A 260,412-nucleotide genomic window follows, 5' to 3' on the forward strand; every position below is an offset into this window, starting at 1 on the left:
GTTCGAGGCTATAGCTGAGTTGTTCTAGTTATCCGGAATCTTCTTCGGCTCAACACCATCAGCTCCCCCTTTGTCCTTCCAGTAGTGTTGACAGTTCTTCTAGAAGTGTCTTGACTTCCCACAGTAGAAGCATTTGGGCCTTCCCTTCGACGTTGACCTCAGTCTAGACTTGTCCTGATTCTGGGGACTTTTATTCCGCCCTCTTACCCAGTTGACGCCACCTTCAATAACTAAGGCCTTTGGCTCGGAAATGAACTCTTTGGCCTTCCAACGAGCTTCCTCATTTAACAAGCTCGACTTCACCATCTCTAGGTATAGATGCTTCCCTTCCGGCTCGACGTTGCCCAATGTGGCAATGAGCGTCTCCCCGCTATCCAGAAGGGATCCCAATAGCAATAGTGCCAATACCTCATCGGCTAGTGGTACTGCCGGAGAGGTGGTGTGGTTTATTAGTCCTTGTAAGGCATTTAGGTGCTCCGCCATGCTGGAGCCATCTTGATACCGGAGTCTCACGATCTTTCTGAAGACTGAGACTCTATTTGCGGTGTTCTTGTTCTCGAACATGAACCCGATCTTCTTCCGTAGGACTTCAACATCTGTCTTGTTAAAGTTGTTGTATAGACTCGTGTCTATAAAACGCCTTCAGATGCATGACTTCCCAAGTCGATGCATCGATCTTGACGTATTGCACCGGCAACCATAAGTCTTTACATACAAGCATATCCCGCATCTTCGACTTCCACACTGAGTAGTTGGAGTCGGTTAACTTGAACATTCCACCAAATGAGTCTTCCATTTTCTTCCTTTGCTTGAAGGTTATGAACCTTCACTCTGATACCAGTTTGTTGAGAACAAGATCGACCACAACCGATTGTTGAATACAGGTGTCTAATGGATGTATTCACATTGTCTCCTTTTGTACACACTAGGCTTAGACTATTTATGTAAATACTGAGAAGGGTAGTTGCCCTAAGTTAGTCAGTATATAAACTAACTTTGTAACCTAGTTAAATGTTGGTGTTGTTTCTCTTTGTTCTATTGCCTAATAAACAACCAGTTTGTTGTGCCTCTCTCTCTCTCTCTTGCGTGCTCTGCAGCATCTTGTTTAATGTTTCCATCTGCCATTGATCTTTCTGTCTACATACACCACTCCATGATCATCATATAGAAGAGTTTCGCTTAAGTTCCGCATTCGAAGGCGGCCCTTTCCCAACACCGATTGTCAAGCACAAAGTGGAAATGAAAGAACAAAAAATGAATACACAAACGAGAGGACCACGATGTTTACGTGGAAACCCTGAAAGGGGAAAACCATTGGAGATCACAGACTCTGAAACAGAATCACTATATATAAAGGAAATACACAAATAAGAATCTCAAAGGCAACGACCTTGAGTTCTTCTTTGTAAGACAGACGACTGCAAAGTTACAACTCTCTCACACACTCTCTCTAGCATGAGCTATCAAAGGCCACTACACACAATAACTATGCACAACAATGATTCATCATACTCACTAACTACTTGCCCTAACTATATTTATACTCATATACGTAATATGAGCTATTTACAAATAAAGCCCACTAAGGGCACATTAAGGCTATTTACTATTATAGCCCCGAGTCGGCTTCGACCGATCCGGCTATTAGCTGAATCGATTATTACCTGATTGTTAGCCTCGACCGAATCTGGAATCGGTCAATTATTGGTCCTCCGCCGAGTCGTTGTTGACCAATACCTGTTTCCTAACATAATCTATGTGAAGAAGATGAAGAACCTAAAGCAATCTTAAAACTACAAGTGCACAATGGAAATAAAATGTTTTTGATCAACTAGAAAGGGCAACCACTTTTGGAAGGCACATGGATCTCTGAAGGAAGCTTGTTTTGTTCGGATGGCACATTATTGTCAGAGCACCATATCTATAATTAGTAGTAGAATGATAAGGGCTCAGACGTTGCCAATTGCATCAATATGGTAAGACCACTTTTGCCCTTGTTTTATCTCTTTCTCATTATGTTTTTATATTATCGGGCCATGTCATTACAATAATGTCTCACTTTCGAGGAAGAAACTCTTTACCTCGTTGGAGAGTATAGCAGTTAGGATTAAAGAAACTACGGGAAGAGTTATTGGGAGTAGTTAAAGATATTAGTGGGTTGAGTAGTTGAGTGGATTGTTATTTAAGTGGATTGTGTGCACAAAGGAGAGAAGGCTATTTTTGGAAATTAAAGGAATGTGCCCCATGTAATACTTTCTTTAATATCAAAATACCCTTTTTGTATTTTTTGGAATACCCGTCTTCATAATTTCCTTCTTCCTTTAGTGTCTATTGTAATATAAGCACTCTCTTAGTTTTCAATTTCATCATTCTCTTTCATGTTCGTACAAGCCATCTTAGTCCTTTAAAATACATTAATATAACACTTTCTCTCTTTATCTCTCTCTAGTGATAGACAATTAGTGTTAAGAGATGAGAATCGATCGTTATTTAAATGCAAATGTACAAAAGTAAAAAATTAAGATAATAACGAGCCCTATCTCTCTCTCACACACATAACCACAATGTGCACTCTCGATTGCAGCATTCATTGGTAAAGTTCTTGAACATCGAGAGTCACTACTCACTTTCACATATATCACGTGAAATGTAATATTTTTGGTCTTATATGTCATATTTGACCTCCGAAGACGATAATAGAATCTATCTATCTACCTAGTATCTCTATGGTACAAACGACCAAAGAGATTTTACCCATTCCAATTATAGAAGAGGTTACAAAAGTGGTGCATCGGGTGCAACCAACAACCTCGCCCATCCCAATTCTAGAAGAGGTTACAAAAAGTGGTGAATAACGAGCACACACACACACACACACACACTCTCTCTCTCTCTCTTGGTGCACTCAACCAAAGAGATTTTAACCATTCCAATTATAGAAGAGGTTACAAAAGTGGTGCATTGAATGCAACAACCTCACCTATCCCAACTCTAGAAGAGATTACAAAAAAGTGGTGCATTGAATGCAACAACATTACACCCATTGATTCCTAGTATTCTAATTTCTAGCCAATATCTCATTTCAAAGCACATGGTACAAAGTACACTCAATATATCTCTTTCTCAAAGGACTTCCATTTTCAAAATAACATGTACGAACTCCCTAACTTAATGTTCTTGGAGTAAATATATCATCTATATTCTCCATATCTAACTATGATGTTTTCTCTCATTGCATATCATGAGATTGTTTGCCTTGTGACCATGGTATTTACACCTTGTCAAAGGGGCCACAAACACTAGCTAGATTTCTGTGTTTCTCTAAACCCTAATCTCACATACACCATCTCCTGAGAACACTATCCAATCCATCCATCATGAACCTTGCTGACCTTAAGCTATTTCATCTCCCTGCCAATTCTCCCAGCAGTAAGGCTGCCCAGCTAGGGTTCCTTGCAGGATTCTGTGTCCTTGCTGCCCTCAACTTCACCTTCAAGAGCTTCCACTTAGATGATGCCCCTGTGGCTGCCTCTTCCAGCCATGTCTCTCATCCAAACAGCAGCCCAACAAACTCTGGTGAACTATTTCTCCCAGCAGTAAGGCTGCCCAGCTAGGGTTCCTTGCAGGATTCTGTGTCCTTGCTGCCCTCAACTTCACCTTCAAGAGCTTCCACTTAGATGATGCCCCTGTGGCTGCCTCTTCCAGCCATGTCTCTCATCCAAACAGCAGCCCAACAAACTCTGGTGAACTATTTCTTCTTCTTCATCACCATTGTTATTATCATCAATCCATTACTGATGTGATAGCTACCACATATGCATGTCATGTAAATTGATTGTCATCATGGGATTGATTGTCTTGTCCTGTTTGCCTATGCATTCCATACATAGAGGTGGTCGCGAAGAAGGAGGAGACAAAGATCGGCATCGATGGGAACTCCTCTTGTCCATGTGGAATGATTTCATGGAGAATGACAAGAGAACAAATCCTCATCCTCACCATAGCACCTTGTTCCCGAAGCCTCCATACTGGCAGAATTGTAGCGAGAAGGCGGCACACGACAAGGCACTAGACATGCGTGGTAGCGATGGATCTCTTCCGCCATGGTCTCTCTGGAAAGGAAACCTCGTAGATGTCGAGGAGGACTCTCTGCGCAGCCGATTTGATTATATAGACCTCGAAGATTCCAGAATTTCTACTAGACCACCATGGGTATAACAGCTTGTGTGCAGCTTGTATATGTATATGTATATGTATATGTGTGTGTGTGTCCAATTAATATAGCAATATAATTGTACCATAACGATCAAAAAAGACATCCGCGATCCATCAAGAATAATTTGGGACACTAATCATGGAATACTCATGATTATATGATTGATTGAATCATTTGAATGATTTTGTGAATCTTCATGGGGCCCCAGGTTGAAGGCGATGATGCGGACAACTACCCGTTGACTAGGCGAGTGCAGCAAGATCTTTGGTTGCATCAACACCCTCAGAACTGTAGCGATCCGGGGCTAAGGTTTATGTGGGTCAGTTGGGAGAATGGGGCAGGCTTCGGGCTCGGGGCTCGCATCAAGTGCATGTTGGCATTCTTCGCCATCGCGGTCTGAGAGAATCGGATCCTCGTAAGTGACTCGTTCGGACGGGCAGATCATGCAGGATGCCAAGGTATAAACAACTTGATATACCCTTGTCATGAAGTTCTTCCATAAATCATTTTAGGCCAATATGATTATTCCGACATTGGAACCGATGACAATTTTCCCAACATTCAATATGAACATCGTGTATATAACTTAGGGACTTAAAACATTAGGAGAAAAATGATCAACAATTATAAAACTATGCTAGGACCATTGAACATGATGGCATTGGGTACCAACGAAATTAATGATATTAATGGTTGCCGAGTTTCGCTAGGGGATCAACGCAACCAATGGGACTGTTATTTCTTGCCCGAGACCAGCAAGGAGTGCAAAATGAGAGCTTTGGAGCTGAAGTCTCGGCCAGAGGCTTGGGAGAAAGGAATAATCATTGACAAATCCAAGTATAGCTGGGGAGAAATGTGGAATAGTCCGATTTCGAGGTGAGTTTACCAACATTAGGGCTTCTCTTAACCATCATGACCAAATAAACATGTCATACAATAACCTTTTATGCATTTAAGCTGAAAAATATTACACACAAAAAAAAGGAAAAAAATCATTTCATTTAATGCTTGGCCCTTGGTTGAATTCACATGTATCAATTGGTTTTGTTAATACAGTAGGTGGGGATCTCCATGGGACTACATGCAAACCACGGTCGATGTTCATGGCAAGCTCATAAGACATCCTGCTAGTGATTGACGTTGGTGGAGAGCTCAGGTCACAAAATCTCATCTATATTGTGTCATTGTTCTAAAGTATTGTTTATGGGTTATAAGTATGTACCTCTCACATCTAAATTGGTTTGCCCAAGGAAATTTTGATTTCTTATGTTGGCCAAGTATGAAAGAGACTATTTGTTGAAGTCCATTCAATGTGTTGGTACCAAATTGAGTATAGAATATGTAAAGTTGGCATCTGAATAGTGTTTCAAATGTGTAGGGAGGCCATTTAGTTCATGGTTGTATTCATACCAATCCCTTGGATCATTGCACCATTGCCATGTTCGCTTGACTATGTTTCTCCTATCAAAATTTTATCATGTTCTAAAAAAGGAAGCAATGAGGTCTTGTAAATTAATTACTTATAAAGCTTCAAAAAATGATGGCTTTTTATATTAGTAAGAATGTAGACAACAATGGCAATATCCACGAATGCACACTTGATCTTCAAATCCTTGCCTTAAAATCCGATTGGAACACGATTTTGTAAACCTAGTAGTAAATACTACTTAATATTTTGCAAAAAGCTTTAAGAAACCTTTTATGCACTAGTTCTTATAATTAATATATTGAGCAAATGATTAGCAAATTCATGGGTTCAATTTTGAAAGTTAATCCCTTCCTAATCATTACATTGTTTTATCTTATTTTTAACCACTTATCGCATCCTAACCGCATTGTACACTATCCTATAGTCTGTTCTTTGACATAATATTAAACAATAGTTTAGTTAAAGTTAAATAATTAGATTACTATTAGAAAACCTTAATTTTCATACTCTTTCTTTCAAAATGTAAATAGGCTTAGAAATAAAAGTAACCTAGTTCAAAGTGTCTCTCCTATAGCCTTAACCAAAAGAAAATGTATCTTCTAACTCATTAGTTTTATGTCTAAACTCTTAGGCAATTCGTTACATGATGCGATTCCCAAGTGAATACACTTGTCGTCTCATGAACCAAGCTCGACATCAATATTTTCGATTGACTGCCACGCGTGCCATATTGTCAACATTGCCATCAAGTTGGCCTGAGGTATATCATTAAATGACTCATTCATCTTGAGTAGTTGTATTTTGGGTGAAAAAATATCAAATCTTAACCAAATAAAATTTTATGTCACAAATTGCTAAGCATTATCAATCTTTGAGATTTAGGATTTCATGGGCAAATATGCTTTTGTTTGCTTTCAATAGCAATAGTTTGCATGTGGTGATCAACTGAATTCAGAAACTTAATAGTTAGAGAAAGGTAAAGCTACACACCATATTACCATGAGAATGCCATGACAAACACCAAAAGAGTTGGAGTGAGAAACTAACTAGCTCATAAATTTAAACTCATTTCATTAAAATAGATTGTACCACACAACGTAGAGGGAGACATGGAGAGGATTATTTGGGGGAGTTGAACACCATGGATTCCTCGACCAATGATTAGCATGCATGTGAGGTTAGGTGACAAAGCAAGAGAGATGGAGATGGTACCATACAAGAAATACATGGAATTAGCTTCTCGGGTACATGCTAGCTTCCCCGTTGCAAGGAACATTTGGTTAGCCACGGAAATGGAGGTAAATAATCTTTCTAGATCTTGCTCTTTCTCTCTATCTTTATCTCTCTAGGTTATATTTGACCTCCCCAAATAATAAGATACTTGTTTATCTATCTATCTCTGCTCCAAGCATCATCATCGAACAAGCATTTTTCTTGAAAGTTGTGAATATTCTCTAACTCTCTCTTTTTGCATTTTTGCATTTTTCACAAGGAATATAGTTCACTAAAACAACATGGTAGTGTGATTGTTTACATATTCTAAAACTAGAAATCAAGATAGTTGTTTCGAGAACTTGTGTGTCTGAATTGGACATATGAGGTAAAAGATAAGCATAAAACAAGCTAAAGTAGAATTCAAGAGACATCAACAAATCATCTACTACATCACGCATAGAAATTTAAGATATGCCTAACGTGGTGCAAAGAGCATCCAAATTTGTTGATGATGTGTTGGAAAATTGTAGTGGGAAGTCACATTCTTTGTCCATTGAAATAATTGCAACCATAGTATGACCCATACATACCATGTGTGCATTCGCATTCAAGTATGTTTTGGTCATTCTGGTATGGTAAACACCCTCAATGTATGGTAAATAGTATGAACCATATGTACCATACCTGCATTCACATTTGCGAATGTTTCAATCATTTGCATAAGAAAAACACCCTCAAAGAATGATAAATACCATACTTTTGGATTAACTATTTATTATGAGGTAAATAAGCCTAAAAATGTGAATGTGAATGTTCTATGATTGCAACCATGTGCATGTCTTTACGAGAAATAATGGTAAAACTTGAAAATAGAGTACACCCTTATGAATATAATCCTCCCACTTGTCTTTCCTAAGTTTCACCCTCGTCAACTGGATTAAGCAGTTTATTCATGGAAAGCCCACATGAAACCTTTTACTAAATCCAAGAATCTTGGTTGTATCTCAAAGACTAGAAGGCAATTTGAGAGAACAGAGACGGGGGAAAGACTACTTGGGGAAAATGGTGGCGAGCCCCTTCACAATTGCACTTATTATGCCTTTGGTCATGCAACATTTTCTATGTATCAAAAAACTAAATTCATTCTTAAACCTCTAAGGTTAACATACATAATGATAATCTTTTGGTTTTCTCACACTATCTTACCATTTTCCTATACTAGGGATGTTGCCCAACATTGAGAAAATGAGGAATCATGAATGCTCAAGGTAGATTTATAGGGAGGAAATTGTGTTTATATAGGGCATGACCTACATGAGAAAACAAGAAAATGTGCTCTTATTACCACTATAGTAAGGATTTTTTACGTGAATATAGGAAACTTAAGGAGAAGGATCCTTGAAATAGTCACTCTTCTTCTGGAGATCTTTGTGAAAGTGAACACTTTATTTTGAGGAACTAAGAAAGTATGCACCGCACATAGCAATCGTTAGATTTTGGGGAATTAAGAAAGTATGCCATCATCATTGTCCGAAGACAATTAAACCTTGGTAGCACGAATAAATATTCGAATAAATTTGATAGGTTGGGTAAGTCTTGGTGTATTTCTTCATGTCATTGTAGAACCTAGGTCACCAACATCTTTCTTTTACTTTATTGATTGTCGCCAAAATTCCTCGATGTCTAGCCCATTCCTTGTCATGTAAATCTTTTAATATTTGATTTCGTTGCTCTTGGTTACAAATAACTTGTTGGGCATTTCCACAAGTACTCTTGATGTAGGAAGAATTTGTGAGCCGTCTACATAAAGTTTGAGAAGTTCTTCTTTGTCCAACTTCCCAAATTTAAGTGGTCATGATAATTTAAGTGCCCTACCCAAATCCCCACTAACAAGGGTGAACACATATATGCATACATTATTTTTACATACATAGTTATTTCTCCAAAATAGTAGTTGCTTTCGTAGGAAATAGTGGCATGCCAAATGATTTATTTATTTGGTCCCATGTGTCAAAATGAGCCTCTTCCCGGACAATAAAAAAATCTATTTTAGTCCATCTCTCTCTCTCTCTCTCTCTCTCTCTCTCTCTCTCGCACGCGAAGCTCCAAATTGTTTTCATTGCGAATGAAAGTCTTAAGAAAATGGTTGCAAAACTTGAAGAATGAGATTCAAGAATGTAAGAGAGCTTCTTTCAAAACAAATGAGTGCCTTAACAAGATTGAGTTAAAAATGCATTAAAAGAAGAAAAATTGGATAGGATGAGAGGGGATGTAAGTGAGATCAAAAAATGTATGCACAACAAAGTCGTGGGCCGATCTATGTGCATCACTAGATTCCTCTGTAAATGAGGCCTCTCTACATCACTAATGTATCATGACATGGGACAAATTTAGAGGCTCACACTTCACACGTATATTGTACATGTTGCACTTAACTACAAAACCATATTCTTCGCGTAATGGGGAAACCGTACACATCAATACATGTTAGAGCCCATCCCACTGTTTACCATTCGAACCATTGCTTCCATGTGACTTAGCTCACATGCATTGCGATGTGAGACGAGGAGTTGGGGCACAAGTCATTTGAGTGGTTGACTATGCACACTTTGTCCTAAACAAGTTTCGAGAGACTGAGTATCACATTTTGATATAATGCTCTACCTATAATCACATTCAACCATGTTTTCACACATCTTCGACAAAGCCCAATCCATGCACGAATTTCTCTCACAACCACAATATGCACTTTCGATTGCAACTGTTATTCCTTAGGGCCGGACAATGGCCTAACACAAGGCGTCTCTGGAAAACACTTCACCAAAGGGGTGTTACGGCAAGATAACTTAAGACACAACGATTAATCTGACTAAATTGGCTACTTAACAATAAGGCATTCACTTAATACATGCGTAAGATATAACAATTAATACAGAACGGTAATCAATACGTGATGATAAAACAAGAAGCTTATATTAATTCTCCGTTTTCTGTTTCTTCTTCCTTCTCTCACCACCACTATGTCCATTGTCCGTGGCTGTCACGCTCTGTTCTTGTGTGTTGTTGTGTCTTTACCGCCTTCTCTGTTCATCTCCGTGTCCGTCTCTGTTTTCGTTTCTGTTTCCGTCTCTAGCTCCGTCGCCGTCACAGTCACCGTCATCATCACCATCATCATCCGTCATCGTTGTCTGTCCATCACTATCGTTTGTCGGTTCGTCCTCGTCCAGCCCGTTTGGCCACTTCGGCCACTGTTCGGCTATTATGACCGCTTCTGCCGCTCCTCGGCCACTCTTTGGCCGCTCGTCCGTCTCCATCTCCCACTGTTTCGACTGGTTTCCGGCCCTTCTGGCCTGTCTGGCCATGTCTGTCTGGTCCATCTCCAGATGTCTTTGTCACCGACCTTGTCGGCCCTATTCGGCTGTCGGTTTTGGCCGAGGTCCGTCGCTTTTCGGCATCAATGTCGTTGTTTCGGCCGTCTTTGTCCAGCATGTCTCTGGCCGGTTGTACGCTGACTCCGTCATTGTTCTGGCCGCCATCGTTTGTTTGGCGACTGATGCAGCTTCATCCAATCCTTGTCTGACCCTCCGGCCGCTCCGACTGCTACAACCACTGTCCGGCTATTCCGACTGGTTTCCGACCCTTCCGACTACTCTCTCCGCTCTTCAGCCAATATTTGGCCAATGTTCTTGTTGCTATCAAGCCCCTCTCTAGCCGGAACTCTCCTGTTGCGGCCGCTGCTTCGTCGGGTTTTGTGGTCGTCTCTATCGACCGGCTGTCATACCGGCATTTGTCCGACCGTCGGCTGTTGTTTAGCCACTATCCGGCCGCTCCAACCACTCCAACTGTTGTTCGGCTGCTCTTTAGCTGTTGTCCGGCGTCGTCCGGTTTTGCTGCCTCGTTTCCGTCTTCGTTCCGGCGCTGTTCGACCACTTCGACCGCTCTTCGGCCAACGCTTTTCCGGCCTCTCGTCAGTCTTTGTCGGTGTCACCGTTCTGGCCATCGATCCGTCTTCGTCCGGCCCATTCTAGTCATCGTCCGGTCCATTCCGGCCAGTTTTCCGGCAGTCGGTTCGGTTGTTGTCCGGCTGCTCCCATCTCTGGCCATTTCAGTCTTGCTTTTCTCAAGCTTTCCACTGTTTGGTCTCTGTCCGGCAGACTCCATCTTCAGCCAATGTCTCTCCGGTCTTCTTTCGGCGTCATCATTGTTGCTGTCGTCGCTGCAGCCCCTATCCGACCGTTTTGGATGTTGTCCGACCACTCCGACCACTTCTTGGCCGTCGTTCCGGTCGCTTTACGGCCGTTGTCTGGCTATTCCGGCCCCATCCGATCGTCAGTGTCTTTCTGGCCCTTCTACTGTCTGAGTTTGGCCATCCATCCGGTGTCTCATTTTGTTTTGGACGTCTTTCGAGCTGTATCCGTCCGGTTCATTCCGTTCTTTTCCCGTTTCTTCTATCCGGACCGTTCCATCGTGTTTATGTATTGTCTCCGGTCCCCGTCCGTGGCTTTCTGCATCACATCGTCTCGTCCGACTTCTCTGTTTCTGGTTATGTTGAGTCTGTATCTTTGTATGTCGACCGCCCGTTTCCCACTGCCCATGGTCTTTGTGTGGCATCTCTATTGCAGTCGTCATCCATGTCTTTGTTTTTCCAGTAGTCTCCTTCTCTGTTTGGTGCCTCCAACTGTGTCTTTCCATTGCTGTTGGTTTCTCTGGTCGTCAATGTTTGGTTTGCGTTTGCATCTCTTCTTTGTCTTCTATGGTCCTTCGGTGTTAACCAACTCCGGTTCCGACTCTCTCCACCTTGTTTCTTCTGGAACCATTTCCCGTGCATTCTCAACACATCCTGCCGGTCTCCGCTCCACACACTGCGACTTTCTCCGCAGTCTCCCGGTGGGCTTCTCTTTCCGGTCGTGCTGGCACCGGTTCCCTCTGCGTTGCTGTTTGTCTAGTCGTGCATCTTGCACCACGCTTTTGAGAACACGCACATTGTCGCTAACCGCTTTCGGAAACACACACATGGACACTAATCACAATCTCGCACAAACATTGTTGCCATTCATGCATTCCTCCATAGACTTCCTCCAACATCTTCACCGTCATTTTCGCGTTTCGCCATTTCTTTAGAACACTTTTGGCGCTATGGCTTGCATCGCCGCGTATCATTCTTCGACTCCGTCTCCAAAGGGGGGTCGCCTTAGTGGTCGCCAAAAGGTGTTGTACGTTTTTAGGGTTAGGGTTAACATTTATGATAAACGATTGATGATAAGTGATTGAGAAGCATTACGGGGTGGGGGGTGGTGCCTAGAATGGCTCCACCTCCCGCCCAAGGGGTTTCAACGTAAGGGGAAGAGAGAGAGAGAGAGATGGAAAGAGAGAGATTGAGAGAGAAATGGTTATTCATGTTTCATTCATTCCCCATAAGGGGTTAAATAGTACAAGAGGGGGTAGATACATAGGGGTGTAAGCCCCCTCGAGCATTCATACTGGACACTCACTCACACCTCCTCGTATCCATCCACATGCACACACGTGTGCATGTGTTCACATATGTATAGACCCACAATTACATTTATGCCCCCTACACATACACAACAACATCATGATAACATTCGACCCTCGCTCATCACACTTGCCTCTCCGTACATCTCGTACGGGGTAACAACAACATTCATTGGTAAAGTTCTTGAACATTGAGAGTCACTACTCACGTTCACATGAAATGTAATGTTTTTGGTCCCATAGGTAATAAAATCTATTTATCTATTTATCTATCTATCTGCATGCACACTAACTCTCTTTTGACACGTAATCAACGTTAGAAGGCTCTCTCAAATACTCCAATAATCATTATTTAGTGGTGATTGTTTATCATTTCTTATTGGTTGAAAATACTTTGATTGTGCAAGTATATTGACATTGAAGTCTTAAGTCCACATTGTGCCATAACTAGAAGATCACATGCTCAAAATTTGTAGTTTTTGAATTTATGCCTACTATGTGACATTTGTTGTGTTCTTGTATTTTATTTTTTCTTCGATTTAGCTCAACATCACGCGGAGTTTTAAATTTTCTCACATAAAGTATGAACAATGTATTTACGCATAACTACAAAATATTCATATTTCAATCATCACATTGTGAATTATGAATAATGTATGTAACATGCAAATCTAGTTGTGAGATATTCAGAAATGAACTTTAGAGATCAAACTCAAAAATGAACGATTTCATATACATCATTAATAAGACTCTACACATAGACATAAGATTGTGCATTCAAACTTGGTTTTGTCTTATCTCCATTGGAATGTGTGTAACATGTAGATTTAGATGATTCTTCATGCTCTAAGTTTGAGATAATTAAGAATGAGTGTTAGCTCATCCAAAACACCCTTTACTAATATCACTTTCGACAACCAAAATATTGAAATAGGTAACATCATCTTATATAAGGTAACATCATCTTTTTAGTGATGACCATTTCAATTTCACAAACTAGAAAAATTTCACATGAATTCATTTCAGACAACCAAGGCTAGAAAATGATAGCATTATTGAAAGGTCACAATAAAAAGAAACAATTAAGATTAGAATGGATATTTTTAGGTTCCTTATTCAAAATGGATCTCTTAATATACATAAGCATTCTTTTTTGTTTTTGTTAACCATATCATTATTAATGATTGTGAGTCACATACGAATTTACTCAACCTTTAGGATGTAATTGAGGAATCAAAGAGTATGAGCAAAGTATTGGTATGGAAGCTAGCACAAATAATGGATTTGTTAACTTCCTAATGGCGCTCGAGTCAGATTTCTTTATTGGACCATTGGGATCAACATGGAGCCTTCTTCTTGATTGTATGCGGGCTACAAGTGGAAAACTTATGTTTGGGTTTTTGAGTGTAAATCTAGACACATTTTGGTAAGATAATAAATGAAAGTGATGTGTCCACATGTTGATTTATTAATTTTTCCATGCATCATTTTATGGTACCATGTTATTGAAATTTTATAAACTTTGATGCACATTGTAAACAAAATCCATTTCCACATGTATGCAAAATCATAGTTGCTTTGCCTATAACAATTTACTAATTTAGCTTATATAGTTTCAATTATGACTTGCTTAAAGTATTGATTTTTAAATTCAAACAAAATGGGCGATTGTTTATGGAGCAAGATATTAAGAGATGAATCAATTGTGAGTAAGTAGGGGATTTTAGGTGGAAAGGGTTTAGGTGGGGTTGTCGGCCCCTCGTCCAACTAGAATGGGATCCAGGGGATTTTAGGTGGAAACATGATGGCAGACTTTGCCATTTCTTCGAGTACAACACTAAACTGGGTTGGACTTTTCAACTACAGCTAGATGGCCCCTTACACAATAGTTGGCGTACATTGGGCATCCCTGATGAGGTGCTCATTACCTTTTGGAAGGGTCTCTGGCATCTCCACATGCCGGAAAAGATAAAGTTTTTTTGGTGGCAAATCGGTCATAATGTGGTTCCCGTTGGCAAATGGCTAGGTAAACGTGGTGGCCCATTAGACTGCCCACTTTGCCATTCACCTATTGAGACTCTGAGGCATTGTCTGTGGGATTGCCCTCAAGCTCAAAAGGTATGGGATAGAGTGACTCGCCTCCTTGCGGCATGTGAAGTGGAAGGAACAACATCGTGGAGTGTTGCGGCATGGCTTGATCACTATTGATAGGTGGACGGACATGCATGAGAGGCAAATTTGCCAAGATTCGATTTGAGAGAGGCTTGCAGTCCGCATCCCCTAGGTTCCCGGACATTTGGATGCTGATCGCAGGCTTCACCCTGTGGTACGTATGGAAAGCGCGTTGCCTAAAGGTCTTTCAGGATCTGGTGCGGCCCTTGGAGGAAATGATCATGGACATATGGTTTGCGCTTATCATCTACCTACGAGGGCAATTGGACGAGGTTTGCAGCAATTCCAATGACGTGGTTACTGCCCGTTTGCGCTTTTGGCAGAAATGGCAAAACACGCCTATGGTGACACAAGGAGGAAGTGGCCCGAGGTGGAACTACCAGCCCCCACGTTGGCTGTTTCCGACTCACTTACCACCCTCCCTTCGTTGTCGGCCCTAGGAGTTGTCTCGTACTAGCCATCACTGAAGGGCGCCGTTTTTAGCTATAGGTACTTACATTAAGTAGTCAGTCGGAAAGGCGATGTAACTAGTCTCATTTTCTTGAACCTGATCGGAGGGAGATTCCCCGGTCTATGTATAAAGCTCCTTGTAGAGTCTCTTTGTAATAATCCTTCCTAACTAATGGGAAAGTAGCTTCATTTTGGAAAAGAAAAATTAGTGAGTAAGTAGGATGGATTGATTAAATTTATGATACCATTTAGCAATAATTGAATTTGGTGTTTGTGTGAATCTATTTTCTCCACTTTAAAGGAAGCAATCTCTAAGTTTATAATGATAAATTTATAGGGACAACCATGGATTGATGAATGGATCATGTAAGCCCAACATATGAGCATCTTGAAAAAAGCCAAGAATCCTATCCCTTTTAGAGTTGTATCTCATTGATGTCCCATAGGGGCCCTTTCTGGCTTCCACTAGAGTTACACAAGAAGATATAAAAAACAATCACTCAAAAACAAAGAAGTAACGTAGAGTAGAATCTCTCTCACAATAGTCATCACCTCTTCAATATGAACTCTATATATACTTGTCTCATCAATGAGCATGGCCTAACACTTGTAAAGTTTGATTTTATCATAAATGGTTCAATGTATCCTAATTGTATGATCAAAGACCAGGGATCAAATCTATGAATACCCTATTGTCACTGTTACAAGTCAGTTCATAACCACATGGTCTACCACATCACTTGCACTCCTGTCACCTTTTCCCATACTCCCTTTTCAAAGAACCTTTACCCACAATAAGGGAAAACATTTCCCTAAACACCCACATCCACACCAACAAAAATATACACATCAACATCCACTTACACCTACACATTACCTTATACTTACTTTTACACATTAAAATACATCTATTCAACATATTTACTAAACACACATGCATATTTGCATGTATATACTTATACATATTAACATACATTCATAAACATGCACATCATGCATATACTTCTTGTTAACCGATGGGACAAGTGGGACACTGTGTGAACAAGCAAAGGGAGCTGAGCAAAGGGAGCCGAGTATTAAGAACAGTTGTAAAGCGCTGAGCATAGAGGGCCATATATATATACCAAGTATTGTAGAACAGAAAAAGTGGGACAAGGCCAAGAATAGAGGGATAGAGAGTGAGTACTTGTATATGGCTACAAATACGAAGGTTACGTTACCAAAAATGTTTGCGTCCATGCTCACACACATGTTAAACACAAAAGCTTGTTAGCTTACATATGCATACTCATACAAAGCTAAAATGGACATCATGAGATACAAACATGAGGAATCAAATTAGCCAATAGGCATTCCTAGAGAGTTAAACACAAAATTCAACAAATATTAATGAAGAAGAATATAACATTTGTCAACTTGGTTATGAAACCTATGTTCCATGGTTGAAGTCCCCTATGATCCCATTGACATTGCACATGCACATATGTAATTTCGAGACATCGTATATCAAAATGAGCTTATCAAATGAAATTTTCTCTTGATCACAATCCATTAATGTTAAGAGTATATTACTACTCAATAGACCAAAATAAAGTAAAAAGAAGGAAAATAGATTGGATTGAATTTAGGATGACTAATACCTTGGAAGAGATAACACGATCGTCGAGACGAAAGCGATGTGCTTATGAGGGTAGTTAAGCCTCATATTTATACCTCTTCCTAGTCCCCTTGAATAGATGTGCCTTTCTAAAAGGCTTTCCATTCATTGGTTTTCCAAATCATGATAGTGCATGCACCTATCATTCATTCTATCCAATCACATTAGTCCCCTTTTTAACATTAGTGAACATACCCTTCACTTATGTAAATATTTGTGACCTACCCTCACCTACATTATGTGTACATAACATACTCCCCTACTTCAAAGATTGCACTCTTGCAATATAAAGTGAGGAAATTGTGCCTTAAGAGAATGTTGGCGTTCCCATGTGGTATCATCAATAGGTTTATCCAACTATTTGATCTTGAATAGTCGAATTTCTTTAGAACGTAAAAGTTTAGTACGAGAATCAAGAATTCGTTCAGGAACATGAGGTTTGTAAGAAAAATCCTCTAATGTTACAAGGCCTTGGATTGTGATGGTGCCAACACTAGAACCTAAAAATGGTTTTAAACGACTCACCTGAAAAATAAGATGAATACCAACGTTTAGGGGTAAGGCAAGGTGATAAGCAAATGACCCAACTCACTTAAGGATTTCAAATGGGCCACAATATCATGGGGCTAACTTAGCACACTTGGCAATATGCAACATTTGGTTCATGTCTTGCAAAAAATTGTGTGTATTGTCTAATGTATCACGATCAATCGTAACATTAACTGGGGCATGTGGTTGAAAACCATACATCAACATAAAGGACTATGTCTAGTGGATGTCTGTTTTGAGCTATTATAGGCAAATTCTAAGATAGGAAGGTATTGATCCCACTTAGAAGGGGTTTTTGCTACATATGCTTGAAGCATGTTCTCAATAATTTGATTAACTCATTCAATTTGTCCATTAGACTGAGGATGATCTGCAGAACTCATGCTCAACATAGTTTCTAGCTTCTTGAAGACCTAAGTCCAAAAGTCACTAGTAAACTTGGAATCTTGATCACTAACAATATCCATAGGTAATCCATAAAAACGAAATAACTCGTCAACATATTGATAAGCCAATTTTGGAGCGGTTACCATGGTTTTAGTAGGAATAAATCTAGCCAATTTTGTTAGTTAGTCAACGATAACCCAAATGGCATCATGACCCCTCTGTGTACGAGGTAAACTAACAATAAAATCCATCGAGATACATTCCCATTTGTTGTTGGGAATATCTAAGGGATGTAAAATACCAGCAACTTTAAGTTGTTCCCACTTATTAACTTGACATTGTAAGCATTGAGTCACGTATTTATGCATGTCAGAGCGCATCTTAGGCTAGAAAAAACTACTCGAGAAAAAATTTGCATCATTGTGACATAAGCCACAAATTGATACAAATGGTGGTGGTGTTGTGCGCAAAGTTGTAGTACTCAAATCTATGAGTAAAACATCAATAGGGGAACTCATGTGTTTTTAATCGAGTTCTAAGGCTCAATTACATGAGTTAAACCTAGAGGACACTTTGGCAGAAATATTTAAAATGCGGAATGATGCCCACTCAATACAAAAAAAATAGTCTACACAAAATCATTATCCAATAGGGAAACACACGTAAATAGTGTAGATGAACATAAAAATAAGAGTAAGAAAGAGAGTTAATTGTGGGTGGGAAATGACGATTACAAGAAAATCATAAGAAAGTGAAAAGATAATTTGTGTAATTAGAAAATACTTAGGATAATAATCAAATAGATTTATGAAATGTTAACCATGTCCTAAGGTAAGAAACCCTAGAGTAGTTGACATGCACTTCGCCAACACCAAAACATCCCGTAGAATCGGCCAAGTGATGGCTCGATAGAGAGTAGAGTGGCATAGGTAGTCAACATACACCTCGTCAAGACCACAACATACCATAGAATAGCCAAAAGATGGCTGAATAGAGGGAAGAGTGGCACACACAACATCATAAGCAAAAGGGCCATGAAGTGAGTGCCATGTGCAATTAGGGCAAACACGCTCAACCCGGTGCATAAATTTAATTATTATCGTAAGAGATGACTCAAGAGAGGGGAGAGTGGGAGATACATCGCAATATGCAAATGGGCCATGAGTTCAGCGTGTGCGATTAGTGCAAACACGCTTGACCCGATGCACAATTATAAGATTTTAAATCGTATCATGGTAGAAAGAAAAGAAAAGAAAACATAATACAAATTTGATTCGACCAAGAAGAATGCATCATAGAAAAGAAGAGAGATCAAGAAAAGAATACCAAGTTAAGAATGTTGTTTTGAGCTTGAGAAGAGCATGACGAACCTTGTTAGATCCCCATCGCTCACACCCAAAAAACATGAAAAGTTACATGAAAACAACAAAAACAAATTGTTAGTAAATGCTCTGATACCATTGTTAAGAGTCTATTACTAATCAATAGACCAAAATAAAGTAAAAAGAAGGAAAATAGATTTGATAGAAGAACTCGTTCAACCCGACCACCCCCGAACTACGATCTAGACATGGCCAACCTACCACCGACGTCCCATACCGTCGGATATTAGGATGACAAATACCTTGGAAGAGATAACATGATCGTCGAGACAAATCCTAGCCCGCACCACCACTGTCTAAGACAATAGCCTTCCGACGTAATGTGCTTATGAGGGTAGCTAAGCCTCATATTTGTACCTCTTCCTAGGCCCTTTGAATAGATGTGCCTTTCTAAAAGGCTCTCCATTCACTGGTTGTCCAAATCATGATAGTGCATGCACCTATCATTCCTTCTATCTAATCACATTAGTCCCCTTTTTAACATTAGTGAACATATCCTTCACTTGTGTAAATATTAGTGACCTACCATCACCTACATTATGTCTACATAACAATTAATGCTTATTTGCTAATCAAACACGCATTATAGAATATCTTTAAACACATTCGCGCTCAAAAGTGGAAGGATGGTGCATTCCATCATTAGATTCCTTTTATAATCTTACGATTTTAGGCAATTTTCAGAAAGTTGATACACTAGTATCACATGTCGTAAATAACATGTAAAATTTCCTAATTTTTTGAGATTTAACAAGTGTCACAATGATAATTTCGAAAATTCAATAGTTTTCTGATAAATGTTTAAACGTTGATGGTCTACTAATATGAAATGTAGTTAACTTAAGGAAAATCACAATGGTTAACTCAAAGCACAAGTTAAGATTAATGATTTCACCATCTTGAGGAGATGTGGGTTCTGAAAGTGTTATAAACATCTATAAATTTAGTGCTCATCAACAACCATAAATTTAGAACTCCAAAAATATAGACAATATTCATGAACTGTCAAACCTAGACGTGAACATTAATATATCATTAGAACATATCACATAGTTATCAGGGTATCCACATTACTCTCCTCTTCTTCCTTTTGAGAACTCTGCTCCAAAATTTGTGGAATAGTATCTACTCCACATAGGCTAGCAATGGTAGGGTCCTCTACTAGCTCGTCGTCAAAATCAATAACCTCCTCAAGTTCACCAGGTAATGGGGCAATTAATGAAAACATTAAGGCTTTAATCCTCATGTGAATGAAACTCACTTGCTCATCTAACTTTTGTCAGTGTAAAGTCATACATAATGATTACCATCCAATTATTTTAAAAACAGAGATTTCAATACAATTTGATACAATGTAACGAATTCAAATTGCAGTACAATTCAATACTCAGGTTCAAAATGTTTTCATCACAATTTGATTCTTAGTATCGAATTCCGGTTCAAAGTTTTTATTTTATTTTATTTTATTTCTTTTGAAAAAAAAAACTTTGAACCTGAATCCAGATTTCAAATTGTGATGTTTTCATCACGATTCGATACTTAGTATCAAATCCAGGTTTAACTTATTTATTTATTTATTTCAAAACAAAATAAAATAAAAACTTTGAACTTGAATTCGATACTAAGAATCAAATTGTGATGAAAACACTTTGAACCTGAGTATCGAATTGTGTTGCAATTTGAATTCGTGACATTGTACCAAATTGTACGAAAATCTCTGTTGTTAAATAATTGTGCCGATGGTAATCATTGTGTATGACTTTACATTGACAAAAGTTGGATGTTTAAGGATGTCAACGATAGAAATAATAAAAGAGAAATTACCATGTCTAAAAGGTGTCTCGGATTGAAGGCGAACAAGATTTAGTGCGCATAATTTCGAGACACCATCTGAGTTTAGATGAAGACAATGCTTTGATTGGTACATTTGAAAATGAGAAGGAATAGTCACAATTGTATATAAGCTATAATAGTGACTCTCATGAAAGGAGTGATCATAGTGACGCAAATAACTCTTGAATGTATATTTTGTGCAACAATATGTAATAGATTTAGACAACATTTTATTCAATGATATACAAAAGCTAATTGTTTTGAAATCTTTCACTTTCGATTTCTTTAAGATCTAAACAATTATTAGTTTTCATTTTTCCTTAAAAATACGCAAAGTTACTTTTCGTATTTGGCCAACATTTTCCAATTTTACCAAATGGTGAAATTTTCAGTTTTTTCATCAAGTTTTTGAGAATATGTGATACTAGTATCAAGATGTTTTATGAAATGGCCAAAAAAGCCCCAAAATCAAACAGAATATTCCTTATCCTTCCATTTGTGAACGCGAACATGTTTTTACTGTTTTTGTTAACTATGATATTATCTAGCTAATTATCACAGTGATAAGCATACTCATCAATGCCTTTACTAATATGCATCATATATTCTCGTGAGAATATATGGTGTGAATCATCATGATATTCATGTTAACTCTAAAGGTTAACCCTAAAGACTAGTACTCAATTCCTTACCATTGTAAGCTTTTTAAGCCTCATAGATGAGCATTGACGCCAAAAACTGCATCCAATATTATTCTATTCAAGGGATTAATATTTTTAATTATTATGTATTCGTTGTCGCGAAGTTTGCGCCCGCAGGAGAAATGTAAGTGAGACCACCATAAATTGAATCAGGGAAGATGTCGGTTGTCGAATAGGAATTTCTCTTCAATATGAATTTTATGTGGGCGTCAACTCTTTGGGGTAATTTAGAGTATACATATAGTAATGTGTAAAAGAATGTGCAAGTATGATTTAGTTAAGAAATATATATGTATATGGTTATGTTGAGGAGTATGTATATGATCCGAAATATGTATTTGTATTAATGTAATTGTGTGAGGATGTGTATGAGAGTAAATGTTGTTGTGGAGTTCGTCATTGGTGCATCGTACCATTGGGGCAATGAGCAAGGAGAGTTAATAAAGAAAAGCGAGAGAAACGAGCAAAAAGAAGATATGTAGATAGTGCAAGCTTCAAGTAGCAAACAATATATGATAAAAATATGCTCTATTAAATTGAGAATGCATAACTTTAGTTACCAAATTTACAATATTCCACCATAAGGATAACATTTTATCTCTATTGAACTTCAACTCAAAGCCTTCACTTTGTTTTTGAGAAATGAGAAACCTTCCCAATAAGCTCGCTTGATCTCTTGATTATTATTCATAAATGAATTTTTCTTAATGCCTACCTACTTCAATTTCTTCTCCTTAAATAGGTGTTTCAATAAGAATGCATATCATGTGTCAATGCATGTGTGTGAGAGTGCATGTGATGTGCAATTGCCACTTCATGCATATTTGATGAATGACAACCATGTCGCTCAAGACATAATTACATGTTGCATGACAACCATGTCTTAAGGCAAATGTATAGAGTGTATTTCTTTGTGCATGTTTGAGCATATAAGAAGACGTGATAGAATGGATGATGAAAACATGGGATTCATTTCAACAAAAACAAGATGAGGGTTTCACAACAACTTAAAAAAGGAAACACAAAGCACCTTCAAAAACCTATATTCATGATTATGATATCCAACAATTATAAGCAATGAAAGCATGGAAGTTGTTTCACATAAAAATCAAAGAAAAGTTAAAAGGTATGGATCTTGAGACACATAATTTAACCTCTTTGATGACATTCCTTTAAAAAACTAGTTTTAACATATGTAACATCTCTTGTTACTATGCTGAAGACATAATTTAACCTCTTTGATGACATTCCTTTAAGAAACTAGTTTTAACAAATGTAACATCTCTTGTTACTATGCTGAAGACGGCAACTTACTTGGACATTCTTCATGAGAACTATTATGAGGTCAATGTGTGGGACCATACAGTTGTCTACCCTTTTGTTTGCAAGACTATAGCCGAAAATGGGTGTTTAACTACTCTCAAGCTAGTATTGACGACATAATCAGAATCACATGATTAATGTTAACTATAAACAAAAGAGATTTTATTACACTTAAAGACACTTATGAAAAGAATGGAGAGTCAGGAGAATCATCAACGCCTTTTAGCTTCCATTAAGCCATGTAAACATATTACAACAATTTAAGTTAATACGAAGTCCTAAATAATTGGGCTTAATGAGAAATTATTAAGGAGGGAGGGAAAGGTCTAAGCTCTAGCTCTAGGGGAGAATAAACTTTCAAGCATCACCAAGTTGCCTACTTACATCATGGATCTTGAATTGATAGTGTTGATACTCGACCAAAAGAAGCATGGGAAAAAGGCAAAGGTGTTTGTCATGGATTCAAAATCATGAAGGTAAGATTATGGAAGCTCAAGTGCATGCATTCACATGCCCAATATTTGGCATTTTGTAGGGCCGCAATTTAGACCAAACATGTTCCATCTTATGGAAGGCCCTTGGAGGAGAATAAAGAGGAAGAAGAAACATAAGGAGACTCCAATGTAGGGATCCAAAATGTGGAGGCAATTGGTGATGAAATCTTTCATAATCAACAACATATTGTCCAAGATGTGTATATAGTTGTGGTGACAAGCCTACAACGATGTGTATTTCTTGCCTACCCAACATAAAGTCATTGCACGTCCAACTTAAGAATGAGCCTTACATTACAAGGCTAGTACTTAAAGAGGAAGAGTATTCATTCAAGGTACTTCAAGATTTTGAATACTAGGTGAGATTCTAAGCTACTTTTACATATTTGCATTGTTGTCCTATTGGAAAATACATGTCCCTAGTTTGATGGCTAAAAAGCATGAATGAGCTTAAGATTGAGGCATCAATAATAATATTTGAGCCTAAGGACACTAATCTAACATTTGAAAAATGATAGCAAGCTTACTTGAGTTCAATTTGCCAAGGACAATAGAGACTTAAAGAGTATTGATATAGAAGTTACATGGGCCACACCAACAGTAGATCATGGAGAGGATTTGTCTTGGGGGAGCGAAATGTGGCACCTGATCACTACCACACCAACCATGTTTAGGCACCATGTCCCCTCACCACGACATCTCCACCATGCTAGCCAACTTCAAAGACCATGTCCCCTCAATGATATTCATCTCATACATAATTATAGTTAATGCACTTGATTCTTGTAAAACCATGTTAAGGGTCAAGAAGGATTAACTCACCTCTTGCTTTTAGATCATTATGATGCATATGTAGGAAACCTATAAAGTTTAGTTTTCAATATAGATAGCTTAAACTTTATATGTCTCATAAGCCAATTTCAACCTCTAGTAGGCATTAAATTGGATTATGCCTTCATGCTATCCTTAGGCTATTGTGGCCAATTTCCTAATTCACCAAATTCGTTTTGTTCCTTTCAATATTTCAATAAGAACCCATGCTCTTTAATCCTTTTGTTTGTCCAGGTCTACCTACCAATTTGGAAGGCGTTTCCAATTGCAATTTGTCTGACCTATGACTAGCCATTCTTGAGGTTGGTCTTGTTTTGATTCTACTTGTATGACTAGTGCTTTGCATTACAAGTTGTCACAAAATGGGAAGTATATTGGTCTAGTGCTCGACAATATCATGCATTTGCTCTTTTAATGATCTTGAATAAAACATCCTTTAGTGCACCAAAGGGCATTACTCACGCATGAACTTGGGTCTCACTTGTCAGCATTTTTATCCAATACAAAAATACCCCTAAACAGTGCATTCAAAGCTTTGTAGTGTATCATTGTAATTTTGGAGTGAGACAATTTCTTCAACCCACATACGAAAGGAGTGTCACCATCATTATTCTATTGTCTAGTAACTTGACTTTTGTCGTCTACACTAGTTTGAGCTACATGCCACATTACTAACCTGTTCTTTCCCTTTGCATTTGACTTTTGAATGTGCATTTTGAAGGTCTATATTTATTCTTACCATTTGATAGAAGGAAGGAGGAATGCATTTACCCAAGTGAATTTGTGTATGTAAAAAAACTGTGAAGGCATTACAAGACTAGAGATAAACATAACAATATTTTAGCGTTGTCCCCTAAAACCAATAATGAAGTCAAATGATGGTAATCCACAACAATAATCTGACATGCACCTAAGCTCAATAACAAATCAAGTTCTAATACAAATTCTAAAAGGCATTAGGTAAGATTTCATAATTACTTAATTGTATGTGTATACAACAACATTGGATATGTCAAATAGTTTTTGTCACTCTTAAAAATACTTCAACATATATAATTTTGAATTGACAATCAACAACAATTTGGACTAATCCGAACCAAATTGCATGAAACATAGCTTAAAAACTTAACTATTTAAACAATTCAATTAAGGTCTAAGAAGTTGAAAATGTTTCCATTTGGGTTAGACTTGGGGGTTCAAGGGTTCAATTCAATTGATTTGATTAGACCCTTAATCAGCTAAACCATCTACAAATTAGTTTTGAACTACATGATTTAAGGTTAAGCTTGATATTTTCTCTTTTCTAAATGTAGGATTTAAAGTTTAGGTTTACGATTTTTTTTTCCCAAGTTATGATAAATTTTATGTTTTTTATGCTCTACATTTGGTTAATGGTTTCAACTTTAAGTCATTTAAGAAGTTAAAGAGTTATGACAATATAAAGTATCTAATTGATTATTTAATCAAAAGGTTAACCAGTTTCTTTAAAATATAATTAAGTGTTTGTTAATATAAAATATATCTTTGAAAAAATTGAGTGTCCGATCATCAATAATTTGATCTGCACCGAAAGCAAACCGCAACTTAATGGCTTAATGGTTGGTAAATCTCTCAAACCATTTGGTTAAGATCTTGGAAACCCCTTTTAACGGTTTTGTTTTAATGGTTTCGATTAAAATAGTTTAGATTTAAAGGTTTTGCGATTTGATTCAGCTCAGTTTTAAGTTTCAATTGTTTAAACAGTTTGAGTTTAAGACTCCTAAACCGAACCGAAGCATTACCTATTGCTAATTTGAATATATATCAGCATTTATAAATAACAGCCTATCATACAAAAATGGCTTTGGAAAATGGTGACAAACTCAAAGATTGAACTACAGTTATGCACGATAATAAAATAGCATAATGTGCTGATCTCAACAAAACATACAGAACTTTACCATAAGACTATGGCTAGAAGTAACAGAAATTTATTTATTGTTGCACACAATTATATTACAAGATTGGCGATACAGATCAACAATAAAAACTATTGGCCCAAGACTCAAGTTAGAGACACTTGAAGCTTGACTTCACTCACCAAAAAAATTCTCAAAGATTGATTGCTATTTGTAGCTGCTGGCTTAAAAAAGATGGATTCATATAGTGAGATGGCTTCACCGATTTTATAGATCATAATTATGGTGGTGATGATAACAATGCCATCAAAGATGAAGATGATGGCATTGGTGAAGTTTCGTTAAAATGAGAAAAATACAGATATGAGGAAATATGATAAAATAGTGGTCTGGAGCAAGGAACTTCTTTCTATCACATTTGCAAAGAGCACGAAGAGCATATATGCAAGGCAAGGTCGTATTATTTGAAATAAAAACAAGAAAACATCCAAGTTCACACTCTTGTTTTAGTATTATTGCTAATGTAGGGGATCCCAAGGAATAGTACACATATTATTACTTAAGTTTTTTGTTAAAAAGCCATGAAAAAATGCATATATAATTCTATTGCTAATTGTCATTAGCATATGGGGATCCCCAGGAAATGTATGCATTGCTAAGAGAAATGCTTGGGGATGGTGATATACGAAAACATGCATGCATGTGTCTATATATATGTGTGTGTGTGAAGAATCAAAGATGTAGTAGGCAGCAAAGATGGTAAACCAAGGTGGAGAAGATGAAGTTGCTTGATAAAAACAGCAAAAGAAAACATTGATGTTTGAATAAAATGAAAGGATTGCATGAAATTAAAATGCAGGTCTAAAAAAAATGCATGGAAGTATTGTTGTGAAGATGAGTTAAGCCAGGCCTTTTCTTCTGTTTGGATCCAAACACATTTTTAGTATGTTTTTTCGATTGATGATGCCTTCATGCAGGTTTAGAGCCCCGGGAGGTCTTGGATTCATCAGCATTTCACATTGGTATCAATGTATTTGCATTTGATGTTCCGAATGAATGAACCAAAAGACGGAGAAAAGAAAGGCGCGGAGGAGAAATGAATTACCCGGACGCAGGAGAGATCGGGGGTGGAGGCGGAGGGCTAGCAGTGGTACTACTAGTTGTAGGTGTCGAAGAACTGCTGCTCGGTAGGAATTTAACAAGAAGCGTAGACACGACAATAATGATGATAATCAGTAGGATAATGATGCCGATGCAAGTCCATTTCCTTGTGTTTCTTTGATGCTCTTTCGCAACAACCAGCTGTTCCGTACCCTTCTCTACGAATGAAGAAGCCTTTAGAACCGATGCCTCGATACTGTTCAGCTGTTCTCCCTGGGATTCGACAAGCACCGACATATCCAGAAAGATCTGATGAAGGTCCACCAGGCTCTTTTCCACTTCTTTCACGGCATCGTGCCTCTCCTGTATCTCCTTGATCGCTTCGATGATGTTACCCCGGCCTTGCTCTTGCACCGCCTTCTGCAAGAAGCTCTCGCTCTCTCCCGTGTCGATCATCCGATCCAATGTCTCCTCATCCACTTTCTCACCTGTGATTGTGTAATACCGCCTCTCGATTGTCTCCCGATACTCCGAAACCATAGATTTCCTCAAGGCTTGGAAATCTTGCATTAGGTCTTTCAAAGTGGTTCTTAGGCCATTGGTTATTGACATCCGGGTTCGATCGGTCGAGGTCCCTTCTTCACACCCCGGTATCCTCCGATTGTTCAAATTTGCTCGATCGAGATCCTCGAGCTTCGATTTGATCAGTTTTGTTTCTCTGAGAATCTCTCGGATGTGTTTATCCATCCGATCCCGTAGATCTTTCATGGCTTGAGCTTTTGTGATGGTTTTGCTCTCTTCATTAGCGACTTGAAGAAAGGAGAGAAGCTTTCTTACCTTGTCCATCTCATCTTTGATCTTCTTTACTTCTTCGAAGAAATGGTCGAGATTAGGTGCCGGCCCAGTCCCCGTGCTCATCTCTGTCTCCCTCCCTTCTTCTATGTCGCTCATCTTGTTTCTCTTCAGGTCCACATAACTGCTCCCACTCAGATCTGAGAACTTCTTGGACAGAAGGTTGAACATAGCTACAGAACGATCCAAAAGGACGAAAAAATATCACAGGGCAAGAGTTAGGATTAGGCCTTTTATAGCAAACTGGTGAAACCTATTAGGGTTAGGGTTAGGGTTTGCAAGCCAACAAAAAAATAATTATAAAGACACAGGCAGGAGAGGAAAACAAATCAGAGTAATGTTCCGAAGATTTGGTCTGTAGATAAAAGAGACCATTGACTTTTTCTACTTTGAAAAGTCAAAAAAGTCCAGACTCATGGACCGAATGGCACGGAAACGGGAAATGATCCTGAGGCGAAGGAATTCTTTTACAGTCCAGCTAACTTGTATATGTGTTCCTCTGTATTCGATCAAGTGCGTACATGTTTCGTGCCAAATGTTGGTTGTGTGTGTGTGTGTGAATGCATGTTTGTATTTGGTCATAGGCGTTATGCACACACAGTTCATTAGAATTAGTAATACATATGGACTCTCCAAATCAAAGTCAGGATGGCCGAGCGGTCTAAGGCGCCAGTTTCAGGTAGTGGTCCAAAACGGCGTGGGTTCAAATCCCACTCCTGACACGTTTGCTCCAATTGTCTCATGGGCCAATTTTTAATATATCTTTCTTTCTATGTGCAAATGTCTATGCATATGTCCATGTCGGCGTTATGTGCACACAATTTGTTAGAATTAGCAATACATATCGTTCTAGTGATCAACCCATGGGATGGATATATTTTAAGGTATATCTACCCTTGTTTGTTGTCAATAGTACACATAGAACTAGACATGGCACGAATGCTCGACAATGCTATACTACAACTTGCAAAGAGTTAGTCCATGGTTTTCTCCATAATGCAAAACACCTAGCAGAAAGAATGGCAAATAATCACATGTTGAATTCAAGAGAGTGTGAAAAGACAATTATAGATTATACAATGAGTATGAAATTCAAACTTTGCATGGTACACTATAACAATGTTTCCACATAGCCAATTAAATCAACCACCCAACAAGCATGAGTTTTCCTCGTGCCATTAAATCTAGAGTGTTCACAAGTCCCCCAACTAGTAATTTTCCCTACTGTGTCCTATTTATAGCCATATATTTATCCATCTATGTACCTATGTTTAGGGGCTATATCCACATAGTTTGTGTAGGCATCTACATTTTAATTGTGTAGCAAACCTATCTCTCACCTAATGGGCATGCCATGTTTGGGGCTTTTTAGTTCTTGTAGGTTAGTGAGTTCACATGTTAGCGAGTAAGGAATAGTGTATTAGTGATTCCTCATTTTGCTTAGATAGCAAAATAATTCTTTTACCACTTCCCAATTCATCTTACTAGAATTTTACAACAATATGCTAATCAACCAAATTGGGAACACAATACCAAGTCTAGTGTCTGCCATGGCATACATGAAGCTTCTGCCAATGGATGAGTATGGATCTTTTCGCATTTATTCTCATTCAAATTACATTATATGTCGTCCTCTTCACCCAATCTCTTGCAGAAAAGCTTTGGCATATTGGGAGGCTTGGTTCTATTCATATGGATTTGCTAGAGCCCTTTGGTTATCAACACACCTTGAGATAGGTGAATCTATTGGTTCTTCCCATCCCAAGAGTCAGAACTTTCACAACCCTAATATATGCAATGCCTCTTCTAGGTCCTTCATGTCAAACTTTTGGTTCAACTTCTGCTTCAAAGCCCGAATATCTTTCTTTGATTACCCCGCAATTAGCATACAATCCACATATGGGTTGAGGAGGATTGAACTGTTGTTTGCACTCTTATGTAATGTATCACAAGGAATCCTCTTTGTTGCAAAATAATTGTTTAAACTTCATCGATCAAGTTAACTATTAGTACCATTACAAGGATATTCATTTTCAATTTGTATGAACTCTTCCAGTGCTAACATATAATTTCCTCCTTTCCCAATTATATGTGGTCAACTAGTTATTCCACATGAATTATCTCCTCAAGATCCCATTGCAAGAATGTGATTTTCACATGCATATGGTATAAATTTCGTAGGTCCTCCTTTGTCACAATTGCAAGTCGCATTTCTAACATTGCCAAATTTACCAATGAGGAAAAAATTACTACTACTTGAAATCCTTGTTGTTCATTGGATTCTAGATTCAGGATATTGAATCCTTACTTCAATTAGTAGCTCTATTTATAGAGCAAAATCAACTATTAGCCCTTACCATTTACGCTATGCTAATTATTGTTTTGATCTTGTCCTTGTAGTTTCTCTAATATTCACTTCAAAATTTTCCCCATTTACACCCACTACATCATCACATCCACCTTGTTAGAGTTAAATACTAATGTAAGCATGAGATAAGGAAATATATTAAAAGAAAATAGAGAAAAAAGAGAAACAAGGGTGCCAATCCACCCAACCACCCCCGAGCGAAGGGTCGAGAGGGACTCGATTGGCGTCCCATACCAACATCATGGCATCGAGCCATACATAATACTAACACACTCACTACAAGAGTTTAGTTGCCACAAGGCAGTGTCACGAACATGACAATGGTCATGTCATGATTCGAACTCATGACCTCTTTTGTTATAATCAAGTGGCATGTGTTAACCAACATGTCCAATATACAATCATATACATTATGGCATAATTTCCCCTTGTACTTTTGTTGAGAAACAAGCTCAACAAATGTATGTGTTGCTTATTGAGAAATAAGCTATAGTAGCTATTAGCTATTAGCTAATTAGCTACTAGTGGACATAAAGGTGAAACAACTATTTAGCTATGCACAACTATTTAGCTACAGACAGCTAATTAGCTACATATATAAGTCACTTATATACTTAGGTAAAAAGTAAGTGTAGTAAGAGTAAGAGTGAGAGTAGAGTAGAGAAGAAAGAATAGAAAACAGACGAGAGCAAGTTGAGCTCTGCGTGTAATGAGATAGAAGCTTTTTGGACTGTGCAGAGGTAAGGCTCCTTCTCCTTCCCCTTTTTGTCTTGAGCGCTAAACGATCCCGCACATCACGATCTGTTATGCACACAGAATAGCCATAGTGCCTTCGTAACATGGTATCAAAGCAGAGTTGCTTGTAAAGAAGATTAGAATAGTACAGATCTGAGAAAGGTTGTTTCTCTATTTGCTAATCTGAATAAGAGAGTTGCTTGTTGAAGTAATTGTAACAAAAGCCCTAATTTGGAAGAGAAAATGGCTACAGAAAATGGAAGCCAAATAGTCGCAGAAAAATTAGATAAAAACAATTTCCCGCTATGGAAATTCAGAATGACAAATTTCCTGATGGGAAAAGGATACTAGGATTACATTGAAGGAGACCTAGAAGAGGCTCCAGAGATCCCTGAGGAAAATGCAACTGCTGCATAGATCAAAGCATTTAATGAATGGAATCAAGGGGCAAGGAAAGTATTGCATTGGCTCTCACTTAGCATCTCAAATTCGATGCTTGGACACATACAGGATGTTATGCTTCCAAAAGAAGCTTGGGACAGTTCAGTAAAACTGTTTGCAATGAACACAAAGGCTAGAAAGCTTCAGTTGAAGACTGAGCTAAATACCTTAGAAAAAGGTAAAATTTCAGTGAATGAGTATGCTCTGAAAATAAAGAGGATATGTGAATCACTTGCTTCTATCAATGTGAAGGTAGAAGATGATGATAAGGTGGAAATATGCTTAAGAGGTTTAGGACCTCAATATAAAAGCTTCAAAACATCTATTCTCACAAGGGATAGCATCCTAAGTTTTCCAGATTTGGTTTCAATGCTTGTAGTGGAAGAAAGAAATCAGATGGATGATGTAAAAAAAGGAAACTCTAAGACTGAGGGGCAAGCCCTCTACAATAGTGCTGGAAGAGGCCGAGGAAGAGGCCATGGAAGATTTGGTTCAGCTAGAACCAACAATAACAATCGAGGAAGAGGACAACAAGCTACAAGTGGAAGAAACAACATCTGAGGCAGGGGGAGCAATCGAGATAGAGGTAAGCAAACTTATTTGAATGATGATGGCTGTTGGTATTGTGGAAAACCAGGCCATACATAGGTTGAATGCTATAAAAAGCAAAATGATGGAAAAAGAGGGAAGAGACAACAAAATAATTATGCCTCAACTAGTGAAGACTGTGATAAAGATGGTGCATTTGTGGTGCAACATGAAACAACAGCAATGGCTGAATGTTCACAGAGATGCAATGAAGAGTTTATGTGGTATGTAGATTCTAGGGCATCTAATCATATGACAGGACATAAAAATTGGTTTGAAAGTCTAAGAGAACTAGAGATTCCCGCTTATGTACAAACAGGTGATAACACCACCCATACAATCGAGCATGTTCGAGATATCCCATTGTGGGAAGAAAAAGGAAAAACAAAGTATATGCTGAATGTGATGCATATTCCAAACCTTGCAAAAAATCTGATTTCTGTTGGACAGATAGTGGAGCAAGGAATGCAAGTGAAGTTTAAGCAAAGTGGATGCTTCATAGAGAAAAATGGAAAGCTCATTGCAAAAGGAAAACGACAAGGAAGAATGTTTGTGTTAGATGTGGATATGCCTAAAAAGATTACAACCATGTTTGCTTTTGAGTTCTGCTTCTTTGCCCGCGGCTTGCGCTTGTACCCGGCCCAGTGTTTCGTTCTACTCGTGTATCCTTTGGTCGGCCTGGGCTCTAATCTCGGCCATCTGTTTGGAAGCTTCTTCTTTTAAGCGAGCCATGGCCTCTTGATGCCGTTGTTTGTGTCTCTCGGTCCGCCGTTGTTCTTCTTTAAGCTCCGCTCGGTAATCCCGGAGCGGGGGTTCTGTCTGGGTTGCCACCTCCTTGGGTGGACGAGGGGGTGGTGTCTCGGTCTTCTCCATGGGCGTGGCCGCCTCGGTTGTTGTGCAGGCATTGACCATTTGTAACGAGTCCGTTAGTGTGCTAGCCTGGATCGTCAGGATTGAATCCGTGACGATGCTTTCATCTATCATTGTTATGCGTGGAGGGGTTGGGAGGGCCTCGGTGGTCGTGGCCGGAAGGCTCAAGAGTTGTTGTTCTGGCCGGTTTTGCTCCCAAGCTGCCAGTTTCCGTTTCGCAGCGTGCCATAATTCCGTAGCCACCTTAGCTTGTTTTTGGGTTGTTTTTATCTTTCGGGCCATCTCTTTGGCTGCCCGCGTAGTGCGATCCAAGTCCCTATATGCCTCGATGAGGGCCATGTTCAACTCGGGGACCTTCATGTGGAGGGCGGCCTGTTTTGCCTGCTTCTTCCTCCCTATTTTTTGTAAAGCGTTGTCGTCCTTGGGCTCAATTTCACCTAATAGCGCGCGTTGAATCATTTTTGTTTCGGCGTGCTCTTCCGCCATTCGAGCGGCTGCCACGACTTGGGCTCTGGCGAGGAAGTTGACCAGCTCGAATGTCGTATCGAGGCGTAGGAGCGCACTAAATTCGTATGCCTCCACGGGGAGGTCTTTATAACCAAGGACTTCATCCTCCGAGATCTGCGTTGTCTGCCCATGCTCGATCTTTCCTTGGTTCAGCGATGCCTCCTCAGGGATAATGGCTAGGTTTCTCTGGCTGACAACTAAGGCTTGCTCCTGTTGTGGCTCTTTCTGTTCTGCTGAGGACTCGCGGTTGAGTCGTCTTTTCTTGCTCGGCTGGGTTTGGGGTTCCGGGGCCGGTGGTGTCGTTTCCTCTGCATGCTTCCTTTTCTGGGGTCATGGTGGTGCTGCCTACTGTGTGTTGGGGCGTGGGCTAGGCTCTGGGGGAGTTACAGAGGGACGCAGCGTTGGCTGTCGAATGGTGACATCGTTTGCCGTGTTTTCCTCCGTGGCTATCTCCTCCTCCCATTCTTGGCAGGTCTTGGAAACTGCCCTTTTTTGTTGGGGTTGGGTGGGTGGTGGTGCCGATGCAGGGTTTTGGTCGGCGGTAGGAGGTGAAGGCAGTGTGGGCTCCTCCCATGCTTTGTGGCTGATGGCAACCAATTTCTCTCTCTGCCTTCGTGGTGGTGGTGGGGACGTGAGTGTCCGAGGGGAAGGAAGAGAAGAGGGTGGGTATAGAACCATCAAAAAGTGGGTAAGAACAGACAACATCTTCTTACCTGACTGGAATGAGGCTAAGGCGGCGCGAAGTCCTTCGCCTGTGATGATTCCCCAATCGACTATGTTTCCTTCATACGTGCTGATGATGATGGCTGCCTTGTTCTGCGGCATGCTCGTCGAGTTTGTATGCACGAATGCATACTCCATCAATATACGAGCAATCTCCCCGAAAGCTCTGTTGGGCCCGCCATACGTGCGATATGCCTTCCCTGAGGCTGAGTACTCACCGAAGTACTCTTTCAGCTTCGATGCCGGGGGTATGTCGACCTCATGGTCCCCTCCCCATTGCAGGTCCAAAGCAGCCTGAAGCACATTGTTGGTGATGGCTTCGGGACAAATACGTCTAGCCACTCCTTGGGCATCCGGGTGCGCGGGGGCATCAATGATCTTTAGGTGACCGCCCATTCCTCGTTCCTGGAGCTAGGCGCGGGTTTCTGTTGAAGCGGTAAGAGGCATGGTGGAAATGGAGACGGGGTTTGACTGTGTGGAAGAGTGAGGAAGAGTGATGAGGCGAGGGCGAGACAGAGGAGGAGCAACAGGAAGGGGAAGCTCGGCAGAGGGGCTATGAGAGCGAAAGAGGGCCTGAGAGCAAGAGTGTTTAGAGCGATGAGAGCAAGAAGGGGCTTCTAAGCTTGAGAGTGATGGAGGTTGGGAGCGATATTGAACTTCTGTGTATGTGCTGCGTTTTGGAAACGGTTTTAGTAACTTACTCCTAGGGTTTTGTGCCCGAAGCGAATCCTGAAGATTCCGAGTCGTGGGTGCCATTATAAGTGACTAGTGCCACGTGTCCTGAAGGTGAGTGGGGTGCTTCGAGTGCTTTGCATGTGCTTGAATAGGTACTAAATGAGAGGTGGCTAGGGGTGCTCCTAAATTGTGGGTGCCTAGGTGGGTGGTGTAGGTGTAACTAATCGACGGCTAAACTATGGTTAATCCTACCTACTTTATTAATTTCAAAAAGGTGGGTGAGTCCTTATTAAGGGGGACACGTGGCCTCCTCCGTGGTGGTCTCCCGAAACTCGTTTGTGTCGTGTGGCTCGGTAAACGGGTTGGGTGGTGTAGTGCCTCGATATGGTCGAAGTCGGAAACCATTGGCCCAGCTTTTGACAGTGTCGCCGGCGAGTGTGCCGAGCTAGAACATCCTGTTGAACTCATCGATAATCCAGAATGGACCGGTCCACCGAAATATTAATTTTCCCGGCATTGACCCGAGTCGTGTTTGAAAAAGAAGAACCGGTTTGCCGATGGTGAGCTCCTTCTCCAGCCCGTTTCGATGTCGATCCACGAAAGCCTTGCGTTGTCGTTGTCATTGTTCGAGCTGTGCCATACTCTCTATCCTGTCTTCGCCGAGTTCGAGGAGTTGTTCCAGCCGGTATTGCTCGGATTGGGCCTCGGGGAGCCGTGCTTTGACTTGAACTCGGAGGCTCAGGACTTGGAACTCGACGGACATTACGGCTTCTAACCCGAACGCCATTCGAAAGGGGGTTGATTGGATGCTTGTTTTGAAAGTCGTACGATACGCCCACAGCGCGCTCTGGAGTTTGTCATCCCAATCGGTCTTGTTTTCATTGACGATCTTCTTCAGTATGGTTTGGAGGATTTTATTGGTCGATTCCACCAAGCCGTTCGCCTGCGGGTAGTATGGTGTGCTTTTCTTGTGCACCACCGCGTAGTGGTGTGTAAGCTCACGTATTATATGATTGATGAAGTGCCCACCTTGGTCACTAACGAGCTCAATTGGGCATCAGTAACGGCACCAAAGATGCTCATACATGAATTTAGACATGGATGCCGCCGTGTTGTCTCGGAGTGCCTTAGCCTGGACCCATTTGGTGCAGTAGTCCGTGGCAACGATAATATACCTATTCCTTGTACGGGCCGCGGGTGGCTTGAAAGGGCCTACAAAATCCAAACCCCATTTTTGAAATGGGTCCAACGGAAGAATCGGCTGGTGTGGCATGCGTGACTATTCCATTGGTTGCCCCAATCGTTGGCACAAATCGCACTGCCAGCAAAACTCGTGAGCGTCTCTCTTCATTGTCGGCCACCACAATCCGCTTTGCCAAACCTTCCTTGCCGTGGAATCCCCGGTGTAGTGCCCCCCGACTACTCCATGGTGGGCCTCCTGAAGAATGGCATTCTTCTCGAATTGCTGAATCGCTCGGCGTCATATGCCGTCTGAGCCTTTGTGGTAGAGAATGTCCGAGACAAGGCAAAAATTCCGGCTACACACTACTAGGCGTTTTCTCGCGTCAAGGGGCATGTGCTCGGGAGGTAAACCGGTAGTGAGAAAATGGGTCATGTCCGTGATCCATTCATCTTTGTTATCGTCTGGCATCGTGGTCAGGTTAAATAGGCTGGCATCCGGTAGCTCGTCGTACGTTGTTTTCGCCGGTTCCCCTGACTCAAGACGGATCAAGTAGTCGGCGATGACGTGTTGTACCCCGGGTCAATGCTGAATCTGGAAATCAAATTCTTGGAGTAGGAGCATCCACCGAGCCAACCGTCTGGTGAGGGCTTGTTTATGGACCAAATAAAGAAGGGCCAAGTGATCCACGTGAAAGGTAAACTTCCGGCCCAAGAGGTAATGCCGGAATTTATTGATGCTATAAATCATACCGAGGGCCTCCCGTTCGGTGGTGGAGTAATTCTTTTCCGCGGTCGAGAGCCGTCGGCTGGCATAGTACATGGGCCTATACCAATTCGGGGGTGTGCATTGCATCAGGGCACTTCTGATGGCGATGTCCGAAGCATCTACGAAGACATGAAACGGTTCGGACCAAACCGGAGGCTGGACCATCGGGGCATGTGAGAGCATTAGTTTCAGGGTCAAATAGGCCGTGTCCTCCATTGACGTCCATTGGAAGGGAAGGCAATGGACTGTCGCGTGTAAAGGTGTCGCGAAATCGGCCAGATGTCGTATCATTCGGTTGTGCCACCGGATCTGTCCCAAAAATCGGCTTAGTGCCTTTGCGTTCGAGGGTGCGGGGGCGGTTAGGATGGCCTTTACTTTATCCGGGTCCATAGCGATGCCTTCTTGACTGACAATGTGGCCAAGAAGGTTGCCGCTGGTGACTAAGAATGCGCATTTCGCCGGGTTTAAGCTCAATCGAGCTTGGCGACATCGGTCCAGGCAGAGTCGTAACTAGGTCATGTGTTCCCGTCGATGGCCATACACGGCGAAATCATCGAGAAAGACTTGCATGAACGTCGGGATGTAGTCATGAAAGATTTCGGTGATGATGCGCTGGAACGTAGCCGGCGCCGTTTTTAGACCGAACATCATTACTTCTGCCACAAAATCACCCCATTCCGTGATGAAAGCGGTTTTCTCCTAATCCTCCAGGTGCATTCTTATCTGGTTATAGCCGCAGAACCCATCGAGGAAACTGTAGCATTTGTGGCCCGCTACCGTGTCGAGGACGTTGATCGTGAAGGGGAGAGGGAAACCGTTGGTGACTGTTGCCGCGTTAAGCTTCCGATAGTCGACGCAGACGCGGATTTTTCCGTTCTTCTTTGGGACTACTACGATCGAGCTCAACCACGTGGCCCGTTTAACAGGGCGAATGAAGCCCACTCGGAGTAGTTTGTCGATTTCCTCTTTGACTTTAGCGGCGTAGTTGGGGTTCATCCTGTAGCGCCTTTGCTGAACCGGCCGAGTGTCGGGTAAGAGGTGGATTTGATGTTGGTAGGATTGAGGATCCAACCCCTTCATATCGGTGTAAGACCAAGCGAAAACATCTTGGTAGTCGGTGAGCAATCATACGAGGGATGCCCGTTCTCCGGTTGGTAGATTATTGGCAATTTGTAATGTACGGGGATTCTCGTCCGAACTGAGGTTTATTGTTTCCAGAGTTGATGCTTTGGCTTGTTGTGAAATGGCGAGTTTGCGTTCGAAAGCATCCTGAGCATGGCGTAGCTCGGCAATTGTGGTTGGATCTGGTTCATCTTGGGGTGGTGATTCCTCTGTGACTTCCTCGTCTTTAGGTGGCTCGATGGTTGGTATGGCATTGATTTCGAAGAGAGGGATGATTGTGGGATGATCATCTAGGAAGTCATCGACCTCCTCATCGGCCAAACCGTCAAGCATATGGACCCCTTCCGCGTATAACGGCGAAGTGTTGAGGGCCACGGGGACTCATTCTTCGGTGATGATTCGGACTTTTATCTTGCCTCTTCGGAACGAGATCATGTTGCGTTGCCAATGCTACTTGATATTCGCTGTACGCAACCATGGTCAACCTAGTAACATTGGGTAGGCGCCTTGTGTCTCCAGTCTTAGCACGACGGCCAAGATCGTGAACATGTGGCCTTCAAGTTCGAAGTCGAGATGGCGGATTAAACCAATGGGACGAACGGAGCGGGTGTCGGCCATCCGAAGCCAAAAGGGGCATGGTTCCCATTGATTCAGGCCGAGGTTGTGACACGTTGACTCGCTAATAACATTTACGCCGGATCCGTCGTCGATGATGCATCCGTGCAGGTCTTGTCCCTTAATGATTATTCGCACGGCTGGGTTCTGAGAATCCATGAGTGGTGGACCTGTGCTTGCTTCGGTGAGGTGTACTGGTGGCGTCACGGGCTTAGTATTGGCCTGGAGTGCCGCCAGGGTGTCATGAAATCTCGGCATGAGTGGTAACGGTTTATGTAGGGGCAACGAGATGCGAGAGTTGGTAAGAACATCCTATAGTTGGTCGTCCTTCGACGACGTGGATGGTACCGAGGTTTGTGGTGCTTCGCTAGGCACGTCTCTCATGTCAGTTTGCATGTGCACGACATTCTTTTTATTGGCCTTGTCGATCCATTCTTTTGTTGCCTGACGGACTTCATCCTGGATTTGCCACTGTATGGTCTGCACTTTACTCCGGTTAGTGACGGTTTGAACATCGGCCATGATACTGTTCCCTGCAGGTGCTTTGCCACGATCGGTTGTTGGGCATTGCGTGGCATAGTGGCCGAGTTGGTTACATTTAAAACACGTAACGTTGGTCAAGTTGCTGATGTCAACCCGGTCTGTGTGTGGGAGCTGTTGCGGTTGATTCCTTGTCTCGTTTGGTGGCGAGTTGGTCCGAGGTGCATTGGTGTTCCGCTAGTCGTTTGGAGGAGCATCTCGTCAGCGGTTGTCGTTGTTCCTTCTATTGTTGCGTGAGTTGCGGTTTCCGTTTCGCCGATCGTTATGTGAGTTCCTCCGATCATACCTATCATCCCGATCATTGTTGTAACGATCATAATCGTCGTTCCGGTCGTCGCGATAGCAATCCCGGCGGTCATCTCGACGGTAATCGTCGTCCTGGCGTCGTCTATCCGGTGATCATGGGCGATCGTTATCGTTGTCTTGATAGGAATTACGCTCATCTTGTCGAGAGTACGTGTTCCTGGGCTCAATCTGGCGAACTGGTGCGGTCGTGGTGCGATTGACCATGTTGTACTCGCATTGTTCGACGGTGTGAGATCGTGATTGGCAAATTGGACACTGTGGGCGATGAGGACATTCGAGAGCCAGGTGACCCGAGCCTAAACAGATCATGCATTGGAGGGCTTGGTGAAAGCGGTTGTCCTCCTGTGGAAGGGCATTCTGTAGGGAGGTCATAGAGAAGGCCGCGCCGTGTTGGGATCGATCGAGGGCTAGGACTCGCGTTATGACTTCCTCGATAGTTTGGTTGGCAAAATTTGTAAGTGCGAGAGTTGTTCGGAGAGGCTCTCCTAAACTGGACAGGAAAGTGTCTGGTATATGTTGTGCTGAGACATCGTCGGCCACTTCTCGGTAGAGATCCTGGAACCGGATAGTGAACTGCGCAACCATTTCGTGCGGTTCTTGGCATATCGAGAAGAATTGTCGGAGCAGTTCCCGTTTGGGCACCTCGCGATGAAAGAGTTCAAGGAACTTTGTGCGCACGATTTGGAAGGTGGTTCCCTCTCCTAGTTCAAGGCGAGAGTACCATCGTGCGGTCGGTCCATCGAGGGAGAGTGTGAACTCGGCAATCTTTGAGGCATCGATTTCGGTCTGCGTGAGGCGGTGAGTTGAGTGGTTGGCTTGCCACGTAGATATGAAGGCACGGATGTGTGACTCCGTGTCTGGTCCGTCGGTGTAACATGGGTATGGGTACGACATGATGTACTCCGGGTCTTCTAGTAGCACCGGGAAAAGGTTTAGTTCTAGTTGAGTGACCTCCGGAGGGCTTGGCGGGGGTTGTGGTGGGGAATCAACTCTCGATTGAGTGTCCAGTGGCGAGGATTGCACTGGGGGAGCCTCCGATTGCTCGGGAAAGGATTGGTCAGTGACCGCCGAGTCGGAAGTTCCTTCAACTGGCTCAGGGTGTCAGGCAGGTGGCTGAGACCTTGTGGTGCGAGAGGGCGCCGTAATGGCGGCTAGTGGTTACCTTCAACGAAGTTCGTTGTGCACTCACATCTGTAACCGGGCGTGCCGAATTGTGTAACCCGTTCCTTTGGGTGACACCTTCGATAGACCTGAGGTTATCGGTAGCAAAGGATGTGTTACGTGAAGGCTCGTAAACAGAGGCGTCGTGAGGTAGAAAATAATCCGAGATGGAACACTAGTGAGATCTTGATAGGCGTGGATGACTCTTAATTCAGAAATACGAGAGAAAACACAGACTCATGGAGCAAGATGGGCACAATAACAGATATGTATTAATGCGACAGCAAAAGGGTTACAGAGCACGGCCTACGGCCGGTGACCTTACAATAGTATCTAATTACGATGGAATTTGCTAGTGCTTCCACCTATCCTTTTTTTTCTCTCTCCCCCATCTGAGGTACTCGACCTTGTTTAAATAACGTTTCCCCTAATACATAGTCCAGCCGTCGGTGGCCCGTGATACTCAGACTCGGTGCTCGTTGGCGTTCTTTCCTACTCGGTTACACTACCGCCGTTTGCTAATTTCCTAATTTTACATTTCTGTCCTCTGGACAACATCAGTCATGGGATAATCGAGTATGCAACTACTACAAGAAACCCGAACACATCAAAGCCGATTGTTGTGCTCTCAAGACCAAAAACGACAAGGCTCAGCGAGCCGACAAGAAGAGTGGCTTGCACGAGGAGATCAACTACGTCAGTTCTTCAGCTGACGTACTATCAAACAACCCGATCATACTCTCAATCGAAAATCCAGTCGGATCAGAAGTTCTACTTACGACTGAAGAATCAAGCACATGGCTCTTAGATTCGGGTGCATCATTTCATGTAACTCCTCATCGATCCCAATTTCAGCAATACATGGCCCGACATTCCGAATCAATTCGAGTAGGAAATTCGCAACACTGCGATATAATTGGAATCGGCACGGTAGAGCTCCACCTTGCGAGTGGTTCTACATTGGTGCTACGCAATGTCCGACATGTACCTGAACTCTCACAACCGCTGATCTCAGTCAGACAATTGGATGAAGATGGCATTCGCGCCGGTTTCTCATGAGGGTGGACACTCCACAGGGGAAACCTCCTACTTGCTAAAGGACCGAAGATACATTCACTGTATCCACTGTTACGCTTAGGGAGGGTAGCCTGTTTTTGGTTGACATTCCCGTGTCATCACTATAGCACGAACAACTCGGACACCTCAGCAAGGCCAGCATCACGCACTTATCTAGAGCCAGTTACATCCCTAAACTCTCCTTCTCACATCATCAATTCTGCGAGCACTGTCAATATGGCAAACAAATAGCCACGACACACCCTTCTTCAGCCTTGAGAGAATCGAGCCCGCTCGATTTGGTTCACTCAGATGTCTGTGGCCCTATGCCACATCAGTCACTCGGTGGTGCTTTTTATTTTGTCAGCTTCATTGACAACTCGACTAGGAAGGTGTGGGCTTATCCAATTAGAACCAAAGATCGTGTCTTCTCGATCTTCTCTGATTGGCTCGCTATGGTAGAGAATCAGTCTGGTCGAAAACTGAAATGTTTTCAGACCGATAATGGGGGAGAGTTCAAATCAGAAGAATTTGTCAAATTTTGCCGAAAACACAGCATACGACGTTGTCGCGTTGTTACGCACATGCGTGGAGAAGGGCGGGACCACAGGGGTTTCGGACTAGGGAGAAAAGGAGTGCCGAGAAACCGACTCCGAACGCGTTCTAGAGGCAACCGAACACAAGAGAGAGAGACAAAGGAGAGGGAGAGCGTGCTCACGACACCGACTCTTATGCATAGGAAGCAAGGGGTTGTGCTTCCAACACCACCAAATACACTGATATGCACAGACAGACACAAATATGTATATTACAAGGGAAAGAATACATCCCCTTCGAGTTGGACCAAGGTAGGTTATGTTACAACAGCAGTCTGTCGCCAAGCCGCCGTCGGGGAGCTCTCGGGCTCGTCTCTCCTAGCGGGGTCTTGCAAAGGAGGCCGAGCAGAAGTGGAGCCCCACCGAACATCCAAGCTCTTCACCTGGCTAAAACCCTAAACAGACACAAAGAAGAAGACCTCAAAGAACTCTAAAGTAAGAAGAAGAAGAACTAACAGACCTTCGACCTAAGTGGTATACCCTCCTAACTCAAAATGGGCAACCCCTTCATCAGTGACCCCTCCCTTCCTTTTATAGCCCAAGGAGGGAGGGACCTTACAATGTGGGATAAAATTTCCCCTCTTATTTCTATACACCATTTCCTAGTATACATGTGCACATGTTGCAGACCACCGACTTGCCCATTCCACCCTGATTTCACACAGTAGCCGGAAATCTTCACGACAACGTGAATTTACGGCACCACATAGTCCGGAGTAGAATGGAATTGTCGAACGAATGAATTGGACATTTCAAGAAAGGATAGTTTCCATGCTCTAACACTCCAGGCTGTCGGATGGCTTCTGGGCAGAGGCCCTACTTACCGTAGTACCCATAATCAATATGTCGCCGAGTACGCCTCTAAGACTTTGGGTACCTCAGGAATTATGGACCGGCAATAAGCTGAATTACGATAAGCTGAGGATTTTCGGATGTGAGGCATATGCCCTCATCCCGAAAGGTGATCGCCGCAAACTTGCACCACGGTCCAGGAAATGTATTTTCCTTGGTTATGGATCAGATGGCGAAATGGGATACCGAATCTGGGACCCCGAACACAGACAAATTGTTTGAAGTTCGGATGTAGTGTTGAATGAGTCGGTTATGAATCAATCGGTCGAAAAACCGATCGAAATCCAAAGGGTAACTTTTTCTAATGTGCCAACCCTTTAGGAAAGTCCAGCGCACAACACACGATCAACTTCACGGGTAGTTGAACCCCCTAACACCGACTCGGAGAATTCCGACTCGGTAGAGCCGAACGATTCAGCTTTGGATCATCCAACCACGACACCCGATGCGACCAGTCTAGTCATACCTCGAAGATCCGAGAGACTGTCGCAACCCCCGAAGAGATACTCTCTTAGTATCTTCTTCACAAATGTTGAAGAATTGACGTCATACGAAGAAGCTTCGGCATCAGCCGAATCAGCCACCTGGCATCTAGCAATGGAGTCAGAAATGAACTCTATTCGTATGAACAACACTTGGGACTTGGTCGAACTCCCGAAAAATCGACGTGCTCTTCCGTGTAAGTGGGTCTATCTAATTAAGGAGACGTCTAATTCGGCAAGCCCGAAGTTCAAGGCCATATTAGTAGCCAAGGTTTTTCGACAAGAACACAACGTCGATTTCGACGAAATCTTTTCACCAGTGGTGAAAATGACAACCCTTCGCTTTATGCTCGGCGTAGTGGCAGCCGAAAACATGGAGCTGATTCAGCTAGATGTCAGAACGGCTTTCCTCCATGGTGATCTTGAGAAGGAAATTTATATGGAGCAACCGAAAGGCTTTGTGGTACCCGGCCAAGAACATCTAGTCTGCCGACTCAGGAAGAGTCTCTACGGCCTAAAACAAGCGCCCTGACAGTGGTATAAGAAGTTCGACGACTTCATCCAATCGATCGGCTTCTCAAAGAGCGATGAGGACCACTGTATTTTCACGAAAACAGCTCGAGATGGATCACCCATCTTTCTCATCATCTACGGCTAATTTCTGGACGCCATGCAGGCAAACTAGCCAAATTCATTCGGCAACTGCGGTTGAAGTTCGCCATGAAGGATCTCAGTCTGGCATGACACATTCTTGGCATGAAGATACATCGGAATCGTAATCGACGACAATAGTTTCTGTCTCAATCTGACTACATTGGACGTGTCCTCGAACGCTTCAACATGCGATCAACGAAATCTGCCTCTACCCCGCTCCCTATTAATTCTCGGTTGTCTCGTCGAGACTGCCCGACATCCGGTCCGGAGGGGGAAATTATGAAGTCGGTACCGTATGCACCGGCAGTCAGCTCCCTCATGTACGCGATGGTCGCGACACAGCCTGATATAGCTCACGTCGTTGGAGTCGTCAGCAGATTTATGCATAACCCCGGTCGATCGCATTGGAACGCAGTTAAGCATGTGTTCAAATATCTAGCGGGCACAAAAGACCTTGGTATTCTGTTCGGACCGAATGACAACTCAGCTGTAGTCGGATATACCGACTCTGACTTCGCAAGCTCCATAGACAACTGAAAATCAACAATCTGATATTGTTTCAAACTTGGAAACAGGGTCATCTCATGGAAATCCAAACTTCAGGAATGCACAGCCACATCAACGACCAAAGCCGAATACGTAGCTGCTTCCGATGCGACGAAAGAGGCCTTATGGCTCAGTCGGCTGGCCTGCACATTTCGACAAGCTGAAATCGGCTCGACTCCGATTGTTTATAGCGATAGTCAGGGTGTTGTTGCTCTGTCAAAAAATCCGGTTCAGCATAACACCTCCAAGCATATCGACGTTCGATATCACTTCGTTCGGGACTGCGTCATTTCAAGGAAAATCGGCCTTGCGAAGATATCTACAGCCGATAATATTGCGAACGCAATGACCAAGTGTCTCTCAGCAGATCGATTTTGATCTCTTAGACAACACATGGGCGTAATGGAGAATCGATTCGATTAAATCGAACAATTGCGATCCTTTTTCGGACACCAGACTTCGATTGTTCAAAGCCTTGTATCAATCTATATTATATACTCGTTTCGAGTATAAGTTTAATATGTATACGCCCATTATGGGGGAGTGTTGAATACGGGTGTCTAATGGACGTATTCACATTGTCTCCTTTTGTACACACTAGGCTTAGACTATTTATGTAAATATTGAGAAGGGCAGTTGCCCTAAGTTAGTCAGTATATAAACTAACTTTGTAACCTAGTTAAATGTTGTTGTTGTTGCTCTTTGTTCTATTGCCTAATAAACAACCAATTTGTTGTGCCTTTCTCTCTCTCTCTCTCTCTCTCTCTCTCTCTCTCTCTCTCTCTCTTGCGTGTTCTGCAACATCTTGTTTAATGTTTCCATCTGCCATTGATATTTCCGTCTACATACACCACTCCATGATCATCATATAGAAGAGTTTCGCTTAAGTTCCGCATTCGAAGGCGGCCCTTTCCCAACACCGATTGTCAAGCACAAAGTGGAAATGAAAGAATAGAAAATGAATACACAAACGAGAGGACACACGATGTTTACGTGGAAACCCTGAAAGGGGAAAACCACCGGAGATCATAGACTCTGAAACAGAATCACTATATATAAAGGAAATACACAAATAAGAATCTCAAAGGCAACGACCTTGAGTTCTTCTTCGTCTGACACATGACTACAAAGTTACAACTCTCTCACACACTCTCTCTAGCACGAGCTATCAAAGGCCACTACACACAGTAACTATGCACAACAATGATTCATCATACTTACTAACTACTTGCCCTAACTATATTTATACTCATATACGCAATATGAGCTATTTACAAATAAAGCCCATTAAGGGCACATTGAGGCTATTTACTATTATAGCCCCGAGTCGACTTCGACCGATCCGGATATTAGCCGAATCGATTATTACCCGATTGTTAGCCTCAACCGAATCAGGAATTGGTCAATTATTTGTCCTCCACCGAGTCGTTGTCGACCGATACCTGTTTCCTAACATAATCTATGTGAAGAAGATTAAGAACCTAAAGCAATCTTAAAACTACAAGTGCACAATGGAAATACAATGTTTTTGATCAACTAGAAAGGGCAACCACTTTCGAAAGGCACATGGATCTCTGAAGGAAGCTTCTTTTGTTCGGATGCCACATTATTGTCAGAGCACCATATCTATAATTAGTAGTAGAATGATAAGGGGTGAGACGTTGCCAATTGCATCAATATGGTAAGACCACTTTTGCCATTGTTTTATCTCTTTCTCATTATGTTTTTATATTATTGGGCCATGTCATTACAATAATGTCTCACTTTCGAGGAAGAAACTCTTCACCTCGTTGGAGAGTATAGCAATTAGGATTAAAGAAACTACGGGAAGAGTTATTGGGAGTAGTTAAAGATATTAGTGGGTTGAGTAGTTGAGTGGATTGTTATTTAAGTGGATTGTGTGCACAAAGGAGAGAAGCCTATTTCTGGAAATTAAAGGAATGTGCCCATGTAATACTTTCTTTAATATCAAAATACCCTTTTTGTATTTTTTGGAATACCCGTCTTCATAATTTCCTTCTTCCTTTAGTGTCTATTGTAATATAAGCACTCTCTTAGTTTTCAATTTCATCATTCTCTTTCATGTTCTTACAGGCCATCTTAGTCCTTTAAAATACATTAATATAGCACTTTCTCTCTTTATCTCTCTCTAGTGATAGGCAATTAGTGTTAAGAGATGAGAATCGATCGTTATTTAAAGGCAACTGTACAAAAGTAAAAAATTAAGATAATAACGAGCCCTATCTCTCTCACACACACATAACCACAATGTGCACTCTCGATTGCAGCATTCATTGGTAAAGTTCTTGAACATCGAGAGTCATTACTCACTTTCACATATATCACGTGAAATGTAATATTTTTGGTCTTATATGTCATATTTGACCTCCGAAGACGATAATAGAATCTATCTATCTACCTAGTATCTCTATGGTACAAATGACCAAAGAGATTTTACCCATTCCAATTATAGAAGAGGTTACAAAAGTGGTGCATCGAGTGCAACCAACAACCTCGCCCATCCCAATTCTAGAGGAAGTTACAAAAAGTGGTGAATAACGAGCACACACACACACACACTCTCTCTCTCTCTCTCTTGGTGCACTCGACCAAAGAGATTTTAACCATTCCAATTATAGAAGAGGTTACAAAAGTGGTGCATTGAATGCAACAACCTCACCTATCCCAACTCTAGAAGATATTACAAAAGTGGTGCATCGAGTGCAACCAACAACCTCGCCCATCCCAATTCTAGAAGAAGTTACAAAAAGTGGTGAATAACGAGCACACACACACACACACACACACACACTCTCTCTCTCTCTTGGTGCACTCGACCAAAGAGATTTTAACCATTCCAATTATAGAAGAGGTTACAAAAGTGGTGCATTGAATGCAACAACCTCACCTATCCCAACTCTAAAAGAGATTACAAAAAAGTGGTGCATTGAATGCAACAACATTACATCCATTGATTCCTAGTATTCTAATTTCTGACCAATATCTCGTTTCAAAGCACATGGTACAAAGTACACTCAATATATCTCTTTCTCAAAGGACTTCCATTTTTCAAAAACACATGTACGAACCTCCCTACCTAACTCTTAATGTTCTTGGAGTAAATATATCATCTATATTCTCCATATCTAACTCTGATGTTTTCTCTCATTGCATATCATGAGATTGTTTGCCTTGTGACCATGGTATTTACACCTTGTCAAAGGGGCCACAAACACTACCTAGATTTCTGTGTTTCTCCTAAACCGTAATATCACATACACCATCTCCTGAGAATACTATCCAATCCATCCATCATGAACCTTGCTGACCTTAAGCTATTTCATCTCCCTACCAATTCTCCCAGCAGTAAGGCTGCCCTGCTAGGATTCTGTGTCCTTGCTGCCCTCAACTTCACCTTCAAGAGCTTCCACTTAGATGATGCCCCTGTGGCTGCCTCTTCCAGCCATGTCTCTCATCCAATCAGCAGCCCAACAAACTCTGGTGTACTATTTCTTCTTCTTCATCACCATTGTTATTATCATCAATCCATTACTGATGTGATAGCTACCACATATGCATGTCATGTAAATTGATTGTCATCATGGGATTGATTGTCTTGTCCTGTTTGCCTATGCATTCCATACATACAGGTGGTCGCGAAGAAGGAGGAGACAAAGATCAGCATCGATGGGAGCTCCTCTTGTCCATGTGGGATGATTTCATGGAGAATGACAAGAGAACAAATCCTCATCCTCACCATAGCACCTTGTTCCCGAAGCCTCCATCCTGGCAGATTTGTAGCAAGAAGGCGGCACACGACAAGGCACTAGACATGCGTGGTAGCAATGGATCTCTTCCGCCATGGTCTCTCTGGAAAGGAAACCTCGTAGATGTCGAGGAGGACTCTCTACGCAGCCGATTTGATTATATAGACCTCGAAGATTCGAGAATTTCTACTAGACCACCATGGGTATAACAGCTTGTGTGCAGCTTGTATATTTATATGTATATGTATATGTATGTGTGTGTGTGTGTGTGTGTGTGTGTGTGTCCAATTAATATAGCAATATAATTGTACCATGCCCAAACCATAACGATCAAAAAAGACATCCGCGATCGATCAAGAATAATTTGGGACACTAATCATGGAATTCTCATGATTATATGATTGATTGAATCATTTGAATGATTTTGTGAATCTTCATGAGACTGAGTATCACATTTTGATATAATGCTATACCTATGATCACATTCGACCATGTTTTCACACATCTTCGACAAAGCCCAATCCATGCACGAATTTCTCTCACAACCACAATTAGCACTGTCGATTGCAATTGTTATTCCTTAGGGCCGGACAATGGCCTAACACAGGGTGTCTCCGGAAAACACTTCACCAAAGGGGTGTTACGGCGAGATAACTTAAGACACAACGATTAATCCGACTTAATTGGCTACTTAACAATAAGGCATTCACTTAATACACGGGTAAGATATAACAATTAATACAGAACGGTAATCAATTCGTGATGATAAAACAAGAAGCTTATATTAATTCTCCGTTTTCTGTCTCTTCTTCCTTCTCTCACCACCACTATGTCCATTGTCTGTGGCTGTCACGCTCTGTTCTTGTGTGTTGTTGTGTCTTTACCGCCTTCTCTGTTCATCTCCGTCTCTGTCTCTGTTTTCATTTCTGTTTCCGTCTCTGGCTCCGTCGCTGTCACAGTCAACGTCATCATCACCATCATCATCCGTCGTCGTTGTCTGTCCATCACTGTCGTTTGTCGGTTTGTCTTCGTCCAGCCCGTTTTGCCACTTCAGCCACTGTTCGGCTATTACGACCGCTCCTCGGCCACTCTTTGGCCGCTCGTCCATCTCCATCTCCCACCGTTTCGACCGGTTTCCGGCCCTTCTGGCCTATCTGGCCATGTCTGTCCGGTCCATCTCCAGATGTCTTTGTCACCGACCTTGTCGGCCCTATTCGGCTGTCGGTTTTGGCCGAGGTCCATCGCTTTTCGGCATCAATGTCGTTGTTTCAACCGTCTTTGTCTAGCATGTCTCTGGCCGGTTGTACGCTGACTCCGTCATTGTTCTGGCCGCCATCGTTTGTTTGGCGACTGATGCAGCTTCATCCAATCCTTGTCTGATCCCCCGGCCGCTCCGGCTGCTACAACCACTGTCCGGCTATTCCGATCGGTTTCCGGCCCTTCCGACCACTCTCTCCGCTCTTCAGCCAATATTTGGCCGTTGTTCTTGTTGCTATCTAGCCCCTCTCTAGCCGGAACGCTCCTGTTGCGGCTGTTGCTTCGTCGGGTTTTGTGGTCGTCTCTATCGACCGGCTGTCATACCGGCATTTGTCCGGCCGTCAGCTATTGTTTAGCCACTATCCGGCCACTCCAACCGCTCCAACTGTTGTTCGGCTGCTCTTTAGCTGTTGTCCGGCGTCGTCCGGTTTTGCTACCTCGTTGTTAAGAGTTGGGATAACAACACAACCAGTCACGAATAAGAACGCATCAACAAGGACGTAGTACGAAGAGGAAACAGCAAGAGGAAAGGAAAGCAAAGAGATGGCCAAATGTGAAAGGCCCATACCCTAAACGTGAAAGCTATATAAACCACATAGTAGTGGCTTTGTGGGGGTTCCCCCATTTGTAAAGATCTCCTACTGATTAGAGCTAGAGCTTCCTCTCCTCCTTCTTGTAACCTTTGAGCTTAAGAGAGATTAGTGAAGTGTTGAGTTAGAGAACACTAATCTCTCTCCTTGTTGGTGCTAGAACTCTTAGCAAAGAGGGTTAATAATAGACATACTCTTTCTTCTTATTGTCTATATCTATTAATCTATTGTCTATGAGAGAGAGCTTGAGAGAGTGAGAGAGATATCGTGCTCGGAGGTATCCGACAACCATCTCCGCCCGATTCGCCATCAAGAGGGTATACGATGGTCCGAATTCCGCCACGACATCGAGGAGCTTACTTCATCGATACATAGATCCTTAACATCTATTTGGCGCTGCTGCCGGGGATACGACCGACGCTTGAAGCCTATTTTGAGTAGTCGAAAACTCGAAGGCAACCCACTTAACGAAGGAAGAAAGCAAAAGAGAACCACTATTTTCTGTTTTTCTTACTATTTCATAGTTTAATTAAGTTGATTTTCTGTTTTTCTCACTATTTCATAGTTTAATTAAGTTGATTTTGTGTTTTTCTCACTAATTCATAGTTTAATTAAGTCCCATTTTCTGTTTTTTTTCATCATTTCATAGTTTAATTAAGTCCCATTTTCTGTTTTTTCGCTCGGTTAACATTAAACATTGTGGAGGTTTAGGCCGTTACGGGGCAAGCATAATCACCGCAAGTCTCGCGGCTTACGATCACTCCACGGGTCACAAAGCGACCGTTGGCGCGAAAAAATTTGAATTTCCCACGCAAAGCTCATCGAAGATTCATCCTTCGACGAACATTCATCCTTCGACGAACATTCATCCTTCGACGAACATTTAACCTCCGACGAAGGTTCAACCTCCGACGAACATTCACCCTTCGACGAAGATTCAACCTGTGACGAAGATTCATCCTTCGACGAAGCTTCATCCTTCGACGAACATTCATCCTTCGACGAACATTCAACCTTCGACGAAGGTTCAACCCCCGATGTGTCGTGACTCTTGAGTAGGAAGCAGAGAGAGAGAGCGATGGCGATAGAGATAACGATAACGATAGAGATGGCGAGAGCGGTAGAGATAGCGATAGTGATAGAAAGAGAGTGAAAGAGGGAGAGAGTGCGAGAGAGAGAAAAGTATAAGTGAGAGATAAGAAATGGGAATGCGATTATATTATGAGAAAGAAGATTACAAGGAGTAGGCTAAGGGCTAAAGACTGGTGTTGAACCGAATGAGTTGTGATGAGTGTATGGACTCTTATTTATAGGCCCTTATGGAGTATTCTAGAATGTTCTAGAATATTTTAGATATTTATGAATAATAATAATAATAAATATAATCATGAAATATTCAAGAACATTCTAGAATAATCTAGAATGTTCTAAATATCTCGTAATAACTAAACATATAATTATTATAATTACATCTCACATATGTTATTACAATGGTTAAAGTACAATATGTAAACCAAGACGTTATGGGTTCGATTCCTGGTTCGCCAAGATGAATGTCATGATAAGCCAAGATGTATGTCTTCATGACATTATCCCCCCTTTTCGATGACGAGTTGCACGAGTCGGAAGAAAAGAGTTCAGACTTGGTTTATGAGGATATTGGTTGTGAAATGCAACAACCATGTCAGAGGCATTGGCAAGATGTTCGGCAGGCTCCCATGTTCGATCATTAGGTGTATAGCCTAACCAATCAACCAAGTAGTATAGTTTGTTGCGAATGATCTTGGAGTCGAGGATAGCGGCAACCTCATATTCAGAGCCATTGGAAACGTCAATTGGAGGTGGGGGAGGTGTAACACGACCCGGAATAGAGCTCGTTGTGTAAGGCTCCAAAAGTGAAACATGGAAGACCGGGTGAAGACGCATATGAGGAGGAAGATCAAGACGAAATGTCACATCATTGATCTTACCACTTATGACATATGGGCCAAAACGTTGATAATCCAATTTGTAGCAAGGTCGGGTCGTTTTAATGCTACCTTGTAAGAGCCATACACGATCGCCTACTTGAAATGTAGTCGATGAATCACGCCGATGACGGTCAGCAATCTTCTTTTGAGTGTTTTGGGCTTCACATAAATGATGCAAAAGCATATCCTGAACTTCTTGGAGTCGAGTGAGCCGATCTTCAGCAGCTGGGTTTTTTGGGAGTTCAGGATGTTCAAGCATCGTCCAACGAGGATGGTACCCAATGTTTGCAAAAAATGGGGAATATCCAGTAGAAGAATGCTCGGAGTTGTTATAAGCAAATTCTGCCAAAGGTAGTAAATCCACCCAATCATCTTGTTGATAGTTGACAAAACAACGTAGATATTGCTCGACTGTTTGGTTGGTGCGCTCACTCTGCCCATTAGTCTCTGGATGGTAGCCGGAAGATAGTTTACAAGAAGTATGTAAGAGTGTGAACATGTGCCGCCAAAATTTCGAGATGAATTGGGGACCCCGATCACTGATAATATCATCCGGAAGACCATGATGGCGAAACACCTCCCGCATGAGTAAATCAGCTGTCTCTTGACTAGTAATGGTCTTTGTGCATGGAAGGAAATGTGCCATCTTCGTAAAACGATCGACAACAGTGAGAATCGAATCAAATCCCTTGGAAGGTGGAAGATCCGTAATAAAGTCCAAGGAAATAGATTTCCATGGGCTTTCCGGAATAGGCATTGGCTGTAATAAGCCATATGGATGATGTCGAGGCTTTTTTGATCGGCAACATGTATCACAGCTACGAACATAATCCGTAACAAAATGGCGAAGCCGTGGCCACCAATATCGGCGAGAAATCAACTCAAAAGTCTTGTGGATGCCGAAGTGTCCCGCCATTGGTGTGTCATGACATTGTTGCATGACTTTGAGTCGAGAAGGACCGTCAGGCACATACAAGAGAGTTTGTCGAAAAAGTAACCCATCATGCCAACTAAACTGGGTGTAGTCTAGACGAGGATTTTGAGTTTGGGAGCTAGATGCACGATTTGGGATAATATGGCTCAAAACCTCTTGGGCGAACGCATCAGTCGCAATCTGCTCACGAATGGAATCAAGAAGCCTTGAATCTCCCGGTGTGTTGATGGTATGCATTGCCATTATTCGTAGACGATCAGGACCTAAGAGGATTTGCTTTTGGCTTTCAAATGCGGCCTCTCCAGGTTGAAGTTCCATATACGAACGTCTAGATAAAGCATCTGCTTTTCCTTGTTGCATCCCAGGGCGATATAGAATTACAAAATCGAAACGAGTTAAGAACTGCGCCCAACGAGCTTGTCGTCGATTCAAGACTCGAGCACTTTGAAAGTATGTTAGATTTTTATGATCATTGTAGACAATAATCTGCTGAGAAGAACCCTCCAGAAAATGACGCCATTGTTGAAAAGAATCCACAATGGCAAGAAGCTCTTTGTCGTGAATCTCATAGTTGATTTCTGCGGCTTCAAATTTTCGTGAGTGAAAAGCCACCGGGTGCAGTTCACCATCATCACCAATTTGGGATAGTACACTTCCGAGTGCGAAATCCGATGCATCAGCTTCAAGTATAAAGCGCCTCATTGGATCGACATGGATTAAGATTGGTGCGGATGTAAATGCTTGCTTTAAACCCTCAAATGCAGAGTTCGCATCTATACTCCATACAAATGATCGATTCTTGTGCGTCAGTTGAGTGAGGGGCAACACAATTTTTGAATAGTCTTTGATGAACTTGCGATAAAAGTTTGCGAACCCCAAAAAACATTGCACATCTCGCACGGACTGTGGTGTTTGCCAATCCAAAATTGTTTGAACCTTTGATGGATCCATAGAGATGCCATTTGAAGAGACTATGTACCCCAAAAACTCCACTTGACGTTGGTCGAAACTACACTTCTCCAATTTTGCATAGAGACCATACTCTCGTAGCCGTTGCAAAACTTGGCGAACATGTATATCATGTTCTTCTTGAGTTTTTGAGTAGATCAAGATATCATCCAGGTAAACAATGATGAAGATATCGAGGAAGTCTCGAAAAATATCATTCGCCATATGTTGGAAGACTGCTGGTGCATTCGTGAGGCCAAAAGGCATCACTGTGTACTCAAAATGACCATAGCGAGTGCGGAACGCCGTCTTCCATTCATCCCCAGGACGAATTCGAACAAGGTTGTAGGCACCTCGAAGATCTAACTTCGTGAAATACTTTGCTTCACTGAGGCGTTCTAGAAGGCTTGAGATCAATGGGAGAGCATATCGGTTTCTAACGGTCACTTTATTCAAGCCTCGATAATCCACGACCATACGAAGCGTACCATCTTTCTTCTTAACGAAAAAGATGGGTGCACCAGCAGGAGATTTTGAATGTTGGATAAAACCATTTGCCAAGTTCTCATTGATATATTCTCGAAGAACCTCTAACTCCGAGGGCGAAAGATTATAAATTGGTCCCCATGGAGGCTCTTTTCCTGGCTGCAAATCAATTGGGCAATCATATGGTCGATGCTCTGGTAGTCTATTAGCCTTCACCTTATCGAACACATCGGAGAATTCTATGTACTTCTTTGGTAGTTGGACCCCCAATTCTTGTGAGCTAGATGAGGGAGTTGCTAAAACCGCAAATACCATCATGTCTTCCTTTCTTCCATCCTCTCGTAATTGATGTATAGAGATTGTTGAAATTGTGGGGGATCCTAGATCCTTAGTTGGAGCTTCAAGAGACTTGGATTGTACGGTGACCTCTTCAATAGTTCTTTTTCTCCAATCAATGGTTGGGTTATGTAACTCAAACCAAGGAAGACCAAGAACTAGAGAGTGCTCCGGACTACTAATGATGTTAAATGAGATGACACTAGCCAAATTACCTAGGACTACACGAATTGGTTCAGACTCTTCGACTATATCTCCTGATGCTATAGGGCGACCATCGATGACTCCTACAGCTACTGGGTTTGGGAGTTTTTTCAAGATGATGTTTTGAGTCAATGCAAACTCGCGATCCATGAAACAAGAATTGGCTCCGGAATCTAGGAGGGCAAAGGCTAGGGCGCGATGACCTGTAGATGTGCTAAGCTCGACTTGTGCAGAAAAAACTCTACTAACTTGATTTGATGAAATGGAACCACAACTAGGTACTGACTCTACATAACTAGGATGGTCCAACCAAATGGCTCCTATTTTGGCCGGACTTATTCGTTTAACACATCCTCTAATTGGCTCAAGACATCAAATCTATTCTCATGGCATGGGCTAGTAGGCTTAGTACTTAAGTTATTAGAAGTGATAGTAGAACTTGATGTAGGGTTGTCATGTGCACTTACTTGGTAAACTTGACGCCTGGGTTTATGTGGACAATTCACAGCTATATGTCCTGGACCACCACAGTAGAGGCATAGGCGATGCGCCCGACGTCGTTGTTTCTCAGCATCTGATAAGGGCCCTCGACGTTGTGTCGACTCTATTTCCATCGGAGTGGGACCATCCCTCGTAACGGGTCTAGAACCTTGTGGCGGTGTGGCGACTATAGAAGCGTATGTCTGTTCCGGTTGGCGGCGTAACATTTGTTGACGTTCAGAACGTCGCTCAAATAGGCGATTATCACATCGCACAGCTCGGCTAATAGCTTCAGTAAGAGACTTTGGATCTTCATGGAAAGTAAGAAGAAGATCTTTGACATCGTTACGCAAACCCTGACGGAATTGATCCATTAAGGCTGCCTCATCCCAAGGGATGTCGCATGCCAAGAGACGGAAATCTGCGGCATAAGCTGAAGCGGGACGATCTCCTTGTCGGAGTCTTCGAATCTTGTTTATTGCAGTCCTAGTGCTATCCGTATCTCCAAAACTAGCTTGAAACTCCTTAACGAATGCCTCGAAATCCTCCAGTAATGGTGATTTCTTCTCAAGAAGTGGTGCAAACCATGCTAACGCTGTACCGCTTAGCAAGGTTCCTATTAATCCCACACGGGCAGCATCAGTTGGATACCGATTGGGATGTAACTGAATCACCAAACGAACTTGATTCAGGAAACCTCGAAAGAGAGATCTGGTACCATCAAACTTGGCAGGGAGGCTAATCTTTGGTTCCCTTGGGGAGTTTTGAACCCCCGCCGCTTGTTCTCGTAATGTTAATATAGTAGCCTCAAGTTGATGAACCCGTTGTGATAACTCCTCATATTGATGAGCTTTCTCAGTACTGACTTGTTGAAGATCCCCGAGTAGCCTTTGATTTTCTTGCTCTAATGCCACAAACTTAGTGGTGAGCATATCGAGCTCCGAAAGGACACGCATATACTCTTGCTTGCTGACCGACTCCATAACCGCGGGGGAAAAAGAAAGAAGGATAAAGAAGAAAGCTTGCTAGAGTTATTGGAGAAAGGGAAAAGAAATATTCGGTTCAAACTGTCGTGACTCTTGAGTAGGAAGCAGAGAGAGAGAGCGATGGCGATAGAGATAACGATAACGATAGAGATGGCGAGAGCGGTAGAGATAGCGATAGTGATAGAAAGAGAGTGAAAGAGGGAGAGAGTGCGAGAGAGAGAAAAGTATAAGTGAGAGATAAGAAATGGGAATGCGATTATATTATGAGAAAGAAGATTACAAGGAGTAGGCTAAGGGCTAAAGACTGGTGTTGAACCGAATGAGTTGTGATGAGTGTATGGACTCTTATTTATAGGCCCTTATGGAGTATTCTAGAATGTTCTAGAATATTTTAGATATTTATGAATAATAATAATAATAAATATAATCATGAAATATTCAAGAACATTCTAGAATAATCTAGAATGTTCTAAATATCTCGTAATAACTAAACATATAATTATTATAATTACATCTCACATATGTTATTACAATGGTTAAAGTACAATATGTAAACCAAGAGGTTATGGGTTCGATTCCTGGTTCGCCAAGATGAATGTCATGATAAGCCAAGATGTATGTCTTCATGACACGATGAAGATTCATTCTTCGACGAACATTCAACCTTCGACGAAGGTTCAACCTCTGACGAAGGTTCAACCTCTGACGAAGATTCATCCTTCAACGAAGATTCATCCTTCGACGAAGATTCAACCTGCGACGAAGATTCAACCTTCGATGAGCCTATAAAAAAAAATAAAAAATAAAAAAAATAAAAACTTGACCAGAAAACATGGCCGGATCCTCATGGACAGAAATGTTCAAAACCCGACCTGCACGCCTGGAAGAGTCCACGCAAACCGACCAAACCCACGATGCTGGCCCGCCTAACCCGACTCAGTACCACGGAGGGTGGCTAACTCCGGGGATACTACCAAACATGAACCTCCCATCGAGCCCAGGACCTAAAGCACTGCTCAACACACCCCCACTACAGGAGAGCCCAATGGCAGACCCACTCAGTGTAGAATGACATATACGAGATGCAACGCAAGAGTTACGAGTGATAGAACACGAAATCAATCTATGGACGGTACAACTTGCGAAAGGAGGACAACCGGAAAGCACCACTCGAGATATCGAAGCTGCTTTAGCCGAAAGGAAGGATTGATTCACACGAGTGCAACAAAAACTTCACCACCTAGAAACATCGTCGCACATACACCGCCGAAGTCAGGAGCACAGCCCCGTACCGCGTTCGAGCACAACAGGCGATAGCCCGAACGAAACCCGCGCACAACGACACCCGACACCACCATGCATGGGCACAATCCCTACACCTGATCAAGCTACACCTACACCTCCAAACGCCGAACTCGCACTCGTGCTACAATCCATACAAACTCTTGTAGCATTGATGGAAAAAGAGCGAGCACCCATAGACCATCCGAGAAACCTCACAAATGACAGTGGAAAGAGTGCTTCCATTTCTAAACTAGTACCCCGTTTCCTCGGTTTCGGCGATGCCTATGACCATGTCGAGAGGTTCAAACAGATTTGTCGCGCTTACGAACCCCTCATAGAGATCACCAAGGTAGCTGCATTTGGACTCACACTTGACGACCAAGCCGGCATCTGGTTTCGAACCTTGAATGAAGACATCGCCACCGATTTCGAGTACGTCATCGAGGATTTCTTGATAAACTTTGCTCGTCGAGGGAATAAATGGAACCCGATTGACCAACTTTTTGCCCTCAAACAAGAAGCAAACGAAACGGTCAGGGACTACATACGTCGCACGAAAAGCTTGCATCATCGTTGTAGTCCGAACGACAAGATGTCGGATGACAAGTTGATGAGCTGTTTCATTAATGGGTTGTTCGATACGACACTCAAAAATTTCCTGATTGCCCGGATGTGTCGATCGTTTACTGAAGCCTGCACAGTAGTGATGACCTTTGAAGATTCGATGAGTGGATTACATATACCCACTCACGCACCCACGAACAACCGCGAGAAATCCTCCGACCCCACCCCTGCTCTACCCACACCGCGAACACCCCGTATAGAAAGACCCCAAGCATACGCCCAACGAGAAAATGTAAGGTGCATAGTATGTCACGGACACCACACGGGACATGAATGTCCCCTCCTTCATCAACGTCGGCCGCAATACTATAAGTGGTGCAAAGCTTTCGTAATGCATACGCAAGAGAACTGCTGGCAAGCCCCCACTGGAAGGTACGGCCAAACGCCAATGGTGGAACACCCACGCTCCCCCCCACCACTTAGCCGCTCACCACTACCAGCGATACTCCCTCAACAACCCCCACTACCACGCATCGGTGCCCGCCTCGCTGAACTGGAGTATACCACAGATAACCAAATCCAGGTCGGAACGAGAACCCTCGAATATGAAGACCCGTATAGGGAGTATGGCATTGAAGAAGAGGTGTTATCCCATTTCGTGGATTTTGAAGGCGACCAAATACCAGTGTACGTCCTGAGAGGGGAACAACGTGGACCCCCTATGGGATACCGCAACAACAATGGTCTGAGGAGGTCAGAATTGAAATGCTTCAACTGCCAAGGACCGCATATGGTTAGCGAGTGCCCAACCAAACATGAGTACTACAACCGGATGGCCCAACGACCACGACACCTCCCACTCGACACGCCCCCACAACCATTGGCGCAAGGACCCACCCAACAGTCACAAGACCTCATCGAATGGTTCCAAAGAGAAGCATCATGCCCAGGGTGCGGTAAAGAACACCTAGTACCTGATTGCCTGGAAAAGAAGAAAAGGGTCGGCACAAATCTGTTGTCCATTGTGCCATCCACAATCGGTGCCAATGTCATCACTTGAGCCCAACGAGTAGCGCACAATTTAAAATACCAAGATCAAGGTCTCCCCGTGACCGCGCGTAAGAGACGCAAATCTAGGAAGAATAATTCCACGCAGACCTCAAAACAAGATCAAGAACCGGAGGGAGACACAGAAACATTACCCGTCAATCCGAATCAAGAACTACCGGCACACCTAGCGGAATACCCAAATCCAGTAGCTGAGAAACAAAAAGTAGAAGAATACATAAAACTCATACACCACGAACAGTTTGAAAAATCACTTAGCCTCCCCAGCTTAAACTTCGAGCAACTAGAAGAATGGGTAAACCCCTCACCTCCCCCCTTCGTCACACCAACCGACACCCCCGTTTGCCATCCTACCTCGATCAAAGAGGTCAACACAACTCTACTCCAACAAATCTTAAATTTAAGATTGCGACTCACATTACGCGAAGTGCAGAGCTACATTGGCACCTTCACCATTGACAACCCCCTGCTACGACCACTACTCGCCAAAGAAATAGAGTTCACGCTCGAAGAACTACTCAAACTCGACGTTCAACCGTGGCATGACGTCCTCCGACGCCTCACTGGTGGCCTATCGGTGGGATACACACCCACACTCCTCGCACGTCCACAGTCCTCAAACAACCCGAAGGACCGCCAGTCGATGTCCACGAAGCCCACTTCGAAAGCGACGACACTAGTTTCACTCTACCAGTCTGTGTCAATGGTAAGACGTGTGATGCCATCATCGACACCGGAGCAGGGGGTAAGTATCGTCAGTTACGAATGTTGGTGCAAGTGGGGGAGCCCAAAAATGATGCCTTCCGAGGTCAAACTACGAATGGCAGACGGGTCCATCCAAAGACCGGAAGTCATGATTCATTCGCATCACTTCACTATACACGGAGTGGAGTTCAATCTCACCTTCGTCGTCACAAGATCGTCCAACCATGTAGCCTACGAGTGCTTACTAGGAAGACCATTCCTACGTATAAGCTGCCTGGTCATGGATTTTGGGGATGATATAATCTATATGCAAAAGGACAACAAAACCTTTTGCATCAAAGCGTACACACAAAAAGTGCATGAACAAGAAGGCAGCCCTCTCGTAGACGATTGGTCAGAAACCACTGAGTTCGAGACCAACCTCCTAGCGTGCAACCCCGCGAAGACAATTCAACTCTTGACCAGAGGCCAACACTTTCCTCAAAGCCCCACCACTTCCAAAGAGGAGAACGCACGTGAGAGAGACGACCAATCCGTCACCTCCGAGACGTCAGAAATGAATTGGGTGCACGCTCTCGCCACAACCGACGCAATGTATCCTATAGGTACAAAGTGTTGCGACGAGAACGGAGAGACAATCTCGTGCTTCAACATCACCACCCTAGGTCCCCGGCGAAAAGACGTAGACGTAGAGGACGAAGAACAGGCACAACGAGTCACACGTCCAGGTGACGTCACGACCACTCAAGAGGAGGTGACGGAAGCGGACTTCCCAGAGCATTTCAAACTCTATGAACAAGGGAGTAGGGCAGTGGCTTGTAAGAGACCGCAACGCAACCCCCAAGGCCTAGGAGAAGTCTACAATGGACCAGCAAGGGTGAAAGAAATCAACCTTGGGAAAGGGACAGACTCTAAACCGGTGTTCATAGCTACAGATCTCCAACCGGACGAGGAGGCGTCCTTGATCACTCTCCTCACGGAATTTAGCGACGTGTTTGCCTGGTCGTACGTCGACATGAAGGGAGTCCCAGCCGAGGTTGTCACACATAGTATCCCCATGCGAGCCGACGCCCGCCCAATCCGGCAAAGGCCACGTCCAATGAATCCTAACTACGCCCAACAAGTGAAAGCCGAAATCAACAAAATGTTAGCCGCAAGCATTATCTACCCAATCGAACGAACTACTTGGGTCTCCCCAATTGTGGTCGTCCCAAAGAAAAACGGTCAGATCCGCATATGTGTAGACTACCGCCAAGTTAACGAAGCCACTATCAAGGACAATTACCCGGTACCATACATCGAACATTTACTCGAAAGAACCACGGGAGCGGAAGCGTATAGCTTCATCGACAGGTTCTCCGGGTACAACCAAATCTCGGTGGTCCCTGAGGATCAACACAAGACCGCTTTCGCCACGGAATTTGGTACGTTCGCATATAAACAGATGCCTTTCGGACTCACGAGCGCCTTGAGCACCTACCAAAGAGCAGCAGACCATATCTTTGCCGCAAGGTTACGCCAAGGGGTGGAGTCTTATGTTGACGACTTATGTTGCAATTCGAAATGGCATGACCACTTGGGGCTACTCCGTTTGACGTTCGAAAAATGCAGAACCTATCAACTCTCTCTCAACCCGCTCAAGTGTCAGTTCTGGGTCAAGCACGGAATAATATTAGGACACGTCGTGTCCCGCCACGGGATCTCGACCGACGAGGCAAAAGTAAAACTCATCCTCGACATGTCACCCCCCACGAACGAGAAACAACTACAAGGGTTCATGGGATATGCGGGTTACTATAGACGCTTCATTAAGATGTTCGCGGACAAGGCTAGACCACTCTACTCCCTATTAAAGCAGTTCGTATGGACAGAGGAATGCACACACTCCTTCAAACTCTTGAAAGAGTGCCTAACTAAGGCTCCCATCCTCCGGCATCCCGATTGGACCAAAGAATTCCACGTGCACACCGACGCTTCCGCCTTCGCGATTGGTGCAGTGCTAGCCCAACCCGGTGAAGGGGCACTCGACCTACCGGTCACCTTCGCTAGTCGCCAGCTAAATGCCGCGGAACGAAATTACGATGGTCTACAGCGTAAAGAAATTCCGCCACTACCTGTTGGCATCCCGGTTCTCGTTTTTTGTAGACCATCAGGCCCTACTCTACTTAGTAAACAAAACTCATGCCACTGGACGCATCTCACAATGGATTGTAACGTTACTCGAATTCGACTTAAAGGTAGTACTGAGAAAAGGGAAAGACCATGTACTCGCCGATCATTTCTCCCGAATTCCCAACGGAGAAGAAGCCACTGGGGTCGATGATGAAACACCAGATGCAGCATTATTTGCGATCGATACCGTACCAGCATGGGCATCAGACATAGTTCGCGTCCTAACCGACGGAGCGTCCTTCCTAAAACAACTACCATGAACACACGCGCGCGCCTTGCTAAAGAAATGTGGCCCCTTCACGATGCTCCGAGGCAATCTGTACCGTCGGGGTAATGACGATCTACTTCGGAGGTGTATAACAGACCATGATGTCGTCACCACCCTCGAACAAGCTCATTGCGGTGGCGGAAGTGGTCATTTCAATCACGAGACCACTGCGCACAAGATCCTTCAGTCCGGCCTATGGTGGCCAACACTCTTCAAAGACACATACGCGTACGTGCGTCGCTGTGACGAGTGCCAACATTTCAAACACCCGCTAAAAGCGGATTTTAATACGTTAAACTCGGTGGTGGCATGGCAACCATTCGAGAAATGGGGTATCGACTTTATCGGCCCAATCAGCCTAGCTTCCAACCTCAACCAATACATAATAACCGCCACCGACTACGCCACCAAGTGGGTTGAAGCGAAAGCTTGCGTTAACGGCAACGTGCGTAGTACTGCCAAATTCCTATATGAAAATGTCATCGTACAGTTTGGATGTCCGCTCGAAATCATTAGTGACCAAGGCTCACATTTCTTGAACGAGGTGATAGCACATTTATTAGGCGAGTTTATGGTGACACACCGCAAAAGTTCTCCTTATTACCCTCGATGCAACGGACAAGCGGAAAGCACGAATAAGGTGTTATGTGCAGTACTCACAAAGATAGTCGCTGCCTCCCGATCTGATTGGAGCACCAAACTCCAAGCAGCATTATGGGCCTTCCGTACTTCCTACAAAGTTGCAACTCGCCACACACCATTCAAACTGGTGTACGGGCAAGAAGCAGTATTACCCATCAAGTTCCTTGTCCCCAGCCTCAGGATCGCCGTACAGGAACGATGGGAAGGGGACCCCCTCCCGTCACGCCTAGAGAACCTAGAACGACTGACAGAAACTCGCCTTCTCGCATTCTAGGCACTCTTGGCAGAGAAAGCCAATAGAAAGGTGTGGCACGACAATAAATTCAAGAACAAAGACCTCGCAGAAGGCGACATGGCCCTCAAATTCTCCTCTCAATGACACAAGAAGAAGTTGAAGCTACGGGGCGAAGGCCCGTATGTGGCTTCGGAGGTTACCAAGACAGGAGCATGTCGCCTACGCACGATCGAAGGTTTTGACATCCCCGGGTTCATTAATGGGAGCAAGCTCAAACGTTACTATGGACCCCTCACACTTGAGGCTCTACTCACGGCTCGGCAACGAGAGGTAGAGGCCAAACTTAAAGCCTCCGAAGGCCGAATGGCCCGGCTCGAAACCGACCTGCGCAACACGCAAGAGAAATTAAAGCGACAGGGACACGCCCATCCGACAGCGCGCACTTAATCCAAGTTCGGGTACTCCCACCCGGAGTGATGCACACACAATGTCTCCTCGGTTTAGATTGGTATCGCATAAGCGAATGTCTCCTATCACCCAGCAAACACATCGTCTCTTTTCAAACAAGAGGTGGGCTGAAGTCCGAGGACCTCCTCGCAACAACACTCGAATCACATCCCGCTGTCCTCGCTAACCCCCAAAGTGTGGAGCTACCCAAACAAGCAACACACCGACACCCACCGACCGCCCATAGCCAACGCGACACTAACAATAGAACACAGACACCCAAACTACGAGAATGGGTGAACGTCCACGCTGTGCTCGCTGAAGGCCCACGCTACGGAGAGCGTGCGGTATGGCGAGTCAGGAAAATACTCACAACCGCACAAGGGTGGCACAATGGCGCCACTAGCTTCTGGGTCCCGAAACGAAGCCGACTCCCCAGTCTCGATCATACCACGCCTGCAGGGGACATCGATGAACCGCAAGACGCGGAGTCGCTCAACCAAACCAAACGCCAACACCCACTGGCCACCCAAGACCAGCACGACGTTGACGTCAAAACACGGACACCCAAACCACGGGAATGGGTGAATGTTCACGTTGTTTTTGCGGACGGGCAACGTTGTGGAGAACCCGCCATTTGGCGAGTCAAAAAGACACTCACAACAGCACAAGGTTGGTACAAAGGCGCCACTAGCTTTTGGGTCCCAAAACGAAGCCGACTCCCCAATCGCGATCATACCACGCCTGCAGGGGACACCCGAAAAGCACACACATCAGCTTGGTATCCCGCCCAGGCTAAAGCCATAGGAAGCGACAAGCCTAAACAACGGAGAGACCGAACACCCTGTAGGAAGGTTTCACAAATCCTCCCCACCCCCTTAACAAACATGTCGCAGGTTTGGATCCTTAAAAGTCACGGATCCGGAACCTCACACGATACCCGAGTGACACTCCTTCCACAGTCGCATCCTCAAGGTTCCTCAAAAGCCCTTAATTTACCCAATCCCCTACCACGTTCCCCGGAGACCCCCGTTTAGACCGCCCTCACCATCAGTATCCGAATCCTTTTTTATTTTTTATTTTATTTTATTTTTTATATTTTATTTTATTTTTTATTTTCTATTATTTTTGTTGTTTGTTAATTTTATTTATTTATTTATTATCTTTTTTTTTTTTAATTTTTTTTTTTTTTTAATTTTTTTTTTTATTTTTTATTTTTTATTTTTTTTATTTTTTTGCTTTTTCTTTTCTTTCGTTTTTCTCCTCCTCCTTCTTCTTCTTCTTCTTTTTTCTCCTTCTTCTTTGCTCTACCTCCCCTCCCTCCTTTTTTTTCACCCTCCTCTTTTTGCTGTCCCCTCCCTTCTCACTCCACGCTTCCACGCTCTGCAACAATCTTTACCCCCTCCCCACTCACACTATTCCCCCCCTTGCCCCCCAATCTCTGTTGTGGCTTTCTCCCACCCTCAGCAGCCCCGCCCCTCCTCCACTGGTTGCCTGCGCAGGTCGCCGCCTCGCCTCCCCCACGCCTTGCTTTCCCACACCTCGGGTAGGCCCTCCCTTCCCCCCCCTCTCTCTCGTTTTGACACACCACACTGCACTCCCCTCGTACCTGCCCTTTGTTCCTCTACGGGGGCCATGGCCGCCGCCACGACGTCGTCTTCCTCCTCTTGTCACCGGCACACTACGAGCCTCCCAGCCGTGGCGGCCATGGCCGACACACTACGGGCCTCCTAGCCGTGGCGGCCATCGCCGGCACCCTACGTCTACACTACTCCCGCGGCGGCCCTCGCCGCTGCCACGTCGCCGCCACCCCTCCTCGTGGCGTTGCCCGTCCACGCTGCCCCACCGTCCCGACGTTTTTCTCTCTTTCTCTTCTTTCTTTCGTTCCCCCCGAGGTGGCTGCAACAGCCGCCTCGTTGTTTCACCCTCCCCACGTCATTGGCCGTTTCCAGCCCACTCCACCGCGTGGTTCGAAGGACCCAACCCCTCGAACTCCCCGAGTGGCCCAACCCCTCGAACTCCCTGTTGTTCGAGGGGCCCAACCCCTCGAACTACACAGTATTCGAGGGGCCCAACTCCTCGAACCACACCCGGCCCAACCCCTCGAACTACACACTGTTCAAGGGGCCCAACTCCTCAAACCACGCGTCGTTCGAGGAGCCCAACTCCTCGAACCACACATCGTTCGAGGAGTCCAACTCCTAGACCACGTACCCCTTCGTTGTAACGTTATTACGAAATTAGGACCCCAAAAAAAAAAGAAAAAAAAGAAAAAGAAAAACCCAGCCAGGGAATCTATTGAAACTACCCATACTTGCTAATTCATCACCACAGTTACCTATACTAATATTTTTCCTCGCAGGTTGCCAACGATGACGCCTCCCCAATTTATCAAACTCCTCCACGCATACTATCCCGACGCAGGGTGCGGTTCCTTAGTCATTCCAGCGGTGTTCAACAATACCCGATGTACTTACCGGGTTCCCGCGGCCGCCACGCAGCTCAAGTACCTCGAACCCGACGTGTTCGCCACGCTCTCACGACTTGGCCCCAAGTTCTTCCTAGGGATCGGGTCGTGGGGTGTCCTACCCGAACTGGTCAACCGTTTCCTCATCGAGTACAACCCCAATACGGGCCACGTCAATATGCAACCTTTCGTAGACTCCCCTCCCGTCGCATTCCAGTTCACCGCGGCCGATGTTTGTGCTACGCTGCATTTACCCCTCGAGGGCACCCCCTTCCGCACCACGAGGACCCCGGGGGTTGTCCCCGGCATCATTCCTGTCGCCTACGCCGAGTATTTTGGACATGAAGGGTGGCGTTACACCGAAATCCCTCTCCATCTCTTTGACCGTTGTAGCGCCATAGCCCAAATCGGCGACACCACATCTACCGACGCCACCGCTCGTATCACCGGTGAGTACCTCAAGTGGGCACATGATCCACAACCAGTCCAGTGGGCTCACGAGCTTGTCCGCCGGGTCCGAGAATGGCACACACGGCCCAAATCGACTGTCAATTTCGCGTGGTTCCTCACCCGCTACTTGTGCGCAAAGTTCAGCATCGGACCCCCCGCCCCTCCCTTCATACGCTGCCAAGAACGCTTCCGCAAGATCACTATCCCAGGTCAACTCGAATGCCTTCGTCTACCTGAACGCGACTTTTTACGACAAGTGCACCAAGGCGAACAGGCACGGCCACCAGCACACAAACAACCCCCGATCACCCACGTGTCAGTTGAAGCTAACCTCGACACCCCTGAGGATATCACGAATCGTGTCAAGGAATTCCAGACACACGAGTTCACCCCCACCGAAATCCAAGCCTTGTCCACCACTTTCCACTATGTGTCACATCAGACCACAACCACGACTCCGCGTTCCCGCAGCTGCACCACTGAGTCAATCTTATGCGACCAACGGAACTCACCAACCCTGCCTCCACCCACCTCGCCAACCCCTCCACCCCACGAATCCTCTCCTCCCGCTCCAGCCACAACTACCCCACCTTTCTCGTCCACCACCACCGACGACACCCCGCAACCCCGACCCCATAAACTCGCCCGCCACACCGCTCCCGACACCGACACCCCCGACCGACCCCCGACCGTAACCTCGGCAGTTCCTCTCCAACCCACCCTCGCCCCCGCCCAAATGACAACCCCACTTCCACCACCCCCCCTCCCGACCTCCGTGCCCCACCCGACCTCCCTCACTGCAGTTCCTACCCACCCTACCTCCTCCCTCGCCGTCCCCCCCAAACCCTTAACCGACATGGTGGCCGACCTCCTAAAGATGACTGCCGTCGTGAACTGCCGCCTACTTCAAGTTCAGGCACAAGCCCAACAGACCGCCACCGACCAACACGAGACGTCTACACGGAACGAGATCTTGGTCGCTGAGGTACGGAGCGCCCTCCATACCAACGCATGCCAAGCGGCCACCCACGACCTCCTCAAGCAAGAACTCTTGACAACGCAAACCCGACACCAACAACTCGCTGACGAATTCCAACAAGCTCGGACAACTTGGCACCACGACCAGGAACGCGCTGCGCAAACACATGCCGAACTTTCGGCCGAGTACATTCGCCTCACCACCCAACACCAACTGACCGAGGCCCGCCTCGCAGCCGTGACGGCTGATCTCTCTAAACGGTCTGAGGCCCTTACCGCCGCCATGGCCACCACTCACCAACTCACGAGCGAGATCACCACCCTCAAGGCTGAACAAGATGCCATGATCCATTAAGTCGAAGTCGCCAATGAACGCAATCGATGTCTCCTCACCAAACACCACCGCCAATGCGCCGACCTCGAAAAGGACATCCTTCAACTACGCACGTCCAAAGCCGCCCTTGAACATGCCCTCACCCCCGGTGCGACGGACCCCTCCACCGGTCAGACCCCTCTCCTTACCCCAGTTGGCTCTCCGAATATGATCCAGGCACTCTCGGTGTACATGACCTCGACCTCCCTGCTCTCCGAACTTTTCACTGCACCACGCACACCACGCACCCTCCTCATCTAAGCAACATGCGTCCTTCGGTCGTTAGCCGCCACGCGTCGCGTATTCTTTGACGAAACCGCACCCCCAGACCGGCAGACCTTCATCCGAGTACTCCCCAAAGACAACCACGCCCTCGCCCTCTTCATGTTATACCAGGAAGCCACCGAAGAACCCGCTCCCCCAGTCGACGACCTCTTCCCCGAACACCTCCCCATTTTGTTCCTCAAAGATATGGCCTACCTTCACACCGCCCTCACCCCCGACTTGGACATCGCCGACCTGATCTATTTCACCTACCCTTCTGATGTCACGATGCAAGTCACTGAAGACCAGTTGGCCCACCTCTTCACAACACTGGTGCGCTTACACCACATCGCCGACACCTTCACAACGACCTCCGTACCCCCTCTCGGTTTCCTCTAGCTAGTACGCACTTGGCAAACCGCCTGGGACGTTGGGGTTCGTACTCACATATTCAGCATCGAATACACCACGTTCAACTGGCCCACCGACCTCGAGGCTGATGACATACCAGAATTAGCCCTATACCTCGACGTTTCCCACGAGTATCAACTCATGACGTTTGACGAGGCTCGTGCTCGTGCCCTCCTACCCCCGCACCCCGCTTCTCCCCCCCAAGAGATCGACCTAGAGGGGGACCACGACTCACCTGATGAACCCGATACCCAGCCACCTCCTCGCCCTCGCCCTCCCTCCTCCCCACCCCCACCACCTACTTGCCCACCTCCCTTCCCTCCTCACCACTCGCCCCCACACCCTCACCTCAGTGAGCACCACGTCCCAGACCACACACATCCCATGTTCGGTGACAACCCATTTCGCACACCCCCCTCGGCTCACCCCCTTTCCCCCCCACCAACCGACACTTTCCCCCTCCACACACGGGTCGTCACCCAACCCGGTCGGACATTCACAGAGGCCATCCTCCGCAAAGCTCTCCCGTTCAACCATCCCCTCGCACACCTCATGCTCCACCAACAACTACCCCTCCCCATCTTCACTACACCTCCCTTACTCCACACCCCGAGCACCCCCTTCAACGCTGATTTGGTCGACCGCTAGCAACTCACCCACGACCTCCAAACCGCCCTTGATTGCATCGAAAGTGGTACCAGTTGGGACACTCGTCTCGACAATCAGTCTGCCGCCCCCATTCCATGGGAGTTCGACTTCTGCGAGACCCCCCTCCTCCTCACCCGCCTCTACAACTATTACCCCGAAGTCGCCTCTGAACCCCAAGTCGACGTCTTCCTTTACCCCCATGTTTACCGTGATAAGATGTCTACTTGGGCCGCTGCACACCCCACCCCCACTCGCGGGTGGCACCACCCCGTCGCCGACCCCCTCCTCGAACCTCCCGGCACCCAACCTCCATGGCGTCTCCCTTGGTTCGCACACACATCCTTCCACGAATGGCTCGCCCGCCACCCCCCCGAGCTGCGCACCAACCCCACCTTTTTTCCCCTTCCTCGTCGTTGGCCATGGCCCGATTTCCGCGCTGCACAGGCACGCCTACCCACCCTTCAATTCAACTGGCCGTTGTTCCCCTGACCCCCGCGCACATCCCCGACCGAACCCAACATGATACGGGTCATGCGACGATTCCTACGTACATACCTCAACGTCCCGGACCCCGACATTCAAGCCAGCCTTCGTTTTCTACAACTTCTACTCATTCTCCTTGACTTTGGCCCGTACGAAGCCCCCCCCTTCCAACGGCACAACCACCCAGCGTGGGGCCTCGCCTTCGATTTGAACAAAGGTCCAACTCGCCGCCAACTGGTCGGCCTTTGGACCCGCGTCAACATCCTCCCCGCAAGCTACAAACGGGATTTTGAAACCATGATCGACACACATTTTTTCCCCCCTTACATAAGCTTTAGTCGAAACCCCCCTTCTCCCTTCGCCGGCCACAACACCTGCACCTGGCTCACCGGCCCCAAGAAAGATTTCTTCACAACAACCGACCAACTGCAGGAAATTCGGCTACCACCACTGAACATCCGTCGTCTTCGCCATCATCTCCGCCACCACCCACCCCCCGACGGACCCCCCTACTCAATTCTACTCACCCCCGACACCCGAAGCTCCCCTCCCACAGTGCACTCAGGAGTGTGCACTCATTAGGTTGGGGGAGATGTTAAGCGTTGGGATAACAACACAACCAGTCACGAATAAGAACGCATCAACAAGGACGTAGTACGACGAGGAAACGGCAAGAGGAAAGGAAAGCAAAGAGACGGCCAAATGTGAAAGGCCCATACCCTAAACGTGAAAGCTATATAAACCACATAGTAGTGGCTTTGTGGGGGTTCCCCCATTTGTAAAGATCTCCTACTGATTAGAGCTAGAGCTTCCTCTCCTCCTTCTTGTAACCTTTGAGCTTAAGAGAGATTAGTGAAGTGTTGAGTTAGAGAACACTAATCTCTCTCCTTGTTGGTGCAAGAACTCTTAGCAAAGAGGGTTAATAATAGACATACTCTTTCTTCTTATTGTCTATATCTATTAATCTATTGTCTATGAGAGAGAGCTTGAGAGAGTGAGAGAGATATCGTGCTCGGAGGTATCCGACAACCATCTCCGCCCGATTCGCCATCAAGAGGGTATACGACGGTCTGAATCCCGCCACGACATCGAGGAGCTTACTCCATCGATACATAGATCCTTAACACTCGTTTTCGTCTCTGTTCCAGCGCCGTTCGACCACTTCGACCGCTCTCCGACCAGCGCTTTTCCGGCCTCTCGTCAGTCTTTGTCGGTGTCACCGTTCTGGCCATCGATCCGTCCTCATCTGGCCCGTTCTAGTCATCGTCCGGTCCATTCCGGCCAGTTTTCCAGCAGTCGGTTCGGTTGCTGTCCGGCTGCTCCCATCTCTGGCCATTTCGGTCTTGCTTTTCTCAAGCTTTCCACTGTTCGGCCTCTGTCCGGCAGACTCCATCTTGAGCCAGTGTCTCTCCGGTCTTCTTTCGGCGTCATCATTGTTGTTGTCGTCGCTGCAGCCCCTATCCAACCGTTTTGGATGTTGTCCGACCACTCCGACCACTTCTTGGTCGTCGTTCCGGTCGCTTTACGGCCGCTGTCTGGCTATTCCAGCCCCATCCGATCGTCAGTGTCTTTCTGGCCCTTCTACTGTCTGAGTTTGGCCATCCATCCGGTGTCTCATTTCATTTTGGACGTCTTTCGAGCTGTATCCGTCCGGTTCATTCCGTTCTTTTCCCGTTTCTTCTATCCGGACCGTTCCATCGTGTTTATGTATTGTCTCCGGCCCCCGTCCGTGGCTTTCTACATCACATCGTCCCGTCCGACTTCTCCGTTTCTGGCTATGTTGAGTCTGTATCTTTGTATGTCGACCGCCCGTTTCCCACTGCCCATGGTCTTTGTGTGGCATCTCTATCGCAGTCGTCATCCATGTCTCTGTTTTTCCAGTAGTCTTCTTCTCTGTTTGGTGCCTCCAACTGTGTCTTTCCACTGCTGTTGGTTTCTCTGGTCGTCGATGTCTGGTTTGCGTTTGCATCTCTTCTTTGTCTTCTATGGTCCTTCGGTGTTAACCAACTCCAGTTCTTGTTCCGATTCCGGTTCCGACTCTCTCCACCTTGTTTCTTCTGGAACCATTTCCCGTGCATTCTCAGCACATCCTGCCGGTCTCCGCTCCACACACTGCGACTTTCTCCGTAGTCTCCCGGTGGGCTTCTCTTTCCGGTCGTGCTGGCACCGGTTCCCTCCGCGTTGTTGTTTGTCCAGTCATGCATCTTGCACCATGCTTTTGAGAACACGCACATTGTCGCTAACCGCTTTCGGAAACACACACATGGACACTAATCACAACCTCGCACAAACATTGTTGCCATTCATGCATTCCTCCATAGACTTCCTCCAACATCTTCACCGTCATTTTCGCGTTTCGCCATTTCTTTAGAACACTTTTGGCGCTATGGCTTGCATCGCCGCGTATCATTCTTCGACTCCGTCTCCAAAGGGGGGTCGCCTTAGTGGTCGCCAAAAGGTGTTGTACGTTTTAAGGGTTAGGGTTAACATTTATGATAAACGATTGATGATAAGTGATTGAGAAGCATTACGGGGTGGGGGGTGGTGCCTAGAATGGCTCCACCCCCCGCCCAAGGGGGTTCAACGTAAGGGGAAGAAAGAGAGAGAGAGATGGAAAGAGAGAGATTGAGAGAGAAATGGTTATTCATGTTTCATTCATTCCCCATAAGGGGTTAAATAGTACAAGAGGGGGTAGATACATAGGGGTGTAAGCCCCCTCGAGCATTCATATTGGACACTCACTCACACCTCCTCGTATCCATCCACATGCACACACGTGTGCATGTGTTCACATATGTATAGACTCACAATTACATTTATGCCCCCTACACATACACAACAACATCATGATAACATTCGACCCTCGCTCATCACACTTGCCTCTCCGTACATCTCGTACGGGGTAACAACAACATTCATTGGTGCCTTTCTTGAACATTGAGAGTCACTACTCACGTTCACATGAAATGTAATGTTTTTGGTCCCATAGGTAATAAAATCTATTTATCTATCTATCTACATGCACACTAACTCTCTTTTGACACGTAATCAACGTTAACATTGAGAGTCACTACTCACGTTCACATGAAATGTAATGTTTTTGGTCCCATAGGTAATAAAATCTATTTATCTATCTATCTACATGCACACTAACTCTCTTTTGACACGTAATCAACGTTAGAAGGCTCTCTCAAATACTCCAATAATCATTATTTAGTGGTGATTGTTTATCATTTCTTATTGGTTGAAAATACTTTGATTGTGCAAGTATATTGACATTGAAGTCTTAAGTCCACATTGTGCCATAACTAGAAGATCGCATGCTCAAAATTTGTAGTTTTTGAATTTATGCCTACTATGTGACATTTGTTGTGTTCTTGTATTTTATTTTTTCTTCGATTTAGCTCAACATCACGCGGAGTTTTAAATTTTCTCACATAAAGTATGAACAATGTATTTACGCATAACTACAAAATATTCATATTTCAATCATCACATTGTGAATTATGAATAATGTATGTAACATGCAAATCTAGTTGTGAGATATTCAAAAATGAACTTTAGAGATCAAACTCAAAAATGAACGATTTCATATACATCATTAATAAGACTCTACACATAGACATAAGATTGTGCATTCAAACTTGGTTTTGTCTTATCTCCATAGGAATGTGTGTAACATGTAGATTTAGATGATTCTTCATGCTCTAAGTTTGAGATAATTTAGAATGAGTGTTAGCTCATCCAAAACACCCTTTACTAATATCACTTTCCACAACCAAAATATTGAAATAGGTATCATCTTATATAAGGTGACGAGTTCAAATTTGCACAACTAGAAACCATTGGTATGAATCTAGTTTTGACGACCAATGATTACATCATCTTTTTAGTGATGACCATTTCAATTTCACAAACTAGAAAAATTTCACATGAATTCATTTCAGACAACCAAGGCTAGAAAATGATAGCATTATTGAAAGGTCACAATAAAAAGAAACAATTAAGATTAGAATGGATATTTTTAGGTTCCTTATTCAAAATGGATCTCTTAATATACATAAGCATTCTTTTTTGTTTTTGTTAACCATATCATTATTAATGATTGTGACTCACATACGAATTTACTCAACCTTTAGGATGTAATTGAGGAATCAAAGAAGTATACAAATTGGAATATCTATTACACCAACATAACCAGACAAGCAGGGACAATTAGTATGTTTGAGTATGAGCAAAGTATTGGTATGGAAGCTACCACAAATAATGGATTTGTTAACTTCCTAATGGCGCTCGAGTCAGATTTCTTTATTGGACCATTGGGATCAACATGGAGCCTTCTTCTTGATTGTATGCAGGCTACAAGTGGAAAACTTATGTTTGGGTTTTTGAGTGTAAATCTAGACACATTTTGGTAAGATAATAAATGAAAGTGATGTGTCCACATGTTGATTTATTAATTTTTCCATGCATCATTTTATGGTACCATGTTATTGAAATTTTATAAACTTTGATGCACATTGTAAACAAAATCCATTTCCACATGTATGCAAAATCATAGTTGATTTGCCTATAACAATTTACTAATTTAGCTTATATAGTTTCAATTATGAGTTGCTTAAAGTATTGATTTTTAAATTCAAACAAAATGGGCAATTGTTTATGGAGCAAGATATTAAGAGATGAATCAATTGTGAGTAAGTAGGGGATTTTAGGTGGAAAGGGTTTAGGTGGGGTTGTCGGCCCCTCGTCCAACTAGAATGGGATCCAGGGGATTTTAGGTGGAAACATGATGGCAGACTTCGCCATTTCTTTGAGTACAACACTAAACTGGGCTGGACTTTTCAACTACAGCTAGATGGCCCCTTACGCAAAGGTTGGCGTACATTGGGCATCCCTAATGAGGTGCTCATTACCTTTTGGAAGGGTCTCTGGCATCTCCACATGCCGGAAAAGATAAAGTTTTTTTGGTGACAAATCGGTCATAATGTGGTTCCCGTTGGCAAATGGCTAGGTAAACGTGGTGGCCCATTAGACTGCCCACTTTGCCATTCACCTATTGAGACTCTGAGGCATTGTCTATGGGATTGCCCTCAAGCTCAAAAGGTATGGGATAGAGTGACTCGCCTCCTTGCAGCATGTGAAGTGGAAGGAACAACATCGTGGAGTGTTGCGGCATGGCTTGATCACTATTGATAGGTGGACGGACATGCATGAGAGGCAAATTTGCCAAGATTCGATTTGAGAGAGGCTTGCAGTCCGCATCCCCTAGGTTCCCGGACATTTGGATGCTAATCGCAGGCTTCACCCTGTGGTACGTATGGAAAGCGCGTTGCCTAAAGGTCTTTCAGGATCTGGTGCGGCCCTTGGAGGAAATGATCATGGACATATGGTTTGCGCTTATCATCTGCCTACGAGGGCAATTGGATAAGGTTTGCAGCCATTCCAATGACGTGGTTACTGCCCGTTTGCGCTTTTGGCAGAAATGGCAAAACACGCCTATGGTGACACAAGGAGGAAGTGGCCCGAGGTGGAACTACCAGCCCCCACGTTGGCTGTTTCCGACTCACTTACCACCCACCCTTCGTTGTCGGCCCTAGGAGTTGTCTCGTACTAGCCATCACTGAAGGGCACCGTTTTTAGCTATAGGTACTTACATTAAGTAGTCAGTCGGAAAGGCGATGTAACTAGTCTCATTTTCTTGAACCTGATCAGAGGGAGATTCCCCGGTCTATGTATAAAGCTCCTTGTACAGTCTCTTTGTAATAATCCTTCCTAACTAATGGGAAAGTAGCTTCATTTTGGAAAAAAAAAATTAGTGAGTAAGTAGGATGGATTGATTAAATTTATGATACCATTTAGCAATAATTGAATTTGGTGTTTGTGTGAATCTATTTTCTCCACTATAAAGGAAGCAATCTCTAAGTTTATAATGATAAATGTATAGGGACAACCATGGATTGATGAATGGATCATGTTAGCCCAACATATGAGCATCTTGAAAAAAGCCAAGAATCCTATCCCTTTTAGAGTTGTATCTCATTGATGACCCATAGGGGCCCTTTCTGGCTTCCACTAGAGTTACACAAGAAGATATAAAAAACAATCACTCAAAAACAAAGAAGTAACGTAGAGTAGAATCTCTCTCACAATAGTCATCACCTCTTCAATATGAACTCTATATATACTTGTCTCATCAATGAGCATGGCCTAACACTTGTAAAGTTTGATTTTATCATAAATGGTTCAATGTATCCTAATTGTATGATCAAAGACCAGGGATCAAATCTATGAATACCCTATTGTCACTGTTACAAGTCACTTCATAACCACATGGTCTACCACATCACTTGCACTCCTGTCACCTTTTCCCATACTCCCTTTTCAAAGAACCTTTACCCACAATAATGGAAAACATTTCCCTAAACACCCGCATCCACACCAACAAAAATATACACATCAACATCCACTTACACCTACACATTACCTTATACTTACTTTTACACATTAAAATACATCTATTCAACATATTTACTAAACACACATGCATATTTGCATGTATATACTTATACATATTAACATACATTCATAAACATGCACATCATGCATATACTTCTTGTTAACCGATGGGACAAGTGGGACACTGTGTGAACAAGCAAAGGGAGCTGAGCAAAGGGAGCCAAGTATTAAGAACAGTTGTAAAGCGCTGAGCATAGAGGGCCATATATATATACCAAGTATTGTAGAACAGAAAAAGTGGGACAAGGCCAAGAATAGAGGGATAGAGAGTGAGTACTTGTATATGGCTACAAATACGAAGGTTACATTACCAAAAATGTTTGCGTCCATGCTCACACACATGTTAAACACAAAAGCTTGTTAGCTTACATATGCATACTCATACAAATCTAAAATGGACATCATGAGATACAAACATGAGGAATCAAATTAGCCAATAGGCATTCCTAGAGAGTTAAACACAAAATTCAACAAATATTAATGAAGAAGAATATAACATTTGTCAACTTAGTTATGAAACCTATGTTCCATGGTTGAAGTCCCCTATGATCCCATTGACATTGCACATGCACATATGTAATTTCGAGACATCCTATATCAAAATGAGCTTATCAAATGAAATTTTCTCTTGATCACAATCCATTAATGTTAAGAGTATATTACTACTCAATAGACCAAAATAAAGTAAAAAGAAGGAAAATAGATTGGATTGAATTTAGGATGACTAATACCTTGGAAGAGATAACACGATCGTCGAGACGAAAGCGTAGCCCACACCACCGGTGCCTAAGATAGCAACCTTCTGACGTAATGTGTTTATGAGGGTAGTTAAGCCTCATATTTATACCTCTTCCTAGTCCCCTTGAATAGATGTGCCTTTCTAAAAGGCTTTCCATTCATTGGTTGTCCAAATCATGATAGTGCATGCACCTATCATTCATTCTATCCAATCACATTAGTCCCCTTTTTAACATTAGTGAACATACCCTTCACTTATGTAAATATTTGTGACCTACCCTCACCTATATTATGTGTACATAACATACTCCCCTACTTCAAAGATTGCACTCTTGCAATATAAAGTGAGGAAATTGTGCCTTCAGAGAATGTTGGCGTTCCCATGTGGTATCATCAATAGGTTTATCCAACTATTTGATCTTGAATAGTCGAATTTCTTTAGAACGTAAAAGTTTAGTACGAGAATCAAGAATTCGTTCAGGAACATGAGGTTTGTAAGAAAAATCCTCTAATGTTACAAGGTCTTGGATTGTGAAGGTGCCAGCACTAGAACCTAAAAATGGTTTTAAACGACTCACCTGAAAAATAAGATGAATACCAACGTTTAGGGGTAAGGCAAGGTGATAAGCAAATGACCCAACTCACTTAAGGATTTCAAATGGGCCACAATATCATGGGGCTAACTTAGCACACTTGGCAATATGCAACATTTGGTTCATGTCTTGCAAAAAATTGTGTGTATTGTCTAATGTATCACGATGAATCGTAACATCAACTGGGGCATGTGGTTGAAAACCATACATCAACATAAAGGACTATGTCTAGTGGATGTCTGTTTTGAGCTATTATAGGCAAATTCTAAGATAGGAAGGTATTGATCCCACTTAGAAGGGGTTTTTGCTACATATGCTTGAAGCATGTTCTCAATAATTTGATTAACTCATTCAGTTTGTCCATTAGACTGAGGATGATCTACAGAACTCATGCTCAACATAGTTTCTAGCTACTTGAAGACCTAAGTCCAAAAGTCACTAGTAAACTTGGAATCTTGATCACTAACAATATCCATAGGTAATCCATAAAAATGAAATAACTCATCAACATATTGATAAGCCAATTTTGGAGCGGTTATCGTGGTTTTAGTAGGAATAAATCTAGCCAATTTTGTTAGTTAGTCAACGATAACCCAAATGGCATCATCAACATAAGCCACAAATTGATACAGATGGTGGTGGTGTTGTGCGCAAAGTTGTAGTACTTAAATCTATGAGTAAAACATCAATAGGGGAACTCATGTGTTTTTAATCGAGTTCTAAGGCTCAATTACATGAGTTAAACCTAGAGGACACTTTGGCAGAAATATTTAAAATGCGGAATGATGCCCACTCAATACGAAAAAAATAGTCTACACAAAATCATTATCCAATAGGGAAACACACGTAAATAGTGTAGATGAACATAAAAATAAGAGTAAGAAAGAGAGTTAATTGTGGGTGGGAAATGACGATTACAAGAAAATCATAAGAAAGTGAAAAGATAATTTGTGTAATTAGAAAATACTTAGGATAATAATCAAATAGGTTTATGAAATGTTAAGCATGTCCTAAGGTAAGAAACCCTAGAGTAGTTGACATGCACTTCGCCAACACCAAAACATCCCGTAGAATCGGCCAAGTGATGGCTCGATAGAGAGTAGAGTGCCAGCATAGGTAGTCAACATACACCTCGTCAAGACCACAACATACCATAGAATAGCCAAAAGATGGCTGAATAGAGGGAAGAGTGGCACACACAACATCATAAGCAAAAGGGCCATGAAGTGAGTGCCATGTGCAATTAGGGCAAACACGCTCGACCCGATGCATAAAATTAATTATTATCGTAAGAGATGGCTCAAGAGAGGGGAGAGTGGGAGATACATCGCAATATGCAAATGGGCCATGAGTTCAGCGTGTGCGATTAGTGCAAACACGCTTGACCCGATGCACAATTATAAGATTTTAAATCGTATCATGGTAGAAAGAAAAGAAAAGAAAACATAATACAAATTTGATTCGACCAAGAAGAATGCATCATAGAAAAGAAGAGAGATCAAGAAAAGAATACCAAGTTAAGAATGTTGTTTTGAGCTTGAGAAGAGCATGACGAACCTTGTTAGATCCCCATCGCTCACACCCAAAAAACATGAAAAGTTACATGAAAACAACAAAAACAAATTGTTAGTAAATGCTCTGATACCATTGTTAAGAGTCTATTACTAATCAATAGACCAAAATAAAGTAAAAAGAAAGAAAATAGATTAGATAGAAGAACTCGTTCAACCCGACCACCCTCGAGCTACGATCTAGACATGGCCAACCTACCACCGACGTCCCATACCGTCGGATATTAGGATGACTAATACCTTGGAAGAGATAACATGATCGTCGAGACAAATCCTAGCCCGCACCACCACTGTCTAAGACAATAGCCTTCCGACGTAATGTGCTTATGAGGGTAGCTAAGCCTCATATTTGTACCTCTTCCTAGGCCCTTTGAATAGATGTGCCTTTCTAAAAGGCTCTCCATTCACTGGTTGTCCAAATCATGATAGTGCATGCACCTATCATTCCTTCTATCTAATCACATTAGTCCCCTTTTTAACATTAGTGAACATATCCTTCACTTGTGTAAATATTAGTGACCTACCATCACCTACATTATGTCTACATAACAATTAATGCTTATTTGCTAATCAAACACACATTATAGAATATCTTTAAACACATTCGCGCTCAGAAGTGGAAGGATGGTGCATTCCATCATTAGATTCCTTTTATAATCTTACGATTTTAGGCAATTTTCAGAAAGTTGATACACTAGTATCGCATGTCGTAAATAACATGTAAAATTTCCTAATTTTTGAGATTTAACGAGTGTCACAATGATAATTTCGAAAATTCAATAGTTTTCTGATAAATGTTTAAACATTGATGGTCTACTAATATGAAATGTAGTTAACTTAAGGAAAATCACAATGGTTAACTCAAAGCACAAGTTAAGATTAATGATTTCACCATCTTGAGGAGATGTGGGTTCTGAAAGTGTTATAAACATCTATAAATTTAGTGCTCATCAACAACCATAAATTCAGAACTCCAAAAATATAGACAATATTCATGAACTGTCAAACCTACACGTGAACATTAATATATCATTAGAACATATCACATAGTTATCAGGATATCCACATTACTCTCCTCTTCTTCCTTTTGAGAACTCTCCTCCAAAATTTGTGGAATAGTATCTACTCCACATAGGCTAGCAATGGTAGGGTCCTCTACTAGCTCGTCGTCAAAATCAATAACCTCCTCAAGTTCACCAGGTAATGGGGCAATTAATGAAAACATTAAGGCTTTAATCCTCATGTGAATGAAACTCACTTGCTCATCCAACTTTTGTCAGTGTAAAGTCATACATAATGATTACCATCCAATTATTTTAAAAACAGAGATTTCAATACAATTTGATACAATGTAACGAATTCAAATTGCAGTACAATTCAATACTCAGGTTCAAAATGTTTTCATCACAATTCGATTCTTAGTATCGAATTCCGGTTCAAAGTTTTTATTTTATTTTATTTTATTTCTTTTGAAAAAAAAATTTAAAACCTGAATCCAGATTTCAAATTGTGATGTTTTCATCACGATTCGATACTTAGTATCAAATCCAGGTTTAACTTATTTATTTATTTATTTCAAAACAAAATAAAATAAAAACTTTGAACTTGAATTCGATACTAAGAATCAAATTGTGATGAAAACACTTTGAACCTGAGTATCGAATTGTGTTGCAATTTGAATTCGTGACATTGTATCAAATTGTACGAAAATCTCTGTTGTTAAATAACTGTGTCGATGGTAATCATTGTGTATGACTTTACATTGACAAAAGTTGGATGTTTAAGGATGTCAACGATAGAAATAATAAAAGAGAAATTACCATGTCTAAAAGGTGTCTCGGATTGAAGGCGAACAAGATTTAGTGCGCATAATTTCGAGACACCGTCTGAGTTTAGATGAAGACAATGCTTTGATTGTTACATTTGAAAATGAGAAGGAATAGTCACAATTGTATATAAGCTATAATAGTGACTCTCATGAAAGGAGTGATCATAGTGACGCAAATAACTCTTGAATGTATATTTTGTGCAACAATATGTAATAGATTTAGACAACATTTTATTCAATGATATACAAAAGCTAATTGTTTTGAAATCTTTCACTTTCGATTTCCTTAAGATCTAAATAATTATTAGTTTTCATTTTTCCTTAAAAATACGCAAAGTTACTTTTCGTATTTGGCCAACATTTTCCAATTTTACCAAATGGTGAAATTTTCAGTTTTTTCATCAAGTTTTTGAGAATATGTGATACTAGTATCAAGATGTTTTATGAAATGGCCAAAAAAGCCCCAAAATCAAACAGAATATTCCTTATCCTTCCATTTGTGAACGCGAACATGTTTTTACTGTTTTTGTTAACTATGATATTATCTAGCTAATTATCACATTGATAAGCATACTCATCAATGCCTTTACTAATATGCATCATATATTCTCGTGAGAATATATGGTGTGAATCATCATGATATTCATGTTAACTCTAAAGGTTAACCCTAAAGACTAGTACTCAATTCCTTACCATTGTAAGCTTTTTAAGCCTCATAGATGAGGAATTGACGCCAAAAACTGCATCCAATATTATTCTATTCAAGGGATTAATATTTTTAATTATTATGTATGCGTTGTCGCGAAGTTTGTGCCCACAGGAGAAATGTAAGTGAGACCACCATAAATTGAACCAGGGAAGATGTCGGTTGTCGAATATGAATTTCTCTTCAATGTGAATTTTATGTGGGCGTCAACTCTTTGGGGTAATTTAGAGTGTGCATATAGTAATGTGTAAAAGAATGTGCAAGTATGATTTAGTTAAGAAATATATATGTATATGGTTATGTTGAGGAGAAATGTAAGTGAGACCACCATAAATTGAACCAGGGAAGATGTCGGTTGTCGAATATGAATTTCTCTTCAATGTGAATTTTATGTGGGCGTCAACTCTTTGGGGTAATTTAGAGTGTGCATATAGTAATGTGTAAAAGAATGTGCAAGTATGATTTAGTTAAGAAATATATATGTATATGGTTATGTTGAGGAGTATGTATATGATCCGGAATATGTATTTGTATTAATGTAATTGTGTGAGGATGTGTATGAGAGTAAATGTTGTTGTGGAGTTCGTCATTGGTGCATCGTACCATTGGGGCTATGAGCAAGGAGAGTTAATAAAGAAAAGCGAGAGAAACGAGCAATAAGAAGATATGTAGATAGTGCAAGCTTCAAGTAGCAAACAATATATGATAAAAATATGCTCTATTAAATTGAGAATGCATAACTTTAGTTACCAAATTTACAATATTCCACCATAAGGATAACATTTTATCTCTATTGAACTTCAACTCAAAGCCTTGACTTTGTTTTTGAGAAATGAGAAACCTTCCCAATAAGCTCGCTTGATCTCTTGATTATTATTCATAAATGAATTTTTCTTAATGCCTACCTACTTCAATTTCTTCTCCTTAAATAGGTGTTTCAATAAGAATGCATGTCATGTGTCAATGCATGTGTGTGAGAGTGCATGTGATGTGCAATTGCCACTTCATGCATATTTGATGAATGACAACCATGTCGCTCAAGACATAATTACATGTTGCATGACAACCATGTCTTAAGGCAAATGTATAGAGTGTATTTCTTTGTGCATGTTTGAGCATATAAGAAGACGTGATAGAATGGATGATGAAAACATGGGATTCATTTCAACAAAAACAAGATGAGGGTTTCACAACAACTTAAAAAAGGAAACACAAAGCACCTTCAAAAACCTATATTCATGATTATGATATCCAACAATTATAAGCAATGAAAGCATGGAAGTTGTTTCACATAAAAATCAAAGAAAAGTTAAAAGGTATGGATCTTGAGACACATAATTTAACCTCTTTGATGACATTCCTTTAAGAAACTAGTTTTAACATATGTAACATCTCTTGTTACTATGCTGAAGACGGCAACTTACTTGGACATTCTTCATGAGAACTATTATGAGGTCCATGTGTGGGACCATACAGTTGTCTACCCTTTTGTTTGCAAGACTATAGCCGAAAATGGGTGTTTAACTACTCTCAAGCTAGTATTGACGACATAATCAGAATCACATGATTAATGTTAACTATAAACAAAAGAGATTTTATTACACTTAAAGACACTTATGAAAAGAATGGAGAGTCGGGAGAATCATCAACGCCTTTTAGCTTCCATTAAGCCATGTAAACATATTACAACAATTTAAGTTAATACGAAGGGCTTAATGAGAAATTATTAAGGAGGGAGGGAAAGGTCTAAGCTCTAGCTTTAGGGGAGAATAAACCTTCAAGCATCACCAAGTTGCCTACTTACATCATGGATCTTGAATTGATAGTGTTGATACTCGACCAAAAGAAGCATGGGAAAAAGGCAAAGGTGTTTGTCATGGATTCAAAATCATGAAGGTAAGATTATGGAAGCTCAAGTGCATGCATTCACATGCCCAATATTTGGCATTTTGTAGGGCCGCAATTTAGACCAAACATGTTCCATCTTATGGAAGGCCCTTGGAGGAGAATAAAGAGGAAGAAGAAACATAAGGAGACTCCAATGTAGGGATCCAAAATGTGGAGGCAATTGGTGATGAAATCTTTCATAATCAACAACATATTGTCCAAGATGTGTATATAGTTGTGGTGACAAGCCTACAACGATGTGTATTTCTTGCCTACCCAGCATAAAGTCATTGCACATCCAACTTAAGAATGAGCCTTACATTACAAGGCTAGTACTTAAAGAGGAAGAGTATTCATTCAAGGTACTTCAAGATTTTGAATACTAGGTGAGATTCTAAGCTACTTTTACATATTTGCATTGTTGTCCTATTGGAAAATACATGTCCCTAGTTTGATGGCTAAAAAGCATGAATGAGCTTAAGATTGAGGCATCAATAATAATATTTGAGCCTAAGGACACTAATCTAACATTTGAAAAATGATAGCAAGCTTACTTGAGTTCAATTTGCCAAGGACAATAGAGACTTAAAGAGTATTGATATAGAAGTTACATGGGCCACACCAACAGTAGATCATGGAGAGGATTTGTCTTGGAGGAGCGAAATGTGGCACCTGATCACTACCACACCAACCATGTTTAGGCACCATGTCCCCTCCCCACGACATCTCCACCATGCTAGCCAACTTCAAAGACCATGTCCCCTCAATGATATTCATCTCATACATAATTATAGTTAATGCACTTGATTCTTGTAAAACCATGTTAAGGGTCAAGAAGGATTAACTCACCTCTTGCTTTTAGATCATTATGATGGATATGTAGGAAACCTACAAAGTTTAGTTTTCAATATAGATAGCTTAAACTTTATATGTCTCATAAGCCAATTTCAACCTCTAGTAGGCATTAAATTGGATTATGCCTTCATGCTATCCTTAGGCTATTGTGGCCAATTTCCTAATTCACCAAATTGCTTTTGTTCCTTTCAATATTTCAATAAGAACCCATGCTCTTTAATCCTTTTGTTTGTCCAGGTCTACCTACCAATTTGGAAGGCGTTTCCAATTGCAATTTGTCTGACCTATGACTAGCCATTCTTGAGGTTGGTCTTGTTTTGATTCTACTTGTATGACTAGTGCTTTGCATTACAAGTTGTCACAAAATGGGAAGTATATTGGTCTAGTGCTCGACAATATCATGCATTTGCTCTTTTAATGATCTTGAATAAAACATCCTTTAGTGCACCAAAGGGCATTACTCACGCATGAACTTGGGTCTCACTTGTCAGCATTTTTATCCAATACAAAAATACCCCTAAACAGTGCATTCAAAGCTTTGTAGTGTATCATTGTAATTTTGGAGTGAGACAATTTCTTCAACCCACATACGAAAGGAGTGTCACCATCATTAATCTATTGTCTAGTAACTTGACTTTTGTCGTCTACACTAGTTTGAGCTACATGCCACATTACTAACCTGTTCTTTCCCTTTGCATTTGACTTTTGAATGTGCATTTTGAAGGTCTATATTTATTCTTGCCATTTGATGGAAGGAAGGAGGAATGCATTTACCCAAGTGAATTTGTGTATGTAAAAAAACTGTGAAGGCATTACAAGACTAGAGATAAACATAACAATATTTTAGCGTTGTCCCCTAAAACCAATAATGAAGTCAAATGATGGTAATCCACAACAATAATCTGACATGCACCTAAGCTCAATAACAAATCAAGTTCTAATACAAATTCTAAAAGGCATTAGGTAAGATTTCATAATTACTTAATTGTATGTGTATACAACAACATTGGATATGTCAAATAGTTTTTGTCACTCTTAAAAATACTTCAACATATATAATTTTGAATTGACAATCAACAACAATTTGGACTAATCCGAACCAAATTGCATGAAACATAGCTTAAAAACTTAACTATTTAAACAATTCAATTAAGGTCTAAGAAGTTGAAAATGTTTCCATTTGGGTTAGACTTGGGGGTTCAAGGGTTCAATTCAATTGATTTGATTAGACCCTTAATCAGCTAAACCATCTACAAATTAGTTTTGAACTACATGATTTAAGGTTAAGCTTGATATTTTCTCTTTTCTAAATGTAGGATTTAAAGTTTAGGTTTACGATTTTTTTTTCCCAAGTTATGATAAATTTTATGTTTTTTATGCTCTACATTTGGTTAATGGTTTCAACTTTAAGTCATTTAAGAAGTTAAAGAGTTATGACAATATAAAGTATCTAATTGATTATTTAATCAAAAGGTTAACCAGTTTCTTTAAAATATAATTAAGTGTTTGTTAATATAAAATATATCTTTGAAAAAATTGAGTGTCCGATCATCAATAATTTGATCTGCACCGAAAGCAAACCGCAACTTAATGGCTTAATGGTTGGTAAATCTCTCAAACCATTTGGTTAAGATCTTGGAAACCCCTTTTAACGGTTTTGTTTTAATGGTTTCGATTAAAATAGTTTAGATTTAAAGGTTTTGCGATTTGATTCAGCTCAGTTTTAAGTTTCAATTGTTTAAACAGTTTGAGTTTAAGACTCCTAAACCGAACCGAACCATTACCTATTGCTAATTTGAATATATATCAGCATTTATAAATAACAGCCTATCATACAAAAATGGCTTTGGAAAATGGTGACAAACTCAAAGATTGAACTACAGTTATGCACGATAATAAAATAGCATAATGTGCTGATCTCAACAAAACATACAGAACTTTACCATAAGACTATGGCTAGAAGTAACAGAAATTTATTTATTGTTGCACACAATTATATTACAAGATTGGCGATACAGATCAACAATAAAAACTATTGGCCCAAGACTCAAGTTAGAGACACTTGAAGCTTGACTTCACTCACCAAAAAAATTCTCAAAGATTGATTGCTATTTGTAGCTGCTGGCTTAAAAAAGATGGATTCATATAGTGAGATGGCTTCACCGATTTTATAGATCATAATTATGGTGGTGATGATAACAATGCCATCAAAGATGAAGATGATGGCATTGGTGGAGTTTCGTTAAAATGAGAAAAATACAGATATGAGGAAATATGATAAAATAGTGGTCTGGAGCAAGGAACTTCTTTCTATCACATTTGCAAAGAGCACGAAGAACATATATGCAAGGCAAGGTTGTATTATTTGAAATAAAAACAAGAAAACATCCAAGTTCACACTCTTGTTTTAGTATTATTGCTAATGTAGGGGATCCCAAGGAATAGTACACATATTATTACTTAAGTTTTTTGTTAAAAAGCCATGAAAAAATGCATATATAATTCTATTGCTAATTGTCATTAGCATATGGGGATCCCCAGGAAATGTATGCATTGCTAAGAGAAATGCTTGGGGATGGTGATATACGAAAAACATGCATGCATGTGTCTATATATATGTGTGTGTGTGAAGAATCAAAGATGTAGTAGGCAGCAAAGATGGTAAACCAAGGTGGAGAAGATGAAGTTGCTTGATAAAAACAGCAAAAGAAAACATTGATGTTTGAATAAAATGAAAGGATTGCATGAAATTAAAATGCAGGTCTAAAAAAAATGCATGGAAGTATTGTTGTGAAGATGAGTTAAGCCAGGCCTTTTCTTCTGTTTGGATCCAAACACATTTTTAGTATGTTTTTTCGATTGATGATGCCTTCATGCAGGTTTAGAGCCCCGGGAGGTCTTGGATTCATCAGCATTTCGCATTGGTATCAATGTATTTGCATTTGATGTTCCGAATGAATGAACCAAAAGACGGAGAAAAGAAAGGCGCGGAGGAGAAATGAATTACCCGGATGCAGGAGAGATCGGGGGTGGAGGCGGAGGGCTAGCAGTGGTACTACTAGTTGTAGGTGTCGAAGAACTGCTGCTCGGTAGGAATTTAACAAGAAGCGTAGACACGGCAATAATGATGATAATCAGTAGGATAATGATGCCGATGCAAGTCCATTTCCTTGTGTTTCTTTGATGCTCTTTCGCATCACCCAGGTGTTCCGTACCCTTCCTTACGAATGAAGAAGCCCTTAGAACCAATTCCCAGATACTGTTCACCTGTTCTCCCTGGGATTCGACAAGCACCGACATATCCAGAAAGATCTGATGAAGCTCCACCAGGCTCTTTTCCACTTCTTTCACAGTATCGTGCCTCTCCTGTATCTCCTTGATCGCTTCGATGATGTTACCCCGGCCTTGCTCTTGCACCGCCTTCTGCAAGAAGCTCTCGCTCTCTCCCGTGTCGATCATCCGAACCAATGTCTCCTCATCCACTTTCTCACCTGTGATTATGTAATACCGCCTCTTGATTGTCTCCCGATACTCCAAACGCATAGATTCCCTCAAGTCTTTGAAATCTTTCATTAGAGCTTTCAAAGTGGTTCTTAGGCCATTGGTTATTGACATCCGGGTTCGATCGGTCGAGGTTCCTTCTTCGCACCCCGGTATCCTCCGATTGTTCAAATTCGCTCGATCAAGATCCTCGAGCTTCGATTTGATCAGTTTTGTTTCTCTGAGAATCTCTCGGATGTGTTTATCCATCCGATCCCGTAGATCTTTCATGGCTTGAGCTTTTGTGATGGTTTTGCTCTCTTCATTAGCGACTTGAAGAAAGGAGAGAAGCTTTCTTACCTTGTCCATCTCATCTTTGATCTTCTTTACTTCTTCGAAGAAATGGTCGAGATTAGGTGCCGGCCCAGTCCCCGTGCTCATCTCTGTCTCCCTCCCTTCTTCTATGTCGCTCATCTTGTTTCTCTTCAGGTCCACATAACTGCTCCCACTCAGATCTGAGAACTTCTTGGACAGAAGGTTGAACATAGCTACAGAACGATCCAAAAGGACGAAAAAATATCACAGGGCAAGAGTTAGGATTAGGTCTTTTATAGCAAAACTGGTGAAACCTATTAGGGTTAGGGTTAGGGTTAGGGTTAGGGTTAGGGTTAGGGTTTGCAAGGCAACAAAAAAATATTTATAAAGACACAGGCAGGAGAGGAAAACAAATCAGAGTAATGTTCCGAAGATTTGGTCTGTAGATAAAAGAGACCATTGACTTTTTCTAATTTGAAAAGTCAAAAAAGTCCAGACTCATGGACCGAATGGCACGGAAATGGGAAATGATCCTGAGGCGAAGGAATTCTTTTACTCTGTATGCGGTCAAAGCATGGCCTGAGGCAAAGGAATTCTTTTACTTTGTATGCGTTCAAAGCATAGCCTATCTCTCTGGTGGCGTTCGACATCTACGTCCAGCTAACTTGTATCTGTGTTCCTCTGTATTCGCTCAAGTGCGTACATGTTTCGTGCCCATGTTTATTGATTGAATCCGGAGTCTTTGTCCAAATCTTGGTTGAATCTAGGGTCTTTGTCCGGATCTTAGTCGAATCTAGAGTCTTTGTCCAAATGTTGTTTCTGTGTGTGTGTGTGTGTGAATGCATGTCTATATTTGGTCATAGGCGTTATGCGCACACAGTTTGTCAAATTTAGCAATACATATGGACTATTTGTCCAATGTTTGTTGAATCCCTTTTTTGTCCAAATCAAAGTCAGGATGGCCGAGCGGTCTAAGGCGCCAGTTTCAGGTACTGGTCCAAAAGGGCGTGGGTTCAAATCCCACTTCTAACACATTTGCTCCAATTGTCTCATGGGCTAATTTTGGTCTTAGAAGACGTTAATATATCTTTCTTTCTATGTGTGAATGTCTATGCATATGTCCGTGTCGGCATTATGTGCACACAATTTGTCAGAATTAGCAATACATATCGTTCTAGCGATCAACCCATGGGGTGGATATATTTGAAGGTATATCTACCCTTGTTTGTTGTCAATAGTACACATAGAACTGGACATGGCACGAATGCTCGGCAATGTTATATTACAACTTGCAAAGAGTTAGTCAATGGTTTTCTCCATAATGCAAAACACCTAGCAGAGAGAATGGCAGATAATCACATTTTGAACCCACAAGAGTGTGAAAAGAGAATTATAAATTATACAATGAGTATGAAATGCAAACTTTGCATGGTACACTATAACAATGTTTCCACATACCCAATTAAATCAACCACCCAACAAGCATGAATTAAATCTAGAGTGTTCACACTAGTCCCCCAACTAGTAATTTTCCCTAGTGTGTCCTATTTTTAGCCATATATTTATCCGTCTATGTACATATGTTTAGGGGCTATATCCACACAGTTTGTGTAGGCATCTACATTTTAATTGTGTAGCAAACCCATCTCTCACCTAATGGGCATGCCATGTTTGGGGCTTTTTAGTTCTTGTAGGTTAGTGAGTTCACATGTTAGCGAGTAAGGAATAGTGTATTAGTGATTCCTCATTTTGCTTAGATAGCAAATTAATTCTTTTACCACTTCCCAATTCATCTTACTAGAATTTTACAACGATATGCTAATCAACCAAATTACGAACACAATACCAAGTCTAGTGTCCGCCATGGCATACCTGAAGCTTTTGCCAATGGATGAGTATGGATCTTTTCGCATTTATTCTCATTCAAATTAGATTATATGCCGTCCTCTTCACCCAATCTCTTGCAAAAAAGCTTTGGCATTTTGGGAGGCTTGGTTCTATCAACATGGATTTGCTAGAGCCCTTTGGTGATAAACACACCTTGAGATAGGTGAATCTATTGGTTTGATTACCCCGAATATCTTTCTTTGATTACCCCATGATTAGCATTCAATCCACATACGGACTGAGGAGGATTTGACTATTGTTTGCACTCTTATGTAATGTATCGCAGGGAATCCTTGTTGGCCTAGAGTATGTGTACAAGGACGAGTCGGAGAATAATATTATAATTAGAAGCATAATTATTAGTTAGGAAATATTATAGGAACGGACAGATCCAGATAGTTGTACCGATCTGGATCCACACCGATTAATAGTGCCGGTAGCCGATACGGCACCGTTTTGTATTTCCTACCGGATGCCTATAAAAGGGTCCGGAATCGATCTAATTGGTTTAACGGAAGTACTATGAGATTAGTGTTCTGTTTTAATTCTATTGTATCTCTGTGTACTTGCCGTACGACACTTCAATTGTTAATCTCATAACTAATCTGTTGTCTTCACAATCTGGAAGTAACCAGAATTAGTCGGATAGGAATCGAATAGCCGGATAATATCGATCCCTTAACCACCCCTTTGGTGAAGTGTTTCGGAACGGACACCCTATGGTTGAGGCTAAGTCCAGCCCAGAGTAAACACCGTTTTATTGCCAATCGTGTCCTTGTAGTTTCCGTTCTTCCTATGTCTTTAATAGATAGAGTCTCGATGTCGTCAATAATGTGTCAAATGAGGGTAACTAAGCCTCATATTTATTGCCAAACCTAAGGCCCCTAGGCAAGTTCACACTTGGCCTTAATGCGTTTTCTCAATTCCTAGGATTAAAAGTAATCCTCCCTTCTTTACAATCTCATTTAACCCTCACACTTTATCCACGTGTATAGAATACTGCGGTACAATCTTACCACGTGATAATTTATGGTCATGGTCGTAACACACCCCCACCAAACCTACATATCCTCTCTTTTGTCATCTCCCAACTCTTCTTCTTCTTTCTCATTCGAGTTTTCACTAATGACATCAATTCATGGTCTCTCTTGTTATCTCTCTTGAAAGAAATCACTCTTTTCCCTACTATAGGCATCACCAACCTTGACTTCTCAAGTTTGATCAGGTGGTACATGGTATTATCGTTTATTTAAAAGCATAACCACTATGTCCACCATCCATTTGTAGTGCATTGCTAATGTGAGTTGGGTGGAGCCTACACTTATCTTGCATATTCCTATGCAATTGGTAAGTTTTGTATGGCTCCACAAATTGCACATCCTTGTACATTCCTATCCACCGATACTTTTCCTTCACCTTTGCAAATGATGCCAAAGTGACTTTGTAATTTAGTTAATATGATGGTTTACCATACTTAATAATGTCACCATCCTCCTCATTAGGTACGTCCATAGTTATTCTTCTTGCAAGAAGTACCTAATAGCCTTCTTTTGGATCTTTCATGCCTCCTCGCCAAACCACGAGGCATCTACTGTCATGGAGCTTAGGAATTTCCCTATATTCAATATCCGTAAATGTGTCCATTTCTTGTGTAACTCATTCTCTAGCAATTGCAAGGGCTAACTAAAAAAGTCGAGAACCACTTTGTAGTCACCTCATATATGTAAGCTACCACCTTAACATGCTAACGTAAGGCATCTAGCATCCTAAAACCATTCCTAGAATTGGAAGGTAGTTCATCTCAATTATAACAACTATGTCAATCAAGTAGTCGTTATTTGTATTGATTGCCAACACAATTGGCCCACAATCCTCTCCTCGCTTGCACATAGTTCCTTTGACTTTGACTATGCACTTTGGCCCCGAAATGTATCCCGTAATGATCCTCATCTTCATTTTCTTGGTTGACAAACCAACCACTTCCTATTGTGCTTGTATCCACTACCACAAAGATGGAAGACCTATTTGCATAGTTAGCCTTTCTTAGATCCAGGCACTAGAAGATGCAAAATACATGAACCTGAAGCTTGGATAATGATATAATAACTATATTGGCAACATGCAAATACAAAAGAGTGTTAGCAAAATTCATTCCCCATTGTAAAAAACTTCATTGCTAAATGTAATGGGCAAATAAGATGATTATGAACATTTGCATCTTACCATGAATATCCCTAATATCCCATATGGCTTCTTCATTTCTTTTTGTGTTTTTTCCATATATCCATTGTCGGAAATTATATGAGCAATCAAATGTTATTAAATTTATATTTTATGGTTCTTTCCTCGGTTATGAGCATGAATGCATTGCTTAAGAATTGGGCCACTCATAATGTAGGAGATCTTCAAGGTATCAAGACAACATGGCATACCTCACTATTGGAGTGCAAGTTGGATCAAACCATCACATACGGGGGAGACACAAATAATGAAAACAAGTATAAGATAGTCATGGTTGGTTCTCTTATGCCAAAACTATTTGGATATATACATAATGGAAGCGACGTGCATTACATGGAAAGAGTTTTAAAATGTCAAAAAGAACTATCAAGTGAAGTTTCTTCAAGTCAAACCACAAATGTGATACAGGTACCTACTTCTTCATATTAGATCACTTCCCATTGAGATCCATGAAGAGGGTCATGCTTAACGCTTCGCATTGACTTCCTATGATCACGTGAAGATTGAAAAAACACAAAAACAAAATTTTAAGTTTTAGATTAATGCAAGATTTTAAGAAATGATTTGGAAAATTAAATGCATCAAATATGTGTCAATACATTCCTCTATGGATTTGGGGCAATACCAATTTATCACAACTTGGGAAAGATGTGAGGCTCACATTTCACAAACTATATTACATAGGTTACACCAAACAACAAAACTATCATATTCTCGAAACAAGCGAATCACACTCATTGAATCATGTTAGATTCCATCCCTTTGTTCACCATATGCACCATTGCTTCAATACAAGCTAGCTCGTATTCTCTTCGATGGGAGACGCGGTGTTGGGGCATGGGCGAGAAAACTCATTGATTATGCACATTTTCCCTAAATAAGTGTTGAAGTCAAAGTATCACATTTTGGTACAATGCTCTTCATTAGACCACATTCAAGATTGTTTTCCATGCATTACCAATATGGTTCACTCCCTACACACAATCACAATTTGCACTCTTGATTGTGATGTTTATTAGTGAAATTCTTGCACATCAAGAGTCGCTACTCAAGGACAATAATAAAATCTATATCATGCATACAAAGACCCTTTGCCATGACATTTGAATGGAGATGATTACAGTTTATAAGGCCATCCTTAAAAAGGTTTTTTTATTTAGCTACCCCCTCACCCATTTAATGCTCCATCAACAACTATTGATGTTGAGAATGAAAAAATAACCCAACACTACAAAAATGTACTTGTGCTTTGATGTTGCTTGTTTCTTTAGAGACTTTTTCGACCATTTCCAACTTAAAATGTGGTGAATGACCAATCAATCGTTTAGGAAATATGGGCCTTTATTATTTGTCTCTCCTTGCAGCTAGCTATATTGCCTCTAGTTGGAAATTGAGGTTAAGTAACATGTGAACATTCACCTCTATCATGTAGTCTACATCAACAAAGTACGACCTTCGTCTTTGTGCTTGAAGCAACATGGTCGAAGTATGACGATACCAGTTTTTTAAGGATCCAAACAATTGCCTCCAATTTTTTAGTTTGTTTGTTAGCCACCTACCTACACACAAGTCTCACTTGTTAATGTCTTCCACAATAATGGCCCTAGCCCAGCTACTTCATCATCATGAGGATGTTCCCAACTCTCCAAATAAATTATTGAGCATTCCCACCACCTCATCATGATAAGCCAAAGAAAGCTTGGATGCTTCCAGTCAAAACTAAGTTCATTGATGACTACCACAAAGTACTTGGACCATGACATCCAAGTGACCAACAAAATCTTTGCACTACTTTTGAGTCTTTTTCGTGAGAATAGAAGCTTTCAAATCTTACTCTTTAAATAAAGGCCCCACTAAAAGACAAATGGTCAATCACAAGGAAGCTAATCATGGAATTTCCTTCTCTCTATCAATGCAATTTGGAGATCATTGTTGACATGCACTTCATCATACCTTACTTGGCCTTCCAGGGTGTCCCTCATTTAATGTTTGCTCTATACATCAAGTGTAGGCATTGAGTGTTACATGTCCAATGCCTTGTTGAAGACACATCTAATTTGAAAAGAAAACAATTGGTGCACCACCCCATGAATCAGCCAAAGCCCCACCCACATCATCTGTGTCCACAACAAGAGCCTATAGATTATACATCACCAAATGATGTGTCAAGTTATATGCATGCATGAGGCCCCCAAGGGGGGATGTTAAGTATTGGCTTTATGTTACACTTCATCCGCCTCGATGTCAACATTAGCAAATTCTCTAAAAAACAACTTAGACAATACTTTTGCAAGGCACATTCTGGAATAGACAAGTAATGGTTATATTTTGGAGTGAGAGAACTTGTTCAACAGTGTAAAAATGCTTGAGAGCATTGTAGAAGGCTATGAAAGTCACCTTTGTATTACAGTTTAAGGTACATTCAAATTTGCACGATTGGGGCATAAAAAATCCGCCAATCACAAGTTGAGATGATATTTTTTCTGTCCCATCTCTTTGGATTGGAAAACAAATTCAAAGATTCAAAGTTATAGAAGATTGAGCAGGGTTCAACACATGGAAGGTTTTTCCAAAATCAAACATGCATTTTTAGGAGGCAATGTTATGCCTCAAACCTTGCCAAAGAGATAGAATGTGCCACGCAATGGTGATTGGGACAAGATAATGACAGTCCTGCTTTTTGATACACTGTTTCTCAAAGTTTGGCTACATTGATATGTCCTTCGGACGTGAACACATTGCAGGATTGGTGATTGCTCAACGACCTTCACACTTGGTGCAATAATTTTTATGGCATCCTTGAGTTCCATTTTCAGATGAAGGCATAGCTAGTCTTCTAGTCTTTGTGTTTGATTCATTTTGCCACTTGACATATTCAGCTCCTATTTTACGCATGTTTATACATATTCCTTTTTCTTAAATGAGTGCTATTGACACGAAGGAGGGATCTAAGCAAACTCCTCCATTAACCTTTGAATATCTACTCCCAACCAATCTTACATTTCTTCAATCCACATCATCCAATTTCCTGATTTCTTCACACAGTTCTTCCGTATTGAGGCTATCAAATTTGGCAATTTGAACCAAACAATACTTACCGAGGTCAACATTCGCAGACATCTTGCAAGCATTGAGCAAACATCTCCAAGAAATGATATCGGGAAACATAGGCATTGTTTGAAGCAATTCATAAGCTTCATCCAACTTCCCTACCCTACTCAACATATCAACCAAACCGTTATAGTGATCAGTGGTTGGTGATATGTCATATTCAGTCCACATTGAATTGAAATATCTACACCCATCCTTGAATAGGCCAGCTTGAGTGCAAGCCGTGAGAACATTGGTAAAAATCACACAATCTAAGACCAATTTCTCCTTTTGCATATCTTCAAGGCATTTCCATACTAGTTCAGGCTCACCAGAACGAGCATATGCAGATATCACACTACTCCATGAAAAAATATCTCTTTCAAGCATTGAATCTAATACCTTGTGGGTTTCTTCAGCAGTCATACAATTTGCATACATATCAAGTAGAGCATTTCCAACCATAGCATCGGTTTCAAGTCCAATCTTGATGATGTCTTCGTGAACGAGTTGGCCCTGCCTTACAGCTCCTACACTACTACATGCCTTGAGAATCCTTATTAGTGTGACTTTATCTGGAAGAAGATATTTATCCTTCATCTTCTGGAAAAGCTCGAGAGCAGTATATGCCTGTTCATGCAGCACATAGCCTGATATCAAAGTACCATAAGATATTGAATCTTTATGCAATATTTCATCGAATGCACCATGTGCCTCCTCTAGCATCCCATTTTTGCCATACATATCAACAAGAGTGGAACCAATATGAACATCTGAATCCATCCCACTTTTTCGTATAATATCAAGAATGAGACTACCTTCCTGATCTTGCAGAAAACCTTTGCATGCTCTCAACAACCCTAAAGCTATGACTTTATTTATTTCTATACCATCCTCTTTCATTTGTTGGAGATAATCAAGAACATCCTTAAGGTAGCCATGTTTTGCAAATCCATTGATTAACACACTCCATGACGTCACGTTCCTATCCTTTAACCTGTGAAATACATTCCTGGCTTCCTCCACACTTCCATACTTTGCATACATATCAATAAGGGCAGTCCCAATGATTACATCTGATTCAAATTCATCTCTAATTATCTGGGCATGTATAACCCTGCCTTGTAATATAGCTCCTTCATTAGTGCATGTTGTTAAGATGCATGCGTAAAGCATATTATTTGGTTGTACAAATCCACACTGCATTTCCTCAAACATCTCCAGTGCATGTAGAGTATGGCCATGTTCAACATATCCTCCAATCAGAGCCCCCCAGGTGCCAACATCTGGTTCTCTGATCTTACGAAACAATGTCGTTGATTCATTATGACTCCCACACTTAGCATAAGTATCAATTAAGGAATTGCTTATATCTGTTTCTTTTTCAAATTCAGCCTCAATAATGATTTCATGTATGAGTCTACAAATGACAATGTCTTGCATACTGGCACATGCCTTTAAGATGCTTAAAAATATCATTGAGTCTGGCTTTACTCTCTCCTTTTGCATTTTAGTGAATAATTCAACAGCCAGAGATGCAGATCCATGTTGAACATGTCCCATGATTATTGCAGCCCAAGTCACAACATTCTTATTTGGCAGCCTATCAAATATGTTACATGCTTCTGTAAGATGACCACATTTGGCATACATATCAACTATGGAGCTCCCAATGAATATATCTGATTCGAGTTCATTCCTAATTATTAGATCATGCATGTACTTACCTTCATACATGGCATGCAAATTACCACACGCTTTCAAAAGAGATAAAAAAACTACCTTATTTGGTTCCACATTCACTTGCTGCATTCTTTCATATAATTCAAGTGCATTAAGTCCATGATCATGTTTTACATATTCTTCTATCATGGCTCCCCATAGCACAACATCATTTACTGGAAACATATCGAAGAGCACACGTGCATCTTCAAGATTACCACATTTAGCATACAAGCTAACAAGATAGGTTCTAACAAACACATCATACTCCAACCCATCTCCAAATATCTCTGTATTTATATATCTACCTCTCACCACATCTTCCTCTTGAATAGAAGCTTTGATTGCACATAGATAAACAAATCTATTTGGCCTTAAACCATTTTCCAGCATTTCCCAAACTAACTCAAGAGAAGCTCGATAATGATGATGATCCATGAGCCCCCCAACCAATGTGCTATATGTAATGACATCTCTAGATTCGAGGCTAAGGAAGAGTTTATATGCTTCTTCGAGGTTTCCGCATTTACAATACATATTGATTAGAGTGTTCTTGATGGCCATGGTTGATTCACATAAAGTATATATAATCTGAGTGTGCAATATCTTGGCCCGATTGATGTCCCTTGCTGAAGAACATGCTCTGATGATGCTGAGGAAAAGAACATGGTTTGGTTGTATTCCTTCATTTTGCATCTTCTCAAACAAAACAAAGGCAAACCAGAAAAGGCCACATTTGATGGTTGCACCTATAATAGCACCCCATGATACTATATCATAATTTGGCATCTTATCAAAGATAATCCTGGCGTCTTCTAAAAGACCACATTTAGCATACATACTGATTAAAGCATTTCCAAGAGAAGTATCAATATCAATTGGGCTTTTCATGATTTCATTAAAAATCAAGCTCCCCTTCCCAAAGGCATTTTTGCATTTACAACAAGATTTTAGCATGCAAATGAATGTGATTCTATCAGGTTTAACTCCTACCTCTTGCATGTCCTTGTAAAGGGAAAATGCTTGCTCCACCTGTCCATCTTTGCTATACAAAGAGATAGATGAATTCCATCTATGTACACTCGTGTTTCTTGTCATTGTCATCATTTTGTGTCTCTCTCTCGCTTCAATAATGTACATATGATTTTTTCCAATAAGCAATATAAGTGTCATTGGCTCCAATACACAAGCAAAGGCTTTCTTCAGCTCTTGTAGGCATGAGAAGCAAATAGATCATCCACAAACAGTTGCCTCTCAATATGCAGAAGCTATCCATGGCTGCCTTAAAGAAAACAGAGTAACCCCTGTTTCTTCACCAAGTGAAATGTTTTCAAGTGTTATTAAAGAGGGGCAACTTCTTGAATATGAGAAAGTGAATGGGAACCTGTTAATTAGAATCTTTCTTCTTTTACAGTATTTTCTAAAGGGGCTGCTCTATTTCACTTGTTGAAGAAACAGAGTAGCCCCTGTTTCTTCAGCAAGTGAAACAATCTTTCTTCTTTTACAGTATTTTCTAAAGGAGCTGCTCTATTTCACTTGGTGAAGAAACAGAGTAGCCCCTGGTTCTTCAGCAAGTGAAACTTTTTCAAGTGTTATTAAAGAGGGGCAACTTCTTGAATATGAGAAAGAGAATGAGAACATGTTAATTAAAATCTTTCTTCTTTTCCTGTATTTTCTGAAGGGAAGGGTTCTCTTTCACATGAGATGGAATGACAAAAAACACGAAGACAACAAGAGTTTCAAGGCCCAATGTTTCAATCCTTTCCTCACAGTTTCTCCGTGTATAAATTGTTTTGCCTCGTGCCCTTTCGACTCGTATGAACATGAATTCCTTTATCGCCAAGCAATAGATAGGATGTAGTTTATGCTTTTCTATGTTGAGTGCACTAGACACCCTTTCTCAGATTGTCACAAGGTTGTTGCCACAGTCATAGTGTCATTCAACATCTTTGTGACTTTCCCAAGATGAGGATGCAACAGAAGAGGTTTTCCACCTACAAGTGCATTCATGGAAGGTGCTAGGTTGGCACAAGCTTTTAGGGTTTAGGGTTTTTGATAATTAGTCATTTGAATTAAGCCAAGAGATAGGATGTAGTTGATGTTTTTCAATTTTGAGTGCATTGGACCCCCTCTCTGAGATTGTTGTAAGGTTGGTGTCAAGGTCATGGTGTCATTCAACATCTTTGTGACTTTCCCAAGATGGGGATGTGATAGAGGAGGTTTTCCACATACAAATGCATTCATGGATGATCCTATCTTAGCACAAGCTTTTAGGGTTTAGGGATCAAGCTTGGTTGAGGAAGGTGCCAAAACAACTTCGTAGTGTTGTCGTGTAATCGTAAGACATTTGCATTTCAAGGAGCCACAGGGCCTCAGAACTAGGAATGAGGTTCTTCCAAATCATGATGTTACAATGACATTGCGCAAATACGATTAAAAGCTAAAAAAGTCAAATGAAATATCTCATGTAATAAGTTAATTGCAATAAACAAAAGTCAATTGTTTGGAAGAGTGATTATAAAATTCTTCAAACTGACATAAATAATAACAGGATATGCAATCTATTATAAAAGGGATACAACTATGATTATATAACTCATGAACTATAGTTTACAATAACAAATAACTCGGATAAAAATGAGGTGATTCACCCTATGAACAATAGGTAATAGAGTTGTAATTATAGAACTTAATAAAAATCTCACGAACAATAATTGATGACCATCATCGATCACTCCTTTAATAGTAGATAACAAGATTGGTGAATTTTGTTCAAAGGCGGCGACTCTATCTTAACAACTAACAATTGACATCCCACCTACTCCCAATATGTGATGACCCAATACCCATGTGTTCAATGTTACTTGAATTTATTCGGGTGTCAACAAACTCTTGTTGAAGGAAACACACTAGCTATTTTAGGAGACATCCAACTCCCTAACAAGGAGATAACATAGTTTTCCATATTTTTTAGCAATTGCTAGTAAACTCCCACATTGGCTCCATGTGGAAGATGTAAAGAGCACCTCCCTCTCCACACTTCGTGAGTCACATGCACAACTAATAGGGTGGCCAATTTCCTTATCGTACGATTTGAGGGTCTAATCAACTAAGTCTTTTAATTGGACTACATCGAACTAATCATGCATAGGCTTGTTCATAGAAAGCCTCACCATGCTCTTCGGGAAGGCGATGACATCTAGTTTCATCTTCTTCTTTAATACTTCTTCTTCCATCTTCTTCATGTGTAAGAACGACCATGTCAAACAACCACGTAACTCAGCCAAATCATGGCGGTCCTTTGACAACTTCAATGGGAGAACAGTGTTATCCAAGAGTCCCTACATGGGCTCCAAATAAATGCACTTGTGATATATGTCAACTAATAATTCCACAGAAATCCTAGATGCTAATCACTAGAGCCATCCATGGAGATCCAACTAGTAATCAATCTAATCTCATGATTACCATGTCATTGTGCCTAGTGTCCTCTATGTAGATGGCATGCTTATGTATGAATTTTCCATTATTACCATGTCATATAGAGCTTCTTAGAAATGAAGAGGTTCTAAATAGAGTATCAAAACAATAAGCATGTCATCTACATAGAGTATCAATTCAGATTTTGATACTCTATTTCAACGATGAGTAATTCATATTGAAGAAAAATCTGAATCAAATATTTGGCATAAATTTTTTGGGAAACACAAAGTATTATATTGGTATGTGTATTGCTTGTGATAGGAATGAGTTTTGTATTTATTTCTCTCATAATGAGTACATATCCAAAATACTCAAGAGGTTTACTATGGAGAGTGCAAAACCTTAGAGCATACCATTATCTATGCATGTAAAATTGAAGAAGAGTGAATGGTCCAAATATGATGATGAAAAGGAATTCATGAGCAAAATTCCTTATTAGTCTGGTGTTACAACATCACATATGCTATAACAATGACTAGGCTAGACATTTGCAATTGGAGCTATGAGCGAATGCTTTTCAAACCCCAATAAGAAACATTGAGAAACAATTAAGATGAGACCGATATATCTAAGTTATACTAGGGATAAGTGTCTATGTTTTGGTGGTGGTAATGTATCTATTATTGCATACATAGACTTTGACTATGATGTTTTGACAGTAGAAAGTCTACTTCGAGGTACATCTTTTAGCTTATGGGAGCTGCAATCTCTTGGAGATCTCATCTCCAAGAATGTACCACTCTATCTACTACACAAGTAGAGCATGTTACAACTAGTAAGGCATGTAGGGTAACTTTCTAGACTAGATTGTGACATGGGCGTATTTCAACTTGTACCTAGATTGCTTTGTGATAGCCAAAGTGCCAAAGCTTTGGCTAAAAGTCTGGTTTATCATGTGGAGACAAATCACATGGGAGTGCGATACCATTTCATCTGGGAATGCACAACTAAAGGTCATTCCTTCAGGAAATGCCGCAAGTACATTGACCAAAGCGTTATCACGTGAGGCATTGGAGCAATTGTTGTCACTCGATGGGGGTTTACACGATTCGTCCAAGTGAAGCAGTGTGTTTCCATGTATACTGAGTAACATGTCGATCAAAGTAGGAGGTACAGGCCGTGTACGATCTTCCCCATCAGTGTCTGCCATTTGCTTCAGGGCCTTAGTGGGAGGTTGCTACATGTGTGTGTAGTGTGAAAAGGGCCAGAAACATAGTTTCCTAAAACAATAATCTGCATGTATATATATGCAGGCCATAATCATGGGCCATGGCTATATTTTGTCTGTTTATGCTCTGTGCTTTGCTGTGTGTGCTCTCTGCAGGTCTTAAACAAGCTGTTCGCCCCCTGCATCCCCATTGCTAGCAGCACGATCTGGGAATGTTACTAAGGTATTTCTTTCTGATCACTGTTTTGACTCTCTCCACTATATATTTTTTGTTTTTGTTGACCCTTATAGGGACTTATAACACATAGAAGTGCCTTCCAATTTCTCTCCCTAGTAATGTACATTCAAAATTGGATTTATAGCACTGGAATTGTTAAGTTTTTCCAATATGAGGAGAGAATACGATGGATTTTCTGTTCGAAAGAAAGTGCCAACACAATACATACATGCTTTGATTCTAGATGTCTTTAGCTTTTATGCAAGAAACACAAGCTATATAACTTTAGTTCTGTGCGCGCACTGCTACAAACGCATGATTCCAAGAAAACCAAGAAAAATAAAAATTTATGGGCGTCTGTAAGAGGATTTTCTATGCATGGAACACCGTGAGACTTTATTTGTGTGCTTTAGGCACACCAGTAATATAAATAATGGTGCATGTTTATTGAGTATTTCCATCGTTGATACTATATGTATCTTATTATTTATCGTTGCCATTTTATGTTGTTGCAGGACTTACATTATGAAATTTCGTCAGAGATTTCTCCCTTCGAGTGGAGCGAATGTGGGTGCTATTTGTAAACTTGAGTTCTTTCCTCCGTTGGGATGGCAATGTATCATAAGGTGTATTGTGCAAAGCTACAAGATCGGTGCCAAAGTGCATTCTCAAATCAGCATTGATATATGTGCAGCGGGAGATGTCTCCGATTTCATATGGGAGGCTGTTGATGTAAGGGATGCATTTGATGAACAGTCGAATGTCTTGGCAAAGCACACCCGTAAACAACCGCACCATAAAGATCATTAATGTTATGGCACCTACAGCTGCACCGGGAATCGTACTGCTGTACATAAGCTTCTGATAATATGTCATTTTGCTTGTTGGTGTGGCGGAGAACCCTGCACTCGCAAATGCCGTCGTGACGGCTCCGAGAGATATTGCGAAGAAGAATGCAGCGATCACCAACTCCACCCTCACTTGATTGACTATGACACCCACATACTTGGTGGGTGTGGGGAGTAGTGCGGCTATGGTCACACACATAGCTGCCACAGCAGAATAGAAGGACACACCATTGCTCACCCAGAAGCTCTTCATCTGGGCCTTCTCGAATAATGTCTGTGATGGGAGCTGCAACCACCCAGCAAAGGTCACACTCCCTATCAATGCTGCTCCCACCAGTATTGCATTGAGTACTTGCACATAAACCTCCCTGTCCCTGAACAACTTGTCTTCGGACTCCTTGAACGGTGGCCTTCCTCTCAGTAACTCCATTGCTTCTTGGTTGTTGTCTTCAAATGCTATCTGGAGTGCTGTCCTCCCTTTTGCATCTTCAATGCTTGGGCTTGGCCTCAAATGAGGAGATTTGACGAGCTTCTCCACTATGTCTGCCCTCTTGTGCACCACAGCCCAGTGCAGACATGTGCGCTTGTATTTCTCATCCCATTGATTCTCTGTCAGGAATCCACTTTCCAGGAGAAATTCAAAGACCCCATATTTCTCAGCATACAGAGCCAGATATGTAGGAAGCCCTTTTAGACCGCCAAGCATCTCTAATTCCTTCCTCATGGAATCTTCGTTCATGGTGAAGTTCTTAGTGTTTTCTCTCTCAAGCTTCTTTATGTCATCCTTGAGTTTTTGGAGGGCCACTTTCTTTAACTTGTGGCGAAGGTTATCTAGTGTGATTTTCACCTTGGCAGGACTCACTTTGCTCAATGCAACCAGTTTATCGAAGAAATCTCTCTGACCATGCATAAGGGCAGCCGTCCCAACCTCTCCATTGATCAATGCCTCCTGTGTTTTGGTATCGATGGCATCGATGCTCCACTTAAGGGCCAATATGGCTGTTTTATTCCCCTCCTTGGCAGCTGTCCCCAAGAATGTTGCTCCATCCTTATCTTTAAGAAGAAGATGCTCTGAGCATGCCATGGAGATCAATTGAGAGAAGAGATCTGTGGATTTTGTCTTCCTTAGGTGCAAGGACGCATAATGAAGGATGGATTTTCCAGTGGCATCTACCGCCCCAATATTCATGTTCGGAGTTTTGCAGAAGGAATTTGCTTCCATATGCCCTTGGTTGTGCAGAAATGTGTTGTTAGGGCAAGAGAGTAGCGTTTTGAGCATTTCCCCATCACAACAATAACTGATGGGCATGTCTCCACAGTCATTGAGGATGGTGAGGCTCGCGCGCCTCTCCACCAAAGCCTTAGCTGTGTCTTTGTGTCTGTAAAGGATAGCAAAGTGCAAGGGTGTGTTCTTCTTTGGACCCTCAATATGTATCAAGTTTTCTGAAGCATTGTTGCTGAGGATGGAGATAAGCATTTGGGTGTCCCCATTCGCGGCGTGTTTGTGAAGATCATGGATGCCTTCCAAATCTGTGTTTTGTGATCCAGATCCTTCCATTGTTGTTCCAGGATGAGGCTCACTAGGTAGAGTAGTTTGTGGCTAGGAATGCAGAAGGTCCATCCAACTTATATAGATGAAATTTTCTGAGAAGCAAAACAGAAATAATTTAGTTTGATAATGCTTGGGTTGAAGAATCAAAACTAGGCTATCGCATCGATATCGATAGGTTGTATTCTCTTAATAGAAATGGTTTCCAGTTTGCCTGCAACATGCGAAAAGTTAATCCTCATATATACAAAAAACATATATTAACCAACCAATTGGGTCCAATGAAGAACACAAACAGCTTAGTATACTTCAATAAGGGCCTTTTTCTAATTTACTTCATTAATCATTAAGAAACAATTCCATTTTTCAATTAGTATCGAGTAATGGAAGAATCATTAGACATGACTTTTGTCTTGGTTGTCGCATGGAAACTATGCATAAATGGAAGAATATCCAACAGCAACACGAACCTTTGAGACTATATTAAACTTGACCTAACAACATGTTCCTGTAAAATTGTACTCTTTTATTATGAAAATGAAAGATGACCATTCAATACAGCCAAGGTCTTGAGCATTTTATGTTTTTTGAAACATGCCCATCAGCTAGAGTTGGACCACGAAATGCTACTGCTCGTCATGATCCCACACAATTCATGGCTCCATAGCCAGTAGACTTGGAACACAGATTGTTTGGGCAAAAGCATCCTCCATTATGTTGTGGTGCACAATGGGGTAGACATAACGGAGAAGCTCGTGAAATCTCGGAACATGACGCCAAGCCCAAGCATCAAAGCTCATGGCCATGGTGTTGCGAGGCCTGGCCGCCACCACCACTTGCTAGTAATGCGCCCCATTCAATTTCGGTTTGGTTCAATTTCTTGGCCTTGAAACCAAACCAAACCATTTATCCATAACCAAAACAAACTGTTTACAATTTATGAAGCAAATATTAACCAAACCATTTAAACCAAACCCTTTAAAAAGTAAGAGAAACCAAATTGTTTAAACCAAACTGGTTTACCATAAATTAAAACCAATTTGTGACCATCATGCTTATTATAAATTTGTGTGAGAAAATCATTATAAATGTGGTCATCATACTTATCATAAAATTGATCATCATAAATCAAAATGAGATTGTGCATATAATGTATATAAACTCTTCTTTAATAGATCAAAGAGGAATTATAACTCTTAAAAATGTGAATGATTGTGAGGACCTTTGTTTTCCATGGCTCAATAATAAAATCTATATCATGCATACAAAGACCCTTTGCCATGACAGTTGAATAGAGGGGCTTACGGTTTATAGAGGCCATCCTTACAAAGGTTTAGCTACCACGTCACCCATTTAATGCTCCATTAACAACTATTGATGTTGAGAATGATATAATAACCCAACACTACAAAAATGTATGTGCTTGTTTCTTTAGAGACTTTTTCGACCATTTCCAACTTAGAATGTGGTGAATGACCAATCGATCATCCGGGAAATCTAGGCCTTTATTATTTGTCTCTCCTTGTAGCTATACTTTGGAAATTGATGTTAAGTAACAAGTTGGACGTTCATATCTATCATGTAGTCTACATTGACAAAGTACGACCTTCATCTCTGTGTCCCAAGCAACATGGTTGAAGTATGATGACACCACTTGTTTATGGATCCAAACAATTGCCTCCAATTTTCTAGTTTGTTTGTTAGCCACCTACCTACACACAAGTCTCACCTCTTAATGTCTATCTACCTACATACAAGTCAGATTAGTGACCGTACGCTATAACAACGACTAGGCTAGACATTTGCAACGGGAGCTGTGAGCAAATGCTTTTCAAACCCCAATAACAAACATTAAGAAACAATTAAGATGATACTGATGTATCTAAGTTGCACTAGGGATAAGTGTATATGTATTGGTGGTGGTAATGTATCTATTATTGGATACATACTGACAATAGAAATTCTATGGGAGCTATCGACGCTGCCATCTCTTGGAGATCTCGTCTCCAAGAATGTACTACTTTATTTACTACACTAGTAGAGTATGTCACAACAAGTGAGGCATGTGTCGTAACTTTCTAGACTAGATTGTGACCTGGGTGTATCTTAGCTTGTACCTAGATTGCTTTGTGATAGCCGGAGTGCCATAACTTTGGCTAAAAGTCTAGTTTTTTGTGTGACGAACAATCACTCGGGAGTGTGATAGTGAGACCAACTACTCCGATAACACTCATCCATAAACCAGTCACTGGCATGAATAACGTGGAAAAGTGTAACCAACATTTGTTGGCCCATTTCATGTAGGAATGCGTAAGTCCTAGATGCATTAGACTAGAGAATGTCATTTCTTGAGAAAATGCTGCAAATACATTGGTCAAAGCATTATTGCATGACGTGTTGGAGCACTGTTGTCACTTGAAGGGGGGAGGGGGGTGTAACATCACCGAAATTTTGCGATAAGGGTGGATCGCCGATCGGATTCAGACTCACGTATCAACGATCTTCGACTAAGGGGATAAATGAATAAGAGAGAGAACTTGGATCCGCTGAACCTCCGCCCAACCACCCTCTATCCAGCTTATATAGAAGATCCTCTTTATTCTCTCATAAGTTTCCCCATATAGGACATGAGTACCCTATATCCATCATAATAGTATTGAATACAACTCACTAGGGAGATTCCATTCCCCCACATAGGTACTTGACTACATTTAGAGGTTATTGAATGCCTAGGGAGATTCCATTCCCACACATAGGTACTTGATTTGACTACATTAGGTTATTTGAATGCCTAGGGAGATTCTCTTCCCCCACATAGGTACTTCAGTACTTTATGGTATTGAATGCACTAGAGGTTATATTCCCCGTGTGAACCTTGGCAATGGTACACATACCACAAGCCCATGCCTCACACCTTGAGTCATGGGTGTCTTCTCCATCCATCGAGAAGACTTAGAAGCTCACGACTCTTACCCCGAGTCATGGGCGGCTTCTCTATCCGTCTAGAAAGGTCCTCACCTCAATCCGTCGAGGTGGTGTGTGACAGTTCCAATCATGGAGCCCCTCAACACATCGGATGTGTTACAATTCCCCCCTTTGAAGAAGGCGTCCCCTCTTCATTTAAAAGGGTGATGGGAATTATATGCATTAACCACATCTTCAAATTGCCACAAGGTCGCGCCTTGTTGCCACAAATTCTCTTCTGTGGTTTTGCCTTTCCATTGGCAAAAGTAGAGCCTATTAGGCCCATTTTGGTTTGGTCAATCCTGATGATGAAGGATCGCCTCCAAGATGTAGTCGCTACCTTTGTCAATCACCAAAGCGGAACCCCTTCGAACCATCATCTCCTCATGGTTTTCATCCACGTAGCTCCTCTTGAGCAAGAAATGTGGAACACCGGATGCACACCCATGTGTTCCGGTAACTTGACTTTGGAAGTCAAGGGAGATAGTTTCTGGATGATGGGAAAGGGACCATCGTACCTTCGAGCAAGCTTTGGAGTGATACCCTTGTCGAATACGAGTGTATAATGATCATATTCACACTGTCCCTTTGGACAGCCCAAGTTCGGGCTATTTTTGTAAATAACATAAAGGGCAGTTGCCCTAGGATAATCACTATATAAAGTGACTTTGTAACCTTTAGTGAAGGCTGGTTGTTATTTGTAACTGTTGCTATTGAATATAACGATTAGTTTGTGCCTCTCTCTCTCTCTCTCTCTCTGTGTGTGTGTCTATCTTGCTCATGCATACACGGTTCTTCTTCATCACAAATGTTGCTTGCACTTCCACATTGACGGCCTTGTCCCCAACATTTGGTATCAGAGCGTTGGAGGTTCTTCAACCCGCTACCGGCCGTCATCGCACAACACAACGTTCTGTTTTCGTTTTCTTTGAAGAATACAGAAGGGAGAAGAAAAGACAAGAGCTCGCATCTCACTGTGTTAAAATCACAAATTGGAGTAAGCCAGTCGGTTGTTCTCTGTTCCTGTGATTGTAACCGCTTGAGGGGAGCTCCTTGAGCAACAACCGACACAATCGTGCTTCATTCGGTTAAACAACATCCGAATAGGTCATCGAACGCTATTCACCCGCTTGATGTAACCACTCGCTGCAGATTGGTCTCCCGACAACAACCACTTCGTGCTTCACTTGGTTGATTGACATTTGGGAGGATCAGTTGGATCCGTCCCTCTCATCCCTACAGTCATCTGAAGCAAAATCGGCCCAAACAATCGGTTTCGTGTAGTCGGTATTCGGCATACAATCGGAAGCTAATCGGGCTCACTCCGACTCGGCAACATTCGGGAAGAGCAGCTGGTTCTGTCCCTCAAGTTACCGGAGTCACTCCGAGCAAGTTCAGCAACAAGTATTCGAAACCAAACCGACTCGGGTTCAAAACCGATTAGAATGATATCGGGTGAGCCGACCGGCTGCACCCCACTAAGGTTCGTAGTCAACGCCGAACCGAGTCTTACCAACCGAAACCGAAGCAGATGGCATCAACATCCGGCTCATCGGAGATGAGTCTAAGGAGGTTCGACGGTTCGAACTTCAACTTTTGGAAGGAACAAATGCAGGACTATCTCATAGTCAAGGGTCAGATAGACCCGATCGAGAACGAAAATCCTCCAGAAGCATACAAGGCAAACGAGTGGCTAAAGTTGGACAGAATCGTCCGAGCCACAATTCGGATGCATTTGTCGGAGTCATTGTACTTCAGAGTGCAATCATGCACGACAACGTTTGAACTTTGGAAAACACTGTCGGAAACTTATGAAAAGAAGGTCGCCGCAACGAAGATGTACCTGATCCGGCACCTCTACAACTTGCGGATGAAAGAATCCGATTCGGTTCAGGCACACCTCAACGAGTACGAAAGCATAAGCTCCCAAATTTCATCTCAAGGGATGGCAATTGAGGATGAACTCAGAGCAATGATACTCATGAGTAGTCTCCCCTCTTCATGGGAAACTTTCGTTACAACCATGTGCAATGCTTCAACAACTGCCGTTAAATACTCCGAAGTCACGAGCGCAATCCTGACTGAAGCAACTCGGAGAAAGTCTTTCGCCAAAGACTCGGCAGATGAAGCTTACGTAGTAAAAGGTTCGACCGACCGATCGAACAATCGGGGAAGAAGTTCTTCCCGACCGCCGAACAATCAGCGAAGCCGGAGCAAGTCCCGGGACAACCGAATCTGCAACTATTGCAAGAAACCGGGACACATCAAAGTCGACTGCCGAGCACTCAAAGAAAAAACCGACATAGCTCAGAGAATGGATCAGAAGAGTAGCCGGCATGAGGAGGTCAACTACATCGGCTCTTCAGCCGAAATTTTGATGACCGACCCGAACATACTGTCCATAGAGAACCCAGTCGAATAAGAAGTTCTACTTACAACTGAGGAATCGAGCACATGGCTCCTGGACTCGGGCGCATCGTATCATGTGACACCTCACCGATCTTAGTTTCGACAATACTCGGACCAACACTCTGACTTAGTTCGAGTCGGAAACTCGCAGCACTGTGCTATAATCGGAATCGGCATTGTAGAGCTCAATCTTTCAGGAGGCTCTACACTCGTACTACACAACGTCCGACATGTTCCTGAGCTTTCAAGACCCTTGATCTTAGTCGGACAACTTGACGAAGCCGGCATCCGTGCCGGATTCTCATCAGGAGGGTGGACACTCCACAAAGGGAACCTCTTGCTTGCTCGAGGACCAAAGGTACATTCCTTGTATCCTTTATATGTCACACTCAAAGAGGGTGACTTATTTTTGGTTGATATCCCCGTGTCATCGTTATGGCACGGACGACTTGGACACCTCAACAAGGCCGACATAACGCACCTATCCAGAGCCGGTTACATCCCCAAACTCTCTTTCTCGGATCACCAATTCTGCGAGCATTGCCAATATGGAAAACAGGTAGCCACATCACACCTGACATCAGCACCAAGAGAATCGAGTCCCCTCGATTTGGTCCACTCGGACGTCTGTGGCCCGATGCCACATCAGTCTCTCGACGGTGCTTCGTACTTCGTCAGTTTTATTGACGACTCGACTCGGAAGGTGTGGGCTTACCCCATCAGAACCAAAGATCGGGTGTTCTCGATCTTCTCCAAATGTCTTGCAATGGTCGAAAATCAGACCGGTCGGAAACTGAAATGTCTCCGAACCGACAATGGAGGAGAATTCAAGTCTGAAGAATTCGTCAAATTCTGCCGGGAACGCGGCATTCAACGTGAATATACGACACCCTACAGTCCGGAGTAGAACAGAATTGCTGAATGCATGAATCAGACGATTTAGGAACGCGTAGTATCCATGCTCCAACACTCCGGCCTGTCGGATGGCTTCTGGGCGGAGGCTCTACTTACGGTAGTACACATAATAAATATGTCGCCAAGTAGACCTCTAGGACTTCAAATACCTCAGGAAATATGGAACGACAGTAAGACGAATTATGACAAATTGAGGATCTTTGGTTGCAAGGCATATGCTCTCATACCGAAAGACGACCGTCGGAAACTTGAACCAAGGTCAAGGAAATGTGTTTTTCTTGGATATGGACCCGACGACGAGATCGGATACCGACTCTTGGACCCCGAGCACAGTCAAATCGTCTGAAGTTCGGACGTTGTGTTCAATGAGTCGGCTATGCATAAAATGGCCGAAAGGCCTATTGAAGTCTGAAGGGTAATATTTTCCAAAGTGCCAACCCTTCATGACGGCCTAGCCCACAACACGAGATCGGTTTCATGGGTAACCGACAACTCTCGCACCGAATCCACCGATTCGGCACAGCCGAATGGCTCGGCTCCCGACCATCCGACATTGACACCCGATGCGATTAGTCCAGTCATACCTCGCAGATCCGAGAGACTGTTGCAACCTTCGGAGAGGTACTCTCCTGGAATTTTCTTTACCGACGCCGGCGAACCGACGTCTTACGAAGAAGCATCGACATCTGCCGATTCAGGCACATGGCATCTGGCGATGGAGTTGGAAATGCACTCCATTCGGGCAAACAAGACTTGGGACTTGGTCGAATTACCGAAGAATCGACGTGCTCTTCCGTGTAAGTGGGTCTATCGACTAAAAGAGACGTCTGACTCGACCACCCCAAAGTAAAAGGCCAGATTAGTTGCGAAGGGATTTCGACAAGAATATGGTGTCGACTTCGACGAAATCTTTTCACCAGTGATGAAAATGACGACCCTTCGTTTCATGCTCGACGTCGTGGCCACCGACAACTTGGAGCTGATTCAATTAGATGTAAAAATGGCATTCCTCCACGGTGACCTATAGGAGGAAATCTAGATGGAGCAGCCAAAAGGCTTTGTGGCATCCGGCCAGGAACATCTAGTCTGCCGACTCAAGAAGAGTCTCTACGGCCTGAAATAGGCACCCCGACAGTGGTACAAGAAGTTCGACAACTTCATCCAATCGGTCGGCTTCTCAAAGAGAGATGAGGACCACTGTCTCTTCACCAAAACAGCTCAAGACGGGTCTCCCGTCTTCCTCATCATCTACGTGGACGACATGCTACTCTCCGGTCGGCATGCCGGAGAGCTCACCGAACTCATTCGGCAACTGCGGTTGAAGTTTGCCATGAAGGACCTCAGTCCGGCAAGACACATACTTGGTATGAAGATTAGTCGGTATCAAGATACATGACAACTTTTCTTGTCCCAAACCGACTACATCGGACGTGTCTTAGAATGCTTCAACATGCAATCGACCAAGTCTGCTTCGACCCCGCTCCCCATTAACCTTCGACTATCTCAGCGAGATTGTCCGACATCCGGTCCGGAGGGGGAAGATATGAAGTTGGTACCGTATGCATTGGCAGTCGGCTCCCTCATGTACGCGATAGTCGCGACACGGCCTGATATTTCTCACGCCGTAGGAGTCGTCAACATATTCATGCACAACCCCGGCCGATTGCACTGGAACACAGTCAAGCATGTGTTTAGATATCTAGCTGGCACAAAAGACCATGACATCCTTTTTGGCCCGAACTCACCCTCAGGCATAGTCGGATACACCGACTCGGACTTCGCCGGCTGTGTGGACAATTAGAAATCAACAACCGGATACTGTTTCAAATTCGGCAATGGAGCAATCTCGTGGAAGTCAAAACTTCAGGAGTGCACAACCACCTCAATGACCGAAGCGGAATATGTAGTTGCGTCCGACATGGCAAAAGAAGCTTTATGGCTCAGTTGGCTGGTGCACACGTTTCGACAGGTCGACTCCGACTCAGCTCCAGTTGTCTACAACGCTAGTCAGGGTGCTGTTGCTTTGTAAAAAAATCCGGTTCACCACAACGCCTCTAAGCATATCGACGTTCGATATCACTTCGTTCGGGACTGCGTCATTTCAGGGAAAATCGGTCTCGAGAAGAAATCCACAATTGATAATGTCGCAGATGGAATGACCAAGTGTCTTTCGGCGGATCGTTTCCAGTCCCTTCGGCACCAGATGGGCGTAACAAAAAATCGGTCCGGTTAAAGTCGGACACACAACACAGGATGGTTTCGGACCACCGACATCAATTCTCTAAGGATCGGCTTTAGCTCTTCCGACCCGACTGATTCGGTCTTCTGTCTTCGTATCTTGCCGACTCTAACAAAACCGATCTGTCCGATAAACCTTGTATATATACCTGTAATTCTTTAAGATAATCCATGTATATGCCCATTATGGGGGAGTGTCGAATACGAGTGTATAATGGCCGTATTCACACTGTCCCTTTGGACAGCCCAAGTTCGGGCTATTTCTGTAAATAGCATAAAGGGTAGTTGCCCTAGGATAGTCACTATATAAAGTGACTTTGTAACCTTTAGTGAAGGTTGGTTGTTATTTGTAACTGTTGCTATTGAATATAACGATTAGTTTGTGCCTCTCCCTCTCTCTCTCTCCCTCTGTGTCTATCTTGCTCATGCATACACAGGTTCTTCTTCATCACGAATGCTGCTTGCACTTCCACATTGACGGCCTTGTCTCCAACAACCCTTTGGATGCACACCCATGTGTTCCGGTAACTTGACTTTATAAGTCAAGGGACTCGAATCCATGACCTTATGTTATATGGGTCGAGCGCTTGACCATTACACTATCTATTGTAATACGTAAGATATTATTTTCATTTAAGTTTTACTATAGAAAATTAATGTATATTCCAGAAGCTTCAGGACTACTCTTGAGAACACTATAAAAGGAGGCACAATGCATTATTTCGAACCAAATTGGTTCAATGCCAATCTTAAGCCTCATAGCTATCTTGTATTTACTCTTCACATAATATATCACCTGTTATCATCAGTCTCTCTCTCTCTCTCTCTTGCCCTCACTATCTCTCTCTCTCGCAATCCATTTGCCTTGATTTTATCACAGATCTTCCAGTCTCGAAGGGCTTCGATGCTATCTTAACCTTCATTAACCATCATAGCTATCTTGTATTTACTCTTCACATAATATATCACCTGTTATCATCAGTCTCTCTCTCTCTCTCTCTCTTGCCCTCACTATCTCTCTCTCTCGCAATCCATTTGCCTTGATTTTATCCCAGAGCTTCCAGTCTCGAAGGGCTTCGATGCTATCTTAACCTTCATTAACCGTCATAGCTATCTTGTATTTACTCTTCACATAATATATCACCTGTTATCATCAGTCTCTCTCTCTCTCTCTCTCTTGCCCTCACTATCTCTCTCTCTCGCAATCCATTTGCCTTGATTTTATCCCAGAGCTTCCAGTCTCGAAGGGCTTCGATGCTATCTTAACCTTCATTGACCGATATACTAAGATGGCACATTTTTGTGCCTTGTACTAAGGCCGTCACTGGTGAGGAAACTGCCGCCCTTGTCATGCGTGAGGTTTTTTGACATCATGGCCTCCCAGACAGTATCATCAGTGATCGAGGACCTCAATTTGTCTCCAAATTTTGGAAGCATCTCTTCAAGATGCTCAAGGTCTCTTGCAACTTCTCCTCTGGCTATCATATCCCCAAACTAATGGGCAAGCGGAACGAACAAACCAAACGCTGGAACAATATCTTCTGTGTTTTCTGAGTTATCAACAAGAAGATTAGGTTGATATTTTCCACTTTGCTGAGTTTGCTTATAATAACGCTATTCACTCCTCCATTCGAGTCTCCCCATTTTACGCTTATACCGGTTCTCATCCTCGCTAGTCTGTGATCGTCACTCTGGAGCTACCTACCAATCCTCATGCCGAGGATCATTTGGAGAGGCTACGCAAGATTCAGACGGATCTATCTACTCATCTTCGTCATGCTCAACACACAAAAGACTTATGCAGATCATCATCGGCTTCCCTCCTCTTTTGCCATCGGAGATCGAGTATGGCTCTTACGTCGTCACATCAAGACTACTCGACCATGCGACAAATTGGATTATCAACGACTCGGTCCATTCCGTATTACCGACAAGATTAATGATGTCATGTTCCACCTTGATCTTCCTCCGCACCTTCAGATACATCCGGTCTTCCATAGTTCTCTTCTTGAACCTTATTAGGCCAACACTATTCCCGATCGTGTTACACCACCGCCACCCCCGCTTGAGTTGGACGCCGGCCCGGAGTATGAAGTTGATGCCGTCCTCGACTCCAAGTTTGTTCGCAACAAAATTTATTATTTGGTCGATTGGCTCGGCTATATCCCAAGTGAACGTACTTAGGAACCCATCGAGCACGTCGCCAATGCTCAAGATTTTCTTGCTGATTTTCCAGCGATAGTATCCGGACAAACCTGGTTCCCAATCAACGCCGACTCGTAATAGTTGTCGTTTTAAAGGGAGATAGTGTCATGATATGGCAAGACTCGAACCCATGACCTTTTATTATATGGGTCGAGCTCTTCACCATTACACTATCTATTGTAATATGTAGGATATTATTTTCATTTAAGTTTTACTATAGGAAATTAATGTATATTCCAGATTTCTCTGGAACATCCTAGAAGCTTCAGGACTACTCATGAGAACACTATAAAAGGAGGCACACGGCATTATTTCGAACCAAATTGGTTCAATGCCAGTCTTAAGCCTCATAGCTATCTTGTATTTACTCTTCACATAATATATGACCTGTTATCATCTCTCTCTCTCTCTCTCTCTTTCGCCCTCGCTATCTCTCTCTCTCTCTCTCTCTCTCTCCTTTTCTCTCTTCCTCTCTCGTGAGGCTTACGCAGTCAGTCCGAGCTCACATAATGGTGAAGATAATACTCCAAGATGATTAGTCCTCTCTGTTTGACCATCTATTTATGGGTGATAGGAACTACTAAACTTGAGGTTAGTACCCATCAAAGCGAAAAGTGTGGACCAAAATTTATCGATGAAGCGAATATCATGATCACTAATTATCTCTCTTGGGAGCCTATGGTATTTGAACACATTCGCAAAGAAACGTTTCACCACATACTCAGCATTCGCGGGGCTTTCGTAGGCCACAAAGTGAGAATACTTTGTAAGTCGATCCACGACGACGAAGATACCCGTGTAGTTTTGGCTTTCCGGCAAGGTTATTATGAAGTCCATGCTAAGGGATTCCCATGGTTGATTCGGGATGCTTAACGGTTGTAGCAATCCTGTGGGCTTGCATCTTTCGGCTTTGTCTTGTTGGCACACTTGGCATCCTCTCACATAGGCTTGAACTTCTTTGTCCATGTGTGGCCAAAAGTACCTACGAGTCAACATTTCCATGGTTTTATCCCACCAGGGTGTCCGGCCCACAATTTGTCATGACACTCATACATTACTTCTTTCTTGACTACTTGAGGTACATAGAGTCTTTGCTGCTTGAAGTAGATCACCCCATCTTTGAGAGATAGGTGGGCCATCTTTTCACCGTTAGCAAATGAACGAAGGCACTTTTGTGCATATTCATCACCATGATGCACACTCTTGAGGATTGGCAACATATTAGTATCCACCACCACATGCATGACCGCCAAATGGGCTCTTCGACGAAGAGCATCATCTACCACATTTTGCTTTCTGGGCTTATACTTGAGTTCAAAATCATAACCGACAAGGAAGTCTTGCCACTGAGCTTGCTTTGCGGTGAGTTTTTGTTGTGAAGCAAAGTATGTTGATGTGATGTTATCTATGTGGATAGTGAAGTGCCTCCCCATCAAGTAATGTCTCCATGTACGAAGACAATGGATGATGGCCGCCATATCCTTTTCATGGGTGGGGTATCGTGTCTCTCGATCCATGAGCTTCTTGCTCTTAAAGGCCATTGGCCTTTCTTCTTGCATGAGCACTCCACCCATGGCATAATTGGATGCATTTGTATGAAGCTCAAAGTGCTTGTCAAAGTCGGGTAGTGCCAAACATGGCGCCGTGCACAATGCCTCTTTTAAGGCATCAAAAGCACAAGTGCACTTGTCACACCAAAACCACTTTTTCCCACTTTTAGTAAGGTTAGAGAGAGGAGTAGAGAGACGAGCAAAACCATCAATAAACACATGATAGAAGGAAAGCTAAACCAAGGAAAGAACGGACATCCGTTACCGAACGTGGTGTAGGCCATTCCTTGATTGCACAAAGCTTTTCCTCTTCGGGTTGTAGCTCACCATGAGCTATTTTGAAGCTGAGGAAGTACACTACTTCCACACCAAAGTCGCACTTGGACTTCTTCACGTAGAGATGGTTCTCCTTTAATCTTTGGAGACCCATCTCAACATCCTCCAGGTTTTGTTCCCAAGTAGGGCTAAAGACAAGCAAGTCGTCAAGGTAGACCACAATGCATTTGTTGAGCTCCGGCCCAAACACTTGATTCATGAGTGTACTAGAGGTTGCCACTGCATTGGTTAAGCCCATTGACATTACGAGCCGCTCATATGATCCATAGCGTGTTCGCATGGCGGTTGTCACAAATGGGTGGAACGAGGCTAAGTACTAAGAGAGAGCATGAGCGTAAGCAAGTCCACAAGATTGTCAAGGACAAGTAGACGAGGTTCAATATTAAGAGATAGCGGGAGAGAGAGCTTAGACAAGAGAACAAGCAAGAGAGAGAGAATAGACAAATAAACAAGAACTGTATATGCTTTCGTAACTAGTGTTGTTCACCTTTATTGTAATGAAGGTGCACCCTAGTATTTATACAAGAATGTGGAGGTATGCATGAAACCTATAAGACTTCTAGAGAGTGCATGAATATGCATTCTCTAAAAGGCTCTTGAAAGTTCTAGTGATCAATCTATAATGAAATAAGTTGAATTTTATACAATACAATAATGCATAGATGGATGTAGCTCAATCGGTAAGGTTTCCCAACAAGACCAGAAGGTCATGGGTTCAACCACCACCATTCCATGTGGCATCCTGTCTATGACATTATCCTCCCTCTAAGGCCGCCTCTTAGGACCCGCAACTGGTTTTTGTGGATAACGTTCATGAAATGCTCGAACTATGTCCGGGGCATGCTTGAGATGATGTGCTGGTTCCCATGATGCTTCGGAGATAGGGTACCCTTTCCAGAGGACAAGGTATTGAAGTTGGTGACGGAAGAGACGAGAGTCGAGAATTTGGTCAACCTCATATTCTTATCTGGTTGAGAGTTGGATTGGTGGTGGAGGAGATAGGTGTCTATCGGGGATTTCAGATTTATGGTGAGGTTCCAGAAGGGAGACATGGAATACATTATGAATACGGAAGTGAGATGGTAGCTCTAAGCGGATAGCCATGGAACCAATTTTCTCGATGATTCGGAAAGGGCCTAACTTCGTGTAATCAAGCTTCGGACAAGGACGAGTGGTGGCAATATTGCGACGAAGAAGCCAAACAAAGTCACCTACCTCGAACCGGGGAGCATCTAAGTGAAGACGGTCAGCTTGCTCCTTGTAGTGTTCGCCAGCGAGGGTGAGCTCCAAGGAAAGATTGGATTGTACATCCTCCAGGAGATGTGCCCTGTCCTCCACAGAAGGATTGACTGAGTCAGAGGGAAGCGAAATGTTGAAGCGGGGGTGGAGACCGTAGTTTGCGAAAAATGGAGTAACTCCCGTAGATGCATGCAGAGAGTTGTTGTAGGAGAACTCGGAAAGTGGGAGAAGGTCAACCCAATTGTCTTGTTAGTAATTAAGAGAGCACCGCAAGTATTGTTCTGCGATTTGGTTAACCCACTCCGTTTGTCCATCAGTTTGCGGATGATAGGCGGAAGATAGATTCACAATACAACCGAACCGAAGGTTTGCAGAAGGCGCTGCCAGAAATTGGAAACAAATTGTGGTTCTCAATCAGAAGTGATATCGTTCGGGAGTCCATGTAGTCGAACCACATTTTTGAAAAACAAATCGACTGTCTCCTCTCCGGTAATGGTTTTGGCACATGGAGCAAAATGAGCCATCTTGGTGAAGCGATCGACCATGACGAATACTGGGTCATAACCACCAACAAAGGGAAGGTCAGTGATGAAATCCATGGAAAGAGAGGCCCAAGTCTATTTGGGGATTGGGAGAGGGTGAAGGAGACCATATGGTTGATAATGAGATGCTTTAGAGCGAGCACAAACGTCGCATGACGTAACGAACTCTTTGACCAATTTCCATGGTTGTGCCCACTAGTATCCTCGAGATAGCAACTCCAAGGCTTTCACAACGTTAAAATGACCAACAAGTGGATCATCGTGACACTCGTGAAGCACCCTTGTCCGACAAGGACCTTCTGGGACATACAAAAGATTATCTCGAAACAAAAGATTATCCTGAATTGTAAAACGAGCTAAATCGAGTCTTTTGGGTTCATGGGAGGGGTTTGTGATACTTGCCTTGACCTTTGTGGAGAACTTGTCAGTCGTAGTGGCTTCTGCTATTTGCTTGAGCAAAGAGTCATCCTGAAGCAAGCAAGTCGCGAAGTTGTAGAATTGGTCAGGCTTAACAATCTCTGGGACTGCTAAATAATTAGTCTCCATTCTTCAAAAGCAATAATAATAGTGAGAAGCTCCTTATCGTATATGGGGTAGTTGATTTCTGGGGCTGTGAATTTGCGGGAGTAGTAAGCCACCGGGTGAAGCACACCGACCTCATCTGGCTCGGAGAGGATCACCCAAATGGCGAAATTGGAAGCATCCGTTTCGACTTGGAAGGGCTTAGTGGGGTCAGGATGTAAAAGGACTAGTGCCATAGTAAAGGCTTGTTTCAGCAAGTCAAATGCCTTTTGGGCAGCTATTGTCCATTCGAAAGTAGCATCCTTGTGGGTAAGAGCAATGAGAGGTTGTGCGATCACTAAGAATCCTTTGATGAAGCGATGATAAAAATTGGCAAAACCAAGCAATGATTGCACATCTCGTACCCGAGTTTGTAATTACCATAAAGGGCAGTTGCAAAGGTGATCATCGGGCTCAACCGATTCAAGAACCAATTTCAACTTGGCCGACTCGATTAACAACTTTAGCTCATCCGACTCAGTAATTGGGAAACTCAACCGGCAACAACACATCATTATCTCTTTGTCGTATCTTTAGTTTGTTATTCATTTATAGATTATTTTGTATGAGCTCATTACGGGGGAGTGTCAAATATAGGAATATAATGGATGTATTCACAGTACTCCATAAGACAAACTATAATAAGCTATATTTATAATTACAATAAAGGATTGTTGCTTAGTCTGGTTAAGTATATAACCAATTTGTAACCTAGTTTGTATGATGATGTTGCCATTACCGTTGTAACTGGATTTTAATAATACAAAATATTTTTTGTGTGCCCATCTCTCTCTCTCTCTCTCTCTCTCTCTCTCTCTCTCTCTCCTTGTCTCTTGTAGTTTGTCTTTGCTTGTCATGGATAGATAATATACACAAGAGACTAGAAGAAAATCGAATGGATGAGTTGATGAATTGAAATAGTCCGTAACTGGTGTTGTTCACCTTTATTGTAATCTAGAAGAACACACATATTTATACAAGTTTTGCGATTGAATATCTCTTGAATATACATGAGAAATACACGTTTAGAATATACCATAGAATATTTGTAGAATATATACTAAAGACTAGAATATTCTAGATTATAGACTACATGCTAGACTATACAATAATAAACCATATATAAGTTCACATATACCTCAAGAGTTTCCGAATGGTTTATCTAACATAACATTATGTACCAAGTGTGTGATAGGTTAGGGTTCGAGTTTAGAATGTGACATTTATTACCGTTTGTCCATCTTGTCATCTATCACCTTGTAGTTTTTTATCTTACAAGTACTATGTGTCATCATATTTGACGACCATGGTGTGGTGATGTGGCTTGCCGAGTGTGGGAAAAAGCGGTGAAAGAGGTTCAAATCTAGTCTAATGATATGGCGTGATTTATGGAATTTTATTCCTTTTGCATTGAAGACGAATGTGGCGACCTCCATTCCCTTTTTTTCCTATAAAAGGAGGTCGAGGGAGGCTCATTTTGGAGGAGGAGACTATCGCTATTTTTCTTTCGAAGCTCTTCATCTTCATCTTCACCACAAAAGCGGTGAAAGAGGTTCAAATCTAGTCTAATGATATGGCGTGATTTATGTAATTTTATTCCTTTTGCATTGAAGACGAATGTGGCGACCTCCATTCCCTTTTTTTCCTATAAAAGGAGGTCGAGGGGGGCTCATTTTGGAGGAGGAGACTATCGCTATTTTTCTTTCGAAGCTCTTCATCTTCATCTTCACCATTTTTCTTCATCGTACCCCTTCACCCCCGCATAGCCACGTGCTCATCTTCTTTGTGTTGACGCTTGAAGTGCTCGGGTCGTTTGAGGGTGCTCGTGAGCTCGAGGCTCGTTGGATCGGTGTTGCGAGCCCATGTGCTCGCCGTTTGGGTGGTTGTGGCCATGGTCATGGTTCGCTGGGGTCGGCATTTTTGTGGTGTGGTGTGCTAGTGTGCTCGTCTTCTTCGTGTTCGTGCTCGGTGTTCGGATTTACTCTTGTCTCAAAGGGCATTCACTATTTGTGTTTTGTTGAGCTTGTGGTTAACTAGAAGTTGCCACATTGTAATCAAACCCTATTTTATAAAGGGCACTCTTGTGTAACTGCAATCGAACACTTATTTACTTCTTTAGCCAATATCATTTGTGTTTTTCTTTCTTTTATTCTCGTCCCCTTGTAAGGTCATCCGTCTTGTGACGAGGGAGTGTTTCAAGCGTGCCCATGCACCTCTCCTCCTCATAAAGGCGTACAAGCGTTTGCGTGTGGTTTATGTGTCTTCCTTGTACGTTTGGCCGTCTTGTGACGAGGGAGCGTTTCAGGCGTGCCCATGCACCTCTCCTCCTCATAAAGGTGTATGAGCATTTGTGCATGTGTTTTGTGTCCCCTTTGTACGTTCGGTCATCTTGTGAAGAGGGAGTGTTTCGGGCGTGCCCATGCACCTCTCCTCCTCATAAGGACGTATGAACACTCATGTGTGAGTTTGTGTGTTCCTTGTACGTTCAGCTGTCTTGTGATGAGGGAGCGTTTCGGGCGTGCCCATGCACCTCTCCTCCTCATAAGGACGTACGAGCACTCGTGTGTGAGTTTGTGTGTTCCTTGTACCTTCGGCTGTCTTGTGACGAGGGAGCATTCGGGCGTGCCCATGCACCTCTTCTCCTCATAAAGGCGTACGAGCATTCGTGAATGTGTGTTCTTCCTCCCCTTGTGCATTCATCTTGCGTGTTCATCTTTGCTTGAACCCGTTTGATCACTTGGCTCGTGTGGTAATCTCGAAAGCTCGAAGAGTCGTGATCAATGAAAGCCATTGGCCCCACAAAAGGGGCAACGAGCCCTTGCTCGGGAAGTAGTCTTGTCGTCAAGCAAACCTTGGGTCTTCTCTATCCCTTCATACTCCCTAGTCCAAGACCCCCATGGTCCCGCCCAAGTAACACACACGGGCGAACGCGTTCCCATGTGGCATCTTTTATTGATTTATCCATCCAGTTTATTTTAAATTCTCGGATTTCTTTAGTACGTAATTTTTTTGTTTTAACATCGAGAATTCTTTCTGGTACATGTGGTTTAGAAGATAATTCTTCATAAGTAACCAGAGTTTTAGTTGTAACTGTATTGTCACCAGAACCTAGAAGTTCTTTTAGACGACTCACATGGAAGACTGGATGAATTTCAACACCATCGGGAAGATCAAGAGGATAGGCTGATGACCCAATGCGTTTGAGGACTGTAAAAGGTCCACAAAACCGTGGGGCTAACTTAGCGCACTTACCCATAGACAATGTCTTAGAATTGTGAGGTACACGTAAAAATACCTTCTGTCCAGGGTTGAATACACTAGGTTGCCTATGATGATCGGCATAAAAACGCACTCTATCTTGAGCTGTTTTTATATTATCTTGTGCAATATGCAACATATCTTGCATATCCCGAAGAAAGTTTTGCGTACTTCGCAACTCATCATGATGTATATTAACATCAATCGAGGCTCGTGGCTGAAAACCATACATCAACATAAAAGGACTATATCCAGTCGACGTATGCTTGGAGCTGTTATAAGCAAACTCCAAAATTGGGAGATAACGTTCCCATTTTGTTGGTTTTGCACCAACGTATGCTCGAAGCATGTCCTCAATAATTTGATTTACTCGTTCTGTCTGTGCATCGGATTGAGGATGATCCGTGGAGCTCATGCTCAACGTAGTTTCTAACTTCTTAAAGACTTGTGTCCAGAAGTCACTAGTAAACTTTGGATCTCGATCACTCACGATATCCATCGGTAACCCATAAAAACGAAACAATTTGTCAACGAATTGGTAAGCCAATTTAGTAGCAATAAATCTGGCCATTTTAGTTAGTCGATCAACGACAACCCATATGGCATCATGGCCTTTTTGGGTGCAAGGAAGGCTAACAATAAAATCCATGGATATGCTTTCCCACTTATTATTGGGAATGTCCAAGGGATGTAAAAGTCTTGTGGCTTTAAGTCGCTCGGCTTTGTTAACCTGAGACTGGTGACATTTAGTCACATAGCTATGTATGTCAGGACGCATCTTAGGCCAATAAAATTGAGTGGAGATGAGAACGAGTGTACGATGTATTCCAGGTGCCCTACTGAGGGTGCATCATGGCATTCAAAAAGAATCCTCTTTTTGACCTCGGGTAAATCTGGAACACAAACCTTCCCATTACGGTAGAGCAAACCGTTAGCAATGTGGAAGTATTCCTTCGAGGATGTGGTGGTGTTTGTTCCAGACTAAACTCTTGCCCAGTATTTTGCAAAATAATTGTCATCAGGATACTTTCCTCGAAGGTGATCATAAAGATCTGATGTTATTTCAGTGAAGCTAAGCATGTTAACTTCACGGATGTGACTTAGTGCATCAACGACAGTGTTCACGGAACCTTTACGATATCGTATGGAAAAATCAAAGTCCTGGATGAGATCAGCCCATCGTGCCTTACGACCTTTCAGGTCTTGTTGGTCACAAAACTATTTCAAGGACTCGTGGTCCGTAGTTACCACAAAGAGATTTCCATAAAGATAATGGCGCCATGTTTTGAGCGCATGTATAACTGCAAATAATTCATTTTCTTGAACGGTATACCGACATTGAGCAGAATCAAGTTTCTTACTCTTGAATGCTATTGGTTTACCATCTTGATACAAGACAACACCTATAGCATAATCGCTTGCATCGGTTTCAACCTCAAAAGGTTTTGAAGGATCAGGTAAAAGAAGTGAAGGAGCCTTGCAAACCAGGTCCTTGAGTTCCTTAAAGGCGAGGTCTAGTGTAGCATTCCACACAATAGGTTTTGTAGACTTACGCATTTGACCTTTTAAAAGACCAGTAAACGGCGTCGTCAATTGGGAGTAATTACGAAGAGACTTTCGCAAAAACCCGACAAAACCAAGGAATGATCGAACTTCTCGAATATTCCGAAGAGTGGGCCAAAGCTTGATTTTCTCAATGCGAGAAGGATCAATTTCAACTCCTCATTCGGTTATGAGATGTCCTAGATAAGTAATTGATTTCTTGAAGAACTCACATTTTGAGATCTTTGCATAAAACTGTTTGTCATGCAATGTTTGTAAAACAAAGCGGACATGTCTAGCATGTTCTTGTAATGTACGGCTATAAACTAAAATATCATCCAAGAAAATAACGATAAATTTTCCAAGTTGTTCTCGGAAAATGCCATTCATTTCTTGTTGAAAAGTAGCCGGAGCATTGGTCAAACCAAAAGGCATAACCAAAAACTCATAATGGCCATAGCGCGTACGAAATGCCGTTTTAGGAACATCGTCCTCACTTATTCGTATTTGATGGTAGCCAGTACGGAGATCAAGTTTCGTAAAATACCGAGCTCCTTGGAAACGGTCAATTAGATCGTCAGCCCAGGGCAATGGGTACGAATTCTTGATCGTCACTTTATTCAAGCGTTGGTAATTAATACACATACGCCATGTGCCCTCTTTCTTTTTAACCAAGAGAACTGGTGCACCCCATGGAGATTTACTATAACGTATATAACCCATTCGTAAATAGTCCTTGAGTTGCTTAGATACCTCATCTTCTTCGGATCGACTTAAGCGATACGGAGGTATACTTATTGGTGCAACACTAGGTACAATATCTATACGATGGTCTATATTACGTTTAGGAGGTAACCCATCAGGTAGTTCACTCTGAAAAACATCACGAAAATCATTTAAGATTTCATCAAGTTGTTGTTGTTCAAAATATGTTAATTGAACCAAGACATTATCGATATTGTAAACGTGAATGTCTGGATCAAGTACACAATAAAATAGAGTAGAACAAGACAACTCGGATATTGATGGAGAGGAAACAATCGAGAGGGATTGCTTTTTTACACATTGAATAAAATGAGTACAATTGTTCAGTACAAAGGAAATGGAATGATGAACCCAATCAATAAATAAGGAAGAGTTTTTATTATAAAACCAGGCATAAGCCAGTATTACATTATTGGTACAAAGATTCATTACATGGAAGTCTACTTCCTCTATGTAAATATCAATAGAAATTCCTAATGAATGAATCGCCCCGTTGATGTATTGTACTCTTCCATCAACCAAGTGCACCATATAGGTGTGATCACTTACGGTGGGTTGGATTCCCCATATTTGAACCAAATGATCATTCACAAAGTTGTGTGAGCTTCCCGAATCAAATAAAAATTGAATGAGAGATCCATTGATATACCCGTTTGCACGTAGTAAATCATTGGTACCCAATACATAGTGAGGGAAAGAACATTGACAATTACTTAAATGATGTGTATAGACCTGAAGGACATTAGGAATCTGACCTTTATGGTCTGCAACTTTAGCTTTGTTGTCGTGCTCTTTCCGTTGGAGCTTTCGACATTGATCTTTTGTATGACCCTTCTTTTTGCAGAATACGCAAAAAGGATGTTGTCGCTTACAATCGCGATCCAGGAATTCGTTGGGTGTCTTGCATTTCCCAACAAATTGCGACTGCTTAGTCCCGGGCGCTTCGTTGGGTTTGTTGTGGTCCTTCTTCGAAGTGCGTTGATAGTGAAGAACTATTTCAACGGCCTCTTCGAAGGATTTTGGATCCTTATCGTGCACTATCCAGTGATAGTCCGAATTGGGGATGCCATTGACAAAACAAGCTATCAACCAATTGTCCCCTTCTAGACCCGATTTTTGGATTTGGGTTCTAGCATGGTGAACATAGTCTTCTAGCGAGGAAAATTTCCTGCTAGAGAGGTTCATTAAAGCTTGTGCTACCTCGGTTCGAGAGGGAGATTACAGAAATTGGCCCTTAAAAACCGTGACAAAATCTGTCCAGGTATCGGGCAATTTCCCCATAGTACGGAGCCCACACCACCAGGCGGCGGCCTTACCCCCGAGTTCTCAGCCGACATATGCAATCTTCGTACTATCTGGTGTGGGATAGAGCTCAAAATGAGACTCCCATCGTCCCAGCCATGTGCAGATTGCTTCTTCGGTTCTTTCCTTTTTGTCTCCCGTAAATGGCTTAACGACAAATGATGGTTCACCTTGTCGCTCATCAGGTCTATTAGTCTCACATTGTAGACTAATGACATGTGCCTCAAGAGCACTCTGAGATTGCCGAAGTTCGGTCATCTGTTGAGCGGTGAAACTAAGGTATTGGGTTATTTGTGCCAAATACATCTCAGTGGACATTTGTCCAGGAGGATTCCCTTGAGTTCCTTCCGCTTGAGCGGATGACATCGGGTCGTTAATTTGAGCCATTAAAGATTATTTATGGAAAAGAAATAGGATAAGGTCAGAGAGATAGTCATAACATCATGTCGTGATGTAAACATATCATGGGCAAACATTAATCGATATCATGATCTCACGTCAATACCCCTCTAGACGTATGAGATGAGGTTCAAGATCAGGTTACTATGGTAACACAAAGGTGTTTTAAAAACCATGGGGGTGACAAATAAATGTCTTTCCCTGATCTCTATATCGATTTTTTCATGGTGGCTCCCCGAGGCTCAACCATGTATGTTCGCGTCATGAATTGTTTATACACGAAAAAAATGTTAACAATAAACTATGTTTCGGTGCCCACATATGTGGTTTCGGCTCTTTAAGTCCTATTATGAGGACCCCGAGGTGCACTTAGACCTTAAGTCTAAACATGTGTTATAGTCATATGTGTTAGGAATAGGCGCTTCTATTCACCTTCACCGCTCGGCCACAACCGAGTAAGCACCAATCAATGGAGCAGAAAATAGGTACCGCGCGGAGAAACAAGACACGAGCACACAGGGATTAACGTGGAAAACCCTAGACGGGAAAAACCACGGGAGTCCAAGACTCCAAACCAACACTATACAGAAAAGTATACAATGGCGAACTGCAAGGCGACAACCTTGAGCTCGCTGTCCTCGCCACAGGCGGCGGAAATACACAGAGGCGTCTACCTCTTCCTCTCTCCCGCTCTATCTCTCTCTCTCTCTCTCACGGCTGCTCTCTCTCTTCACTCCTCTTAAGTGGAAAAAACAAAAAAAAGAGTAGCAACATAAATTGTTTGCCCTAAGTCATATTTATACACATATGACTTTCGGGCTATTTACAAAATATAGCCTCAAGGGCTCTTGGCAAACATATTCACAAATATGTCCCCGCATCCGGATCTCTCTCCGGGTACATTCGTCATCCGGCTCCGTAACCGGGATCTTCAGCATCCGCTCCGTAACCGGGATCTTCAGCATCCGGCTCCGTAGCCGGGGTCTTCATCATCCGGCTCCGTAACCGGGGTCTTCATCATCCGGCTCCGTAACCGCAACCGGGCTTGCCGTCATTTATCTCCGGGGACATCCCATCCGGAGGGACCGAAATCCCAACAAACTCCCCCTTCACTTCGGCATGGGATGTCTCTCCAATCCAATCCTCTTCCGGCATGCTTCCAACTTGTCGGGTGTGAGCACTTTGGTCAGCATATCTGAGCCGTTCTCGTCCGTGTGGATCTTCAACAGCACGAACTCCTGGTCTTCTATCCTTTCCCGGATCCAGTGATATCTTCGCTGGATGTGCTTCGTCCAGGAGTGATAGGCCGCGTTCTTCGCAAGGTGGATGGCACTCTGACTGTCACAGTAGAGTCGGTACTCCTCCTGCCGGATACCGAGCTCTCTAATGAAGTCCTTCATCCATATCATTTCCTTGCCGGCTTCAACAGCCGCCATGTACTCCGCCTCCGTGGTTGACAACGCAACCGTCTTCTGCAGCCTCGACTGCCACGAAACAGCTCCCCCTGCATACGTCATCACATACCCTGATGTGGACCGGCTGGTATCTGCATCAGCCGACATATCCGAATCGGTAAAGCCGTCGAGTTCGGGCTTACCGGAGCCGAATCGGAGGCACACGTTTGCCGTGCCCTTCAGATATCGCAATATCCACTTGACCGCGTTCCAGTGTTCTTTGCCGGGATTGCTCATGTACCGGCTCACCACTCCGACTGCATATCCTATGTCCGGTCTTGTACACACCATTGCGTACATCAAGCTTCCGACGGAAGAGGCATATGGTACTTTCATCATGTCCTCTTTCTCAGCCTTTGTCTCGGGGCTTTGCCTGTTGGACAGCTTGCAGTTTGCCAGGAGAGTTGATCCGACCGGTCTTGCTTCCGACATGTTGAATCGGTGAAGCACCTTTGTTACGTACTTCTCCTGTGACAGCCACAACTGCTTCTTCTTCCGGTCTCGGATGATGTGCATCCCTAGTATTTGCCTCGCCGGACCCAGGTCCTTCATTGAGAAGGTTCGGTGAAGTGCTTTCTTCAGCATCCGTATCTTGCCCTGGTCCCGTCCGACGATCAACATGTCGTCCACGTACTGGAGGAGTATTAGAAAGTCTCCTCCTTCGAACTTCTTCACAAACACGCAGTGGTCGGACTGCGTTTTGAGGTACCCTTCGTCGGTCATGAAAGAGTCAAACTTCCGGTACCATTGCCGGGGAGCCTGCTTCAGTCCGTAAAGGCTCTTCTTCAACCGGCATACTAGGTGCTCCTTCCCTTTCTTCTCGAATCCTTCCGGTTGCTGCATGTAGATCTCTTCTTCGAGGTCACCGTGAAGGAATGCCGTCTTCACGTCCATCTGTTCTACCTCGAGGTCCATGCTTGCCGCTATGCTCAGCACCGTTCGGATGGAGGTCATCTTCACTACCGGGGCAAATATCTCGTCGAAGTCGACGCCCTTCTTCTGCTGGAACCCCTTCACCACGATCCTGGCTTTGTATCTCGGGGGGTTTCCGGCATCTCCCGGTTTCAGCTTGAACACCCACTTGTTTCGAAGTGCCCGCTTTCCTTTCGGCAACTCCACAAGTTCATATGTGTGGTTCTCATGCAGGGAATCCATCTCCTCCTGCATGGCACTTAACCACCTGCGGCTATGGGTGTCAAGTTTTGCTTCTTCAAAGCTCTCCAGCTCCCCCTCGTCGGTTAGCAGCACGTGCTCTGGTTCCGGAAATCTCCGGGGGGGCCTTCTCTCTCTTAGAGGATATCTCCGTTCTGGAGCTTCGGTAACCGGTTCTTCCGATTCTTCTTCATCCGAATCCATTTCGGGATCGGGGCCGGTTCCGGTATTATTTTCATCTTCTTCGGCCGGTTCTGTTTCTTCACCGTCTTCGGCCAGATCCTCGAGTGCTAACCGGTCCCTTGCTGGTCGGGACTGCTCCTCGTAGAGTTGATCCTCACCGGTCGACTTGGAGCTCTTCATCTTCTTCTCCGACTCCCAGTCGGCGAGTGTCTTGTCCTCCATGAAGATGATGTCTCGACTCCTGAATATCTTCTTGTCGACCGGGTCCCATACTCGGTAGCCGAACTCGTCATCGCCGTAACCGAGGAATATGCATGGCCGGGTCTTTGGATCTAGCTTTCCTCTCCGGTCCTTTGCCACATGCACGTATGCGAGACACCCAAATACCTTCAGATGCCGGTAGGACACTTCCTTACCGGTCCACACTTTCTGCGGCGTGTCTCCGTCCAAAGGTACTGAGGGTGATCTGTTTATCACGTATGTCGCCGTCGACATTGCCTCAGCCCAAAACCCCTTGGGTAATTTCGCATGCGCCAGCATACTCCGGACCCTCTCCATTATGGTCCGGTTCATCCTCTCGGCCAGCCCGTTCAGTTCCGGCGTCTTCGGCACAGTAAACTCGAGTCGGATTCCCTTCGAGCGACAGTACTCCTGGAACTGCCCCTGGTATTCCCCTCCGTTATCCGCTCGTATCGCTTTCAGCTTCTTGCCAGATTCCCTTTCCACTCTCGCGTGAAGTTCTTTGAAGACGGACAATACTTGGTCCTTTGTCTTCAACGGTGCCGTCCACAGCTTCCGGCTATGGTCATCTATGAATGTCACGAAGTACTGGGCTCCGCCATGTGACTTCGTTTCTACTTGACACACGTCAGTGTACACCAGCTCCAATGGTGCGCTACGTCTCGTCGCTGGCCTTGAGTGGAAAGAGGCTCGGTTCTGCTTACCGGCCAGGCAATCGGTGCACTTCTCCAGGTGCACATGCTTCACTGGAATAAGGTTGTCTTCTGCAAGCCTCTTCATCCCCTTCTCACTCATGTGGCACAGTCTTTTGTGCCACAGCTCACCGGCAGTGTCGGTTGCCACATTCAGCTCTTCCGGACATAACCGGGCATTCATCAGGTACAATGTGTTGTCTTTCCGGGCCCGAGCCACTATCAGGCTCCCCTTGCTGAACTTCATTACGCCGTTCCGGATGCTACCTGTGTAGCCTTCATCGTCTAGCCTCCCGGCCGAAATCAGGTTCAATCGAACCTCCGGAACGTGTTGGACATCCTTCAACAGCATTTTGCATCCGGTCGAGGTTGTCAACCACACGTCTCCTATGCCGGCAATCCGGCATGTACCTTCATTTCCCATCCGAACACAGCCATGCTCACCGGCTGTGTAGGATGAGAAGTATCTTCTCTCTGGGGTCAGGTGGAACGATGCTCCGGAATCGACCACCCAGGTCGTCTCATCGCCGGCAATGTTTAGTTCACCTTCTTCGGTGATGAGCATGATTTCCTCTTCACTTGCCGCGAGTGCCGTCGTTCCTTTCCGGTCCTGCCCTCGCCGATCTGGACCTCTCCGGTCCGTGGCTCCCCGGTATGCACCGTTTCTCTCCGGTGACTTCTTCGAATCGGTGTCGTCGGCTCCGTTGTCCTTTCGGTAATGCCGACAATTCTTCCGGAAGTGCCCCGGCTTCCCACAGTGGAAGCATGTGGGTCTTCCTCTTGACTGCGACCGGGTCCCCGACTTCTCCCGTCTTTGCGGACTCCGGTTCCATTGTCTTCCCCGTTCCGATTCGGTAAGCAGCGCCTTTGAGTCGGAGGCCGGTTCCTTATCTCTCCGACGCGCTTCTTCGTTCAAAATACTTGTCTTTACCGTTTGTAGGGACAAGTTATCTTCCGTGCAGGAGGTGCTGAGAGTCACCACCAAGTTCTCCCAGCTATCCGGCAATGTACACATCAGAATGATGGCTTGCATTGCATCCTCCAACGGGAACTTGATCGCCGCAAGCTGATTCACGAATCCCATGAACGTGCTTACGTGTTCCATCATACTCTCGCCGTCCCGGTACTTTAGGTTCACTATCTTCCTCATCAGGGAGGTCCGGTTCAACGCATTTTTCCTCTCGTAGAGGCCCGACAGCTTCTTCCACATCTCATATGCGTTGGTGTCGTTTGCCACATGTTGTAGAACGCTCACGTCTACGTATTGCCGAATGGTTGCAACGGCTTTCCGGTTCAGAAGCCTCCATTCCGACTCAAGTACCCCTTTCGGTATTTCCGACCTGTCAATCGGTTCGTACAGGTCCCGAACAATCAGAAGATCCTCCATCTTGATCTTCCAGTCGGCGTAATTCTGCGCATTCAGCACCATCATCCCCGGCTGCCCGCTGCCGCCGCCTTCCATTTTCTGCAGCAGTTCGCTCTGATACCAGTTTGTTAGGAATAGGCGCTTCTATTCACCTTCACCGCTCGGCCACAACCGAGTAAGCACGAATCAATGGAGCAGAAAATAGGTACCGCACGGAGAAACAAGACACGAGCACACAGGGATTAACGTGGAAAACCCTAGACGGGAAAAACCACGGGAGTCCAAGACTCCAAACCAACACTATACAGAAAAGTATACAATGGCGAACTGCAAGGCGACAACCTTGAGCTCGCTGTCCTCGCCACAGGCGGCGGAAATACACAGAGGCGTCTACCTCTTCCTCTCTCCCGCTCTATCTCTCTCTCTCTCTCTCTCACGGCTGCTCTCTCTCTTCACTCCTCTTAAGTGGAAAAAACAAAAAAAAGAGTAGCAACATAAACTGTTTGCCCTAAGTCATATTTATACACATATGACTTTCGGGCTATTTACAAAATATAGCCTCAAGGGCTCTTGGCAAACATATTCACAAATATGTCCCCGCATCCGGATCTCTCTCCGGGTACATTCGTCATCCGGCTCCGTAACCGGGATCTTCAGCATCCGCTCCGTAACCGGGATCTTCAGCATCCGGCTCCGTAGCCGGGGTCTTCATCATCCGGCTCCGTAACCGGGGTCTTCATCATCCGGCTCCGTAACCGCAACCGGGCTTGCCGTCATTTATCTCCGGGGACATCCCATCCGGAGGGACCGAAATCCCAACAATATGTATCAAGGATGTTGTATGGTCTTGGTCATATTTGAACTCGAGACCTCGAGAACAAATACATTAAACACTTGAGCCAACCAAGTAAGTTGCTCTTCTTAAATGCTTAATGTTTGATGCGTATAAGAGATATGCGAGATCATATATGTTTTTTCTAAAAGAACATATATGTCAAGGGTCCTTATTTCGCCCTCATTTACCAAAACTATGTTGGTACGTTACCTAACCTCAAGTCTCATAATTACGATGGCATACGCCAAAGTGCAACCTAATGGTCAAGCCAAATGAGCCCTCATTTCGTAGTAGGCTCACGTGGCCCATCACATGGTCACGTCATTATGAATGCCTCTCGTAAGAACGAGCTCATGGTGGCATCATATCCATGTAACGAGGGAGGGATGTTGGATACGTGTGTCATTGGAGCGACCTCACTTGAAATGGGTCAAGCCCTATGTACTCAACATCATTATGGCTATAGGCGTTTCTTTACGTAACGAAATCGAGGTCATCAACGGAGTTGTCAACAATAAAAAATTGTTGAAAAAGGGATGGTGACAACGGCATTCTCACAAAAATGTGAGGACGGCCACCAACATCCTTTTCCCGACAAGGACAACTTTCGATATAATCACGTAATAACGAATATACACATATGTTTACTTATCACATATATACGATCAAATACATATATATGTGACCACATATGCCTATATTAAACATATCGTTATATTAAATAGCCACAAATGATGTGATTGAGATACGTAATCGAGGTATATACCTCTAGGCACACGAAACATCCACAAATAAGAGATCATCGTAATACGCAATTGAGGTATTGACCTCTTACGCATACGAGACCAACCGCATATCGTTTACAACAAATCAAGGTATTAAACTCATACGCAAACGTAACATATGTTCGTGAACGTAATACGTAATTGAGGTATTAACCTCGTATGCATACGACACTCATCACATATTATTAATATGTCAAATGAGGTATTGACCTCATGCACATATGTAAATGTTTTAGATAATCAATTAAAGACCACTACAACATCATTGACTTAATGAAAAAAATTGACATATAAACTAAACACATGATTAGATGGGAGAAGAGAGAATAGAAAAAAAAATTATGGAAAGAGTTACCGAAGTTCTTTGTTGATCGTTGTCTGGATCAAGGCCGACCGCACAACGATCGATCAGAATCAATCAAAAGACAAATGAAAAACAAAGAAACATTAGTACATAAATCTAATACCAAATATTAGAGATCTAAGTACTAAAGTAAGCTTAAGATAAGGATAAACAAATGATAGATAGAAAGGAGAAAAAGAAAGAAGGGTGCCGATCCACCTGACCACCCCCGAGCGAAGGGATCGAGACGGACTCGAGCCTCCATCGGCGTCCCATACCACCGCCGTGGCGTCGAGTCGTACCTGGTGTTGGCGCGCTCGCAACAAGAATTGACCCACCACAAGAGCAGAGTCTCGATGTAGTTAAAAAGATGATCAAATGAGGGTAGTTAGGCCTCTTATTTATAGCGATACCCAAGGCCCCCATGCAAGTTCACACTTGACCTAATGGGTTGTCTCAATCTCGAGGATTAAAAGTAATCCTCCCCTTCTTTACACTCTCGTTTAACCCTCACACTTATCCACGTGTATAGAATACTACGGTAAATTCTCACCACGGGATATTAAATGGTCATGCCCGTAACACTTCGGGTGCTTCATTGAGGAAGAAGGTCATGTTATTGCGCGAGGGCGCAGAGATGGGAGGATGTTCATCCTCGACTCTATTGACGGTGGCACCGCAATGTTTGCGAAGGGACAAAAATTTGAGTCGGACATCGACTTATGGCACAAGCGGATAGGCCACGTCAACTACTAGCGGCTTCAAGACCTGCAATGGAAACAAGTGGTGTTCGGATTGCCCAAATTTAGTGGCCGGAAGGCACAAATTTGTGAAGCTTGCCAGCTTGGGAAGCAACACCGACTTCCTTTCCCCAACGAGCGGAACCGGTGCCGGAACAAGCTCGACCTGATACACTCCGATGTGTGGGGGCCGGCACAAAACGTTAGTCTTGGTGGGAGCCGATATTTCGTCTCCTTCATCGACGACTACACGCGACACACGTGGATCTAACTCATTGAGAGGAAGAGCGAAGTCCTCGACTGTTTCCGGAACCTCAAAGGGTTCGTGGAAACGGAAACAGGGAGAAAGATCAGGTGCTTGTAGTTGGATGGTGGAAAAGAATACTTTTCCGGTCAATTCAACGGTTATCTACAACAGATGGGAATTCGACGCGAATTCAGTTGTAGATACACGCCGGAGCAAAACGGCATGGCCGAGAAGAAAAATCGGTCAGTTGTGGAAGCGGCACGGGCAATGTTGGAGGAGAAGAGCTTGCCCAAGTTCTACTGGCCGAGGCGGTAAGGACCGCGGTATACATCCAGAACCGAATCGGAGACAAAACGTCGGCGCACGGGCTATATTTCGGACCGAAGCCGAACTTGCGACACTTATGAGTTTTCGGTAGCATTGCGTATGTGCATGTGCCGAAGGAGAAATGGAAGAAGCTGGACACAAAGGCCGGGAAATGTATCTTGGTCGGTTACTCGGACGAGAAGAAGGGTTATAAGTGTTATAACCCGCGCACCAAACAAGCACGCGTGAGCCGCGACGTTGTGTTTGATGAGTCCGCGTCCTGGTACTTGCCCCCGACTCCGGATCTCAACTCCAATCTGAGCTCTGACGATGAGGCCAGCAAGACTGAGATGCCTCCGAATGAGCCTGAAATCGGGACCCGCGAAGAGTGTCCGATTTCGTTTCGGTTAAGTGGACCGAATGGATGACTGAGTCGATTCGACCAGTCCGATGAAGAGCTGGCGAGTAGTGGAGAGTCGACCGTGCATTCCCCACGCAGGAAGCCGAGGAGACAGCTTACGCGCAAAGAGAAAGGGAAGAAGGTGTCGGATTCCGGCACGGATAGGAACGAGTTAGACCGACGCGAGTACGACTCCGAGGGAAGCGGTGATGGGTCTTCAAGAGCGAAGTCCGCGCCGGCCGAGAAGACCTCGACATCGGCTAATGATAGATTATGCCGATCTACCCGCCAGAAGAACCCAGTTGTGCAGTTTGGATACAACGAGTACAGGGCGCATCATTATGCGTACATGACTCGTGTAGCGGGAGTGCGTGAGCCGGAGAGCTATGTAGAAGCGGCTAAGGACACGAATTGGCGCGCCGCGATGGAGGAAGAGATGCACGCATTGGTAGAAAACGAGACCTGGGACCTGGTTGACGCATCGAAAGGTGTGAAGCCGATCAGATGTAGGTGGGTGTACAAGGTCAAGTACAACACCGAAAGCTCGGTCAACTGATACAAGGCCCGGTTAGTAGCGAAAGGCTACGCGCAGAAACATGGCATCGACTACGATGAGACGTTTGCGCCGGTCGTGAAGATGATGACAATCCGTGTTTTGTTCGCGGTAGCTGTGGCAAAGGGGTGGCACTTACATCAGATGGATGTAAAGAATGCGTTCCTGCAAGGTGAGCTTGAGGAACAGGTGTACATGGTATAGCCTCCCGGATTTCACTCCGGAACGAACACTTCGGCGGTGTGCCGATTGAAGAAGTCCCTTTACGGACTAAAGCAAGCCCCGCATGCTTGGAACGCGAAGATCACGCATCGACTGCGTCGGATGGGCTTTGCGGCGTTAAAATCGGACTCCTCATTGTTCATCTGGAAAGGTCGACTCGGGCCGATTAGTATTTTACTTTATGTGGATGACTTGGTCATCACCGGCGACGACCTAGGTGAAATCGACCGCGTGAAGCTCCAGCTTGCGGCATCGTTCGACATGAAGGACCTAGGGGATCTTCATTACTTCCTCGGGATCGAAGTGATACGTACCCCCGAAGGCATATTGATCAACGAACACCATTATGTGCTGAGTATGCTCTTTAAATTCGGGATGGTCGACTGTAAGTTCGTCTCGACTCCTCTGGATAGAACCGTCAAGCTTCGCCCCAACTTCGGAAAGGTATGCGACCCGAAGAGGTTCCGACAAATTGTCGGGAGCCTTATCTACTTGACAATCACCCGACCCGATCTCAGTTATCCGGTCGGTGTGATCAGTCAGTTCATGGCACGACCTACCGAGGAGCACCTTTAGTGTGCGCAACGCGTATTGCAGTACGTAAGTGGCACTAAGGACCGGGAACTGCTATACCAGACCGGTACAGCCTCCCAGTTGGTCGGCTACACCAATGCTGATTGGGCTGGCAACGCCGCTGATTGGGATCCACGTCCGGATACACGTTCTCTCTTGGGAGTGTCGTGATAGCGTGGAGCAGAAGAAGCAACCGACAGTTGCATTGTCGAGCACCGAAGTTGAGTACCAAGGATCGGCTGTCGCGACGTGCGAAGCCATATGGTTGAAGCGGCTACTTAAGGACCTGCAAGAGGAGGTGTCCGATCTGACGACGATCTACTGCGATAACCTCAGCAACATCCAGCTCGCGAAGAACCCCGTTTTCCACGCACGGACCAAGCACATTGAGGTGCACTACCATTTTGTCCGTGAGCGTGTCCTGTCTGGTGAAGTCGAACTTCAATATGTTTCGACGGATCGGCAAACTACCGACATCTTCACTAAGCCCCTTGGTGTGGACAAGTTGCGGCAATTCTTGGGTGCGCTTGGGTTGCGTCACCTTGACATGCCAAACTTGAGGGGGAGAACAGTCTCGAAAGACGGAGCAAGGGAGCAGAAGAGGCCGAGACATCGAGTCGGATGACGAATTCGACTTCGGATCGGCTGAAGAAGGCGAGGGCGGATCCGCGGAAGAGTCCAAAGGCGGACATAAAGGGAGCAGCCGAAAGAAAGAGCCGAAGCCAACCAAGCATGGGGGAGATGACGCCGTCAAGGGCGAGAAGACCGAAGACGAGTTGGAGAGAGCCAACTCGGACGAGGGCGAAAACCGATCGGAGGTAGCCGAGTCGGTTCAAATGTTTGATTCGGATACACTAAATCAACTGAGGGTCAAGCGGAAAAGAAGGCAGAAGGAGAAGCGCCAGCACCGCGACAACAAGGGAGCTGTGAAGGGCCGTGGGAGCAGACAAGCCGACCGGAAGGGTCGAAGCACGCGGAGTCAAACAGGCCAAGGAGCGCGAGCGAGGCGTGGATCCAGGAGTAAATGGAGCGGTGTCGTGAAGAAAACCGTCCCCAGGCGTAAACCGTGTATAATGTGTGTGAACCGGCCCTTACACGTGGGCACGTCCCTTGTCGTAAAGTAGATAGGTAGGCGCAAGGGTTAGATCCTAGGTAGCAATATTCTATAGGGAGAATCGAGGAGTATCTCTGTCCGAAAGGACAGAGAATTAATGTGATGTAAACGGGCAAGGCGGCCTCCCTCCTTGAGCTATAAAAGAGAGGAAGACGGGGAGAGAAGGTATCGCGCGCTAGAGGGGACGAAGTGCTGTCGGACTGGGACCGAACTCTTCTCCTCTGTCGTTCTCCATAGCTTCCTTGGCACAGGTTCTCGAGAGGCTGATCCTGCTCCGTGGAACGCCCGTGTGCTTCCGGTAGGATCTCCATCTTGCTCTCTTGTGTGCGTGGGTGATCAGGCGTCGACATCCACCTCGCGGACCTGGTCGGCGGTAACCGTTCGAGTGATCTGGATACATTTATATACATACGCTAGTGTTCTCAACTCGTGTCTCCTGTGTTGTTGGGCCGCGTCCCCGTGCACTTCTCTGTCTATACGTGTGTGAGCGTCTCTCTCTCTCTCTCTCTCTCTCACCTATTCCTCGGTCCAAGACCCTAGTGGTCCCGCCTTGTTCTCCACGCACGCGCGTAACAACGCGACATATTTGGTGAACCCGACGTGAACAAGCGGCAGAGGAGTAGAAGATGAGGGGGTCGGACCTTGCAGAAGCCATGGCTTCGGTTGTAGACCATATAGTGAGTGCGCGCGAAGGCACCGACGCCCTTGATAGGGCTATCGAGGAGGTTGTCGGTACGATCGGCCGGTTTAGTGGGAAGGATGCCACGAGTTACTTGGCATCCTACCGGGCTGAGATGGTAATGAGGGACATTCCGGAAGAGAGGTGTCTAGCCGTATTCCCTCGAGTGGCGATGCCGGGTATCCATACGGAGGTGCTCGAGGTACGGGCCGAGAGCCGGACCTGGAAGGAGTTCGAAGGTCGGCTTCTCGAAAGATATGGGCTTGAAGATGCGCTTCGACTTTCGAAGCGGGACTTCATGGAGTGGGTGGAGACCCCCGACAAAGGAAGGAACGCAACAGTGCTCCTTCGGGAGTTTGAGGAACGCTTCGTGCACCTCTCGGTGCTCGACCGGATCGTTTTGGACACAAGCCGTGTCCTATTGTTTGTTAAGTTGGTTGACGAGCGGGATCGGGAGCAGGTAGGTCTCCTATTGGAGATTGATGACGGGCTGATGGCCGACTGGGCCGTGGTGAAAAGGGTCTGTGGCCGTTTCGACAAACGGCGGGAATGGGTTGATAAAGGATCGACAGGGGCAGTCTTTGTCGCAGCAAAGAAGCTTGAGCCAACACCACCAACGCGAAGGGAAGAGACCCAAGATTGGCTCGAGACCGGGTCGGCTTCAATCGGCATGGTCAAGGGCTCGTCCGGGGGAGCAGCTCTGGAGGAGCTGATGCGGATGGTAAGGGATCTCCAGATCGCCTAGGCATGGAGGGGTGGTGGCGAACAGGCCCGTGACCGACGACCTCTGGATGAAAACAGGTGCATGTGGTGTGATGCGGTTGGGCACATCCGGAAGAACTGCGGGGACTTCGCCGAGGCGATAAGAAGCAATGTGGTGTACCTGTGGAACGGTCGGGTGCACGCCAGCGAGACCCGAAGGGCCCTGAACCTGAACGTCGGGCAAGGGGGTATGAAAAGGCTGATGGAGGAGGCGGTGGCTCGTCATGCGGAGATTGTCCACTACTCGGCGTCAGCTGGTATTCAGGTCGGAGGTAGCGAGGCCCTGAAAACGAAAAAAGCCGGGTTCTGGCCTACGATGCTAGAAGGCCTCGCCCACGCACGGCTGAGGAAAGAAGAGGTGGACTGCGCGAAAAAACGGGTCCGGGAGGTAACCGGGTGGAGTGACCCGGTGGAAGAAAAGACGGGCTTCGTCGAAGCCGCTTGTCAAAACTACGAGGCTCTGGTGGAGGACAAGCGAGTAGGGAAAACCGGAGGGGCCGGGCCCTCGCAACGATATGAAACTCGATTCGGGCAAAGACGGAATGAGGCCGGTGTAACCAATGCCCAGGATAATCCCAAGAGGGGCGGGTACCGGCTAGACACAGAAATCGAAAGATCCACGAACCTGCGAAAGGTCCTGGAAGAACGAATCCTCGACAGCAAGGTGGAACTGTCGTTGAGGGAAGTGCTCGGGATCGCCAAGAAGGAGTTCCACGACTCCATTGTAGACTTGGTGAAGAGGAGGAGGCTGTTGAGGGAGACAGAACCGAAGAAGCCAGTGGAGGTGCGGACGACGCACATAGAGGACATGGCGATGGAAGACGAGTTGGTGGAGAGCCACTATTCGAGGCCGCACTGGGCCAGAGCGACCACGGAGACCCCCGTGAAGATCGGAGATGTTCATGAACTGGTGGTGGCGTTGGTGGACCACGGTTCAGAAATCAATTTGATGTCCATGGACTTCTATAAGAAGGGGAAATGGCCGATCAACACCAAGCACGGGTGGAAGATACGGGCAGCGACGCGTGCCACCGAAGAACTTCATGGAGCCTGCCCGAATGTACGAGTAAAGATCGGCGATGTCGAGATTGACCAACACTTCTTCGTGCAGGAGACGTCCTCACATCCGGTTATACTAGGAGAACCATACATCACGGTAGCACGGATGGAGACCAAGGTGTTGGACAACGGCTCGGCCTATGCAAGGGTCAAGAATCAGGATGGGCGTCACTCGGTCCAGTTCCTGACGGTGAGACCGAACCATGAGAGGAACCGCGAGACCCTCGGGGGCGAAAGCCAGGAGGATTTTTGAAGAGGGCTATCAAGGTGTGGGGCCGCGATAGTCCGGACACTCCGGGAAAACCCCACAAGTGTATGATAGCGAGGAAGACCTGTGCTATAAGTAGGGAATTTTGGTTCTCCGACAACGGAGGGTGTACGATAGTAGACGTTGTTGGCCGGAAGAAGAGAAGGGCGGAGGAGCGACTTCGGGCATGTGGCGCCCTCGACCTCGGAGAGGAAATCAACGGAGCCGTGGAGACGGTCTCTTTCGACGATACCTTGGGGGAGCTGCGGGAGGTAGTCGGAGGAGTCCTTAAAGAGGACTGGGCGATTCCGGTATGTTCGGAAAGGATGTACGAAGTCATCGCGGACTTCAGTAGAGGGCTCGAGTCAGATCGGACAGCCCGGGTGGACACGAGGTACAAGACTGTGGACCGGAAGGTGAGGCCAGTTGCGGCTCCCTTGCCGGAGGACAGCGAGTTGCGAATAAAAGGGGTTGCGTCGGACCCGAGTTTACAAAATCCAGCCCGCATAGGACACACGTTCACCGACATAACGCTACGGGAGCTCAAGGTCGGTGGGGGCGGCTTCCTATTGCCGGCGGAGGAGGACCGGTGTCGGAGAATGCTCGAAAGGCACGGGAAGGCTTTCGCGTTCTCACCGGAGGAGATCGGGTGCGTAGACCCGACAATCGTGGAACCGATGGTGATATTCACGGTACCGCATGTGCCGTGGAGTCTCAAACCAATTCCAGTACCCAGAGCTCACATCCCGAAGCTGATGCAGCTATTAAAGCAGAAGGTCGAGATGGGAATCCTCGAACCGTCGAGTGCCCCATACTCGAATCGGTGGTTTACCGTGCCAAAGAAGGACGGCATGCTGCGCTTTATTCAAGACTTGCAGCCGGTCAACAAGGTGACCATTCAAAACATCAGGAATCGGACCGACAATAGACGAGTTCGCGGAGGCCTTCGCTGGAAGGTCGATTTACTCGGTCGGTGATCTCTACTCGGGGTACGATCAGTTCCAGCTTGCCATAGAGAGCAAAGACATCACGACAATGCGAACTCCTCTCGGCCTAGTACGGATGTGTACCCTGCCGCAAGGAGGGACGAATTTGGTGGCTCACATGGTGAACGCAACGAACAAGGTGTTGAGGGATTGTATCCCGGACATCACCACACCATTTTTGGACGACGTCCCGATCAGAGGATGCCCGGTGGAGGAAAGGGACGAGACAATCGGACCGGACAGGTGCCGGAAATTCGTGGCGACACACATCGATGACTGTGAGAAGGTGCTACAGAGGTTGGAGGGCGTGAGGCTCACCTTCTCCGGGGGAAAATTGGCCTTCGGGCAAGTAGAGATCATGGTCGTCGGGCACCTATGCGGGTCGTACGTACGGCCGGAAACCGTCTCCGGCTAAGGTAGAAGCCATCTCCGCGATGAAGGACGACTATAGCTCGGTCACAGAGGTTCGGAGGTTCTTAGGAGCGTGCGCGTTCTACCACATATGGATCCCGCATTACGCTCACGTCGCGGAGCCGTTATATGGGTTGCTGAAAAAGGGGCGAAGATTCGAGTGGAAAGACGAGCATACGGAGTCTGTCCGGAAGATGAAGGAGGCACTTGCCGCGGCTCCGGCGCTCCGAAAGGCTGTCTACGAAAAGAGCACTCCAATTTACGTAACGGTAGACACGAGTCCGACCGGGATCGGATGGGTTGTCAACCAGGAGGACGAGGACGGCATGCGTTTCCTGATCCGGTTCGGCGCGAAGGTCCTCAGCGAGCGACAACGAGGATACGCCCAGGTTAAACGCGAGCTCTGGGGTATCGTTTCGGCGGTAAAGGCCGATAAAGACTACCTGATTGGGGCAGAGGTAATTATCGAGACGGACTGCCTGCCAATTCTTGGCATGGTTTCCGGATGCACGACGCCGGACCTGGCAATGCTCAGGTGGATAGCGTACATCAAGTCCCTGAATCCGGAAATACGACACATCTCCGGGAAAGACAACGCCATGGCCGACATGCTTTCAAGGGCGAGGTTCGAAAACGACGGCGGCATGGTTTCAGAGGACGAGGAAGTCGGCATGGACTTCTTCGAGGCGGCTTACATGACAACCAACGGGGAATGCTCTCCGACGCTTAACGACTTCAACGAGAGCAAGTACGACGGGGAGTGGCTGCAGATCGGCGGGTTCCTGAAAACAATGACACCGGATGCAGCATGGACAACGGACGAGGCCAACCGGATTCGGAAGAAAGCCTACCGATTCTTTCTCCGGGACGGATACATCTGGAAGCACCCGAAGAAGAGGAACGACATCCCGCTCCGAGTGGTGGTGAAGAAGGAGGAACAAGAGGATTTGCTAGCGGCGTACCACGATAGCCCATGGGCTGGACACCGTGGAACGTGGGCCACGTTCGAAAAGCTAAAGGGGAAGTACTGGTGGTCGGGACTATACCGGGACATGCATCGGTTCGTGACGACTTGCGAAAGTTGCCAGATGCACTCCATGATCCGACATCGGGATGACCTTCACCCGACCTACCCTCCGACCGTCCACTTCAAGTGGATGGTGGATTTGGTGACGATGCCAATGGGGGTAGGACAGATGCGGTATCTGGTGCTGGCTCGGGAAGATCTAACGAACTAGGTTGAAGGCCGAGCCCTGCAGAACAAGACGACGGCAGTCGTGTGCCGGTTTTTGATTGAGGACGTAGTATGCCGATACGGGTGCGTAGGGAAGATCGTGGCTGACCGTCGCGAGTTGGACGCAGAAGAAGCCGAAGAGTTGTTCGACCGGCTAGGAGTCAAACTTTCGCTCACCACAGCATACAATCCGGAGGCGAACGGGAAGGTGGAGCGCAGACACGGGCCAATTGTCAAAGCACTAGTACGGGCGTGCGGAGGCCGAGTCGGGGACTGGCCACGACTGCTACCTTATGCCTTGTGGGCGGACCGGACTACGCACAGTTCAGTAACTGGGTTCATGTTGGCCGAGCTGATGTTCGGACAGAAGCCGATCATGCCAACAGAGCGAACGATCTCCTCGTGGGCCACGGTGGACTGGAGGGATGAGATGAGCCGGGAGGAACCGTTGGCGGCGCGGATTCGACAGCTCGAGCGGAGGCCGGAGGACGTAGAGCGAGCCGTGGAGAAACTTTGAGTAGCGAGGATAAGGAACAAAGCCCTGTTCGACCGAACACACCGGTCCAGGTCAAGGAAGATCGAGGAAGGCGACTGGGTGTTAGTCTACGACAACAGCCTCGACAATCAGCACAGGGCCACGCGGAAGTTTGCGAGGAGGTGGTTCGGGCCTTACGTAGTAACAGGCGCCAACGACAATGGGACGTACCATCTCGCGGAGCTCGACGGTACGAGAATGGCGATACCGGTAGCGGGGAAGAGGATCAAAGCGTTCAAGAAACGGCACGACGGGGAGTCGGGGCTCGGAGGCATGGACAGCGACGACGAGCAGCCCGAGGCGGAGGATGAACTGGTAAACGAGGAATAAAAGCAAGGATCGGTTTTCTCTCGTAGGAACCCAATTTTGGCGCATACCGGTGGATGCGCGGTTAGGTGGGGGCGGATGTCGTGAAGAAAACCGTCCCCAGGCGCAAACCGTGTATAATGTGTGTGAACCGGCCCTTACACGTGGGCACGTCCCTTGTCGTAAAGTAGATAGGTAGGCGCAAGGGTTAGATCCTAGGTAGCAATATTCTATAGGGAGAATCGAGGAGTATCTCTGTCCGAAAGGACAGAGAATTAATGTGATGTAAACGGGCAAGGCGGCCTCCCTCCTTGAGCTATAAAAGAGAGGGAGACGGGGAGAGAAGGTATCGCGCGCTAGAGGGGATGAAGTGTTGTCGGACTGGGACCGAACTCTTCTCCTCTGTCGTTCTCCATAGCTTCCTTGGCACAGGTTCTCGAGAGGCTGATCCTGCTCCGTGGAACGCCCGTGTGCTTCCGGCAGGATCTCCATCTTGCTCTCCTGTGTGCGTGGGTGATCAGGCTTCGGCATCCACCTCGCCGACCTGGTCGGCTGTAACCGTTCGAGTGATCTGTGTACATTTATATACATACGCTAGTGTTCTCAACTCGTGTCTCCTGTGTTGTTGGGCCGTGTCCCCGTGCACTTCTCTGTCTATACGTGTGTGAGCATCTCTCTCTCTCTCTCTCTCTCTCTCTCACCTATTCCTCGGTCCAAGACCCTAGTGGTCCCGCCTTGTTCTCCACGCACGCGCGTAACAACGCGACAACGGTGACCCAAAAGATCCCGAAGAGCCTCAAGTTGAGCTTGAGGGGGAGTGTTGAGAGACAAGCTCAACATCGGCTGGATCGGTTGAGCAAACCGAGGACCGGATCGGTTGGGACCGATCGGTTAGGCCGGATCGGTGCAGAAACCGTGAGGCCATCGGAAAGATATTCCGCAAGGAATATATTTGGGAGTTACTGTAGGGGCTCCTTAATGAGCTTTGAAGTACTGTCAGTACTTCTGTCAATCCGAAAACGACTTGTTTAAAAGTGTTCATTGAACACACACGATGTACAAATTGAGTATTATTTTGAATATAGTTCTGGTTTTTACTCTCTCTCTCTCTGTCTCTCCCGTGCGTACTGTGCAAACTTGAGCTTTCCATTAAACTTGCATTTTTTGTCGGTCGGTTTCCTGTATTGCTTCCGCACGCCATTCTTTTCAAAAAGTATTTGTATGAGTACAAAAGGCTTATCTAAAGTAAGAGAAGAATATGATAAGTTGCTCAACAACGTCTCCAAATGCAAGAGAAAGCACATACATGTGCTAAATTTTGGGGAAATGTAAAGGGTAAACGTGTTGAAAGTTATGGTGACTTAACTATTGTTGACTTGTTTATGCATTGTAAGAATTTATATGAGCTATCTCTTGCCTAAAAGATGATGTGTTTTGTTTCTCTTTCACATATAACTCCCTTCTTTACAATTGAAGATATATGCATAGGGCTTAAGAAATTGGCCTCATGAAAGATAAGCGATCTTCAATGTATAAAGGTTGAAATGCTCAAATGGACGGGAAAGGAAGCACTTGCATGGATGAGATATATGTTTAATCATGCATTACAACATGGTATGTCATATGATTAGACTACAAATTAGATCAAACATTTACATAAACTTGGCGGAGATGTAAAATAATGTAAATAACTATCGAACCATCATGGTTGGCTCGTTAATGCATTTGGTGTATAATGGAATCAAAGATAAGTGCATGGGCTGAAAAAAATGGAAAGAGAGCTTACATTGACAAGTTGGCTTTCGGAAACACCATAACACCATTGAGCACATTGTCACTCTTTAAGTATTAATGTAAGAAAGTCGCCTTAGAAGTAAAGGTTTATATTGTTGCATTAGAAACTATGATCTTAGAGAAAACAGAGTAACCCCTGTTTCTTCACCTGGAAGTGAAATGTTTTCAAGTGTTATTTAAAGAAGGACAATTTCTTGAATATGAGAAAGAGAATGAGAAGATGTTAATTAGAATCTTTCTTCTTTTCCTGTATTTTCTAAAGGGGATACTCAGTTTCACTTGGTGAAGAAACAGAGTAGCCCCTGGTTCTTCAGCAAGTGAAACTTTTTCAAGTGTTATTAAAGAGGGGCAACTTCTTGAATATGAGAAAGAGAATGAGAACATGTTAATTACAATCTTTCTTCTTTTCCTGTATTTTCTGAAGGGAAGCGTTCTCTTTCACATGAGATAGAATGACAAAAACACGAAGACAGCAAGAGTTCCAAGGCCCAATGTTTCAATCCTTTCCTCACAATTTCTCCGTGTATAAATTGTTTTGCCTTGTGTATAACTCGTATGAACATGAATTCCTTCATTGCAAACCAAGAGAACATGATTTGAATCCACACACTCACACTCACACTACTCACAAGGTGATGTACGAATGAACAAGTGTTAGAACAAGACAAACAATTAGTCATTTGAATTAAGCCAAGAGATAAGAGACGAGATAGGAAATAGTTGATGTTTTTTGACAATTTAAGTAAGAGGGTTTAGGGTTTTGCAACAATTAGTCATTTAAATTAAGATGAGAGATACGATGTAGTTGGTGCTTTTCTATGTTGACAGCACTTGACCCCTTTCTTAGATTGTTGCAAGTTTGGTGTCATTCAACATCTTTGTGACTTTCCCCAAGATGGGGATGTGACAGAGGAGGTTTTCCACCTTCAAGTGCACTCATGGATGGTTAGGGTTTGCGACAATTAGTCATTTGAATTAAGCCAAAAGATAGGATGTAGTTGATGTTTTTCAATTTGGAGTGCACTAGATCCCCTTTCTTACATTGTCGCAAGGTTGGTGCCAAGGTCATGGTTTCATTCAACATCTTTGTGACGTTCCCCTAGATGGGGATGTGGCAAAGGAGGTTTTCCACCTACAAGTGCATTCACAGATGGTCCTATCTTAGAATGGGGTTTTAGGGTTTAGGAATCAAGCTTGGTTGAGGAAGGTGCCAAATCAACTTCCTAGAGTTGTCACGAAAGTGCAAGATACATGCTCATTTGGAGGAGGCACATGACCTTTGAAGTAGGAATGAGGTTCTTCGAGATCAAGACGTTCTGATGACATTATGAAAATACAATTAAAACCTCAAAGATTCAAATGAAAAGCTCATGTAATAGGTTAATTGCAAGAAGCAAAAGTCAATTGTTTAGAAGAGTGATTATAGAATTCTTCAAACCAACATAATATAATAACAATCTAAGATGCAATCTATTGTAAAAGGGATACAACTATGATTATAGAACTCACGAACTATAGCTTACAATAACAAATAACTAGAATAAAAACGAGGTGATTCGCCTTAGGAACAAGGAGTTATAGAGTTGTAATTATAGAACTCAATAAAAATCTCACAAACGATAGCTGATGCCCAGTTGATTACCATCATCGATTACTCCTTCAATCGTAGAAAACAAGATTGCTGAATTTTGTTCGAGGGCGGCGACTCTATCTCAACAACTAACAATTGACATCCCACCTATTCCGAATACATGATGAGCCATGACATATGTGTTCAATGTTTTCTAAATTGATTCGGGTGTCAACAAACTCTTGTTGAAGGAAACACGCTAGCTATTATAGTAGACATCCAACTCCCTAGCAAGGAGATAACATAGTTTTTCATATATTTTTAGCAATTTCTTTGTAAACTCCTACATTGCCTCCATGTGGAAGATGTAAAGAGCACCTCCCTCTCCACATGCACAACCAACATGGTGGTCAATTTCCCTATCATAGGATTTGAGGGTCTAATTAACTTAGTCTTTTAATTGGATTGCATTTGAAACTAATCATGGAAAGCCTCCACCATGCTCTTAGGGAAGATCGATTACATCTACTTTCATCTTCTTCTTTTAATACTTCTTCTTCCATCTTCTTCACGTGCATGAAGGACCATGTTAGATAGCCATGCAACTCAACCAAATCACGATGGTCCTTCGACAACTTCAATTGGAGAAGTGTTATCCAAGAGCCCTTACATGGGCTCCAAATAAATGCACCTATGATATATACCAACTAATAATTCCACATAAATCCTAGATGCTAATCTCTAGAACCATCCATGGACATCCCACTAATAATCAGTCTAATCTCATGATTACCATGTCATATAGAGATTCAAACCCATGACATTGCGCTAGTGCCTTCTATGTAGATGACATTCTTATAGGTGATTTTTCCATGATTACCATGTCATAAGAAATCCAAATGTTCTACATAGAGTATCAAAACAATAAGCATGTCATCTACATAGAGTATCAATTCAGATTTTGATACTCTATGTAGATTTTTCTCCAACGATGAGTTGTCCATATTTAAGATGATACTGATAATATATTTAAGTTGCACTAGGGATGAGTGTCTATGTTTTGGTGGTGGTAATGTATCTATTATTGGATACATAGACTCCGACTATGATGTTCTGACCATAGAAAGTCTACTTCAAGGTACATGTTTCAACTTATGGGAGTTGCCATCACTTGGAGATCTCGTCTCCAAGAATGTACTACTTTATCTACTACATAAGTAGAGTTATGTTACCAACTCGTGATGCATGTAAGGTAACTTTCTAGACTAGATTGTGACATGGGCGTATCTTAGGCTGTACCTAGTTTGCAGTGCCATAGCTTTAGCTAAAAGTCCGGCAGAGAATAATCACATGGGACTACGATACCATTTCATTGTGGAATGCACAACTGCGGGCTGCATTGGAGTCGGGAAGGTCATTTCTTGAGAAAATGCCACAAAGGCATTGGCCAAAGCATTACCGCGTGACACGTTGGGGCATCTATTGTCAGTTGATGCTTCCAAGTTAAGCAGTGTGTTTCCTAAAGTATACTGAGCAACATGGTATTGGGCCTTGGCCATGTCTGCTATTTGTTTCGGTTGCTACATATGTATGTAGTGTGAAAAGGGCCAAAAACATAGTTTCCTAAAACAATAATCATGGCTATATCTTGTCTGTTTATGCTCTGTTCTTTGCTGTATGTGCTCTCTGCAGGTCTTGATTCTTTAAACAAGCTGTTCGGCCCCTACATTCCCATTACTAGCAGCACGATCTGGGAATGTTACGAAGGTATTTCTTGCTGATCACTGTGTTGAATCTCTCCACTGTATATTTCTTGTTTGTTGACCCTTATAGGGACTTATAACACATAGAAGTGCCTCCCAATTTCTTTCCCTAGTAATGTACATTCAAAATCGGATTTATAACATAGGAGTTGTTAAATTCTGACAATATGAGGAGGGAATCCAATGATTTTCTGTTTAAAAGAAAGTGCCAACACAATACATGATTTCATTCTAGATGTCTTTTATCTTTTATGCAAGACACACAAGCTAAGAGACATAGACCCTCTCATGGGTGTTCTTAACAGCAACATAACTTTATTCTGTGCATGCAGTGCTAGAAGCACACGATTCCAGATACATTTAACTTTTTGTGGAAGGTAACATGAAAAGCAACATAAAATCTTTTATGGGTGCGAATATAAGGCCCTTTCATGTGTGGAAGGCCATGATACTTTATTTTTGTGCATGCAATGGCAGCAAAAAATGTGTAAGAAAAACAAACTAAAAGATAAACCCTGTTATGGGTGTCCATAAAAGGCACTTCAATGTCTGGAAGGACATAGGACATTATTTTGGGGCGTCTGATGCCAACTAGACATGCATTGGCTCCACATACCTTAAGCTTTTATGGAAGAGAACCAAGAATAATGAAATTTATGGGTGTCCATAATAGGCTTTTCTATGCATGGAACACCGTGAGACTTTATTCGTGTGCTTTCGGCACACTCGTAATATAAATAATGGTGCATGTTGTTTAGTAAGTAGCTCAATCGTTGAGACTGTATTTATCTTATTATCGGTGCCATCTTATGTTATTGCAGGATGTAGATTATGAATTTTTATTGGAGATTTCTGCATTCAGGACCCAGGTGGAGGGAGTGTGGGTGCTATTCCTAAACTGAAATCCCAAACCCTTGAGTTCTTTCCTCCTTTGGGATGGCAATGTATCATAAGCTGTATTGTGCAAAGCCACAAGATCGGTGTTTAAGTGCGTTGTCAAATTAGCATTGATATATGTGCAGCGGGAGATGTCTCCGATTTCATATGGGAGGCTGTTGATGTAAGGGATGCATTTGATGAACAACCGAATCTCTTGGGAAAGCACATCCGTAAACAATCGCACCATAAAGATCACTAATGTGATGGCACCAGCAGCTGCACCAGGAATTGTGCTGCTTAACATAAGCTTCTGATAATATGTCATTTTGCTTGTTAGTGTGGCGGAGAACCCTGCACTCGCAAATGCCGTCGTGACGGCTCCAAGAGATATCGCGAAGAAGAATGCAGAGATCACCAATTCCACCCTCACTTGATTGACGATGACACCCACATACTTGGTGGGTGTGGGGAGTAGCGCGGCTATGGTCACGCACATAGCTGCCACAGCAGAATAGAAGGACACACCATTGCTCACCCAGAAGATCTTCATCTGGGTCTTCTCGAATGCCGTCTGTGATGGGAGCTGCAACCACCCAGCAAAGGTCACACTCCCTATCAATGCTGCTCCCACCAGTATTGCATTGAGTACTTGCACATAAACCTCCCTGTCCCTGAACAACTTGTCTTCGGACTCCTTGAACGGTGGCCTTCCTCTCAGTAACTCCATTGCTTCTTGGTTGTTGTCTTCAAATGCTATCTGGAGTGCTGTCCTCCCTTTTGCATCTTCAATGCTTGGGCTTGGCCTCAAATGAGGAAATTTGACAAGCTTCTCCACTATGTCTGCCCTCTTGTGCACCACAGCCCAGTGTAGACATGTGCGCTTGTACTTCTCATCCCATTGATTCTCTGTCAGAAGTCCACTTTCCAGGAGAAACTCAAAGACCACATATTTCTCAGCATACAGAGCCAGATATGTAGGAAGCCCTTGTTTACCACCAAGCATCTCTAATTCCTTCCTCATGGAACCTTCGTTCATGGTGAAGTTCTTAGTGTTTTCTCTCTCAAGCTTCTTTATGTCATCCTTGAGTTTTTCGAGGGCCACTTTCTTTAACTTTTGGCGAAGGTCATCTAGAGTGATCTTCACCTTGGCAGGACTCACTTTGCTCAATGCAACCAGTTTATCGAAGAAATCTCTCTGACCATACATAAGGGCAGTCATCCCAACCTCTCCATTGATCAATGCCTTGTGTGTGTCGGTATAGATGGCATCGATGCTCCACTTAAGGGCCTTTACGGCTGTTTTATTCCCTACCTTGGCAGCTGTCCCCAAGAATGTTGCTCCATCCCTATCTCTGAGGAGAAGATTCTCTGAGCATGCCATGGAGATCAATTGAGAGAAGAGATCCGTGGATTCTGTCTTCCTTAGGTGCAAGGACGCATAATGAAGGATGGATTTTCCAGTGGCATCTACTGTCCCAATATTGGGGTTTGTAGTTTTGCCCAAGGAATATACTTCCCTACGCTCCTGCTTTTGCAGAAATGTATTATTTGGGCAAGAGAGTAGCGTTTTGAGCATTTCCCCATCACAACAATAACTGATGGGCATGTCTCCACAGTCATTGAGGATGGTGAGGCTCGCTCCCCTCTCCACCAAAGCCTTAGCTGTGTCTTTGTGTCTGTAAAGGATAGCAAGGTGCAAGGGTGTGTTTTTCTGTGGACCCTCACTATGTATTAAGTTCACTGAACCATTGTAACTGCTGAGGATGTAGATAACCATTTGGGTGTCCCCATTGGCTGCATGCTTGTGAAGATCATGGATGCCTTCCAAATCTGTGATTTCTGGTCCTGATCCTTCCATTGTTGTTCGCGGATGAGGCTCACTAGGTGGAGTATTTCTGGCTAGGATTTAGATAATTAATGGTTAATCAGCTTGCAGAAAGTTCAACTTATATAGATGAAATTTTCTGAGAAGCAAAACAGGGGTTCAGAGAGATGAAAAACAGAAATAATTTATTGTGATAATCTTGGTTGGAAGAATCAAAACTAGGCTATTGGCATCGAGCATTACTATTAGCATGCATTGACTGAATGATATCAAATAAAATATTGGGTGTAATCATCAATCACACTATAATAGCAATGGCAGAATGGTCAATGATTCATTAGTACATCCAATTATTGCAATCATCATCTGTCATTTCATGGAGTCTTTACCCAAATGTTCCTATCATCTCCTTTTATCTGACTTTTTCTCTACATTTTTGCTGTTTATGCAAATGCCATGGGTCAAACCTCAAAAAGGAGAAAGGGTGGGTGAGTTCCTTAATTGCTTAAGTAGCATAGAAAGTGGGAATGAGTTGACCTTGAAGTGCTACTACTAATGCCATGAGCTAATGATATCAAATAATTCAAAATAATTGATTAACACATCCAATTCTTGCAGCATGCATGCCACTTGGACACGACTTTCTTTCAAACTCAGTAATTGTGTTGTTTGTATGGGAAATTTGATCATGATTGGATGTTTTTGGTCTTGTTTCCACTCTTAATATGATAAAGTTATATTATTAGAAACAAAGTATAAGTTGACCTGGAAAGATGCATATGAAAGTACAAAGCCGTTTGTACGTATATGCACCGAACCTTAAGAGTTCGATCTCGGGTTTTGGTCTAATTGATTATTTTAACAGCTAAAAGGAAGAACAGCACGAAAAGTGTCGATATTTGCAAAAATATGTTAATTTGGTATTATTTAGCTTTGTGAAAAAATTGGATGTATTTTTGCTTTGTAACTACATAGTTTTAGACTTTGAAAATTGATATCCATGAATCTACAAGGTGATGTTTTTAAAGGGAGAATATTTACATTACGTATCTCATTAGGGGATAGATTTGGTTCATCAAATGTTTTGAGCTAGAATTGGAAGAAATGGTAGCCATTCCATCATTTTTAGATGTTTTAAATCAGCTCATGAATGCAAATCTTGATTTCGATATGTCGAGAGTTATTTTGTTCATTATAATACTTTTAGACTTGGAAACACTTTTGGTTTCTTTGAGCAATAATTCTAGTCTCACATAAGATGGTGCAAGAGGATTTTGTGATCAATGAAAACCTAGTGGGGAATTCGTGATCTAGCATATAAGCCGAAAAATTTGTAAAAAATTGTTTTTCTAAAAATATACTTCTGTTAAATATTGTTTATTGACGCATTTTAATTGTAATTTATCTTAATTATCATGTAATTGGCCTCCAATACAACCATCGATAGGCTGCTCCTTAATACAAAATAAGATCAATCAAAGAGAAAGAGAGAGCTATTGAGAGAAAGACCATAGTTTTTATGTGTTCGTTGTATACAAAAATAAGATCACTCAAAACATCGAAGAGGAGAACAATTTTTTGTAAAAGGGTTCCATTTCTATGATCAAGTTTACAAAGAGATGTCTACTAACAAATGAGTTGGATTCAAACATGAATTTTGTATCAAGTTCCAATAAGGCGTTACAAACTATCCAAGGATTATTTGGAATATCTCATAGATCAAGAATCTAAAATGACTAGAAAAACAAGAATGTAAATTATTGAGTGCCATTTCATTCCAAAAACATATGCCAATGTAAAAGAATTTCCTTGATAAAACTATAGCATTACATAGAGAAATTAACCGCAAATTCTCTTAATTACCCATATAAAAACTACTTCAGATGGTCACTTGAAGAAGATGGTGGAACAGGAGGCAAATGATAATAATAATATCTTTAACTCTCACATCTCGACAGAGAACCACTACCTGTGACAAAATTCAAGAGTAGGGTTTTTAGGGTTTAGGCATAAATGAACAAATGAAAGCACAAAAGAGTCACTTTAGAGATATTTGTTGTGAAACTGTTTAAATCAGCTTCGACACAATCTTGTACTTCTTGAGCCATCAACTTCAAGGCTTCATCTGGATCAAGGGGCCTTTCTCACAACAGTATCTTGTAGAATTTTCAATGAAATCTTATGGCCAAACAGAAGACATTAGCTAAAAATTTCAGGTTATCACATGTTGTGTAAAATTGTCCCTCCTTACGGGGGAGTCGGCTGAAAAGCCGAAATCGACCAAAACAGCCGAACCGTGCCAATAGTTGAAGGGAACTCGAATGTGTATACACATATACACACACTTCTATTCACATATGTGTGTATGTGGGTTAGCATATATATATGCTAAGAGGCCTTCACTGACTTTGTGTGTGGGATAAATGACCCAGAGTAAAAGTAGTGAGTGTAGCTATATACATATTGTAAACTCAAGTGAGTGGATTATTATTGAGTGTGTTTTTGGCGCGAGAGGGTGTAGAGCGAAAAACGAGTTGCAGAAGAGAAGTGTGACTTAGAGAACGATTGCGTATATACACAGTAGTGGATGTGAGAACGTAATAGAAAAAGCTGAGTGTGTGTGAAGAAAAAGGAGAAGAACAAAAGGGAAGAAAGACAAGAACTGAGAAGCCAAGGGAGTTTCGAACGGGAAAGACACCTATGCATTAGGGTTTGGTATGCTCATCTAAAATCGTGGTATCAGAGAACATTCAGACCAGTACAGGTTCTTTTATTCAGTGGTTGTATTCTGTCTTTCTATCATAATGAAATTTCTGTTCTGTGGTTTTTCCCTGAAATCAGGGTTTTCCACGTAAATCTTGTTTTACTCTTTATTTTCAGTTTCTGTCTAAGGTTATTTTGTAATCCTTGTCTGAGTGAAAACTTATCATCACATTTGGAATGCTAGAAGTATGGGTTTTATATCTTTAGTACATATATAAACAAATTTGGCATGCATGATTCAAAATTACCATGTCTGGTATAATGATAGTAACCCATTAGAAACCGTGATGAATGTCTAGACATACAAGTGAACCATTTCCTAAACTCAATCTCATTGTCGGGTTTGTGCCATTTGAAGAGCCTTTAACAGAGAAACTCCCTTTTACCTCCCTGTGCTTTGATCAACAGTTAAGCCATCCATTCTTTTTTGTCTATGGAAATCTCAGCCTTAAGTATTACTGCATGGTGTGATGTAGACATTACTGTTGCCTTAGAACCATAAATCAACGGTAAAGCTTCAACAAGCATACCCTGTTACAACAATCTTACATGAAATACTTAAATTTCTGGTTTTGAAGAAGAATCAATTCACTGATGTGTCTTGTGCATTTCCTGTCTTAGAGCACTTAGATTTTGATGGTGGCTGGGCCAATCATTGCATACATACAACTGCCAACAATTGAAGCATATGGAATATTGGCCATCACAACCTTTTCATGATTAGATGTAGGGATTGCTCTACTCTGAGTTTCACATATGGAGAGGCAATTGAACCCATATGTCGCACATGCTTAGGCGTGAAGACAGGACCATACTGAAAACCGCAATTGCACGATGCCAATACATACCTGCAGTGTCAGATGCGTAATTGCCCCCTAGAGGGACACCCTCATCATAAGTTGTGTTTTTTTAATGGCAACATTAGATTTGCTTTTATTCTCTGGTTTGATGTATTGTACGTTGAGATATCACATTTGATTGGATGTCTGAGAAATTAAAGAGAGAGGTAAGGTTGCCCAATGGAGACTAGGTGGTCATGGGTTCAACCCCTACATTCCACATTCCACAGTGGCATCTAGTGAAATAGAGATATATATGAAGTATATAATAGAGAGGTGAGGAAATTGGGTTTCAAACCCAAGACGCAGTGCTGGTAGTGTTATCGACTTACCACTAGGTTAAGCTAATTATGATAAAAGAGAGTGAGTGAGTGAGTGAGTGTGTGTGTTTGTCGCCCATATAGATGTAGCTCAGTTGGTAAGGTTGCCCAATGGAGACCAGGTGGTCATGGGTTCAACCCCTACATTCCACAGTGGCATCTTCTTAGTGAATTAAGTGATATATATGAAGTATATAATAGAGAGAAGTGAGAAAATTGGGTTTTGAACCCAAGCTGTAGTGCTTGTAGTGTTAACAATTTACAACTAGGGTAAGCTAAATACGATAAAAAAGAGAGAAATATATTGACACCTAGGCAGTGAATGTTTGCACAATTTACACAGGTTGACCCAAAATCAGTGATGGAGATCGTTTTTCTATTTTTGAGATATTGGGGATTGCGTCATAATTGGAATATGCGCAACACTTTTGTATTCGACAGTAGACATGGAGTGAAAGCATATCTACGAAAATTGAAGGGAGTACTAATGTGACAATTTTCTTTATTGGATCTAGTGGAAATTCTTTCTTCAGTGGAGTGTTCGTCTTCCCTATTGGCAATTCAACACGTTCCAGTACCCATGTAGAGTAGTGTAGCTAGTGAGTGACCATACTCCATTGTCACACCTATTGTAAGTAGTACTTTTTACACACATTTATTAATATAATTGTATGTTTTCACCAAAGAGAGAAAGAGAGAGAGAGAGAGAAAGAGAGAGCAAAATTGTGGCACCGAAGACTGCCCGAAAAGGAAAATGAGCCCGAAGTACTCGAGTTCGTCAAAGATGAGGAGGAAGATAATCAACTCGAAGTAATTCCTCTAGGTAGCTAGATTGCCTTGGGAATCCTCACCTCAGAATAAAATCGGATTTGAGAAAATATTGCGAAGACTAAGCTTGTCCGTAAGGGACAAATGTTTCATTTACCGATTTGTTCTATTCAGAGGCCACGAATTGATCTAGAAAAGGGGCGCCGGGCTCTAGAGATAAGAGAGCCGCATTCAATGAATGTGCGGAATTTGAAAAGAAAAATATAGATCAATCCACATGCTAATGTTGTGCCATTCTTAGTAATGGTAGACCCAGATCAATGCCCAACTGTAGCGGACTTCAAGTAAAGTTCGGCAGATGATTACACATACTACGTAATTGGAGGATCCCACTCTGCTTAAGCCCAACGTCAACTTGTTAAGGAGTATCCTCTTACCCCCTTCTTCAAATATGCAGAATGTAAAGTGTATGTTGGTCTTACACATGAAAAAGCCAAGTTGCTAGCTTGGGACCACAATAATGATAATGACTATAGCCAAAAGATGTCATGTATAGGGCGCATCAGGTTCTTTCATCACGAGTACCTTGATACTTTGTAAAGATTTGGTCCTAGGCTGCATCGTGGATTGTGACGACAATGTCTACTTAAAGTTGGGATAACAGTTGACAAAAGCACAAAGTCTGAAGGCATGGGAAAGTACTACTCATAGTTTCAACTTGCTTTCAAAACATGGCAGGTGTGGAACCTCCAAGATCGAATATTCAATATGACATTGTAGGAGCGAAAAAAAACAAAGGGTCAATGATCAAAGAAGGTTAAGTTGGACCCTCAAGTGGAGATGAAGTCTAAGTCACGTAAAAGTGACTTGGTGATAGAGGAACTAGCCGAGGACATGACGCTACTTCCTTGGCGGTCATTGCAAGGGATAAAAGATGACAGATTATTAATATTTGTATTATCAAGGGTGACTGCCAAGGAATTTAGCTTGGACCAAAAGTGAGTAATCTATGTGATGATTGTTTTTTATTGGATTGCTTTGTTAATTTGCTATTTATTCTAACCTTTATGTGTAATGTTTTTTAGCCATAAGGTTTATATGAAGTGATGGACGAAAAAGTTGTCCTTGCCTACGTGAGATAAAGTGGAGCAGTCTTGCCCAAAAACATCATTGTACAAGGTTCTTGAAGAATTTTTCATTGTATTTAGAGAATGAGTATGTGTGTTTATATATTCCATAGTTGATATTAGGATAATGCGCATTTTCTTATAAATCATATAATTGCAGAAACTACCTCACTCCAAAAAATTGGGTGATGGCAATGAAGGCATTCCAAGTGCATTCATCACCCATTTCGAACGAGCAATGTACAAAACGCGAATGACTAAAGGAAAGGAGCTAGAGGTGCCCGAAGATTCTAACACAATAAAGAGTTTTTTACACAAGGCCAATCCTTTCCGACAGCTGTATTATACACTCAGATGGGCTTTAATAACCACACCATTGACATCAATTGCTACCCACCACATGAAGTTTGATCAATTAACACTTAGTATCTACAATCATCTACAACACTAGGTCATTTGAAACAGGCAATATGTCACATTTTAAGAACTGTCCGTCAAAAAAAGGCACAAAGTATGCCGTTTCACAAAAAGGGGTATTGCATGCGTAAAGGTTTTTGAAAATTGAATCAAAATATATTGATTTATACGATGTCCAAAAATTTAGGGCTTTCAAAAAATTGCCTAAATAATCGACACGTGAAATTTACAAGAGAACTAACAAAAATTACAAAATGGCTAACACTTATATTTATACATATTTGTGAGTCACCATCTTGATATAACATTCAATATTTACATTTTATATATGAGAACCATCACTTCTTAGAGATACGCCTTCCCCTTCTAACCCAACCGATGAACTAGAAGAGCTTTGGGAGGTCTCATCCTCATCGTCACTAGCAACCAATGCATTGTCTTCATCCGATTGCAATCCAAGGTCACCGTGATTATGCGACACACTCCTTGTACATCTTTGTGTTGCATCATCAGGCACATTTGGGATCTTCTCTTTTATTATCTTGATTGTAGTCTGTCGTAGATAGCTTGTTTTGGTCAAGGAGAAGTCATACACGAGTATGTCAACATTATCAAGTGCTAGAGTAGACGTGCTTGGTAGATTCTTTCTTCTCCTCTTTTTGCTTGAGCCTTTGACATCCTTAACCATCTCTAAAGAGTACTTCCCAGTAAATGCATCTTTGGAAGAGTTATGATACCAATGAACCACAATAGATTTTACTTGATTGCCTTCATCACCCTTAATAATTTCAATGATTTTGGCAATCCAGAAGCGATGGCCCAACTTATCACCCCCTAGCTAATGTTGCAATCAACATACCAACTTGTAGCTCATGTAGATTACCTTGCCACCTCGCCTTTGCAACATGCGATAATCTTGGTCCCACGTAAATATCTCTTTGTCGTGGATGAACTAGATTATTTAATTCAAGATTATCTAGTGGTTGTAAAGGAGTCATGCTCGCCATTGATGAGCCACCATTATTCCTTTCGAATTGATTTTGTAGTGGCCACTACCCTGTAAAGTGGTTTTCTAATATTGTATGTTGATGATTAAAGAAGACTCCCACCAATCCACATTATCATCACCAGCATACTTTTTTGTTCGCTCAATATTTTTCTGTTTTTCCTCAAGGCACCGCATCCAATATATCTTTTGCTCTTCAATTGAACTACCAACAACCAATCTTTTATGGTCGTCATAGGGCTTTTGCTCAGCACCATAGATTACTACATCTGGGAAATACAATAAGAGCCTACATCCGTCTTGTGGCTCCCATTGTGAACTAGATGAGTATTGTTTGGCATACAACATGGTCTGGTTGTGACCAACTACACTTTTTTGGATAAGGAAGACATGGTTAAAACTAATATTATTAAGTAGAGGAAGAACCCTACATCCAATCCCATCACCATCCACACAAAAGTGTTTGAAATCATATACTTCATCTAAATGTTGCACATCTGGCTTGGGGGTATAAGCTTCAACGATCAACTTTGATAGCATAGGAAGTGTGCAAGCATCACACCTCGCTAATTTCTTGGAGAACCTACTGAACATTTGATCTATATGATCATGTGTATGAACAACTAGCAAGAAGTTAACCTTAATCTTTTTGAAAATACCCTTCTCTACTAACATGCTCAAATAACCAAACACAATTGAGTTCTTGTTTTCTCTCCCCTTGTTGTCAAGTTGCACGTATAGTATTGGTGGGAGTAAACCTTGCCAACTCTGTAGAACTCTTTGCATGACTGTCATTGTAAGATTAGGATCGATGTGGATATTTGGATAAGTTAGGAACACTTGAGGCCTTATTGTCTTACAATACAAAAGACATCCTACTAAGTGCATTTGCACTAGGCATTCATCTCCAATATCCTTGGGCAACCTTCAAAAATGAGGCAAACAAGTTTTCTTTTGATCCATCCCATCTATAATCACGCACATGTATCTTTTTGGCGATTGAAGCGCGTTTTGACGATGGTGCATAGCCTTAGATCTTTCCAATGCTTGGCTTTCTTGATGTTCTCTCAATAAATTATTATATTTTGTTATTTCTTCATCTGTTGTTCCACTCTTTGCCAAGCTTTTTGAACTCGCACATATCGAACAAACACCCATCCAGACCTTACGGGGTATGACCACATTGTTAAACTTCGATCTCCATAAATGATTAAAATGCGGAGATTGTATGTAAGGTACACTTTCCAATAACATGTCATCCTTACACACTTGGTAAAGCTTACGACGAGTGAAGTTATTTGACAAATGTAACCTTCCAGTGGTCGGCATAACATCACATTGCTTCAAGAAATAAATCTCCATCTATCTAATAGCATGTCGCTCAATCAGACCCTTACATGCAGATTCTATATTGTTGAAAGGCACCCACCACCCCTTCAGTAATCGACGTTGAATTCTCTGTAGCCTCATGTTCCCGATGCTATAAGCAATTTTAAAGGCAACTTGACAACTCTTCATAGTAAGTGAAAGGTAATATTCCACCTGCTGAGAACACGACACTGTCAAATGGTCCTTAAAAGTTGCATATGTGAAACCAAGAATGTATCTTGTTCATTGTCATTAAGAGACAAATACTTATGTCGCAACCCCCTCAAGTTTTCCTTTCCAAATTTTGATAGGCAAAGGCTCCCACAACATACCTTGCATATGTCAATTGAAATTTTTCGATTTGAACACAAAAAATTATATCGTTTAACACACTTGTCGAGGAACTCTTTGAAAATTTAGAGGCTTATTGACACAGTCGTCGTCAACATTCGATAAACTAGACTCGTCATGAGTTGTATCTACTTTAATATATCTTATTTCACCTAAGATCAATGGCTCTATCGGAAAAATTGACGTCGAGCTTTGCTCTTGATCGTAAATGGACTTTAAATGGCACCGTTTATTATTAACATGCCTATATTCCTCGATTGAGAATAACGAGTTATTAGATAATATAATAGGCTCAATAGAAAAGAGAGAAATTTCACTTGAGTTTGAGGGCATTTTGATCAAGGCTAAGTAAGAACAAAAATGTCCAAAATAGGCTCAAGTTTGGTTCTATAATGAGCACCATGTCCAAAAACATTTTATTTTTTTAAAACAAGATTTTTAAAAATTTTAAAAATATATTTAAAAATAAATAAATATATAAAGGGAAGTCATCTTCTATTTCTCATTATCACGTTCAAGCAATAGAAGAGCATAGGAGCACACACCAACCAAAGTCTTCGAGTTTTCGCCTCCCCAGTCAAGTCGACACCACCGTCAGCAACATGATCAAAGGAAAAAAGATTGCTAGGTATGTTTTCTAAAATAAATTATTAGATTCTTCAAAGATTCCTTCCATAAAGATTCTTTCTTTTTTGTTCAAATTTTGCTTCCAAAATTCGATAGTTTCTATCGAGGTCTCATATTTTCAACAAGAGTGCATCGAGTTCTTGTTGAAAGAGAACTCACTCTTTCAACAGTGCATCGAGTCCCCGTTGAAAACAATACGGTTTCAACGGGAACTCGATTGCATCGAATTCCCGTTGAAAGAAGGGCTTTTCATGATCAATATACTAGAATTGGTCAAAGTTTTGCTATTTTTTTGTCTATTTCCTCAAAATTTTTACGTAACCTTCTATACAAAAATGTCTGATTTTTGCTAAGCTTTACCTTAGTTCTAAGGTTTACATTGTTTATTTTTAAGATTATTGTTATATCATTGTGTTATTACTTGCTATTTTTAGTGAGCCACGACAGAAGGTGCCATCCTTGAAATTAAAAATTCCATCCCCAACAAAAAGCCCTTCTGACACCATGCTAAAAGCCGACTCTCGCAAAACGTTTATTGAGTCAGGAGGTGACGGGACATCAAAGTCTTCTATCGGTAACACGAAGACTTCAGGTGACAAGAGTGGGGAGCCTCGCCTGAAGAGCTACCCTGATGTCGAGTGGACATTGATCTACATGGAGGAAGAAGGAGACATGCTCCTTATTTTTGCAAAATCTGAAGGTGAAGGCAAGTTGCAGGTGGGGAAGACCTTCACTTACGACTACGTTAGGAAAATCGAATATGAAGATAACGACTCATCGAACCTCTTGTTCGATGTTGATAGCTCAATGGGGGTTCGTAGAGTTAAGATAGATGAACGAAATTTCGTAACTGACTCCTCCCACCCTAAAGCCTTAAAAAAAGATGTTCAAACTAAAAACAATTCGATTGTTGCTTTGCGTCCTTATATTAAGGGAGAGCTAATCATTGTGCAAGCAACCAACCCACCAAAGTTTGCCAAGAAATCGAAACCCAAACATAAGAAGTACAAGAAAAGGCAACAACTATCATAATATGGCAAGACTCAAACCCATGACCTTATGTTACATGGGTCGAGCTCTTAACCATTAGACTATATGTGGTAATAAACAGGATATTATTTTCATTTAAGTTTTACTATAGAAAATTGATGTAGATTCTAGATTTCTTTGGAACATTCTAGAAACTTCAGGAGTACTCTTGAGAACACTATAAAAGGAGGCACAAGGCATTATTTTGAACCAAATCGGTTCAACACTAGTCTTAAGCCTCCTAGCTACTATTGTATATTCCCTTAACATAATATATATCTTTTGTTATCATCATTCTCTTTGTCTCTCTCTCTCTCTCTCTCTCTCTCTCTCTCTCTCTCTCTCTCACTCTTTCATTCTCTCGAGAGTTCTACACCTCCTGTACTACTAATCCTCATCTTTTATTACTAATTCTCTTAGTACTATTCTTGATAGTTTGAACTGATTTCAGTCTCCTTCCTTCTCTTCCTTTATCTTCTTACTTCTCCCTCCCTTCATACTAATCTCTTATTCCTCTTTTCTCTCATACTATGGCCACTGTTAGCGCTCATGAATATCAATCCATTTTCTTGGAGTTGCAATGCTTGAAAGAGAAGTTTCTCGCATTGGAACAAGAAAATCAACGACTGTTGGGGGAGCTTCAACAAATCTCCTTAGAGAAGTAGCAAACACAACAACAACATGGGGAAATAACGTTACGCGCGCAACAACTCGAAGCAACCATAGTAGCGATGCAACAACAAGGACCCAATACGCAAGGGATTAATAAAGATCCCAAGATACTACACGTCGTTGCGGACCATTATCGGAAGAAGAAAAGCAGTGACGCTGAGCAAATTGACTATGTCTTTATTGCGGTGGACTAGGGCATATTGCACTGAACTGTACCCATAGGCCAAGAAGATAGGTCAACCAAATAGTTTCTAGTTCTAATTGTACTAAACCCGAGTCTATTTCAGTAGGAATATCTGATAGTCCTAATAGTACTAATAGCCCAAATCTATCGAACAAATTTGATGTCCTTAGTCAGTTAGAAGAAGAGTTAAACGACTAAGTCCAGCAAATATAGGAGTCGTTTGGTTGGACATCCCTAGATCTGTGCAACCCATTAGTGGTTCCATTCCCTCTAAGCAAGTTAGCAATGTGTTCTTAGCCCAAGTAACAATTAGTACTAAATGTACCTCTCTAGTACATGTCTCAGCACTCCTAGATTCCGGAGCTAATTCTTGCTTCATGGATAGGAATTTTACCCAAGCTCATCAGATATCCCTTAGAAAACTCCCGTGTCCAGCCTCTATTGTAGTCATTGATGGTCATCCCATTGCTTTCGGAAATATCATAGAAGAGTCAGATCCCGTTAATATTGTCCTAGATAATTTAGTGTGTGTAGTATCCTTTAATATAATTAATATCCCAGAACATCCCATTATTTTGGGATTACCATGGTTCGAATTACATAACCCAAACATAGATTGGAGAACAAGAGACCGGTATCGACAAACCCGAGGATCTACTCATAAGATTGCAACCATTTCGCTACATCAATTGCGTGAGGAAGGACACAAGGAAGAAATGTTTGTGTTCGCAGTATTATTAAAACCCTCCAACACAACTAAAAAGGAGTCCACTGTTCAACTTCCAGAGAAGTATCGTCACTATGCCGATGTGTTCGATAAAGTACAAGCCAATACACTTCCTCACCATCAACCGTATGATTGCCCCATCTATTTACAACCGGGAAAAGAGCCACCATGGGGACCGATCTACAATTTGTCAGCAATCAAGCTAGAAGTTCTTCGAGCCTATATAGAGGAGAATTTGGCAAATGGTTTCATTCAACATTCGAAAGCTCCAGCCGGCGCACCCATTTTCTTCGTCAAGAAAAAGGATGGATCACTTTGTCTCGCCGTAGATTACCGTGTCTTGAATAAGGTCACCATCAGGAATAGGTATGCACTTCCTCTTATCTCAAGTCTTTTAGAATGGATCAATGGTGCAAGGTTCTTCACAAAGATCGACTTACAAGGAGCATATAACCTCGTACGAATCCAACTAGGAGATGAATGGAAGACCACGTTTCGCACCAGATATGGGCATTTCGAGTATATTGTCATGCCATTCGGCCTCACTAATGCCCCAACAGTCTTCAACCACATGGAAAATGATATATTCTAAGATCTCCTGGATGTTTTTATGATCATCTATTTGGATGATCTACTGGTTTATTCGAAGACCCAAGAAGAGCATGATTCTCATGTACTGTTAGTACTAAAACAACTTCGAGAACATTGTCTTTATGCAAACTTGGAAAAATGTAATTTTGAGTGCAACCAGGTAGAATTTCTAGGCTATGTCATTTCCTCGGAAGGCATCTCCATGGATGTAGCTAAGGTCAAAACGGTGGTAGAGTGGCAGACTCCGCGTTCGTTGCGAAATGTGCAATGCTTTTTAGGCTTTGCCAATTTCTATCGCAGGTTTATACAAGATTACTCAAAGCTTGTTCTGCCTCTCACACATCTTACCAGGAAGGGACAATCGTTCGTTTGGTCTGAAGAAGCAGACATGGCTTTTGAGAGTCTTAAGAAGGCATTTACATCAGCTCCTATTCTGGCTCATGTTGAACGTGAAAAACCATTCATCATCGAAGCAAACACATCGGTTTTCGCCTTGGGTAGCAGTCTGTCACAACAAGGCGATGATAAAAAGCTCCATCCTGTGGCTTTCCACTCACGCAAGTTTGACGCCGCCGAAATCAACTATGAAATTCATGATAAGGAGCTATTAGCAATAATGGACTCTTTTATGCAATGGAGGTATTTTCTAGAGGGATCTTCTAATCAAGTCATCGTATTCAGTGATCACAAAAACCTTGCCTACTTTCAGAATGCTCGTGTGTTAAATCGACGTCAAGCTCGGTGGGCCCAATTCCTCACAGTTTCGACTTCAAAATTACATATCGTCCAGGGAAGCAACAAGGGAAGGTAGATACATTATCACAGTGCTCGTATCTAGCACCGTGTCCTGGCGAGCCAACTTTCGATAACCAAAAAGCAAGTAATCCTAGGACCGACACGACTGCAAGCAACGCAGGTCTTCGGTATGCCCTTCGATTCCCAAGTTATCGATACCATATGTGAGGACTTGAAGAAAGATGCTTTCACCCAAGCCATTCTAGCACAAATTGATCCCTCTCGAGCATCTTGTTCACAGTCGCAACAACTAGGTACGGATTATCGTCAATTTGAATGCCATGATGGATTACTATTCTTTAAGAAACTCTTGTATGTTCCTAGTGGTTCTTGTCGCCTTCGAGTACTCCGAAGCTATCATGACACATATACAACTGGGCATTTTGGTAGTACTAAAATGTTAGATTTAGTACAACGATCATTCTAGTGGCCCCATTATGCGACAATTTGTCGAAGATTTTGTTCGAACTTGTGATACATGTTGTAGAGTAAAAATGCCAAGGCATCATCCATATGGTTTATTAGAACCATTACCAATTCCAAGCAAGCCGTGGCAATCCATTGCTCTAGATTTCATCACAGATCTTCCGGTCTCTAAGGGCTTCGATGCGATCTTAACAGTAGTAGATCGATATACGAAGATGGCCCATTTCCTACCATGTAGTAAGGAAATCTCCAGTGAGGAAACCGCCGAGACTGTCCTGCGTGAAGTATGTCGGCATCATGGCCTTCCCGATAGTATCATCAGCGACTGTGGACCCCTGTTCGTCTCGAAATTCTGGAAGCACCTCTTTAAAATGCTCAAAGTCACTTGTAACCTCTCCTCCGGCTACCACCCACAAACAGAAGGCCAAGCAGAACGAACAAATCAAACGTTGGAGCAGTATCTTTGGTGCTTTCTATGCTATCATCAAGATGACTGGGCGGATATTCTCCACTTCGCCGAATTTGCGTATAATAACTCTGTCCACTCATTGATAAAGGTTACACCATTTTATGCTTATACGGGCTGTCACCCCCAGTGGTGTGTATTTGAAACCCCAAAGTTACCCACAAATCCTTGTGTAGAGGATCGTTTGGAGCGGTTACGCAAGATACAAGCAGATTTATCTATTCATCTAAAGCAAGCTCAACAAACACACAAGGTTTACGCGAATTGTCATGATCGGCTTCCATCCAATTTTAACATTGGAGATCGGGTATGGTCACTACGACGACACATCAAGACTACTTGTCCATGCGAGAAGTTGGATTATTGATGATTAGGCCCTTTCCGTATTATCGGAAAAATTAATGATGTCACTTTTCGTCTCGATCTACCTCCACAACTTCGGATACAGACTTTGGTGTTTCATAGTTCTCTCCTCGAACCCTCTCAAGAGAGCATCATCCCAGTTCGTATTAAACAACCTCCACCCCCGATCGAACTTGAAGATGGACCTGAGTACGAGGTTGTCGTCATCCTTGATTCCAAGATTGTTCGCAACAAGCTCTACTATTTAGTCGATTGGCTAGGATATAGTCTGAATGAGCGTACTTGGAACCAATAGAGAATGTGACCAATGCTCGTGCTCTTCTTGAAGACATCCATCGTCAATATCCAGAAAAACCGGGTCCTCAATCCAAAACGACTCGTGAAACTCGTCGTTTTAAAAGGGGGATAGTGTCATGTTGATATGGTAAAACTTGAACCCATGACCTTATGTTATATGGGTCGAGCACTTGACCATTAGACTAGATGTTATAATACGAAAAATATTATTTTCATTTAAATTTTACTATAGAAAATTGATGTATATTCCAAATTTCTCTAGAACATTCTAGAAACTTCAGGAGTACTCCTGAGAACACTATAAAAGGAGGCATAAGACATTATTTCGAACCAAATGAGTTCAACGCCAGTCTTAAGCCTCCTAGCTACTATTGTATATTCTCTTAACATAATATATATCTTTTGTTATCATCCTTCTCTCTCACTCTCTCTCTCACTCTCACACAGACACACACTCTTTCCTTCTCTTGAGAGTTCTACACCTCCCTTAGTACTAATCCTCATCTTTTAGTACTAATGCCTTCTCTGTCTTAGTACTGTTCCTGACAATACTTCTCTGTCTTAGTACTGTTCTTGATAGCAACTAGAAGAGGACAAGCTCGAGCTCCTCAAGTTCGTAGAAGATGAGGAGGAAGAAGCCGAGCTCAAAGTTATTCCTCCAGTGGGCCACATTGCATCGGGGATACTTACCTCAGAGCAGAATTGGATAAGAGAAAACATTGTAAAGACGAAGTTTGTCCATAAAGGACAACTATTTCACTTGCTGATCTGCTCTATTCAGAGGCCACCTATTGATCTTGAAATAGGAAGACGGGCTCAAGAGATCAGAGAGACACATTCAGTGAATGTGCAAAACTTAAAAAGCAAAATGAAGATTAATCCACATGCGACTGTAGTGCAATTCTTAGTAGTGGTCGACCTAGTCAATGCCCAACTGTTGCTGACTTCAAGTACAATTCGGTTGATGACTACACGTACTATGTGATTGGTGGATCCCACTCTATTGAAGCCTGAAGTCAGCTGGTGAAGGAGTATCCTCTTACCCTATTCTTCAAGTATGCAGAATGTAAAGTGTATGTTGGCCTTACACATGAAGAAGCCAAGTTGTTAGCTTGGGATCATAACAACGATAATGACTATAGACAGAAGATGTCATGTATCGAGCGCATTAGGTTCTTCCATCACGAGTACCTTGATGCGTTGCAAAAATTTGGTCCTCGGTTGCATCCTGGATTGCGATGACAATGTTTGCTTGAAGTGGGGATAGCATTTGACCAAAGCACTAAGTTTGAAGGCCTGAGAAAATATGACTCATGGTTTCAACTTGCGTTTAGAACAGGGGAGATGTGGGACCTCCAAGATCGCATTTTTAGTATGTGGGAGCAGAAAGAAATAAAGGGTCAAAAATCAAAGAAGGCTAAGCTCGATCCACAGGTGGAGATAAAATCTAAGTCACATAAAAGTGACTTAGTATTTGATGAGTTAGCTGAACATATGAAGTTGCTTCCTTGGTAGTCATTGCAAGGAATTAAAGATGATAGATTATTAATATATGTATTATCAAGAGTGACCGCCAAGGAGTTCAGCCTTTGACGAAAAGGTGATAGAGTTTCAAAAGTGAGTAATCTATGTGCATGTATCATTTTAATTAGATTGATTTGTTGTTTTGCTCTTGATTCTAATCTTAGTTTCTTTTGTTTTTTAGCCATATGGTTTATATGAAGATACAAGAGCTGATGATGAAAAAGTTGTCCTTGCCTACATGGGAAGAAGTGGAGCAATCATGCGCAAAAACATCATCGTACAAGGCTCTTGAAGAATTCTTTATCGTGTTTAGAGAATGGGTATGTATGTTTTACAACTATTAATTGATTTTAGGATAATGGGTTTCTTCTTACAAAATTTATAATTACAGAAACCACCTCGTTCAAAGAAAACGAGTGACAGCAATGAAGGCATACCAAGTGCCTTCGTCACCCATTTGGAATTTGAGTTAAATATTAGAAACGAATGACAAAAGGAAAGGAGCTCGAGCTGCTTGAGGACTCAGATACTATAAAAAGCTTTTTGCACAAGAGTGATCCTTTCCGACAATTGTACTATAATGTATATAATGGCGATGTGGGTAATATGCTTGATATATTACCCAAGAGACATTATACATTGCTCGTGGCAGATATATTGTATGGATTCCAAATATCAAGCTCTACACTCGATTATGTTCCATACAAATATCCGCAAATAGAGAAGATGGTTAAAGACTTTGCGGAGCTGACCCTGGCACCATTATGGAGAATCGTTATATTTCACAGTATGGGTCAGGCTTTATTGGTCACTACTGCATTAAGGTCGAGATGCCATGCCACCAAACATATGCATTGGTAAGCATTATGTTACTATATATTTAATGTTTGGATTCTATGGTGCTTACTACATATATATTAACTTGTTTCGATTCAATTATAAAATAGGGTTAAAACGAACATAACTCGTACCCCGGGTGATCGAATGGTGAGCGCTATGGAGCACTTTTGCGTGGGCTATTATGATGCTATTTCTAAGAAGAAGGCTCAGGCACATGTTAATGAGCGGAACATTGTCAACTATATCATGTGTCTAGCTATAATGAAGAAACTGTGCCACGTGTCTCGCGATAAGAGTCTTTTAAACCCATATCAAAATCCCCAACGATTGATTAATTGATTGGTCGAGTTGTTCTCGAAACTTCATGATTGGGTGCTCGACTTATTTTCTGGAATAGGTAATCTCATAAGTGTAATCAAATTTTTTTTTAAATGAAATATTATTTCTTGTCTTTGTTTTCTTACTTTTGCATGTGTGATTGTTATTTATGAACAATGATTGCGTGCGCTCTCAAATTTTTTGGGAACTACGTCTCATTAGAGAAGGACCCTGACCAAGTCAATTTTATTAAGATGAGGATCCAAGGCATCTGGGATTGTCCCGACCAGGACCAAGAAGTTGGGGCAAAGCATATCAACAAAACTGAGATGTTTCAACTGGCCTCCAAAGAGTCAATGGAACCTATAGACGAGGAAGGAAGCGACCTTGTCGACCTTGAACATGCACCGAGTTCTGATCAAATACAAGATTCAGCTGAGGAGACAGAACATGTAGATGCAACACACTTGTCAGCTGATCTTGGAGAGGAGCTTGTTCCAGACCTCCTAATGGAGTGATTGTATATTACTTTTTATTTGTAACTAAAAACTCGTAACACTAAACTTGTTTTGGAATATAAGATTTTTTTGTTTGAGTACCATTTCTTTACACTATGTGATTTTGTGCAAACTTTGCTCGAAGAGTCGTGATCAACAAAAGCCACCGGACCCACAAAAGAGGCAACGAGCCCTTGCTCGAGAAGTGGTCTTGTCGTCAAGCATGTCATAATGACACTCACATCATGCCTCGAAAAGATTTGAACCCATGACCTTGTTGTACACATGTCAAATCCTTAACCATTGTATTAATATTCTTATATGCATAGCATTTAGAATATATAATTTAATGTCATAGGAATATTGTATATTACTCTACATTCTAGAATAACCTAGAATATTCTAGAGTGTTCTATACACTAGAACCTTCTAGATTACTCTACATTCTAGGATGACCTAGATTATTCTAGAGTGTTCTCTATTACTTATAAATAGGGATCTATCAATCATCCCAAACCTAAATTGGTTCAACGCCATTTTGTAGCACTCTATTTCCTACTCCTTGTAATCCATTTTACTCTGCAATACAATATTTCCCTTTCTCTCTCTCTTTCGCTTTCTTTCTCTTGTTTTTTTATTTATCATAATTACCTTACCCTAGTGGTGAGTTGTTAGCACTACAAGCACTGCCTTGTGGGTTCGAAACCCAACTTCCTCTCCTCTCTATTATATACTTCTTATATATCTCTTAATTCACTAGATGCCACTATGGAATGTAGGGGTTGAACCCATGACCACCTGGTCTCCATTGGGCAACCTTACCAACTGAGCTACATCCATCTAGGCTCTCTCTCTCTCTCTCTCTCTCTCTCTCTCTCTCTCTCTCTCTCGACAATGCAAACCTCGTCTTCTTTATTGCTTCATACTCCCTAGTCCAAGACCCCCGTGGTCCCGCCACACGTGCGAAACTTCACGACAACGGTTTCCAACAGTACTTTCCAAAGGTATTTTGGATCGTATACATAAATTCTCGCTTGGTAAATGGACACTGAAATCCAATCATAAGGCTTTATGTATTGACCTCAAATGTATGCATAGGTTTGATTGTAAAAAGGACTTTGAAGATAATAAACAACCACACTTGAGCATGAACCTTAAGCGAGCACCCATGTATTCCAAGATAGTTAAGGATATGTTAGAAAGGACAAAAATACAACATGGTACCACACTAGAATGCAAATGGGAAGCTTTTAAGAAAGTCATTCCCTCATGCACAACCAAATGTTTTTCGACCAATGACACATCTTGCAAATGCACCAAGAAATGGAGTTCAAAGAAAAAATGGTTTGATAAAGAATGTCATGAAGCTCGAAATGCCTTATGATTTTGGATGTAGTTATGGATAATGAAAATTATGAAAAGCATATGCATGAGTACAAAAGGCTTATCTAAAGAAAGAGAAGAATATGATAAGTTGCTCAACAATGTCTCCAAATGCAAGAGAAAGCACATACATGTGCTAAATTCTGGGGAAATGTAAAGGGGAAACGTGTTGAAAGTTATGGTGACTTAACTATTCTTGACTTCTCTATGCATTGTAAGAATTTATATGAGCTATCTCTTGCCTAAAAGATGATGTGTTATGGTTCTCTTTCACATATAACTCCCTTCTTTACAATTGAAGATATATGCATAGGGCTTAAGAAATTGGCCTCAAAAAGGCAAGCGATCTTCAATGTATAAAGGTTGAAATGCTCAAATGGACGGCAAAGGAGGCACTTGCATGGATAAGAGATATGTTTAATCATGCATTACAACATAATATGTCATACGATTGGACTACAAATTAGATCAAACCTTTACATAAACTTGGCGGAGATGTAAAAAATGTAAATAACTATAGAACCATCATGGTTGGCTTGTTAATGGCAAAACTATTTGGTGTATAATGGAATCAAAGATAAGTGCATGGGCTGAAAAAAAATGGAAAGAGAGCTTACATGGACAAATTGGCTTTCGAAAACACCATAACACCATTGATCACATTGTCACCCTTCAAGTATTAATGTAAGAAAGCCGCCTTAGAAGTAAAGGTTTATATTGTTGCTTTAGAAACTTCAAGAAAGTTTTTGATATGGTACCTCTTGAGCATCTTTGGAGGTGAATGGAAGAACTTGAGGTGTCAAGTGAATATCTGTGTTAAGATATCAAGCTGAACTAGGTTTAGTTATTTAGTCAACCATGTAACTTAGTAGTTACATAGCTAGAATCTAGTTAGAAGTGTTGACTATATAACGCCTTAAATAGAACCTTGTACTTAAGTGGGATATTCTAGATCCTCCACTCCCAAGTACATTTAATATAGGACTTACAGCTTTATACCTGTGCGGAAATAACGCTTGGCCACAACCGAGTCTTAAACAACGAATGTAAGATTAAAACAGAAATGAAGATTGAAGGAATTACTCAAGAGAGACGACGCAAGATGTTTACGTGGAAAACACTAACGGGAAAAAACTACGGGAGCCCACAAGCTCCAACTATCATTATATGCGACAAAAGAATACAGTGAGAGACTCATAGGCACCGACCTCGAGCTCTATGTCTTCGCCAACGGGTGGTCACAACATAAAACTAGTTCTATATATATATATGTATGTATGTATGTATATCTCACTCTTTGTGTCCATCGATGATGCCACTAGCAACAACTAATACACCATCATCATAATAAAGTGATTGCCCTAAGTCATATTTATACTTATATGACTTTTGGGCTATTTACAAATATAGCCTCAATAGGCTCACCATGAAACATATTTACATGTCATATGTCCTTGGATCCGGTTTGCGACTGAATCCATCCGGATTCACTCGATCCGGTTTCCCGGTCTCGTCCGGAACCGTTCCGGATCCGGTTACTTCATCCGGCTTGTCCGGTTCTCATCCGGATCCCATCCGGAGGGACCGAATTCCCAACAAAATCCCCCTTCACTCCAGCATGGGATTTCTCATTAATCCGATCCATCTTCAACACACATCCAACTTGTCGGTTGAAATCACCTTGGTTAGCATATCCGATCCGTTCTCCTTTGTGTGGATCTTCGTCACTACGAAGTCTTGATCTTCTACTCTCTCCCGGATCCAATGATACCTCCATTGGATGTGCTTCGTCCGGGAATGATAGGCCGCATTCTTCACAAGGTGGATGACACTTTGACTGTTGCAGTAGAGCCCGAATTCCTCCTGTCGAATCCCTAGCTCTCTGATGAAGTCCGTCATCCAGATTATTTCCTTGCCAGCCTCCACAATTGCCATGTACTTCGCTTTCGTTGTCGACAGTGCAACGTATTTCTGCAGTCTCAACAACCACGATATGGCTCCCCCTACATAGGTCATGACATATTTGGATGTAGACTGGCTGGTATCTACATCAGCCGACATATCTGAATCCGTGAATACGTCAAGTTGGGGTTTACCGGAGCCAAACCAGAGGCACATACTCGAGGTGCCTTTCAAATACCGGAGTATCCACTTGACCGCATTCCAATGCTCTCTTCCCAGATTGCTCATGAACCGGTTGACTACTTTGACAACATATGCAATATCCGGCCGAGTGCACACCTTTGCGTACATTAAGCTTCTAACGGTAGAGGCATATGGTATCTTCATCATATCTGACTTCTCTGCCTTTGTCTTCGGGATCTACTTTCCAGACAACTTGCAATTTGCCGGAAGTGTCGATCCGACCAGTTCTGCCTCCGACATGTTGAACCTTTGAAACACCTTTGTCACGTACTTCTCCGATGACAGCCACAACACCTTCTTCGACCGGTCCCGGATGATATGCATCCCCAAAATCTGTCTTGGCAGACCCAAATCTTTCATTGAGAAGGTCCGGTTGAGAGCCTTCATCAGCATTCAGATATTGATTTGGTCTCGTCTGACAATCAACATGTCATCCACATATAGCAGGAGTATAGGAAGTCACCTCCGTCAAATTTCTTCACAAACACGCAGTGGTCAGCTTGTGTCTTGTGGTACCCTTGGTCGGTCATGAAGGAGTTGAACTTCCGGTACCATTGTCGGGGAGCTTGCTTCAGTCCGTATAAGCTCTTCTTCAACCGGAACACCAGGTGCTCCTTCCCTTTCTTCATGAATCCTTCCGGTCGCTGCATGTAGATCTCCTCTTCGAGGTCACCATGGAGAAACGCTGTCTTGACTTCTAGTTTCTCTACCTAGAGGTCCATGCTTGCCGCTGACGATCAACATGTCGTCCACATATAGCAAGAGTACCAGGAAGTCACCTTCGTCAAATTTCTTCACGAACACGCAGTGGTTAGCTTGCGTCTTGTGGTACCCTTGGTCGGTCATGAAGGAGTTAAACTTCCGGTACCATTGCCAGGGAGCTTGCTTCAGTTCGTATAAGCTCTTCTTCAACCGGCACACCAGGTGCTCCTTCCCTTTCTTCACGAATCCTTCTAGTTGCTGCATGTAAATCTCCTCTTCGAGGTCACCATGGAGAAACGCCATCTTGACGTCTAGTTGCTCTACCTCGAGGTCCATGCTTGCCGCTATGCTCAGTACCGTCTGGATGGATGTCATCTTTACAACCAGAGCAAAGATCTCATCGAAATCCACACATTTCTTCTGCTGGAACCCCTTTGCCACGATCTAGGCTTTGTACCTTGGTGGATTTCCGACCTCTCCCGGTTTCAGCTTATACACTCACTTGTTTCAAAGTGCCCTCTTTCCTTTCGGCAACTCCGTCAGTTCGTATGTGTGGTTCTCATGCAGGGAATCCATCTCATCTTGCATGGCACTTAACCACTTGCGGTTGTGGGTGTCTTTCTTTGCTTCCTTGAAGCTTTCCGGCTCCCCCTTATCGGTCAGCAATACGTGCTCTGCATCCGAAAATCTCCGGAGGGCTCTTCTCTCTCTGAGAGGATATCTTCATCCTTGGTTTTCAGCAACCGGTTCCTTCGTCTGTTCTTCATCCGAATCCGATTCGGGATCTTGTTCGGTTCTGGTGTCTTCTTCTTCTTCTTCTTCTTCGGTCGGCTCGGTTTCTTGTCCGAATCCGACCGGTTCGTTGAGTGTCATTCGGGTTCCGGTCGGATGAGTCCTTGTATCTTTCGACCGATCTCTGTCGATCACTCCGGAGTCCGTTATCTTTTTCTCAGACTCCCAGTTAGCAATAGTCTTGTGTTCCATGAAGACTATGTCTCGACTCTGGAATACCTTCTTGTCAACCAAGTCCCACACTTGGTATCCGAACTCATCATCGCCGTATCCAAGGAATATGCATGGCCGGGACTTCGGGTCCAACTTTTCTCTCTTGTCCTTTGCAACATGCACATATGCGAGACAACCGAACACCTTCAGATGCCGGTAAGACACGTCTTTACTGGACCATACTCTCTGTGGTGTGTCTCCTTCCAAGGGTGCCGAGGGTGATCTGTTAATCACGTACGTCACCGTCATCAGCGCCTCAACCCAAAAGGTCTTGGGTAACTTTGCATGTGCTAGCATGCTTCAGACTCTCTCCATTATGGTCCGGTTCATCCGTTCGGCCAGCCCATTCAATTCCGGCGTCTTCGGCACGGTGAATTCGAGCCGGATTTCCTTCGACCGGCAATACTCCTCAAATTGCCCCCGGTATTCTCCTCCGTTATCTGCTCGAACCGCCTACAGATTCCAGTCGGTTTCCCTTTCCACTATCATGTGGAGTTCCTTGAAGATGGACAACAGCTGATCCTTCGTCCTCAACGGTAAGACCCACAACTTCCGGTTGTGGTCGTCTATGAACGTCATGAAGTACTGTGATTTGGCATGTGACTTCGTGTCGACTTAAAACACATCGGTATGCACTAGCTCCAGTGGTGCATTCCGTCTCATCGGTGGTCTTGACCGGAAGGAGGTTTGGTTTTGCTTGCCGGCCAAGCAATTAGTGCACTTCTCAAGATGCACGTCTTTCACCTCCAGGATGAGGTTATCTTCAGCAAGTCTTCTCATCCCCTTCTAGCTCATATGACACAGTCTCTTGTGCCACAATTCATCGGCATTGTCAGATGCTACATTCACTTCCTCCCGGCATATCCGGGCATGCATCAAGTACAATGTGTTGATCTTCTAGGCTCGAGCCACGATCATGCTTCCTTTGCTGAATTTTAGGACTTCGAACCGGAAGCTACCCATGTAGCCTTCATCATCTAGCTGAGTGGCTGATATCAGGTTCAACCGAACCTCCGGAATGTGTCGGACATCCTTTAGCAGTAACATGCATTCGGTTGATGTCGTCAACAACACATCTCCTATGCCAACAATTCGGCATCTACCTTCATTCCCCATCCGGACACAGTCGCGATCTCCGGTTGTGTAGGATGAGAAGCATTTCCGGTCCGGTGTCAGGTGGAACGATGCTCCGGAATTGACAACCAACGTTGTCTCATCGCCAACAAGGTTTAACTCATTCTCCTTGGTGATGAGCAACAGTTCTTCTTCACTTGTCGTGATTGCCGACGTTCCTTTCCGATTCGAACTCCTCCGATCCGGACCCTTCTTTGAGTCGGCATTGTCGGCTCCTTTTTCCTTCCGGAAATCCCGACAGTTCTTTTGGAAGTGCCCCAGCTTCCCACAATAGAACCAAGTAGGCCTCCCCCTTGACTTTGACCTTGTCCCCGATTTGACCCGGTTTTGGCGACTCTGATTTGGGCCTCTTCCTCGGTTATGGTCATCTTCCGTGACCAAGGCCTTCGGTTCAATTCTGGACTCCCGGTCCTTCCGGCGAGCTTCTTCATCTAGCAAACTTGATTTTATTGCTAGGGACAACTACTTTCCTTTCAGGCCGACATTGCCCAAAGTGACAACTAGCGTCTCCTAACTATCTGGGAGGGAACCGAGTGAGGACAATGCAAGTACCTCGTCAGCAAGAGGTACTTCAAGCAAAGTTGTTTGATTTATGAGCCCTTGAAATACATTCATGTGCCCCATCATGTTGGATCCGTCTTGGTACCGGAGTCTCACTAACTTCCAGAATACCGAAATCCAATTTACGATGTTTTTACTCTCCAGCATGGTACCGATTTTTTCCTAGGGCACATGCATCTTACTTTCTTCATTGAAGTTGTTGTACATGCTTATGTCGATGAAGCACCAAATGTATGTTGTAGTCTTCATGTGCATCACCTCCCATGTCGTAGTGTTGATCTTGTCTGGTTTCTTGTCCCAAAACTGTACCGGCAGCTAGAGATCTTTGACCATGAGCATGTCCCTCATCTTCGACTTCTACACTGGGTAGTTGGAGCCGGTGAGCTTGAACATGCTTCCGAATGACTCTTCTATTTCTTGTTCCTCAGATTCCAGTATGTGCAGAAATAACGCTCGGCCACAACCGAGTCTTAAACAACGAATGCAAGATTAAAACAGAAATGAAGATTGGAGCACTTACACATAAGAGACGAAGCGAGATGTTTATGTAGAAATCCCTAACGGGAAAAAACCACGGGATCCCACAAGCTCCAACTATCACTATATGAGACAAAAGAATACAGTGAGAGACTCAGAGGCACTGACCTCGAGCTCTATGTCTTCACCAACCGACGGTTACAACAGAAAACTAGTTATGTATCCTCTCTCACACACACACACACTCTCTGTGTATAGCTATGATGCCACTAGCAACAACTACTACACCATCATCATAATAAAGTGATTCCCTAAGTCATATTTATACTTATATGACTTTTGGGCTATTTACAAATATAGTCTCAATAGGCTCACCATGAAACATATTTACACATATGTCCTTGGATCCGGTTTGCGCCGGATCCATCCGGATTCACTCGATCCGGTTTCCGGGTCTCATCCAGAACCCTTCCAGATCCGGTTTGCGCCGGATCCATCCGGATTCACTCGATCCGGTTTCCGGGTCTCATCCAGAACCCTTCCAGATCCGGTTCCTTCATTCGGCTCGTCTGATCCGGCTTGTCCAGTTCTCATCCGGAGGGACCGAATTCCCAACAATACCTATATTTCCCTCACACATGTGCACCCTTGCAAATGAAACGTATATATACCTCATTGTAGGTATTTTTGTAACTTGATGATGCTAATTTAATATAGAGAAAAGTCTCTTGTTACACTCTTCCTAATCATCCCCCATTTATTTTATTGTTCATAACTGTTCTTTCTCTCTTCCTCTCATACTCACATATGACATAATCTTTGCTGCTTAATCACATAATTAGGTACTAATTAACCCTTAATTAATTACCTCATTCTTAACAATATGCTTGCAATTTCCTGAATATATGAGAAGGTTATATGGTGTGTGCATATAAGCGATAGATTTTCAAATTTTTTTAAATAGCATTATTGGTGTTAAGCAAGGATGCCCACTCTCACCAGCTCTATTTGGTCTCTTCATGGATGAATTGGAACAAATGGTTGCCAAGTTTGTAAAGGAAGAAGGTGTTGAAGAAGTTGCCATTAGGAATGTTGTCATTATGCTTTTGCTATATGCGGATGATGTAGTGCTTTTTGCAAATACTTTAAGAGATGCACAAAAGCTTATGAAGGCCTTGGAAAAAATTTACTACTCACTTTGACATGTATCATGTGAATTGTAATATTTTTAGTCCTAGAGGCCATTATATTTGACCTTCAAAGACAATTATAATGTAGGAAAAAATGGTTTGATAAAGAATATCATGAAGCTCGAAAGTGCCTTATGGTTTTGGATGTAGTTAAGGATAAAGCAAATTACGAAAAACATTTGCATGAGTATAAAAGGCTTATTCAAAGAAAGAGACGAATATGGGAAGTTACTTAACAACTTCTCCAAACACAAGAAAAAGCACATGCATGTGCTAAATTTTGGGGAAATCTAAAGGGGAAACGTGTTGAGAGTTATGGTGACTTAACTCTTCATGACTTGTCTATGCATTGTAAAAATTTATATGAGTTATCTCTTGTCGGAAAGATGATGTGTTATGGTTCTCTTTCACATATGTCTCCCTTCTTTACAATTGAAGATATTTGCATAGGACTTAAGAAATTGGCCTCTCGAAAGGCAAGTGATCTTCAATGTATAAAGGCTTAAATGCTCAAATGGACGGAAAAAGGAGCACATGTATGGATATGCAATATGTTTAATGATGCATTGCAACATGGTATGTTATATGATTGGACTACAAATTGGATCAAACCTTAAATAAAGGTGGAGATGTAAATAATGTAAACAACTATCGAACCATCCTGGTTGGCTCATTAATGGCAAAACTATTTGGATGTATAATGGAATCAAAGATAAGTGTATGGGTAGAAAAAAATGGTAAGAGAGCTGATGGACAAGCTGGCTTTCGAAAACACCATATCACCATTGATCATCTTGTCACCCTTCGAGTATTAATGGAGGAAAGTCGCTTTAAAGGTAAAGGTTTATATTGTTGCTTTGTAGACTTCAAGAAAGCTTTTGATATGGTACCTCGTGTGTATATTTGGAGGCGAATGGAAGAACTTGAGGTGCCAAGTGAATATATGCTTGCAATTTCCCGAATATATGTTGTGTGCGTATGACAGATAGACTTTCAGATTTTTTCAATAGCACTATTGGTGTTAAGCAAGGATGCCCACTCTCACCAACATTATTTGGTCTATGCATTGATGAGTTGGAAGAAATGGTTACCAAATTTGTAAATGAAGAATGTGTTGAAGAAGTTGCCATTGGGAATGTTGTGATTATGCTTTTGTTATATGTAAATGATGTAGTACTTTTTGTAAATACTTTAGGAGATGCACAAAAGCTTATGAAGGCATTGGAAAAAAATTGCATGCATACTAAATTAAGTGTCAATAGCTCTAAAACAAAGATTATGCATGTAAAGAGCCAAAAAAGAGATAAAGAATGCATTATGTACAACAATGAGCCACTTGAATGTGTGGAAAGCTTCAAATATCTTGGCCTCGAAGTTCCTTCAAATCATAGATGGAATGAATGTGTTACACGCCGCTTAGAGGCGGGTAAGCGAGCATATTATGCATTTGAGAACACATGCAATCTTGGAGATATTAAGTGTTGGGTCCTCAAGAAATATCTTTTCGACACTTTGGTGACCCCGGTTTCTTCTCTATGGGGTGGAAGTATGGGGTGATAGCATCCCTAAATCTATGTGGAAAGAGTTTGAAAATGTCCAAAAACATTTTCTTACAAAGTTTCAACAAGTTAAGAAACAGACACCCTACACCCTCCTCCTTAAGACAGGATCGCTTCCCATTGAGATCATGGCTATGGAAAGGGTTGTTAAATACATGCATAAGGTTCAAAAAAGCCCCTCACATTGACTTCCTCAAATCGCATGGGAAGCAAGCAAAAAGATCCAAAAGACGCATAAAAGCAAAATTTTGTGTTCCGATTGGATGCAAGATTTAGAAAAATGATTTGGTAGATGAAATGCAAGACACTTTCTTTATGATGCATCACTAGATTCCTCTGTAAATGAGGCCTTTTTGCAACGCCAATGTATCATGATGTGGGAAAATTGTGGAGGCTCACCCTTCACACATTATACTACAAATGTTGCACCTAACTACAACACCATATTCTTCGCGGAACGGGGAAGCCATACACATCGATACATGCCCATCTCGATATCTGTCATTCGAACCATTGCTTCCATGCGACTTAGCTCGCATGCATTGCGATGTGAGACTGGGCGTTGGGGCACAAGTGATGAGAGTGGCCGGCTATGCACACTTTGCCCTAAACAAGTTTGAGAGTCTAAGTATCACACTTTGATACAATGCTCTACCTTTTATCATATTTCACTATGCTTTCCACATCTCTTTGACCAAGCCCAATCCTTACACGAATTTCTCTCACAACCACGATGTGCAATCTCAATAGCAACATTCATTGGTAAAGTTCTTGAACATCGAGAGTCGCAACTCACTTTCACACGCATCACATGAAATGTAATATTTCTGGTCTCATAGGTCATATTTGACCTCAGAAGACGATAATATAATCTATCTATCTATCTATCTATCTCTCTATCTATCTATCTGCTACCACCTCACTTATTTCCTTTCATCATCATTCTCTCTCACTCGTTGCACCCACTACTTATGTTGTCTATCCCTTTCATCATCAATCCTTCTTTTGCTCTTTCTACTACTATCTTGTCTCAGTTCTCACATTACAACTTCTCACCTGGTGTTTAGAATCAATTCCCGTGACAAAACCCGCTGCGGTACAAATTTCTTGATGCAATAACTCGAGGACTCATCTTTTTGCTAATTGTGTAACTTTGCACTCCGAACTCAGAATCATAAATTCAAAATTCCAACATGATCCTTGTTAATGCGTACTATTAGATAATAGATTACAAAATTTAATTTTATATGGATATCAAAAAGTAGAATATATCAAAGATTGAAATGTTGATTTAGATATAAGCGAGATAATTCAACTCAATTACATAGAGTGGCTTAAGAGGTGAGCAGATAAAGTGGTTCCCGACTTTTTATTTGCGGGTAGAGCTTCGAAGAGATATCCTAGATTTGGTTAAGAAGACTAGCAAGATAACTTTGTTGTCTATTGTTGTTGGTGATCATGAGAGCCCTCTTTATTTGCTACCACGAGCCCATTCGAGATTTTGACAATGCATTCACCTTGATCACAAATTTACACCACCCCCCATAATGAGGTCTCCTCCTCCTTTTATAGGCCTTTGGAGCACTTCATGCAGATAAAAATAGTAACTGTCTTTTTTAGCATGGACCTTTGTACAGTGCAACAGCTAACCTTGCAGCTAAAATGCTTGTTGCAAAGGCACTAACAAGTGCCAAAATTATTTGAATGTCAGAAATTGATGTCATTACCTTTGTTTTTTATCTCCCATTCCTTTCGTTATAAGTCAATGAACAAGAAAATGTTTCATTCACCTAGGGTTGAGCCTTGATTCATTGTATCAGTCCTGGTTCACGATGGCTACATCGAGCCAACTACCCGTGGGTGTACCCGGAGCATTCCACTCCACCAATACTGGATTAAAAAAAGGAAGAATCTTTCTTATTTAAAAATAAGTTTTAGAGGTAGAAGATATGAATCTAGAAGTAATAGCACAACTTGCTATTCTGGCGTTAGTAGTTGCATCGGGACCACTAGTAATTGCTTTGTCAGCCGCCCGGAAGGGTAATTTATGAATTAATTCCGGCAAATGAAAGGACTTCTCACTCGGGGCTGAGTAGCATAGTCCGTGGGGGACCCCTCAGAGAGTGATCGGGGGTCCCTCGAGCATAATTAGAATTAGAAAGAGGACCCGTATGTGTAATACAATTAGATTGTGGCGGGTATGGTTTAGTGGTAAAAGTGTGATTCGTCCTACTTTGGGCCGACTACTCAAAGGATCCTTCAAACCGGTTTTTTGGCTGAATTGGCTCAAGAAGCTTTTTTTCTATGAAGAACAAGTAAACTTCTCTAAAACAAAATATTATGGGTACAAAATTAGGTTATTCCCGTTATTTCTGCTTGCGTAGCAAGGTCAATGAATAACGAAGCGGAACTTTTAAATTAAAATACCCGGAAGTCCAAAGTTTTTCTTAAAGAAGATGGGTAAACATGTATGGGTAGACGCTAAAAATGTTTGTTTCATCGTCACTGAACCTTGGAAAAAAAAACTCCGAGCTTGACAGTCCCAGAAAGAATAATCTTGGTTTATCAAGATTTTCTGGCTTTTTCCATTGAAGAAGCGATTGCTTCCATGACTCGGTAAAAAACATTGCCCTAAAGATTTCTGCTTTTCATAAAAAAAGAACGAAGTAACTGGAAGAAACAAAACCATGTTGCATAAGTGTATCTTAGTTGGGACTCATAAAAGGTAATAATCTTACCAGCGGGATCATCTAAGAAGTTTGTACTCTTGAAAAAAGATTAAACTGACATAGATACTATGGATACTTTTATTCGCAATAACCTTATAAAAAAAGAGGTTCATTGAATAAGAGAATTTTTTAAGTGGGGGGGATTCCAAAAAGTAACATGCTTTCGTTATCTCCACTTTCCTTATGAGACGAGGTGAGGAACCCCTGCTAGTTGGTAGAAAAAAGCATGCCATATGCTTTGACATCTACCTTAATTTTCCATAAAGGAGCTGAATGAATAGAGATTTTCACGTTCGGTTCTGAATTAGAGGTGTCATAAAAAGAAATTGGCATCGACTATAACCCTTAGCCTTCCAAGCTAATGATGCGGGTTCGATTCCCGCTATCCGCTAAAAATAGAACGCAGGGGTGAAAGGGTTATCGAAAACGATCCTGCTTTTCTTTATTGTTTCTAAACCGTGTCGCGAACGAATAAAAACTCTTGTGTGTTCGCGATATGGTACTCTTGCTCTAGCTTCTTGATAGTTGACTATCGACCAGATAGAAAAGTGCGTCCATCGTCTAATGGATAGGACAGAGGTCTTCTAAACCTTAAGTATAGGTTCGAATCCTATTGGATGTAGTTGCCTTCCTTATCTTATAGGTATAGCCATGCGTGTGTGGAGAACGTGGCTGGAGAGCTGGAAATCTCCATGCTCTCCGCCCACTCACGCAAAAAAAAAAAAAAAAAGCTAGTTACTTTTCTTGCAGTAAAAATAGTTCTATTGACTCTTTAATTGCTTCTTTTGAGATAGTTTCTGCCTGTTCCGTAAACGTCTTGGTAGAACGAATGATTTCGCCAAATTGAGGTTTATTGGTTGTTATATACTCACGTAGCTGAATCAAGAACCTTTTAACTTGTCCAACCTCTAATATTCCAAATATCCGTTAACTCCCGTATAAATAGTAGCCACTTGCTCTTCTCCACTGACAATGGCGCTGATTGAGCTTGCTTAAGCAATTCACGTAACCGTTGACCTCTCGCTAACTGATTCTGAGTAGCCTTATCAAGGTCAGAAGCAAATTGTGCAAAAGCCTCCAATTCCGCAAATTGTGCCAATTCCAATTTTGGTTTACCGGCTACCTGCTTCATTGCTTTTGTTTGAGCTGCAGAGCCCACTTTAGAAACAGAAATTCCCACGTTGATTGCTGGTTGAATCCCAGCATTAAATAGATCTCCTGATAGAAATATTTGTCCATCGGTAATAGAAATTACACTGGTGGGAATGTATGCCGAGACATCCCCCGCCTGGGTCTCCACGATGGGTAGAGCCGTCATACTACCTTCACCCAAATCAAGACTTAATTTAGCCGCTCTTTCCAAAAGACGAGAATGCTCTTTCCAACATGCATTCATATTCCTCGAGTGCTTGCTGTAAGCAAAATGCTAATATCCATGACTATCCTTTTGCATTCTTCTGCATTCATCCTATTGACGCCTGCATGACCTCTTGTAGTTTAGACAAGACTCAAACGCATGACTTCTGATTCATCATGTAAACTCTTAACAATTGAGCTATGTTTTTTTATTTTCTTTGACTTTGTCTTATCTTGTGACTATCCTTTTATACTTCTTCCTTTAATTCAATCTTTTATATATATTTAGTTTTAACCCTTTTCTTCACATGCACACATGATGACAACATAAACCCTCTTTCGGGTGTCCATAGAAGACTATATATATATATATGGAAATCCTTAACAACAAAGAATGAATTTAGCTTTTATGTAAGAAAGACATAAAAGGTCTTATGGAAACATGGGTTTCAATAAGAGGTCTTCTTTATGTGTGCCAGGGCATAACAATTTATTTTTGTGTGTGTAGCGCGAAGTAAACATACATTGACCTTACTGGACATACAACTTTCATCTAAGAGAAACAAGGTGAAGCAGATTTATGGGTGTTTATAAGAGGCCCTTCTGTCCGTGGAGAACCACAAGCCATGACTCTCATGCTTTAAGGACATCGGTAAGATAGATGATACCATTGTCGAGGTTTATTGTTTTGTTGTGAGACAAGCCCATGTTATGAGAATCTGCCTCACTAATTATCAGTTAGTGGTGGGGATATTGTCCTATTAACATCGAAATCCAGTTTCTTGAGTTCTTCCCTCCTTTTGGATAGCAAGATCTCGGAGGACGACTCGACGAGGTCCTTCGGGTTTTGCTTCCCCAACTTCTCGACGAGGTCATTGGAGTAGTGCATCCCCAAGTTGGTGTTGGAGTAGGTGGAGCGTGACGGATCTTTGGTTTTGCCTCCGGTGAAGAGCCGCCGTCAGCATGTTGTTCACGGGGACCACGTCCATGAATAGCCGATACATAATGACGGCTAGCGTGGCGGAAACGAAGAATGCGCTGGGGATCGTGCTGCCCAACATGAGGTTCCGGTAGAGTTCCCGGCAATCGTCCGCCCCGGGGTCCTGTGCCACCGCCTGTAACTGTCATCGGGGCAGTCGCTTTCCGGTAAGGAGGCGGCTCCGGCGGCAGCGAAGCCTGCCCCCGCGAAGGCCATGGCCACTCCCGCCAGTGAGAGCTTCAAGAAGAGCGCCGCCACCAGCAGCTCCGCCCTCACTTGCTTCACGATGCTGCCCACATACTTGGTGGGGGTGGTTATCAGAGCAGCTATGGCCACACACATTGCTGCCACAGCAGAGTAGAAGGAAACGCCATTGCTCACCCAGAAGACCTTCATCTCCACCGTCTGAAATGCCGTCTGTGATGGGAGCTGCAACCAGCCGGCAAAGCTCACACTCCCTATCCATGGCATCCATGATGCTCCATTTGAGTGCCTCCGCCACTGTAGTGTTCCCATACTCTGCAGCTGTCTCCATGAATGTTGCTTTATCCTTATCTCGGAGGAGAAGATGCTCAGATGTTGCCATGGACATCAATTTGCGGATGAGGGTCATGGATCTGGCCTCCTTCAGGTACAAGGATGCATAATGGAGGATGTTCCTGCCCAAAGAATCTGTGTTCCAAGTCCCCTGGCTATCGATCCCGGACTCGCGTGCAGTAGCGGTGGGCAGCAGAGTCTCGAGCAATTCGGGGTCGGACGAGGAGCAGTAGATGATGGGCATGTCTCCGTCGTCATTGACGACAGTGAGGCTCTTGCCACGCTCCACGAGGTTCCGAGCCCAGTCCTTGCGCCGATACAAGATGGCGAGGTGCAAATCCGTGTTGTTCCTCGGACCTCGGGGCATGTTGTCCATTGTCTTATTTGGGGGATATCAAGATCTCCCGATTTGACCAATATGGGTGAGTGTTCAAGATAGAGCATATGCTTTTCGTTGTTGGGCATAAGAGTCCAACCTATGTGTTTGTGGTGACATGTTGGATCATGGTTCTAAGTAACGAATCAATGTCAAGCCTAGATGTTTTGGCTTTATATGTAGTTTTAAACAAACTATTTAAAGCACGAGCTCATGGTTCCTTTCCCGAAAACCATAATTATCGTTTTGTCCTTGTCCTTGAATATAGATAACCCCTTTACTAGCATGATTTGTAATTGTACAACGTCTTTCCCTAGTATGGCTTCTAAGACCGATGTTTCGAAAAACATAAAATGCTTAAGACCTTGGCTTTGTTGAATGGTCGTCTTTCATTTTCAAAATGCAAGAGTACAATTTTATGAGAACATGTTGTTAGATCAAGTTGAATATAGTCTCAAAGGTTCGTGTTGCTATTGTATATTCTTCCATTTATGCATAGTTTCCATGCGACAACTAAGACAAAAAGCCATGTCTAATGATTCCATTACTCAATACTATTTGAAAATTGGAGTAGTTTCTTAATGATTAATGAAGTAAATTCCAAGAAGGCCCTTATCGAAGTATACTAAGTTGTTTGTGTTATTGGTTGGATTGTATATATGAGGATTAACTTTTTGCATGTTCCATGCAAATTGGAAACCATTTCTATTTCAAGAATACAACCTATCGTATCCTTAGTCTCTAGTCATTTGCAAATCAACATGCAATAGGCAAAAACTTAATCTTGGCCTTGCTCACTAATTTTTTTACAATTCAATTTACATTAAGGAATATTAATGGTAGATCCTATACAATGATAAGATTGTTGTAATTATAGTGGTACATTGACAATTTTTCTGAGTTATTGCTACAATGAGTAGCTCAATTGGGGGTTTCCCATTATAATTAGTGTAATTTACGAGGTAAACCTTCAACTCTAAGGTGTCACCAAATCACGATTCATACAATGTCATGTTGAGCGAGCAAGCTCAACCGGATCCGGATGAGCTGGATAAGCTTGAGCCGGATCGGTATCCGGAACGAAGGGCTGGATGATATCCGGATCGGTATCCGGAACCAAGAGCCGAATCAGAGAGACGGATCGGGGAGCCGGTTTCAAATGTGAACCGTAAGGCTAGTAGTAGCCTATACTCCTAGACTACTAGGTAGTCAGAGTCCTCGTAGTTAGTGTTAGCCGCTCATATGAGCATTGAAGTACATAGTACTTCTGTTAGTCCTTTTGAGGACTTGTATAAATAATGTTGTATAGCATGATTGTATGTACAGAGTTACAAAGTGTTATTTTTTAATTGAGTTTATGTTCTCTCTCTCTCTCTATCTCTCCCGTGTATGCTAAGTACTCTCTAGATTCCATTGAACCTGTTTTTATTCTCTGTCTCTACCCGACTAAACCGGTTTGTCAAAGCATCTTCATGCTAACGTTTACATGGTATTAGAGCTCGAGGGTTCAGAACCTTTGTGGCTGACAGACGCTTCCGAAGACAAACCCTAACACCTGGCGAAGAACAGAAGAGAACCAATGATGGATAGAGGTATGACAAGTTCCCTTCCCACAGAAAAGCTCGACCGGAGAAACTATGCATCCTGGTCATATAAGATTGTTGCCGTTTAGGAACACGGTATGCGGTCAGTCCTTCGACCTAGACCTCAAGTGGGTGTGGAACAATTGTTGGGAGACATGTCCCTCCGGATGGGAAGGAAGAAGAAAAGTGCTGGTGAACAAACTCGGCCGAGGCCGATAGGCTGAGGTGGAAACCGGATGAGGAGTACTCGGCTACGGAGAGCCGGATGGTGCAGACCCGGTGAGAACCGGATGAGGAGTACCCGGCTACGGAGAGCCAGATGGTGCAGACCCGGTGAGGAGTGCTCACCGGATGAAGAGACATATTTGTAAATATGTTTCTGAGAGTCCATCATGGCTATATTTGTAAATAGCCGAAAAGTCATATTAGTATAAATATGACTTAGGGCAAACTTTTAGTTGTGGTTGTTATTCTTGTTGGTGTAAGAAGAGAGAGAGCGCGTAACCATGTACAAAGAGAGAGAAAGAGAGAAAGAGGTCATTGCCTCTGTTGAAACCGCCGCCTGTGGCGAAGATGGTGAGCACGAGGTCGTTGCCTCCGTGAACTCACTGTTGTACATTCTAACATAGTGATAGTTTGCAGCTTGTGGGCTACCGTGGTTTTTCCCTAGTTTGGGTTTTTTCCACGTTAAACATCTTGTGTACATTTTCCTCTCCTTTGTGTCGTGTGTCTTCCGTTTCCCGTTTTCTGTGTATGATTCTAAGCTCGATTGTAGCCGAGCGTTGCGCATAAGGAGTGTTGAGTTCCTGTCAACAAAGAACAGGTGTATAAGCGTATTGCGTAAGAGTAGAACCCCTGTAACCTATCAGCGTATAAGGGAAGACGGCTACAACCGAATCCCTATTCAGGGTTACACTTACATACTACAACGCTTAAGTAATCAAGACACCCACTCTGAACTAGCCGTAGCTATCCACAGAAAAATCAGAGAAGATAGTATTCTATTATAAGGCGTTTCTTTACATTCCCCAAAATTACACGCACCTCTATCAGAGGTTTTCTGCCCTTTATATATGCAGGGTCTAATTAGCCGTTCACGCTTCCTGCGTGAACCGTTACATGCGTTATGATCTTATATAATTTCTTACTCCTACGCTTTTGTCCGTCGATTACTATTCTAGCGGACAACACTTGGCACGCCTGTGGGACAGTGCCTTTGCACGTCAGACCCATCCCTTAATCTTCTTCCAAAATGGCCCGGATGTTCGGCTCTGCTGTGGTGTCCTTGTCCAGAGGTGATGTAGGGCCCGTAGGTGCATCATGGTGTGGCTCCTCTATTTGGACGGGTTGGTTTCTCCCGGAGTCGTCGTTTGTCGTGTATGGGTGGTCTGGGTATGGTGGGCTCTTCTTGAGTTAGTGGGTTGGGCTCCGTCGTTATCGTGCTTGCAGTTGGCTGCGACTCTACCTCCATTGTTACGTCCTCCATGGTGTTGGCCATTTTTGTATATTCCTGGGAGTAGGGCGGAGATTCCGCCTGGTCCGCACCGTTCTCCGCGTGGTCTGATGATAGTGTGGGCTCGTGCGGCTGGACCTCTTGTTGGCTAGTGGTTTTGCTGTCTGGTCCCGTGGGGAACTCCGCTCATCGGTCCCCGCTATTCTCCCTCGTTGTCATCTCTGGTGATCGGGCCTAAGGTTCCTCTTCTTCCGCTGGGGCCGGAATTGGTGACGCGCTGGATTCCTCGTTTGTGCACATGTTGCCGGCCTGCGTGATTTGGTGAAATAGCTCCTCCTAACTTTCACCAAAATCATCTAAGAGCTGTGCGAGTTCTTCGTAGTGTTGGTCTACTAGCGCACGATAGTCTTGCGCTAGGTCCTCCCGTACGGTCGCAATGCTCTCCTCATTTAGTTTATAGAAACCTCGACCGTCTTTTCGTCGGTTCTCCCAGTCTGCACGATACGCGTGCAATTCCGCTGCTTGGGTTGCCCACGCCATCCATCCTTTGTCCAGCGCCGTTTTCAATTGCGCTGTGAACCTCTCCCGATTTGTTTGGAGAAGGATCCGCACGTTATCTGTGATGGCCTGACAACGGTTGCGTGCGTCTTCCATCGACTTCTGCAGATTTGCGATTTCCTGTTGTTTAACGGCTGTTGCTTCCTCATACGTGGCCTTCAGGCCCACCCACATCTGGGATTCCTTTGCATGTTGTTCTTCTAATTTCCCCATTTCGTTGTTTAGGCGGATTTCGAGCTGATGTCTTTTGTCTTGTTCGACCACCAACTGCTCATCGAACCATACCTTCTTTTTTCCTAATAAGGCCCGAAGTCCTGCTATTGCCGCCTTCGATTTCTTCACGTCCTCTCGTAATTGTGCGTTGTTGTCCTTTGTCTGGATGTGCTGAGCTACCTCCGTAGCTACTTTTTCTTCAAGAGTTTTTACTGCCTTCCGTCCGTTAGCCCGTATCTCCTTTTCTCTATCTGAGGATTGGCGTACTTCTGCGCGAAGACGATCAATTTCGGATTCTGCTAGCTGCACGTCCCTTTTTGCTTTTGAGGCGATGGCGGTCTGAGCCTCGATTTCTTCTTTTAGAGTGTCGATGACATGGTTTGGTGGTAGGGTTGCATGTTGCACCGTGGTCGCGTGAGCTTCCAACTCGGCGATGCGTGCGTTGGCTTTTTGCAGTTCGGCTTCGGTTAGTTTAACCTTCTTCCAGACATTCTTATTTTTTATGGCCATCTCCTTGGCGCCCATGCTGACCTTTGCCAGTTCTCGATGGACTTCGACTAGGGCCGTGTTTAAGGGCGGTATCTCCATCCCCACTCGCCGTACCCCGGCATTCCTCTGTCTGTCGACCTTGGCTAGCCAGTCCTCATCGCCGCTCTCCGTTGTTTGTGTTAGGGCGCGCTCAATCATCTGGCGTTCCACATGCTCCTCGGCCATTCGTTGGGTGGCTTTGACCTGTTGTGTTGCCAGGAACTCCATGAGCTCAAAAGAAGTACCGAACTGGAAAAGGGCGCTGAACTCGTGGGTCGTATCCGGGATATCCGGATATGCCAAAACCTCGCTTTCCGTCGTCAATACGGCTTTCCCTCGTTGGGACTGAGTCGTAATAATCGGTCGTGGCTCCCGGATGATTTCGAAGGTGGTATTCGGTTCCGCTGCTGCGGCGCCTTCACCTTGGTCGGTGTCTCTGTTGCCGTGGGGGCGTTTTTTACCAACCCCCGCCCATCTTTCCTGTCCAATCTGTGCCGTTTTGGTCTGGGGCTTTCCCGCCGTGTTTCGGTGTCTGGTTCTGGGGTTGCTTCCTTGGAGCGTCTCGGCTATTCCTCCTACGTTGTCCGTGTGTCCAGCTGGTCGGTAGGAGGTGTTGTCCTTGGGTCTGGTTGGGCCGGTTGGGGTTCCTCTTCCCACTCTGGGGCCGATAACTCTGCTAACCTGCGTTTCGCGAATCGGGGCGGGGTTGTGGGTTGGCTGGGTTGCGGTGCTGGCAGGCCTCAGGGTGGAAATAGTACCGTAAGGTATTGTTGGATGATTGGCCTGAGCTTTTTGCCTGCTTGGTACGCATGCAAGCCTTCCCTTAACGTTGGCCCTGTGATGACCCCCCAATCGACGGCACGCCCTTCAAAGGTATCGATGATGATGCCCGCTTTCGGCTTAGGCATCCCATATGCGTTGACATGTATGCAGCCGACGTCTAGCAAGAACTTGGCAACTTCACGGAAGAAGGGATCCGGAATTTGTTTTGTTCTATAGGCCTTGGCGGAGGAGGAATATGGCCCAAAATACCGCTGCAGCGCCTCTGCAGGAGGTATTTCGAAATGTCTTTCGCCTAGTGAGGATAGGTCCAACTTCTTTCGGATGGAAGAGTTGGTGACCGTGTCGATGTTAAGCCTCCTAGCGATGTCCATGGCGTCCGGGTGCGGAGGTGCTTTTGCGACCTGAATGTAACCATCCAGGCGTTTCTCCACGAGCCATTGGCGTAGGGCAATAGAGATGAAGATCGGCATCGCCAGAGTAGGTTCGTGGGGAGGAGATGGTTGGTTGTGGTGAATTGGAGCTTTGAGATAGGATGGGGAAGAAGGTGAGGAGGAGGAGTGATGGGAGCGCTGATAGCTAGAAGATGGGTTTCTGCTTTGTGCAGAAAATCTTCTATTTCCTTCTTTTTGTGGCTTAGGGTTCATTGGGCGGTGAGCCATCGTGGTGCCGCGTGTTCTTGAACTAGGAGTTTGTGCATGCCTTTAGTTGTTTTAATAGTCACTATCGTCTTTTTTTTTTTTGTAACGGTTATTTACCACCTATTTTTACATTATAGTACAAATGGGGTTGTCCATTTTACATTGCGGGTTCCCCGGCTCTGTCCCGTTCGGGGGTGAATGGGTTAGGTGGCGTAGGGCCCAGGTAAGGTTTGAGCCGAATTCAATTCACCTTATGCCGTAATTCTTCCCCAACCAGTGTTCCTAGTTGGAACGTGCCTTGTTCCGCTCCAATTATCCAGTATGGGCCGGTCCAGCTGAAACGTAACTTCCCTGGCATATGGCCCATGCGCGTTTGAAAAACTAGCACCGCTCGGCCCACGGCGAACTCCTTTTCCTTTGCGTTCCGATGTCAATCCACAAACGCTTTACGTCGTCGCTGTTCCTGTTCCAACACAGCCATGTTGTGGACGCGTTTTTCCCCTAGTTCGAGGAGCTGGTAGATCCGTACCTCCTCCGACTTGGCTTCTGATAATCGGTTCCGTACCTGAATGCGCAAACTCGGTACCTGAAATTCGACTAGCATCACAGCCTCTAGTCCAAACGCTAGTCGGAACGGTGTTGACTGTATGCTTGTTTTGTAACTAGTTCTGTACGCCCATAACACACTCTGTAGTTTGGTATCCCAGTCCGTTCTATTTTCATTGACGGTTTTCTTCAAAATGGTCTGTAATGTCTTGTTCGTGGATTCTGCTAATCCATTCCCCTGTGGATAATATGGCGTGCTCTTCTTGTGGACTACGGCGTAATGATGTGTTAGTTCCCGAACCACCGTATTGAGAAAGTGATTCCCCTGGTCACTGATGAGCTCAATCGGACAGCCGAACTGGCACCAAATGTGCTCGTAAAGGAATTTGGCTGTGACGGCCGCTGTATTTTCACGTAGTGCCTTTGCTTCTACCCATTTGGTGCAGTAATCCGTGGCTACCAATATGTATTTGTTGCCCGTACGGGCCGCCGCTGGTGTGAAGGGCCCTACAAAATCCAATCCCCACTTTTGGAAGGGGTCTAGCAGTAATACGGGCTAGTGTGGCATCCTTGCGTCCTCCGCGGGCTGACCCATCCGCTGACACAAATCACACTTTCTACAATACTCGGATGCGTCCTTCTGTGTTGTTGGCCACCATAAGCCCACCTGCCATATTTTCCGGGCTGTCACGTCGCCTGCGTAATGGCCGCCTGCCGTACCGTAGTGTGCCTCCCGTAAAACTCTTTCCTTCTCATCCTGACGGACCCCACGTCGCCAAATGTCGTCACTTCCTTTATGATATAAAATGCCTTCGACGAGGCAGAAGTGACGGCTTCAGACGGCTAGTCGTTTCTTCTCGTCCGTGCGTAATTGTGGTGGAGGCAGTCCTGTAGTTAAAAAGTACATCATTTCCATAAGCCATCGGTTCGGAAAGGTGGATTCCGTTTTTTCTGCAAATGTCGCTACTCGCAAGATGTCGGCGTCCGGAAAATCGTCGTCGTCTTTCTGTACTGTTTCTCCATTCTCGAGTCTGCTCAAAAAAACCGCCACTACGTGTTGCGTTCCTAGTCAGTGCTGAATTACGAAATCGAATTCCTGGAGCAGCAGCATCCACCGCGCCAATTTCCCTGTCAGGGCTTGTTTCTCTACCAAATACAATAATGCCGAATGATCCACGTGGAACGTGAATTTCCTTCCTAATAAATAGTGTCGGAATTTATTGATGTTATACATCATCCCTAGCGCCTCCTGCTCAGTTGTGGAATAGTTACGCTCTGCTGTTGACAATTTACGACTCGCGTAGTATACTGGCCTATACTAGTTTGGTTCGGTGAGCTGCATTAGTGTGCTTCCTATTGCTATGTCCGAGGCGTCGACGAACACGTGGAAAGGCTTTGCCCAAACTGGTGGTTGTACGACGGGAGCCTGTGTGAGCATTATCTTAAGTGCCTCATAGGCCTTATCCTCCGTTGCAGTCCATTGGAAAGGAGTCCGATGTACGGCAGTGTGTAGCGGCGTGGCGAAGTCCGCCAAATACTGTATCATCCGACTATGCCACCGTATTTGTCCTAAAAACCGGCTAAGCAATTTGGTGTTTGTCGGAGTTTTGGCTTGCGTAATCGCGGAGATCTTGTTTGGGTCGACCGCTATTCCCTCTTTGCTGACTATGTGGCCTAGGAGAGTCCTGCTGGTCACGCCGAAGGCACATTTCGCGGGATTCAGGCTTAAGCGTGCGGTGCGGCAACGTTCCAGGCACAATCGTAAGTGCGTAAAATGGTCTATTGTTTCCCCATATACCGCAAAGTCATCTACAAAAACTTGCATAAACGCCGGAATGTATTCCCCAAAGATCTCTGTAATCGTTCGTTGAAATGTTGTCGGTGCTGCCTTTAGCTTGAACATCATGACGACTGCCACATAGACTCCCTAGTCCATGACAAACGTCGTCTTCTCCTGGTCCTCGGGGTGCATGCGTACCTAGTTATAGCCACTGAAGCCATCTAAGATACTGTACATCTCATGGCCTACGATGGCGTCCAGCACGCTATCGGTGAAGGGTAAGGGAAATGCGTCTATAATGGTTACGACGTTTAATTTCCGGTAATCTACGCATACCCGTATTTTGCCGTTTTTCTTTGGGACGACCACTATTGGGCTTAGCCATGTCGCTTGTTTAACGGGTCGTATGAACCCCGCCTTCAGGATCTTTTCAATTTCTTCTTTCAATCGGGTCGCGTAATTGGGGTTCATGTGGTAGCGGCGCTGCTGGACGGGTTTCACATCAGTTGCTAAATTGATCTTATGCTGATAGAACTTGGGATCTAACCCCTTCATGTCCTCGTGAGCCCAAGCGAACACATCTTTATATTCCGTGAGTAGTGCGATCATCGTGATTCTCTGGTCCGGCCTTAATTCCTTTGCGATGGAGAGGAACCGGGGCTCCAATTCCATACCCACATTTACTTCTTCAAGAGCGGAAGCGGTGACTCGTCGTGAAATCTCCATTTCCCTTTCGAATGCCGTCCGTGCTCTGTTGAGTTCCAATATGGACTCTGGGTTTGGTTCGTAAGGCTCATCGTGGGGAACAGTGGTCGTGGCATATTCTGTTGCGGTTGCTATGACATCTATTTCGAACAGCGGAATAATCCGAGGGTGTTCGTCGAGGTACACCTCCAATTCTGCATCCTCCACCCCAGCCAACATATTTATGTCCTTCGTGTATAACGGTGTTATACCCTTAGGTTGCGGCGTGCTGCCTTCTGTAGGTACGCGAACCTTGGTGCGTCCATGCCGGAAACTGATACACTCGTGTTGCCAGCTCTGCTTGATATTTGTTGTCTGAAGCCATGGTATGCCCAGAAGCACTAGGTATGCTCCTGGGGCCTCCAAAGCGAGGACGACCACCGAGATATCGAAGAGGTGTCCGCCCACGATGATGCCTATTTTGCGAATTAACCCCAACGGTCGCAATGAGCGGGTATCTGCCATGCGGAGCCAGAATGGACACGCCTCCCACTCGGAAATGCCTAACTACTCGCAAGTTTTCGCGCTAATTACATTGACGCCTGAGCCGTCGTCGATTACACATCCAGGAACTTCCTGTCCGTGCAATATTACTGTAATAGCCGGGTTGTGCTGATCCACCACCGGTGGTCCATCGCTGACGTCTGTTAGGTTTGTGGCGACGCTTGCCCCGGGTATGCTTGCCGCCTGTGCTTCCATGGTCTGGCGGAAACGTGGAACTAGTTGTAACAGTTTTTCCATGGTTAATGTTATTTCACAACCTGCTAACACCTGCCAAATGGGGTCCGGACCTGGTGTTTCGTTCTTTGTTCGCTCCATTGTGTTTGCGGACTCCTGCCGCATACGTTCCGTATTGGTCGCGTTTGCTTTTTCCACCCATGCTTGGGCTTATCGGCGTACCTCGTCTTGCGCAGCCCAATCCGCCGTTTTTGTTTGCTAGTGTGTCGTGACTTGTTGCACCTCCGCCGTAATCATATTGACAGCGGGTCCCTTTCCCTTGCGTGCTGGGCATTGCGTGGCATAATGTCCGGGTTGCTGACAAATAAAACAATGGCTGCTGGATTCTGCCTTCTCGGCTCCAGGTAGTGTGTGCCGCTCTCCGAGTGCTACTTGCTCTTCGCGGTCCGGCTTTGTTTGTCGGAACATACGCAGTGGCTGCTATTAGTCCCGTCGTTGTTCCTGGTGCCGCTCATCCCCCAAGCTTTCTTCGTAACGCCGTTGATCCCTGTATTGTCGTGGCTTACGCCGATAGCCATTGAAGTCGCCCCGTTTGTTTGTCGGCCGTTGATTCTCGTAGCGCCGACCCCCTTTGGTGTAACTCGGATATCCACGATAATCCTCATCCTCTGGGTCGTCCTCCTCGGAATCATTGTGATTCCGGCGATTCCGGTTGTACCGGTCCTTCCGCGGGTTGCGATCCTTATACCGGGGTAACGCTTGTCGTAAGGAGGACATAGAAAACCGTTCCTTCTCGTCATCCAACTCAGGCTGTAACGCTCATTCAATTACCATATCCGTTGTTTCCCCTTTCATGCTATTGTTGTTGAGCGTCGCCCGGATGGGCCGGCGCAAGGCTCCCAAAAATGTTTCTCGAGCCTCTTCCTTCCGGTTTCCGTTGTAAATTTTGGAAACGTAAGCTGAAGTCCGCTATGGTCTCGATTGGTAGTTGCTTAATTGTATAAAACTGCTCGAGAATCTCGCGTTGTGGGACCCTCTGATGGATGAATTGCAAGAAAGCGGACTACAGGTGATCGAAGGTTGTTATGGCTGGTAAATCCATGTGTGAATGCCAAAACGCCGCACGCCCATCTAGTGTTAATCCGAACTCCGTCATTTTCGACTGGTGTGCCACCGTGTCGGAGAGATTCTGCACCATGTGGTTCGCATTCCAGACATTCATGAACATGCGAATATGCGTTGCGGCGTAGGTTTCGTAGTTAAATCGGGGGTAGGCAAAGGCCATAGTGGGAGCTACGGCGGATCGGGAAAGACCACCGGGTGACTATGGTGAGCGTGGTCCCCGCGTCTCGTTGAGGTATTTCGGGAGCGCAAAATCCCCTCACGACAGGTAGTATTAAGGTCGCTAAGGCGCGGTCTTTGCCATGCGCGTTCTTCTGCCTGGCGTGTGACGGACCTTGTTATTGGCCGGTCTTGTCGTGTTGATTCTCTGGGTCGTCTGCGGCTAAACATCCATTCGTTGTTGCTCATCTGTGAGGAAACACAAATCAACAAGCGTGCCAAAAGTGTTGCCGTTTAGGAACACGGTCCACGGTCAGTCCTTCGACCTAGACTTCAAGTAGGTGTGGAACAACGAACAGGTGTATAAGCGTATTGCGTAAGGGTAGAACCCCTGTAACCTATCAGCGTATAAGGGAAGACGGATACAACCGAATCCCTATTCACGGTTACACTTACGTACTACAATGCTTAAGTAATTAGGACACCCACTCTGAACTAGCCGTAGCTATACACAGAAAAATAAGAGAAGATAGTATTCTATTATAAGGCGTTTCTTTACATTCCCCAAAATTACACGCACCTCTATCAGAGGTTTTCTGCCCTTTATATATGCAGGGTCTAGTTAGCCGTTCACGCTTCCTGCGTGAACCGTTACATGTGTTATGCTCTTATATAATTTCTTACTCCTACGCTTTTGTCTGTCGGTTACTATTCCGGTGGACAACAAAGATGCACTAGTACTTGTTGGGGCATGGATATTGGAGCTATGTGGAAGGAACTAACGAGGTACCACCGGAGCCGACACACAAAGACTTCTCGGCATGGGAGCAAGGAGCGACTCGAGTATTGTACTGCCTCACGTCCTGTGTGCACGATCAGCTACTCAGCTACATCAAGGATGCAAACACACCAAAGGAGGCTTGGGAAAATATACAGAAGTTTTTCGCCGCAAGTACCACAGCCCGTAAGTTGCAGCTCTGGCAAGAGCTAAACAACATCTGAGAGAGAGATATGTCGGTTACGGACTACACCACCAAGATTAAGGAGATCTGCGATGCACTCGGATCCATCAACATAACGGTGGAAGAAGAGGAGATGGTCTAGATCTGTCTCGGTGGTCTAACACAATGGTATGGGCCAATCCGGATGGCAATTTGCACCCGGGAGAAGCCATTGTCCTTCTTCGCCTTACACTCAATTTTGATGGTCAAAGAAAACCACGCGAGTGGGTCGAGGACCACTCAATTGAACAGTCGGATGCTATACACAGAGGCGGATCGGCCCCTTGGGCGTGGAGGATGAGGTGGGTCGGCACGTAGTGGAGGCGGCCAACAAGAGCAGAACCGACGACACAAACACAGTGTGGATAGCAATTTCGGACCCTCCACGAGCAGGGGGAGTCAAGCCAGTGCCAGAAACCGGTAAGGAAAGGCCGACACGGAATGTTGGTACTGTGGCAAGAAAGGCCATAGAGAAAGTGAGTGTTGGAAGAAGCATGTTGATACGGATAAATCCGGATCCAGCAAGACCGAGCAGGGAAACCAGCAAAGCTCACACTACATAGGAGGATCGGAAGGATCCGGAACCGGGAAGACTAGAAAGGGGTCATCCTTTGTGATGAAGCACAAGGCTAAATCGATGAAGAAGACAACTTCCGAACCGGAGGAAGTGTGGTACGTTGATTCTGAAGCATCTAACCATATGACGAGCCATGAAGAGTGGTTCTCGTTTTTTGAGAAACTAGAACAAATGGGGATTGTTGAAACCGGAGACAACACCCCTGACTCGATTGTGCATGTCGGAGAAGTCCCTTTAACCCATGTCGGACAAAAGGGAAAGCTAAGGAACGTATTACACGTTCCGACTATCACAAAGAACCTGGTATCGGTCGGACAAATCGTCGACCAGGGAATGCAGGTGCGGTTTACGCACCTCGAGTGCTTCATCAAAGAAGAAGGCCAAATAATCATCCAAGGGCGCCAAGACGGGAGGATGTTCATCCTCAACAGCAATGACGTCGGCTCCACTATGTTCGCAAAAGGTCAGAAGATTGAATCGGATATCGATATATGGCACAAGCGAATCAGCCACGTCAATTACCATAATCTTCAAGAACTGCAATCGAGACAAGTTGTTTTAGGATTGTCGAAGTTTAGTGGCCGGATGGCCCAAATATGCGAAGCTTGCCAACTTGGGAAGCAACACCGGCTTCCATTCTCCACCGAACGAAATTAAGCCGTAACAAGCTCGATTTAATCCATTTGGATGTATGGGGACCGGCACACAAAGTTAGTCTTGGCGGGAGTTAGTATTTCGTCTCCTTCATCGACGACTACAGTCGGCACACGTGGATCTACCTCATCAAGAAGAAAAGCGAAGTCTTCGACTGTTTTCGAAACCTTCAAAGCGTAGTCGAAAGGGAAACGAAAAGGAAGATTAAGTGCCTAGGGTTGGATGGCGGAAAAGAATACTTTTCCGGCGAATTCAACATTTATCTACAGCAGAACGGAATTTGGACGGAATTCAGCTGCCGATACACACCGGACCAAAACGGTGTGTTCGAGAGAAAGAACAAGTCGATTGTCGACGCGGCAAGGGCAAATCTAGAGGAGAAGAGCATGTCCAAATTCTACTGGGTTGAGGCGGTCCGGACAACTGTTTACAGCCAAAACGAATTGGTGACAAGGTGTCAAGTCAGCACACAAGATGTATTTCGGGCGGAAGCCGAATTTGAGGCACCTTCAGATCTTCGGTAACATAGCATATGAGCATGTACCAGATGAGAAGCAGAGGAAGCTAGATCTGAAGTCGGAGAACTGCATCCTAGTCGGTTACTCGCATGAGTAGAAGAGGTATAAGTGTTATAACCCCCGGACTAAACAAGTCCAAGTAAGCTGAGATGTCGAGTTTGATAAGTCAACATCATGGTACTCTCTACCGACTCCAACTTCTGACTCCAACCCGATTTTGGAAGATGAGGCTAGTGAGCCTGAAGAGGTCCAGGTAGAAGATGAAGACTTCGGCACACTAGATGAGAGACTGATCTCATTCCGGCTAAGTGGGCCGAATGAGCGGCTGAGCCGGGATGACCAGTTGGATGAAGAACCGGCGCGTAGTGGAGACTCTGTCGTGCTCACCCCGCGCAAGGAACCGAGGAGACGGTTCACGCGCAAAGAGAAGGGCAAGAAGAAGATGTTGGAGTACAATACTGGCAATGAAGGGTCGGATCGGAGTGAATCTGACCTCGGAAAGGGAGAAGGCAGATCTTTAGAAATTTAGCCCGAACCGGCCAAGGGCCTCACACCGGGTAATGACAAGTTATGCCGGTCAACCCACCAGTAGAACCTTGTCAAGAGGTACATGTATAATGAGTACATGGCACATCACTATGCGTACATGACTAAGGTGGCGAAAGTGCGTGAGTCAGAGAGCTACGCGGAAGCAACAAAAGACGCAAATTGGCGTGCTGCTATGGAGGAAGAAATGCGAGCACTTGATGCCAACGACACATGGGACCTAGTTGACCTACCCCGACAGTGCAAACCGATCGGTTGTAAGTGGGTGTCCAAGGTAAAGTACAACGCCGACGGTTCGGTGAACCGGTACAAGGCCCGGTTAGTGGCGAAAGGACACGCACAAACCCATGGAATCAACTATGACAAGACCTTCACTCCGGTAGCGAAGATGACGACGGTCCGTGTGGTCTTGGTTGTTGCGGCGGCAAGGGGGTGGCATCTTCACCAAATGGATGTGAAGAATGCATTTCTTCAAGGAGACCTTGAAGAACGAGTCTATATGATCCAACCCCCCGACTTTCAATCGGAATTGAACAAGTCGGCGGTGTGCCGACTTAAGAAGTCACTTTATGGTCTGAAGCAAGCCCCCCGAGCTTGGATGTGAAGATCACGCACTGTCAGGAATAGTACTAAAACAGAGACGGAATTAGTACTAAGAAGAGTAGTACTATTAGTACTAAGAGGACGGGACTGCGTAATATTCCCGAGAGAGAGGAAGTGAGAAGAGGAGAGAGAGAGATATAAGATGATGACAGCAGGTCTTATATTATATGAAAGATAAGTACAAATCGGCTAAGAGGCTTAAGACTGGTGTTGAACCAATTTGGTTCAACATAATGCCTAGTGCCCTCTTTTATAGTGTTCTCAGGAATAATCCTGAAGCTTCTAGAATGTTCCAGAGAGATCTGGAATATACATCAATTTTCTATGATAAAACATAAATGAAAATAATATTCTACGTATTATAATTCATAGTCTAATGGTAAGAGCTCGACCCATGTAGCATAAGGTTATGGGTTCGAGTCTTGCCATATCATGACACGCACTGGTTGCGTAAGATGGGGTTTCTGGACTCCAAGTCCAACTCGTCACTGTTCATCTAGAAAGGTCCGGACGGTCTGGTTTGTATCCTACTGTATGTAGATGATTTAGTCATCACCAGACCCGGACTCAATGAAATCGGCCGAGTGAAGTCCCAACTGTTGGACGCATTTGAAATGAAGGACCTGGGGGACCTTCATTATTTTCTTGGGATCGAGGTGATCCGGACCCCCGATGGCATATTGCTCTCACAACGCCATTATGTGTTGAATATGTTGTACAAGTTCGACATGATGGAATGTTGACTGATCTCTACACCCCTGGATCGGAACCTAAAGCTACGTCTCAACTCCAGACCAGTTTGCAATGAGCAATGGTTCTGACAAATTGTCAGAAGCCTCATATACTTGACAATCACTCGACCCGACATCAGTTACCTGGTCGTAAAGAGCATCCGACCGTCCAGCACATTCAGTGCGTACATTAAATACTCTGGTATGTTAGTGGCACTAAGCATCAAGGACTGTTATACCAACACAGTATAGTCGAGATGCTAGTCAGATACACGGATGCCGACTGGGCTGGTGATGCATCGGATCGCCGATGCGTCACCAATTACCTGGTCGTAAAGAGCAACCGATCGTTCAGCACCTTCAGTGCGTACATCGAATATTCTGGTATGTTAGTGGCACTAAGCATCAAGGATTGTTATACCAACACGGTATAGTCGAGACACTAGTCGGATACACGGATGCCGATTGGGCTGGTGACGCATCGGATCGCTGATGCACCTCCGGTTACATGTTTTTGCTTGATAGCGCGATTGTTGTGTGGAGCAGCAAAACGCAGCCAACAGTGGCTCTATCGAGCACTCAGGCAAATGACCGGGGCGCTACCGTTGGCACCTGTGAGGCCATCTGGCTTTGGCGACTACCGCAAGACCTCCAAATCGAGGGGCCGACCCCGATCCTGATCTAGTGCGACAACATGAGCTTCATACAGCTCGCCAAGAACCCCGTTGTCGTGTGGTTTTTCACACACGATATGAAAACTAGTAAAATAATTATTTACGATTAGCTTAATATATTGATATGGAAAGATAGATGTGTTCAAGAGGTTCATAGCGTATTTTACTACGTATAAAACGGATAAACAAGTATCAAGTTATGTGAGTGTGAAGTTTACAGAAAAGAAAAGAAAAGAAAAAACAAAATTGTGAGATGTCCCACATAGATAGGACAACATTTGAACCCAAAATATATAAGGGAAACCAAAACATATTCATTCTATCAATGTGTGGAGCACAAAATGTTCAAGGTGACTTGGGCTACACTGTGTGGTGTGCACGCTTCGGGCATACGTGTGTATGCACGACTGTGTTAACGCTTCAGGCATACGTGCGTGTGCATGGTTGCGTGGACGTTTTCGGATGTATGCGCGCATGGACACGCTTCGGGCATACGTGCGTGTGCATGGCCACGTGGACGTCTTTGGATGTACGCGCGTGTGCAAGTTCCGGGCGTACGCGTGGACGTTTCAGACAAACGCATGTGCGCGCACGCGCGGGGCGCCTGCGTACACTACGGCAAGGTGACTTGGGCTACACTGTGTGGTGTGCACACTTCGGGCATACGTGTGTATGCACGACTGTGTTAACGCTTCAGGCATACGTGCGTGTGCATGGTTGCGTGGACGTTTTCGGATGTACGCGCGCATGGACACGCTTCGGGCATACGCGTGTATGCACAACTGTGTTAACACTTCGGGCAAACGTGCGTGTGCATGGCCACGTGGACGTTTTCGGATGTACGCGCACATGGACGTCTTTGGATGTACGCGCGTGTGCAAGTTCCGGGCGTACGCGTGGACGTTTCAGACAAACGCGTGTGCGCGCACGCGCGGGGCGCATGCGTACACTACGGCGCGGTCGGGATGCGCCCATGCGTGGATGCGTAGACTACGACGCGGTCGAGACTTTTGCACGCGAATGCGTACACGGTACGGGTTGGACGCGCGCGCACGTGGATGCGTACACTATGCGGTCGAGACTTTTGCGCGCGGATGCGTCTACGGTTTGGTTGCGACGCACGTACAGATTGCGCATGGGCTAAACTTTATGGATGATTGTGTGATTTGGCCAAATTATACGGACAATCGCATGCAACCAAAAGCCAAGGCCATGCAACTAAAAGTAAAAGGCATGCATCTAAAAATGGAAGCATGCAACTAAAAGCAGAGGCCATGCAATTAAAAATAGAGGCCATCCAACTAAAAGTGGGCATGCAAAGTAACATTGGGGAGGGGGATCAACAGAGAGCTCGATATATGTCCCATTTTTTTCCCTCTAGTTTTTTTTCCTTCCTTCTTCTTCTCTCTCGGTTTCGAGAAACAAATTATCTCACATATTGATATCAAACTCCTAGCTTTGTTTACTGGGGCTTTCTTGTCAAAAATTATCTCTCGTATTCATATCGGACCACTCCTTGCATGGTTGGTGGCTCCTTTCTTTGAAAAATTAATCTCTCATTTCCATACCCAACCCATTGTAACACGATTCTGAAATTATAAAGAATCAATTTTCTTTTGCAATAAACTAATGATTTGTCTCTCCCACTTGTCTTATGCTTAAAACTTACTTGTGTTGTACGTGTTGCACTAAATCCTTCTAGTCCAGAACCCTGGCGGTTCCGTCTCACGATCCGCACATAGAGACGGATTTTCACGACATAATAAAGTGGTGAACCCGATATGAAAGAGGCGGTAGGGAGGACAACAATGGCTTCAACAAGCGGAACTCAAGGAGAGGAATTAATGAAAGGCATGGTGTCCGTTGTGGAATACATGCTGAAGGTTAGAGACCGAGAAGCTTTAATCGACAAAGCTGTTGATCGTACGGTCGAGATAGCTGGACAATTTGGTGGCAAGAACATCACAAATTTTCTTGCTACCTATCGGAACAAGATGCAACAAAGGGATGTCAATGATCTCAAACAAATTTCTAGCTTCAAACGTGTGGTGGAACCAGGGATCCGCGAGCACGTCATGGAGATCCAAAATGAGCACACAACTTGGGTGGAGTTCAAAAAGGCACTTCTCACTAAATACATGCTTGAAGATGCATCACGGATGACTCGACATACACTAATGAAGTGGATCGAGAAGAAAGGGAAGAATATATGTGCTTCTGGAGTATATGCCGAATTGGACCAAAAGTACAACCGACTTCCAAGTGTTGATCAACGAGTTCTCGATGGAGATAAAGTCCTACTATTCCTAAAGGCAGTGGATTCGAAAGATCAGCGTGAATTGGGTAACTTTTTGGAGGATGAAACACAACCAAATGGCTTGGTAGCGGACTGGGCGGTGGTGAAGAAGGCTTGTAGTCGTCTTGATAAGCTTTGACAATGGCAAGAGGAAACTGATATGGAGAATCCACAATCGTGGAGGAGGAAGGCACCTGTGATGATCGAGTCTAACAAGTCGATTAGCAATTTCGGCAAGAAAGCGATGGAGGAATCTATAATCGAAGAGCTCTCCAAGAAGTTTGAAGCGGTATCGTTGGCCAACTTAGGTCGACGCGGGCCCAAGGGAAAAGAACTGTATAGATGTGTGTGGTGCGACAGCTTCGAGCACTTGCGAAAGGAGTGCACTGACTTGCAAGATGAGATTCGCAAGAATGTCGTCTATTTGGACGGCAACATGATTCACTTGAACGAGACCCGAAAGCCACTACGAGTGAACTTCGGAAGATGTGGGCTGAAAAAGATCGTGGAAGAGGAAGATGCAAGGCATGTCGAAGCCATGCACTATGCCGCATCGGCGGGAATACGAGTCGAAAGAGAGAATCTAAAGATGATCAAGCCGGGAGTTGGGTTTTGGCCAATGGTATTCGAGTGTGAAAAGAAAGGAAAAATCAAATTGGAGGATCTCAAACATGCTAATCAGAATGTGCGAAGAGTAACCGGATGGTCGGATCCAGTCGACGATAACACAAGCTTTGCGGAGGTTGTGTGCGACAACTATGAGGCTCTTGTTGAAGAGAAGAGGAAAAGAACCGGTGAAGAAGGTGGCACATCAAAGCGTCATAATACGAGGAATGCAAGGAAAGAAGGACAGGCCCAACCTACGCCATGAAAAGAGATAGGAAAAACAAGCATGAGGCCATGTGGATCGAGCCAACCTTCTCGGATGGAAGTCGATGAATCTATGAAGAAAGGGAAGGAACGAGTGGCTCCGACTTACAAGCTAAGATCGGACATAGAACAAACAACCAACTTGCGGAAGGTCCTTGAGGAGAAGGTTTTAGACAGTCATGTCGACCTTACTTTGAGAGAGCTACTTGGGATCGCTAAGAAGGAGTTCCACGATACTATCGTGGACTTGATTAAGCGGAAGCGGCAACAATCGGATGAAGAAGAGGTGAAAAAAAGTGCCATAACCATGGCAAGATCGGAAGAGGAGGAGGAAGAAGAAGTGATGGCGGACAGCCATTACTCTCGGCCTCATTGGGCAAGAGCGACAACGGAGACACCGGTGAAGATCGGAGAGAAGAAGGAGACCGTGGTAGCCTTGTTTGACCATGGTTCGGAGATCAACCTCATGTCGACCGAATTCTACAAGAAAGGAAGATGGCCAATCAACACAAACCACAGATGGAAGATACGAGCGGCAACGAAGGCCATAGAAGACTTGTATGGAGCTTGCCCCAATGTTAAAGTCACAATCGGAGATGTGGAGATGGATCAACACTTCTTCGTGCAAGACTCCGCTTCTCATCCCGACATCCTAGGACAACCATATATCACATCGTCCTGGATGGAGACTAAGGTGTTTGATAATGGAACGGCCTTCACACGAGTCAAGAGCCTTGACAATCAAAGATCTGTTCAATTCCTTACGGTGCGGGCTAATCACGAAAGGAACTGAGATAGCCTTGGAGGCGAATCCTCGGATTTTTAGAGCGGACTATTAAAGCGTGGGGCACAAATAGTCCGAGCAATCATAAGTCCCCACAAGGAAGCAAAATGTCATGATATGGCAAGACTCGAACCCATGACCTTATGCTACATGGGTCGAGCTCTTACCATTAGACTATGAATTGTAATACGTTGTCGAGGTTTTCCTCGCGGATGCGTGGAATGAGGCGGGACCTCAGGGGTCCTGTACCGAAGAGCAAGAGAGAAAGGACAAGAGACACACTACGTGCGAGCGTAGATTCACAGGGACACGGCCCTTCGACACAAAGACGCGAGTGGGACAACGACACAGAGAGACACGAATGTATGTATGTATTAACAAAGACAACAACAAGAACACGGAAGCAACAAAAACACGAAGTCGGTTACAACCGAACAGGCCGGCGAACATATGCCGATACCTGTTCGTAAACGCACAGAAAGACAGGAACAGGTTGGAGGTGCTGCCGGAAGTACTCGAGCATTCCTCAGAGCAACGCGAGCCTCCCGAAACCTGCACAGAAGGAAGCTATGGAGTTTGCGAACCAGAGAGAGAGAGAGAAGCCTTCGCACGCAAACCGACAACACTTCGTCCTCGACTCTCCGCGATCCCCTCACCCTTCTCGTCTCCCTCCTTTTTATAGGCAAGGAAGGAGCCGTTTCCCCTTTACTTCCTACCCACTAAATCTACCCGCCTAGGATCTTCTATGGACAACATTCGAGAAGAGCCGGTTCCTACGCTCCTGTGCACCGATTCCGCTTGTGGACGGTTTTCTTCACGACAACGTAGGATATTATTTTCATTTATGCTTTATCATAGAAAATTGATGTATATTCCAGATCTCTCTGGAACATTCTAGAAGCTTCAGGATTATTCCTGAGAACACTATAAAAGAGGGCACTAGGCATTATGTTGAACCAAATTGGTTCAACACCAGTCTTAAGCCTCTTAGCCGATTTGTACTTATGTTTCATATAATATAAGACCTGATGTCATCATCTTATCTCTCTCTCTCCTCTTCTCACTTCCTCTCTCTCGGGAATATTATGCAGTCCCGTCCTCTTAGTACTAATAGTACTACTCTTCTTAGTACTAATTCCATCTCTGTTTTAGTACTATTCCTGACAGTTTGAACCAATTTGCCTCTCTCCTCCAGCCTACTTGTCGTTCTCCCTCATCCTCCTACCCTTTTCCCTCTACTATGGCTACTGTTAGCGCCCAAGAATATCAATCCGTTTTCTCCGAGTTTGTTGGCCTGGAACAAGAAAACCAACGGCTGATAGGGGATCTGCAACAAATCGCTCTAGAAAAGCAACAAACGCAGCAACAACATGGGGAGTTAGCGTTACGGGTGCAACAACTCAAAGTTGCATTGCAACAACAAGGATCAAGTCCCCAAGGATTTCATAAAGAGCCGAAGATTGGACTTCCTGTGAAATTTGATGGAACGCGATTGCAATTCAAGGGATTCCTTAATCAGGTACGATTAGTCCTCCAAATGCATCCTTCCCGATACCCCACTGATGCATCCCGAGTCGGCACGTTGCTTAGCGGCTCAGCCTTAGCATGGTTCGTTCCGCTTCTAGAAAAACAATCGCCCTTGCTTAATAACTTTGAAGATTTTATTAGTGAGTTCAAAGCCTGCTTTGGAGACACCGATAGCATCAGGACGGCGATCAACAAGATCCGGCAATTACATCAAGGCGATCGTCCAACCTCTGCCTACGCGGCGGATTTCCGCCTACTCGCTTCCGACATACCTTGGGATGATCAAGCACTAATGGAGCAGTTTCGCTATGGCCTGCGAAATGATGTCAAAGATCTACTTCTAACCTTCCCCGAAAAACCAAAGTCTCTTACGGAGGCCATCAGTCGAGCGGTCCGATGTGACAACCGCCTCTTCGAACGACGTTCGGAACGTCAATTACAGATACCACGCACTAGGCCGGAGCCCACTTACGCCGCAGTAACGGCTATTAGACCGTTTGCACGAGACATACCTCAAGCAAATACTTCGACACCGATGGAGATCGATACCATGCGTCGACACGGCCCGTTATCGAAAGAAGAAAAGCAACGACGACGTGCAAATCGATTATGTCTTTATTGTGGTGGACCAGGGCATATCGCAATCAATTGTCCCCATAGGCCAAGAAGACAGGTAAATCAAATTGTAGCCTGTACTAAACCCGAGTCAATTCTTCCCTTAGGAGTGTCTGATAGTATTAATAGTACTAATAGAGTGTTTGATAGTATTCATAGTACTAATAGCCCAAGTATCTCAAATAAATTTGAAATCCTTAGTCAATTAGATGAAGAGTTAAATGATTGAGTCCAGCCAAAATAAGAGCCGTTTGGTTGGACAACAGCCCTAGATCTGTACAGCCCATTAGTGGTTCCATTCCTTCCAAGCAAGTTAGCAATGTGTTCCTAGCCCAAGTCATTGTTAGTACTAAAAGTACTCCCCCAGTACCCGTCCTAGCACTTTTAGATTCCGGAGCTAATTCCTGTTTCATGGATCGAAATTTTGCCCAAGCTTCTCAGATATCCTTAAGAAAACTTCCTTGTCCCACATCTATAGTGGTCATTGATGGTCGTCCCATTGCTTCCGGGAATATTGTAGAAGAATCAGAACCCATTCAAGTTGTCCTAGGTAGTTTTGTGTGTGTAATATCATTTAATATAATTAGTAGTCCAAAGCATCCCATTGTCCTAGGATTACCTTGGTTTGAATTACATAATCTAGCCATAGATTGGAGAACAAGAGAAGTCTGATATCGACCACCCCAAGAATCAACTCACCAAGTTTCGACCATTTCACTCCATCAACTACGCGAAGAAGGACCCAAGGAGGCAATGTTCCTATTTGCAATATCAGTACATCCTTCCAGCACTACTAAGAAGGACTCCTCAGTACAACTTCCAACAAAATATCATCCTTATGCCGATGTATTTGACAAGGTAACTCCTCATCACCGTCCCTATGACTGTCCCATCGATTTACAACCAGGAACCGAGCCACCATGGGGACCAATTTACAACTTGTCACCCACCGAGTTAGAAGTCCTTCGAGCCTACATAGAGGAGAACTTGGCAAGCAGGTTCATCCGCCATCCGAAATCTCCGGCCGGTGCACCCATCTTCTTTGTCAAGCAGAAAGATGGCTCACTTCGTCTTGTCGTTGATTACCGCATATTGAATAAACCTTGTGTGGATCCGACCGGGAGATGAGTGGAAGACCGCCTTTCGCACGTGGTATGGGCATTTTGAGTATATTGTTATGCCGTTTGGCCTAACCAATGCACCCGCAGTCTTCCAACATATGGCAAATGATATATTCAGAGACCTCTTGGATATCTGTTTGATCATTTATCTGGATGATCTATTGATTTATTCGAAGACCCAAGAAGAGCACGATTCTCATGTACTATTAGTACTAAAGCGACTCCGCGAGAATGGTCTTTATGCCAAGCTAGAAAAATGTAGCTTTGACTGCAAGCAAGTGGAATTTCTAGGCTACGTCATCTCCTCAAAGGGCATCGCCATGGATCCAGCTAAAATCCAAACTGTACTAGAGTGGCAAATTCCACGGTCGGTACGAGATGTACAATGTTTTCTAGGTTTTGCTAACTTCTACCGTAAGTTTATACAGGATTACTCGAAGATTATTTTACCTCTCACACAACTTACGAAGAAGGGCCAAGCATTTCTTTGGTCCATCGAAGCAGATATGGCTTTTCGGCATCTTAAGAAAGCCTTTACATCAGCACCGATTCTAGCTCATGTGGATACAAGCAAACCATTCATCATGGAGGCCGACGCATCAGATTTTGCCCTCGGTAGCATCCTTTCTCAACAAGGCGATAAAGAAGAGTTGCATCCGGTGGCTTTCCATTCGCGCAAATTCGATGTCGCAGAAATCAACTACGAAATACATGACAAGGAGTTATTAGCCATCGTGGATTCATTTGTACAATGGCGGCATTTCTTAGAGGGCTCTCCACATTAGGTCATTGTCTTTAGCGATCATAAAAATCTTGCTTATTTTCAGAACGCTCGCGTACTAAATCGACGGCAAGCTCGGTGGGCGCAATTCCTCACGCGTTTCGACTTCAAAATCACATATCGACCGGGGAAGCAGCAAGGAAAAGTAGATGCACTATCACGGCGTTCATATATTGCACCTCGTCCTGGTGACGCAACATTTGATAATCAAAAGCAAGTAATCTTGGGACCAACACGATTGCACACGACGCGGATTTTTCACACCCCGATGGATTCACGGATTACCGATGACATATGTGCAACCTTGAAGACGGATAGTTTTGCTCAAGACATCCTAGCGCACATTGATACTTCTCGGGCATCCTGTTCTCAGTCTCAACAACCAGGTATTGACTACCAACAATTCGAATATCATGATGGTTTGTTATTCTTTAAAAAGCGCGTATATGTCCCCGATTGCTCCTGTCGCCTTCAAATCGTCCAACATTGTCACGACACTCATACGGCGGGACATTTCGGTAGTACTAAGACGTTGGAGCTAGTGCAACGATCTTTTTGGTGGCCCCACATGCGCCGTTTTGTCGACGACTACGTTCGGACCTGTGATGCTTGCTGCCGAGCAAAGATGCCACGACACCATCCATATGGCTTGTTGGAACCCTTACCGATTCCAAGTAATCCGTGGCAGTCTATTTGTCTTGATTTTATCACAAATCTGCCGGTCTCGAAGGGGTTCGATGCTATCCTAACCGTCGTCGATCGATATACGAAGATGGCACATTTTGTGCCATGTACTAAAGCCATCACTAGCGAGGAAACCGCCGCTCTTGTTATGCGTGAGGTATTTCGGCATCATGGCCTCCCAGACAGTATTATCAGTGACCGAGGCCCGCAATTTGTCTCCAAATTTTGGCAGCATCTCTTCAAGATGCTCAAGGTCTCCTGCAACCTCTCCTCCGGCTACCATCCTCAGACCGACAGGCAGGCGGAACGAACAAACCAAACGCTGGAGCAATATCTCCGGTGTTTCCTGAGTTATCAACAGGACGATTGGGCCGAGATTCTCCACTTTGCGGAGTTTGCGTATAATAATGTTATTCACTCCTCGACTCGGGTCTCCCCATTTTTCGCCTATACCGGTTTCCATCCTCGCTGGTCGGTGATCGACACTCCGGAGCTACCTACCAACCCTCGTGCCAAGGATCATTTGGAGAGGCTACGCAAGATCTAGATGGATCTCTCTACTCACCTTCGTCATGCTTAACACACACAGAAGACTTATGCGGATCGTCATCGGATTCCCTCCTCTTTTGCCATCCGAGATCGAGTATGGCTCTTACGTCGTCACATCAAGACTACTCGACCATGCGACAAGTTGGATTATCGACGACTCGGTCCCTTCCGTATTACGGGTAAGATTAATGATGTCACCTTCCGCCTTGATCTCCCTCCGCAGCTTCAGATACATCCGGTTTTCCATTGTTCTCTTCTTGAACCTTATAAAGCCAACACCATTCCCGATCGTGTGACACCACCGCCACCCCCGCTCGAGTTGGACGCCGGCCCGGAGTATGAAGTTGCTGCCATCCTCGATTCCAAACTTGTTCGCAACAAACTTTATTACTTGGTCGATTGGCTCGGTTATAGTCCGAGCGAACGTACTTGGGAACCCGTCGAGCATGTTGCCAATGCTCAGGATCTTCTTGTTGATCTCCACCGAAAGTATCCGGACAAACCCGGTCCGCAATCAGCGCCGACTCGTTCCACTCGTCGTCTTTAAGGGGAAGATAGTGTCATGATATGGCAAGTCTTGAACCCATGACCTTATGCTACATGGGTCGAGCTCTTACCATTAGACTATGAATTGTAATACGTAGGATATTATTTTCATTTATGCTTTATCATAGAAAATTGATGTATATTCCAGATCTCTCTGGAACATTCTAGAAGCTTCAGGATTATTCCTGAGAACACTATAAAAGAGGGCACTAGGCATTATGTTGAACCAAATTGGTTCAACACCAGTCTTAAGCCTCGTAGCCGATTTGTACTTATGTTTCATATAATATAAGACCTGCTGTCATCATCTTATCTCTCTCTCTCCTCCTCTCACTTCCTCTCTCTCAGGAATATTACGCAGTCCCGTCCTCTTAGTACTAATAGTACTACTCTTCTTAGTACTAATTCCATCTCTGTTTTAGTACTATTCCTGACACAAAATAAATGGATCGCAAGGAGAATCAACATGTGTGACACCTAGTGGCGCATGTAAACTAACACTACTCAACAAGAAGAACAAGCGTCGGATACAACACTTCGAGAAGATGCTGAAAGAAGAAAGCATAATCGAAGAAGAAGAATTTGTGTCTCATATTCTAGAGGAAGCCTCATTTAACGACACCATCGGCGAAATTGAGGAAGTCGTGGACTTGAGCTACCCTCATGATCAAAATGTGATTTTAGTTAACTCCGTCAACATGTACCTATCATCGATGAATATCATCGAGGCATCTTGATGGAGGAAGCTGAAGTCAACACAAAATATAAAACGGTGGATAAGAAGATCAAGCCAATTGCGGTTCCGCTAACGGAAGATAGCTGGCAGAAGATGAAAGAAGTTGCTAATGATCCGAGCTTAAGGGATCCCAAGGCAATAGGTCATGTCTTCACTAAGGAGACAATAGGGAAGCTACGAGTTGGGAAGGAGGATTTCCTTCTCCCTGAAGAGGAGAGAATGTTCCGCGGAATGCTTGAGAAACATGGGAAAGCCTTTGCCATCTCTCCACAAGAGATCGGATGTGCCGACCCAAAGATGATAGAGCCGATGGGGATTTTTACGGTGCCACATGTACCTTGGAACCTCAAGCTGATACTGGTTCCAAGAGCTCACATTGCAAAGTTGATTGAGCTTCTAAAGGAAAAAGTTAGGATGGGAATACTTGAGCCGTCCAATGCTCCCTACTCCAATAGATGCTTTAAGGTGCCGAAGAAGAACAGGTCCTTACTCTTTATTCAAGATCTCCAACCCGTCAACAAGGTGACGATCCGAAATGCCGGAATTGGTCCAAGTGTGGATGAATTTGCCGAAGCCTTCGCGGGAAGATCGATCTATTCCATTGGTGATCTCTACTCGGGCTATGATCAATTTCAATTGGTCGTCGATAGTAGAGACATAACGACAATGAGGACGCCAACCGGGTTGGTAAGGATTTGCACCTTACCCCAAGGTGCAACAAATTCCATAGCCCACATGGTGAATGCCATGAATAAAGTGTTGAGGGATTGCATCCCCGATATCACAATGCCCTTCTTAGATGATATTCCAATCAAAGGATGCTTGGTGGAAGAAAAAGATGAATCAAAAGATGAAGATGGTTGCCGAAGATTCGTCATCGATCATATAAAGGATAGTGAGAAGGTGTTGCAAAAGCTTGAGGATGCAAATCTCACATTTTCGGGAGAGAAGTTTGCATTCGGTCAACCAGAAATATTGGTAGTAGGACACTTATGTGGGTCTTATGGCCAGAAACCATCTCCATCCAAGATGAACGCTATTCAAGAGATGAAAGAAGAATGTGTGTCTCAAACAGAGGTGTGAAGATTCTTGGGAGCATGTGCATTCTATCACATATGGATTCCACATTATGCTCATGTAGCTGAACCATTGTATGGATTACTAAAGAAAAGGAAGAAGTTCGAATGGGAAGATGAGCATACCTACGCGGTTCAAAAGCTAAAGAAACTATTATTGGAAGCTCCGGCACTGCGAAAAGCCGACTACACCGATGGTACCCCGATATATGTGACGGTGGATACCAGCCCAACCAGAATTGGATGGGTGATAAACCAAGAAGACAAAGAAAAGAATCGGTATGCAATCCGATTCAGTGCAATGGTGTTAATCGAAAGACAAAGGAAGTATGCCCAAGTAAAGAGAGAGCTATGGGGAATAGTATCCGTGGTTAAAACCGATCGTGACTACCTTATTGGAACAAAGGTCATAATTGAGATTGATTGTCTGCCTATTCTTGGAATGATATCTGGTTGTGCTACACCAGATATTGCTATGCTGCGATGGATTGCCTATATCAAGTCCCTCAACCCCGAGATTCGACATATAAATGGGAAGCATAATGTGGTGGCCGATATGTTATCAAGGGCAAGGTATGAGGGTGAAGAAGGTTTGCACTCCGACGAAGAAGATGTTGGCCTAAACTTCTTTACGGTTTCTTGTGCTCGGGTGCTTGCTGTGTTTAAAGTAGAAGATTATGAGGGTGAATTCGTCAAAACTGGCAAGTACTTAAGCTCTCTTACAAAGGATGAATCATGGTCAAAGGAAGACTTCTACCGAATTAGGAAGAAGGCCTACAAGTTCTTCCTCAAAGAAGGACATCTATGGAAGTTTCCAAAGAAGAAGAATGGAACTCCACTTCGAGTGGTGTGCAAGAAACAAGATCAACAAACACTAATTGCTGAATTTCATGATAGTGTGTGGGCAGGTCATCGTGGTATATGGGCAACATTTGCAAAGCTCAAGGAGAAGTATTGGTGGCTGGGTGTTTACAAAGATGTAGCAAGCTATGTTGAAACATGTGAGCAATGCCAATTATACTCGAATATTCAACATAGGGATGAACTTCATCCAACATATCCATTATCAATGCACTATAAGTGGTTGGTAGACATAGTGGTTATGCCAATGGGATTGGGGAAAATGAAATATCTCGTGCTAGCAAGAGAGGATCTCACCAACCAAGTAGAAGGACGGGCCCTAAGGAATAAAACAACTTCGGCGGTTTGTAAGTTTCTCCTTGAAGATGTTATTTGTCGATACGGATGTGTCGGCAAAATAGTAGCCGATAGGAGAGAATTAGATGCGAATGAAGCTAAAGAGTTCTTTTCAAGAATAGGCGTCAAATTATCGCTCACCATGGCATACAACCCGGATGCAAATGGGAAGGTGGAACGAGGACATAGTCCAATTGTAAAAGCTCTAGCAAAGGCTTGCGACAACAAGATGGGAAATTGGCCACGATTACTACCTTATGCATTGTGGGCAGATAGAACTACACGTAGCACGACTACGGGATATATGACCGCCGAACTCATATTAGGACCAAAACCAATAGTGCCTATTGAGAAAAGTGTTGCTTCGTGGACATCTTTGCCATGTCAAGAGGAAATGAGTCGGGAAGACTTGCTAGCCACGAGAATTCAACAATTAGAACGAAGGCCTGAAGATGTCGAGTTGGCAATAGAACGGTTGCGTTGTCGCTCTTTCAAGCACAAAGGCGGAATACAGGGGCGTGGCAGTGGCCGCATGTGAAGCCGTATGGCTCAAGAGGATTTTGAAGGATCTAGGTGTACCCATCAAGGATCTGACTCCCCTTTATTGCGACAACATGAGCAGTATCTATTTGGCTCGGAACCCGGTGTTCCACGTGCGGACAAAGCACATCAAAGTGCACTATCACTTCATCCGAGAGCGCGTTCTAACTGGCGATGTCGACCTACAACACATTAGCACCAATCTTCAAACGGCCGACATCTTCACTAACGCATTAGGAGCCAACAAGTTGTGGCAATTCATGACCGATCTCGGATTGACGATCCCTAACCTGCCAAGCTTGAGGGGGAGTACTAAAGACACTACGCAATAACGCGTGGATTCCGGAACCACGCAACGAAGCCGTGAAGAAAGATGCAAGCCGAAGCATAGACTTTGCAACTACGCACAATGCAAGTTGGAGCACAGACTCCGCAACTCCGCATAAAGCGAGTCGACGTGGACTCCAAAACACGAGTCGAAGCGGATTTCGGATACCGTCTGAAACCAACCCGACTTGAGCTTGAGGGGGCATGTTGAGAATCAAGCTCAACTTGGTCTAGTGTGTGAACTCACCTTGAGAGTGAATAGACACTCCAACGGTCAAGAGTCACCATTAAGTCACCACTTTGTATTCTAGCATTAAGTATGAGTCATAGAATCATATTCTATGACACATAACTTATGAGCTTTCACATTCCCCATGCTACATAAGTCTTGTAGTTAATGAAGAGAGAGGGTGACTATATAAAGCACCCTCCTCCCACCTTGTATTGTATTGAGTCTTTCTCCTTTGTTAATATACTTTTACCTTGCATATTCTCTGTGTATTACTCCTTGTCTCTCTCACACACTCTCTCATACACACACAGTTCCCACCTTTTCCGCGTCACAAGAATCCATCTCTTGATTCTTTACAGGCCCGTATATGGTCAAGAAAATAAAAAGCAATGCAACCTATTTTTTAGCGGAGTTAGATGGAACTCGACTTGCTTTACCGATAGCAGGGAAGAGGATCAAGATCTATAAGAGAAGAGAAGCCCCAAATCTTGAGATGGAAGCTCTACATGATGTATCCTCGAACATCGAGGTTGAAGCAGAATAATTAAAAAAGAGGAACCTCACCACAATTGGCACATACCGATGTATGTGCAGGTTTGTTGGGGGTGAATGTCGTGTGGTTTTTCACACACGATATGAAAACTAGTAAAATAATTATTTACGATTAGCTTAATATATTGATATGGAAAGATAGATGTGTTCAATAGCTTCATAGCGTATTTTACTACGCATCAAACGGATAAACAAGTATCAAGTTATATGAGTGTGAAGTTTGAAGAAAAGAAAAGAAAAGACAAAACTGTGAGATATCCCACATAGATAGAACATTAGAGCCCAGAATATATAAGGGAAACCAACACAAAGTCATTCTATCAATGTGTGGAGCACAGAATCTTCAAGGTGACTTGGGCTACACTGTGTGGTGTGCACGCTTCGGGCATACGCATGTATGCACGACTGTGTTAACGCGCGCCTACACTACGGCGCAGTTGGGATGCGCGCATGCGTGGATGCGTACACTATGACGTGGTCGAGACTTTTGCGCGCGGATGCGTACACAGTGCGGGTTGGACGCGCGCGCGCGTGGATGTGTACACTACGCGGACGGGACTTTTGTGCGCGGACGCGTCTACAATTTGGTTGCGACGCACGTACGGATTGCGTACGGGCTAAACTTTATGGATGATTGTGTCATTTGGCCGAATTATACGGACAATCACATGCAACCAAAAGCCAAGGCCATGCAACTAAAAGTAAAAGGTATGCATCTAAAAATGGAAGCATGCAATTAAAAGCAGAGGCCATGCAACTAAAAATAGAGGTCATCCAACTAAAAGTGGGCATACAAAGTAACCTTGGGGAGGGGGATCAACAGAGAGCTCGATATATGTCCCATTTTTTTCCCTCCAGTTTTTTTTCTTCCCTCTCGGTTTCGAGAAACAAACTATCTCACATATTGATATCAAACTCCTAGCTTTGTTTACTCGATCTTTCTTGTCAAAAGAAAATTATCTCTCGTATTCATATCGGACCACTCCTTGCATGGTTATTGGCTCCTTTCTTTAAAAAATTAATCTCTCATTTCCATACCCAACCCATTGTAACACAATTCTGAAATTATAAAGAATCGATTTTCTTTTGCAATAAACTAATGATTTGTCTCTCCCACTTGTCTTATGCTTAAAACTTGCTTGTGTTGTACGTGTTGCACTAAATCCTTCTAGTCCAGAACCCCGACGGTTCCGTCTCACGATCCGCACATAGTGACGGATTTTCACGACACCGTGTTGCATGCTCGGACGAAGCACATAGAAGTGCACTATCACTTTGTGCGTAAGCAGGTTCTCAGCGATGAAGTTGAGCTTCGATATGTTCATACGGATCGGCAAGTTGCCGACATCTTCACGAAGCCGCTCAGATTGGACAAATTATAGCAGTTTTCCGAAATGCCGGTCTATAGCATCTCAACGTGCCGCACTTGAGGGGGAGAATGGAAACAGGTAATGGCACCGGACAAGGAGCCGGAGAGGTAAGAAGAGCTCAAACAGGGGGAGATGAGTAGCAAAAGGAAGCCGAGTCGACCGAAAGAGTCGGCACATCCAAACAAGTCGAAGTAACGGTAGCGGTGGCAGAGTCAAGAAGGAAAGAGCCGATCGGAAGAAGAAGGCCAAGACTAGGACATGGTCTGATGTTGCGAACAGCCTAAAAATGGAAGACGATTTGGAGACTACCAACTCGGAGAAGAGTTGGAACGAATCAGAGGAAGCCAATTCGGTTCAAGATTCGGAGGAGCCGGATCAACTAAAGGCCAAGCGGACGAGAGGGCAGCGGAAGTCGACACCGACATAAAGGATTTGATGGATTGACGAGCACCGGAGTCATAACAGCGAAGGAGCTTAGATGGGCCTACTAAGCTGACAAGCTGGCCAAGGAGGTCGAGGTGCGCAATACCGGACGGGTCGCGGGAAGCGGAACCGGACCGGACGAGGAGCGTGAGCAAGGGGGAAGGACGTCAGAAGGAGCCGGAGGAAAGGAGTGGTTACTGTAGACACTGACATCACGATCCGACCTCAAGTTGAGCTTGAGGGGGAGTGTGAGCGAGCAGGGTCAACCGGATCCGGATCGATATTCGGAACAAAGAGCCGGATCGGTAACCGGAACCAGGAGCCGGATCAAAGAGATGGATCGGGGAACCGGTTTCAAATGTGAACCGGAAGGCTAGTAGTAGCCTATACTCCTAGACTACTAGGTAGTCATGTTAACTCTTAGGGCCGGACAATGGCCTAACACAGGGTGTCTACGGAAGACACTTCACCAAAGGGGTGTTACGGTAAGAGGATTAGGATCAACGATTAATCCGACTTAATTAGGTTACTTAGCAAGATCGTCCTTAATAATCACACGCGTAAGATATAACAATGAATGCAGAACGGCAATTAACACAGAGATATAAAAAACACTAATCTTTATTAATTATCCGCTGCTCATTACATTGTATCCGGGCCTTTAAATAGGTTTCCGGTCTATAGTACAAAACGGTGCCATCCGCACCTGTTCGGGATCGGTCCGGATCCGGAATGGCATACCGATTCTGGTCCGTCCGTCCACACTAATAGCTTACTTACAACCATTCCTAATAATTAAATAACTCCTTCGTTTCACACTCTGGACTCCTTTGTCGGCCGGTAACACATGGCACACCCGTGGGACAGTACCTTGTACGTCGAATCCACCATCCAACCCTTGCTATTCTTCATCCAAAATATCCAGAATGCTTTGTTCGAGAGTTTCCAATGGTTCATCTGGAATTGGTTGTTGTTGTTGGGGTTGCTGCTGCTACTGTTGTTGCTCCGTTGATGGCTACTGCGACTGGTCCTTTGGTGGTTGTTGCGGCTGCTCCTCCATTTGTTGCTCTAACACCGGCATTTCCATCATTGCTCCCTCCGTCGTAGTGGTCTCCAGTTGACTGGTTCCGGCCTGGCCCTTGGCCAGTGACGGTTCCTCATCACTAAGGTTAACCGTTGCCGCTTCCCGTGCTTTTTCTTCCCGAACCCGGGACCACTCGTAGCTTTCAAACTGGATTTGAGCGTCCAGCGTATCATCGTCTAGCTGAGCTACGAGTTGCCGAACTTGCACCAGTTGTTCATCCGCCAGGACTTGGAAGTCTTCGGCCAGCTCGTCTCGTATGGCAGTGAAGTCCTCGGAATTCAACGTGTAACAATCATCTCCTTCCTTCCGTTGGTTTTCCACGTCTGCCCATAGCAATTGGAGTTCCGCCGTATTTTGTGCCCACTTTGTCCACCATCTTACAGAGCTTTCGTCAATCAAGCATTTTATCTGATTCAGCCATGCCCAGAGGATGCACTGAATCCGGCCCGTTCCCATCTGCGATTTGATCTCCGCAGCTTGCCGTTCCTCCTTCAATTGCTTGATGATTTTGACATTGTCTTCCGCCTGCTCCTTGTAATGCGTCAATTGCCTTTGATATGTGCTTTGTAATTTTTGCAATACCGTTGACGCTCTCTCCTTTTCTTCTTGCTGCTGCCTCTGGAGCTCCATCCGGACCTTCTCCGCCTCGTCCAATCGTCTTGTATTTTCCGCTCGGAGTCACCGGTGATTGGATCTGTGTTGTCGTTAAGGCCATTTTGGCCATTTCTGTCGTGACCTGATCCAAGTCTTTTTCAAGGCACCGGATTCTGGATCGGGCCGTCTCTAGTTGTTCGGTTGTGACGAGCAACCGTTCGCTTTGCGCTCTTTCTTCCGCCTCAATATACCCCACTGCTCTGGCAATCTGTTCACCTATCCACCGGAGCCACAGGCTACCGGTGCATTGTTGTTGCGCTTGCACAGCGGTTTGACGGATGGGCTCGCTTGTGGATGGGTGGTCCCGCCTGATTGCACGAGTTGCAATTCTGTTTCTGCCCGTGGACCATCTTGCTATCCTGGTTCCCCTTGCGTTTCTTCTTGGTTGGCCGAGGGAGACTGCATTGACCTTTCCGGCTCTGGCGGAATGGGACTTGTGGGTGCTGCCGGTGGTGCAAGGGCTTATGATTCTGATGCCATGCGCACCGGTTCTGGTCCCTCCCTTGGCGTGGGAGTCTCAGTCTGGGGAGCCGGTGTTTCCTCCGTCTAAGGGTCCGAACATTTCCCGGCTGCCTCAACAGTCCTTGTCGACGACCGTCACTGGAGGTGCTCCGTAGGCTCCTCCTCTATTTCCTCTTCCTGAGTCCCGGTATTGAGTTTTGCCACCAAGTGGTCCGCTTCTCTGTTCACCGGTCGGCGGAGTGTAACCTTTACAGGCCGTACCGGTGGTTCCTCCTACGCATCCATTGGCCGCTTCCGGCTGGCGCTCTCCTTTCCCGCCTGTTCTGCGTCCGCCGCCTTCCCCTTATTGGCCTTAGAGGCCAACAGCTATTGTCTTTTGGAAGCAGTCTTTGGGGTGCCATCCGCCACTCTTCCCCGCTTCTTGGGCTCGACGGGCTCGACGGGTGGCACAAGCAAGGTGAGCCACTGCATTACTGCGTGTCATATCCTCCGTCCTTCTCGGCCTTCTTTGCCGTCTTTTCCTCTAACGATCTCGATCGCCGCACACAAACCGTCTGCGATCAATACCGGCCAATCCACTTTGATCCCTTCATTGGTGGCGATGATCATCCCTGCCCGGTTCTGCGGCATGACAGGGAGTCTAGGGTACACATGGCCGTATTCGTGGAGCACACGAGCAATCTCACGGAACAGCATATCTCCGCCGCCCTGTGTCCGGTAGCCCTTGCTGGCTAGGCAGTACTCACCAAAATACTTGATGAGTTGTTCCGAGGTCGGATTGTCAATCGTGAGTATGCCTCCCTCCGGAAGGCCTATTAACGCACGGATCGCCTCTGCCGTTATGACCTCTGTGTCGATTTCTTTGATCACCTTGTCGGCTTCTTTGTGTGACGGTACCTCCATAATCATCAAGAAGCCCTCGAGCCAGTGTTGCTTTAGCCATTTCTTGGCGGCTTTCGACAGCGTTTGCGGGTCCATGTCTGTGTCGAGGTCGGATTGTGGTGGCGTGGTTGGATGGTGATGAGAGTGAGATTGAGAGAGAGAGAGTTCAGAAAGCGGGGGTTCTCTGTGCGTAGGTTCTCGTCTGATGATCTTCCAGCGCCTTGGTGCTTCTGTGCTCCTGGGTTCGCGAAAGTAGAGGGTCTCCACGCGTAGTGGTTTTTCTCTGTGCATTCTGGCACCTTTTTCGAGTGTGTGCACGTCGTGTACTAAAATAGCATTATGTCCTGTGGTAGCGCTTAAATGCCCACTACGTACCTTTTCGTTCCTCACTCTCTCGTCCATTCATACCTCGCTTTTGCATGATTACTTCGCTTTTTTCTTTTCTTTTTTTCTTTTTTAATGTAGTGTGAGGTTACTTGTCCGTTGGTCCTACCGGACCCTTACCGGCCTCATTCTCCCCAGTTACCGGCTCGCCGTCTCTGCCTTCTTGGTGGTTGTCGTTTTCGCACCGGTGTCGGTCCTTTGCTGAAATGGGTTCTTGGGCATTGGTCCTCTATATGGCTTCAATCGGAATCCGTTGACCCATTTGCCTAGCACTTCGCCGACAAGTGTCCCTAACTGGTAGGACCCATTATACTCACGTGTCAGCCAATACGGGCCGGTCCATCTAAACCGTAGTTTTCCCAGCATCTTGCCCATCCGGGTCTGAAATACTAACACCGGCTTGCCGATTGCGAACATTTTTTCATTTCCTTTCCTGTGCCAGTCGACAAATGCTTTCCGTCGCCGTTGTTCCAATTCTAAGTGCAGGATGCTTGCCAATCGTTGTCCCTCAAGTTCACACAGCGTTGTTAATCGTATTGCCTCCGACTCCTTCTCGTTCAGCCGTTCCCGTAGCTGGATCCGTAAGCTGGGTACTTGGAATTCCACCGGCATTACCGCCTCTAGTCCGAACGCTAACCGGAACGGTGTTGTTCGAATGCTCGTTTTATATGCTGTCCGGTATGCCCAAAGCGCGCTATGTAGCTTGGTATCCCAATCTGTTCGGTTTTCGTTGACGATCTTCCGGAGGATATTCTGGAGCGTTTTGTTCGTCAATTCAGCTAACCCGTTTGCTTGCGGATAGTATGGTGTGCTCCGTTTATGGACAACGGCATAGAATGTCGTCAGGCTTTCAACAAAGAAAGTGCCCCCCTTGGTCGCTTATTAATTCGATTGGGCATCCGTAACGGCACCAGATGTATTCGTATAGAAATTTTGCCGTTGACGCGGCGGTATTGTCTCTTAAGGCTTTGGCCTCCACCCATTTCGTGCAGTAATCCGTCGCGACGATGACGTACCGATTACCTGTTCTCATTGCCAGTGGTTTGAACGGTCCAACAAAGTCCAGCCCCCACTTCTGGATTGGTTCGAGTGGTAGTACAGGCTGGTGTGGCATCCGAGCCTACTCCGTTGGCTAGCCCATTCGCTGGCATAGGTCACATTCTTTTGCGTACCGTACAACATCTCTTAATGTAGTTGGCCACCATAGGCCACTTTGCCATATTTTCCTGGCCGTCGCATCTCCGGCATAGTGACCTCTGGCAACTCCGCAGTGGGCTTCCCTCAGTATGAGGTCCTTTTCATCGCTACGCACAGCCCGTCTCCATATGTCCTCCGCACCCTTGTGGTAAAGTGTGTCTCGCAGTAAGCAGAAATGTCGGCTTTGCACCGCCAGGCGTTTCCTTTCGTCCCGGTTCATCTCTTCCAGAGGCAGTCCTGTGCTGAGAAACTGGTGCATATTTGTGAGCCACTCTTGTCTTCCTGTGCCATCATCTCATCTGTTGCCGTTTCCGTAGTGACTCGAAACAGCTCCGCATCCGGAAACTTGTCCGCTACTCCGTCGCCCATCTCTCCGGACTCTAATCGGCTTAAATAATCCGCTACGGCATGCTGTATACCGGGTCGGTGGAATATTTTGAACTCGAATTCCTGTAACAGTAAGGTCCACTAGGCCAACTTACCGGTGAGTGACACCTTGGACACCAGGTAGAGGAGTGCCGAATGATCTACATGGAAGGAAAACTTCCTTCCCAATAAATAATGCCGAAACTTTGTCAGACTGTAGATCATCCCTGTAGATCATCCCTAGAGCTTCCCGTTCCGTGGTAGAGTAGTTCCGTTCTGCTTGGGATAGCTTTCGGCTGGCATAGTACACTAGCCGGTACCACTTTGGCTCCGTAAGTTGCATCAGTACGCTTCCGATTGCGATGTCGGAGGCGTCCACGAACACATGAAATTCTTTACTCCAATCCGGAGGCTGCACTACCGGTGCTTGCGACAATAGTACATTGAGGGCCCTATACGCCCTATCCTCGGTGTCGGTTCACTGGAATGGTGTCCGATGTACGGCGGCATGCAACGGTGTAGCTAGGTCGGCCAAGTATCGGAGCATCCGGCTGTGCCACCGGATCTGGCCTAAGAACCAGCTCAATGCCTTTGCCATTGCCGGTGCCGATGCTTCTAGTATGGCTTTCACTTTGTCTGGGTCGACTGCAATGCCTTCCTGGCTCACAATATGTCCTAGTAAGGTTCCACTGGACACGCCAAATACACACTTTGCCGGATTCAAGCTTAGCCAGTACGCTCTACACTTTTCTAGACAAAGACGAAGGTGCTGAAAATGGTCCTCCTCCCGGCTATAGACGGCGAAATCGTCAAGCAAAACCTCCATAAAAGCTGGGATATATTCACCAAAGATTTCCATGATGATTCGTTGAAATGTTGCCGGTGCAGTTTTGAGTCTGAACATCATCACTACAGCCACAAACACCCCCCATTCTGTGACAAAAGTCGTTTTCTCTTGGTCATCGGGGTGCATCCGGATCTGATTATACCCACTGAATCCGTCTAGAAAGCTATAGACCTCATGGCCGGCGACGGCATCCAACACTCTATCTGTGTACGGAAGTGGAAACGCATCTGTTACCGTAGCCGCATTGAGTTTCCGGTAGTCCACACAAACTCGAATTTTTCCATTCTTCTTTGGTACGACTACGATCGGGCTCAGCCATGTCGCTTTCTTTACCGGACGGATAAAGCTAACTCTTAGCAGTTTGTTGATTTCCTCCTTGACTTTGGCGGCATAATTGGGATTCATCCGGTACCGTCTTTGTGCCACTGGTTTTGCGTCCTTGCTCAAGTGAATCTGATGCTGGTATAATTGAGGGTCGAGCCCTCGCATGTCTTCGTATGACCAGGCGAACACGTCGCGAAATTCCGTGAGAAGTGTGATCATCGCCGTTTTGTCTTCGGACTTCATCTCCTTGGCGATGTGCACCGGTTTTGCTTCGTCCGTGGTCCCTAGGTTCACTTCGTCAAGTTGCGACACTTTTACGCGCTATGAAACGGCCATTTCCTGTTCCAACGCTTCCTGCGCTTGCCGTAACTCTCGGATTGCGTCTTTATCCGGTTCTGCTTCAGCCTCTTCCAGCTGCAGTAAGTATGGTGCTACTGCTTCGGCAATGTCAATTTCGAAGAGGGGTACGATCTTCGGGTTTTCCTACAAGTACTGAGCTTCTTCTTCTTCAGCTAACCCTTCTAGCATGTTGACGCACTCTACATACAACGGTGTACATTCCTTGCCAATGCTCGTCCTTGGCTGTGTTGGTACCTGTACCTTGGCTTTTCCTCGCCGGAAGGTAATTATATTTTTCCTCCAATTCTGTTTGATATGTGCCGTTTTCAACCACGGCCGCCCCAGCAATAGCGGGTATGCGCCTTGTGCCTGTAATTGTAGCATTACTGTCGAGATGTGAAATGTATGACCGCCAACGGTGACTTCTAATTTTCGTATTAATCCTATCGGCTGCATTGAGCTTGTATCGGCCATCCGTAACCAGAACGGACACGGCTCCAACTCGTGGATTCCCAAGGCATCACACGTCCAGAGGCTTATTACATTCACCCTAGAGCCTCCGTCTATTACTGTGCCGGGGAGTTCTTTCCCTTTTACAATGCCAGTAATTACCGGGCTATTGGTGTCCACCACCATTGGTCCCTCCTCCGGATTCGAGAAGAGTACCAGTGCCGGTGATGATTCTCCTTCCGTCATGGTTGTCTTCAGTCCTTCCGTGAATCTCGGCACGAGCTGTAGGAGTCTTCCTAGTGGCAGCGTAATCTGGCATTCTTGCAACGCCTGCAATGTCTCGTTCTCGGAGTGACTGCCGCCGGCAAGCCCTACGGTGTTCTCCTTTTGCCGTTGTAAGTCTGTGACATTTTGCTCGTTTGCTTTCTTCACCCATTCCGTCGCTTGCTTCCGGATAGTCTCCTGCGTCTCCCATTTGTTGGCCATGCCCTTCGACCTTGTGGTCACCTACTGTAGATCTGCCACTTCAGGGACTACCATATTTTCTACCGGTCGTTTGTCATTGCTCTTCGCCAGGCATTGATTACTATAATGGCCTTCCTGTCGGCAGTAGTAGCAGTAGGCTTTCCGGGTATTGCTGGATTCGGCATTGTCTGTTGTACCCGAGGCAGGTCCCGTGGTAAGCGCGGGGTTTTGGGCCGGTTGGCTGCTTGAAGCTCCTTGTTCCGGATCCCGTGGGTAGCCGCCTTTTTTGAAATGCCGTTTTTTGTTATAGTTCTTCTTATTGCGGTACTCTTGAGGAGGTTGGTCATTAAATTTTCCGTATTCCTCCCGTTGCTGACGATACCAGGGGGAGTGCTCCCGGTCGTAATGTTCGTATCGTCTATTGTAATCCCGGTACCGATCATATCTATCGTACCGGTCATAGTTATCCCGCCGATCACCGTACCGGACCTCATTCTCCCGTCGACCGCCATACCAGACATCCTGTGCTGGTCAGTCGCGGTCCATTCGCCCCTAGCGTTCCTCTTCTTCATCCCGGCTGCTGCTTGGCTCTATTTGTCGGACGGGCAGTGCTTGTCGGTTCAATAGATTATACTCGCACCTATCCATCGTATGGCCCTTGGATTGACAGATTACACATTGCGTCCTCATAGTGCATTCTAGTGCCGAGTGTCCGGAATTCAAGCAGGTTGTGCATTGTATTGCTTGCCGAAACCGGAGGTCTTCATCGAATGGTAACGCCCGTTGGAGTGCTCCAAGTGTGAGTCAGGAGCTTGTCTTTTCCATCTCTCTCACCCGGTCAATGACCTGGTCGATGGTACTTGCGCGGAAGTCAATTACCGTGCAAACCGTGCGTAGGGGTTCCCGGAGCGCATTTAGGAATATAGTCCGTAATTCCTCCTCCGGGGGTGCGCGGGCAAGCTAACTATGCATCCGTTGAAACCGGATGACAAACTGGGGAATGCTCTCCCCTGCCTCCTGTCGGATGGTATAAAATAAGCCCACCATTACTATTTGGTCCACCTCCATTTGGAAAAAATGCAAGAATTTAGCTTTTAAATCAGCGAAGGTGGTGATGGTAGACGGGTCCTGCGTCCGGCGCCATCTCGCTGCCGGTCCCTCCAATGTGACGCCAAATTCTACTATCTTAGAGCGTTCCTCTTCTTCCGGGGTCAATCGCTGGGACACATGGTTTGCTTCCCATGTCTGTTCAAAGGCGTGAACATGGGCTTCCGCGTCCGGATCATCTCTATACTTGGAGTACTGGAACGGCATGTCGTCGTCCGGTATCGGTGCGCGGGCTAGCGGTGTTGGTGGTCGTTCCTGGTTTTTCTCCGGCGTCGGTGGTCTTTCCTAATTTGTTTCCGGTGTCGGTGGTCTTTCCTCTTCTTTTGGTGACGGAGGCCTCTCCTCCTCGACTTCCGATGTCGGAGGTCGCTCTTCCTCTGCTGGTTTCGGAGGTTCCAGCCTTAGCACTTCCGGTTCCGGTGTCGGTAAGGTGTCTGATCCTTCGTCCTCCGGTCCGCCCGAGGTTTCGTTGCTGCTACGGTAGTTCGTGTGCACGCTGTATTCCCCTTCGGATCCGATTCATACGCTGAAAAGGCTTCTGCTTTGCCTTCTCCGCTTGCCAACGCCTGGAGAAGGGATTCGGTTTCCCGGAGGCTGCTTAGGCTGCTGCCGTCATCCAAGTGCAATGTTTGCTGTAACCAGAGGGACTCCTCCGCTACTCTCCAGATTACGTTGGAAAACGAACGATCCGCTCTAATTTCCTGCGCCACTTGCTGGAAAGCCTCACGTCTCCTTTGCCTTTCGGCAAGGCGTCGAGTTCGATCTGTAACCAGGTCGTGCGTAGATCTAGTCATCCCTTCGTGCCGTCGTTCACTGCAACAACAGGAATCGTGGTCGCCAAAAACTGTGTTAACTCTTAGGGCCAGACAATGGTCTAACACAGGGTGTCTACGGAAGACACTTCACCAAAGGGGTGTTACGGCAAGAGGATTAGGATCAACGATTAATCCAACTTAATTAGGTTACTTAGCAAGATCGTCCTTAATAATCACACGCGTAAGATATAACAATGAATGCAGAACGGAAATTAACACAGAGATATAAAAAACACTAATCTTTATTAATTATCCGCTGCTCATTACATTGTATCCGGGCCTTTAAATAGGTTTCCGGTCTGTAGTACAAAACGGTGCCATCCGCACCTGTTCGGGATCGGTCCGGATCTGGAACGGCATATCGATTCCAGTCCGTCCGTCCACACTAATAGCTTACTTACAACCATTCCTAATAATTAAATAACTCCTTCGTTTCACACTCTGGACTCCTTTGCCGGCCGGTAACAAGTCAGACTCCTCATAGTTAGTGTCAGCCGCTCATATGAGCATTGAAGTACATAGTACTTCTGTCAATCCTTTTGAGGACTTGTGTAAATAGTGTTGTTTAGCATGACTGTATGTACAAAGTTACAAAGAGTTATTTTTTAATTGTGTTTATGTTCTCTCTCTCTCTCTCTCTCTCTCTCTCTCTCTCTCTCTCTCTCTCTCTCTCTCTCTCTCTCTCTCTCCCTTGTATGCTAAGTACTCTCTAGTTTCCATTGAACCTATTTTTATTCTCTGTCTCTACCCGGCTAAACTGGTTTGTCAAATCTTCCGTACGCTAACTTTTACAATACATCTAGAAACACGTTCGCGTTCACAAGTGGAAGGATTGCGCATTCCACTTGTAGAATCTTCTTAAAACGAAGCAAATACACCCTCTCTACAAAAATTGGATGCACTAGTATCACATGTTCCTCAACTTGATGAGAATTTGCAAATATAAAAATACATGATAGATCTACGAGTGGAGATCATTAGAAATCATGCAAGTTTAGACATGTTGATAAGTTAATGTAGGCATAATAAAGTTCAACTATGGCTCAATATGGCACTATTGTGCGACAAGGGAAACACTAACTTAAAGACTTATATTAATTAGGTAAGTTTTACAAAAATATGAGGTGTACTTGTATCCATACTAATAAAATGAGATATAATTTATACTTTGACCCATACGTGCATGTATGTAATTGTGGAAAATGTAGGATAGTGCACATTAGGATAAGTGATTGGAATAACTAACTTATTAAAGTATTCAATACTTGTATTTAAAGTTGATCTAATCTATTCCTCAGTTTGTTCATATGAGATCAAACCATATGTGTATATAATTGTGCACAATGTAAGGCAGTGAACTTTAGGATAATGTCGTGGAAATAACAAACCTATTAGGCTTTCATACCTGTATTTAAAATTGGTCTACTCTATTGCTTAGGTGATTCACACAAGATCAAACTCCGAACGATAACGCAACTGGAACCATTATCAACACACTACACAATCTAAGCAGCAATGGAATAGAAACATAATAGTTTTAACAATAGAAGACAAAGATCCATAATAACAACATGGACAGTCATGGCAACAATTATAGGGCCATGTTCTATTAAGGTTAGCTTGGACCAAAATCAGCCTCCATTTAAACTAGTTCATGTTTCTCCATAAGTTTGGTAGTCAGCTATGCACGCGGTGAAACCAATGTCATAAATCTACTAATCAAGTATATAAAAATAAAATTGAAACATATAGAAGATTATAAAGAATAGAATCCACTAGGTAAAACCCAATATTTGTATTAATAATGTGAAATCTTAACAAATCGTCAGTGTCATATTCTTCATAGAGTCTATTACATAGCAATCAATTCATCAACGTCATTTTCTTCATCATCTTGTGTAGAACTGTCTTCGGCTATACGTGCATTGGTTTCCCCTGTTAGCCGAGCCAACGAAATATCTTCTATAAGCTCATCATCAAGCTCTATTAGCTCCCCCGGTTCGCCGGCTAACGGAGGAATAGGCTCTCGCGAAGCAGGTTGAAACCTTTCTGTATTGGCGAGGTTCTTTGCACCGACCTCCTCATCCTGGTCTGGGCACTCCCACAAAGCCTTAATCCGCATATTAATAAATATAACTTGGTCCTCGTCCTTCTCCAATGCAACTGTATTTCTAAACAGCTTCAATGCACATGCTGACGTAGTTCCTGTGATGTAAGTAACAAGAAGATTTAGTTGTCAAACGAAAAAAAAGTGATTGGTTATCTCAAGATCGTTACTCTAGTTCGAGGAATACCTGTGCCAGAAAAGAGATCTAATATCCAGTCTCCTTCGACAGAAAACATCTCGATCAAGCGCATCATAAGTCGTTGAGGTTTTTGGTATGGGTTGACAAGTCCCCGTTCTGTCGTGGTGACATGTCGCAATTTCCGAGTCACTACTGGATATACCAACAGATTTGAACCTCCCACTTCATTAGAATGCTCTTTGATTCTCTGTTTCTTAATTTCATCGAAGTAGCCAACCGTTATGTATTCAATGGCATTAACAAACCGAAAAGTTGGCCCTCTATTTACATTGGTCTTGATCCTATAAAAAATAATACATCGAGTTAAGAATAGATTCAACAACCTTAAGAAATGCAATATAGTGAAAGACACCTATAAATAATCCTTACCATGCAAGGTTCTCGATGCCATGGCAACGAGATCTCAAAGCTTGAGCTACCGAGTACCCTTGGTCCATACTATGAAAGACAACTATTCGCCACAAGGATGCGGTCGTTAGCTCAGCGAAATCCTTGACCATCTTCTCCAATTGTTTAAACCTAAACGGTTCATCGTCGTATGATGACCCAGCCATTCGAAATCCGTAAGGAATATCCGCAATCATTAGCGTATATTCCTTCTTTGGCACCTTCTGGATCAAGTCGATGACATCACCGCAAACCACATTGTAGTAAAGATCTCTTGTAATATCTTTTTTGTGGCTAAATTTTTTAAAGGAGCCATCTTCCTCCATTTCGTACGCCTTAACTAAGCGACGATCCTTTTCTTTTCTGGCTCGTTCGAGATGTGCAAGGAAGGATGTAGGGAAATCGTGTATATCCTTAACTTCTCCTTGTTTCTTGCCTCGACATGGTTTCTAATAGAAGCAATAGGACATCAGGTATTATTATACAAGCTCTACATATGATGAAAGGGTAATGAAAAAACATGAATACTAACCCAATCCTTGAATGCAATAAAATACTCTGATAACGCCTTATACGAAGACGTTGTCGTAGTGTAGGTTGCACACTATGTGGAAATTATATTTTTGTCCCTCCGGATAGAGAATGGAGTGCTCGGTGAGAACCGGAAGAAAACGGCATACCGGCAAGGAGGAAAACGGCATACCGGCAAGGAAGAAAACGGCATACTGGCAAGGAAGAGCCGGATAAAGAGACATAAATGTAAAAAAAAAAAAAAAGGAAATACTCACTACTGTGCAGGGCGTGAGTCGAACTCTGCACCTCCACGTTGACAAACCCCAACCTTACCATTACATTAACTTATCTTAAGTGTTTTAAATATAGATTTAATACGTATAAGACCTTTATTTATGCATACCTTTATTAAAAGGTAAATCATGTATTTTTTTTTTAATATATGAAAAAAAAAAAAAACACGAGACACTAAAAATAACTCATGCACATCTAGCGTGCATGAGCCCTATACTTAGGAAATAAAAAAAGCATCACATGCACATTTAGTGGACATGAACACTTTTTGTAAAAAAAAAAACATGAAGCCATGCTTAGCTCTTCCTTCCTTATATAAGGAGGAGAGAAATATATAAAGGGTTGTTGATTATTTGGATTAAGTATTAATCAATACAAAAATTATTCGTGGGATTCACGATTTATACATCTACTTCTCTCTTAACACCCTAAGTACCAATTAATATAGTATACTCGTGTGATTCACGAGTTTCTTATCTTTCTCTTCGCTATTTATTCATAATTAATCTCTATCTCACGAACTTCTTTCTCCTAGTCCAAGACCTCTGTGGTTCCCACCCGACTCACGCAACGATCCGGAGCCGAAAGGCACGACAACGTTAGAGGATAATCCTCGGTCACTTGTTCCCAAGTTATACATCCAAGTTGTTTCATCATAACTTCTTGGATTTTCATGTACACCTTATGACTGTAAAATTAGAAATCCAGATTAGAACTCTGAATTACACTAGATAGACTACAATTTCAGTATTTGAGGGACTTACTTATTGAACTCAGTGACCATTTCTTCAAGGCTTAAATCTTTCGCCACAACCCTTGACAAAACCGACACAAGAAGCTGCTCATCCTTAATACCTTGCATCGCTCTCCATAGAGACAGCTTCATGTCATCTGCCGCTTCTTCAATTGTCAAGTCAATTTTCTTGGCGGCTTGTGACTTTAACTCTAGTTGAGGGTCAACCCTACATTTCTTTTGTCGTTGACCCTTTACCTCCTTATTCTCCCACATTGAGAAGATTTGATCTTGTAGGTCCCATACTTCTCCATCTCTAAACGCCAATTGAAACCAAGACTCATACTTTCGAAGACCATCGGACCTAACGTTATCATCTACCACAATGCCGACTTCATGCAGACATTGACGTCGAAGGCCTGGATGTAACTTCACACCAAACTTTTGTTTCACATCTAAATACTCGTGGTGGAAGAACCGTATACGCTCAATGGACGACATTTTCTGCCTATAGTCATTATCATTATTATGGTCCCATGCCAACAGCTTAGCCTCTTCGGTTGTGAGCCCAACATAAATTTTGCACTCGGCATACTTGAAGAAGAAAGTGGTTGGATGTTCTCTCACAAGTTGCCGACGTGCCTCTGCTGAATGCGATCCACCAATGACAAAATAATTATATTGATCATGTTTTCTAATATCAAAATCTTCAATGGTTTCACATTCTTCAGGATCTACCATAACAATAAAAGGCACCACAATGGCATGAGGATTAATTTTCATTTTTTTCTTGAGATTTTGAACATGCATGCGGTGAGGCTCTCTAATCTCAAGTGGTCTTCGACCTGTTTTTTCATCAATAGGGGGCCGATGGATGTGTGTTATAGGCAAATTAAATACTTGCCCTTTCCTGACCAGCTTCCGTTGCATTAACTCTCTCCTTATTTTATTCTGCTCGGATGACAAAACACCCGAGGCCAGCTCAGCTCCTGGCGTCCCCTTATTATCCTCCTCTTCGTTTTCACTTGTTGAATCCGTATCCGACATTTTCGTTGTCTTCTTCTTTGCTGGTCTTGACTAGACTTTGGAAACCTTTTTTGTTGGCTTCAATGGGGAGGGCACTTCATCTCTTAGAGTTACATGGCCTTGTATATAAGGCCTCAAGGTAACAATAAGGTTTTGTGAGCTATCAAGTGCTTTTTTGAACACTTCTGGCCCACAAGATTCTTTTACTAAAAGGTCTTCTGAAAGGAACACTTTACGTACCCCCTTGGAGCACTCTATCATTACCAGTATGTTGGCCGAATCTGCATCTTCGTAGTCAAATCGTAGAATACGGCCATACATAAATGGGGTTTCCTTTCCAAGTTACCCCTCACCCTTCTTCTTTGTTGTATACAATACGACTTTTTTCTTTGAGTCGACATATTGCATACACCATTCCTTGTCCGTTAGATCTCGGTCAGGAAGGTCTTCACCTCCAGTAGCGGCGACAAGTTTCTTTTGGCTAACATTACTATGTGGCTGAGATTTTGTCTCTTCGTTAAAGAGAAGCTTTTTTCCTCTCTTCATGGTCTCAGGAGCAACCTTGGTCTAGGCTTCGATTGGAGAACCTTGTATGCGAAGCTTTATTTTCTTCACCGGTCGGTCCGACAGGTTTTCAAACGACCTATTTAAGAAAGTATATGCAAAAACATAAGTTAGGTAGTCACGTAGATTAAGGTTGTATATTAACATGAAGAACAGTTCCCAGGAGCAGTCCTATATTCAAAAATCTATTATAGGCAGGGCTATTCAACCTAGAAAATATATATCGTAATAAGTAAAAAGGGTTATATATTCTTTTAAATAGTAGGTATGACTTATATAGATTCCAAACCTATATTGACGAGAATTTGCTATCGTAAAGGCAATTTGTGGATCATTTTCTACTATTTTAAGCTAAAGTAGGTCATAAAACACCTATAATTAGAGCATGTTTTTTTTTAAAAGTAAGGAAAGCCAACATAAAAAGACTGATTTTGCCAGACAATTTGATATCTTTTCCATCCCAAAATTATTTGTTACCCCAAAAATACAATTTTTCTCTCTCAAAGCCTTCTTATATACAAGTACTCGATACGGCGTATCGAGTTCCTATTTGAAACCTACACTTTAAACAGGAACTCGATACGCCGTATCGAGTTCCTGTTTAAAATCCAAACTTTAAACACGAACTCGATACGCCGTATCGAGTTCGTGTTTAAAACCTACACTTTAAACACGAACTCGATACGGCGTATCGAGTTCTTGTTTAAAACCTACACTTTAAACATGAACTCGATACGGCGTATCGAGTTCCTGTTTAAAAAGCAAAATTAAATTATGAACTCGATACGCCGTATCGAGTTCATGTATAAATATTTGTATTGTATACATGAACTCGATACGAGGTATCGAGTTCTTGAGAAACGAAACATATTTACAAAAATGTCCACAATGTCAGAGGCCTACCTGGAGTCCTCGCGCTCGATTCTCTTTGAAGACATGTTTGATCGTGTGGAAGTGGAGGCGGAGATCGCGCTTTCGTGCTTTGTGCTCTGTGTGCTTTGTGTGCTCTGTGTGCTCTCTACGTTCTGTGTGCTCTGTACGCTCTGTACGCTCTGGTGAGTGAAATATGACGAGGTCTTCCTATTTATAGGGATTGAACACATTGGTTAAAGTAACCATAGTCACCTTAACCAAGATTGGTAACTTTGAGGATAGTTAGTTGGTAACCATAGTCACATTAACTAGAGAAACTTATGATTGTATTAATGATTACAAAGTCAAACTACCATATTGATCAATCTTTTATAGTCATAACAACCTACAATGACTTCAAAGGTTATGAATGAGACAATGATAGAGGTTCATGAATGTACCAATGATTGATTACTAAAACAAACAATTTTTATGACTCTCAAATGTTGTGTATTAAAGATGTGGGCATAAATTAACCAATGATTAATAAGTCTAATATTTAAAATGGTGAGCATTAAAGAACCAATGAGTGAGACGTTCTATATCAAAATGGGTGCCATTAATTAGCCAATGATTTTAACATTAATCCAACATATTCATGGCTTGTTAATGATTAGTTTTATATTTTACTTGATTTAACTTTATATAGATCTAGTTTATATAATAATTGATATTTTAAGTACAATTACTTTATTAAAAATAATTTTTTGATGTATTGTATTAATAGAATATTACATAATATAGACATTCTATTGATTTGGCTTTTGTTTAGAGAGAAGTTTATGTTTAGAGAGGAGTATATGTTTAGAGAGGAGCTTATGAGTTTTTTTCTTTCCCCTAAGCCCATAACTTAGAGAGCCCTATCTAGACCTTAAGCCATGAGTGAAGATTCACCGTTCTCGATTGAAGAATATTGTTTGTCATCAGACCCATCGTTTTCTACTTAAGAGTATTGTTTGTCATCAGAGTCACCATATTCGATTGAAGAATATTGTCTGTCGACCGACTCACCATATTCTATCGAAGAATATTGTCTGAGCTCATCTACAGGGAATGTAAATAATGACACATGTGAAGAGTTCTCTATTGAAGAATACGATATTAATAAAGATACCGAGAATGAAGGAAGTGCCCAGGAAACATTGAATAACATTGGCGATGGTCACAGCAAAGAATTAGACTGTAACAAGGTTACACCAACCTCTATGCCGGAAGAGAAATCTGGGAGCCCTATGCATATTAGAAGAATCCCACGAAGAATTCGTCTAGCTAGATTTAGCTTGGTGACATCAGATAAACAGATTGGATTTGATGTCAACAGAATATGGTGTGCCCGTGGTTGTATGTCTATGATTGGAAAATCAAAGTTGCGAGAATTAAGGCGATACTATTTTTCGATGACCGGTGATGAGCAAGACACTTACCTCGGGTCACATATGCAACTAGTATCTGACAAATGTACAGGGATCAAAGTATCATTCGAGTATTATATCTTCCATGCGCAACAGATATGTAGAGTTGCATTCAAAATTGCGTTATGTGTTAGTAACATGCGGCTACATAGAGTACAACAACGTCTACTTAGCGGGGATCAGATGCTCAATTGTAAAGAGGTTCCAAGTATGAAAGGTGCAATTGGAAGACTAGCTATTGGCTGGAAGAAAACTTACTTTCAGTTAAATTGTGAAGTAATGCCCACTACAGGTAGGATGCATCTTTCTGATAATTATACATGTCGGGAAGTTTATGATGTCTATCGATCTGATATGTTGGGCTCACATAATAAGTCGATCACATATAGCCAATTCACAAGATTATGGAGAGCTCGGTTTTCAAATGTTATTATTCCTCGTAAAGTACGTATGGGGTATTGCTTCATTTGTGCAAATCTTAAAAGTTTGGCTAAAGGTGCAAAGACATCAATGGAAAAGGATACGAGTAAGAAGTTACTACAAGAGCATCGTGAGGCACAATCCTTATAACGAAGGAAGGCGATGCATCATAGAGAGAAGTGTTTGAAGAGGCCCGAACAATACATGTGCTTAATGATAGATGGCATGGACCAGAAGAAGACATGCTTGCCGCATATGCGGAGGCTCCCCAAAGATGTCAATGATGAGTGCCTTGTTCAAATGCACTTGGTGGGATGCTTGGCTTATAATAGGTCTGTTCGACCTCACGTCTTCATTACTTACCCCAATGTTCACAATGACCCTAACCTAACAGTTACAGTAATTCACCGAGTTATGATGTCTTGGGGACAACCTTTCCCCCTTGTTCTATACATTCAATTGGACAATACTGCTAGAGAGAACAAAAATTCAACTGTATTTGGCTATCTAAGTATGTTGGTCAACCTAGAATTGTTTAGGAAAGTGAAAGTCAATTTCCTTTTGGTTGGCCACACACATGACCATATAGATCAGATGTTTAGCACATTCTCCAGACAGTTGTCTCGGCATGATGCTTTCACTTTACCTAAACTATTTGATGTCATTTGTGATGCTTATACACCACGCCCAAAAGTGTTACACTTGAAGGAGGTATATGACTTTAAGAGATATATATTAGATGGGGGTGGTGGGAATGTTAAAGTGCTTGCTCAGTTAAACAATATAAGTTTCAATCACATTTTTTTGATAAAGAAAAATGGAATAAGTGGTTCTACACTTTTGTATGCCAAACAATATTCATCTTCTACAACATGGGAACCTGAAGGTGGTTGCCAGTTATTACTTTGTATGCCGAGTACAATTGTCCATGGAGCTAAGCAAATGCCAATTGAGAAGAAAGGACAGTTGCAGAGCGACTTGGTATCAGAACAAAAACGGTCATGGCTCCAAGCCTTAGAAGAAAAAAGAAAGCATATTGAGGCCGCCAAGAAATATGCCGCACAACAAGACACGTCATGGTGGGATGTATTTTATAGTGATCAGAAAGAAATTATAGACAATTGTGTATCTGTTGATAATTGGAATTTGGAAACGCCATTCACATGGTCGTTGCAACATGATCGCGTAAATAGAAGTCCGGAGCAACTAGTAAATGCGATTAATGACAGCTTGGTCCATCCACAACAAAGAGACATTTATGTGGGACCAAGGATGACCAAAGCAGCCGAAGCTAGATGGCAAGGAAATTTGCAAGAGCTCACCGCGGGGATGTTGATTGCAACGCCGGCTGATGAGAACTCACATGGCCACCAATTTTGGGTTGGTAAAATTCTAGAAGTGCTAATGCATGAAATAGAAAACACGATCAAGTCTATAAATGTTCATTGGTACAACACTAGAAGTGCAAATGCTTTTACAGGTAAGTATACATTGGAGATGATTGAATGCCAAACAAGAAGGGGAGGTAGGAAGAGGAAGCGAAACATTCGTAACACCTCGACCCTTGATATCTCTGATGTGGATATCATCGTGTACGACTTCACACTTACAAAAGCCGGACGATTAAGGAAGTCAACAATAGATATAATAAAAGAAAAATTACCAGGTCTACAAGGTGGCTCGAGTCAAAGGCAAACGAGATCAGCTACATATAATCTAGAGTCAAACCATTTGGTTTATGACGAAGATAATGCACTGATTGGTACATCCGAGGATGATGAGGAGGAATCGTCATTGTATATTAGTTATAGTAGTGATTCTCCATAAAGGAGTGATCATGAATGTATATTTGGCTATTAAGTGTAACTACATTCCGCTTGTAACAAATCGAGTAATATAAAATCATGTGTTTTAAATTCTTATGATTTCTAAAAAATTGTTTCTTATAAAATAACATTGGTTGTGAAGTTTGTGATATAAATTGAGAATGTATCTTTTTGAAATTTGTCTTTTTTTAGTTACTTCTAAATCACGAAAATAGTGGATTTTTAACCTTTTTCATAGTATGTTTGAACATGTATGATACTGGTATCAATGTGTTTTGTAAAATCATTGAAAAACCCCTAAAATTTCCCTTATCCTTCCATTTATGCGCGATCCTTCCACTTGTGAACGCGAACGTGTTTAGACACACAAAAGACTAACAATGCTACATAGGTAGAAAGTGGATAAGTTATAAAAAGATATGAATATATGAAAATATAATGCTACTATGTAGGACCCATCATTGCCCATCACACTCCCTATTAGTATTGCTCCCACTAACACTACATTGAGTGCTTGCACATACACTTCCTTGTCCTTGAGCAAATTCTCTTCATACTCCTTGAAAGGCCACCTTCATCTCAACAACTCTTCAAGTGCTATTTGGAGTGTTGTCTTCCCTTTTGCATCTTCAATGCTTGGGCTTGGTCTCAAATGCAGACAAGCTTCTCCATTATGTCTACCCTCTTATGGCAAGGAATGGCTAGATATATCTCTATGTACACACACAACACATACATACATGCAAGGATACACACATACGTAGTATATATATGTATGATTGGAATGTACATGTATACCTCTCTTCTCTACATATAGGGGTTAAGGTGGAAGATAGGGCTACTATTAGAGATAGGTAACAAATGAACAAAACAATTGTTAGATGCTCAAATACTCAAATACCTCCCATCCAATCCAAACATAGATTCACACTCGATCGCGTGTATAGTTATAATTATTTCCTATATTAATGAACATTGTGAGTTTGCATTGTAACATCTTATCAATATGCTTCCCGCCAATTGGTACATCTCTCTATTGAGTTTCTTTTCGTTCTTGTTGTGAAGATCACCCTAGCTCTACAATGTTTTGGTTCAAATATAAGAATATTCCATTGAACATTTTGTGAAGAATACGCTTGCGGAAGCTAAAACAAACCTGCTTTGGCGAATAGCAACACAACACAAACACAGGTTTAATGGAATCTTGAGATTGCACTATATACAAGGGAGAGACAAGAGAGCAGAACATAAACTCTATTCAAAATAATAGCACTTTGTACATAGAATGTGCTCAGAGAACACTTTTATACAAGTCCATTTAAGGATTGATAGAAGTACTCATAGGTACTTCAATGCTCATAAGAGCGACTAACACTAACTCCCAAAAATATGCCTACGTATTAGGCTAGATTCGTACGCCTCTAACAGCCTACTGGTTACAATCAGATCCGGCTCCTGGTTCCGGATAACATCCGGACACTGATCTGGTTCTCCGTTCCGGATACCGATCTGGCTCTGGCTTATTCAACCGATCCGGATCCGGTTGCGCTTGCTCGTTCAACACTCCCCCTCAAGCTCAACTTGAGGTCAGATCGTGGTGTCAATATCTATGGTAGCCAGTTCTTCCGTCCGACCCCTTCTGGCGTCCTTCCCCCTCGCTCGCGCTTCTCATCTAGTCTGGTTCTTCCTTCCACAACCTGTTTGGTTCAACGCTCCTCGACCTTCTTGGTCGACATATCTGCCCAACAAGCCCTTCTTAGCGTCCTCGCTATCGCGACTCCGGCACTTGTCAACCCGTCGTTTCCTCCGTATCGGTGTCGACGTCTCTTGCCCTCTCGTCCACTTGGCCTTTAGTAGAGCTGGATCATCCAAATCAAACTATTGAACCAAATCGGTTGTCTCCGATTTGTTCCAATTCTCGTCCGAATCGGTTGCCTCCGGCTCGTTCCGGCTCTTGTCCGAGTAGGTGGTCTCCAACTCGTCTCCCGTTTTCAAGCCTTTGACAATATTAGACCATGTCCAAGACTTGGCCATCTCCTTCCGGTCGGCTCTATCTTTTTTGACTCTGTCGTCGTCGCTGCTTGTTCCGACTTGTTCAAATATTTCGACTCTTTCAGTCGACTCGGATTTCTTTTTCTTCTTATCTCCCCCTATCTTGGTTCTCTCTTTCCCTTTGGCTCCTTGTCTAGTGCCATTATTTGTTTCCGTTCTCCCCCTCAGGTGCAGCATGTCAAGATGCTGAATGCGGAGCATCTCCGAAAAGTGTTGCAACTTGGCCGATCCGAGAGGCTTGGTGAAGATCTCCGAAACCTATTGATCCATGTGAACATATCGAAGTTCAACTTCACCACTCATGGACAAAGTGATAATGCACTTCTATGTGCTTTGTCCGAGTATGGAATACGAGATTCTTAGCGAGTTGTATGTGGCTTACGTTGTCGTAATAGATCAAGATCGGGGTTGGCACCTCGATCCGGAGGTCTTGTAGCAGCAGCCGAAGCCAAATGGCTTCACAAGTGGCAATGGTAGCACCCCGATATTCAGCCTCAGTGCTCAAAAGAGCCACTGTTGGCTGCTTTTTGCTACTCCACGCAACAGTTGCGCTACAAAGAGAAAACATATATCCGGAGTTGGATCGACGATCCGATGCATCACCAACCCAATCGGCATTTGTATATCCAACTAGCTTCCCAGCTATATCGTGTCGGTATAACAGCCCCTTATCCTTAGTGCCACTAACATATAGGAGTATCCGGTGTGCGCACTGAAGGTGCTCCACCGTCGGCTTCTGCATGAATTGGTTAATCAGTCCAACCGGATAACTGATGTAGGGTTGGGTGATTGTTAAGTAGATAAGGCTTCAAACAATTTGTCGGAATCGTTTCTCATTACAGGCCGGTCCGGAGTTGGGACGTAGCTTCAGGTTCTGGTCCAGGGGTGTGGAGATTGGTTGGCATTCAGTCATGCCAAACTTGAATAGCATATTCAACACATAGTGTCTTTGTGAGAGCAATATGTCATCGAGAGTTCGGATCACCTCGATCCCAAGAAAATAATGAAGGTCCCCCAGGTCCTTCATTTCAAATGCGTCTGACAGTTGGGACTTCACATGGCCGATTTAAGGATGCACATGGTGTAGTGACGAGATATAAAGCTCGTGTCATCGCTCGTGGTTTTACACAAATTCCTAGCGTGGATTTTAAAGAAACATTTGCTCCGACACTAAAAATGGTTCCATTACAAACCATGCTTGCTTTTTCGGCCAGTTTCAATCTCGAACTTCACCACTTGGATATCAAAACCACATTTTTACATGGTGACTTAAATGAAGAAATATTCATGCAACAACCGCCATTTTTTGAAGATTCAAAATTCCCAAAGTATGTTTGTAAGCTTCATAAGTCATTGTATGGTTTGAAACAATCTACACAAATGTAGCACCACAAGCTCCAGACATTTCTTATGTCTATTAATTTTCGGCATCTTCAAGTTGAGCCAAATCTTTACATTCGTAAAGAAGGAAGTGACTATGTCATCATTGGTGTGTATGTGGATGATTTTCCAACTACTTCAATGCGAAAGGCTATAAATCAACTCAAGGAGAAGTTTCCCGTCAAAGACCTTGGACCACTAGAGTATTGCCTTGGTATCAAGGTAACAACGAATAGGATGGAAGGCACACTTACTATGTCGCAACGGAAGTTGGTCGAAGAAATTCTTCACAAGTTCGAGATGTGGGTGGATTACACAATTCTTCACAAGTTCGAGATGTGGGTGGATTACACAAGTTCGAGATGTGGGTCGAAAAAATTCTTCACGATTACACATCTACTACAACAATGTGGGTGGATTTTTTTACGAAGCCAGTACATTGTACCACAACAAAAACATTGGATTTGTTGTAATAAAATTGGTCTTAGTATTAGTAAGATCAATAAAGAAAAATAAACTCTTTATTTTATGGGGGGGTGTTAGAATATAAAATAAAGTATAATATTACGAGTAAAAATAAAACATATTGTGATAAATAACGTAATAAATAAATATTCCTAAAATACCCCTCATTTATAAAAACGTTTTTGTAACTACCCTCTCTCTCATATATACACATTGTAACCACAATTCATCAAGTGTGAGAAATACAACTGTTGGTTCTTGATCTCTCTCTCTCTCTCTCCCTGTTATTTTCTTCCTATCTCTTGTGTTATTGCTTGATTTCTTACACCGGCAAGAGATAACTCATATAAATTCTTACAATGCATAGACAAGTCATGAAGAGTTAAGTCACCATAACTCTCAACATGTTTCCCTTTTAGATTTCCCGAAAATTTAGCACATGCATGTGCTTTCTCTTGCGTTTGGAGAAATTGTTGAGTAACTTCCCATACTCTTCTCTTTCTTTGAATAAGCCATTTATACTCATGCAAATGCTTTGGGTAGATTTCTTTATCCTTAACTACATCCAAAACCATAAGGCACTTTACAAAGGAAAGAGAGAGAATTAGAATTTTTATCGTCCATAAAGAGGCCAATTTTGACCTATGGGACGAGAATATACATGTGTTCTTGATATGTGTCTCCTTCCTAAGAAGGGGTATTCATACATTGAAGCACAAAGTCTCTATGTGTGAATAAAGCATACACATATGAGCTCAACCTTCTCGGTGGTGTCTTAAGTATAGCACTAAGTTATCACTCCCTCTTAGTATGTCAGCATATCTTGATGTACGGGAGATTGATAAGTGTGATGAGTGAGGGTGAAAGATGTAATGTGTTGATATGTATGTGTAATGTTATACGATTATGCGTGTGAATGTAAGTGTGAGTGTGGTGGATACAAAGAGGTGTGAGTGAGTGACTAGGTGTGAATGCCAAGGGGGCTTGCACCCTTGTGTATCTACCCCTTTGTACCTATTTAACCCCTTATGGGGAATGAATGAATACAATGATCATTTCTCCCTCTCTCTCTCTCTCTCTCTCTCTCTCTCTCTCTCTCTTCCCCCTTACGTTGAACCCCCTTGGGAAGGGGGTGGAGCCATTCTAGGAACCACCCCCCACCCCTCAATGCTTGTCTTGTTCTTCATGATCTCTCTCACCATTATACTCTCCATCATTTTCACTATTACACCATGTCTATCTTCATCATCAATCATCATCATTATCATTATCATTAACCCTAACCCTAAAACGTATAACAATGCAACTTCAATACCTAACTTGTGAGATCGAGTGTGAAGTAGTGTAAGGGCGTCTCTACGGGCATTACTACTCATATTGGTAATGAGATAAGGTTGGATACGATCAATAAACATTCTTTCTTTATATTGAGACCGACATTGAGGGTTGACATTTGCAATGTAGTATTCTAGATTTGTCCTCGTAGCATCTTCCCACTTCATCCTTAATGATTCCATCAACCTTTCCTCAATCATTACATACTGCATAACATTGCCTAAAAGCTCTAAAAGATCATCCAAACCCCATCTTCTAAACCATTTCCTTAACCCTCGAACCTCCTATACAATGCTTAGTCTCTCACTTATATAGTTACGGTAACTTATCCAAGCTAACTGTGAGGATGTGTTCACACCAGGATACAAGTGGGTAGAGTGGGACTTTTAGGCCAACAACAACCTCCTGGGTTTGAGTCACGCTCTCAACCAAACTATATTTGTTGGCTACAATGATCACTTTATGGACTCAAACAATCTCCTAGATTATGGTTTCATGTTCTCACCATGGCTACTCTAGATTGTTATCGGAACCAAATATATACAGTAGACATAATCATACATCTAATCGATTGTTAGTGGTAACACTATATGTAGACGACATTCCTATAGTTGGAACACCATTTGAAATTACCCAAGCAAAAGATAGAGCTTTCAAAACCATTTTCAAGAACATATTTAGGTCCCTTATCTTATTTCCAAGGCATGCATGTTATTCGTAATCGTAGTATGGGCGCTTTCATCATTCATCCAAATAAATTCATTAATGAAAATTTGAAATCCTTTGGGATGCTAAACATTAAACCTTGTACTACTCCTTTTTCATTTACATGTAACTTAATTGTATCCGATAGCCCAACCACAAAAAGAGATATTGATTTTGTAAAGCAATTTCCAATTAAACAATTAACAAGAAAGCTTCAATATTTAGTTATAGGAACTCATCTTGCCCTTTGCTTTGCAATCAATTATCTTTCACGCTTTATGCATAACCTTGGCCTTATGCATTGGAAATCACTTCAAAGAGCTATGCGATATCTAAAACACACATCTAACTATGGATTATCATATAAATAATCCCGAAGATTCACGAAGATCTACTATTGGTTGTTCTTTTATAATGGTAGGAGCAATATTGACATGGCAATGAAAAAAACAAGAATTTGTGACGCTCTCATCTGTTGAAGTTGAACTTGTAGCAGTGGCATTGGCCGCTAAAGGACTATGGTTGCAAACAATGTTAAAGGAACTCCAACTATGCAAACCACTTCAATTGAAAATCTTCTACAACAATATATCATGTATCTACTTGACGAAGAATCCAAAGCACATGGATTTAAAATACCACTTTACACGAGAGTTAGCCGAAGAAAACAAGTTTACCTTAGAGTTTACATCGAAAAATCATATGTGGGCTAATTTTTAACAAAGACTCTCCCTCCAAACAAATTTGAAGCTTGTTGTGAAAATTTAGGATTACAATGATTCACTACTAATTAGTTTATGGGAGGTGTTTGTAATAAACTAATTAGTTAGAATAAATAGATAGAAAAATAATAAATATAATACAAAAATATAAACAAATGTGAAAAGGTGCACCCATAACCGCCACAATATCTCTCGATGTGGTTGGTTGGTTGTATAGAGACAGGATTAAACAACACTAAACTTTCTTCCTTTTTCTCTTTCTCTCTATCTCTCCGTCTCTTTCAATTTCATAAATCCTATTGTAAGTTCTCTGAATCACTTGCTTGAGGATGGAGATAACCATTTGGGTGTCCCCATTCACCACATACTTGTGAAGATCACGGATGCCTTCCAATTCTGTGATTTTGGGTCCAGATCCTTCTGTTGTTGTTCCAAGATGAGGCTCACTAGGTAGAGTACTTGTGGCTAGGAATTAAGTAATTAATGGTTAATCAACGTGCAGAAGGTCCAACTTATATAGATGAATTATTCTAAGACACTAAATAGGGATTTAGAGGGATAAAAATAGAGATAATTTATTTTGATAATGCTTGGGTTGAAGAATCAAAACTAGGCCTCACATCCAGCATTACTACTAATTATCATGCATTGAGTGACAATATCAAATAAAATATTGGTGTAATAAATCACACTATAATATCAATGGCAAAATTGTCAATGACTCATTAGTACATCCAAGTATTGCAATATCCATTTAAATTTGTTATTTACGCAAATATCGTGGGTCAAACATCCAAAAGGAGAAAGGGTGGGCGAGCTCATGCAATTGCTTAGCTAGCATACAAAGTGGGAGTGAGTTGACCTTGAAGTGCTATTGCTAATGCCATGACCTAATGATATCGAATAATGCAAAATGATTGATTACTACATCCAATTCTTGTAGCACGCGTGAAACTTGGACTAGACTTTCTTCCAAACTTGTGCGCAACATGTGAAAAGTTAATTGTCATATATTAACCAACCAAATGGGTCAAACGAAGAACACATACAATGTCTTATTATACTTTCATAAGAGCCTTTTATGATTTATTTCATTATTCATTGAGAAACAACTCCTTTATTGAAATGCTATGAGTAATGGAAGCATTGCATGTCAAGGCTTTTTGTCTTACAGTTTATGTCATTAAAACTATGCATAAATGGAAGAATATCCGATAGCAACAGAATCTATGAATCCATCACACCCCCATCATTCCTTCAATTCACATGTCATAACAATTGATGGGAGAGAGAGAGAGAGAGAGAGAGAGAGTCTTCAAATTAAAGTACATAAAAGGAAAAAAAGCACTTTTCCCTTTTCAAATGTGTTCATTTCCAAATGTTTGAATGCTTCTACGAACGCGTTTATTACGCTCTATGACAATGACCCAAACCAAACAATCTCACTACTTTTAAAAACACATAGGTTGGACCTTCTAGGAGCTAGCTAGTTAACTCTAATCAAATTGTTCGTCTTGCCCCTAGAACCCAACAAGGAAAAGCTCAACCAATCCCATATTGCATCAAGCCTCCTCTCAAGTGTGACCTTGATATCCTCCAAACCAGACAATCGACATAAGTGGAGAGCTTGCATGCAAGAGCGATGAATGATCCTCACGATATGGTGGCAAATGGGAACACCCAAATGGATCTCTCCAATCTTGACATCGACACCGACAGATTGCTACACCCAGAAGGTCGGAGGAACACCACAATGGACAGATCGGGGAGTTCACATGCGAGAGCGATGAATGATCTTCACGAAATGGAGGTGAACGGGAACACCCAAATGAATGATCTTCATGATATGGTGGCGAATGGGAACACCCGAACGGATCCCCCCAATCTCGACAATGAGACCGGGGGACTTCTACACTGGGTAGGTAGGAGGAACAACACAATGGACAGATCGGGGAGGTTGCATTCAAGAGCAATGAATGATGTTCACAATATGGTGGCGACTGGGAACACCCAAATGAATGATGTTGACGATATGGTGGCGAATGGGAGCACCCGAACGGATCTCTCCAATCTCGATGATGACACCGGGGGACTTCTACACCGGGTAGGTCGGAGGAACAACACAGCATTGCATAGGGCCATCCTGAACCAGCAAAAGCACTTGGCTCAGTCCCTCGTGGAGCATGGCGCAAGCCTCACCGTTCTCAATGACAACGGAGACATGCCCATCACCTACTGCTCTAATGGTGAAATGTTCGAAATGCTGCTGCTCGCCGATAATGCATTTCTCCATAGGCCGGATCTGACTTGGAACACAGATTCCTTTGGCAGAAACATCCTCCATTATGCATCCTTGTACCTGAAGGAGGCTAGATCCATACCCCTCATCAGTAAATTGATCTCCATGGCAAGATCTGAGGATCTTCTCCGCAGAGATAAGGATGGAGCAACATTCTTGCGGGCAGCTGCCGAGTGTGGGAACACTAGAGTGGTTGAGGCACTCAAAGGGAGCATCATCCATGCCATCTATCCCCAAACAAAGAAGGCATTGATCAAGGGAGAGGTTGGGATGAGTGCCCTTATGCACGGCCATAGAGATTTCTTCGATCAACTGGTTGAATTGAGCAAGGTGTGCTCTGCCAATGTGCAGATCACTCTAGCCGACCTTGTGGAAAAGCTAAAAGAAGCAGCCCTCGAAAGACTCGAGGATGATGCAAGGAAGGACGTGACCATGAACAAAGATTCCATGAGACAGGAATTAGAGATGATTGGGAGTCCAAAAGGGCTTCCTACATATCTGGCTCTGTATGCTGAGAAATATGTGGTCTTCGAGTTTCTCCTGGAACGTGGACTCCTGACAGAGAATCAATGGGATGAGGAGTATAAGCGCACATGTCTACACTGGGCTGTGGTGCACAAGAGGGCAGACATAGTGGAGAAGCTCCTCAAATCACTGAATCTGAGGTCAAGCCCAGGGATGAAAGACGCAAAAGGGAAGACAGCACTGCAGATAGCATTTGAGGAGAACAACCAAGAAGCGATGGAGTTGCTGAGAGGAAGGCCGGCCTTCAAGGAGTACGAAGAGAAGCAGTTGAGAGACAGGGATGTGTATGTGCAGGCACTGAATGCAGTGCTGGTGGGAGCAGCGCTGATAGGGAGTGTGACCTTTGCTGGCTGGTTGCAGCTCCCATCACAGACGGCATTCCAGAGGCTGGAGATGAAGGTCTTCTGGGTGAGCAATGGTGTGTCCTTCTACTCTGCTGTGGCAGCAATGTGCGTGGCCATAGCCGCCTTGCTGCCCACACCCACCAAGTATGTGGATGGCATCGCGAATCAGTTGAGGTCGGACCTGCTGCTGGCGACGCTCTTCTTGAAGCTCTCGCTGGTAGGCGTGGCCATAGCATTCGGGGGGGCCGGCTTCGCCGCTGCCGCCTCCTCCGCCTCACCGGAAAATGATTGTCCGGACGAATGCGGGGAGCTCTACCGGTGGCTCATGTGGGGCAGCACGATCCCCGGCGCGTGCTTTGTGGCCACCACGGTAGGCATCATTATGTATCGGTTGCTCGTGGACATGCTCCCCGTGGATAACATGCGGTGGTGGCGGCTCCTTGCCGGAGCCGAATCGCGCTCCACCTATGCGAACACCCACTTGAGGATGTACTACTTGGAGGACTTGGTGAGCCCCCAAAAGTTGTCTTCCGAGACCTTGCTATCAGCAAGAACACCATCAAGAAAATTCCTTGGGAAAGGTCTCACAGGTTATGATTTCCCTTCTAATAGGACTTCATTCCCTCCGTCCTTAGATGTCGGGATGGAGAATGACTATTCTACTACGAGAGCATCCCCACCATTCTCTCCATTCGTAGTTCATGAGGACGATTGGTCAGACTATTATTAATGTAAGCAATAATATTTTAGAGTACATATTAGAGAAGACATTACCATGAATAAAAAAAGAACACACTGAAGGTTCACATGTAACTATTTATTCCAATAACCGTGAAGGTTCAGGTTCACTTGTAAGTGTTTTCCAAGATTGTACCTATATACATATCATCAATAAGAATAATTATTATGTCAGCGTGTTTTTTCCACATAAAAGCTTTGCTATGTGTAATAGCTTACATGGTATCAAAGCCAAAACAATCCTAGACATCCATTTTCTCTCCAAAGCTTCTCCACAGGTTGATCCGGAAGGGTCAATCCGGGAGGTCTACAAAAATGGCTTCGAGTGAAGGAACGTCAACACTCTCAACAACAACAACATCAACAACACCTATGACAAGAAAGTATTTGATCAAAAAATTAAATGACAACAACTCTAGATGCAAGGCCTAAAATCATCATGCATCTAACAGGCAACCAAGTCGTTCTCACCAAATACCTCGAGCCATCTAAAGAAATGTGGGATCTCCTTAAAGAATACCACAAACCATCAGACAGAACCTCAACAATCCTTTCATTTCGTTACTTGGTCACTTTGGAAATGAAAGAAGATGACTCACTTGATGCCTTCATAAGCAAACATTCATATGCATATGATAGAGCAATATCAACGGGCAATAAGATTGATGAAGAAATGAAGGTAGACATCATGTTTGGATCCTTACCAACTTTGCGGGGCCCATTCATAGTGATTCATGAAGTTGATCAAACACTTTCTCTACAAAATTTGATCTCGAAGATGAAGCAAGAAGATCTTCGAAGGAGAAAGCCTCAAAATGTGTAATAGCTTACATGGTATCAAAGCCAAAACAATCCTAGACATCCATTTTCTCTCCAAAGCTTCTCCACAGGTTGATCCGGAAGGGTCAATCCGGGAGGTCTACAAAAATGGCTTCGAGTGAAGGAACGTCAACACTCTCAACAACAACAACATCAACAACACCTATGACAAGAAAGTATTTGATCAAAAAATTAAATGACAACAACTCTAGATGCAAGGCCTAAAATCATCATGCATCTAACAGGCAACCAAGTCGTTCTCACCAAATACCTCGAGCCATCTAAAGAAATGTGGGATCTCCTTAAAGAATACCACAAACCATCAGACAGAACCTCAACAATCCTTTCATTTCGTTACTTGGTCACTTTGGAAATGAAAGAAGATGACTCACTTGATGCCTTCATAAGCAAACATTCATATGCATATGATAGAGCAATATCAACGGGCAATAAGATTGATGAAGAAATGAAGGTAGACATCATGTTTGGATCCTTACCAACTTTGCGGGGCCCATTCATAGTGATTCATGAAGTTGATCAAACACTTTCTCTACAAAATTTGATCTCGAAGATGAAGCAAGAAGATCTTCGAAGGAGAAAGCCTCAAAATGTGTAATAGCTTACATGGTATCAAAGCCAAAACAATCCTAGACATCCATTTTCTCTCCAAAGCTTCTCCACAGGTTGATCCGGAAGGGTCAATCCGGGAGGTCTACAAAAATGGCTTCGAGTGAAGGAACGTCAACACTCTCAACAACAACAACATCAACAACACCTATGACAAGAAAGTATTTGATCAAAAAATTAAATGACAACAACTCTAGATGCAAGGCCTAAAATCATCATGCATCTAACAGGCAACCAAGTCGTTCTCACCAAATACCTCGAGCCATCTAAAGAAATGTGGGATCTCCTTAAAGAATACCACAAACCATCAGACAGAACCTCAACAATCCTTTCATTTCGTTACTTGGTCACTTTGGAAATGAAAGAAGATGACTCACTTGATGCCTTCATAAGCAAACATTCATATGCATATGATAGAGCAATATCAACGGGCAATAAGATTGATGAAGAAATGAAGGTAGACATCATGTTTGGATCCTTACCAACTTTGCGGGGCCCATTCATAGTGATTCATGAAGTTGATCAAACACTTTCTCTACAAAATTTGATCTCGAAGATGAAGCAAGAAGATCTTCGAAGGAGAAAGCCTCAAAATGTGTAATAGCTTACATGGTATCAAAGCCAAAACAATCCTAGACATCCATTTTCTCTCCAAAGCTTCTCCACAGGTTGATCCGGAAGGGTCAATCCGGGAGGTCTACAAAAATGGCTTCGAGTGAAGGAACGTCAACACTCTCAACAACAACAACATCAACAACACCTATGACAAGAAAGTATTTGATCAAAAAATTAAATGACAACAACTCTAGATGCAAGGCCTAAAATCATCATGCATCTAACAGGCAACCAAGTCGTTCTCACCAAATACCTCGAGCCATCTAAAGAAATGTGGGATCTCCTTAAAGAATACCACAAACCATCAGACAGAACCTCAACAATCCTTTCATTTCGTTACTTGGTCACTTTGGAAATGAAAGAAGATGACTCACTTGATGCCTTCATAAGCAAACATTCATATGCATATGATAGAGCAATATCAACGGGCAATAAGATTGATGAAGAAATGAAGGTAGACATCATGTTTGGATCCTTACCAACTTTGCGGGGCCCATTCATAGTGATTCATGAAGTTGATCAAACACTTTCTCTACAAAATTTGATCTCGAAGATGAAGCAAGAAGATCTTCGAAGGAGAAAGCCTCAAAATGTGTAATAGCTTACATGGTATCAAAGCCAAAACAATCCTAGACATCCATTTTCTCTCCAAAGCTTCTCCACAGGTTGATCCGGAAGGGTCAATCCGGGAGGTCTACAAAAATGGCTTCGAGTGAAGGAACGTCAACACTCTCAACAACAACAACATCAACAACACCTATGACAAGAAAGTATTTGATCAAAAAATTAAATGACAACAACTCTAGATGCAAGGCCTAAAATCATCATGCATCTAACAGGCAACCAAGTCGTTCTCACCAAATACCTCGAGCCATCTAAAGAAATGTGGGATCTCCTTAAAGAATACCACAAACCATCAGACAGAACCTCAACAATCCTTTCATTTCGTTACTTGGTCACTTTGGAAATGAAAGAAGATGACTCACTTGATGCCTTCATAAGCAAACATTCATATGCATATGATAGAGCAATATCAACGGGCAATAAGATTGATGAAGAAATGAAGGTAGACATCATGTTTGGATCCTTACCAACTTTGCGGGGCCCATTCATAGTGATTCATGAAGTTGATCAAACACTTTCTCTACAAAATTTGATCTCGAAGATGAAGCAAGAAGATCTTCGAAGGAGAAAGCCTCAAAATGTGTAATAGCTTACATGGTATCAAAGCCAAAACAATCCTAGACATCCATTTTCTCTCCAAAGCTTCTCCACAGGTTGATCCGGAAGGGTCAATCCGGGAGGTCTACAAAAATGGCTTCGAGTGAAGGAACGTCAACACTCTCAACAACAACAACATCAACAACACCTATGACAAGAAAGTATTTGATCAAAAAATTAAATGACAACAACTCTAGATGCAAGGCCTAAAATCATCATGCATCTAACAGGCAACCAAGTCGTTCTCACCAAATACCTCGAGCCATCTAAAGAAATGTGGGATCTCCTTAAAGAATACCACAAACCATCAGACAGAACCTCAACAATCCTTTCATTTCGTTACTTGGTCACTTTGGAAATGAAAGAAGATGACTCACTTGATGCCTTCATAAGCAAACATTCATATGCATATGATAGAGCAATATCAACGGGCAATAAGATTGATGAAGAAATGAAGGTAGACATCATGTTTGGATCCTTACCAACTTTGCGGGGCCCATTCATAGTGATTCATGAAGTTGATCAAACACTTTCTCTACAAAATTTGATCTCGAAGATGAAGCAAGAAGATCTTCGAAGGAGAAAGCCTCAAAATGTGTAATAGCTTACATGGTATCAAAGCCAAAACAATCCTAGACATCCATTTTCTCTCCAAAGCTTCTCCACAGGTTGATCCGGAAGGGTCAATCCGGGAGGTCTACAAAAATGGCTTCGAGTGAAGGAACGTCAACACTCTCAACAACAACAACATCAACAACACCTATGACAAGAAAGTATTTGATCAAAAAATTAAATGACAACAACTCTAGATGCAAGGCCTAAAATCATCATGCATCTAACAGGCAACCAAGTCGTTCTCACCAAATACCTCGAGCCATCTAAAGAAATGTGGGATCTCCTTAAAGAATACCACAAACCATCAGACAGAACCTCAACAATCCTTTCATTTCGTTACTTGGTCACTTTGGAAATGAAAGAAGATGACTCACTTGATGCCTTCATAAGCAAACATTCATATGCATATGATAGAGCAATATCAACGGGCAATAAGATTGATGAAGAAATGAAGGTAGACATCATGTTTGGATCCTTACCAACTTTGCGGGGCCCATTCATAGTGATTCATGAAGTTGATCAAACACTTTCTCTACAAAATTTGATCTCGAAGATGAAGCAAGAAGATCTTCGAAGGAGAAAGCCTCAAAATGTGTAATAGCTTACATGGTATCAAAGCCAAAACAATCCTAGACATCCATTTTCTCTCCAAAGCTTCTCCACAGGTTGATCCGGAAGGGTCAATCCGGGAGGTCTACAAAAATGGCTTCGAGTGAAGGAACGTCAACACTCTCAACAACAACAACATCAACAACACCTATGACAAGAAAGTATTTGATCAAAAAATTAAATGACAACAACTCTAGATGCAAGGCCTAAAATCATCATGCATCTAACAGGCAACCAAGTCGTTCTCACCAAATACCTCGAGCCATCTAAAGAAATGTGGGATCTCCTTAAAGAATACCACAAACCATCAGACAGAACCTCAACAATCCTTTCATTTCGTTACTTGGTCACTTTGGAAATGAAAGAAGATGACTCACTTGATGCCTTCATAAGCAAACATTCATATGCATATGATAGAGCAATATCAACGGGCAATAAGATTGATGAAGAAATGAAGGTAGACATCATGTTTGGATCCTTACCAACTTTGCGGGGCCCATTCATAGTGATTCATGAAGTTGATCAAACACTTTCTCTACAAAATTTGATCTCGAAGATGAAGCAAGAAGATCTTCGAAGGAGAAAGCCTCAAAATGTGTAATAGCTTACATGGTATCAAAGCCAAAACAATCCTAGACATCCATTTTCTCTCCAAAGCTTCTCCACAGGTTGATCCGGAAGGGTCAATCCGGGAGGTCTACAAAAATGGCTTCGAGTGAAGGAACGTCAACACTCTCAACAACAACAACATCAACAACACCTATGACAAGAAAGTATTTGATCAAAAAATTAAATGACAACAACTCTAGATGCAAGGCCTAAAATCATCATGCATCTAACAGGCAACCAAGTCGTTCTCACCAAATACCTCGAGCCATCTAAAGAAATGTGGGATCTCCTTAAAGAATACCACAAACCATCAGACAGAACCTCAACAATCCTTTCATTTCGTTACTTGGTCACTTTGGAAATGAAAGAAGATGACTCACTTGATGCCTTCATAAGCAAACATTCATATGCATATGATAGAGCAATATCAACGGGCAATAAGATTGATGAAGAAATGAAGGTAGACATCATGTTTGGATCCTTACCAACTTTGCGGGGCCCATTCATAGTGATTCATGAAGTTGATCAAACACTTTCTCTACAAAATTTGATCTCGAAGATGAAGCAAGAAGATCTTCGAAGGAGAAAGCCTCAAAATGTGTAATAGCTTACATGGTATCAAAGCCAAAACAATCCTAGACATCCATTTTCTCTCCAAAGCTTCTCCACAGGTTGATCCGGAAGGGTCAATCCGGGAGGTCTACAAAAATGGCTTCGAGTGAAGGAACGTCAACACTCTCAACAACAACAACATCAACAACACCTATGACAAGAAAGTATTTGATCAAAAAATTAAATGACAACAACTCTAGATGCAAGGCCTAAAATCATCATGCATCTAACAGGCAACCAAGTCGTTCTCACCAAATACCTCGAGCCATCTAAAGAAATGTGGGATCTCCTTAAAGAATACCACAAACCATCAGACAGAACCTCAACAATCCTTTCATTTCGTTACTTGGTCACTTTGGAAATGAAAGAAGATGACTCACTTGATGCCTTCATAAGCAAACATTCATATGCATATGATAGAGCAATATCAACGGGCAATAAGATTGATGAAGAAATGAAGGTAGACATCATGTTTGGATCCTTACCAACTTTGCGGGGCCCATTCATAGTGATTCATGAAGTTGATCAAACACTTTCTCTACAAAATTTGATCTCGAAGATGAAGCAAGAAGATCTTCGAAGGAGAAAGCCTCAAAATGTGTAATAGCTTACATGGTATCAAAGCCAAAACAATCCTAGACATCCATTTTCTCTCCAAAGCTTCTCCACAGGTTGATCCGGAAGGGTCAATCCGGGAGGTCTACAAAAATGGCTTCGAGTGAAGGAACGTCAACACTCTCAACAACAACAACATCAACAACACCTATGACAAGAAAGTATTTGATCAAAAAATTAAATGACAACAACTCTAGATGCAAGGCCTAAAATCATCATGCATCTAACAGGCAACCAAGTCGTTCTCACCAAATACCTCGAGCCATCTAAAGAAATGTGGGATCTCCTTAAAGAATACCACAAACCATCAGACAGAACCTCAACAATCCTTTCATTTCGTTACTTGGTCACTTTGGAAATGAAAGAAGATGACTCACTTGATGCCTTCATAAGCAAACATTCATATGCATATGATAGAGCAATATCAACGGGCAATAAGATTGATGAAGAAATGAAGGTAGACATCATGTTTGGATCCTTACCAACTTTGCGGGGCCCATTCATAGTGATTCATGAAGTTGATCAAACACTTTCTCTACAAAATTTGATCTCGAAGATGAAGCAAGAAGATCTTCGAAGGAGAAAGCCTCAAAATGTGTAATAGCTTACATGGTATCAAAGCCAAAACAATCCTAGACATCCATTTTCTCTCCAAAGCTTCTCCACAGGTTGATCCGGAAGGGTCAATCCGGGAGGTCTACAAAAATGGCTTCGAGTGAAGGAACGTCAACACTCTCAACAACAACAACATCAACAACACCTATGACAAGAAAGTATTTGATCAAAAAATTAAATGACAACAACTCTAGATGCAAGGCCTAAAATCATCATGCATCTAACAGGCAACCAAGTCGTTCTCACCAAATACCTCGAGCCATCTAAAGAAATGTGGGATCTCCTTAAAGAATACCACAAACCATCAGACAGAACCTCAACAATCCTTTCATTTCGTTACTTGGTCACTTTGGAAATGAAAGAAGATGACTCACTTGATGCCTTCATAAGCAAACATTCATATGCATATGATAGAGCAATATCAACGGGCAATAAGATTGATGAAGAAATGAAGGTAGACATCATGTTTGGATCCTTACCAACTTTGCGGGGCCCATTCATAGTGATTCATGAAGTTGATCAAACACTTTCTCTACAAAATTTGATCTCGAAGATGAAGCAAGAAGATCTTCGAAGGAGAAAGCCTCAAAATGTGTAATAGCTTACATGGTATCAAAGCCAAAACAATCCTAGACATCCATTTTCTCTCCAAAGCTTCTCCACAGGTTGATCCGGAAGGGTCAATCCGGGAGGTCTACAAAAATGGCTTCGAGTGAAGGAACGTCAACACTCTCAACAACAACAACATCAACAACACCTATGACAAGAAAGTATTTGATCAAAAAATTAAATGACAACAACTCTAGATGCAAGGCCTAAAATCATCATGCATCTAACAGGCAACCAAGTCGTTCTCACCAAATACCTCGAGCCATCTAAAGAAATGTGGGATCTCCTTAAAGAATACCACAAACCATCAGACAGAACCTCAACAATCCTTTCATTTCGTTACTTGGTCACTTTGGAAATGAAAGAAGATGACTCACTTGATGCCTTCATAAGCAAACATTCATATGCATATGATAGAGCAATATCAACGGGCAATAAGATTGATGAAGAAATGAAGGTAGACATCATGTTTGGATCCTTACCAACTTTGCGGGGCCCATTCATAGTGATTCATGAAGTTGATCAAACACTTTCTCTACAAAATTTGATCTCGAAGATGAAGCAAGAAGATCTTCGAAGGAGAAAGCCTCAAAATGTGTAATAGCTTACATGGTATCAAAGCCAAAACAATCCTAGACATCCATTTTCTCTCCAAAGCTTCTCCACAGGTTGATCCGGAAGGGTCAATCCGGGAGGTCTACAAAAATGGCTTCGAGTGAAGGAACGTCAACACTCTCAACAACAACAACATCAACAACACCTATGACAAGAAAGTATTTGATCAAAAAATTAAATGACAACAACTCTAGATGCAAGGCCTAAAATCATCATGCATCTAACAGGCAACCAAGTCGTTCTCACCAAATACCTCGAGCCATCTAAAGAAATGTGGGATCTCCTTAAAGAATACCACAAACCATCAGACAGAACCTCAACAATCCTTTCATTTCGTTACTTGGTCACTTTGGAAATGAAAGAAGATGACTCACTTGATGCCTTCATAAGCAAACATTCATATGCATATGATAGAGCAATATCAACGGGCAATAAGATTGATGAAGAAATGAAGGTAGACATCATGTTTGGATCCTTACCAACTTTGCGGGGCCCATTCATAGTGATTCATGAAGTTGATCAAACACTTTCTCTACAAAATTTGATCTCGAAGATGAAGCAAGAAGATCTTCGAAGGAGAAAGCCTCAAAATGTGTAATAGCTTACATGGTATCAAAGCCAAAACAATCCTAGACATCCATTTTCTCTCCAAAGCTTCTCCACAGGTTGATCCGGAAGGGTCAATCCGGGAGGTCTACAAAAATGGCTTCGAGTGAAGGAACGTCAACACTCTCAACAACAACAACATCAACAACACCTATGACAAGAAAGTATTTGATCAAAAAATTAAATGACAACAACTCTAGATGCAAGGCCTAAAATCATCATGCATCTAACAGGCAACCAAGTCGTTCTCACCAAATACCTCGAGCCATCTAAAGAAATGTGGGATCTCCTTAAAGAATACCACAAACCATCAGACAGAACCTCAACAATCCTTTCATTTCGTTACTTGGTCACTTTGGAAATGAAAGAAGATGACTCACTTGATGCCTTCATAAGCAAACATTCATATGCATATGATAGAGCAATATCAACGGGCAATAAGATTGATGAAGAAATGAAGGTAGACATCATGTTTGGATCCTTACCAACTTTGCGGGGCCCATTCATAGTGATTCATGAAGTTGATCAAACACTTTCTCTACAAAATTTGATCTCGAAGATGAAGCAAGAAGATCTTCGAAGGAGAAAGCCTCAAAATGTGTAATAGCTTACATGGTATCAAAGCCAAAACAATCCTAGACATCCATTTTCTCTCCAAAGCTTCTCCACAGGTTGATCCGGAAGGGTCAATCCGGGAGGTCTACAAAAATGGCTTCGAGTGAAGGAACGTCAACACTCTCAACAACAACAACATCAACAACACCTATGACAAGAAAGTATTTGATCAAAAAATTAAATGACAACAACTCTAGATGCAAGGCCTAAAATCATCATGCATCTAACAGGCAACCAAGTCGTTCTCACCAAATACCTCGAGCCATCTAAAGAAATGTGGGATCTCCTTAAAGAATACCACAAACCATCAGACAGAACCTCAACAATCCTTTCATTTCGTTACTTGGTCACTTTGGAAATGAAAGAAGATGACTCACTTGATGCCTTCATAAGCAAACATTCATATGCATATGATAGAGCAATATCAACGGGCAATAAGATTGATGAAGAAATGAAGGTAGACATCATGTTTGGATCCTTACCAACTTTGCGGGGCCCATTCATAGTGATTCATGAAGTTGATCAAACACTTTCTCTACAAAATTTGATCTCGAAGATGAAGCAAGAAGATCTTCGAAGGAGAAAGCCTCAAAATGTGTAATAGCTTACATGGTATCAAAGCCAAAACAATCCTAGACATCCATTTTCTCTCCAAAGCTTCTCCACAGGTTGATCCGGAAGGGTCAATCCGGGAGGTCTACAAAAATGGCTTCGAGTGAAGGAACGTCAACACTCTCAACAACAACAACATCAACAACACCTATGACAAGAAAGTATTTGATCAAAAAATTAAATGACAACAACTCTAGATGCAAGGCCTAAAATCATCATGCATCTAACAGGCAACCAAGTCGTTCTCACCAAATACCTCGAGCCATCTAAAGAAATGTGGGATCTCCTTAAAGAATACCACAAACCATCAGACAGAACCTCAACAATCCTTTCATTTCGTTACTTGGTCACTTTGGAAATGAAAGAAGATGACTCACTTGATGCCTTCATAAGCAAACATTCATATGCATATGATAGAGCAATATCAACGGGCAATAAGATTGATGAAGAAATGAAGGTAGACATCATGTTTGGATCCTTACCAACTTTGCGGGGCCCATTCATAGTGATTCATGAAGTTGATCAAACACTTTCTCTACAAAATTTGATCTCGAAGATGAAGCAAGAAGATCTTCGAAGGAGAAAGCCTCAAAATGTCTCAGACAACCCATACATGGCAATGATTGTTGCAATGAAGTATCTAAGAGGTAACTTTAATAGAAACAAATTCTAAAACAATAATAAGTACACAATGAACATACCTTTATACATGATAGAAACAAGTTCTAGAATAAAAAATCAGGTGCCCTTAGTATTTCCTCTCAAATCATTTGCAGATGTTGTGGTAAGGCGAGTCACATGAAAAGAGATTGCAAAAATTAGCAATACGATTACAGGAATAAGAATGTTTGCATAGCCTCCATTCAAAACCAATAAGAAAATAATGACCCTTTTATCCAAGCATTTATGGCAACCAAACAAACATTCAACGTAGGG

General features: G+C 43.3%; 4 protein-coding genes, 2 non-coding genes and 2 pseudogenes across 7 annotated transcripts; 4 read left to right on the forward strand and 4 right to left on the reverse strand.

The window, feature by feature from the left end:
- The first annotated feature begins 3,707 nt into the window (after window positions 1-3,707).
- LOC147864423 (uncharacterized) lies at window positions 3,708-74,606 on the forward strand (annotated as a pseudogene).
- Window positions 26,003-28,243, reverse strand: LOC147864424 (syntaxin-125-like). The gene has a single exon (XM_087320233.1). The coding sequence runs from the start codon at window positions 28,155-28,157 to the stop codon at window positions 27,135-27,137; it is 1,023 nt and encodes a 340-aa protein (XP_087176359.1). The 5' UTR covers window positions 28,158-28,243; the 3' UTR covers window positions 26,003-27,134.
- Window positions 28,629-28,708, forward strand: TRNAL-CAG (transfer RNA leucine (anticodon CAG)). The gene has a single exon. It is a non-coding gene; the product is annotated as a tRNA-Leu (tRNA).
- Window positions 74,607-86,755: 12,149 nt separating the features above from the next.
- LOC147864426 (syntaxin-124 pseudogene) lies at window positions 86,756-89,086 on the reverse strand (annotated as a pseudogene).
- A 546-nt stretch (window positions 89,087-89,632) lies between these two features.
- Window positions 89,633-89,712, forward strand: TRNAL-CAG (transfer RNA leucine (anticodon CAG)). The gene has a single exon. It is a non-coding gene; the product is annotated as a tRNA-Leu (tRNA).
- A 5,395-nt stretch (window positions 89,713-95,107) lies between these two features.
- On the reverse strand, window positions 95,108-99,077 carry LOC147864428 (pentatricopeptide repeat-containing protein At3g53360, mitochondrial-like). Its single transcript, XM_087320235.1, has one exon. It carries the CDS (start codon window positions 98,791-98,793, stop codon window positions 95,815-95,817), a length of 2,979 nt encoding a protein of 992 aa, XP_087176361.1. The 5' UTR covers window positions 98,794-99,077; the 3' UTR covers window positions 95,108-95,814.
- A 3,738-nt stretch (window positions 99,078-102,815) lies between these two features.
- Window positions 102,816-152,545, reverse strand: LOC147864429 (uncharacterized). 2 transcript variants are annotated; one of them, XM_087320240.1, is made up of 2 exons: window positions 152,234-152,545; window positions 102,816-104,834 (listed from the first exon to the last, which is right to left on the reverse strand). In XM_087320240.1, the coding sequence occupies exons 1-2, from the start codon at window positions 152,396-152,398 to the stop codon at window positions 102,990-102,992; spliced, it is 2,010 nt and encodes a 669-aa protein (XP_087176366.1). In that variant the 5' UTR covers window positions 152,399-152,545; the 3' UTR covers window positions 102,816-102,989. The 2 variants fall into 2 exon arrangements, with proteins under 2 accessions (XP_087176366.1, XP_087176367.1); XM_087320241.1 differs by having other exon boundaries at window positions 102,816-103,044; window positions 150,531-152,454.
- Window positions 152,546-247,082: 94,537 nt separating this feature from the next.
- Window positions 247,083-249,621, forward strand: LOC147864430 (uncharacterized). Its single transcript, XM_087319167.1, has 2 exons — window positions 247,083-248,281; window positions 248,312-249,621. The coding sequence occupies exons 1-2, from the start codon at window positions 247,199-247,201 to the stop codon at window positions 249,452-249,454; spliced, it is 2,226 nt and encodes a 741-aa protein (XP_087175293.1). The 5' UTR covers window positions 247,083-247,198; the 3' UTR covers window positions 249,455-249,621.
- The last annotated feature ends 10,791 nt before the right edge of the window (window positions 249,622-260,412 follow it).

The sequence above is a fragment of the Azolla caroliniana genome, unplaced genomic scaffold (assembly GCF_043228905.1).
Source record: "Azolla caroliniana isolate FFs.n. ecotype wild unplaced genomic scaffold, voAzoCaro1.0.p SCAF_5, whole genome shotgun sequence".
NCBI lineage: Eukaryota > Viridiplantae > Streptophyta > Polypodiopsida > Salviniales > Salviniaceae > Azolla > Azolla caroliniana.

What these genes read in the sequence shown, in the direction of transcription:
- LOC147864429 (XM_087320240.1), bottom strand. Translation starts at nt 152,398, where the DNA reads ATGGAAGGATCAGGACCAGAAATCACAGATTTGGAAGGCATCCATGAT. An exon ending in AGAAAAACACACCCTTGCAC is followed by an intron (nt 104,835 to 152,233) that starts CTTGCTATCCTT and finishes CTTCACAAACAC; the next exon opens with GCCGCGAATGGGGACACCCA.
- LOC147864428 (XM_087320235.1), bottom strand. Translation starts at nt 98,793, where the DNA reads ATGACACTTATATTGCTTATTGGAAAAAATCATATGTACATTATTGAA.
- LOC147864430 (XM_087319167.1), top strand. Translation starts at nt 247,199, where the DNA reads ATGAATGATCCTCACGATATGGTGGCAAATGGGAACACCCAAATGGAT. An exon ending in AGGATGATGCAAGGAAGGAC is followed by an intron (nt 248,282 to 248,311) that starts GTGACCATGAAC and finishes TCCATGAGACAG; the next exon opens with GAATTAGAGATGATTGGGAG.
- LOC147864424 (XM_087320233.1), bottom strand. Translation starts at nt 28,157, where the DNA reads ATGTTCAACCTTCTGTCCAAGAAGTTCTCAGATCTGAGTGGGAGCAGT.